This window comes from Mastigoproctus giganteus, chromosome 10 (genome assembly GCF_048544385.1).
Source record: "Mastigoproctus giganteus isolate SK-2022 chromosome 10, ASM4854438v1, whole genome shotgun sequence".
In the NCBI taxonomy this organism is placed as follows: domain Eukaryota; kingdom Metazoa; phylum Arthropoda; class Arachnida; order Uropygi; family Thelyphonidae; genus Mastigoproctus; species Mastigoproctus giganteus.
In genome coordinates this window covers 33,527,764-33,787,949 of record NC_143584.1, presented here as the reverse complement: position 1 = coordinate 33,787,949, position 260,186 = coordinate 33,527,764, and the positions used below count along the sequence as shown (strand labels likewise).

The window sequence follows — 260,186 nt, the reverse complement described above, 5'->3', positions numbered from 1 at the left end:
AGCACAAGATTCCACAAGAACGGTCCCAAAACCGAGCCCTGTGGGCATCCTCTGTAGACCTGTCTGGTGATTTTCATATATGGAGCATTGACAGTGATTGATCTGTTGGAAAGGTAGCTTTTGATGGAGTTATATAGGTTTACTGGAAGCTTTGATTGACGCAGTCTGCCTAGGACGCTCGGCCACCAAAGTGAGTCGAACGCCCCAGCAAAGTCGACAGCGATGACCAGAAAGTATTTCTTTTGGGTAATTCCTACTGCTTCAAGGAGATTGTGGAGTGCATCTACAGTGGAGTGCCCCGTTTTGAATCCAAATTGTCTGTGAGAAGCCATGTTTGCATTGTTGTAGTGTTTGAGAAGTCTGTAGTAGAGTAGCCTTTCATAGAGTTTACTAAGTACCGACAGGAGAGCGATGGGACGGTAGGAGTTTGGGAGTTCAGGTGGTTTCGTCGGGTTCTTCAGGATCAGTTTTACGTTGGCCGACTTCCAATCTGTTGGGTAGTGACCATCACGTAGACAGGTATTGAATAGATGAAGTATTAATTCGGGGACACACTCCACTGTTTTCTTTATAATCTCAGGCTCCAGCAGGTCCGATCCTGGACATTTCCTATCTTTGATCAGGACCGCAGCAGTTTGTAGTTCTCCTAAGTCAAAGGGAGATTCCTGCTCTTCAGTGTGGTAAGTCTCATTCTCTGCACAGAGGGATTTTTGTTCGTGAGTGATTGGATTTGTTGCTGGTTGTAGGATGGCGTCCAAAATGTTTGTTATGGATTGCTGCCAGGTGGTTGCTTCCGTACCTTGTAATGACTTGGTTGAAGTGGTGACCTCTCCCCTGGGTAGTTTGTTTGTGGTGATCTTGTACACCACTCCCCAGGGGTCGGTATTGCCAGTGGTGGTGACCAGGTGTTGCCAGGATTCAATACAAAGGCAGTGAGCCATAATTAAATTTTCAAATTGGGCTCCCCGAGGATCAGTGAAGCCACTGTTCCAGAACGTCGATTTGGCGTTCAGGTCCGCCGCCACCACCAAGTTATTATTTGCGAATTTATCACAGATCTTGTCCAGTAGGTGCAATGCTATATGCACATCTTCTGAGGGGGGACAGTATAGTGAAGTTAGGTAGAAAGAGATGGAACTAGAGGATACGAGGATACAGGTAGCATTCGCTGAGCATTCTCCTGTAATCGCAGTAATAACTAGTTCGTTATTAAACACAACATTTGCAGTTTTGGGTGGAGGATCACAAGTTGCTATGATTCTAGTGGAATTGGGGTAGCCCATGATTTTATGCGCTGTTCCAGCTACTTGGGATGAATAATGTGGTTCCTGTAGACAGACAATATCATAATTATGTTCTATGGCTACGTTTCTGATCTCATCAGCTGCGGCTCGAGAGCGCTGTGCGTTTATCTGTAAAATTCTAATTGTGTCTGTATTTTTAGAGTAGCCAAAGTTATTTCTGCTTGTAGTTGTATTATCCATCAACGATACGCTTATTTGCTAGTTCCATCGCTTTTAAAAACTCGGGGCACTTTCCATCCCTGACTGAGTGATTGGAGTCCTTGTTCTTGCGTTTACAGTTTATGCATTTTGGTGATTCTTCTCTGTTGGGGCATTCTGCGAAGATGTGACCCCCATTGGCACAGTGACTACATGACACGGTTTTATGAGAGCAATTTTGTGCAGAGTGCCCGTAGGCCAGGCACCTGAAACATTTGTTAACTACTGTGAATTTTCTGAACTTATGCGATGTAAAGCCTAAATATATTCGATTGTTTTGAAGTAAACAGTGGAGAAGTTGAGGATTGAATCCAATCACCCAGTTAGTAATACTGTTTCCAGAACCTGAGCTGAACCTAAATGTTGTACCCTCGTTTACCTCCTGTTGTGAGAAGGAATAATCTTTTAAATTTTTATGATACAGGTCGTCCAAGATATCTGCCTTACTATAATCTTTTGGAACTCCATAGACTAGAATTGTTGGGTTTGACATTTTTGGCTTTTCTATTGAAAGTCCTGCATTCTTGAGTGCAGGCAAGGTACAGATTTTGGTGGCATCAGATGAGTTTGTAGTCTCTACTAACAAACCCTTGTTCCGGAGGAGTCTGATGTTCTTAACTTTCATTTCTTTATACTCGGTTTTGAGTGTGTTTGTCACCGCATTCCTAATGTCTTGACTGGATTGTATCACTGAGTTAGCAGTGGGTCTTAGGATTAGTATATTGCGTGGATCACCAGGTCGAGAAATCCAGGGGGTTTTGGCAGGCTCTGAATGGGCCACCATCTGTGGTTCATTTGACATTTCTGTTGATAGTTGTCTAGGCTTTTCGCCCCGTCTTCCGGAATTAACTTTCTCCAATGGATGGGATCGCTCAGGATCAAGTCGGCCCCAATTTGATTTTGCAGCCTCTGCAAAAGTCTTTTTCATCAACGATTGATTTCCTCCATGGGAACCTCCTGGGGAGAGTATATGTTGATCAAAAATATCTGCCCGACATTCTGTGCTGGTCGTCTTGGCCTTCAGCCTCTCATTATCTATTATTAGAGACATTGTTAGTGCCTCCATGTCAGCCCAAAGGCTGTGAATGAAGTTTGATGCAATTTTCGTAACCATACTGGTATCTGCTGACATAAAATCTCCGAGTGCCTTCTTTATTTTTATAACTGTGGCGTGTACAATAGTTGGATCCAAAGAAGCTCCAAGATCCGAGGTATCGGTGAAAGACGTGCTTTGAACCCCTGTTGTCTGGGAGGGGCTAATATTTTCAGTATTTTCTGGATTTGTTGGTTCAGTTTTGTCACCAACTGTGCCAGTATCTTTCTGTACTGTATTTTTAGACTTTGAATCTTCCGGATTAGTGTGTAAGTTTTGGTGTGAACTTCCATTTTCGTGGTCTGTTCGCTCTCCTTGAACAGAAACAGCTCCAGCGCGGCCGTGTTGATCAAGTTGGGTGAAATACACCTGGCTGTCACTGGCGTGCCGCCTTCTACTATGCTGCAGTGGGCAGCGCGACGCCAGGTGGGAGTCGAGCAGCAATTTCTGGGGGGAATCCGGTACTGATTGGAAAGGGCTCCCTTGTCCATTCGTCGGCTTTTTCCGACAGCAGTAAGCAGTGAATTTCGCGCGGGCTGCGCTTGATAATTTTTTCAGGCTTATCTGGGACAGACCTGAGCAGCTTTGGAAAATTTGGCATTTGCACTTCGAACATTTGATGTAGACTCCTTTGCAGTCTTTATTAACCTCTTTTTTGCATAATTTGCAGTTGTCTGCATTTTTCGGTCGAGTTTCCCCTTCCATAGCTACGTACAGTATATCACCCGCGCACTCAACATAATCCCGTTAGTCACTGCTGCAAAAAGGAGGCTCTCCCCAAATGTGAAAGGGACCTCCTGCTGTACAGTGATTGCCACAGGCAGGGAAGTGACACGGAGAGAGCGAGAGCGAGGGAAAACACTGTTGGTCAGTTGTGCTAGTGTCCACTAACTGCCATCGTGCTATATAAGAAATGACAAGATATCGTCCATCTTGGAAAAATTCATTGTCGCAGGCCAAAAAAGGAAAAATTATAAAATACTTATCTTTGGCTGGAGCAACGCAGCTGAAATTTCATGCACCAGTAGACAGGCACTCACTGATGACCTCTGTATCACTTGAACGGTCGAGCATTCACTGTAATTCACATAAATCACCCCTTTAATTAGGAGCACGAAATGCACAAGGTATAACTTTTGACTCTATATCAGCTCACGAATCGCCATCGACTTATGGAAGAAAGGTTGCGAAACGTACAGTATATAAATGGAGATATGTTTGGATACTTGAGCATTACTTGATAAGAAAAGATCGAATCTAAGCCAAATATTCAGCGCATGTTTTGTTGGTCACCTGAAAAATATTAGGTCAGGGGCGACCAACCTTTCTTGGCTAGTGGCCAAAACAGATGTAATGCTGAAGGTGAAGAACAGTTCTTTACTAAGAATACATTTTACGAAACAGAATTTAATATTTGTTAACAAAAATTCATTTCTATATTTACAGTTTAATTTTTTCCTATTTCATAATTAAATATTACTTATTATATGATCATAATATCATTATTAAATGATGAGAAACATAACTAAAACATCACACGAAAGCAAAACAGAAAAATGAAATATGTATTAATAAATCCGGATATTTTCAAGTCACTGTAAAAGTATATTAGCACTGACTTGAAAATAAATAAATGAGACTTGTAATATGCTGTAACTCGTAGGGGGGGGGGGACATGACACTTAAGGCCGCCTACGATCGCAAAATTCCAGGACTTATGAAATGTTAGGGACTTTATACCAAATTCCATGTGATAAGGGTGGCCCTTACAATTTTATGCTTATGAAATAAGTTTAATATAGTTTAACGAATAATAGTTCATCATTTATAGATTCCATGACGTGGGAAGCTCACTAGCGGCCATACTTTCCTGTGCTAACCCTGAATCCAGTAAATATTAAAACAGACTGTCATAGCATTTTCTCATCTTTTAAAATGGCAAAATAATCTTTTTGCGAGGTAATTTGTTAAAATATTGTGCAATATCAGGCAACTCGTTATGACGGCTAAGTTTGCTCCAATACCCACATTAGCACCTCTTCATTGACTAAGCGATTTAAATCCTGTTGGTGTCTCAAAAATATATGAAATTACAGATAGTCCTATAAACTGATTATAAATTGTTATAAATATATAGTCCAGACAATATAGTTTTTTAGTCGCGTTAGAACATATGCATAATGCCTCTTCACTACGTCCGTCCGTCCGTCTGTACGTATGTAATAATTGTTGAATTTTCATAAAATTTTATAATTATTTGTGGACTCCCAATGGACGGATTTTGATGAAATTTTATAATTGGCTCTTATGGAATGGTTTATTGTGTCTTCATATTTCATTAAAATCTGACCAATAGAAATCCTGTAATTATTAATTATTTTTTATATACATATCACATAGTTTATCCATGTCGTATATTGTAGCTGAAGCACTGGATGTTATGTTTGTTGCCGTTCGCTGATTGGAGGAATATGGTGGATGAGCAGAAACGAAATTGTTTTGGTTCATACATAAAAGTGATTGCATTTTGCTTGTTTTTTTTTATATATATATATAAATCATGAATTATTCTATTTGCTAACGAGCTTGAAATATAAGGCACTGTGTACATTAACTAACTTTTTTTACTTATACTTCTGCAAAATTATTATTTGTTATATTCAGATAGAATAAATTAGTTGATAATCATATTTTAATTAGTTATTCTTCTTGGTTAATTCCTGCTGCCAACAAAGCTGGTAACGTGAATATCGTTTGATTCCAATACATACATTTTCTTTACATAGTTAGCTAGCGCTGATAAAAATCCTAACTTGTCCAGTCACTTTCTATTCAAATACTCACTTTCCATCCATAAAAGTTTATAAAAAAGAGCCGAAATGAAGGAAGACGTCAGCATTATTATAGTTATTACCAGCACGTACAGTGAATGATTCTATATTGAGTTCGAAGGAATTCTATAGGGCAAACACACATTATGTCTACATCCTCGGGAAGCCGCTTTGTTTTAGCGCCACCTCCCTATCTGTTGTATACCTGTGCGTGCTTTTGATTATAAAGGGGGATACGATTTTTTTTTTCCCGAAAGAACACTTTTTCTGAAGCATCAAACCAGAAAGTGGGTCAAGCTTTGTATGACTGCAGTGTAATATGGCGAGGTATATTGTCACCCATCCTACCTGAGAGCTGATTTTAAAATAAAACTGTAAATAAAGTACACCACAAATGCTCTACGGTCGTTCTACACATTGCAGCCCACTCCGGCCTCGAAAGGACATACATCGTTTAAGCCACCTAATACCCATAAAAAACCGCTGAAAGTGGTAAATGAAAACAAACCTGGTGGCTGAATGACCGATATGGGGAAGTAGAGATCAGCATGGCCTCGATACGTTACGGTAGGATGTACAACGCTGTTTTGGAAAGGAAGTGAATATAAGGTGAAAAGGACATCATGTTTATTATACGCTAAATGTTTTCCGAGCGCAGGACACAAAATCCTGCTTATATCGTGAGCTCAGTTACTTTTCGTAGCAGGATTAATATAGCATTTGAGAGACAGGGTTAGTTAGGTCACTGCGATGCCCCTGACCACCTGCTCTCTACTGTTTCTCTACCTTTTCATGATTATATCAGTGGATATCGCACATGCTCTACTTGCGTTATGATGCCTGTCATGTATGCAAAAGTACATGACACGGATCCTTTCCCATTTGCTTAAGACAACACTGTCCTTGCGCAGGCTTTTTGGGTTAGGTACAAAGTGACTCAAGCCATGAAAATCAGCGTATTTCAGAAAAACTCTTCTTCTAAGGATGGTTTGTTTGTTTACAGTTTTTAATTTGGTGAAGAGGGGAGTATGTGCAAACTAAAACTACTAAGATCATGAATGGTATAAACAAACAAACAAGGCCAATTCGTCTTTTAAAAATCACTAGCTTTGTTGCATTTAACTTTATGTAATAAATATACACCATCGGCTATTTTTATTGCCGCATTTTTTATTATTGTTTATTACCTAATTGATAAAATTAAAAATTTTACCAATTATGGAATATAAGAAGATTCTGGAAAAAATATAGGGATATATGAACTGGAACTTTTAGGCAAAAACAAACTCACTAGATTAGAGGATGAAGAGCCACCAGACTTCTCCTGACACTGGCTAATTCAGCTATGATTAAAAAGGCTTCGGTAGAGAAGATTACATTCAATCTATTTTCTCTTCTATGGTAGAAGCATAATATGTTTTTAAATCATTCGCGTTTTCTCGCATATTAAGGCAAAAACATACAGTACAAAGCCTGTACAATATAAACTAACTGTAAATTATAACGAATTACAAACGTCCTCATTCGAAATTTTACCATTGGCCCCACTAGTTCATCAGAGACAAAATATTTCTTCATGCTGAGACTACGAAATAAAACTAATTTAAATTCATAAGTGCTATAATAAAATAGGAATAAGTTCAACATGATTTAATGCACTGCATCATAATGGGCCTTAGTATTAGTAGTGCAAAAATGATGCACGGAAGCAAGCTTAGAAAGCATCAGCCACAATAAATAAAATAAAAATTACCCACTTGGTTTGCCCATCCCCTCTATTAACCTGTTTAAATTTAAATTTATTCATATTACCCACTCCTACAACACCAGATGAAAGTTTTTTCTAACAATCAATTACTCTTTGGCTTAAAGTAAATTTTCCGCAGATCTACCCTGCAACCATCTTTTTAAATCTAAATTTTTGCCTTTTTGTGTGTGTGTGTGTGTCGTCCGAAAAAGAGTAATGATGTCATCAGCTTCAGTTCACTCAATCTATTTAAAGACTTAAACACTTCAATCCGGTCTCCTCGCAGGTGTCTGGTTTCCAGGTGCTTCGGTTTACAGAACTAGGGTCTTTTTTGGTAGGGTAATTTTTTCTTCTTTGTGTCCTTGAATAACGTTGTTGTTCTCTCTGCACCCATTACAGCAGATCCACATCTTTCCTAAAATGAGGCTTCCAAACCTGTATGTTGCAATCAAGATAAGGTTTAACCATTGTCTTATACAATGGGATAAATACTTCGTTGTGATTATCTGTGGTAGCTTCATTTGCAACCACTCTTTGTCCCTTTATCTGCAGTTCAGAGAAAGGTTTACAGAAAATGTTCAGGCACACTCGCAAGTGTTCTGTGGACACAACTCACAATCGAAAGCAAATCTTTCCGTTCAGTAGTTGATAACATAAGGGTCATTGCTCAAACTTAATAACTAACACTGCTATAGCAACTAAAGTTGCTATAGCAGTGTTAGTTGTTGTAACTAACTGGATCCCATCGGTGATGCAATCCTTGAAGTTGTATCACCTTGAGGTTGTCACAGACATTCTCTCAGATAGGCCAGACAAACTGTACTTGCTACCTGGGAGTCTACATTAGCTGATCCGGAAGCTTTAGCAGCTTCCGGATCAGCTAGTGTATATAACCTTACTACTTCTACTCTGCCAGATAGTGACCGGAGGGAGTCCGAATAGTGTGTATGCGGGGGGGGGGGCATTGTCGAAGCCACGTTATGTCAAGGATCTGAGTGTATTCTTACCATGTGTACGCCATATCCAAAAATTTCATTACTTCATACAGCATTTCCCCCCCCAACTTTTTCTTACTATCGAAAACGCCATGAATTGTCAAACTAATAGAGTAAGCTTATCTGCGAAAAGATCTAAACCTCCTAAACACTTCCTAATTCATTTCACAAATATACGTGGTCTCAATTCTAATCTCAACGATGTCCATTTCCACTTGCAGTCTGCCAAACCCCATGTACTTTTTCTGACAGAACCTCAGTTATCGGTTGATTCCACTACTGCTCATCTCAGATGCCCAAATTATTCGCTGTATGATTCCTTTCGCCTCAAAGGTAGTATTTGTACATATGTCCGTTCCGATATTCCCTGTCAGAGACTTGGTAATTTGGAATCTCCTATTTTCGATCTTCTCTGGCTTAAAATCTCTCTACCTCATTCTATGAAATTCATCTGTTTTCTCTATCGTTCTCCCAACTCCATTAATCACTTGGAGCTCTTTGACTTCCTCTCTTTTCAATTTGACTTTCTCCAGTCCAACTTTCCTAACAGTGAGGTAATTTTTCTTGATGATTTTAATGTTCACAACTCCAGCTGGCTTCCGTTTTCTAGTCACGCCAACCCAGCTGGTCGAGATGCTGAGGCTTTTGCAATTACTAATGACTTTGCACAGATTGCTAATTTACCTACAAGAATACTGGACAACCTAACCATACAGCCAACACGCTTGATCTTTTTCTCACGAACAACCCTTCTAAGTACATGGACGAAGTGAGTGGTCCTTTAGGCACCTCAGATCACAACTTGGTGATCGTCTCTTCTCCAATGGAGCCTATCTGCTCTTCTCCAATCCACTACGAATTCCTTAAATGCCGATCTCCAGATAACTCTCCAGTGGGACAAAGACAACTTAGTTGATTTCAATCCTTCTAAAACTCAGTCTTGTCTTATATCTCGAAAAAAAGGATTCTTCTGCTCCCATGCTTATCTTTGGTGACACTCCGATTTCTAGGCAAAATGATATATCTCTTTTGGGGATTACCCTGACTTCTAATCTCTATTGGCACAAGTACATTACAAATATTGCTTCCTCTGCATCTAAAAAAACTTGGTTTTCTCTTTCGCTCTCGGCGTTACTTTTCTTTCAAACTGCTGTTCACTCAGTACAAATCGCAAATCCGCCCTACCATGGAATATTGTTCCCACATCTGGGGTGGTGACCCCGAAACCCCTCTCAGGCTTCTAGATACCATTCAGAAGAGGGCAGTTAGGTTAATTAATGATTCATCTCTAACAGAGTCTCTCCACTCGCTGTCTCATAGACGCACTGTTTCTGCTGCATGCCTCTTCTACAGATACTTCCATGGGCACTGTTCTTCTGAATTGGCTTCTATAATTCTCGCTCTCTCTTTCAAAACAGTCCGAACACGTGCCGCCACCAGCCAACATCCATTTACTGTCCAACTTCAAACCCACAGAACCAACTTTTCATCTTTCTCATTTATTCATTCAACTGCCGTTTTCTGGAACAACCTTCCTTCATACGTATTTCCTGAAAATTACAATCTACAGAAGTTCAAGTCCAGTGTCAACAAATATCTTCTTTCGTCTTCTCAACCTCCAACCCAAGCACGGTACTAAGTACTATAGGTTCTAATACCTATCGTGTTTGGGATTTAATGAAAAAAAAATTTAAAAAAAAATCACTTTCGATTTTAAGAGCATACGCTTTTTTACACTGAACAATTTATTTACAATCTTAAAGATTTCACGAAGCATAATCTTTTGAAAGTAAAATGGATGAAAATGATAAAAATTTCAGCTTTTACATACTACTACATTTAACGTACAGTTTGTACATACAGTTAAATATAACACACTGAAGCATATTTTTGTTGAAATATATTATCAAGCATACGTGAGGAACGTGCAAATTACCATCATCCATGTGTGATAAGAGATTTCTGTTGTAATTTATTAACCGTGGAAAGCGCTGTTCTTTTCGAAGTCACTTCATGTTACCAGTGGTAAATAAGTAGCTTTTTAATGATTTTACTGGACTCTACAGCTGAAATAATATAATCAAAGAGCTGTTTGGTAAGAAGGTACAAAGTGTTTCCATTATGTTAGTTACATTGCAATTTGATTTGTAGATGGGACTGGGTTGGGTTTAATTAATTCTATACATGAAATAGAAAAATATTACTTTTCCGATTGTTTATTTTTTATTTAAATAATTCAATAATATTCGCTGTTTATACACATCTCCAAAGCCGTTGGGCTAATGTCCTATATGACTGTAATTTAAAATTATTAAGACTAGTCGAGGAATAAAATTACTCAGCTTTATTAAAGAATTCTGGACCAGTATTGAAAATCTCTTTCAATTTCAGGTTCAAATCTTATAAATGCAAAGGCTAATAAATTCTAATTCTAATTAATTCTAATAAATCTAAGCTTCGAGTCAAAAAAAACCCCTATTATATTAGAGTCACCTAGAAAGTCACTTCAACTACCCATTCGTATTGTGTCTGTAAATTGCGTGTGTTCTCTGGTCGATTTGCTTGCTTTGCTTGACGAAAACCCCAAGTTTTTCCGGGACCTTGCTATCTACGGCTTTCACATTGTGGCTAGCTCAGCCACAGTGTGAAAAAAGCCCACAGAAGTTCCTAGCTTCATCGACAGGATTCAGACACGGGCCTTTTTCACACGGTGTGGGGAGGACAGTGACGATACCATTGTACTACCCGCGCAGACATAAGCTTCGCGGAAGTTGTTTAATATCAAATATAGGTGTTAACTAGCAAATTGCCTATTGATCTGCATCTGGTGTACCGCGAGTTAACTTCTTCTTTGCGTCGTTGTATTCCGACCTCCTTTCCGAACATAGAAGTGGACATCCTTGCGGAACCGTGGAGAGAGAGAGAAGGCAAGAATTTTGAATGCTTTGATGAATCTTAGGCAAGAGCGCTGAAGAGTGTAAGTGTAAGTGTGTGCTGTTGTCATACGGCACCAGGGGTTTCCCCCATTATGGATGAACCAGTTCGCTGAGAAATGCCAGAGATTTAAAAGTGTATAGGAATTGTTCATGTGTAGTGTCCTGTACCGTTGTTCATCTGGTCATTTAGCCGTTTGACACCTACTGAGGCCCAAGGTTGCCGCACTTACGCCCCGTGGAGGCAGACCAGGAACCAAGTAACTGCAGATTCACACTGCAGTTACTGGGTTCTAGGTCCTAGCCGCCGGATTTCGGCGGCTAGGACCTAAAAAAAAATAAAATAATAAAATAAATAATAATAATAATCTGCGCTGTCGTAGGGATAATATCGCTTAAGTTTGCTAGGCCGAGTTTTGGGCGTAAGATAATTTTATCATAATAAGTTTTTGATGTGTGGGGCTTTCGCTATGATGAAGGTAGAGAGGGGAGGGAGACCGAAAATTGTGGAGAAAAGACAGAAATATAGGGCCAATAGAGTAGATAGGCCCAGTTTTCAGTGGGGCATGCCCATGCCCCCCACCAGAGTAGAAGTTTGGGGGTTGAGGGGAGGGAACAGAGAACTTCCCCCTCCTCCCGAGAAAGTGGGAATAATAGGTGAAGAGGGCTAGGGTGCCCTCTTCAGATCGCCATCAGGCTGTTTGCAGCTGTGCTGCGTTTAGTCTGTTTTGTTTTATCACACATGGGGCAAGCCTCGTCCTTGCTTTTCTTTTCCGTGTGATCAGCACTCTTCTTGTCCAAGTACTGGTCCCCTGCGGGTTTCAATTTTCTGTTACATTTGGCGGCGATCTGTTATCAATCTCTATGTACCTTACTGTAGATAGCTATTAGTGTTTTTCTACTGGTGAATAGGTCTTGCGCATACCGGGAGAGCGCCCTATATTCCTCCTCAGTGTCCAGGAAGTGGTTCTCCAGTCCTTTTTGGAGGTATCTCAATATTGTTATTAGTAGCTGTCTGAGGTGTTCATAGTGATGACAATCATAGACTATGTGGTTCTAGCTTTCGCGCTCCCCACATATGCAGTTGGGGTCCTCAACGAGTCCAAAGTCAAACAGCTTCTCCTTGTAGGGTCAGGGTCCGGTTAATAGTGTTGTCATATGGTACCCTGGGAAGTACCGGGCCGGCGGCTTTGGGTATATTTTCTGGAGGTCTAGTAGAAATCTTTTTGTTACTTCGCCTTTTGTAGTCTCCGTCCACCTTCTCTACCAAAGGTCTAGGAGTTGGGTCTGTAGCCTAATTTTAGGTTGCTCGCCGGGTCAGTCGTGTATCTTTGGTGGGTGGCGGCCACTCCCCTGGCCAGTAAAAACAGTAGCTGCATGAACAGCCTCCAGGTCCAGGGGAGCGCTCCAGCAAGTACCTGCAATGCTGGGGTACTTACCGTGCTGCAAGCGCGCGTTGTTGATAGCAGTATGGTCCTTTGGGTCATTTCTAGTGTTCTTTTGTTGACTACCAGTGTCGTTTTGGATACCACACCCCTGCTGCATAGGTGATTGCTGGCAGGAAGGTTGTCGTGTGACAAAGGGCGGATTACTCGCAAGTTCCTACCCGATGTAAAACACGCAGCATTGATACAATCTATGCTAGATGGTTGCGCCGAACTTACAGTCTATGTTCTTATTAACTGGTCATGGCTCCATATAGGAAAATTGCTTGCAAATTTGCATGAGTTAGGAATCAATGAAAGAACTAATTGTCATTGTGGTGAAATGGAGTCATGGGAGTATATTATGTACACCGGTGAGGAATATAACGATCTAAGAATCGAATTATTATCTCGGGTGAGTGGGCTCTACGCTATGGTGTAAGGCTGTGAAGAGATCCCAGAGGAAACGGCAAAATAGCTTCTTGGCTTTCCAAGACTTCTGCACTGCGGCATTTCATAGGCAAAGGACGATTCTGCGCATGGATGCCTGGGATTGGCAGTGCAGCCTAGAGCAGTATAGTATGTGGTTCATGAGGTTATTTGGCTAGAATTCTAAGAACTTGCATTGCTGGAGTTAGAAGGCACGCTCATCTCTTCTGGCAGGAGTAGGTCTATTCTTTGGGAAAATTAGGGATCTCTCGTTGTGGGATATGACACTGCGGTAAATCTGTCTCTTGTGATCTAAACGTGAGGATCTGGGTGCTATCGAACTCAGCTGCGAATGCGAATATGGAAGGTGTGTGCGGCATCAATAACGAGGTTAGCTTATATGTTCTCATATGCACGATTGTGCTGTGCTGTGCTGTGTGGAGGAACAGAATGACTGAATTTGTTTCGGTGAGAGTGGGAAAGGATGTAGTATTTTGTTCCTGAATCAGAGTATGTATTTATTCCCACTTCCGCATCCTCATAATCGACATCTTCGAATTTCTCTTGATGTCCCTTGGCAGTTCGTGGTACTGTCAGCATTGCTGTGATTGTCATGGACAACTTCGAGTGATGGTTCGGACGCTCGGGAGCCCCACTTCCCTGTATTGATTCATGATTTTAGAAGAACTCCTCCAGGAGTTCTTCTAAAATGTGCAGTGTGCTTCTTTGTGCAGTTTGTGATTCCACAGAGCTCAAGCTCATTGTGATGGCAGTTCTATCTTCAGCAGGCCTTGGACTGGACTTGACGCCTTAACCTGGACTTGAACACCTTAAACCTGGACATTGAATTGCCTCCTTTATGTATTCATATTATTCTTTTCTACGTACTGTACTTACTTTTTTGTCTTTTTAAGGTCCTCTCACCCTGTAATTGAGCAAGCAGGGGGTTATAATTATCTAAATTGACTAGTGGTGTTGCCAATGTTTTGGCAGGTATTGCTTCATACAATAAATAAATAATAAATAAATATATTTAGGAAGCTGCAGAAAATCACAGATTTTTATTGGAAACCGACAATTAACGTGGTCTCGTTATTTTCGTGATGGACCTCACAGGTGTAGCTCTACCACTGCCGGGTTAATTATGATAATAATACAGTAACTAGAATTTTGCCCGACTGTAATCTAAACTTAAATTTAGTTTTATACGTATTTTATATTTATCTGTTTAAAATGGAATACCGTGAGATTTGTTAAGTGAATCCAAATCATTATATTTTATTCTATACTTTTAGCCGGATGAATAGGTATTTTGAATTCTATTTGTGTTTTTTAATAAAAATATAAAAAGGTGTCGTAGTTATTAATAAATTTTTAATTAATTTCTTAGTTTGGTTCATTGATCACTAATAATTATTCATATAATTCATTTTATAATAAAATTGTTTGAAAAGTTGATACTAATAGATGTTTAAAACGATTTGGTAAATTTTCCAAGAGTTAGTACTGTGCTTATACTGTTTTGTATATTTAAATACTTTTTAATACTCGGTGAAAAATCTGATTTTCTAAAAATTAGTTTCATACTCTTTCGACACAATACATACGCAAACAATAATTTTACTTTTATTAATTCGGTGGGTTCTCTGAACAATTCATTTCTTTATGTTGTATTTTATTATCGAATAAGTAACGCTTCGATTTAACGGATTTTTTGGAGAGGGAGGTAAGGCCTGTCCACTAAATCCAATTGTCCCTTAAACCGGAAAGTCGAATGCATGCGGTATCCGACTTCTGATATCTGATTCGCTCAACAGGCTGATGGAAGATGATAGTGAGAAAAATTTCGGCTTCCTGTTACTCTTATTTATTGTGAAAATATTTTAACTTATGGCGTGTGTCATCAGACTAAGGAGGTTACATCACCAGATCGCATACGTAAGAAGCGCCTGTTCGGTCGACGCTGTGCTGTCCATTATTTTCGAACTTCGTTAAATTGGAGTCCGTTAAAAGGCAAAGGTTTACTGTAAGTCCGTTTCTTTTTTCTGGTTTGGTTTGTTCATATATTTTGGGGGCATCACCAGAATTTTTAGTTGCGGGATGGGCATGCCAGGGGAATTTGACAATCTACATGGGGAGAATAACTGGTATTTAGAAAACAAAGACAGAATAAAAGAGTTCAATATGCTCCGAATGCATTTTAAATATTTTAAATCTTTAGTGAAACGTAAAGAGTGGTCATCAGAGGCCTTATTTGGAGTGGCACCAATCTCAAGAAATATGATTGTTGTTTATTTGTTTATTGTTGATAATTATGGGAATGCTGTGCGAAGAGGGAGGTGAGAGTACTCATATTGTTGCGATCATTCCCTAAAAGGCTAACTTTATGTATAAATTTCGAGAAAGCCACCAATATCGCACAATATGAAGGGGTAATCCTGTTACCGGTTATCCTGTTGTGGACATTGTTTTTTGATGCCGGAAATCAACGTTCAGTCCTGTAACCAAACGCACTGCAAACGACCTGCGCTTAGTGTGACTTCGTGTTTTCATGACAACCCAGAATAACTCAAAGGATGGGGACTTTACTCTTCCTTCCTGTGATCGGCCAAATAAAATAATACAAGCAGAGAATGAAATATTGAAGAAACCCATAAGAAATCCTCCAGTCATCGACAAGAATTGTAAGAATTGTTAAGAGAAACCAGTCTTCTCCAAAGAAGTGGTAAAACCATTATACACTCAAGAATTTAGCTATATCCTATGCATCTATTTGTAGTGTAAATGTATTAAGCAAAATATTTGTTCTTAAATTCCATTAAGTAAAATACTAATTAAAAGACCCACATCTCTACGCTTAAGGATTTAAAATATTTAAAATTCTTTCAAAATAGTTTGAACTGTTTCATTCTATGCCTGTATTTTCTAAATCATCTATCTCCACCCACGTACTTCGTGTTATTCAAATTTCTCGGAATATTCTTCCCAATCAAAAATCATGGTTACGCCCAACAGGTATGTTAAACAACCAAACCGTACATAAGAAATACTTATTAGACTCTAAAGTATAAAGCATTTTTTATGCAATCAGTTCCGTTATATTATCTCCAACGAATTCCTCGTAAATTTAAAAGGACTGTACTTAGTGAAAAAGCAAAAAAAGTATCAGAAGGATTTATATTGCGAAATTTTCATGAGTTCTTTGTTAATTATTATAGTTACACATGTAATAACTATTATTTTTGAAAAGTATTGCAAAATGGATAGAAAACTATCGTCGTAAAGGGACAAGTACGATCTTACTTACTGAGCGAGAGCGTGTAAGTACAGAATTACGTACCACTCATTGTTCAGTACTTGTGAAACCAAAATATTCAGTATTGTTCTTGTAGTATCTAACTTGCAAACTCCTCTGGCTCTATATGGTTGTCTCGCATTAAGTAGAGCAGCATGAACTATCAGAAATTGTCAGACACTATCAGATATCAGAAACTCAACCATCATTATGAACGTGAAAACTTAGAAAGTATCAGGTTTCGGAGAAATGGTGAGTGAGATATGTAACATCTCCTTAAGAAGAATACAGAAAATTAGTAAATCAGAAATGAACAAAGCCCAGGTTCCTAGCATACGATGTGAGACTGACTTCGTTTGCGGCGTCATAACGATTACTTGCCACAACATGTTCGATGATACATCTAAACATAACAACGAACGAATCGTCCTTTTATCTTCAATGTATTGAAGATAAAAGGTGCGTATTGAACAGAAATTTTATGTGTTTCATTGCGTTTTAAAATAAAAGATTTTACTGAGTAGCGAATTTTCATCAAAATTTGTTTTAATGAGGGAAAAGTGCAATAGAAACCCATGAAATGTTAAAACGACTTTCGGAGAAGATGACTCGTGTCTTTGAAGATTTTTGTAGTTCGCAAGTTTAAAGAGGGCTGCTTGTCCGTAGAAAATGATCGCCATCTGGCCACCCTTCAACTTCAAAAACCTTGTACTGTTTCCATACATTTAATACTAAATGGATGGAAACAGTACAAAAGTCCATTCACAAAAAAATATTTTCACCTTTCATACCTACGTTTAAAGCGATCATAACAATTGTGGGAATATAATAGTCCAAAAATGAAAATTGCTGAGTTAATTCAATTGTACTGAGAAGCTGTGTTTAGTACCGAGGAGAGGAGAGTAACTATTTAAGAGCAGCAGCGTCTCCAGAGACCGGGTTAAAGCAGAAGCTAGCCAAAGTCATTCAGCCTTCTGCTTTAACCCAAACTTTTAACTGTTTAAATTTTAAGAAAGCAAATTTGTCAAATGGCTTAACCACCTGACTAGTCCGAATTCTAGGTTTTCTTTTGCGAAACCAACAGATATGTTATCAATAAGAAACCATCATTTTCACATAAGTGAAGGATCAACATCAAAACTGTTTCCTTTATCCCTAGAAACAACACAGGAGAAGCCAATGTATAAATAAAATTTTTTCCTGTAACTGCTTAAAAATAAAGATGCAAAATTTCATATACAATTGATTAAACAAACTCCTTCCTTACTTTTGAATTTGTACATCAGATGAATTCGCAAAGTTTTATTTTTTTTTTGACAATAGCATCGATATGTTTTTATTTATTTATTATTTTTTTTGCAGGTTGCTCTGAACATTCACAGAACTTATCAGAATCATTCACAGGAATTTGTCAACTCTATCCTTCCAACAAGACGACGAATGACAAATTAACTAACGGACTGCCATCGTCACTGAACCCAATAATTACTGGGTGCTGTATTTAGGTCTGTTGCCCTAATAAATGGAAGATGTTAGGAAGCTATACTTTTTGTTGTGGACAGTTTCCTGTGGCGGGACAATAGCTGCTGTTGTCGCTAGCTCGCAATGGGAGGGCCACAGTGCACGTGAGCGGAGGTGCGCATGTTCTGGTATATTGGACGAGAACTTCCGAATTCTGACCTAACAGCGGAATGGTTGGAGTATGGTCGCATTCCGCTGACATCAGTCTATCTGTTACTGCCGTACAGCAAGAGATTCCCCGGTAAAGGGGTCGGAGATCGTTCCATGTCCGGATCTACATGTGTTGAGTGATGTGCAATAGGCCGTGTGCAGAGCGAAGCCGGAGAGTTAAAAAAACTGACCTTCTTTTTGAACAAGCCGTATGAACATAAATATATTTATTAGATATTTTGAACACTGGGAATAAAAGAAAAGGAGCATCTTACACTCGGGGTGTATCAGGAGATTACAAATCCTTCTGGAGGAAAGGTAAGTTGTATTTTGTAAATGTATAATTGAAAGAAAAATCAGTTAACTAGAAGTATGGTAATTGCCTTTTGTAATAAAAGTCACGCTATCGTATTTCAATGGCAAATGAACATATCTTTATTTAAAGATATATTAGATAACTTACTATTATTAACTTAGTTTATAATAATATAAGTACTTCCAGAATTAATACACTTTTTCAAATTTATAATATTTTATGATTTTTTAAGTGCGCATATTGCAGCACGCGATGTCAGAGTGGCGCTGTAGTACTCTCACTATCTTCAATTCGTCTGCTTTCTCTGAAAGTTTGTATTATACCAATTTGTTATGCGATTCTATTAGTCTCGTAATTGTTTTAGCTAGGAAACTGTGACATGAAACTTAATCGTGATTCAATAATTCAGTAAGTTATATTATTTATTTATCTAAACTTGAAATTATTATTAGAAAATAATGGTAAGCTTTTATCGATTTATTGTCGAGTAGCTTTGAAATGTAACGAAAAAGTAACTGATATTTAGTTGAGGTGTAAAATGAACTGATTTGGAAATACAAAGGAAAATATTTGATTTATTTCTACGAAAAGACATGAGACGATAGAGAAATTAGTAATTTTGCTATATGTATATCATTAAGCATAAATAGCTGCATAAAAATCATTTAAAGGAAATGTCAGTCTTTTTTAAGATTTACGTAAAAAGGTTTCGTTAGTATTTTTTTTAAGAAGAGAATTAATTTTTTGTTGGGTAAAGATTTAGTACTCGGTGCACCTTTCAAAATGGTGGCAGTGGTTAAAATCGGCAACTCGTTTTCCTATTTTAAAACAGCTGGAATAGGGGGAATAAACACCCCAAGACCGCCGTTTTAAAATCGGCAACTCGTTTTCCTATTTTAAAACACCTGGAAGAGGGGGAATAAACACCCCAAGACCATTGCCTCGCCGGCGAGCATAGAGGGTGCACCGAGTACTAAATCTTAGCCTTTTGTTGTTATTCTGTTATTTCTACTGACACGTTTGCACCTAATTGCTAGAATTGCCAACCCTCAAACCTCTACGCGCTAGCTTTATTTTGAAATACAGTATTTTATATTGTACTACTGACGTGTATTTAGAAACTACCGAGGCAGTAATGATAACTGGGTGTATTATTTATTTAGTAATTATGGCAATGAAGTTTTTAATATCTGCGATATAAATATACAGTCTAGCTGTTCAAAACTTATATCTATCAATCGAAACAATGCTCATTCGATTTTAGGTTCTTCTTCCCCTTCCCCCATCCGTGAGTTTTTCCTGAATTTTCAGTTCGCACAATGCAGATCCACTGTTGAGTACTTGCACAAATATAACTCATGAGAAGGATTATATTTATTGCTGTAAGGATTGGGACACTGATTAAACTAGTCAGTACGCCAAACAGACAATCAATAGACATATGTAGATATTAAATTATATTATTTGTTTTAAAGAAAATATTCCATGCATTTTACATTTTACTGTTCAGTCGGTTGTCGGTTGAAATAAGATTTCATTATAGTAATACCATTCCCAACGTTTGAGGTCTGTTTCCAATGATTCCATAGAATTGCAAATAGGCCTCGATCTGGCTGTCATTCATTTTCACTTGCATGTGTAGTAGTGTTATTAATATTTGCGGGGGTTGAAAGTGAGGGGCCCTTTTTGATTACGAACTGTATCGATTGGCTGCGCGGGGCCTTCAAAGGGCGCAGGCTATAAAGACATACCCAGCTCACTCATACTTAAAATCTTCCACTGAGTATATATACAATAAAAACAAAAAAAAACAAATATAACTGTATATTCTGTATACGACCATTTTGCAACATATTAATGTTGCGAAATGGTTCGTTTAAAGACATTCATACAAAGTGCAATTTTGCAATATATAATTAATAGCATATCTTCCATATTAACATTTTTGGCTCAAAAATATATGTTCATTTATTTTATTTTTGGCTAAATATCAGCGAGCAGAACGAAATTCATATTCTTAGGATGATTGATGTTCACTGAATAAAATATCAATTTTAACAAAACATAAACAAATATATATTGTATCAATGATGGATAAAATAATGACTACTTATTGAATTTTAATTAAAATAAAGTTTTATTACTCATCGAAATCATAATTAATATTTTAAGCTATATGCACAGATTATCTTTATGGTTCAATTTCCGTGAATTACAAGTTCAAGGTAACGTTTTAGCAGTTTTGGAGGACAAAAAAGTTCTTAACACTCTTTTCTTCGTTACGTAGCACAGACCTTCTTGAAAAATGAATTCTCCTGTTGTCTGTTTGCACATTGCGGAATTCACAGTGCTGTCGAAGAACTTTAATATTCTGCAACATTGGCTGAAAAACACCTTGAGACCATCATTTTGGATGGTACGCGAAGCATGCAGCGATTCACTGCAACTGGGAAAAAAAAAAAAAAAAAAACTCCATACCAAATTATTTACTAGATGTACAAATACCCAGTATCATAACAATTCGTGTATAGCATATTAAAAATTTTTCTTTCCATTTTTTTATGTTTAAATTGTTATGTTGACTGGTAACTTGCTCATGGTTTTTTTACCAAACAACCGTGCCCATGGAGGAGTTGCTATCCGTGTGGGCAACGCAACCACCCCATTTAAAACTACCTCTTACCACCAACTTAGAAGCAGTAGAAATCCGCCGTACGGTAGGGTTTTTAATAACCGTCTGATCCATCTATTTTGCCACCTGGAACTGATATCCCACCAGACAGGTTTTGATGATCTTATTGTGCAGTTGCCTTCCCCTGTCCTACTTCTTGGGGACTTCAATGGACATAACACCTTGTGGGGCTAGTGCTGACATTAAAAGAAAGGTACGTGTCTTAAAACATATGCTCACTAAGTGACCCCTCCCTTCTAAATGTGGAAACTAACACTTTCTTCCATATGCCTACCCTTACAATCCTCATCACACCGGGTGGAAAAGACCTTAGTTCGAGTCCCATTGTTAACAAGAGGAATTTTTATGGGCTTTTTTCACAACGTGGCTGAGTGAGTCGATATCAGGAGAGGGTAGCAATGGTTTTTTTTCTCTCGAAAAACTGAGGTTTTTTGTCCAGCAAACAGAATTCAGAACACACGACACAGCCTACCCGTACTTTTTTATTGCCATCGATCTTTCTATCTGCTCTCTTCCTTTCACTTATTGGGTGATGGAGAAGAACCTGTATGGAAGTGATCACTTTCCTGTGATAACCACTCTGATTATTGGTAGACCGTATCTTCCTTTTAGGTTACCCTGGTGGAAGATTGATCAGGCTAACTGGAATGCCTTTCAATGTCTGGCACAGTATGACATCACTATAGTCCAGTCAGGAGCCTATCAACGATGCAGTGAGGTACATCATAGAAAATATTCATGTAGCTGTATCTGCCATTCCGACAACTTCTATCCGGTTTTCATCTTTCTCAAGCCATGGCGGAATGCAAAATGCGCAGCAGCAAACAAGGCTCAAAACAAAGCTTGGAGGGTATTGGCCTACCGCGGCCAATCTAATAGCCTTTAAACGTGCACGAGCCAAGGCAAACTACATTCACCTTCAGAGTCAAAAGGAATCGTGGATCCGTTTCACATCATCTATTACCCAATCCACCAGCACTAAGGTGATCTGGGACAAAATCCCAAAAATGTAGATAAAACATACAGCTAATCCCTCATCGTCCTAGAGTATAATGTGCTCACTATTGCAGAGCTGACGGCAATATTGCATCATTTACAAACATTTTTAACATCTCCGAAACATTAACTTATTCCTCCAGAGTTCCCAGTCCTGAAACAGAAGAATGAAAAATAGGCTCTTAGTTTCACATCAAAGAAATGAGATTTAACTCACACTAAGGCAAGTACTGCTGCACCAGATGGCATCCATTATGAAATTATTAAGCACCTTTCACTGTAATCTGTGGATCAGCTGCTCTTTGTATAACAGAATTTTGCTTGAAGAGCAGTGCTCGTCTGATATGATATTTAGAATAAAATGACTTTCTCTCCAGCAAGCAGTGCGGCTTTCAAAAAGCCGAGTGCATCTAGTGTCTGTGTTTTTGATATGGTAAAAGCGTATGATACAACTTGGAGATTTGGAATTTTAAAAGACCTATATAAAACTTTTATTATAAACCTTTTATCCAATCGGTCTTTTCCAAAGTTCTTCTAGGAACCACTATCTCTCGTCCCTTTTGCCAAGAGGAGTCATGCGTACTCATGGATCAATTTTAAATGTTACACTTTTCGCCATCAAAGTAAATTCCATCACAAAATTTCCTCTCCAACTGTAAATAGCGCCCTATATATTGATGACTCCAGCATATTTTTTAATTCGTGCAACATGAGGGTTATTGAAAGACCATTGCAACAGATCATTGATCGCCTTTGAGGCGATCAATTTCATGTTACAATGAATGGTTCTGAATCCAGGTTCTCGCCTCAAAGGGAAGAACCTGAATTCAGGTCTTCTCCTCAAAAGACCGTTTGCGTACATTTTTGTCGTAAGCTTAATCTTCATTCTGAACCTGACTTGAGGCTTGGACAAAATGTTATTCTGGTAGTGTTAGACATAAAATTCTTGGGACTCGTATTTGATAAGAAGTTGTCCTTTCTCGAACATATCCGTCAGCTCCATACGAAGTGCACGGGAAGCTTAAATATTCTCCGTGCTCTCTCGTCTACTTACGGGATGTGGACCGATGCAAGTGTGTGTCCAAGCTAGATTACGGATCACAGGTATACGCATTAGCCAGAAACAGGTGTACTTCGATGGCTGGAACCCATACACATCAGGTCTATCCGTATTACTGGAGCATTTCGAACATCTCCCGTCCAGAGCCTATACGTGGAAGCAAATGAACCACCGTTATAGCTTCGACGTTAACAGTTGTCTGTAAAGTGTGGTTTAAAAATGAAATCCCTGCACGACCATCATTCGTGGACATCCGTTTTTGAGCCACTTTGGGAAAATTTGCAAAACGCAAATTTTCCCAAAGACTGCCAATCATTGTTTCGGTATTCGGGCGCAAGCACTACTCCAAGATTTGCATATCATGGTTGTCCAAACACCAAAGCAAACCCTTCCATCTTGGCATGCCGACGTTCTAGCATTCGACTTTCCCCTTAAGAACTGGGTAAGACTGCTACTCCATCATCTGTCTACCTGCAGCTCTATTCTTCACACTGAATAGAACATTCTGACTTCTTGCTAGTTTACACAGACAGCTCGAAGTTGGACGTACAAGTAGGGTTTCCTGCTCTCTTTCTAGATACTACTGTATCTGAGCAGATTCTCCCTGATTGCAGCATATACACTGGCAGAGGTGCACACTCTGGAGCCTTAAATCAAATCAGACTTTGCCAAGACTAACGGTTTGTTTTATATTCCTGTCCATTGAGCCTATACAGGCTTTATTAGCGTTGAGATACAATTCTCATCGAGTCCTGTCTCGGGTTCAACAGAAGATACATTCTGTCTATGAACACAAATTAATATCCGCTTCTGCTGATTCCTAGCCATATTGGGATTATTGAAAGTGATTTGGCTGATATTGCAGCCGAATCTACAATTCCCACTAATAAGCATGGTCTGTTAGTCCCATATATAGACCGCGGGCAAATAATACTCAGAAAGATATACTTCCAATGGCAGGATTCATAGAATAGACAGACTACAAATAAATTACATCAGATGAATCCTGATTCAACCATAGTAGTCTATTCTGCGCAGGAATCGTAAAGAAGTAGTTGTTCTTGCTGGACTCCGCATAGGGCACAGTAATCTGACCCATTCTTTTTTATTGACGGCCGAAGACACACTCCTATTTGTAAGTCCTGTGACACCGTTTTATCTGTGAGATATATTTTAATTGACTGTCCAGATTTTAATGATATCTCTTTACTACTTTTTACCATCTGACTCAGCCTTATACACTCAGTCAGATGTTACCGACAATGACAACGTGTCAGCTGTTTTTAAATTCTTACAACTTATTAATTTGTAAACATATATATGAAATACTGCATATATTTTTCATCCGTATACCGTCTTTTACCCTTATACTTACATAGCCCTTTGACGAGGTAATATCTTTCAAAGGTTACCAGAACTTATTTTTGACATTTGATATAATATCCTTTGCCGGTAATGCTCCAATAAAACCATAAACCAAACAACCGTAGCTACAGGCAGAGAAGTAACATTTTACTTCCGTCTGTAGTCGGAAAAGTGTCATCAAAAGTGTCGTAAGTAAAGATCAGTTTATGAGTTTAAATTTTAAATTTAAAGTTAATTTAAAGTACCTGGAACGATAGGTGTGTCATGTCATTTTAAGACAATAAACGATGTGACAATCAGGAGATTGGCTGTTCCATAATCTAACTACAGTTTTATTGAAATATAGGCTATATTCGCTGATGAGAGAGTCATGTTTACCGGGCTAAATTTCCCGTAATTCAGCAATCGAAAAGTGTCATGATTTTTTCTTGTTTATCGAAAAGGAACCGTTAAACAAACTCTCCTCGCTTTGAGGAGGTGTGCGATTTATAGCTCCGTGAACAGCCTAAAAAATGATGCATGACGTATTCCTCTGTGAGACAAGGGAAGTTGTTTGAAACGAGGGCATACTGAGTATTGTGGAACCGCATCATGTCTCTGAGGTACATTTTCGAAAATCAGCTGATAAATGCTTTAAGCTCACCTTTAAATAATACAGTTAAGCTATAGAAGAATTTACATCCATCACAGGTGTCTTACGAAAGGCGTTAATCTCTCAATTTGCCATCACGAGCTACCCAGTGTTGCTCTACAAATAGTCAACATTACTCTAAAAAGAACTATGTTATTTATTAGTGATGCGGTGGCCCCAGACCACGTTTATTAGCTAATTTTGGAAAATTTACGATTCACTCCTTTTGGCATCTCTCATCTTTTGAGTTGACGGATGCTGTACTGATGAGGTACCACCTCCTGGTGGTGTCACCACTGGGAAGTGCACTATTAATAAATAACATTGGACATCGGTTTTTAGAGGAAGTAGTGTAATGTAGAGCAACTCGTGGTGGCAGTTTAGAGTCATTGCCTTTTGTAAGACGATGTATTTTTTCTGCCTGTTACACAATATGGGTGCAAATATTATAACTAAACTATTTTTAAGGTACATAAATCGAATGTGAAAGAAGTCTTTAGAACTCTGCCCTTGTTGACTTTATGTCAAATTAGCAGTCATTACAATTGATATAGTAAACCAGCTAAATAAAAGGAAAAAAATAAAAGGTATTATTACTTTTCTGGTAATCATACCTAATAAATATATATTAAATGGAAATGTGGGCTGCGGCAAGGGGTAGGAGTCGCTATATGCTTAGCTTCATTATTCGTATTTGTTATTAAAATTAATTTATTCATTATATAGAGTGGTCCTAGTTGACAATTTTAATGAAATACCATGAAAATACGAAACGTCATGATAGCAAGAAATCACAGAGGATGAGGAAACACTTCTAGATTCGGTTTAATTAGTGTCTTTTGAAATAAATAAATAATAGAATGCATTCTTATTACAATAGGATGCATTCGTTTATTTATTTATATCGTAACAAATTCCAGTGAAATACCATAAACTATGGTGTATTTATCACACTACGAGTGCCAAGGAATATCCTTGGGGCTAGCACGAGATTGTAATTGCTGCTCTTCCGCATCGTGTAGAAAAGGTCTGGAAGGAATTTTTGTGAGTTTTTCACATAATTGCTGGGTTACTTGGTATTGGGCGGGAGTTTCCATAGTCAATGGGAGTTTCCATTATCAACTAAAATTGATAATGGAATGTACAAATAGTGCAATTTAAATGAATCGAGTAAAATAAAATAAATAACGTTAAATAAAACAACTTATAACTTTAGTAAACACTTCAGTAAAAAGCAGTTAATACATTCCCCACGGGAGGTTATTGTACAAACTTGAGAAAGTTGTAATTACAGGAAAGATACTTAGCTCTATGAGGGATGAGCTTAAAAATATGTTACTTTCTTGAGTGGCGTAGTGTAGCAAGAGGAGTCCTTCAGGAACGGACGCTGGGCTCCTCTTCGTTCTGATCTTAATTATATGAATGGGGAAGCACGGAGAAACTGCTAAAGAGTATTTTGATTTAAAGATTGGGGGATGGTTAATAAAAAGAACCACGCTGTGTTGCTTCAAAAGAATTTCTTAGATCTGGATAACAGCTCCCCATGATACTCCGATCTTCTACAAGTGCAAATATGATCGGAAAAGTAGGAACTAAGATTTAACGCTTCTAAATGTAAGCCACTGCTTTTATCATTATCACTTCCTACGCATAAGACAACGCCTTTCAAGCAGAAGGATTTTGATGAAATTGCCTACACTTTGAGAAACACTTCTGAACATGCCTTATTGTGTTTCTTATTAGTTAGAAATCAAGTTTATGCTGACCAATGTGTCTAAATTATGCAATTCAACTCTTTTAATTGTCAATTTTGTTACATTTTATTTCATACGCAGCTTTGCGTTTGCAAATAAGACTAGATGTTGTTGCTAATGCTCCTAAAAACCAAATAACAAACAAACAACTAGATGTTGTAAAAAATGCATGTCATAGTTTTTTAACACACAAAATCTGAACATAGAACTGAGGTTGTCTTTAAATCAGAATGCACCATTTTGAATATATTTGCACACATTAGGCACATTTCAAAATATTTCCTCTCTATTGGTATACGTCGGACACATGGGGCACGATATATCATAACTTAATGGCAAGTGCTTTGGACACGTGCATGGCTTTACTCAAGCGAAACAGTGCGTGCAAGTTCGAACAGCTATGTTATTGTAATCTGGTTTGGCTGGCACAGTAAACAGTGCAGAACGCTTGGAAATCAAATCCACCAGTAGTGAAAGCGTAACTTGTTTGACAAACAGTCGCTGCTTCGTATGGTATTCGCTTATTGTATCGTATATCGTGAATATAAAACGCGAAAACGCATTACTAGCATTTTATAAATACTTTGGAGACGGATTGCGTAAATAATATGACTTATTTGTAATAGCGAATATATCGTGGAAATCAGAGGGACATAGTTGAAAGAAGTTTTCCAACTCATGAGTAAAATGTCAGGCCTATTAAAATCTCTGGCTTGATGGCCGCTGTGATTCTACGAATAGTGGGAGATTTTTGAGATGAATAGCCAAAATTTCATTAAAGCTATTGTAATTAACTTTCGATTCATCAATTGGCCCTTGATTTTATTCCATCATAAAGCTTCGTTGTTACATATATACACGGTTTTATAGCTGGGTCGTGTTATTACATCTACATTTGTGTACTGATTCGCGCTGATCTTTATATGCTTTTCCAGTGAATTCCTACATTTGCAATTCATTTTATAGCTCATTTGAATGCTCTTTTTTGTATTTTAATTTTATTGCAACAAAACACGCACTATAGTGTTCCCACAAAGGGTGCATGGGGGAAAAAAACCATGCGTCAATATACGAGTATAGTATCTGCAGAGGATGTGCATTTTATGGCCAATTTGTCCGGGTACTGAATAAAGTACCATACAGCACTCCCCCGGAAATTGGGGAACTCGGCTAAGGCGTGGAAAAAACTCCATAATTCCTATCATCTTGATGGGTATCGAACTTAAGCATTTTTGTCACACGATGTGAATATGAAAAACTGTCCTGGCCGGCTGTGCTAGCTGCGAGCCTTTATTAGGTTGAATTTGTCTATGTTCCTATGAGAGGGGACTAAGGAAGCATAATTTCTGAATTCTTATTAATGATTGATAGCACTTGGAAAGGAACAGCTGAATCAGATCTGGGATGTTGCAATGGCCACTTGTGATTTTGCTTAGGATTTGATCGAATTCTGTAGGCCTCAAATGGTTTGTGATATGTAAAAGATAAAGAAATCTGACGAGAGAATAGATTCCTACACTCAGATCCCCTTTGGTTTCATTGTAGTGTACAGCCTCCCGAAGTGTATATTATCAATGTATTTATTGTTATCTGTTGCTTGTCGAGTTTCCTAGGATTTGGAGGAGGGAACCATGCCGCCCTGACCGAGACCGAATAACTCGGCTTTGAAGCGAAATTAGTCCATAAAGACTCTCGGATGCCGGTGGAAAGAAAGAAAGAAAGAAAGAATCAATCCCTCAACTTCAGATGGCGTATGGAAACAAAAGGCAAGGGGCAGAGAGTTATAGAGTAGAATTCTGTGATGCGCTACAGGCAAGTTTCGGTCACTCCTTTCCCATGTTTGGGGTTCCCATAAAAACAAAAAAAAAAAAAAAAACACATCTGAACAATATCCATTAATTACAACTTTCTGCCCTGCAGCCACCCAGTAAATTCATCTTGGAATCTTTCCAGTAATCAAAACATATTCCTGCTTATTCAGTGACCTCTCATGAGGAACAGTCAAATGCGTCGCTAAAATGCAAATAAACTGTGTTGAAATGGTTATCAGGCAATACTAGGTGGTAGATGACTCTCATCAACCGATGCAATACCACCACCTTGCTTATTGGAAGTTTGAAGTGGTGGAACCCACGTTTAGTCTCCAGAGCTGAGTTCCGGTCAACCCTTCTCCATCTCTTCCATCATGCAGTATGACTGATGAATTTTGAGGTTATGATGGACATCATGGCGAGATCCAAACTTCCTTGCATTACTCTCTGTCTCATAAACGTACTGTTTCTGCTGCATGCCTTTTCTACAGATACTTCCATGGGCACTGTTCTTCTGAATTGGCTTCTATAATTCCCGCTCTCTCTTTCAAAACAGTCCGAACACATGCTGCCACCAGCCAACATCCATTTACTGTCCAACTTCAAACTCACAGAACCAACTTTTCATCTTTCTCGTTTATTCATTCAACTGCCATATTTTTCTGGAGAAACTTTCCTTCATACGTATTTCCTGAAAATTACAGTCAACAGAAGTTCAAGTCTTATGTGAACAAATATCTTCTGTCGTCTTCTCAACCTCCAACTTATGCACGGTACTAAGTACTATAGGTTCTAATACCTCTCGTGTTTGGGGTTTCATAAAAAAAAGGGGGGCAGAGAGAGAGAGAGAGAGAGATACAGAGTAGAATTTTTTGATGCATCACAGGCAAGGGGCAGAGAGAGATATAGAGTAGAATTCTGTGATGCAGAGTGGAATTTCTGGAGACGATATTTGTAATGAAGGTCCGTTGGATAGTTGCAGGTTGATTTGCATAGTTTTTCCTGTAAGTTCCTGGAAGTTTCTGTTTCCTGGAAAACAGAGCTTAATAATAGTTTAGTTAAAACCAGATACCCAATCCTGGAGTTTAAAGATTTACACATCATTTATCTTACGTCTTTGAAATTGCATGCAATTTTAATAAAAATCCAAATAGATTTGTGGACTGGTTTACAAATGTGCAGTTGTGTGAAATGATGATGATGCCAAGATTGTTTGTGTGATCAATTTGCTGGATGGAAGAAAACTCTATAGTTTCTATTGGATTTGTTCAAAACTCTTGAAACTGTGAAAATAAAACTGTGTAATAAAAATAATAGATTGGTTGGACTAAATTAGGATAAATACATGAAACCGGTATTTTCTTCGGATCTCTTGAAAGATCATCAGTAGGAAATTACATGTTTATGCACCAAGATCATCACCATTCTGAATTAAGGATTTCAATTAAAATACATCATACCAACTGCCCAGATGCCGTTCTCCAGAAAGCATAAAATACATAACATAACTATTCTCTTAAATGGCCAACCCATCCAAAAAGTCGATCATCACAAGGATCTGTGAATTATCTGGGACAACAAGTTATCCTTCACTGAGCATTTCACTACCACCAGGAAGAAAACGCTAGCCGCCATCTGGCGCTCAAGACAATAATTAGCTGGGGTTCAAAATGCTCAACTGGTGAAGGGATACATTGTTAGGTGCATTGCCCCGATGGCCTTATACGCTTCGGTCATCTGGTCCTCAGCTCCTGAAACGTACTTTAAAACCTTCCTAAACATAGAATATTGGATAGTAAGGTGGCTAAACAAGATTTTCCAATTCCCCTTCACTGTCTCCAGAGGCAATATGAAGTGGACACTGTGGATGTTTATTGTCATTTGGACAAATATTCATATACTGGCCAAACTATTCACAGGAAGATATGGTGCGCCAGTACTTACAGGCATCATCTTGCACCCACGCAGTCAGATGCAATCAAAATTAAGCCACTTCGGTCTCTAAACTCCTTGAAAAGTTTAAACAGGATGTCCCACTAAATACCATAGAAACCCTAAACCGGTTTCAGGTTAACTGTGAAAAACTCTGCCCTAATGAGGCCTACAGAAAGGCCTACCAACAGACAAACAACTGTGTTGCAACACTGCTAGCTGGAACCCATAGTCTTTTAGTGTTCTGTATGCTGTCAGCACGGCATTCGAGTACGAAGTTAATAAATTTTAGTGTTGCGAATGCTCCTTTACGAAGTCATCCAGAAATGAAGAACAAAATTTTTATATTGATATACATATTTCCTTTATTGCTAAACTGCAATTTTTTTTGTAAATTTACCCTCTGCATTGTAAATATACCCCTCTGACTTGCACGCCTTGCAAGGGACGATTGTATCTTACAATCAACTAAAAAATAAATAAATAGTTCACATATATTTCTGCTATTTCAGACACATTCGTTCTTTTTAATATCAAAGATCAAGGTATGCCTCGTTACCTTGATCTGGCACATGTGTTCACGTATGACCTTTATAACCGGATATTATATAGCTCTTCCTGCTTGTTTCCTGCCGCTTCTTGCAGAATACCAAACTTATTTTTACCGTTCTTTAGTGTAAAAAAGAAAAAAAAATAGTTGACCATTCGTCATGTTTACGGTTCACCCATTAATATTTGAATATCCTTCCGGATAGCACAGTAGCAATAATCACCTACCTCCCCACATCAGCTGGAAAATGATCGGGTTCGAATCTTGTCAAGACGAGGAATTTTTGTTTTTTTTTTTCATAACGTGTGCAGTAGTGAGCCTCAGGAGAGGGTTACTGTTTTTTTTCCCGGAACTTGGGTTTTTCGTCTAGCAAACAGGCGAAACGTCCACAAAATCATGCAATTTACAGACACAAAAACACGGATACCTCATAGCCGTAATTCCTATGGCGCTTAACACGCACAAAAGTTCATTCGATTTTAAGCAGTTCGCTTCGTACTGTAATCGTAATGCAACATCATGTATATGAGAGAGGAAGAATTGTTACAGCTGAATTGGGCTATTTATAATATGCATTGAGTTATTAATGCCGCGAGGCGTCAGTATAAATTGTCTGTAAATTGCAAGTATTCACTGATACGTTTGCCTATTTTGCGGGATGAAAACATGACAAACAGGGATATACATTCAGCTTCCGGCCGAGATAGATTAACTCATCCACTGTGTGAAAAAAAAAAAAAAAGTTAATAAAATAAAATTTCCGTTCTGATGGGAAATTTTTCTTTTGGACTAGACGAAGTGAACCGTCATTTTTTTTTAGTGTGAAAGAATAATGACACTAACCACTGTGTTATCTTCTAGGGCAATTAGTTCAGTGGTTTTTGTTTCCTTTTTGTGATGTGATTTATAGATCTACTTACCACAAAAATCTTAAAGTTCTTCAGGCTCTTCAAAAGTTGTAAATGAATTTTGCTTAAAAACGCACTTGCCTATTGTGTAATTGTCTCCTTTTCAGCATCAATAACTAAACGAGGTCTGAAATAATGACTATTCACCATTGCCAGTGTTTTGTGAATTGAGCTTTTATTCTTGCAAGGAGGAAGGAAAATTCTGAAAAATACCTGAAAAGGAAGTCCCAAGTCCCGTGCTTACCATTTACAGTCAAAAAGGAGAGCCAGATAGATAACAATTAATACCTACTGATAAGCTCCTCGGTTACCTACTGAGGAGAATATTCACATGTAATTCACCACTGAACTAATTGCCCTAGAAGATAACACAGTGGTTAGTGTCACTATTCTTTCACACTGTAAAAAAAAAAAATGACGGTTCACTTCGTCTAGTCCAAAAGAAAAATTTCCCATCAGAACGGAAATTTTATTTTATGAACTTTTTTTTTTTTTTTTTTTTCACACAGTGGATGAGTTAATCTATCTCGGCCGAAAGCTGAATGTATATCCCTGTTTGTCATGTTTTCATCCCGCAAAATAGGCAAACGTATCAGTGCTGATTCGAAAGGGAAATATACCCATTTTATAACATCCTATAACAGCCGGGAACTAGATAGTTCCCGGCTGTTATAGGACAAATATGTGAAGCTCATATATGTGCAAGGTGCTTTGCTAACCTGTATTAATTTGATTGTAATTATACTGCATCCTCGGGGCTGTTGAAATGTGATGAGGGCAGATGAACTGGTGACTTTGCAACAATATTTGTATTTACCATAGTTATTTATTTTCTGCATATTTTGAGAAGAAACATCGAGTAAAATAAAAATAAGATGCATTGTACATGAGCAACTGAAGAAGATCGTATTAAATGAGATAAAATCCACAATGCTCTATTAATTCAAACTAAAACGGAATTTTTTGGTTTGAGAATCTAACCATTTAACCATACTGCTCGCCTATGATTTTAGGAAGGATGTAGAGCTGCTGGAACGAGTACAGAGAAGGGCAATAAGATTAGTGAATGGAACAAAGGGTTGCTCTTACGAAGAAAGGATTTGCAAATTACAGTGTCTAGTGACTAGGCACCTGTGAGGTGATCTGATTGAGGTTTATAAGGCCTTGAATGTTTTGAGCAAGCTCAATACTGATGGGATTCTTCCTCTTGCCTGAGGGGACATAAATTGAAATTGAGGAAAGACAGTTGTTGAATAGATGTGCAGAAATTTTCCTTCAGCCAGCATATGGTTAATTGCTCGAACGAACTTCCGTCTGTCGTTGTAGAAGTTGAAAGCTTAAATAAATTCAAGGCAGAACTAGGCAAACATTTAGAGCGAGTGGATGGGTGAAATGGAAATTGTTTTTTTATTTATTTATTTTTTTTTTTTGGCTGATGCTGTATAAGCTTGCTTTTTTGCATCATACGCCTCTACTAAAACTAAGTCAGTCCGGAAAGATTCGGTTCCATTCTAGCAGTTTTATAGTGAATGTGTCACGGTATCAACATGTTAAAGAAATAAAATTTTCTCAAATTAATTTGCCTGTGACTACATGGAAGATGAGATGCTTACTATGGTTAATATGATAAAGTTGCAATAGTCTTTTTCGGTTATATCTGGCTAGAGATACGCTCATTTGTTTGGAAACAGCTTAGGCATGAATTTGGTCGAAGGATTTGATGTGATCAGAAGGGGAGGGCTAACTACGACGATTTCGATTAATAGCAACATGTTTATGGCAAGGTTGATTCTTATATGTCATAATTATCTCCAACATTTCACAGCAATAAGAAATATGTTAAGAAATGCAGTATGTGGTTGCTCAGCCCTGATAAAGGAAAAAAAACAAGTGATGTTATAGAACACACGTTAGTATCCAAAAAAATTGATTTTATTTGTTGCGGTCAATTTGAATTGTGGCTTAACGATTCAAATTGTTACGCAAAGGCTGTAGCGTTTCAGACCAATGGTTCTCAGATGTGGCAAATATATTTTAAGTGAGGCGCAGTATGGTAATATATATATTTTTATTTTCACGGGATCTTGAAAAACAATTTTCTTTTTGCGGCTGTGTAAACGGAAAATCTTGGTTTTCCGGCATGTAAGGTGTCACTATTTAAAAAAAAAATCTTAGCCCTTTTTCTCGAAATTACAAGTTTACCTCGCTTAACGATGGTTCATTTAAATTTTTTTTTCTTCAAAATATTCTCAAATCGCATCTTTTTCCAAAATATTTTTGATTTTATTCTTGGCCAATACTGTAAAACCCGAACGTCTGTTATAAACCCTACCTAACGTTCTTTTTTACATTCTGAAACATTTGAAAGCAAAAGATAACCAAACATGACCTGGAAAGAGATATTTTAGAATATTTTCCTAGCTTGAACTGAAATTCTTAAAATTTATGGTACATTTGATACTCAACTACTCCCTGATGTTTTCTGGTTTATTAGCTTCAACTTCAAAAGCAGTTTTCGAGAGATTATTTTGCCAGTTTAGGTTATTGGAAACAAACAGATTCATCACAAACTTAGATTTGGTTGTATTCGAATGTCTCAATTAAAAAAAAAGAAGACGAAACGGCTTGATATGTACAGGATCATAGAAAAAACTTCGCTACATTATAAAATATTATATATACTGTATAGTGAAGTAGAAGGTATGCTGTGATGGGGATTTGTTATAAAATTCTAAAAAAAAAAAAAAAAACTTGCTAAGTTTTGGTTTCTTCGTATTTCTTTGTGAACAAGTATATTTTTCTCTCAGCGAGAAATATGTACGCAAGGTAAGAAATAGAACTGAGGACATTATACAGGAATTATTTTACCTAGATACTTAGAAAATATTGTTTTCGAACAAATCGATGACATTTGTAGTGTAAATGTAACCGTAATTATTTTTCAGCAAGATGGCGCTCGTCTTATATCAATAACCACGTTCATAATATGTCAAATATTAAGTTTCGAAACCACCGGGACGGAGTGCTCCAACATATTTAGATGTAATCGTATATACTATATCTTCTGTTTCAAGAGTTTTTACATTTAAAAATTCCAGCGTTTATGTATGAAAGGACGACATCAGAAAATAAGCTCTAAGTTGAATTTCTTATGTTTATTGACATATTTTACATTTTGTGACTCTGTGTGTCTAATAGCATTTGCAGACATTTACGGAAATTTTCCCTAACTGCAGATTATATTTCCTTATTATTAATTTCCTGTACATGATACAGGAAATTAATAATTTCAAATTGAAATTGTGAATTTTCTTGTACAATTGGGGTTTGCTAAATTTCCAATCATATGAATTCAAATTTAATCAGTATGATAAACGGAGGAAATCCAGCTCAAAAAGGTTTAGCATATCAAATCACAAACCACATTTACTATATGTGATTTTTCCTATTTAAAAAATAAATCAAGCTTGCATATTAACTATAATTGCTTGAAGATTTGGGATGAAGTTATCTTGAAGGAGTTGTAGGCAACGATACGCCTTTATCCTATAAAACACAGCATTAGTCTCTTCAAAGATTTTGACTCCACCTGCTGATTTTGTTTGGGCATTGTGCACTGTCACATTTTACTCCAGCCCATACTTCTCTAGAGTATCACGATCAGTTCATGTTTCTCAGTTGTTAAAGCCACTTTTGTTCGCAACCGTTTTATAAATTTCATCAGGAATTAATTTTACGATGTTCTGTGATGCCAAATAATTTCTACTGTAAGTTTAACAATTTATAAATATATGAAATTGAGATGCATATTTTTTATAATCCTGTGTATATAACAAGGAAATTTATATCCAGTATAAATTTTGATGAAACGCAATTGCGATACATATGTTTATTTATTAAGAACAATTTTGACAAATACATAATATGAAAGATGTCAGCAATAGCATAAGCTTAGAAAACTAATTGCACTGTTTGAATTTCACTGCCAATGATATTTTATATTTTATTTCTAAATCTCTGTTTCAAGGATTTAGGAATAAAATATTGTTTGCACAAAGTACATTTATGTCCAAAATTTGCAACATATTTTGTTTATTTATTTTGTTTTGAACGTAATTGAGTAAATTTTTACATGAAAACTTTATGTCCTGATGAAATTTAATATTATAAATCCGAATATGATGACAGAAAAACGATTTTTAATTCCGGAGCATGTTAATCAGGTCAATCGAGATGATTGTAGGGCACTTGCTCTCTGTGGCCATAGGAATGATAGTTTCAAGAAAAACTATATATAGAAGGCAGAAAGGAAAGAAGAAGAATTAATGCGACATGGATGAACCATGGTTTATGTCCTCCTTTCCCACTCACAATAGAGCCTGTCTGACTTGGAGCAGTCACCATCACTGAAGCCGAGAGCAGAGCCAGTGTTTCATTTTAATCGAGATTCGGTCTTGAAGCCGATTATCTACGTTTATCTTTTGATATATTCTTATCAGGAAGAGGGACTAGTATCATAGCACTGATCTGATGATCTGGCGAGGTATCATAATGATTGTCCACACGGACGTTCGCTACTTAGAGGAAGGCGGCGTGGCTGCTCTAGGTGCTTCCTTTAAAGTAGGCTATACTGGAATGAGATCCTTGAGACAGATGAGGCCTTTTAGAGGCGCTGTTATCATGTGCGATGATGGCCCTCAACATCGGGCCCTCGCACAGTTGGTAGAATTGCTGAAATTTTTTGTCCAGAAAAGTGAACAGAACACACTCAATTTACATACATTATATGTACGGCACAATATGGCCTAAGTCGCTGATGCGCCTGAAACCATGCCTTATCACCTCTACATGGGGCTGAATTGGTAGACGAATTCTTTAAAAGTGAAGGTATATACTCGTATATTGGATGGTTTAGGGGGATCAGAGCAGTGTTTCCATCTCCTATGCCTAAAATCTGCTATTATAAAGAAAACGGTATGAGATACTATTTTTCTAATAATTTTCTTGTAAATATTATGAGAACTTATAATATTTACAAGAAAATAATAGTTATAAACTCATAATAAATATTATGAGTTGATAATATTACTCAATATTTATCAACTTTGTGAAAGTTTGGCTATCAGGAACTATCACACATACTAAGTGAAAAGTGCAATTATCCACTTTTCACTTAGCATGTGATATTTAACTGTCGCTACCCAGTTTTGGGTAGCGATAGTTAAAGAAATAGACATGTTTCTTTTCAATTTCATACATAAGTATTCGAACTCGGGTATTTGCACCCCAGTGTGGGGCGGACGGTGATTATATCAACTGTGCTACCTATGAGCATATATACGTGGTTCTTGTAATAATATTTTCCAACAAAAGACTTGTTTAAATTTCATTAGAGGCACATTTTTCTCCATATGTCTTTTTTTGAACAGAGAATATTTGTGTTTTTCTGTGATAGAATGCATATATCTGTAATTTTTACAGATATATTCCACCCTATTTGGATGATTTATCATTATTATTGATGTTCATCATGTCCACGAAATAGGGCCAGAGACATAAGACAATTACTGTAGGATATGATAATTCTAAGACAAAGTCAAATTCAAATTATTATTTTAACGTCATCGGAACTTGTCGCTTAACCAAACCATCGCATTCCACACCACATTGTCGCATTCCTCACCCTATGGTGCGGAATGCTATTCTGCACCATATGGAAAAGTTCTCGGTTCGAATGCGGTCTCGACGGAAGTAAGTTTTATTGTCTTTTTTCATATTGTGGTCGATTTCCGAAGAGGGACACATGGTTTTTTTCGAAAAGAAACTAATTTTTCGTTCAACGGACCACAGAATACATGCCATTCACAACAGAGTATAGTGACTCTTCATGGGCTTGGTTACTTTTGTATACTAACCAACCTTAACTGCTTAACCCTCTCACATATGTAAAGTGCATAATACCTCAATGTTCTGAATCTAATTTGATGAAATATCATTAAACAACGGTGTCTAAATTCTGTTGAATTAGGCATATTGTTTTTATTGCATTCCTCATAACGGAATCCATAATTGAAATTTTGTTGTTAATGAACTGACTAGTATTGAAATTAGTTGTTTACTTCCTGAAACTTTCGCCAAAGAAAGGTTAGAGGCATGTCTTATTTTCCACTAAAGCTTTTGCTTCATCAGAGTGCTTTTAAGATACTTCTTATAATCTGGGCGATCATGTTAAGCGCTGGGTTGCTCAGGCCTCGTTTATGGAAAAGAAAACGCTTCCTACCTCTGAGGTCACTTTTTTATTCACTTCTGTTTCCAGAGTGGTAGATCACCAAGGTGAACAGCTACCCTTCAGAGGAAAAACTGAGAGAATTCAGAATTTGTAATTTATTTAGTGACACTTTGGCTCTTATCAAAGCAAAATAAAACGTTTAATAGAATATTGAACATTCTGTGGCATTTTCTCTATGAATGATGTGCAGTTTTTCTTTTTTGCCACATTCACAGAATTTGAATATATGCTTGATGGGATAAAATGAACTTCATTCTTCATCATGTTCTTCGAGCTACAAGTACAGCAGTCATTTTGAAAATAGAACTGCCAATAGCTTAGCAGTTTGAACAATTTTTTGGTTATGCAAAAACACCCTGAACTCTGCATGTGGTTCGTTGTGAAATCCAAATATTATATGGCTAAAAATCAAATTATAGTTACTTCCTATTAATTAATGGCAAACTACCGTACTGCCAGTTGTGCCATCCATGTGGGGATGGTATTGTCTTGTATGTTATACTTGTGAAAAAGCACGAAGAGATCTTTAAAAAATCGCAGGATCAGAATTTGTAGTTGTTTGTCTGTTATGGATACAGTAATATTATAAGTCTATTATAGATACAGCAATATTATAAGTCTATTATAGATTTTAAATTATTATATTATACTATGCGTATTAAAAGTCTATTATAGTCACAGTAATGTTAATATCAGAATTTTAACCATCATTTTATATGATTATATTTTCAGTGTTCTGCACGCATCTTAACTTGGTATTGCATGCCCTTGTTATAATAATAGCCAATAGAAAAACGTTTGCTATAATACGCGGCATTCAGTCTCTCAAATTGCGAAGCTATCGCTGCAAATTGCTCGAATACTACGAAACCATATTAAGAAACAAGAACCTTAGTGCACATGATTTAAGAATCATTCAGCTAGTTTAAATCAAACCTACTCCATCGAGAACAAGATTGCACCATAAATAAAATCATAACTTCCGAGGGTTTAGAAATGAGAATAAATAAGCGTGATAAAAATATTCAGAATGCTTAAGGAATTCACATTTGTGCGAATGCATCCAATGACATTTGCTATTCAAATTACTGATGGAATGAAATTTGTTTTGTTCGCTATATGACTATTTGTGTATGCAGCAAGCTAACATTGGCATACAACAGAAGAAACAACTTCATTGGCATTACAGATCACCTTTTCAAACATGAAGCCAATTGTTTTTTCAAATGTAATAATTATGTTTACAATTTTTATTCATATGAAGATCGGACTTCAGTATCATACTAAAGTTACTTTGAAATGAGGCTCGAAGTGGAAGAATTGAATATCAGTGAAAATTCCTTTTTAAAAGTACGTTGTTATAATAACTTTCTCCCAACAATCCTGCCCCCTCCCTCCCCTTCTCCAGCATCCTATCAATGTACTCGTTAAAACGCCATTGCGGAACTCCGCAAACGGTATTTTTTTTTATTGCATCATGGTCATTGAGACAAAACTTTTTACAGCTGCATTTTCCCTTCTCACTCGTTCGATCCGTTGCATGCTTTAGAAGAGAATGTTCAAACGAAATGTGATAACATTTTTCATGACGATTACGCATAGAATACTGGGAATTAAATGAGGGGAAATATACTGAAAAGGAATTTTTAGAATATTTTCTTTAGAATTTTAATATGAAGTGACTGTATTAGTATTAGCCATACAACGCAAGGAAGCAATAGGCTTTTGCTGCACTGACGAAAAAAAAGTAGATAATATACAGTAGTTGGAAAAGGCGCAGTGTGGTTTTGAAACCTTCGACAAGCAGGAGGCTGGCAACAGCCTCTCTTGTTTTGAGGATGCGTTCCGGAAAGATTCCTGAAATGTTGCCTTAATGCAGAGGTTCCCAACCTTTCTCGGTTCACGGCGCCCTTAGTGTCCCAGTAATTTTTTCACGGCACCCCTAGGATAAAAGAAATACCTAACACAGTGGTTTTCGACCTTTTAATATATATATAATAATTTAATATATATATATAATAATATAATTTACCTATATAATAATTTTATTCTTTATATAGAGGTACTAAATAAAGATCAATTATAGATCACCACAAAATTAAAAAGATACGGTACTGTACCCTTTAAAATGTACCCTTTTATAATGAAATAAATATATAAATTTCAAAATAATAATAATAACTTTAAGTAACTTAAACTCAAATTACACGGCATCCCAAGAATGTTGTTGCGGCACCCCGGTTGAAAACCACTGCCTTAATGTTTAGGGATTTAGTTATTAGCTAAATAAGCTATCTTAATATTCATTTGGTATAAGAGTAGTCATTATAGAAAAGTAGATAATAAAAACAAAACAAATTATGCGCTTTCTTTCCCACTTAGGTAACTATTTAGTTGACCTTTGAATTTCTTCGAACTGTCATCCTCAATTGCCGGCGGAGGCAACTTGTTCCAGTAATCAGCGACTCGCTGGCTAAAAGAAACTTTCAACAATGTCTAAACTTCTTACCCTATAATTTGAATTTATATTCAGGATCAGGGTGTAGCACATCTTTTGCAGAAATAGATAGCCGTGCATTTTTGGTCAGAAATTCGATAACAATTTCAGACGGTCCAGCCTTACAACTTTTTTATTGCTTGCTGGATTTTGTGCTCTATGGTATTCATGTTCTGAGAACAGCAGGATTTAGTAAGGTCGTCTGCTTACATGTATGCCTCCACCATATTTGGAATACCCAATATCACAGTATTTATTCTGAAGGCAGATAATGTTCTGCTGGGAACAGACCCTTGCAGCACACCTTGCTCCTGAATGTGCAGACAGGAAATGAACTCCGGTAGTGAACCTGAAAACTATAATGGAAAACGTTTTGGATCAGCTTGGGGCAAGTATCCTCTTAAGCAAGTCCCCTCGTTCTGGGATTATTTATAACAGTGAAAATTCCTCACTCATTCATTTTACTAACCCTTCTCATAGCCTTATAAACCTCAGTCATGTCCCCTCTAAGGTGTCTGGTTGCCAAGCTCTGTAGCCCACATAATCGAAGTCTTTCCTCGTGCGTAAGCCGATTTGCCGATCTCACCATGTCAGCTGCCCGTCTTTGTACCCTTCCAAGAAGATCAATGTTTTTCAGATACAGTATTCCAAATGTGGTCTTACAATTTCCTTATACGTTCGGATTATGACCTCCCTATCTCTACAGTGTATTTTTCAATAAATCATCGATAGGACACCATGGGCTTTCCTGGCCGCTTGTTTATACTGCTCAGAAAACTTCATGCCTGCCCGTATCGTAGCTCTCAGATCCCTCCCTTCCTGCATTGTTTTTATTTCAACCTCCAACCAAGTGTATTTTGGAGTTGCTAATTCCCAAGTGTAAGAACTTGCATTTTGCTGCATTAAAACATTGTTGCCACTTTTCTGACCATTCTTGAAGCCTTTTCAAATCATCCCGAAGGAGCGCTGTTTGATACTGACCATTAACATCAGTATCAAACAGCGTTTCCCTGTCTTTACGTCTGCAAATTTTTACATTTATATCACGTACTTTATGCCTTCGTTGATGTCGTTTATGGAAATCAGAAACAACAGCTGTCCAAGAACCGATCCTCGAGGAATCCCACTTCTGACGTTACGCCAATCTGAACAATATCCTTTAATCACATCCTTCTGCCCTGCAGCCACCCAGCAATTCATCTTGGAATCTCTTTCCAGTAATCCCAACATGTTCCAGATTATTCAGTGACCTCTCATGAGGGAAAGTCAAATGCGTCGCTAAAATGCAAATAAACTGTGTTTAAATTGGTCCCTACATCCAGCTCATGAGTAACTGTGTCAAAATGGCTTACCAGGTTAATTACACACGATTTTCCCTTAACAAAACCATTTTGTTTGCCCTTCGGAATGTCATTTCTATCTAAATATCTCTGGATTGCACTCTTAATCATTGCGTCTAAGATTTACTGTAACACTGAAGTCAGACTAATCGGTCTGTAGTTACTTTTTTTTATCGTATGATGTGAGCAATACACGCAGGAACCAGTTTTTCCTGCTTCCTTTGTGTATCGTGGTCGTGAAATCCAACCGGATAGTGCGGCACCATCGTGATATCCAAGCCCGAGGCGGGATTCGAACCCGCGACCTTTGGGTTGCCAGTGACCTCTCATGAGAGCCGACCCGGCTAGCCCGGTCGGCTCTGTAGTTACTGACTTTATTCTTATAACCGCCTTTACGTATTTGCGATACATTGGCACTTCTCCAATCCAAAGGAATCTCTCTTGAGTCCAGTGATCCCCTCATAACCTTGGTTCAACACACTCTCTGTATAAACAAAAAAAGAGGGCGGGGATGAAAAGAAAAATACCTTTAAGCATTAAATATGAATTGTATTACATATATTAAGACAAAATCCAGTGATTAAGATAAAGTACTTTAATGAAATATAAGGAATGTGCTTGACTGGCGATGGTCATTTAGTGGTCGTGTATCTCTTATGTTTTACTTAATATTTAGAGAACAACTTAATATTTACCGAAATTCACCTATTAATCCTTGTGGATAATTAGGGTTCCCTGTGGATAATCGAAATTATGCTAATATAACACCTTGCCGGCTTCGAAAAATAAGTTTAGCAATTGCGAAGAATCGTGGTAAAAAAATTCATTAACTTTACGAGTACTCAATTATTTTTTTTTTTTTGTTCACTTTTAGCCTACTTTAACCTTTCAGTTTCATTTATTGCTAATTCAGTTCCTACTGCTTTTATGCAGTACTCTGTAAGCCCTACGGCAACGGTAGTGTTTAACAACTTATTTTTTAAGGCAGCCATACGTGGGACCCAGTAAGTAATAAATCACATAGTTTTGAGGAATCTTTCAGATTTTAACATCCGATGCACATAACTGTGAACAAGCAAGCTACGGCCATTCAGCAGTGGACCAAAAATGGAGTCTGTCATCATATGTTTCAAACTACTGTACTTTTACCAGCAATAGACGCATCTGTCCATTAAGGCCAATTGCTAATTCACTGTCTACCAACTCCCTGCATGCACGACTAAGGGACTTTGTATGGGTGCTTCAACAAAAAAAAGTAAATGTTCAAAATATGCTGATATCAAATCCATTATTGCATCCTTAAGGTCAAGGATACAATACAGGATGAGAGATATGACTCTTGGGAAGCCAACATATATTAATAGCCTCCAATAGACAATCATGAAGCTTCACATCATGAAGTGTCACATCTAATCCACCCACAATCTGCTCCCATTTCCGACTGTCATTTCCATATGTCATTATTATTCAGTAATGTTGTTTGGCAATGTGTTATAAGCTGAACTCATTAAAATCCGATGCCACAAGAAATGAACAAAAATAAAAGCATGAAAAAATAAATACACCGAAGTGTCAAAGCCCAAACAGGAATATAAAGAGGTCTTATTCCCGGTGGCAAATCGAAAACAAATGAATATTGCATGCTACAAAAACCATGGAAACCGTTAAGTGATTAACATTGTAAACTTGCTGTACTCAGCCTGGTGATGTCACCATAATTTAATTGCATATCCCGTTCGTCCTTTGCTTCATTGGTCCTTCACGTCCGGTCCTAGCGGGACTGCGCATATAATTTATCCATTTCGAGTAACTCATGCAAGGTAGCCTCGGATCGCACAGATAACGCCCCTTCTTCCGCTTGTAACCTGCAACCTGCAGTTCCGTTAGATCTCCACTCTGGAATCAAAGAAGATTAACAAGTGGATTATTTTCTAATCTGGTTAATTATGTTGGCTTTGAACGAGTACTGTTGCCGTAGTCGAAAAGCTTTTATTGGCTTAGTGTATAATTACTACGATAGTACAGTGTAGATTCTTTAAAAATCAACTGCTGTTTGGTACAAATTCCATGCTTATAAATGTTATTTAAAATCATAAAAAAAAAAACGTGTAAACATTTTTTTTTAAAAACATGGGGAGCAGTAAAAATTACAAGAGACAAGATTTTAATTTTTATGGTAAGGGTAGTAGCACGATTTAAAAAGACCAGTATTTCCTTCGATAAATTTCAACCGCAGCCTCTACTAACTGTCCTTGAGAGATACCAGCAATCTTGGTGACCCCAGTGTTTTACAATTGGTTAGTTCACATTCATGCATTTTTTTTTTCATTTTTTTTTGGCATTTTCCAAGGTTATTGACCTTAATGTCAGTTTTTTCCTGCCAGTTTAAAATTAGCATATAGCAGATGTCACCGATATTTAAAACGCTGAGAAGAGGGCTATGTCGGTTATATTGGAAAAACGAATAAAACGATTCAGTAAAGGTTGTTGAATACAGGTTTTAAATCTGAATAAGAAATCGCAGATTAACTCATGACTACATATTAGTATTTATCTAAGCAGGTCAATTCCAATTCCTAAACACTGCCTGTACGCAATGCATTACATTTCAGGAACCGTAGCACACAGTAACAACTCATTTTTTTATATATATATATAAATATATATAAAGGAGAAAAAAAGTAAAGACTTTCGCGCACGAGCCGAGAAATTTCGTTTCTGAGCATCCGCCACATAGCCCATTCTTTCCTCTAACTTGCACATGGCAACAAACATAATATCCAGTGCTTCAGCTACAATATATGGTATAGGGATAGTCTATGTGATATGCATGAAAAAAAAATAATAATAAAAAAAATATATATGTATATTTATAAATAATAATTCCGGATTTCTGTTGGTCCAATTTTAATGAAATTATGAAATTTTGGAGTGCTTATATAACAGAGCGAAATATAAAATTTCCATGGAAATCCATCCAGTAGGAGTCGAGTTATTACATGCGGACGGACATATTTAAGACAATAAGCGCATTATGCATGTACCCGAACGCGCCTAAAAGCAGAAGATTTTAAATGATTATTTTAAATTTAAAATTTAAATTATTTTAAGTTAACGGTTTTTAAGAGTGTTAACTTTTAAAGCGTTAAAATTTAAATTAACAGTTTTGCTTGTTTTCTGAACGTATTAAGCTTAATCGGTTATTTAACCAAAGAATATGAAAATGTGAAATACGATGGACTAGCGTAATCATAAAAAAAAAGAAGTAACAAAAAAAAAACATTATTACAATACAGTACATGGTTATCTAATCGTTAATAAAGCGGTAAATCTATATATGTGACTATAAAGTGCATGAATATAGTTAACTGTGATATTCTGGTCCCAAGAGGATCAGACCAATGTAGACCAGATCGTTTAGATTTATGAAGCTGAGGTTGGATTGTTGCTTGCTTCTCCTGATGAATATTTCTTATAATTTGATGAGGTAAGTATCTGCAAGAGTGGCAGATCTGTAGATTTCATCATTACTCATGTGGATGATTCTTTAAGTACCTCGATGGAATTAAATGGAAACGTAATCCAGAGATGCTATGCTTCGAAGTTTCGATCTGATGGGGAGTAATTTGTATGGCTTCTGTTGCATGGAGGAGGACTGGAAATGAGATCCCAGATATTTTGTGAGTCAATGCATGCTTACAGTAACTGAACAAAGATGACAAGGTTACTAGAAATTATATATCATGGCAACACTGAAGCAAATTTAGGTTGGCAAACAGGACGAATTTTCAGATTGTAATTAGCAGACCTGCAACCTTGTTTAGCCATTTTAGGAGCCAGTACTCAAGTGATAAAGATATGGATTGGAAAGATGAGGGCGCAGAGGACATTATTACTGAGGTTATAGTAAGAGCGTCAGACCTTTTCTTCCCAGATGATACCTTGATGAAAATAATCTGAGCGGTTTTCTCAATGTTTGTCGAGAACCCAATAGCATGGAATTATATAATCTTCGCGTTCTCGTAACGGTTGGTTGCGTGTTTAAGTGGTTAAAGGAAGAGATTGGGAGTCTTTCGTAATAACACAATATTTTAGTTTTGTCAGTGTGGGTGGTAAAGTTATCATGATTAGCAAGGAAGGGGCACTGAGGAAACATCATAGAGCACGGGGGAAGAACACCACCCGGGGACTATGCATACTTTTTCACAAGTATTTTGTATTTCTGTGTTATCCGCGCGTTAACGTCTCCCCTGGAGCCTTCCTTTTATTGCTCAGAAATGTTTTAAAGTACTGTATTCCGATAGAAATTAGGAAACAAAAAAAAAAAAGATAAAAATAAATCTTAGGATATCTATGAACAAGATAATAAAGCGTCTTATGCTATGGCTAGTATAATTTTAACAATATAAATAAATTTTTCTGTTTATACTCCGGCACGACAACCAAGTCAGTAGAGTTTACAATAAATCGTCAATACAAATATTTAGTCACAGGCTTGAACCCCGGCCCACTCAAGGAACGCGTGCTATGCACTCTCGCTCTTGACCACTAGGAGATGTATACAAAATTTCAACTCAGATAAGTAGGCTTTCGCTTCGTTTTGATTTTTCCCACCACTCTTACCTAATTTAACGCTCATTGACAGTGAACAGCTATGAGAGGGAGGGAATCGGGAGAAATAGATGGTTATAATCATTGTCCTGTTGGCGCCTCCGTAGCCAGGTGGGAAGGAGCAACAGTGCTTAGCACACGCTTCTTGATTAGACGGGGGTTTGAGACCATCTCCACCAAATACGTAGGATGCGGAAAGCTCAGGGAATGACCACCGCATATTCCCGGAGCAATATGGCCTTAGTTGCTAATGCTCCTAAAAACCAAATAACAACAACAAATTGTCCTGTTCACACCGACTGGAAAAAGACACTAGGAAGTGTTATGGTTTTTTTTTTTTTTCATTCCATGGCTGCTGAGTTAGTCGATCTTAGGCGTAGATAGCAAGTCCCCCTCCCGAAACTCGGTTTTTCGTCCAACAAAACAGGTAAACCGACCAGATCCTTTAGATTTGGATATCCACCTGAAAACGTTTGGTCAGGATCGAGTAAATAGAAGAAGAATATCCGTGATCGTCGGCCTAGGGGCCCACAGCCACCACCTGTGAACCAATGACCCATATCTCCATTTTGGTGGGAGGTTTGAGCATCAACTGCTTTGCATGCAGTGTGGTCGAACAATCCTCATGGTTCACTGATCCCAATTCGATTGGGCGATTTCCCGTATGCCTTATAAATTCAGGTCCGATGACATCAGATTCTTACCTCTCAGCTATGACAGTTGTCATTTAACTTTTTTGCGTACTGTTTTGTTGTATTTTCTTATTTTAATCTATTTATTTATTTTTTTCATTATTATTATATGGTATATTTAATATGATTTCTTTATTATTTAATAATAAGATATCCTTATATATGTATTATAATGTTTCTATCTTCATTTCTATATTCTCTTGATTAAAGTATTTTACCCCTCTCTCTCACAAGTTTAAGGAAAACAGATTAATTAAATTTGCCTGAAAATGCACTCACTGGCCAAAAAATTTTAAACCTTTTGTAATTGGCGTCAACGGATAATTAAACGAACTGTTTGCAAATATAAGTCGTCATATGGTATTATCGCAAATTCCTGGGTATCAGATAAATATTGTGCGCTTTCTTTGGGCTTCTTAGTCGAACCGGTCGTGGAGAAGACAGGTGAATTTTCCGAAAAGTGCTATTGTTTGAATACTTTTAGCAGGAGCCGCAATTGAAAAAAAAAAAAAAAAAAAAAGAAGGAACTCACTGGTGTCTTGAAAGAAACCATCTCAAAAGTATAGAATGAGTTGAAGATGAAAGCAGAATGCAGCTCTAAAAAGGAAGAAATGCGACAGAAATTCGATACTCCAAGAAACAGTACAGTAATTTAAAGTGAATTGTGCGTCAGAATAATTCTATTATGCACCATATGACTGAAAAATTCAATTTAGGCAAAGAAAGACAAAAATAGACTTAATTCTTAGTCGCCTCCCATGCTTTCGCATACTTGCGACTAAATCTCATCTTATAGCATTGATTAACTTATAGTTACAATTCTTCTTGTAGTTATGATTAACTCGAACATATCAGTTGGTTATATAAATATGAACAAAGACTCTCCCCCCACTTGATCATCTTAACTGAAAATAAATGAGATTTATTCAAGTAACAGAGCGACTTTTGGCCTCGTGGTGGAGACAGGGAATCACTCTCCCCCACGAGTTTCCGCCCCGCCACGAGGAGGTAGATTACTACTATTAAAGCTCTCAAAAACATTTCAACATTAAATTAACTTAGTAATACAATTTATACCTATAATGGACAGATCACACACATACACACACACAGAGGTCACAATACCATCACTACAGTCCTATCAGGTCTTCCTACTGATGACTATACAGCGCCGGCAAACCCCAAGCACGCATCTATGGGACTACCCATATTCATACCAGATCTCGAATTATGCCAAACGACGACTTCCGAGGCACTGCGTAGGCACGCCTGTCATAACCTACTAGCTATGCAGTCCTTTCCGCCTCCCAGGTGGACTACTGGTCACCTCACCTCCAGAGCACTGCACTGTGAATAAATCTATCCATAGTCTGTAGACTTCGTCTAAACGCCTCTAAGGGTCGATCAAAATGTGGACAACTTCTATCAACCGCCCAAACTATGCACCAAATAACTGAAATATTGAATTGAGGCAAAGAAAGAGCGAATTATGTGGTGGAAGTTGAAGAATCTGGGATTTAGTAGTCCTGTGCTTACACCAAAGCCACTTCTTTCTATAAAAAAATCGAAAGATTCGACTGAGTAATGACTCCAACACCAAGACTAGACTGCGGACTGTGGAAAAAAGATAATGTGATCTGACGAGTCCCGATTAGTTTTTCTGCACCAATGGTGCAAATAAAGGAAATCAAGTCTTTTAATCTGAATCTAGTTGACAATTTCTGGGATATGTTGGAAAAGGCAGCTCGGCTTCGTAATTCTCTATACAATCACAATACATATTCTGATGGAAGAAAGGTCAAATCTGGAGCTAGATTGACCTAGTGGAATCCAATCCATGATGTGTACGGGCTGTAATTCGGCAAAAGGTGAGTCTACTTGATTTTGAATAAATAGCTGAAAATTTCTTATTTTTTTGGCAAGTGAATGTAGTTTAATATTAAGAAAATCTAACTATGCCAAGTAAAGATTTTTGCTAGTTTCAAGCGAAATGCATTCACAATGGTTGTCCAGCATTTATCTATGCTACAAAAATATCAGTCGTTTTTATTTCGAATTTCTGAAAGCGCTGACTTCATGGACAAGACTATTAGCATTCAGATTATGAGAAATTTTTTAATTTTATTTTTTTGCAAGAATTTGCATGGGGTGCTCCTTTATATTCTTTAAAATTTTAATTTATCAAATTCGTACTGTTCATTTGATTTTTGATATCTTTCTTGTGTAATCTAGTTATTTTTCTGTTGATTAATACTTATATGTTTGTTTTATTTTGTACAGGGAGGATGTTGCTGAGGGTGACACTCCTTTTGTCAATGTTGTGGCCAAGAGTGAAAGGTGAGTAGTGCCAGACTAGTCTAGAGTGCTCCTATTTTAACTGTTTACCTTTACTACTGTTTATATTTTATTTGGAGGTGATCTAAATACTTGAAAGAATCTATAGCTTATGGTCCATCACTATTTCCAACTCAGTATGCTGCTAGACGGGGTAAGATAGCTAACACTCTTATTGTATTTGCACACGTAGAGTTTTGTTTGACATAAAATGCCAACTGTTGAAACTTTTCTGGACTGAGGCAGAGTCCGAATCCGGAAAGATGTGCTTCTTGGTCTTGGCTCTTATACAAAGATTTAATATAAGTGTCATCTAGGATGTATTCAGAGTTGATGCTAGTGAAAATCTTGATATCATCTGCATACTTAATGATATCACTGTGACCCATCGCAAAGGAAGGGGGGGGGGTAAAGAACAGCAGAAAAAAGATCTCGGGATCGGACCACTCACCATGCTTACATAGCATATTAGTATTAGGCCATATTGTGCTGTGTATATTATGTATAAGTCTGTGTTCGTCGCCGATTTGCATGTTGTGTGAGATTAAAAATCCAGATATAACCCACGGGAAAATCTAACCCACTCCGCCTCCTGAGCTTGCCCCGATTGAAGAGGTCTTTAAGAATTCCTCCAGTTACCGATGGGATTTGAACTCAGACATTTCCAAGTGAGAGACTAGTAACCAAACATTAACTGTCGCAGAGGCCCACCCTGTGCAGTAGGGTAGTCTTCCTTGGCGGTTTTCGATCTGGTGAAGACATTGTTTACATGTTGTGCAACTGTTGTACTGTTATCCAGTAACATTCGAATGAACCACCACAAATTTTCGCTGATATTATAATAACCATATAGCAAGTTAATGTGGACAGAGATGGAAGTAGCTTTAAACACGGCTTGAATATCTGCATATGTAATTGTGGTTGCCTTTCCCCTAAGAATTTTCGTAATGGTAACTAAAATCTTCGTGTCGGTTGACCTCCCTAGAATGAAATACTGAAATTATAATGACTATTCTAGTTTTATTTGATTGGTGAGATTTTAAAGAAAAACAGTTCATATTCTAGATGAAATTGTTTTGAATGTGACTAAGTAATATTCAAAACAAGTTGGACCAATTCATCTTAGACTCATCTGTAATCCGTCCTGATTTTACAGAGGTAGACACTGACCTTTGTCCATAGCATATTTAGGAAAGCCTTGTAGTTCTTAGAATGTGTTTAACCATTCATATTCATAGAAATAAATCTACAGAACTCCTGTATGAAATAGATGAAAGGACTAGAACGCAGTCCCTAACAGCCCTTTTTTAATCTAGTCAATAATTATAACCCCAGTTCATATGTGTCGACCGGGCTAGCCGGGTGGGTAAAGTGCCTGCCTGGTAACCCAAAGGGCGCGGGTTCGAATCCCGCCTTGGGAGGTGCATTATGGCCACAGGAGCCGATGCGCCAACAACTACACAAAAAAAAAAAAAAAAAAAAAAAAAAAAAAAGTTCATATGCACCAATAAGCTTCTACAGCTTATTTTATGCATATTCACATAAACAGTGAACCGAAGTATAAATGTCCACCAAGCAGTTCAATATCAATACAGTTCGGAGTAATTCCGTATCTAACTAATCCCCGAATATAAATACTCGTACTAATTGAAATCAGCTGGAAAGCAATAGCCCATTATTGTCCTTAAAAATGACTCATCTACAGATATATTTAGCTAAACTTCTGTCCTCTCTTTTATTGAATTTAAAACTTTGAAATACTCAGGCCTGTTTATTGCTGAATGAATCATGCTGATAATTTCTCGAGGCGTAATGCACACATACAGAGCTTCTAGAATGTTCCAAAGGAGGGGACCCATTTGGAACATGGAAGAACATCTGTGGGCCGTATGGTAAAATGCTAATTACCTGAAACAGATGATAATTACATAAAATATTATTAAATTTTTATTAATAAATTGGCTCCGCCAGTCAATTCCTCTCGTGTTTAAAGAGCAATCTCCTAACTCTTGGTGAACACTGTACAACCCAAATTTCCCCACTTCTTTGCGGTGTTCACACTTGAAAATCTCACCTGCGAAATTCGTCCTCTGTGATTCCATAAGCTTTGAGATTCCTAACACAAAAGTTCTGCATTTTATGGGCAAAATAACTCCACACCATGAATTATGAGTTTTAATAGTAACTGGTGTAGCTTCTAGACAAGGCCCGAATGAAATATTTTGCTGCACCTATTAACCAAATCAATATCCTTAACAGCATTAGTTTATACTGACACACTCTATCGCGAATTGTACGAATGTTTCGAACTTTAATATCCTTTAATGTTTCTTAACTCAGCTATTACAGCTGTTTAATTTTCACTAGATTGGCCCTCGTGGGTAGCACAGTTGGTAGGATCGCCGTCCTCCTCACACCGGGTGGAAAATACCCGAGTTCGATTCCTGTCAATGACGGCAGGAATTTTTATTGGTCTTTTTCACAACGTGGCTGAGTTAGTCGGTCTCAGGCAAGGGTACCATGGTTTTTTCCTCCGGAAACTCTGGTTTTTCGTCCAGTAAACAGAAAATTGACCTCAGAACACATGCAATTTACAGTCAATATACACAGAGCAACGTGGTCTTAGTTGCCAATGCTCCTAAAATCCAATAACAACAACAGCAACTAGATTGAACGCTTATTTCCTTCAGAATGAGAACGTTCTGGCCACTTAGGAGCCTCTTTGGAAAGTCCCCCCAATATATTCCACCTGCTACGAATGACGAAATACGCAACAGTCCAATCTTTGGTACAACTCAGTTTCACTGTTTAATTAAACTGAAGCAAAATACACCAGGCCGAAGCTATTTCTTATGGAGATTTAAAACTTTGATATTTCCTCATCAGTGTAATTTAAGAAGGCCAAAGTTATTTAGTACTGTAGAGTTAACTACTCTATGTTATATACAGAGTGCACCTGGAGGTGCAGTAAATTAGAGCGTGTGTTCTATTGGCCAAAACAATTGAAATATAAATGTGTGTCCGGAAATGCTTCGTTGATAAACTAGAGTTATTCTAAAAGTTTCTTAAACCCAATACAATACAATCCAGACATCAACAGCAATAGGTCCATAATCCATGTTTTGCCTTATAGACTCAATTGCAATCGCGTTATGTCATTTACGAAGCACACCTTGCCAAAGTTACTGGACACTGTCATTTGAATATTCGACGAAACATGTTCACCATGCATGACGGTATCCTAACACATTTCGCTCGTATTACTTTGAGACTGCCAACCCTGAGCGATGGATAGGAAAGCAAGGACGAGTATCCTGGCCAAGCCGTTCAACCGGGGTGAACCATTTATTATTTTCTTTGGAGACATTTAAAAAATGTAGTTTATGTTTCACCGGTGGATACAGCACGAACTGCTGCGATTTCAAAATGACCTCAGCTTCAACATTCCTCCCATATTTCGGTCCATCTGTCAATTCATGCACATAGTTCAAAGTAGGGCTTGCATAAAACCGAGAAATTTCAAAACCGAGTTTAACCGAAGTTTACTCTTAAAACCGGTTTTAAAACCGATTTTCTCAGACTTAGGGAAAATAATTAAAAGCTTATAATACAGGTATTTATTTTATCTTGGGTAGATTGTACAAATCGTAATCAAATCTTTTAAACAAAATCTATCACCTCTTATAGTAAAAAAAAATTTTAAAAATTAAAATGCTCCAAAAAAGTAACCAGCTTGAGATTATACAAAATTACAAATTGTATTCAAATCCTAAGAATAAAAACTATCTTCTCGTATAGTAAACAAAAAAATAATAAGCCCTATAATAACAATAATAAATAAATAAAAATAATGTGAAAAAAATATAGCTTGGGGAAATTTCTTTACTATTTATTGCTCAGCTTTTTTCTGAAAATGATATTTTAAAAAACACACTATATTAAGCATTTTTCCTGATAGGCTTGACCTTATTTTTGTGTTAAAGAGACCAGTGATCGAAAACACTCTCTCAGATTGTACACTTGTTGGTTTAATGGTCAGCAGTGCTCTATAAACTTTCTCCAGCTTTTCACTTCTACTGCTAGTTGCCTCCAAAAGTTTAAATTCTTTGCTGATTTCCAATTCACTCGGATATTTTGAAGGCTCTTCAGTTAATCTCTTTATTACACTATTACATACTATCGCATTAGTGTATCTCCAACATCGGAACTAGACGAGTCTTTGTTTTCTTCTAAAAGAACGGTTCGTTTATTTTCAATTTCTTCATTCAACGCTAAGACTCCTTCGGAATGTTTTGAAAATAATCTCTGATAAATCTCTTCAGCATGCTTTTTCAAAACTTGCTTACTTGGAAAATCAAAAGTTCTTGAACCTGAATCTTCTTTCGTAAATTTTTTGGGGTTGTGTAGATAGCTCAGCAAAGCCACAGTTTGGCAATTTCGTCTTGCATTGTAACGCTGCAAAAGGCTTTGGTGAAACTTTAAAGCATATGGGTTTTCTGCTGTATCAAGCTTAGCAAGCAGAAATTCTATTGAAGACTCTGCTTTAAGTAAGTCTGTATCTTCTGAGGTTATAGCCTTCAGAACAGAATCATTTCAACAGGTCGCAAAGTTTCACTTAGCAATTCAAGTGTTTTCCAGTCATCGTCAGACACAGCTTCAGTTGACAGTACTGCACATAGACCATTTGGAATGCAATTTTTCAATTTCAAAAATCTCTCAATCATATAGAATGTGCTATCCCATCTAGTCTTGCAATCTAATATAAGTTTATATTCTTTCCCATTAAATTTTGCTTTAACAAAATTTTGTAATACGTCATTTTTGTTAGGCGATTTTCGAAAAAGCTTGCAAATTTTTCTGACTTTGTTAATAGTTTGTGCAATATTGGCCATTGGATTGAAGAAATAAATGAGCTCATCGGTAAAGTCGGTTTGATAAAGCATGCCTTGCTGTCTTTCTTCAACTTCTTCATCATCACTACTTTCTTCGTTATTTTCATTTTCTTCATTGTCTTTGGGAGACTCAGAGACTGTGGCAGCATAATTGATTGCTTTTTCATAAAGTACATCTATAACTGACAGATGTATACAATGGGCTATACATTGTTGATGATTAGGCGTAATTTGCTTGCCAAACTTAATCATCATTGCTGCTCCATCGGTGGTGCAGGCAACAATATCCTCATCCAAGTTCAAACCAAATTCCTTCAAGTGTCCATTCACAGTTTGCTCAGTTCTTCTGCTATCAAATAAACCATTAATCTCAATAAGACCTAACGACCAATGATTGTCCTTTGAATGCACATTTATATTCATATACCTTTTATTTTGTATAGACGTATATTCGTCTAGAGTCAATGAATACCGTGCACCCATAACCAATGAATTTTTGAAATGCTGAATGAGTTCTTCTTTCTTAGTTTTATAATAATTCAGAACCATATTTTTAATTCCATTCACTGAGGCTGGTGGTAATTTATCGTATTTATTTCTCTGAAGGTGAAGGCTTGATTGTATAGACTCACTCTTGGCAATTGAATTAAAAGAAAATCCATCTAAAGCAGCTAATTTTGAAATCTCTTCTTCCATAGATTTTTTAACGATAAAGTTTTCTAATGTTCTTACCATTTTTAAGGGAGGTTCACTGTTATCTTGTTTAATATCAGTCTGATGCATTTTCTTTAAATGCAACGTCAAAGATTATGTAGATCCTCCAGACGACTTCATTATCTTCTGACATTTCGAACATTGTGCTTCATCTTTGCTTTTTAGAGCAAAATAATTCCATACATTTGATTTCATCTTAGACATATTAAGAGTAATAAATATTAATTAGTAGGAATTTATATCACCGACAATTTTAAATAAAAATATTGAAGACAACAAAGGCACAATACTATGCGTCACTCCCTCAAGCACTGAATGAAGAGTCTAAACGAGGCAAGTTTCGAAATTTTCACGAAAGAAATTTTTTATTTATTTACTTGCAATTTTTTTTCCCCAATTATATTGTATTTTCAAAATTACATAAAAGCTAAATTTGGTGAAGCTGCTTTTTGGAGAACATTTGATTGCAAATTTAATAGGAATAAAGAAGCAAAAACTTTCTACGATTGAAATTTGATGCAATATTCAGCATTTGCCTGGCGAACAAGATAGATGGAACGGAGAAATGTTGAGCATTTTCTTTTACGCTATCGCTCCGACTCACTCAGTCGTAAATGAGTACACCTGCATCGTGCCATGATACAGGTGGGAAGATAAAAGGTATTCCATCCTAGATTTAGGCCACTTGCCCATGAGATTCGTACCTAAACATAAAATAAAATAAAATAAAAATATGTTTAAAACATAAAGCAGTTGAACGATCTAGACAAACAAAAGAAAATGTGCGTAACAAAAAACTATATTCGAGGGCTAACTAAGAAAATATTCGAATCCGGTTTTAGAAGCTCGGTTTCGGTTTTAACAACTCAATATGAAAACCGATTTAAGCGGTTTGCAAGCCCTAGTTCAAAGCCTGTTCGGCAATGCAAATTCGAGCATATGCTGTAACACTAACGCCAAGTATTGCTTCGTGTTATTCTTTTTGCATTGTATTAATCAATACATCAATTCGCTGACTCTTTTCAGAAACTTTTAGAACGGAGTAATAAGTGCATTCAAACAGGTAGTGATTTTGAATGGTCATTTTTGAGCTCCTTCACTTTATGTTCTTTTTATTTCACCAGACCGTTAACTTTATTGCCATCCCGCTTATTTGAGATTGCGCTCATACAAGGATAGCGCCTTGTATGAGCGCAATCTCAAGCGCTCATACAAGGCGCTTGAGATTGTTACTTAAAAGGAAATACGATTTCAACAAAGTTTTCGCTTTTTGTCATGCTTTTGGCAAACCAAAAGCTGGTCACCTTAAATCTAGCTGATATTTGAATCACAGTTTGATTGGTAGTAACTATGGGAAAAGAAATGTTTGAGTATTTTCTGTCTATTCAATATCTTCCTTATATATTTCCCCTTTTAAAATTCGGAATGGAAATAAAATATGAAGTTATAAAAGTAATAAAAAGGTTTCATTTGCCTCTCTGATAACAATACAGTGTTCTTTATTCCGAACGATACGTACATTTATCACAAAGAGAACTTTCATTTCGAACGTTTGTCAATACCACTCACTAACGATGAGCCCTTTGAACCATACAGTAATACTTCAATATAAATTACATGTTATGGATTTTCATCAAAGAACTTACTGAATATTTTCAGCCACATTACTATTTTCAATTGATTTTTATTTATTTTTTTCTTCTCTAACTTAAAAAAAGCAATAAAATTCTATTTAATCATGGTTTGCTCTCAGAAACAGACAAATCTTAAATGCGCCAAATACATGTGCATAAGTCAAGTGCAAAGTTTAATTTCCTTCTTCGAATTGATACATTGTGAAAGGTTAATTACGATTTTGTTATACGATTAATATCCAGAGTTTCAAACGTTACTTTGCGTACTTCCTAAGTGGTTATTTCTCGTTGCAGAAGTAGTTGAGGATCTGATTGGACGGTTAAAATTGAACTTTTTTAAACTCCTTCTAACAGTTGTTTTCATCCACATTCTAATGGTAACATGAATTCATTAATCAAGATTTCGTATCATTTCGCCATTATTAAAATGAATGGTAACACAGAATAGAAATTGAGATTAACCGTTCCTAACCTTTTTGCAATTCTTTGTGTTATTCTAGGACAAAATTGTTTTGGTGGTATGGAATCCTTTGAAAAGACAACGGGTGCATCTCTATTGCCCGCGGTTGCATCTTCTGTGTTACTTCAGCAGCAAGATCAGGCATTAACCAGAGACTGTATTAACTTGTGCAAGCAGCAGAGCACGTGTTACTCCTTCTCCTTAGATTACGCAGCTTTCAGATGCAGTTCCTACGCCATCAACTCAGTAGGCAGACGCGAAGGCATTTTGCCTACCAGAAATACAAACTACTACGAGAAGATTTGTTTTAATGGAGGTAAGACCTTTATTTTTCATAACTAATTATTGGAATATTAATTGTTTTAAAGAATTCAAAGTTTTTCTCTTCATTGTACGTATTTTTTTATAAAAACATTTTTCAGTTCAAAAGACTGCGTTTGACAACTTATGTAGGGATCTGCTGTGGGCATTTGAAAGGGTCAAAGACGCATATTTACACGGCTTCGTCGAAAAGGAGGTCCAAAATGTGCAGACAAAAGTTGAATGTTCCAAGCTGTGTCTTACAGAGATGAAGTTCATTTGCAGGTCAGCCGATTATGACGAAGTTTTAAGGATATGTCGTTTAAGCAAGGAAGACAGGCGTACGCAACCTCAGGGATTTAGGGAGATAAAGGGTAGCAACCGAGATTATCTAGAAAATCAGTGCGCAGTTTCAGGTAAGTCTCTTCTCTAAAACGTTGAAAGTAAATTGGAACAGTCTTGTGTTTTTACATAAGCTAGAATATTTTACGCGTCTACCGTGAAAAAAGGCTTTCTTTTTCTATTCCATTTTTTTGATTTGTTCTTTCCCTTTCCCGTCATTTTGTTGCCCGTTTTCCTTCGTATCTGTGAACATAAGTTTGATCACGCATAGTCTAACAGGTTCATTCGCTTTACGGGAAGTCAGGCATTATATCTACCGGAAGTAGAGCATCCAGACATTGACAATTTCCTGCAGATTTCACCTATTTAAGCCTGGGTTACTGACTCGAATTTTCAGCTATGCCGCAAGGCCTATTCAACTGCTAACGGAACTGAGGTCACTCGAAGCACCATTTTACAAGGGATAAAAAAAATTGGCATTTATTGCATTCTGATGATATTCGAATCTTTTATTATTGTTATTGCTGTTGAGATATTGTCCCACTTTCCCATGCGGATAGATTTCGTGCTAGGGAAGTCCAGAATGAAAAAGTCAGTAAAAGTAAACTACAATTGCTAAGAATTCCTCTTTTGGTTAGACCTTTTCTTTTTTTTTTTTATCGCATTTTCACAAGAAAATGCGATACCGAACATCAATTTGGGACTGTGAAATATTCTGACTTGTGTGAATATTTTGAAATATGCGCTTTGTACATATGAACGTGTACATACCTTGGTGTATGTCTGCCTTATACTCATATCTATCGAATGGTTAATGCTACGTTTTTAAGTTAATTTAATGTTATGTTGTCTATGTGTTTCAGCGTCAACATCGTGTCGTTACGATATGAAGCAAGGCGTCTCTGTCGTCTCCATGGATTCGCTACAATTTGCTGAAAAGAGCGACAGCTGCAGAAGTCAGTGTGACAGTGAAAGTACTTTTAATTGCAGGGCTTTTACTTATGTAAGCAACAGATGCTATTTGAGCGGAGATGACTCCGTCAGCCTTGGCGCTGTTTTGCTCCCTGTACGTCCAGGCTCCATTTACGGGGAAAAGAAATGTAAAGTTGGTAAGTTGGAATTTTATTTTTTCGCATATTCTTTAACATGAATGAAGAAAGCACTTTTCAAACTTTACTCCAGACAGGAGGGATATATCTACGCTTAGAATTGGAAAGTGTTTATGGGAGGATTCCTGTTTTCGAATTCTTTTTGGGATGTGCGAAAATTGTGAGGTGGGAACGGTTCTTCACGTGCCTGAGGGTAGCCTGGGGTATAAATTGATCCGAGTCTAACTGTAGGAAAAAAAGAAAAGAAAAAGGTAATATAAATGAAATGTTCTTTATTGATGTACTATAATAGAAAAATTAGGCTACATAGATGGGTACAGAAACACCCCTTAAGGTAGATATGTCAGGGTCTGTTATTTGGTCAGCTCTGATTGGTTTTAATTAAGGGCGTCCAGCCTTTTCTTTTCTTTTTTGGCCAGGAGTCAAACCATACGAAATGCTGAAGTCTCGGGCGGCAGGAACAGTTCCTTACAACGTGGCTGAGTTAGTCGGTCTCAGGCGAATTTCGAATTAAATTCGAAATATTAAATATGAAAATCTGACACTTATTACATGATACTAATAACAATCTTAACATAAATGACAATTGTTTTTCTTGATAATTGTGTTTGTTTTTTTTTAAATTTCCCATTTTGTGTTATTTGTAATTTTATTTCTGTTTTATACTTTTTTAACTTCAGACTATTATAACCTCAAGATTTTAAACATGTTATTGGCTTCTAACTGATGTAATCCTGTTAGCATCTGGCTGTCGAGGAGCTAGATAAAGATCTCATATTGATTATTTATATATATACACACACACTGTTTCTCCATTCTTGTTGTGTGCTTTTCAGAGCAATGCACAGGTGGTGCCTTTACATACGAGAAGACAACTGGTTATATCCTTCGGCCTGCGGTACCAACTGCTATTCCACTAGAGCGTCCCGGAGAATTAGGCTATACCCTTGACTGCTACAAATTCTGTCAGAAGGAGGGATTAGATTGTCCTGCGTTTACTGTCAACTTCCAGAGTATGAGATGTGATAAGTTGGACAGGAACTCTCAAGGAAGAACACTGGATTTGATCCCAAGGGATGGAGAAAATTACTTTGAAAAAATCTGTTTGAAAGGTTAGAAAAGTACAGTATTAAAATAACGTTATGTTACTAAATTTTTACACTTAAATGATTACAATTTGTTTATCATTATCAAAACAGTACTCTCAAATTCTGACTAGAAATAGTCGTTGGAGTGCATCAAAAATGTGTTCCAATTGATCTCGATGTCAAAAAAATTGCCCCACCTTAAGTGTAAATCAGTTCTGAGATTTAGTAAACTGATAAGGTAAATGGTAAGAAATTAGCAGGCTATCAGAACAAAAACGTTCACTTAATGGGAAAATCCACCCCCATTGAAAGTCATTCAGTTAGCTACATGCTCCTAGCGATACACGTATTACCGACATCTTAAGCTTTCCTGCAGAGTTGATTCACAAATATTTGGTCTCCTTTAGTACCTAAACGCGTAACAGCAATCATCGCACAGACCACTACAAATTACTCAGTATCCTCCTTAATTTTGCTTCCAATGTATAGCCTGTTTCATAATTTACATACACTCAGTAAGCACTGAATTATGATCACTCCATTAGTACTGGACTATACCGCATAACTCGCAGTATATAAGTCGAACAGCTTCGTACACTAGAGCAGTGACTAGTCAAATTTCGCGCGTCGGGTGCTTCCTTGTCGAAATCTTGCTCGTTGCTCACGGCCCACTGTAGTTACGGTATGAAAGAATGGTGTCGAATTGGTCAAACCAGCTCCCGCCGGCAGAACTGTAAAGGATTGGGCAAGATGAATGTTTCTAGAAAGCGAAGGGTGCAGGGCGTTCTCCAGGCTCAACGGCAGATCACTCGACGACAGTTGACATCGCAATACAATGTACGGAATGCAAGAAAAATATCCAAAATGACGATGCTCAGACGTATGTGATTCCATAGCAGACGACCCAAGAGGCACCCTCTCCCCACCTCTGAACATCGCCGAATCCTGTCTAATCTTGTAGTGTCAACAGCACTCTGGTTCGACAATGGAGGACTTGAAATGAGTATGCTGGTCGGATGAGTCCAAATACCCGATGAGCATGCCGACGGACGCCTTCTTGTATGACGCAAGCAACACTAGTCAGTGGATCCATCGTGCACAGTGCCCACTGTCCAAGCAGGTAGCGTCAGTTGCTTAATTTGGGACATGTTTTGCGTTGAAGAACTAGGGTCCTAGTGCGTACGGACCAATGTTTTACCGGTGAGGTCTTTTTTTTGTGTGTTTCTTGTTCGTTTTTTTTTTTTTTTTTTGCGGTCTCCAGGGTTTACCCCATACGCCGCTGTATCGTCTGTACTAGGCAAATTCCTAAGCAGGCTATGTGAGTGTAATGTAGGTTTACAAGTGTAATGTTGGTTGTGTGCCGGCACCTGGAGACTTCGCAGCCAGGGGGCAGCAGACACCTGGTCCCTCCTGCCTCCCAACCTCAGCTATGTGGAGGCGCGGCCGAAACTATCCAGAACGGGTCTCGCACCGGACTTTCCAGAAAATTCTAGAGCAGTCCAAAAGAAACATTGAACAGAAGAGGAAATAGTTGGTGAAGAGTGGGGTAAAATGAAGGGGGGAGAATAGATAGAAAGGCAGGGGAAGAAAGAAGGAGACATCCCCAAGAAAAGTAGAAGTTACGAGGTCAATGAAGGAAGGTAAAAGCAAAGAAAGTCTGGACAGTGGTGTCCATTAATCCCACCCTTCTGCTGACCCAATGAAGGGATCAACAGAAGGGTCCCACCTCAGGCTACCAAGGTCAACTGGTCTAAGAGGGTTGTCTATCTTCCCGCTCTGAGCTGAGCATCAGAACCAGCAAAGATCTCAACCCAGCTGGATAAGCAGGAGAGGAGTTCCCACCTGTGGAGATAGGGGCCAGCAGTTGACAAGTCCCGGTGATCTAAAGTGGATCAAAATTTTAGTCCAGTGAACAATCAGTTCGGGGGTGTCATTATAGGTGGTGAAGTCCCAAGTCAGTATCTTTTTGAATCAATGTTTGTAGTTGAGTCTGCCGGTTGGTAAACACAATTAAAATGGACAGCGAAAGCTGTCTGTGTGGTATCGAAGTTTGTTAGATGTAATCCAGTTCAGGTGGAGCTCTTCGGATAGTGTTTGTCACATCCGTGTGGAGAAGACAGGTATATCCACTATAAAGACACAGAATATCCAGGAAAATTTGTTCAGCATCAGATGACTTCTTCTTTTGAAGACCCTGTTGGCATAGTGTGAGAAAGCATTGTAGCTTTCCCTGGAGTCTAACAAAGAGGGTGCTTCTTGAAGTGAATAAACTTCGGTTAGCAACTGAAGTGGTTGCCGAAGATCAGCATAGTGTGGACATTCTAGTAGTATATGCTGTGCTGTTTCCTAGGAACCACATGTGCAATAGAGGGGTTTGAGAGAGGTGGAAACTATGCCGCTTGGCATTCAAGCAACCGTATGAAGTGAGGATATATGTCGCATATAGTCCTGGGTTGAACCAGGAGAGGAACTGTTTATTAAGCTCCCTGACTGAAGGGATGAAGTGGAATGTGGTTCTACCAAGTAGGCTGTTGTTCCAGTTATGCTGCCAAATTTGGACAAACTGGGCACGGATCCTCCTCATTTCAGTTGCAATGGCAACAGTCAGTTCCAAAGAGACACCATTTATTTCTGCTGGATTTCCAATTCTCAGGTGATATTTGAGATATGAATGCATGATCTCTAGGTGGATGGGCAATTTTTCACAAATAGCTCGCAGTGCCGGGGTGGGGACAGTTCTGCAGGCATTGGTGAGGTCTACCGGCATCTCTTAGGTGGACATGTGTATATGGAAGGGCGGCACCTAGAACGTTTGTTCAACTCCGCCTCGTATCTCTGTGAAGAACAGTATCACTACAAATGGGCCAGATATGTGTGTGACGTAGGTTTGTGTGTATTGGTGTGTTCTGGCCTCTTGGCTACCCAGAAACATCAGTCACTTGGACAGATGATTCTGGGTAGTCGTCCACACCACGGGAAGGTGGGCCAGTCCCAGCAAAACACGTACTGTCGCAAGAGAGACTCTGACCCACCTAGTGTTGCCAGGAGGCGGGCCAGATTCCTCTGGGGGCCCATTCCAGAGGGAGGAGGAAAAAGAAAGAGCGGAAGGAAAAAAAGAGGTAAAAAGGTGAGGGGGAAAAAAGAGGTGGAAAGGGAAAGAAAAACACAACCACCCGTGGTGCAGTTAGGAAAAAAAAGAATAATAAAAATAACAATGAAATAAATTGGCTGCACTAGAGTGGGAACTCAAGGCAGAACGCGTGAAGAAAAAAAAATTAAGTAAATAAAAATAATAAAAAAAACCAAATAAATAAAATAATAATAATAAAAATAAATAAATTAAATAATTAAATTAAATTAAAAAATAAAATTTAAAAATATATATAAATAAATAAAATAAAATAATAGGTGACCATATGTACCCTACCATGTTACATTTTTTCCGAGACAGAAACAGGATCTCCCAATGATAATGATAATGCGCCTTGTCATCGGGCCCGTACTGTGCACGAGTAGTTCAAGGAGTACAGTGACGACATCGCCCATCTTAATTGGCCTTCAGATTCGCCTTATCTCAGTCGAATTGGACACGATGTTTTGGAACTGGAAGCGAGGCGTACGGACACGCAACCGTCATCAATTCCGACACTGTGGAAAGCTCTGCAGGCAGATCCTTAGGGACGTTTTCAGATCTAGTGGGTCTGCGCGGATAGCACAGTGGTATCGTCACCGTCCTCCCCACACGGGGTGGAAAAGGCCCGGTTCGAATTCTGTCGATGACGCGAGGAACTTTAATGGGTTTTTTTCACTCCATGGCTGAGTTAAATAAAAAATAAATAAGTAAATTTTCTGTTTATACTCCGGGACGACCAAACGGTCAGAGGAGTTCACGAGATAGACACAATACAAGAAACAGCACCGTATTCAGCAGTCACGGGCTTGAACCCCGGTCACTCAAGGCACGTGTACTTATGCACCCACGAGCCTGAACACTAGGCTACAGTCGGTCTCGGGCGTAGATAGCAAGGTTCCCCCCCCCCACCCGGAACTCGGGATTTTTCGTCCAACAATGCAGGCAAATCGACCACAGAACAAACGCAATTTACACACACAATGACAGTACACATGGGTAGTTGAATTAACATTCTGGATGACGCTAATAAATAGTTTTTTCAGATCTAGTGAAATCAATGGCTAGGCAAATAGCGGTTGTTATCTGCGCGAATGGTGACTTAACACGGTATTAGGCAGTTGGTCACTCAGTATATCATTATGATGTCAGATATGAAAATTTTCACACAGTTACATTAACGCTTTTGTGATGGGCAATTTGTTTGGACAGTTAGTGTACAGAACCCCCCTCCCTCTCTCTCTCTGCTGTTTATTTTAATTAATCCGGTTTCTTTGCCTACAGGTCCCGTCGCAAAAAGTTGTCAGTCCAAAGCTTGGGCTTTCGAACGAGTGCTAGGCTACCAGATGGACATGCACCTGTACGACAAAAATTTTACCTACGTCTCGAGTCGTCGGGATTGTGAGGAGCTTTGTCTGGAACAGCGAGATTTTGTGTGCCGGTCTGCTCTGTATGATGATAACACAACCATGTGTTACCTTAGTAGGGAAGACAGGCGCACTTTGCCCACGAATTACAGGAGAAATAACGATCCCCGTATCAGCTATCTGGAAAACTCTTGTCTGCCAGGTAGGGCTTATTCTTGTCGCAGTAAAGTCGCCTAACAAAAGAGCAATTTTAAATACTTATTCCACAATTAAAATGTAAATTTAACGGTATTTGTTATACAGGGTGCAGAGAAACTCTACCGACAAACTTGAACAGGTGATAGATGGTACCAAAAGAAACATATTTTGTTAAGTAAACATACGTAAATGAGTCGTTATAGCAGCAGAAGCTATTAAAAGGTTGTAAAAATCAAAAACAACACATTCAGTAATTTAATGTCGTTTAATAATTTGCTGTTGCACACAAAATAGAAAAAAACAATTCATAAGAAGTGATCGAACTGGTGACCGTGATGTTCAATGCATAAGTCGCACTGACGCATCATTGAATGTTGTAGGCGTTGGAAGTTCCTAGGATTGTCTTGTATCTCTGCATTTGCTGCAACAATCCGTGCTATGAGTTCCTCCATTGTGTTAACTGGCGTTTCATACTCAAGAGTCTTCATGTATCCCCAAAAGAAAAAGTCCAAACAAGTCAGATCAGGCGACCTTGCTGGCCAGGCTACAGGTCCACCTGGACCAATCCATCTGCTTGGAAAGGTTGTATGTAAGTGTGCATATCCACGTCTATCATAATGTGGTGGTGCGTCATCACGTTGGAACCACATTTGTGCTCGGACAATCAGAGGAACATCCTCCAACAACTCTGGAAGTGTTTGCTCTAGAAAACGCAAATAGTGTCGTCCATCTAAACGTGTAGGCAACATGTATGGTCCAACTAAAACTTTTCCCACAATGCCAGCCCATACATTGACACTAAACCTGTGTTGGTAGCGATGTTCAACCATTGCATGGGGATTATTCTCTGCCCACACAAGGCTGTTGAACAATCTCTCTTGGGCGAAACTTGCCTCATCAGTGTAAAGCACATTATTGGCAAAATCAGGCTGCAAGTTGGTTTCCTGTAAAAACTAGTGAGAGAACTCAACACGGTGGGCAAAGTCAGCAGGTTCTAGTGCATGCACTTTCTGGCATCGGAAAGGATGTAGTCCGGCTTCGTGCACCACACCCCACATCAAACAATGCTGCACACCCAATCGGTGTGCAACGGCTGTTGTGCTAGTAGAAGGAGTGTTAGCGAAGAGCTGCAAAACCTGTTCCTCAAACCTGGGTGCCCTAGCAGTGCGTCGACATCAAATATCCTGCATATTCACACCGAAAGAGCCACTATCCTGCAATCTTGGGTGTATCGCAGCAAATGTTGTGTGGTGAGGCAACCTTCTGTCTTGGAAGCGTATTTGATAAATCCTGCGAGCCTCTCTTCCGTTTCCATTTGCTGCGCCGTATATTAAATGGATATTCGCCATTTCTGCAACAGTGAAACGCTCCATATCTGTACCCGTACTGATCATAATATGACATTACACTTTTATGCTATTAGCGGCAGATACGCACCACTCCGGGACCTCTCAATGCACGCATATGTTGATGGCACTGTGTTATGCATTGGTTTTTCTATTTTGTGTGCAACGGTAAATGTCGTATGCATTAAACGACATTAAATTACTGAATGTGTTGTTCTCATTTTTACATCCCTTTAATAGCTTCCGCTGCTATAACGACTCATTTACGACCTATGTTTACTTGACAAAAAATGTTTCTTTTGGTACCCTCTATCACCTGTTCAAGTTTGTCGGTAGAGTGTCTCTGCACCCTGTATATAAAAGTACTTTAATTAAAGTACATTTATATATCCGAAATCATGCATTTCTATCGACATGCAGCTTTATTTTTTATTAATGCATGGCTTTTTTGCAGTGCTAACATCATGTCCGTATGAAGAGACTCAAAATTCTTACCCAACCTACACAGACTGGGTTCAGACGGTTGGCATATCTTCCTTAGATACGTGCGAACAATTTTGTACCAGCTACCAAGCATTCAACTGTCGCTCATTTTCCTACTATTCCAGCAACAGTCAGTGTTTTATTAGTGGAGATGACCGAGCCAGTGGAGGGGTCGCTTCTGTGCAGGCAAGACCAGGACTTGTGTTTTATGAACGAAAGTGTCCTGCGGGTACTCCACCAACAGAAACACCAACACCACCGATTCCAACCGTTCCTCAGCCATGTAAGTTCATTTGCCATCCTAATACTATGTATTAGTATACAAAGGTATGTTATTGATTTAATAAATATTTGTTTGGAATAACTACGAAGGGAAAGCAGCAAAATGTAAACCCAGTTAACAAGGCCTTTAGGAATTTATCGTCTAAATTTCAGAAATCATGCATTTCTATCGACATCATAATGTACAATTATATACAATCATAATTGTACACTAAGCGAGAGCATTTAATATGCAGTAGAGTATTAGTGATAATCGTATATTATGACTCAATTATTTGCAACAGTATACTCGTTATAAGTGTGAGATTAATTAAAATACAACATAGTTTTTTAAATGGTGGTGTAATTCCAGATTAACATAATAGAATGTTTTTATAGCCCGTCAGTGCAGTCCTGGTGAAAGAATCATGTTCGAGAAAATTACAGGCTATGAACTTGGGGCCCCGAGTACTATACTGTACCAAGGTAACACTTTCATTCCTGGGATAACTCGCGAATGTCAGACTCGTTGTGAGGAAAGGAACGATTGCAAAGCATTTGTCTTGGACTACCAAAATCAGCAGTGCTTTGGACTATTCGAAAACTCGATAACGAGGCCCCGTGACTTGCAACCGGCTCTAAATAAGGCTTACTTTGAGGCAATCTGCCTACCTGGTAAGTACTAACTTCTGTCTTGAATAAATATGTAAATAGTTTTGTAAACCTTAAGTTTTACAAAATGATCCGATTATATTTCGAAATACTGAAAGGAACAGTCGCTATCAGAATTAGTCAATACTGAGATACTAGGTGGCTATATTTGTGACTATCGTTACATTCCTAATGTAGAAATTTCGTCTATAGACACTGTTTATAAAAGCCTGATCTTAAAATATGTATTCGTGGTAGAATATTTATGGAACATAGCGAAACAATGGTTTGGTCACATGATTCATTATGTCAGGTGTCAAATTCTTCACCTGTAGCATTTAGGCATATTGGTGGCAGCGTCGAAGAACTGAGCAATAAAGGTGGGTAAGGGTTTGTACCCTTGTCCACCTTAAATTGCTCAGATAGATGCACAGAAACTGATGACGAAGTTCTTGAATTGTAGTGACTTTTCGATTGTACACGATATATATAAGGCAACCTTATAATTGAAAGTCCGGTTGAGTCAAACCACACGCATATAGAGGAAATTTAACGCTTCTCCGACTTATCCGATGATGCGGAAACATATCACCCAGACAGGCTCTACCTCATCCTGCTGATAGCAAACTTATTCATCCTTGTATATCTGAGGAAGGGACGAGGACGGATACCTTAAGATGATCACGTGCATTTCTTGAGTACGTTAAGGTATTCAGCACCAGAAACCACCTTTTCAAAGAAATACGGTTCACACCTTAGAGGACACACTACGTCACCCTGTAATTCTTGGCAAATTCACACTTTGTATATATTAACGTTTGGATCCTCTGGGCACCAGTACACAGAGTTATGGTGGTTCCCAGTACCATTGAACGTAAAGATGGCTTCATCCGATCCTTTCATTTTTTGAAACAACCTGTATTTAAATACAGGGTCAGCGAAAAAGGTGTCCATGATTTTCCTTTTAATTCGGAGAATAAAGTATTTAAGGGCAAAGGTCTCATGCTACGAGGTAGAATGACTAACATGTAGGTTAGTGCAAATGCATCATTTTAACATAGCTATCTACCAAAGTAGTTAAATTAATTAAGTAAATTGGCATCGTTTTGGAAATATATACCTTCGGAAATATTTGATCGATTGTTGTGATAGTAGCAGCAAACAGTGTGGTAACTTGAGTTTTATTTGCCACCTGAACAATGACCTTGGCTGCGCCGTGACAGAATGACTCCTACGCGCATCGCCTCAGTCACTGTCAGTAAGATGGCCGTGCAACAGAAAGCGCAATGTCTGTTGTGAGTTGTGACGTTGCACTGTTATCACAGATTTAAATTCAGCGTACCACAACACACACTCCGCTTTCTATTGCACGGCCATCTTACTGACACTGACTGAGGCGGTGCGCGTAGGAGTCATTCTGTCACGGCGCAGCCAAGGTCATTGTTGAGGTGTCAAATAAAACTTAGTGAGTTACCACACTGTTTGCTGCTACGATCGCAGCAATCGATAAAATATTTCTGAAGATTAATTATAAGGGAAATCACGGACACCTTTTTCGATGACCCTGGACTATAAAACTACGTTTGAAACACTAGGATTATACTGTTGTTGATTCTACACTGGTGTTCAAAGAAAGTGCATCACCCCTTAAAATTGCAATTTTTGTCCGAATAACGTAAGTATATGGCAATATTTCTTACAGATCGCATCAGATAAAATTGACACGCGTAGGTGATGTCGTATATTGCACCATTGATGACGTATACTTTTTAGCTACGAGGCACGCTCTGGGAGAGTTGCAGTCATTCCTTGCTTGTGTCGGGATGGCGAGTAACACGCAATTGACGTCATGAAGAAAGAGTGCTATTGTTGCTTTACGTGAGGAAGGATGTACTTCCCGTCATATTGCTTATCGAGTGTCTTGAAATCAGTTGACAGTGAGTAGATTTCTTTCCAAACTCAAGAATACTGGTTCTGCTGATAGGAAAAAAAGGAACCGGACGCAAACGAGCGTCTACGCCAAAACAAGACCGCGTTTTGAACCGCTTAAGCCTTAAAAACCGTAAATCTTCTTTTTCTGAGTTGAAAAGAGAATGGGAAGAACACACAGGAGTGGTTGCAAGTGCAGTAACAGTCAGAAGACGCCTCTTCAAAAGTGGACTTGTAGCCCATCTTCCTAAGAAGAAGCCCCTCCTCACACAAAAAAAATTAAAAAAAGGCCCGATTAATTTTGTGTAAGGAGCATGTCAAATGGATCCACGAGCAGTGGAAGTCAGTTATTTTCTCGGATGAGAAGAAATTCAACCTGCATGGCTCTGATGGGAGACAAACGATTCGCCGTAGACGTGGTGAAGAATACCATCCAGACTGTATGGTGTCTACAGTTAAATTCCCTACCAGCCAAATGAAATGGGGGTGCAGTTCGTATCACTTGCAGTTTATAAAAGGTTCCGTAAATGCCAATGAATGCCTGGCTATACTGTATTGGAAGGCAAATTGCTGCCAACCATTAGAGACCATTTCAGTCTGCCAAGTAACTGCATCTTTCAGGATGACTCTGCTCCTTGTCATCGGGCGAAAAGTGTAAGTAGGCACTTCTGTAGTTACTTCAGCTTCATTTCTGCATTATAGGTTCCACAGTACAGTGTTTACATTTGTTACAGGGGGAAAAATGGTTGGAAGAAAGGTTCGTGACAACTGTTAGCTGGCCAGGAAACAGCCCGGCCGGACCTGAATCTTATAGAGAACTGTTGGCATCGTATGGAATGTGCAGTTGCCAGAAAGAAACCAAAGACCCTTCCTGAACTTCAGGAAGCCATAATTCGTGTTTGGAACCACGGACTATCAGTTGATTATTTTCAGAAATTGATCTTTTCAATGCCTCGACGGTGTGCTGCCGTCATCAGGGCCAGAGGCGGTTCAACTAAATATTAGTTTGCACCTGGTGAACTTTTCAATTTGTTTTCCATTTAAAATGATAAACTGAAGCAAATTGAGGGCTTCTGATAACATTTCAGCCACAATTGTCGTGTTTACCAAAAATGTTATATAAAGGTTGCAAATGCTCATTTTGGAATATTTTGAGAGCACCTGTCAAATATTACTTAGCTTTACCTTAACTATTAATAAATATCTTTTGTTTATATTTCTGTTTGTGATGCTAGTCATTATTGTAACATGGAATCGCAAAAAGGGTTAGAAATGTGAAATTCCTAGGTGATGCACTTTCTTTGAACACCAGTGTATATCGTTTAGATAACAGCATTTGTTAATTTCTCCAGTTTAAACAAAATGAATAATTAATTTCATTACGAATTTTTTATTTTATTCTGGAGATTTTAAAAATATTTTAAGATATTGACTGCTCATAATTCGAGCTCAGTTCAAGAGTGAGATCTGCTTTTTGTTATTCATAATTCTGGTTGATAGACTCCGGTCTTACATAGCAGATTAGTAAGGTACTGGTGCGAAACCCAAATACAGTGAATGGTTCTGATAAACTAAACGTTTTTGAAAGATCTCTCTTTTCTTAAAAATCAAGCAGATCAGTCTTTGTCTTATCGCGACGCCTTTGTTTTCTCCGAGATCTCTTTTTGTGTCAACAAGTAGAGAAATTATGAACACTTTCGTACAGATGGTAATACTTGAATAGTTTATTTTGACAACAATTAATAGTTGAATAATCAGAAACTGGGGACATATTAAAGTGTTACAGCATTAAACAAAAGAGTATTTAGATCTTGTGAACAGATGTTGACTTCCTTATATCCAAGGCAAGAGCCTGCATGCGAACAAAATGGTTGTTTTTCTCTCACTTGGATATCGTAAACTCTGCGTGACCGTCAAAGTTTGGTAACACTTTGAAGGTGGCACTGAATTTAAGATGCGCAGTTACTTGTATGCGTGCCTCCAATCACCACTCAAGTGGCACGAGCATGACAATGTTTTAAAACAGCATCGAGAACAGTAGATGCAATTTGCCGTGTAGGTATTCCACCCACTACTTGAAACTCGATGAAATGAGCAGAACAAACTTTCTTTATAAATAAATAAAAAAATCTTTATCATTAATATTAGTAGAAGCATACGATGCAAGAAAGCAAGCTTATGCAGCATCAGCCGAAAAAAAAAAAAAAAAAAACCCTCCCATTACACCCCTCCATTCATTCCAAATGCCTGTCCAGCTCAGGCTTAAATTTATTTAGACTATCAACTCCCACGACAAAAGATGGAAGTCTGTTCCACAAATCAACTACCCGCTGGCTAAGCAAATTTACGCACATTTAATCTAAAACTGTCTTTCTTCAATTTGAATCTATACCCCCTCAGATTATTAATCTGAGCAAGAGGAAGAATCCCATCAGCATTCAGCTTGCTCAGCCCATTCGAGGTATTATACACCTCAATCAGATTACTTCGCAGATGCCTACTCTCCAGACGCTGCAATTTGCAGAACTTAAGCCTCTCTTGGTAAGAGCACCCCATTGTTCCCCTGACCATTGCCTTGTACTACGGGATAATCACCTCCGTGTCCCTGCTAGCAAAATTCCTATATATCATTGACAAGACTCCATGACCTGCCCTGGCAGCCCGTCTGCACTGTTATCGAACTTCATATTTAACTGCACAATTACCCCCAGGTTTTTTCACTTTTCACTTCCCTGAGTGTAGTACCACACAGTTGGTACGTTTCTCTTCGGTTATTGCTGAGTTATTACTGAAGTTCCACAATGACAAATGCAAAGGACTGTATATGGGTATATGCAGTACTTTGCATTTGTCAATGTGAAACTTCAGTTGCCACTTCTCAGCCCATTTTCCCAACTTGTTTAGATCCGGTTGGAGTAGCATACTGTCTTTAACAACGCTGCCAACCTCTGTATCATCTGCAAACTTGGACATTAAACCTGATATACCTTCATCAATATCATTGATAAATATACAAAACAAGAATGGACCCAACACCGAACCCTGGGGAACTCCACTAATAACATTTTGTCCACGAAGAGCAGTGTCCATTGATTACTACTCTCTGTCGTCTCCCACTCAACCATCCCTTTATCCATTGTAGCAACTTACCCTTAATGACATACCTCTCCAATTTTTTCAGCAGTCTTCCTGTGCAACAGTATCAAAAGCTTTCCTAATATCCAAGTATATGATATCAAAATTATTTTTGACATTCAGTTCCTTTGTGACCACATCATAATATCCAATCAAATTGGTCAGACAAGGCTTTCTCTTGACAAATCCATGCCTGTCTGAACTATTACTGCAGACTTGTCTAGATGATCTTGCAATGCTTCTTTAACCAGTAACTCCATTATTTCCCCCCGAACCCAAATTAAACTAACAGGTCTATTAATTGTATCACTTTTTGAACCCCCCCACTTTGTGAATTGGTATTAGCATTGGTACAGACGTGATTCAAAAAAGAAAGCTTATACAGCATCAGCCAAAAAAAATCTAACTTCACCCATCCACTCGCTCCAAATGTTTGTCTAGTTCTGCCTTGAATCTATTTAAGCTATCAACTTCTAAACGACAAATGGAAGTTTGTTCCAGCAATCAACCTGGCTAAAGCAAACTTCCGCACATCTATCCTACAACTGCCTTTCCTCAATTTGAATTTATTCCCTCTCAGGCGATTATTCTGAGCAAGAGGATGAATCCCATCAGCAGTTAGCATGCTCAAACCATTCAAGGCTTTATACACCTCAATCAGATCACCTCGCAGGTGCCTAGTCCCCAGACAGTGTAATTTGCAGAACTTAAGCCATTCTTCGTAAGAGCAACCATTTGTTCCATTCACTAATCTTGTTGCCCTTCTCTGCCCTCGCTCCAGCAGCACTACTTCTTCTTAAAACGAGGCCTCCAGACCTGTATACAGTACTCAAGGTGTGGCCTGACCATTTCCTTATACAAGGGGATAATCACCTCCTTATCCCTGCTAGAAAAATTCTTGTATATCATTGACAAGACACCATGAGCTTCTCTTGCAGCCCATCTGCACTGCTCAGAGAACTTCATATCTGCCTGCACAATTACCTCCAGGTCCTTTTCACTGTCTACCACTGTCAGTGTAGTACCACTGTATCAATGTTAAACTTCAGTTGCCACCTTTCAGCCCATCTGTTCAACTTTTCTAGATTCTTATGCAGCAGTAGTGTACTGTCATTAATGTTATTAACAACCCTACCTACCTTCGTATCTTCTGCAAACTTGGACATTAAGCCCGGTATACCATCATCAATATCATTAACGAATACAGAAAACAACAATGGACCCAACACTGAACCCTGGAGGATTCCACTAATAACATTAGTCCACGAAGGGCAGTGTCCTTTGATTACCACTCTCTGTCTTCTCCCATTTAACCACCCCTTTATCCATAGCAGCAATTTGCCTCCAATGCCATACTGCTGCAATCTGTGCAGCATGCTTCCATGTGCAACAGTATCAAAAGCCTTTCTAAGATCTAAATATATGATATCAAAGTTATTACCTTCATCCAGTTTCTTTGTGGCCACATCATAGTATCCTATCAAATTGGTCAGAGAAGACTTCCCTTTAACAAATCCATGCTGTTTTCGATCTATAACTGAAGTCTAGATGATCCTGCAATGCTTCTTTAACCAGTGCCTCCATTAATTTCCCTGTAACAGAAGTTAAACTAACAGGTCTGTAATTACCTGTGTCTCCCTTTGATCCATCTTTGTGGATTGCGGTCACATTTGCACATCTCCAGTTCATGGATACCACCCCTGAGTCCAAGGAAGCTCTCATAATTACGGTTAAGAGTTTGCTTACTTCTTTTGCTGCCTCCTTTAATATAACTGGATAGATCCTTTCACCCGAGGTGCCTTTCTTATGTTTATCTTCAACAATTTCTCCTCCACTTTCCTCTCAGTTATTACAAAATCGTCTAGCTCACTGCCACAGTTTAGTTCACCTCTGGCATTCCCTTCCCTGAATAACTCCTCGTGTGCGAATGTAGATGCAAAATACTCATTTAGTTTGTTAGCTACTCGAGCAAGATCATCAACAATTGAACCATTAATATCAAGTGGACCAATCTGATTCATCCCCTTCCTTTTAGAGTTTAGTTAATTAAAGAACTCTTTTCTGTTTTTCTTAGCATCCATTGCTAAAGATTTCTCGTAAGCCGCCGTCGTCTGCCTAACCTTTGTGACTTGATTACAGACAAGCTTATATCTGTCATAGGCTTCTGTGTCACCTGATAATTTATATGCATCCCATACATTTTTCTTCTCTGCCATGAGCCTCATTAATTCATCTGACATCTATATAGGCCTGAACCTTGAACAGTATTTCTTAGTTGGAATGAAAAGCCTAGTAGCCTCCAAAATTAAGTCACTGAAGGTTTCCCATTTAGAATTCAACTTTGGTAACATCATCAGTTGATCCCATTGTACAGAATTTAAAAACTGTCTGAGACCCCTGTAGTCACCTTTGCAAAAGCAAAAGCCTTTCACTTTAGCCGTGATGGTAGTCACATCTTTAAGTAATTCCCATATGAGTACATTGTGATCACTGTCACCCACTGCTGATAATCATATAAAAAATATTACTCCCTCTGGTTGCCTCTCGAACATGCTGCTGTAGAAAACAGTCATCCAACAAATCCAAAAAATCTTGCTAGTGTGTGAGTGACCAACTCAAAAATTCCTGTCAATATCTGTAAAGTTAAAATCCCACATTTATAAGACATTCTGATTTACTGGCCCACTCTATTTCTCTGCACAATTGCTCATACAGGGTGTCTCAAAAATATTGGTACAAACGTTTAGGGGAGGTAGGTAACATCTAAAGGAATGCAAATCGCATAGGGACCCATAACCGGAAATGTCACCGTAAGTCAGTAGACGGCGCTGTTCATCAGTTCGCGAGAAGGAAAATTTCTAGTTTACTCATTCAATCAGTAGTCGCCGCACGAAGAGAATGCATCGATATACGAACTGTGAGCTGGCAGACATGCACCTAGTGTATGGATTAGCAGAGGACAGTGGACGAGCCGCTCATCGGAGAACGCTTCCCAGAGGCCAGCAGTTAACAACGGAAGGCTTATGATGTATAAGACATGGTGTCTGTCGTGCACATCTCTTTCTCTCTCTTGAATTATAAATGTGCGTTTTGATGCCCTCAGAATATCCGGAGAGCGACTGAGGACTACTGAAACTGATTTTATTCTAGAATCTCTTAAAGAGTTGTAGATGTCTTGGCTGTATCGATAATGTTACGATTGGAATTTCTACTTAGCTAATGGATTCCATTGTGAACGCTATCATCTGCATTACATTGTGCATTTGTAAGGAGACTCGATTTCAGCTGGGTATGTAGGTAGATGGGACAGCCATCAACTTGGTGTGTTTTATCCTTTAGTGCAGGCCGCAGTTACTATAGGAAATATTTGCCCTTTTTTTCAGACGTACTTTGCAGAGATCTCTTCACTCTTTTAATTACTTCATGCAGATGAATCATTCAAATGAATCTGACTTTCGATTAAGCATGTCAGAGAAGCCCTTAGCCGCGTTGGGTCATCGTGTCTCCAAGTGAGACACCCTCAGCCTAGAATTTCACTGGCTGCTGGTGAAGCCAGCATGCGATTTTCATCCCATGGCCCAAGTGAAAACGACGATCTTTGAGTACTTTCTTCAAAAGGCCGATGATATGGTAATCTTAAGGCGAAATTTCTGCAGGCTGTCTGTTGCAAATATTACCACCTCTACCCCTAGTACTGATACCTCAACCCAGCAAACATTTTCCGATGACGAAGTCTTCTGCAACATGATGTGGACACTGCTGAGCTATATGATGAGCTTGCGTTGATGCATGGCACTGTAATACCAGCTCGTGTATCTGATGAACAGTGCTTCATTGGTCTTGAGTGCTCGACCCAGACATTGCCAATCCGGGACAGATTTCTCCCTCTGAACTTCTGACACCAATGGAAGATCGTGGCACGTTTCGAACAGTAGATCCCTTATTTCCGTAGATATTCACAATTTCTTTAACCGATTCATTTAAATATTGCGCTATACTTACACAAATCCAGAGGGCGTTGTTATTTTTCTAGCCGTCCTATGCGTCTCCAGACTGCTTCTCCGAGAACTATTCTTTTACTACAATGGAAAGACTAAATCAAAGTTGTCTTTAAATTTATAGAAAAAAATTAATCACATCCAATGAGCTTTTCGTGGGTACCTAATTAAGGCCAAGTTCTTTAAAACAGTCTGAAGTCCAGGATTGTTACATGCTCGTTGCATAATAGCCACATTGAATTGAAAGTTGTACTTTTATTCTAGTCATAGTTTTATTTTAAATATCGCGCTTCAGTTTTTATTAATGTAAAATCAGGTTTACCTCGAAAGAGATACAAATAAGCATTCACTATCTTATAAGCTCAAAGTCAGGTCTTCTTATATTAGGGATTCTTTAAAATCCTCGTCTCCTTTCTTGCAGCGTATTTGGGATGCTCGAAGATGTGGGCGATCGAACGCTATCCTAATCTTGAATTGAAGGGTGTAGAACCACGGAATGTTCACCGAAGAGTCACAAGAACAGAATGCGCACTTCGCTGTTTCGAAGAAAGAAAATATGCGTGCCGTTCTGCCAACTACTACGTGTATAATCAGGAGTGTTACCTATTTGATGTAGAAAGGACAACTCCCACTACTCGGCTGGACAGCAAAATAGCCACCGAATACCTGGAAAATCAATGTAATGTGGGTAGGTGTGGTAGTATTTCATTTTAATATTCTTATATTACATTGTTTACATTTCGTCATCATCCAAATCTTAATACGTTCTAGGTGCACATGCTGCTGTGATAATCCAGATCATTCCTTCGGGACTACCAACTTTCAGTAACTCACCACGTCCTTCCTTTTTTTTTGTCACGTGACAGTACAATTATATAATACAAATACAGTACATGGCAGTACAATTATATTACAAATTTCTTGGTGCTTTATCGTATGCTTTTTGAAGATGAACAATCCTTGTTCTTATTATGTTCCCCATGACTTTTTTGTATGTCTTTGTACAAATGTTTCCTCTAGAGTTTCAAATTGCTGTTTTTCAAGTCTACTGTCAACAGGTATCTGATGCCACTTGCATCGGATTTTATGGAAGGACCTAAGCTCATTGCCTCGATCCATCTACTTTATTTCGTTCATCTGTTTACTTCTCGGGTGAACTCAGCATTTTCATATCTATTCCTTGATACGCGTATCGCGAAGATAGTTCATTTTTTCCAAATCCGGGGGGGGATGTCCGGATAATTTTGGCATATATTATATATCGGTACAATTAATTTAAAGCAGTCTTTTGGAACTTCTCTTTAGTAAAAATGACCACTTTATAATGCTTGACACCATTTTCTCTATCTCGCTCCCACACAAAAATAACCCTTCAAAAAATAAATGAAATAAAACACATAATACGAACAAATATAAAGCATAAATATCTGATTGATTTGTGTGTTATAATTTGGAATAAATACAGATTGAATGATGCGAAACCCGTTTTCTGTTTCTTTTAGATACCGCAGGATGTGCCTACACGCCAGTGCAGAAAGACCGCTACATGGTTTACACAACGGTAGCCATACCAGGCGTTTTCTCTACCACCCAGTGCGAACAACTGTGCACAAGGGAGCAGCAATTCAACTGTCGTTCTTACACCTTCAGCGAAGGGAATTTCAATCGCCTTTGTCTTCTGAGTTCCGAAAGTGAGCAGACGGGTCAGCAAGCGGCCATCCAATACCGAGCGAAAGCTTCTTACGTTGGCAAACATTGCCGAGGACAGACAGTTACAATACCAACCCCGAGTATCCCAACTCCTATCCCCCCAACACGACCACCAACACCTCCACCCCCAAAGTATTGCTCTTTCGATGCGTACACCTACGAAAAACTCGTCGGCTACGACATGCGCTTTGTAACAAATAGGGAGAGAATTCCTACCAGAACCACAGTAGGGATTGTGGAGGAGTGTCAGGCCTACTGCAGACTGCGGGACAGCTGCAAAGCGTTTATTATCCAAATTACCAGACATCAGCAGAATTGTTTCTCGTTGGATGTAGCAGCTGGTAATAATCCAACCGCTTTATTTCCGAGCGAAGACACGATCTATTATGAGAAAGTATGCCTAAGAGGTAAGCAAGGGGAAGTTTGACAATTTACATTGGAAATCTGGTTATAGTTCAGTTTTATCTAAATACAAAATAAAGTGTGTAGTCTTTCTGGCTTTATATTATTAAATTACCATTACTGCCTTCTGATGATTATACTATTTTCTTTTTTTATTATTATAGAAAGACCGTGTGGCAAACTATGGTCTTTTGAAAGGGTGAGAGAGTACGAGTTCCTGGGCACAGCAGACCAGGAGATTCGTGGTGTCGTCTCACGTTCTGATTGTGAGGATCTCTGTTTGCAAACTCATCCGCCTTGCAGGTCAGCTACTTATTATTCCGCTGGTTTAAGCTGCCGTCTTTCTTCTGAGAGTCGACGAAGCCGTCAGAACTTATTTCGAAGAGCAATTGGGGATGCAGACTATCTAGAAAACCAATGCGCAGCAGGTAATTACTTTTATACGATATCAGGACGTGGTACTTTGAATCCAGAATATACAACGTTATCGGAGAAATATATAATTACTTTAAGCTGTCTTTTTATTGATAAAGGTTGAAGATGGTGTTTTGATGAGTAATAATTATTATTTATTCAATGATAATTAGGTGTTCCATCTAATTTTAATAAAAAGTTTACTTTGTTTAAACATCGTCACTATTATAAAGGTGACCTAACAAATGGGAGAATGTAGAGTAATATTTTGGATTGGGATAAAGATTCTCACCTCATTAATAGTCCTTGGTTTTATCGGAAGAAAAACACGAAAAATAGCTAAAATATGAAGTTTTTTTTATTATTATAGAATCCAATTAGATTAAAGAAAATTTCAAAATGGCGGATGATGGGGTTCTGTAATGTATCTTTGTACTTTATATTTCATAGAACCCTCTGCTTGCCAGTACAGTGATTTCTTGGATCGCTTCTTTCCTTATATCGACCGTATGTTTCGTGCATTCAGTCTTCAGGATTGTCAACGCCAATGCGATTCGGAGCGCAGTTTCAACTGCCGTTCGCTCAACTTTGAACTGTCAACACACGATTGCGCTCTGAGTAGCGATGATACAATTAGCTCCATCAAAAGATCTCAGGACCTTGTTCCGCTTCAAAATTCCGTGTACAGCGAAAAGGGAAGCTGCGAGCAAGGTAAGTTTTCATCGAGGCAGTCCTTTCTGCATTATAAAACTATCATAAATTTCGTGGCTTTCCATTGGATCAGTAATTATTATTGATATTAATATTTTCCGTTCACGTGCAGTTCAGGTGCAGTGCAACCAACAGGATATGCTTCTCACCATCAGTTTCGGCTCTCCGTTCAGTGGGCGTGTGTACGCCAAAGGAAACGCTATTCAATGTTACGTCACAGGAACCGGACAGACATCTCTACAGTTCGCGGTGTCTTTGGGTAGCCGATGCGGAACGCGTCAAGAGGTTTGTGGAATTTGCCATTCTACATTCTGTCTTAACCAATGCTCGAAATGGAAAAATTTCGCGAACCGAAACGCTTGTTAATAAAATCTTATTTATAATAATGAAATATGAATGCCAGTTCCGGTTTGCTCTGTTCCATTCTGAGCCTTGCCTATACGGATTTGTTTGTTTCCATTAACATCGAAATATAATAATTTTAAAATCTTATATTGAATTAGCGTACTCAGTGCACAAAAGGTAAATCAATCTTGAACGGTTTTCTGTTTTTATCATGCGCATTTTTACATTGGCTTGTAATCAGGGGCAGATTTATATATCCGGCCGCCCTTAGGAATGCTATCTCCCTTCCGCCCCCCTCTTTCTTTCATATGTGGAAATGTTATAAATACTTGAGTACTGCACTTATTGGTCAATCCACCCTGGTTTTAGACTAATTCATATTTTGTATTGTAGTAATGTTCAACGTACTCGGATTATTCCTTTTGGGTATGTTATGGCCAAATAAAATAATGTGGTTGAGCCACCAAAAGAAAGCGCAATAGTTTACGAGAAAATAATTTCTTCCAGGGAGCAGGTCGGTATACGAATGAGGTAGTCGTACAGCAACACCCTGTGATCGTCACAGAAAGCGACAAGGTCATCAAAGTGGTGTGTTCGTTCGGTGCCGAAGACAGAACCGTCACTTTAAACGCACCTTATCCAGGAGCATCACCGGGTTATGAAGTGACGTAAGTAGCGGTAGTAACCTTTATTTTACAGTCCCCTTAGGCAATATAAGAGAAAATGGCGTTACGCATAAATCACGTTCGTGTTAAGACGATTTTTTCTTTATGCCATTAGTATTAAAGTTTTTTTTTATAGCTTGTGTTTTCGATTCTCTCAATTTTCTAGGACACGTTTCCAACCGACGGTAACCGCAATCGTCACCAATACAGCACCGCCACCCAACGTAGTGATGAGGGTATTGGATAGATCAGGACGGGATGCCTCTGTGGTGGGTCTTGGAGATGACCTGATCCTGCGTATAGAATTACGGGACCATGGTATGGCTATCATTCGTTCATTTATTCTAACCGAAAGTTAAATTCATAAGCGGTTTCGAATGAAGATGTCTACATTTTGAACTGTAATATTTATATACACTCATGTGCAAAAGTTATGGAAATTGTATTTTTAGAAGTATCTTACGTATCATTACTTTGGCGATTTCTTTATAATTTTTTGGAGGATTATGATATTCTTTCACGATAAACGTATGATTATCGTGAAAGGATGACACAATATTCTGTCTATACAAGGATTAACAGGGACGTGATCACCCTTTACTACTAAACAATTCTGAGGCCGAGTCTAGTTCTTACAACAAAGTCATTCGGGAGGTCAATAGGCGATAAAGCCTATTGCTCCCGGAGAGCAGATTTTAGCTCATAAAGGATTCTTAGAGAAATGTTCTTGGACTCCTGTTTTGTACCCCCCCCCCTCCCCACCCTCCAAAACATTCCAGGCATGTTCCGTTGGGTCAGATCTCTGGGGATCTCGCAGCAGTTACATTTTTAAGATATTTTCGATGTTCAAAATTCATCAACCCTATGGGGAGTGCGTTATTATCCATAAAGAAGAATTTAAGATAAACTGCAACCCGGAGAAGCCTGGCAGTGGACTTTAAGATTGCACAAAGTGTTTGTTTTTCCAGTTTTATGCTACCTTTTATCTCAAACACTGGAAAAGTGTTAACTTTTGCACATGGGTGTACGTTAAAGATTTACAATTTTTTTTATATTGTATTTTATTATGGTTATTATTTGACATATTATTATCATTATATATATGCGTTTGCTTTTTCTATAATTTCAGCTAATTTTGCTCTGTTTGCGCGTAATCTTTATGCTCGAAGTTCTAAGGGTGAGTCGCTGTTCCTGATTGACAGTGCTGGGTGAGTTAATTTTTCTGGAAATATACTTTCTTGTCCTAATGAATTATAATATACTGCACTATACTGCGTATATATATATATATATATATATATATATATATATACGAGGTTTCCCCATATATGACCAGACAAATTCTTTAAAAAAGAAATCGTGTGGTCCCTTTCAAAGTACTCTCCACACATTCGACACGCATACCAGGGCCTTTATCCTCTCGGGATTAATGGAAATTAAATTGTGAAAGTCCTATCTCAGTAGTAGTTTAAATTTTTCTGAATATTTTCATTTGATTTAAACGGAGGTTCTTTCAGGGAGTGTTTCACTCCCTGAAAGAGGGAAACACTCCCTGAAAGAGCCCCATATTCCATTTTTGGAATAGGAAAAGTCAAATGGGGCAAGATCGGAGGTAATTTTTCTATACAATAATTTTATTCATTTACTTTTTCCAAAATTGCCTTGAAAGAGTTGCGGGAAATGCAAAGGTTGTATTGGAAATCCACGGTTCTGGTCTGACCTTGTTCCATGTGATTTTTCGTGTTCCTGAAACTAAAAAAATTTTTGAAGAGATATTTATTGTCTTGAAGCAGCAGAGTCACCTTTTAAAATATTTCCCAGCAGTTTTCCTTGAATAGCAAACAAACAAACAAACAATCTTTCATATTTATTTCTTCAAGAAATCGTCTGTTAATGGCCGGTCTTTCATCGGTTAGAGGCGTAACTTCATGAATCATGGCGCGTTATCCTATAGACAAAAAATATATCTGCATAGGGCCCCGATCTGAGGGAGAACGGGGGGACCAAAATCACTGTTTCAAAAACTCATTGCTATTTTTCACTAATATTTTTAAGCGATTTTTATCGGAACTTTCAACCCGAAAAGGTCAGTGAACTTGAAGATTAATTTGAAAATTGTTTTTTTCTTTTTTTTTTCTTAAATGGTTTTACCGATTTTGATGAAATTTTATATTTAGTTCTTATGTCATGTATTTTGTTTGTTTTGTTGTTAGAATAAAATGAAATTGAAAATGTTCTTTATTAGTTTTTTTCTTTAGATGGGACCCTCAAATTCCATTTTGCCTTGGGCCCCATGAAGGTATAAAGCGCCACTGCTTGCAGGGCCGTTTTTAAACATTTTTCAGTTTATTTAGAGATATGTGTTTTTTATTTTTTTATTATCCATCTATGGATTTTGTTAATTCTTCCACCCTGAGTTTGATTCGCGCTGCTCTACTGTGTATGAAACTGCATACGAGAATCGATGAATAAAAGTATTATGCATTGCCAATAGATGGCAGCACTTTCCAATATATTTTGTTGAACCGTGTCAAAAATACTGGTTGCATTTTGCCTCTATTCTAGTGTTTCTCAACCTGCTGTTCGTGGTTAATGTCAGAAATTTGCTATCAATATTCAAAAACTGAAAAAATTAGAGCATAGAAAGAATATTGCTTAGTGTAGGGGTCCGTGAGCACATCTTCATACTAAAAACGGTCCCCGAAAAGTTTTTAAAGTTAAATGGAGGGGAGGGGGGTTCGTTATGTCACTGTTGTTTGAGAATCGCTTCTGTATGGAATGTTTTAGTATTAGCCCAGGGCAGCGGCCATAATGAGGAAATGCGGAAAAATCTTAGAGCGGTCTCAATTCCTCATAATTTAAGGATCTCTGCGCCCTTTTTCACTGATCCAAAGGGACACTCACGGATTTATTTTATTTTTGGAAGGAGGAGCATTTCTTTCGAACCTAATTTTTTTTTTAATTATAATATACTGCACTATACTGCGAAATAATTTCGCCGTCTAAGAGAGACCTTATTAACGCTCTCACCTGTCTTTCTAACATTTTTTCGTGAAAAATTAACACCACTTCATTAATGCTCTTGCATTAACTTTACAAGCAATAAACGTTGTTTTGTGTGTTTTTTTTTTTTTTTTTCATTTTTAAGATGTCCGACGGATATCACAATATTTCCCGCACTTTTGGTGGATCCACGTGACCGCAGATCGCTGTTCGCTAACTTCAAGGCATTTCGTTTTCCTTCCACTGGGCTCGTGAACTTTGAGGTACAGATCCGGTTCTGTATAGAAAGGTGCGAACCGGTAAGTGCAAAACATTACATTATTTCAGACCACCCCTGATAAAATTTAGAAATTGATTTTACCAGATAGGCTTGCCAATGTGTGAAATGGCAATTTTAGAACCGAGGCGAGAAACGTAATAAAATTTAATGCCCACCCCGTAAAATCAAAATCATAGAAAATAAAGAATAATAAAATTAATTAATTAATAAACCGTTGTCGATATACTTAGTTCTAAAATTTATAATTGGATTGTCTTCTCGCAATTTTTCTGACTTGGAAATTTTCATTGAAATGCTTTTGCACAATTTTCATGCGACTTCAAGCAATTAAATTTACATTTATTTTATTCTTTGTACGCTGTCAAGTTTAAAGTAAAACCGATAATAGCAGATGGTTGGCAAGCCTAACTGATAATGAACGAAATTAAATGTACGCAATAACATCAATTAATTTTATTAGATAGTTCAACCAACTGATAAAAGTTAATTATATCGCAGTATATGATTTTTTATTTCAGTAAATATCTAATGACACCTATTCCATAATGAGTAGAAAAATTAATTATAAGTACAAGGTATTTTTGAAGTTCGCAAAACCCATGCAATTGCATATATCTTCGATTATACTTGCGGGAGCAACGTATAATTTAGTTGATTTGTAGACCTGTTGTATGGGGTTGTAATGAGTTATAGGAGATGATGGAATCGCTTCCCATTCTGTCATAAAAACTATCCAATCCGAAATATATTTTCGCATGAGTACGATATGAGCTGCCATCTAGACTTAAGTTTCCGAACTACACGTTAACCAAATTATGAGTTGTTCCCGCAAGTATAATTGAAGATAAGATACGATGGAGATAAGATAAGATAAGAATCTATGTATAAATACATAGGTTCTTCGCTGATTCTGGATGATTAAGGCAGTTATCAGTCTGGAAATATTGCAGAAATAAACAAGTGAATCTTCCTGGGAGTATGGAATAAATACCTTCTGAAGTTTCTTCATCAGGAAAGTGGTATCTTTGGAGATAGTAGTTTTAAAACTTGGATTTTTGATACCAGAATTTATGCAGATTACCTCTTATGATCCAAATATACCACCAATTATCTCATTTGCATCTCTGAATGTGCTCCGTATCTTTTCTTATCTAAGCCACGGTTTGTTAAAATCATTATCTTAATGCTTGCTTTTAGGCTTGGCACGTTATTATATGGATGTCACACTTCAATGCTTCAGAGTTTATACTGGGGTTATACCGAGTTTATAATTGCCTTCATGGGAGCACTGTTGGTGTAGTCATGGTCCTCCCCATACCTGGTGGAAAAGATCTGAATTCGAATCCCGTCGATGACGTGAGGAATTTTTATGGGTCTTTTTTCACAACGTGGCTGAGTTAGTTGGTCTCAGGCGAGGGTAGTTGGTTTTCGCCGGAAACTAGGGTTTTACGTCCAGCAAACAGCAAATAGACCTCAGAACACACGCAATTTACACACATATATGATGCAATATGGACTAAATTGCTGATGCGCCTAAAACTCTACAGCAGCGGGATATCCGGCAATGTAGTCGCACTCCTCAAAAGTCTGCTATCTAGGCGAATGCTCCACTTTACATGTAATAAAAGTACAGTCTGTAAAAGCGCAGATGCAGGCATCCCACAAAGTGGTTCCCTCTCTGCCCTGCCTGCTATTCGCTGCAATATTATTATTACTATTATTATCAATTTATTTCTCTGTTGAGGAGACAACTTGAGCCAATCCATAAGTGGCATATTCGTGCCGTTTATGGATCAAGTTCCAGCGTTCTTATCATATGCTAATGATATTTTACCCCAGGGGTTCACATCTGGTGAGTATGGGTTTGGCGCACACCTAGGGTCCTGAGCTAGATATCACCACCCTTCTCTTTCTTGGTGATTTACTTTTACTTACTCTCTCTCAGGGGTAATTCAGAAAATTTTTTTTGGCTGGTGCAGTAAAAGCCTCAGGCTTCCTTGCACTATATGGCTAAATATAATAACAATAATACAGTATTGTGTGTTATTTGCCATACCAACTCCAGGTCGTTGATCCCCAAACAAGACAAGCCGCCTCAGCTGTAAAAAACTACGTTATTACATTCTGTGAGTATGCCAATTTTTTTTTTCCTGTCAGTTAATCCAAAGAAGTCAAGCTATCTAATCGTTTCTCTCAAAGTCTGATGACGTCCGCTGATGATACCTTATTACTTTCAGAATTAGCAGGAAAGGTTACGCTTCCAGTGGGAGCCACTGGAAGTGTAGATCTTAGGAGTAATCCTTGATGCGAACCTCACATATAAACAACAAATCCAAGCTCAGTACTCCATAGCCTTGCGAACCTTCTGAGCAATGAAAATAGATCTGTGCAAAACTCACAATAAACAAACAATCAGGAAATACCTCGAAACGTACTTCTCTAGAGTGCTCTCCTATGCCGTGGAAATTTGGTCTGCCTCAAGAAACTATGGGATCTCGAATTCTGGGTGCTGAAGTGGGCCAACTTGTGGTCTCACCAGATCTACACGACATCCAAAGCTGCATTATGCTCCAACCTGCAATACACATCCACAGAGCCCATGTGGGGAAAATAAAGGTATTCTTTCATCTGTTTTCATCTAAGCATGATCATATGAACATCTGGAACACGGATGGTTGGCGTTTGCCAGGAAAACACCTTCGCAGTTACTCCCTTTTTGTGTTCAAGGCTCCAGAGGTTACCAAGTTTCAAGAGACACTTCCCAAATGTGACTCGATATGATTTATCAATTCACCTATGGTGCATCGATAAATCATATCGAGATGACATCTTGGGCTATCTTACTGTATGTAAAGGACAGGTGTGCGAGTGCCGGTCCTAGTATGCTGATGTCATTTTATGCTATGCTTAATTTGTAGTCTTGCGTGTTTTAATTACAATGAATTTTATATTCTCATATTTTGCTTCTAATGGTCGTTTTGTAGTTGAACTTTGTATTTCTGTGCTTGGTCACATGCATAGTTAACGTTTTTGTAAGAGTCCTCTGGTTATCTGTGCATGGAATCACAAATGTATACCATTTAACGTATTAAAGAATATTATTATTATATAGTAAGTACAATATAATTAAATAAGACATATTGAATATCGATTTTACGAAATAATTCATCTAAAACTAAACACATTTAATGCTTTCCTTTTTTCTTTCTTGCAGGTATTTTGTGCTAATAACATTGAGTCGTACGGAAGACGCAAAAGGGATATCGGGACCCCTCAATTTTATTCCGCTAATGGTACGTGGTCCGCTATTGCTCTTAATGGCAGCAAGAATACTGCTGCAGCTTCAACTAGGGATAAGGACTCCATTTTAGTTCCTCAAACGGCATTCGTTCGAGAAGCAATCCCTCACAGGTATCCAGATGAGATGGTTCCTCCAGTGTCATCCGTTTCCGGTGCGCTAAATGGACAAAGACAGGATACAAAGCCACCCCCCCTCTCCAGGCCTTTGACCATCGTTAAAGTAATTGATTCCCGCAACCAGACAAACGGAAAATTGTTTTCCCAAAACGTCTCATTTATTTCCGCTCATTCTGGATCGGCAGATCAGAGAGCGGCACCGCCTGTCCACTTATACTTATCTTCACCCCGCCCAGAGAGCTATGAAAGAAATCACACTCGACCAAATCACAACCATCAGATTTATGGCCATCAAAATGACTTTGCCAACCTTCATAACACGAGCAGTGGTCACGGCCAACAGAACAACCATCACGGCTCACTAAATATGGCCGAATATCCGGGATACTTAAGCCATCGCGAGGATATTGGTCCGAACCCAGTTCTTAGTGATAAAACAGTTCGGAAAGGCGGCAATTTTGACTTCAGCCATCCGAACGAATCTTTTGTTCCATCTGAGACCGGTATTGGCAGGTCCATACCAAACCCACAGGACGAAGGTGAAATCAACAGTCGATCCATGCGAAAACCACCGGATGGAGGCCAAACCATGGAGAACAGTAAGCACATGCCACACCCACCTGGAGATGAAAATCCGAAATCGTCTTCATCAAGCGGAGAAATTGTTAACAAGCCTGGCAACCTGTTATTGTCCACTGAAGGAGCTGCGAAGGCTCATACGAGCACACCGGAACTTGTAGTCACGAATGATAGGCCTGTCCCAGTAGAAGTGCCCCTGTCGTTAGCCATCATGGTCGGAGATGACTCTGGGACGGAACTTGAATGGGATAAAGACTCCCAAGACCTTGATGACGAGAGTACAGGTAAGAAATTAGTCCTTGAAATGTGTCATATCGTAAATTGCATTGTGAAAGTGGGCTCGTCTCATTCTCTGTTTTGGTTTCAGATCTGATCGAAAAGAATTCCAACATGATATGCACATCTATTCCAACAATAATCGCCACCGCCATCACGCTCTCTGTGCTTCACGTGGGGGTGATCGTAGGAGCGTACTTCTGCTACAGATGGCACCGGAAGAATAAAAGAAAAAAAGAATTCAAAACCAGCATGACATTTCCAGAACCTTCCAGTTCATCAAGCAGTAGAGACAACAGCAGCAGGGAGATATATTACGGAGGTCCGGAGGTGACATTTAAGAATGTGTACGGATCGTACGAATCGCCTCCGTAAATCTAACGAACATTTTTGTGTAAAGTTTTCAGTGTAAACTGTCTTGTTGAGAAAAACGTCTTTTTTTTTTTTTTACTTAAATGTCATCATGACTACAATTACTGTTATTTGAAACTGTGTCCAGTGTTTCAGAGAAACATTTAAATACCCAAATACGCTCGCGCATGCGTAGAAACAAAAACATATATACAAAAATGTCAGTCATTTTAAACCATCTCCGCGAACGACTGTGATAAAAAAAAAAAAAAAAAAAATTTCAAAGTATTGTTGCACGAGGTGAAGTGTGCCACGGGATCACTGACGTCATCAATTCATTGTGACCATAAATGAAATTATTTGTTTTTAATAAAAAATACAACAGTGGCTGGCTGTGTTGAGTTTCCCGAAGACACTACGGTTAGAACACATTTTTTGGAAGCTTTTTGATAACTGCTTTATTAAAAAGAAAAAAAAAAAAAAAAAAAACTTTGCGTTTTATCAGAGGCACAAAAAATGGCATACTTTTTCTCCGCAAAAAGCGATAAGGGGTTCCTATTCGGAAATTCTTAACATTTTAAAATAAATATTCAAATTTATACAAAAGTTGCAGCGTTCCAAACCAGTCCAAGTGTAAAGAAAGTTTGTTAGCTGGAGGCGTCACATAGATTCGATTTTAAAAGTCAATTGAGGAGACTCGGCAAGATGTCTTTAGACATGCGTAAGTAATCTTGTTATAACATCCTCAAGTTAGACTACGAATAGAAAAGTGTGCTGTCCAGATGAAATAGACTCCAGTGGCATCGTATTGGAACCACCAGAGGAAATCTGTGGTAAAAAATACCTCCGAGCTTCGACTGTTTTCGCCCGCTCAACTATTCCAATGTTATAATATTCAGGAAATATATTTTGCGTCGCTGTTGGAGATATTACCGCGAAGCAAACGATTTTATATGTTAGGAATAATCTTTAGCGTAGTTCTACCAGATCTACCAATGTGTTTTCCCACCATTGTCTTTATTACAATGAAAGAATTTTTAAGTTGCGTTTTTTTGGGGGGGGAAATGCAGTTTTTAATTCTTAGAACAGCGTGTACAACGCCCTCTGGCGATCTTGTTCCGAATGGCGCATAGGGAAACTTTCTTCTGTTTTTCTTGTAGAAGATGACGTCACGAGAGACGCGCTAAACCGATTAGGCAGGTGCTTGGATTGTTTTCGTCTAACACTTCTGCCGAAATCGATGAGACACGAAAAAACAGAGAGGCAAACCAACGAAAAGCTTGATAAGAAGAGGAAATAAGATTAAAGAAAGGGATAGGAAAGAAAGCTGGCAAGAAGTCAGTCACAAGGAAACGAATTCAGTTAGCTAGATCCGAAGCCGGTAGGGGAGAGCAGGATTTGTGTGAGAGCAGAGTACCCTAATGTTATTGTCAACAGACGTGTAAGAGTTTTTTTTTTTTTTAATTTCTTTAGTACTCTCTAGAGTTTGCAGCACAAATGATCAATGAACACCTAATGTTTCTTAATAATTATAGTGCACTATTCTCAAGAAAACCGCCAACCAGTTTAGTATAATATAAATCAAAAATCGTGATTGTAGTCTATTCTTGGGGTATTATTCCATCACTGGTAAACCGTTATTCCTTTTCAGCAACAACTTTTTTGTAATTAAAAACCTATTTTTTTACGTCAATATTTATCATATAAGAAGGTATAAAATGCATATATACTGCTCAATCAAAACATAACCACCTTCGTGTTCTAGCAATCGGCCATTCTCCCCGCTTGGTGGTACATTTGTCGCGGTGAGAACCTGTAAAGGTGATACGGCAGGTTCGTGGAATGCGGCGATATGAAGTATCGTGTTGATCGACGCGTGCAAGGGCCGTGATCTGACGAACTTTGGAAAAAGGCATGTTTGTAGGGTACCAGTTGAAGGGTGGCTTTATTACGGAAATGCGAATCTTGTGGGGTGCTGCAGTTAAGGTTTTCCAAGAGTGGACGATACAGTAGACAAGCAGCAGTCGCCCACACCTCATAAATGGTCGCGGTGAATGTAGGTTAACCCGCTTTGTGCGAGCCGATAGACAGAAAATGGTGAAACGGATAACCAGTACCACTAACAATGTTTCATGAACCACGGCTTACAGCCACTCATTGTCAACCGCTCCTGAAGTTTACGTCTGAATGGTGTCATTGGACCATTGACGACTGGAAAAAGTTTGCTTTTTTCGATGAATCACATTTCCTGCTATGCCGTGTGGACGGTAGATGGAGGGTATGGCGACAAACTGCGGAATGAATCACTCCGATGCCCTGGCCCAATAGAAAGAGGCAGGTGGCGAGTGTGTTTTGGTATATTGGGGGATGTTTTCCTAGGAATCTCTCGAAGTCCTCATACTCAGACTCTGAATGTTAAAAACTGCTAAACCACGATAACTCCAGTAGGATAATGCTCCCTGCCACGTTGCCGGTATTATTCAAGAGTGGTTCGCCGTACACGAAAGTGACAACCTTGGACGCAGGATAAGAATCCCATAGAACATCTCAGGAGTTACGTGGATCGGCAGGCACGGCGTTTGAATCCTCCACCACGGATTATCTGGATCTACAGGACTCAATCCTGGCGACATGGTACAGCATACCTCCTGTAGCTTTCCGAAGCTTCATAGAATTCAGACTCGCTGTGGGGTGGCGGTAGTGGTGGCAAGAAGATATGCCCACTATTAGGTAGGTGGCCATAATGTTTTGACTGGACAGTGTATATAGTACTGAAACTGATTATACTGTTACCTTTACAAATTACATCCTTATATGAAATAATGTTTTAACCTGTTCTGAAAAAAACAGATTGATTCAGTAACGGTAAGCCTGTTTGAAGTCTTAACTTGTATTATTTCTATAGCAACTCTCCATCAACAGATTCTGCTGAATACTCTACCTTAACACCAATGACTCAGTTGTTGAGAGGGGAGGATTGGTGTTTTAAGTGTATGAAGCTAAAACAGCTGTCAACCCAAAGTTATTTAAATCCCAGCCTTAATAAAAACGAACTATCTTTGCAGTTTTGACATCTTTTCGAAGCGATGGTGTTTACGGATAAATCAATCCTATTTGAGATTACTTTGATTGATTACGCTCTCAGACCTTTCGTTTTTCGTGAGTGCTTCGAAGTTCAAGCAGTTCGAAAAGGGATGATTGTTTTTTCTTTTTTCTTCCCCTTCTCCGTCCCCTCACCGTGTGAAAGTACAGAAACTTTCTCCACTACCAAAGACATCTTGACAAAGTGCACACCGTTGAAGTGAAGGAGCCGAGCTCACGGAAGCAATCACAAAAGGCACGCGAAGCAAATGTGGAGAAAAGTCTTCCCTTAAATCGTGTGGTTGCTGTTTTGTTGGCTGGAAATGTGTTGTTAGTCAAATCGTTTCCTCTTCTGATGCATCTAAAATCAGATTTAAATATCTTTCTCACAGTTCCTCTTTTTCTTTTCTTTCATCAAATATTCACCCGAAAGTGGCAGCACAATTTCCAACAGAGAACTGGAAACTCGGCATAGCCAAGAGCAACAGCGAAGAATACTTTTTGAATTTTTTTTTTTAACTTTTTAAGAATTGTTTCAAATAATTTGAAATTACGCATTTGGTAATGTTTGTTTAAAATAGTACAGATATCAGACGACAGATGGCAGCTCAGGTTACACATTTCGATTAATGGAAAATATTCACACGCGGGTTGTTAGGAATACGATAATTAAAGCGAGGCTAATTCAACGCATTAATTATTTTTACTGGCATTACGTATGGTAACAATTTCAAATGGGAGTTACTAATACTTTTATGACACGATTTCTGCTAAACGAGAGGATGACAAATGCAAGTGCTGATAGTTAATTCTGCGGTAATGGAAATGACGCGAAAGCTCCAGTTCATTAAAATATTAATCGGTAACTACATCTGAAATACATTGCGATTGTAAATCAGAATAAAATACATTATACTTATTCACATAAATACGTCACATTTTTAATGTTACCAGGAAAAATATTCGCAGACAAAACTAAGATCACAGAACAGTGGTTCTGGAAATGCTTGAAACAGTGGAAGGACCACTGAACTTATTCTACGATTAATTTTTCTAAATGTATTTTTTATTTTATTTATTTATTTTTTCTAAATGTATTTTTTCCTCATCGCATTCTTAAAAACGGAAGTTCAATTACTTTTTTACAATAAAAAAGTAATTAATTAAATAAAATTAACTGTACAGGTCACTAAGACCAATTATCGTTCTCTAAGGTGTTCTATCAATTTCGAGAACCCGAGAAAGTAAGATTTCTCCTAAAAAGCAAATCGTACGAAGAGGACGAAAATTTTATTAGTTCAAGTCGCGCGCTGATATTTTAAAATTTAAAGCCAATATTTTAATTCCTTAATACGTACTTGGTAAGTTCAATAAAAATCGATACGAGGTGTGAAGGACCTGAGTTTAAATCTCGTCAATGATGCGAAGAATTTTTATGGACTTTTTTTTTTTTTTTCACAATAGCTAAGTTAGTCCGTCTCAGGCGAGTGTAGTATGGTTTTCCCTCCCGGAATGTTGGGTTTTTTGTCCAGCAAATAGCAATTCGCCCGAAATTTAAAGACGACATATATTTACACTTATTCACATTAGCGCAATATGACCTAAGTTGCTGATGCGCCTAACACAAAATTTAAAAAAAAAAAAAAAAAAAACACCCACTCAGCTGATTGGAGTAGCGTTCATAACTCAATATAATAGGCAACGCCGCTGATTGCAGTTTGTGAAGTTTGGCTTATGAGTCACCGCTCTCTCATGAAAATCCTGGCTATGGAGCTCTGGACATAGTTCGTACAGATTCCAAACCTTTGTTGGCGCTTTTGAACTCTGTTGATTATTTTGCAGAGTTGTTTCACGAAATTGTCGTACTACACTTCCTAACACCCTTTGGTCACATGGAGTGAGCCTCTGTGGTCTTCCTGTGTATGTTGCTGGACTGTGGTGAGGTAAGGTATTTTAGTGTCTAACGGCTCCTGGGATTTCTCCCAACTCCGCGGGTGTACATTGTATCGGGGCCAGAGATTTGAAGTGTGTGGTGATCATGTGCTGTATATTGTGTTGTGCCCTTTGTTCCTCCGGTCTATTAGCCGCCGAGCCCCTAGTGGGACCCGACGTTACCACACCGTGCCACGGGAAGGCTGACCGGGTGTACCACTGATGCTAGAATACTCTGGCGGGTCCTGCCACCCACTTTCCTGGGATTTCAGTGGCTAGGACCAGATTTGAGAATGAGATGATCGCTGTTTCTTGAGCAACAGTTGTAATTTTAACAGAGCGTAGGGTTGTTCACTGATAACTTGTTCTAGGGTCAAATAGGTCGGGCAATAATTTTAATGTATTTATATTTAGACCTGTGGGGCATATATATATATTAAAAAAAAAAAACCGTTGTTCAAGAGAAAAGTAAGGGAGGAAGGCAGAAGACTGGAGGGAAGGAAACAGAAGAAGGGGGCAGACAGGGAAGGTGGCCCCTGATGACAGCGTGGCATGCCCAGTGCCTCACCAGAGAGAAGAGTGGGGTAGACAAAAAAAAAAAAAAAAAAAAACCACCTCCCCACAAAAAAAAAAAAAAAAATCATTGTGTAAGAGAAAAATAGGGGGGGGGGGCATAAAAGGACGGTAGGAAACAGAAGAAAGAAGCCAAAGAGAGAGAGAGAGAGAGAGAGAGAGAGAGAGAGAGAGATACCCTGCAAGTGTAGGGTAGGTACAGCTAGCACGGCCAGTCAGTTGGAGCCGACACTTGGTGGAAATCCAGCAGTGTGAGTGCTGCTATGGTGGATGGGTTATGTTCAGAAAGGTCTAGTCCAGGTGTCGTCATTGGGACTCCATTTGGTGAGTCTGTGTCGCATCCAGACTGAAGGCTGGTCTTGTAGTCCATGATAACGAATAGTGGGGTGGTCAAAACCGAGAGTCCAAGATATGATGGTCAAGTCCAGGGATCGATTGTAGGTCTCTTCTTGATGAGATGTGTCACGTCTGGTCGGGAGAAGTTGGTCCAGTAATCAATGATGAGGAATTTGTCAAGGTATGTGTGGACCCTGTCTTTGATTGCACTGCTAGTATTGTCCCAACCAAGTGGGGAGACCAGATGACTACTTGAGATGTGAGGGAGCAAGTTGGGTTCTGTACTCCGGATGGTTTGTTGGTCAAGTCTTGTGTAAGTTGGTCCAAGGCATTAGCATCCATGTCTCAATGATGCGCAGCAACAGTTGTCAGTCATGGTTGTTATGACCTATCGATTCGGATGCTAAGGTGGTGGTAGCGCTTTCTGCCTGGTAAATAGGTCCATTGCAAATTGAGTCAAGGCTCTGTAAGTTTCTTCATTCTGTAGGGTGAGGTGTTCTTGATTTTGGTAGTTGAAGCGTAGTCTCCCTATTAGAATCCTCCTGAAGTCCTCGTAGATTTCACAGCTGTGGGCAAGATCTGATCCTCTCCACAGTGGCAGCTGGGTGAGTCTGAAATTCTGAAGTCATGTAGTTTTTTCTGGAAGGAGCCATGTCCAGTGAGGAGGTAGGTAGCATAGAGTCCCGGTAAAAACCAGACAGGTGTGAGGGGGGTAGGAGGCTGGACTGTGGTAATACCATTAAGCTTACATTTCATGGTAACATCGCCGACAATCGAATTTTGATGGTGTAGGTTTTTTTGCAATTGGCGAATCGACAAGCCAGTTACTTGATATTCGACAATAACACTCCTGTGGAAATAAATTATCTCGCCTGTATGTGCCGTGACGAGAAAAACTAATTTGTATGCTTTCCTTATATATTTATCACCAAAGGGAAATCACAGCAAAAATATTGAAATTTTGTGGATAAAGTGCAAATCCGCTGTTAGGAAATGAATTCGCTGTTTTTATGAAATATTGCTGTAGTTTCATATTTCATTTTATATATATTCCTTTCCAAAAATCTTTTGGGAAAATCGCATAATCTTTAAGAGATATATGCGATCTTGTTTAAAAAGCTGTGTCACTGAAATTGAGAAAAAGATTGAAGACAGTTGAGTAGAGTCCACTTAACGTAAAATCACATAGGGCTCGGGGGGGGGGGTTATTATTTCTCGCAGAGTGTCATGAATTGATATTAACTAAGCTTTGTTGGCCTCTTGTGGAGAATAGGTAATGATAAAGATTTAAGTTAGTTGATATTAAAGAAATCAGGACAGAGATTCGCACAGTTCTCACTTTCAAACAGTTATTAATTGGCCCGCCTCACTTTCGAACAGTTAGTTTCCAATTTCAATGTGGAACGGCACGTTCTTCTTTAGCATAATACAAATATATTTCACTTTCAAAGTAATTGGAGCATAAGTGTTACACTTCGCAACAGTTCCATTATAAAACCGAATTGAAAATGCTTCTTTTTTAAACAGTTCCTAAGTGAACATAGAACAGTTACTAATTGAAACAGTTCCTGGAAGAGTTACTAATTGGAACTATTTCACTTTCGAATAGTTCATAAATGGAACTGCTCCTAAATCGAACAGATTTTAATTGACGCTGTACCGTTTTCGAAATTTTATCAATTGTAACCGTACCATTTTCGAACACTTAAGAATCGTCCGAAAAAGAAACAGTTCATTGGAACTTTTCCAAATAGTTCGAATGTGCTTGACAACTGGGCTACGTTTACTTGGAAATGTACCACTTTCGAACAATTATTACGTTTCCAATTTCGAAATGGAAAATAGTGTTCCACTCTGCGAAGATTTCACTCTTGAACAGTGCGTTCCACTTTAGAACTTCACATTTCATTTGAACTGTTCGAAAGTGAAAATGGATCCCTCTAATGGAAATGTTCTACTTTTGAATTGTTCCTAAATGGAACTGTTCCAATGCACTTTGGAATGGCATGTTCCAATTTAAAATAGCGTGTTTCGCTTTTGAATAGTGTTTCGCTGTCGAATATGTGGAACGGTTCCACATTCCAAGAGTTCCTCAGTAGAACTGTTCCATCTTCCAGCAGTTCCACATAGGAACTGCCGGAAGATGGAACAGTAGCACTGTTTTTCGTGTTTCACTTTCATGAACTGAAGAAACTGGAACTTTTCTTACCTTGGTACTCCTGCAACTGTCCTAGTTGGAACTGTTCCTCTATTGCACAGTGCGCTCTAGATCAATACGCATGAGTGCACAATGTTTCACGATCAAACTTTGAAAAGTAGTCTGATTCTCAGGGCGTTAAAAAACAATTGGAATGAAATAAAATGAAGAAAACGGACAACTTAGAAAAACAGAACTAAAAGTATATCCCGTACTTAGTAGTAAAAACCAGTCTGAATTCTTTTATTTTTTCCAATTTTCTCTTATTAAACTCTCAAGCCGATGTTTTACGTCCTATCCAGCGCGCTCATTTAATTAATTTCTTCAGGTATTTCTAAATAATTTGAATTGATTTTTAAAGAATAAAAGACATTCTGTGCTACGAAAGAAACTACAAACATTTCGTTCGTTCTTGGTTTTCTCTTGGCACAAAAAAAAAGACAGAAAAGAAGAAACTAATTTGTCATTGCACGAAAGATAAGTTTAAAGTAATAACTGCTCGAGTGACAGGAGAAGATCGATGCTGTTTGGACGCTCCGGGGAAGAAATGTAACAGAGAAAGCAGCCCAGGTTTAGTAATTGATGATTTTCGCGGCAGAAGAGCATTTTTATTTATTAGAGAGAGAGAGAGAGAGAGAGAGAGTACAATATTTAGCTGGATAGCTAAAGAAAGCAAGATTCTTTACGAGTTCAAATTACTAGCCTCGACAGCACAGGTGATTTGTAAAAGTACATCTATTTCCCGAAACGTAGTGCAAAACAGAATTAATTATTCCAACAACTGTTTTTACTCGGGATCAAATGAATTAATTACTATTATTTTGCGAAGTAATAGTGTTCAGAAGCGTTAATAAACTTAAGGTTGAATCATTTTGAGCTAAACTGAGTCGTTAGAGTCATTTGAACTAAAATGAGTCATCCTTTAGCTTAGATAAACCAAATTCATTGATGGCTCAGATGACTCCACTAATTCCAGTTATCACAATGATAGATAAATATATATTGTCTATGCAGAAAACAGTAACTAAAGGTTTATTGAGAACTAATAAATAGGATAAAACAAGTACAAATAAATAAAATGAGCACAGACGCTTTCGAGACTAAGGGTCTCTTCTTCAGCCATAAAATACGCTACATATGGAATCAAGAATATGCCGGGCGTGGTCATGCCAGACAAACAAAGAGCGTGCACGAGGTTGATGCACGCAATAGTAGGAATATTCATTGGGCAGAACTAGGTACTTGTTGCTGCGAATGTAGGATGCGCAAATGAGGTGTATGCCAACGCTTGTCAGCTATCCTATCAATACGGGACCATTGTCTGTGCCCATTCCAGCTCCATGGACGACAGGCGTAGTGAAATTTCGAAAATAAAGGCCGACCTTACAAGCTGTGGCTATCCTGCTCTTGACAAATGTTCTTTGCAGTTTCGTGAGCTTTCCGCCCCCCCCCCCCTCCCAATGACGAGACGATCTCTACCGCCTACATCCATATTACTCAGGCGTTTCAGAACGCCTTTCTAAGATCCTGCGTGGGCACCGGGTGAATGCTTGCAGCTTTCCGGTAGAAAATTACGATCGCATGTCTCGAGGGCGAAAATATCCATCCCCTCCTTTTTACAAAGCGGCTCGATATACCGCATCACCTGCCATGATTGCGGCAACTGATATGGGAGTAACTGCCAGGAAACTCCAGGACAGCATCTCAGAGCATGAAGGGCCATCCAGTCTGCTGACTCCGCGCACTGCAGTTGCAGAACACTCTTGGTCGTTGCAGCACGACCTCAATCCCCGACTTGATACCGAGATCATTGGTCAATCACGTCACTACGATCAACGGTTGTGGCTCGAGTCACTTGATATATCCGGATGCCATAGTGTTTTCAATCGCAATAGAGGCGTGCGCATGCACCCAATCACAGAGGCAGTTTTCTTACAATGTGACAAGCGTTGGCATGCACCTCATGTGCGCACCCTATATTCGCAACAACAAGTACCTGGTTCTGCCCGGTGAATGTTCCTACCATTACGTGCATCAACCTCAGCAGCGTGTTTCATTTGCGAACAGTTCGAAAGTGGATTTCTTCAGTGGAATTGTTCCATATTCGAACAATTCTTAAGTGGATTTGCTGCACTTTCGAGGATATCCACCTTGGAACAGAATATTCAGCTTTCTAACAGCTGTCGAATAGTTCCTAAGTGGAACCGTTCCACTTCCGAAAAGCTCCCGATGTGGATTGCTTCATTTTCGAACATTTTCCTGTTCAGTGGATTTCATTGAATGACATTTTCTGAAGTCGCCGAATTAAAATGGCTGAGTGTCATTTTTAGATGAAATACGTCATTCACCAGATAAACGTGCTTGATTTATCTCAAGAAAGAACAGCGAGAACGAGCACAAGAAAATTCACTTCATAGCGGGAGTTAATTGTAACAATTTTATAAAACAGAGGAAAAGTTCCCATCTTATAACACGTTCCTTCAGATGTCTCTCCCACCGAATATTGAATGTCTTTCTCCTGGCCACGCCAAGAGAAAGACATTCAATATTCTGTGGTTTTTCGTCCAACAAACAGAAAAACACATGCAGTTTACAGACAATATACACGGAGCAACATGGCCTTAGTTGACGATGCTCTTGAAATCCAAAACAACAACAACAACAACACCTACAATCAGCCAGTCATTTATAATCAAAGGACAAGAGTCTTTCGTTTGTTCTATTTTTGTTTTAGAGTTAATGTACCTTTTTTTTTTTTCTCAGTTGGATCATGATGCACAAGCCAACCACTTCGAGGGCCTTGCCCCTAGGTCGAGCCTGATAATTTCCACAATCACAAGTGTTAGTATTCTTTTGTTTTCGGATTACATGGAGAACCGTGCATTTTGTGACTGCCAAAGAAATAATAAAATACGAATCTTCGTGTATTTGCAACTTTGTGTTTAATAAAGGAAGCCAATGATTTGTTAAAGGGTGGAACCATGTTTAAATAAAACGTTGATGTTTGCCTTTCGCATAAAACTAACAGTTCAGGACAATGTACAAAGTAATTTCATGACAATGTACAAAGTAATTCTTGGAATCCACAGAGGGTACGCAGGTTCTAAGGCAAGGGTTGATCACCGCTTGATTATTTACGGCATCAACTTCTCACAGTCTGCAAGACACACCTGCAAAACAAAGACATGATACTAACTGGTATTATTTTGTTGATATAAATGGAGAGGCTAAAGAATTCTTTACTACATTCATTGGCCAAATGATTAAAAACCTTAATTCATTATCAGTAGAGCCCTCTTGGTGTCTGAGAGAACCTAGCTGCAGATTTGGCGGATGTTTCAAGGATATTCTCAAATAGATCCGAAGAATTAGGCAGCTAGGGCAAATAATGGAAATCTTGGGAATGTTTCTTGAACCATTCAGATACAATTTTTGTCCGATGGATAGTTGCATTTTCGTCATGGAAGAATCCACCGCAATCCGGGTAAAAATGAGGCATTAAAGTTTGTCCGCTGCAACAGAAAGATATTCATTGGAGGCAACGCAACACGACCTTCTAACAAGATGAGTCGGTCCAGTCAATACCAACAGAACATCTCCCATAATATGATGCCATCTCCAGCGGTTTGTGTGATGCGCACGGGACACGGTTTGGATGCATGGCTTCATGAGGTTCACACCACACTTTCACCCCATCATTGCTCAAAAAAGGGAAAATCGAGACTCCTCAGACCACGTGATCTTTTTACACTGTTCCGCAGTTCAGTCTTGACGTTGGAGGCAGCACTTCAGTCGAATCTTTCGATTTTTTGCAAAGACGTGGCTTTCCTATTAATACACAACTAGCAAATCCCATATTCTTCAACTCCCACTGCACAGTGGACCTTCCATTTTGACTCACAATTCTCTTAAAATTCCTGAAGGTCTCGCTATTGGAATACCGACTTCCTGCCACATTTCTTCCTTTTGGACTCGTCTTCTGTTCATTCATTTTATACTTTTGAGATGGTTGCTTAAAGACACACAAGTGATTTCTTTTGTTTTCTCAATTGTGGCTCGTGATAAACGTGCTCCAACAATAACTCCTTTTAGAAAATCGGAAAGATCACCTGTCTGTCCCATAATCGGCTCGACTAAGGAGCCCCAGGAAAGGGTATATATTATTTATCTGATACTAAGGAACTTGTGATCATACCATCCAAAAACTACATTCGTATACACATTTAATTATCTGTTGACTCCAATTGTAGGTTTCTAAATTTTTGTGAAGTCAGTGTACATCCACAATAATACATTTTCATTTACAGAAAGAACTGGATAGAGTTCGATTTTTTACCAATGAAAGCGAAGCCAGGACAACAATGTAGAAACAGACGACACAAGAAGTCTCCAAAAGTCCTTCGATGATTTATGACGCCGATTCACGTGGTTGAGCTCATAAAATGAAAGCAAACGATCCATAAAGGGGGGGGGGGGGTGCAAAAAAAAGCTGCTTTTTACATTGAAACAAAACTGGTAGAGTTAATGTTATTAATGATCGTTGATTAGTGCGTATTTGGCTACGAATAGGAGCAGACGACTGTTTTTCTTTCACAAAAGTGTCAACACTCTGGCGAAGGATAAACTTCCTCCCGTTTAATTACGGATTCCTCATTAGACGGCTGCGTTAGTAAATCGCCATTATCGACGTCACCTCAAGCGCGTCCTTTGCAGCCTGTTGACACTCGCTGGATCCCAGGAAAAGATGGCGAAGAAGAGATTACACCGGGTTTCTGTGTTTACCTTTGTTTGACTGGCTAATGAAACTTGGCGTTTTGCCAGAGGTTAATTGTTCACGAAGCAACCAAACGAAGCTTGATGCTCGGAAGCCACGCCAGGAGATAGTTATGACTTACTACAGTTTGACATTTCGAACTGTTGATATTGAGAAAGGGAAGGTAAAGGCCAAAGATACATACACCGAACGCCATGTCCAATGATAATGTGGGTTCGTTGCACACAGTCACGGCCTCGGGAGGTATGTAAAGTAATGTGATCGCATTAATTTTGCCTCTCTACGGGAATATTCGTTTGTTTGTATTTTATAAAAAATATCGTCTGCTCTTTGTCGTATCACCCATTTATATGGAACTTGGTGCGCGTGTTGGATGAAAGCAGACGATTCCTGTCATTGATCTTCGGTTACGTCGAGCACAAACAGCGAGGGGTTGACAAACGGTGAATTACGAGCACTCCTTTTGTTCGAAGTTGTTTTTCTCCACCTTCCAATTGCCGGTGTAGCGATGGGCATCGGACCTTTAATAAAAAAATTAGGCGATGTCTAAGTGATGTGGCAGACGATATGGACCAATTCGTCTGTGATGATATTTCCCAGAGGAGAACCGCGTTAAATAGTGGTAGAAAATTGAGGTCGGACTAAAGGGCGTCATGAATGGGGGCGGGGAGTCAAGAGCTAATTCTGGCCATGGTGAAAAATGCATGATGGGTTCTTTCCTCATGATCTTGTATACGGTTTATGTGAAAGTTAAAAAAGCAACGAGTCAATTGTAATATACACTGCCCTATATTAACATTCGGATATCCCTCCGTTGATATTTGGTCACGACTATAAATCCATACAACTATAAATCCACTCGTACTCTGGCAGTAGTATGATAGCGAATGCAAGGTCCCGCGATCGATGGAGTTAACAGACCTCAAGCGCAGGATAATGATAGGATGCCAAATAAGCAATCGATCTGTAGGTCGACGATTGGTGATGTTATCTGTAGATGGAAGTGGACGAGTGCATAGAGTTGTCCAATCGGAAAGCAGGTCGACGTTGTCGCAGCACATGCCTTCACTGAGGCGATGGGACCAGTACAGTGCGCAGGATGCTGTATGATATCGATTACCAGAGCGGCGCAGATATCCACAAGCTAATTACCCCGATTAAAGTCAGACACCGGCTAGCTTGGACGAGTCAAGAACTGGACTGAACTGGTCGTTGCTTTGAGGGACGAATGGAAGAAAATATCGGAGGACATTTATAAAAACTAGTATAAAATGTTCCACGGACTTGTTCTTATGATTTGTAGCCTTATTTAAACTTAATTTAATGAACAAAGAAGCCTCCGGATCACAGGAAGTACACTGGAGTCGATTTTTGATATCAGTAACTGTGCAAAGAAAGAAAAAAAAAATCGATATTCTTTTTATCATCTAACCTACTTTTTTTTCAACGTGTGCCACTCCGAAACAGCCGGAGCAGTTGTATTCAACTGCTCCGAAATATCCCATTGATTTCGCATAACACTTTGATTGATAGATTATTGCTCGCGATTTTTGGTTTTTATTAAAATTTTCCACGCTGAACCGGCACAATATTTTAATGTGCCACTCTGCGTTTATTTAGAATATATTTTCCAAAATAAACGGACCGAGAGATTTATAACTCCTTGAGAGAGAGAGAGAAAAAAAATCTTGCAATTCCCTCACCTACAGAAAAATCAAAAGGATCCGAACTGAGGTGAAGGGGGGAGGAAACGAGGGGGGATTCGAAGCGCGTTACTCCCCCCCCCCCAGTCAGTAAAAGCTTACAGCCTGTCATATCGTAGCTCTCTAAGGCACGTGATCATTCCAGTCGAAAAGAAACCTGCAGAATTTCCTCGCCATCTTTCCATGATTGCGCAGACAACGCAGATGAAATATATCGCTTGCCGAGAGCGAATGAAATTACCGTATGGTCCGAGGACTTACGAAATGTAACAGGTTCCGCTATAAGTCAGCGTCTGACGTGGCGTAAAAAAAATAAATAAAATAAGGATGGATTCCGGAGCTGACGCATTCGAGGAATGCGAGTTTATGATCCTCGATTCATTTTATTTATCTTTTGATTATTCAGGTGAAATGACGGGTGAACGGCGTGCGGGGGCGCACTTGTAATGAATTTAGTGATTCAGTTTATTCCGGCGATAAAAAAACAGAAGAATCTAATTCCTGTCAGAATGTATATTTTATGCCTCGTAGGAGTTGCTGACAGCTTCTGCCATAAGGTTTCAAAAAAAAGCGTCGTGTGCATCGATGCTCTGCGCACAAAAAACTCGATTTATAAGGAACTGAAGAAAATGTAATTCAGTTTTATCGAAAGTGCAAAGCTTTTGGCGGATTCAGTTCGATCAGATGAAATAAGAATGCGTTAAATGCCATTGTTGGTTTATTTATTTTTCAAAAGACCGTATCGTCTGCAACATTTTAAACTTACATTATTGTTAAAGTATAACAATGAAAGAAAGCGAAGTTGAATAAACATTTGCTTTTTCTCTATTGTTGCACTCTAATTGTTTGGTTGTCTGAAAGATTTTTTGGCTGACAATGTAAGAATGAATGAAGTATAAAACAAGTTTATTTCATTGTTACTTCATTCAACAATTAAAAAAAGGGGGGACGTGTGCCAAGCGCACATAGTTCTATGTGAAACATCTTTGGCGTTTCTTTTAGGTATTTTGATTTGTATATATTGATTACGAAATAACAATGAAATGTAACGAAAATGCGAGACGAAAAAAAATTCTGTATCTATCTTCCTCGCTGTTCTAACCTAAAGTTTGGTCAGGTGAATCAAACCCTTCCATCTTTTTCTATCTTCCCAAATCTTATTTTCTCTCATTTTTCCAACTCTCCCTTCGTTTCTACATCTTCCCTAATCTGATCTCTCCATCTTCATCACAAATTTTCATCTCGAATATTCTTCTTGATGGAAGAGAAATTGTTGACAAATATTTATATTGTTGCAGTCGTATGACTTGTGTTCTTGCATTCATACTTCCCGCAGTTACTACTGTAGGAAGTATGATTGTGACGTCATAATGAAGGTTGCGTGAAAGAATTAAGTAGGAAATATCATAGAACAGATCAAGAAGAACATATATACGAGAGAAAAAAAATACTAAAGCCACATTTATTCAATTCGATTCTGTGTTTTGGTGTCAGAACAGAATAAATTTGTGTTTTCAATGAACAGCGACCATTTTGCATCACGCCCTCTAGTGTAAATCAATATTTCTTTTAATGAGACAGTGGACAAGAAATGTTATTTACTCGGCCGGGTATCAATTTTACTCGCCGGGGGCGAGCAGACGATGCATTTATTTTTGGCCCCGTTACATTACGTCTGCATGGATGTAAGCGCACGAGGAAAACATTCTTTAAAATGAAGTAGATTTCTTGTGACAGTTTTGAAGTTTGGTGGAAAACAAACAGCGCGGCCTTAAGCTCGGATTTGAAACCACAGCCATGAAATCTACAAGCTCGTGTCACGTGATGTTATTTTGATATTCTATCCGGCGAGTTTCATTCGGAGCTGTGTTTATATCTTCGCGGCTCACCAGGCGTAAAATTCCTCTTCTGCCAAGTTTCGTGCGCCTATCTCTATATCAGATTTCATGGACCGCTCGCTGCAGAGAAAGGGATTTCAAAGTTCACCTCCTCGGTGTATCAAAGGGATTTGTAGCGAGGGACTTGCCTCTCCCTTCGCTGGCTCTTCCGTCGGAATACTTTTCGCCAATCGATTCGCTAGTTTTCGTGTCACCTTAAGACTCGGCAACACAAGTGCCTCGCATTCACGGTCCGCGAATGACAAGCGACACCGTAAAAAATTGTTTCTGACCAAATATGGATTTTTGTTTATCCAATGCGACTGGGCGGCATCGCAGTTCAAAATGGTCGTAACCGAATATTTCGCTCCGCAGTGATCTGTCATCGTGATGTGAATCGGGAGTTGTCTCATCGAAGTTTGCGTCCGCGGATAACGATTGCATTTCTTCAGCGCGAGTGGGAATCCGTCTTAAAACAGATAACGAAGATCTGTCGAGTGCATGATCATAAGAGACAATATTTCTCCTTTTTTTGGACACTCTGCTCACAACAGTTGCGATATGATGCTACCAGGTGGCGCTACTGGAGCGAAATTTCAACTAGTAAGAATGGGTTCCATCTTGGTTACCTATGCTACCAGATGGCGCTACTGGAGCTAAATTTCTACTAGTAAGAATGGGTTGCATCTTGGTCATTTCTCTATGCTACCAGATGGCGCTAGTGTAGCGAAATTTCTAGGAGCATGAATGGATCCCATCTTGGTTACTTTTGTGCTATCAGATGGCGCTACTTTAGCGAAATTTCTACAAGTAAGAATGGGTTCCATCATGTTCACTTCTGTGCTACTAGATGGCGACTGAAGCAAAATTTATATGTAGTAGTAGTAGTAGTGGCATGTGATGCAAGAAGGCAAGTGTATGAGCTTATGCAGAATCAGCCAAAAAAAAAAAAAAAATCACACCATTCCCTCCAAATGCCTGTCCAGTTCCTCTTTAAATTTATTCAATCTATCAACTTCCACAACGACAGATGGAAGTTTGTTCCAGCAATTAACCACCCGCTGGCTAAAGGAAAATTTCCGCACATCTATTCTACATCTGTCTTTTCTTAATTTGAATTTATGCCCCCTTAGGTTCGCAATCTGAACAAGTGGAAGGATCCCATCAGAATTCAGCGTGTTCAACCCATTCAAGGCCTTATATACCTCAATCAGATCACTGCGCAGGTGCCTAGTCTCCAGCCACTGCAATTTGCAGAACTTAAGCCTCTCTTGGTAAGAGAATCCCTTCATTCCCCTCACCAATCATGTTGCTCTTCTCTGTACACGCTCAAGCAAATCTACATCCTTCCTAAAATGAGGCCTCCAGACCTGTACGCAGAACTCAAGGCGTGGCTTGACCATTGCCTTATACAGAGGGACAATCACCTCCTTTTCCCTGCTAGCAAAATTCCTATATATCATTGACAAAACCCCATGACCTGCCCTGGCAGCCTGTCTGCATTGCTCAGAAAACTTCAAATCTGCCTGCACAATTACTCCCAGGTCTTTTTCATTTTCTACCACCTTAAGTGTAGTACCACACAGTTGGTACGTTTCTCTGGGGTTACTTCTACTGTCATTAACAACCCTGCCAACCTTTGTATCATCTGCAAACTTTGACCTTAAGCCTGATATACCTTCATCAATATCATTGATAAATATACAAAACAACAGTGGACCCAACACCGAACCCTGTCGGACTCCACTAATAACATTAGTCCACGAAGAGCAGCACCCATTGATTACCACCCTCTGTCTTCTAGCACTTAACCATCCTTTTATCCATTGTAGCAACTTACCCTTAATACCATTCTGCTCCAATTTGTACAGTAGTCTTCCATGCGCAACAATGTCAAAAGCTTTACTGAAATCCAAGTATATGATATCAAAATTATTTTTTGCATCCAGTTGCTTTGTAACCACATGAATGAATGGGTTTCATCTTGCCCATTTTTTATGTAGCTGTTCAACAGGCACCAATTGCATAACGTTTAGTGAATTCGCCACAAACCTTTCTCAAGGTATCTAAAGCGCTTGCGCATACTCAAATATACGATTTATTGTATTGTTCCAAGGAGTTAATAAAAAAGTTTAACCTCAAACAGGTACGCAATGCTCACGGTGATTAAAATGGCATTCTTTTCCACCTCAGTGGCTGCCATCACACGAGATTACACGCCTTCGATGCAGAATGACAGCGGTTGGAGAGTGCATTACTCCACAATAAAGGTTTCGATAGCAGTTCCCCGAGGATTAATTTCTTCTGAGATCAGCGTAAAGTGGTAACATTTCTCGTCGATCCCAAAGACATTTTCTATTCGCATAAAATTCATTCCGAATTCATCGATCGAAACGCGCATTGGGACTTTTATGCTTCGCAGTTGTTGCGAATAAATAAGGTATTGTTCTCCTCCGAAGAGGAGAAATCTTCCATTCACCACCGCCGCGTTATCTTCATCAAACTTAGTGAGAGCTGTCTCGTTGCTTTTACCGAATGTGCCGAAAACTGGTTTTGACTGAAAGGTTTGAATGTATAAAATAAAGGGAGCGAATATTTCATCGGCAGACGATAACAACTTCGATTTTGTCTATTTCATTCACGCGGGTCGCCGGCGAACAATACACGTGCAGTTCTCTGATGCGCGAACACGCGCAGAATGGATACCATTGAAGAATAAATCAGAAAGCGCGGTTGGGTAATAATTGTCACAGATCGAAATTAAACTGATAAGAGCGTTAAAGTTACAGAACATTTTCAATATTTAGAACTCGATGTCTCTTGGCATCGTAAAATAACTTAGATGTACGATAATGTTCCAAAATCAATGTATGTCCATTTCGGGTAAAAACCCATATTACGCACCGCACTAATGAATGCTCCTACTGCATCTTACACTGTACCCGATGACACGACAAATGGATAATCCCGAATAATGAAATTCGAACAGTATTATTTAGTCATATTCACGACGTACACGCTTTAAATACACTCACTGGCCAAAATATATTTCCGAAAAAACAGATAATTTTGCCGATTCAAAGTCATTCGGCGATACCCCCTTCGCCCATCTCTTTGCTCCAACCGTAAAACTTGTTTTCAGCCTACTTTAATTCCGTCTTTACTGATGTTCACGTTCGTGCACGAGCTGTTGATGGTCTTAATTCGCCTACACTTGTCCGGATTTATCTGCGATCAAAAGGGGTCCGGGGGAACTTTGCCCGGGGTATAAATTGTATATTCCGCAGCGTCAAAGCAAAGATGCAATCACACGCCTCGTTAAGTTCTAGTCACTTCTGAATTTCACCGAAAATGGCAGTTTTCTGCGCTTAATTACTTACTAATTACACCCCAAGAATTAACAGAAGCTTCGGTAATTATCATTAAGCTTTTAAGGAAAAACAGGAATATTTAAAACTGGTTAGCGGTAATTATTTCAGGGTAGAGATGAAGTCTGCAGCTGAGAAAAGAATATGCTCCTTCCCCTTACTCCCACTCACGAAGGAGCCTTCAATCCGAATACCCATTTTAATTACTTTGCACTCGCCGATCATTTCGGACACGAGTAGGCGATCGTGTCAAACAGCTTAACCACCCTTCCGAAAATTTTTAAGTGAACTATTTGACGAGTTACAATATTTAAATAAGTGGAAAGTTATGCTAAAAATCATTTGTGACTTATAAAATACTTTTAATATTTCGACAAAATATTGACAAAATCATTTATAACTTTCCAAGTCACAAATGATTTTGTCAATAATAGAAAGAATAAAAAAAAGTTAATAAATAAGTTACAAATTATTTGTAATTTATTTATGGATGCCGTATGATTTATTTGTCATACTCGCTTGCTTGTAACTTATTTGTGATTCAATTATGACTCATTTGTGACTCACTTGCGATTTATTATCACTCACTTGTGACTTAATTGACTTGTGAATTATTTGTGACACGTTATTTAGGATTTATTTAGGACATTTGTGACACGTGATTTATTTAGGACATTTGTGACACGTGATTTATTTAAGACGCGTGTCTCACTTGTGATTAATTTATGACTCCGTTGTAATAATTTATGACTCAGTTGTGATAATTTACGACTTACTTGTGATTCATAACTCGCTTGTGACTTATTTGTGACTCACATGTGACTTATTTGTGACTCACATGTGACTTATTTAAGACTCACATGTGACTTATTTAAGACTCACTTGTGACTTAATTGACTTGTGAATTATTTGTGACACGTTATTTAGGATTTATTTAGATTTATTTAGGACATTTGTGACACGTGATTTATTTAAGGCACAGGTCTCACTTGTGATTAATTTATGACTCAGTTGTGATAATATATGACCCAGTTGTGATAATGTATGACTCAGTTGTGATGATTTACGACTCACGTGTGATTCATAACTCACTTGTGACTTATTTGTGACTCACATGTGACTTATTTAAGACTCACTTGTGACTGATTTATGACTCAATCGTCACTTAATTAGTACTAATACTCATTTGTCATACTCGCTTGTAATTTATTTTTGACTCAATTATGACTTATTTGTGATTTATTTATGACTCACTTTGACTCACTGCGATTTATTTATGACTCTTTTGTGACTTTTAATGACTCGCTTGTGACTTAATTGACTTGTGAATTATTTATGACTCAATTGTGACTTAATTGACTTGTGACACATGATTTATTTAAGACGTGTGTCTCACTTGTGATTCATAACTCACTTGTGACTTATTTATGATTCACTTGTGACTGATTTATGACTCAATTGTGACTTAATTAGTACTAATACACATTTTTCATACTCGCTTGTAACTTATTTGTGACTCATTTATGACTTATTTGTGATTTATTTGTGACTCACTTTGATTTATTTATGACTCACTTGTGACTCACCTGTAATTAGTATACTAATGTCTAGTATACTATTTGTGACTGATTAGGATACTAATACTAATTACTATTAATAATTACTAATACTTATTAATATACTAATACTAATGACTCAGTATACTAATACTAATGAGTAATTCAAATAGTATGCTAATGAGTCACAAACACATAAACCTTTGACAAGTTACAAATGATTTTGTAACTTGTCAAAGGTTTCGTAATTTTCTATCGTAATGAAGTTAGAAATAATTTGTAGTAGTATTAGCATTAAGGGCAAGGAAGCCACAGGATTCTCTTTTCTTTCACCGGTTAAAAAAAAAAATATAATAATAATAATAAACTAAAAAATAAAATGAATAAATAATAAACAACAAATTATGCACTTCCCTCCTCATGAAGGTAACTTGGATATCCAGTTGACCTTTGAATTCTTCAAACTGTGAGCCTCAACTACACGTGGAGGCAACATATTCCAGCAATCAACAACTCGCTGGATAAGAGAAAACTTCTTACAATCTGGTCTGAACCTCTTCTCCTGTAATTTGAATTTATAGATCCTAATTATGGAATTCTTAAAAACAGGCGAAAAAATATCTTCATTCTCAATTTGTGTCACCTGGACTACACCTCTAAACCTCTACACCTCTAAAATACAGTGTTGATTATGTGTATCAGACAATTTTGGCAAAACCAGGATATTAAAATAACACGAACTTACATAAAATCAATAATATGTAAAAGTATTGAACTCGACTATTAGCCTCTCACCACTGAATTGCAACTCATGCTATCCACTGGCTCGAGTTAATATGTTTTAAAAGCAATAAAATAAACCCTGTTACCAAAAAACCATTTCAAACTTCCATCCCGCTCGAGGCAAAACAGGCCTCGCAGCGGCGAACCATGCTCCATTTAAGGGTATCTATAAGATTCTGTGTCAACATCTCCCATGTTTCCACGAGCGCAGACCATACTTCACCAAATGACCGAGGAGATGGCTGTCGGCGTGCAATGTAATGCCCAAAGGCGTCCCACACATGTTCGATCAGATTTAAATCTGGTGATCGCCCTGGCCTCGGCAGTCGTTGGATATCTTCAGTTCCAGATGTTCATCCCCCACTTGATCTCTATGTGCAGTGGCATTGTCGTGCGTGAAAAGAAAATTTGGGCCAACTGTACTCCTAAAAAGTCGCACATGGGGTTCGAGGATCTGTTGTGGGTACTTCTACGCAGTTACGGAACTTTTATCTAAAACATGACGAGGGGTGCGGTCGTTCATCATTATTCCGCCCCACACGAGAACACGGCTCCCACCGTACGTGTCCCTTTCTCTGAGGTTGGAGGGACGGTACTGCATTCCTCGTTGTCTCCACATGAAATATCGTCTAGAATCTTTTTGCAGGCTAAAACGGGACTCAGCAAAAAACAGAACTGTACTCCACTTGTCACGGCTCCAAATCACATATCGTTGGCATCAATTTCGTCGAGCTCTGCGGTGGTTCGGGGTTAATGGAATACATACCACTGCCTTCCTCGCTTAGAGTCCACTTGAATTGAACCTTCTTAACACAGTCCGGTTAGAAACCTCAAGAGACAGTTGATGACAGGATATCGTAGGGTTCCGTCTTGCTGTTAGAGCCAGATAGCGATCTATTCTGGTTGATGTAACCCTCTGGAGACCTTGGCCACCTCTTCTTGCACTTTCTGTCTTCGGGAAGTGCTTCCATTGTGCCGAGACTGAATGACACATTAAGCCAACGTGTCATCTCTGTCTGCTACTGCCCGGGTTTGAATCGTCCAACTACCCGCCATCTAACAGTTCTGTATTACTATTAGTATTAGTAATGGCCATATGGTGCAGGGAAGCCTAAGGCTTATGATGCACCAGCCAACAAAATATCAACAGTTAAACCATAGACATCGAGTGGACCAACGTGATTTCTTCTTCCCTTTCTTCTAGTGTTAACATAAGTAAAGAAATCTTAACCTAATTATTACTAAATACGACAATTTTAAAATGCCTTTCTTGGCAACCAATACTTGAGCAACGTCAGAACTCAGAGCAAATCAGCCACTGTGAAAAGTAAAATATTTGCATGCAAAGGCGATTCACATTACGCGGAAGGAACTAATGCAAAAAATAGTTCCTCCGCTATCTCTCAAATACCACTATACGTTTCATTAGTAGTTTAAGTTATATTGAAGTGGAGGCTGTACATTCTGCTCCATAATATTTAAGCATAAACTCATTTTGGCTGGATCACAAAGGCCATCCACTATTCTCACCAACGTATTCGCAAACCTTTCCAGAACTAGTAAAAGGCCGTGTGCAAAGTAGAGTAACTGTAAAACTTCCAGGGAAGTACCACAGTTTGTGCGGGTTGCTGTGTACAGTTTATTGAATTTCAATGAGGTTTGTCTGAAGAATAATCATTTAGGACTTTTTGTTCCTTCGGTCTGTCTGAACTTTCCAACATCAGCTGTTGTAAAATTTCAGTAGTGGAGGGGGCATCATGGTGTTGGTTTAGACTGAGTTTTAAATTGTAGTGCTTGAATCCACAATTCCAAGTATTATTTACAACCTTCAGAAGACTATCATCTATTGTGTAAATTATAAACCAACGAGCACTACTAATTCTAACATTTGTACCTAAAGACAGCTGGTAATATTCTTTGGACTGAATTGGAACTTCGGCTACGAACACAGGCAACAGCGCCCCTCCCCTCCCCTGGGACTGTGCGGTGTCGACCGCTTTGATGGACTAAACTTAAACTGTTGAAGAGGTCTCAGAGTTCACAACTGTTATAAATGCCAGGTAGGTTTCACGCTATCCATTTCTCACAAATACTGAGAGTATAAGGGTCAGTCAAATGAGATTTAGTAAGATAAGAGTCTCGTGTATCTTTGCTCACCAGTATTTTCTGATTGTACTCGATTTTCTCTTTGCTGTACTATAAATTAAGAGACAGTTGTTTGGCGTTTAATAGACGCCAAGTGAGTAAAAGTAGTTTAAACTTTCTTTTAGAAAACTATTCCCACGTGGCGTCTGTTAATCTTTCCATAGAGCTTTGATTTTGCGGGATGAACATCTGACATAGATGTTCATGCTGCGTCCACCAGACGCCACACGAGTGTCCTTGTTAAAATCGAGGGTGCGAGTGACGGAAAGTAAAATATGCGGTCACGTGTATTCGAACTACGACAGATTTTAACGCTTATACTTGTCTCTGACCACTCTGCCACGTCAGATCGAATGCTTAACCCGCTTACCCGCTATTCACTCCCCATATCTGAACTTTATTCCTGCAGACTGTGTACATTTGGACTCTTCCATGTTGGCACAAACTACATCCAACGTTTTGCTTTTCTTCGAGCACCAGGCAACTGTACTTATGTCCGGCCCTGCTTATTCTATGGGTGGATTACCCTTTGAATGCATCTCCCAACTATTTTTAAACTCTCGTTTGAGCGAATTTTATACTAGTGTCCTACTACTTTTGAGAATGCAGTGTACACATGAGTCAAAAGACGTCATTAATCAGCGCGAACTTACAATTCCTCTCATTTTTGATTCTGTTACGTCTGAAATCGAATTATTATAGATTTCCATTCGTAGTTCTAAGATATCCAGAAATTTTATGAAGAAAACCGTGTTCGGTACTAAGAACACAATAAACCTTATTCACGTTAACGATCGAACGGCACGGAAAATACGGCCCGCGAAGTTAATAACAGTAATGGCAAATGCGGGAACAAGTGTTAGTGTAATAAGCACACCTGTGATCTATAAATGTCACGAGAACAACGCGCTTAAGATTGGTCCTCTCTTCTGCGCGTAATGATCTCTATTTTAACAACGAAACCACCGGTAATTACCAATAAGGTGGACAATACGAACGCAAAAAGCAATTTGCATTTAATACACGAAATACGCACGCGCAGAAAGTGTCCGATGTATTTCAATAAAAAAATTCTTTTTTAACGCGCCAAGATTATTTATGATAATCACGTTAAATTATAACGATTTCTGAATTAAAACATTGTTAAATCAAATTCTCTTTAGCGCCTTTATTTAAATTAATGCAAATGTCTACCATTTGCAAGCGATTAATCTCGAACCGTGGCTGTATTTATTTCCAATGCCATTTCTCAAACTATTCTTTATTTCCATAAGAATGGGTTTTTGAAGTTTCGCTCGCGTAGTTAAAAAGCGCTATTTATTTAAATTTAGCCTCGCTGTCGAACCATTGTTGCGAAATCATTGTTGCGAAATCAACACTGTGACGTCACGAGCGCGCGTGCTGCGTGTTATATTATGCACGTTTCTTTTGGAGTGGTGTTACGTCTGTTTTTCTACTTCGAACATTAAACAGTTGTTTTCCGGTAATATACACAAAAACGTGTCCTTTGCGATTTCGTTTTATTGTTAAGCCTAAATAAATAATGTTAACATTTTCCCTCTGGCGTCGTATACACGAAACTTTTCTTACACTCTGTACACATTTTAGAATATTTATTACTCCATAGTTTCAGCGCAAGTAGGCATACTAAATGTTACTGAAGTTCTTCACGAAAAAAAAAAAAAAAACATCGTTAGCGAATCTTTTCTTTTTGTAGTTTAAAAATTTTGCTCTTTAGCTAAAAAAAAAAAAAAAAAAAAAAGGCGCGTGTGCCGAGCACGCGCGGTAGATGGTTTTATGTGAAACATCCTTCTCATTTCTTTTAAATAAAAATTCAATTGTTATTTAATAACAATCTAACAAATAACAATGGAATGTAACGAAAATGCGAGACGAAAACAGAAATTGACAAATTTGTATTGTTGCAGTCAATATGACAAATACTTGTACTGTTGCAGTCATTGTTTAATAAATGGCTACAATCAAATGGGTAATTAGGCTATTGGGCTTAGACCTTGCGCCTCTGGCGGAAGCAGCGGATGACGTCACTTCCGTGATGAATTTTTCTTGACCGATCAGATTCCGTGTACACGAATTAGGGAATCACTTATGAAGTTCATTAAAATATGAATAGTGTTAATTTCTATTGTCTCTATTGTGCATAAGGGAATGAAGAGCAAACAGAAGAAAAAGAAAATAGTAAAGAAGGAATAAAATCGGCTGACAAGAAGATTCGGGCAAAAAATGTGAAGTCCACGCTGTTCAACTCTATATTTATGATATGCATATTTCGGTGGAACTTTCTCGAAGTAGATAAACCAAATGTAATCTCTTATGAGCACGCCTGGGTTAGGAAAGACTTTGCCTATCTCCAGAAAGAAAGAAAGCATTATTGTTGAAAAATAGCTCCAGGAATTGGACAAAATGGATAGCTGTAAACAGACGAGAGTTACTTCCAGCATGTATGGAGAGATCTGATCACTAAATGAGTATCTTCGTTGCCATTTTTGACAAATGTATTTAAGTGGAGGATTTGATATGGCAGCCACTAAGGGGATGGAAGTCGGCTTACACAAGCGCCATCTAGTTTATTATAAGTTAATTAAACTGTGCAAAAATGTTTGTACAGATGTATACGATTTGATCATTAGGATCAATGTACGTATATCGTCCTCAACCGAGCGCCACCTGGCGACAATTGACTGTTTTTCTCGATTTGTATTCCGCCCTGTTTTATTTCTGTTATTTCGTACAGTGAATGACCCAGGGTGGCATTAAAGAGTTTGCACTGGTGCCAAAGTACTTAGATGAGGGGACGGAGGTCAATTCAACTGTCTGTAGTTCCGGATTTCTCATCACTGCTGCGATGTTCTTAAGATAAACCTGAAAGCATGTCATGCTCCACTAGGCCAGCATGTCTCGGTGACATGAAATCTGGGGGGGAGGGGGTTGGATGACATCCAGTCTATTTGCCGTAGGGTTTATAATCGTGAGAAAACTTAATCTTAATAAGGCAGAAGACGTATCCAACAAAATATTACCGAGATATTCAACAATGAAACATTCATTCTTGTAATGTACATCACGCGCCACGGACCACAAATAATTAAGTTTCTGTCGGCTGCTGCATATCGCGCCATCTGACGGCAGCGTTGGGAATTAAAAATTCTCAGGCTGTATAAGATACATCCTCGTGTAGATGTTGGTTTTTTTGTGGTGGGGTCACGTTAAAAATTCAATAAAGGTCCACGGAAGACGAATTACCTTCTGATAACAGCAGATTAAACGCGGTTAATCATAAATGTGTAATGCGCCCTGTCAGACCACAGCAAAAGATTACGATATTTTATACTACTTCTCTTTCTATTATCCCTAATTTATGGAAACCACTTAATCTTCTTATTTCTTTAGCTTACTTGAGCCCAGAAGACGGTAAAAGATTAATGACCCCCTTCCTCGATAGCACATCTTGGCGCAGATGCTGGCGGACTAAGAAAATAAATAATTAATTTCGTATGCGGCGTAGATACCTTTTGAGCAAGACGTGCTCGGTATTCTTAGGGACCTTCGTACCCGGCTTCGAGGTTCGCCGTCTTAAGATGGTGTGTGCATAACTTCGCCGGACTTCATATATGTTCCCGGCGTCGCTGTTTCCTTTCGAGGAACTTAATGATTATTACGGGCAACTTCGGATAAAAATGGGGCATAAACACGGCGGTCAATGATAGAAAACAGATGCTCGGGCGGAAGTGACGGTGCCGCAATTTTTATTACGAAAATACCCCCCTTCACCGCGATGCCCGATCAACAGGTGAATATGATAAATAAATGATTGCCGATACCGAAAGGTATTTGTACGTTTGAAGTTCGGTTCACGCTTCTTTCGGTTCAAAGGTTACGCGGACAGGAGGAAATTAACTTTGATTGATTGGAAGCGGAACGTGATGCCGTGTTTTGGGGGGGGGGGTCGTAGAATAAAAGGATTTTTTTTAAACGTAAACCAATGGGTTATTATAATGGATTGCCAAATTAATGAAAAAAGATCAAAGCCTTTTTTATGAACTTTGATGCACTTCAAGTTGTCTTGATATTGCACTACAGCAAACAAGTTTTACGAAAAGTATAATCTATTTGTAATGTGGTTTGTTATTTAAAAAAAATAGTAAATTATGTAGTTTTATTTATTATATTGTAATTATATTTAAAATAAAATATTTTTCAAATTTAAATTAACTACATTTCAATTTATTTTAAAACAGTTTAAATTTTAGAGTAAACGTTGTAGCAAGTTGTCATCTTGCGATTTTGTTGGAGCTTTTCCCAGGCGACTAAGGTTATGAAGCGTCAGTGTACTTTGTAAATCGCGTGGTCTATGGTCGGTTTGATTGTTTTGCTGAATGAAACGAGTTCCTGAGAAATGGGGGGGGGGGTTCTGAATCAAGTTGTGTGCTCACACTTAGAAAAGACTTTCTAGACGCCTATGAAACCTGATGTTTGTTCGTATTTCAGTTACGAAATGCACTTCTGTTCTTTTGTATCCATAAACTGACTGAGCGCGCATGCTCGAAAGAACTATCTCATAATACCCACTGATTTTTAAAATAGAAACCACACGTAATGTTCTGTTATTTTAAATTCAACTTAGAACCGAAAATTTAAAATCAGCTTATTTTTTGATTCATATTCAATAAATTGATAATCTTAACTTTTCTTAGAGCTTTCTTTATTAAATAAAATTTATGTCTCTTTTAAAAAAATTGGAAGTGTACACTAGTAGACAAAAGTTAAATGCACACGTGATTTAGCAAGATTATGTATTTTAAGCTGTTAACAACTATCTAATCCATTGATTAGATAGAATAATAGCCTGGTCATTTAGTCAGTCACCTGACAGTTAACTTATACGACTGTTAAAATACTTTATCGTCCGTGGACTTCACGTGCCGTGCATCATTGAGAAAGTCTTAAAAACTATCTCGAGAACGCGATAGTAGAAGGAAGTTCAAAATGCGCGTGATAAAAATATTTGTTAGAAGAAGTGAAAGGCAACAGAAAGAGTGGTTAGATTTGATTTTCTGCCTCGTTCGCGTCTGGCTATGATCCGAAGTTCGGCGAAATTGATTGAACTTTCGCCGTAAGTCCGCAGTCGCGCGATTGAAACCTAATGGAAGAAATAAGTCGAGCTTTCCCAACGAAAATAACAAAAGAACACGTGATAATTAATTCTCCCCTATCAATCGCTACACGTTTGTTTTCTTTAGCAGCACACAATCGAGGCGAAGTTTAAGAAAAGTCTTAAAGAATACTTTTAGAATAATATTCCGATAAGATTTGCTTCAGTTTATCGCGGGCGTCGATCAAAATATTCAACGTAATAAAATATAACGCAATCGCTTGTCAAAACTTAGGCATAACGTTTCGAAAGCTTCAGCTTTTCCTTCGTCAAGTATTCTACTTTCATAAGCGCTGTTTGAGACCGTAATAACAGACTAGATTTGATTATCGGTTAAAGGCAACGATTATTTTCGAGAAATTAACGCTACTTCTCCGACAGGTGGCGTTCGTGCGCCTTCCGAAGTAACCATAATCCTTAAATACCCCTGGTTTTAAAAAAGCTCAATCCGAAGGGATATTATTGTGTAGCGAGAAGAATCGTCTGTTCAGAGCCGGGAGGTTTGCCGAACGGGGCATTTCCGTCACGAGCATCGTGAGGAGAACAGCGTTCGCTAATAATTCTTGCTCAGTTTCAGAGCAACGAGTCGAATCGCAGAGCATGACTTTAAACGTCCAAGAATTTAAGTGCTTCGTACCAAACTAATGGAAATTCTCCGTTCACCGAGTAACTTACATTTTAATACGCTTCCGGTATTTGACCCGGAATTCCATGTAGGACATTTTAACAGCGCGCGCAAACAAGAGATCTTGCCGAAATCGTTTCGTCAAACTCGCCCTTGTCCTTCATTTTGGTTATTCGGACGAAAGACTTCTGCACTCATCCGTACAGTTTCACGTAGACCAGCAAACTCGAACTTTTAAAAACTAGCTCTTATTTTATTTTCTGTACTTCTCAGAGCATGCGCAAATTTTTTTTTTTTTTTTTATCAGGAGACTTCTGGAGCAAAAGCTTTTTAATACACCACTAATTCTCCGGAGTGACAACAATGCTCCTGACGTTTTCAGCTGCAGCCAGTGCTAATTGTTGCTTCGGTTAACAACGAATTGTTACCATAGCAACAAAGAATACTCGCGAGCAGGAGAAGTCGATTTCAACAGTATCTTCTTTTTAAAACAAGAATGAGAACTCTGTGATTGTTGCATTTTTTTTAAAAACAACAATGGAAACGTACTAACAATACATTTTGACAACAATGAGAAAATCGCGGCAACTATATATTTTAAGTCAACAATAATTTTTTTTGTGCAACACATCTTTGTATACAGTAATACACTTACTGGCCAAAAAATTAGAAACCTTTATTCAATGACTTCTGGAGCCACCTTTCGCACCGACTTTCTCCCCTTTTTTAAAAGAAGAATGAGAACTCTGATCATCGCATTTTTTTAAAAACAACGAAAACATACGAACGATTTCCAATTTGACAACAATGGAAAACATACAAACGACATACATTTTGACAACAATGCGACAACTATATATTTTAAGTCAATAATAAAAAATATATTTTTTAACAAAACGTATTTTAGTACACTTAGTGGCCAAAAAATTGGAAACCTTTATTCAATAACTAGTGTGGCCATCTATCGAACCGACTTTGCCCCATTTTTTAGAGTTGCATCTCCTTTTCCCTTCTACTCATTGTATTTGCTAATTTTTTGGCCAGTGAGTGTATAAAACTGGCAGTTTACGAATGTATACATCAACGAGAATTTTTTAATAAAAGATTTGTTATTTAAGAAGACGATGTAAGTCTCTTGCGTTGAAGATTAATTTTTTATCAGGTATTATGCCTATACAAGCGTGTGTTGTGTGGGATGAAAATCGCACTTGCTGAAATTGAAGATTCCTCGTGTCCAAAGGGATTTAAACCACGATTTCTTTAAATGAGTGACCAACTGGCTACATTATGGGAACTTTGTCAGTATATCAAAGAGCGACTCTGGTAAAAAGAAGTACGAAGTCCGCGTTTCTGCCATTTCCGATTATGTCAAAATTCTTTATTTTGGACGCGTACAAAACCGTTCGAGATGTCCAACCTTCTCTTGCAGGCGCCACGAAAATTTATAGTGTTAAAAATCTGTCATTGCCAAGAGAGGATCCTCTTCGAAGCTGGACTTGATAGGGCGGAAAAAGAAAAGATTTTGCTCCCTCTCAAGCAGGCGTGGTTTCTCCTGACACTTACATTCATCCAACCGACTGCAGCTATAATTAAAGCCCGATGAAATATGCAAAACACTATGCTGAAGTTACAGATGTCCGCTAGGGGCTTTCACGTAATTACCCCTTGTGGGAGGCTAACATCCGCCCATCACTTGTAACTTCCAAGATCCTCGGCAACTAAAGTTTTCAAGTTTGCACTAAGATCGAACTTGGTGTGGAAAGAGGACAATAGATTAGTTACATACTACAAGCGACCACGTCTGCTATTCCTTGTTGCTACGGTAATGTTGTTTTTCTGTGCCTTCCATTATTAACCCACGTTTGCATCAACAATCATTTGATATTCATTGTTGTCGGAAAATTGGTTTCTCTATTTTCTACGCCTTCTGTTGTTAACCCGGTGTTTGGATAACAGGCTAACCATTGTTAACCAATTCATGCGCGAGCTGCTCTAACAATATAGCATTGTTTACCTTCTGCTGCGGTTAGCGTCAATAAAAATTGACTAATTGTCGGATTTTTCGCGTTGTATAAATTAATTTTCTCCAGAACTTCTGTTTATCACAAGTATTTCTTTTAGGAGCGGGCAATAGCTCGCGTGTTCCCTAACCGCTAGTTAAATTTGTTAGAAGTGCACACGAATGAGGCTGCTGCAGTCCATTAGCGAGAGAATATACTCCAGTCTTGGCGTACAAAGGGAATTGCTTAAACAAACGAACAATTTATTTCGCTCACTTTTCCAAGTAGTTTCTTTCTCGGGTAGACTAACGTCAACAAATCTATGGATCGATCCGGGCACTCACCTGAGAGCGAACAAACAGAAGGAACAGGTGTTGTTCCTCGGAGAGTTTCCGAATTAGCGGATTCAAAAGAATCTGTCTGCAATAAGTTCGGAAATTTAGGGGAGAAACAATGCGCCTGTTTAAATCACGCTTTTTTTTTTGTTGTTGTTGCTTGTCTGCCTGAGGGTCTCCAGATGCGCAATCTCCCGATTAAACAATCCCATGCTAATTATCATTGTGTCTTGTACACACTGATCTCTTTTATTCGCTTCTTGGGATATTTATTAAACGAAGAGTGTGTTATCACCAGTGTCATCCCGGGGGATTCGTGCCACGGTTAATTACAAGCACGCCTTCGTCTAACGTCTCCTCTAATAGCCTACTTGATTAGAAAACTGCGTGTGATTAGCATGTTTCATTTAAGAGGCTTCAAACACAGCGACATCTTGAAAGCGAATTAAGAGTGACGCGGCGAACAACTCGATATTATAAAGAGCTTTTTTCCCTTTCTGTGAGCCCTCCCCCGTTAATATTTCTTAGTTTCGACGAACTGGCGTTCGGAAAACCAGCGGAACATTTTTTTTTTCGCTAGTTACTTACCTCGCCGCCAGGTGGCAGCACTTAAATACTTCTTGACTTTGCTACCAGGCGGCAGCACGTGATTAATCTATTTTTTGTTTCTTCTGCGCTTTTATTTATCTAGTTCGTGGATAGATGGCGCTGTGAGCCATTGTCATCTGTGTTCGGCCTATTAAATACAAAAGAAAGGATATAAATAGTAAGGGAAAATACATTAGGTATGCAGCAGACTCTGACAATTCTGCGGTATAATTATATCGGTCAACAACACAATAGTGGTTGCTATGGAAACGCGTTTGCCATTCAATTACCTTAATGTAGCGGCTATTTGTGTCGGTTGGTTCAGTTGGTCAACAGGCCTTTGTAAACGTCTTGATGTATATGCGGTTTATTATTATTATCTGTTGAAGATTGAAGCGATGTTGACTTGGGGATTCGTTCTCCATTTCGAACGACAATCGAGGTCACAGAACAAAACAAGCCGTGCAGACGCGTACCATTCCAGTTAAACATCTATTTGGTGACAATCCTTTCTCCAATGGCATCCCAGATAACACATAAACGTCTGTTTAAGAGAGATCTCTAATTGTATCTTTCAGATCCTCTTAAAAATCTTAAATTGATTAATTTTCTATTCTTATAAACTCTTCCATTAATGAATCCTGACCATAAACTTTGATTCAAATGGATTGACTACTTTAAGAAAACAGAAGTTAAAAGGCTAGACCTATCAACGTTAGTTCTTCGCCTACTTGTAAACATTTACACCCATTCGTAAACTTTTCTTTTGGTAGCACGTGCTTCGTTATACTGTGGCTCCGTTCCTCTGTAGACTGACTCCTAGTTTTTGAATCTCCCTTGCATTGTGGATTGCTGAAATTAAGGATGAGGCCGAGATAAATACTTCTCGTCCAATTGGGGCATTTTAGAGATATTCTTATTCAGCATTTTAACTGGGATTTACGTAATATCGCAAGGCATCCTCATCGTGCGAAGAACCCCAAAAAGATTTCGTTAAGGGAGCAGAAGTGGTAAGCCACGTGCTCCGATAAGTTCCGATTTAAGCACCAATGGATGGGTGTATATATGGAAGGTCCACACGAGGCATTGGACCCATCCAGTTGTATACCAACAGTCAGTGGTGGAGCAGCTAATCGTAAAGTCCTACCACCGTGGTGGGACTAAAGACTAGAGAACCCAGGCTGTTGGTTTGGTAATGCTGATAAAGAACAACGAGGGGACTCGTTCTTTATAAAAAATCGAAAATCTCGAGGGTAGAGCAGGATTTTGTTTCCTGCTCCTACTGGAAGGCATTGTAAACTATAGTGTATCCAGACATCCGCAACAATGTCTGGATACATCCGACAACGTTCCATGTTTACCATTATGGACAGGGATACTTCAAGATGACAAGGCAACCATCCGCTTCTCCAAATACGTGAGAGCGTGGTTTGAGGGAACACAAAGAAGCGCTCAATTTTCTTCCCTTTCTTGTTGAGGGCATGTTGTTTTTTTTTTTTTTTTTTTTTTTTTTTTTATATTAATAGGCAACCTACAAACCATTGTGATGACTTACTTTTGCTTATTTAATGTAGAAGGATACAGTGGAAAGAGTAAGAAAGGCGTTGTGTATTCCATCTGCCATTAGACCAGTCCCACAGGAAGATTACCTGCTGATTCCATGCCCTCCACTTATATTGGAGAATGTAGCGGCAAAGTGATGAAAGAGAAGCTTAGGAAGATCAAACTGACGTCCACTCATGGAGAATGGATACATTTAAGTCCAGCCCTAAACTGTTTTCACGGCATGAACTCTATGATCTGGTAAGAGATTTAAACTTATCAAAGGAATCTCTAGAACTCCTTGGTTCTAGACTTAAGTGAAAAATATTTCTAGTACCTGGGACGTTTTTCTCGTGGCACAGACACGGAGAACAAGAACTAATCCCCTACTTTTCTGAGGATGATTCTATTGTTTTTTGCAGTAATACAAATGACTTAATGAACTGTTTAGGAATTAGTTACAATCCTACACAGTGGATCCTTTATCGACTCATCAAAGGAAAGTCTCAGGTGTGTTGCTCCACAGTGGAAATAAATAAGGGTCAATTCCAGTAGCTCACTCTGTCCATTTGAAAGAAACATAAGGAACTTATAGATATTGACAAATATTAAGTATGAAGAACATGGCTGGTTGGTCTGTGTTAGCTATAAAGTGATAGGCATGTTACTTGGACATCAATCTGGCTACACAAAAATGCCTTGCTTTTTGTGTGTGTGGGAGAGTTGGGCAAGGAGTAAGCTCTGGGATGTAAAGGTCTGGCCAAAGAGGGACAGTTTGTCGCCTGGATCAAAGAACATAGTTCATAAACTACTGGTAGACTCAAAGTATCCTCCTCTTACCCTTGCATATCTTACCCTGAGGTAAAGAAAGCTTTACCTCAAGACCACTGCTTCAACTACCTTTGTGCTAAATTCCCATCGATCACGCAAGAGAAGCTAAGACGAGGTATCTTTATTGGACCTTAAATTCCCAAACTGATGAGGGACCGAGATTTTGAGGGAATTATGAATAAAATAGAAAAAAACAGGCATGGATTAGCTTCAGGTTTGTTGTAGAGAACTCCTTAGGAAACAACAAGAATCCAGACTACAAGAATATAGTTGAAAATATGTTAGCAAACTTCAAGACGCTGGGCTGCAACATGAGTGTCAGACTACATTTTTTACACACCCACATTGACACTTCCCAGAAAATCTAGGAAGTGTTAGTGAAGAACACGGTGAGAGGTTTGACCAGGACAGTAAAGACATGGAGATGAGGTACCAGGGGAGGTGGATTGTCAGCATGATGGCTGATTATTGATGGATGCTGAAGAGGACTGTAAAGTAGAAGGATCTACAAGAAAATCAAAGAAACGAAAATTGACCCGTCCTAGATTAGTTTTAATCAATCCCCTTTTTAATGGTGTTTTAAACTTGAACATGTATTTAAATATCAATTTTAATGCACAGAGGAGTTCATGAGAGAGAGTACAAGAAACAGTACCATATTTAGTAGATCACGGGCTTGAATCCCAGTCAATCAAAGCACGTGTACTTGTGCATCCTCGCCTGATTGGATGAGGCTGAAGGAATCCTCAGAGACAGAAGGCGGAAACCTCGAGTGGAAGCCAAATATTATAGCAGTAAGTGGCGCGAGGAAAGAATTTCCTGGTGTTCTAATTGTCAGTGCGATAGCAGCCACGAAATATTTAATGATTGAAACCAAGTTTGTCTCTGACAACTTCTGACCGATCTGTGAGGAATTTGCTCGGAGCCATACAAATGTGGCGTGGAGTCCGACATGGTGGCGTCCAGCTGACGATAACGAGAACGAGAGCAGTCAGGTAAATCCCTTAGGAGCCGAAGGAGTCAACCTTCGTTTGTGACATAACAAGCGTGAAGTTTGAAATGCACCAAAGTGATACAAGCAAGTGCACAGGAGACTGTATTTCCAACTCGGTTTTAATCTTTGGACGTCCAACGCCTCATTAATCTTCACATTTCAACGTGGTACATGTGAAGACAGGCAGAAAGGGTACTTTTTAACTCCCTAAATTAAATATCAGTCTTAGAATGCGCGCATGTGCAGTAGCCGAGCTAACTCCAAAGCCGATGTTTCCATTGTTGCGTGATTTTGATTGATTTATTTTGTTCCAACCGACAGCCCCAAGAAAAAGCAAAAGACAAGGATGTCCTTGAATTAGGAAGAGTGCTACTTCTTGCTCATTAGCACGCCGTTATTCCCATAATGCCTTGGGTAATGTGTTAGAACAGTAACAGCGAACGACACATCAGAGCAATAAGCAGAGGGACGAAGATTGTGGAAGAAATCAAAGAAACGTCTGAGAGAGGAAAGAAAGACGAGAATGATATCGATTCCCTAGGGTCGCTGCCACGTGAGATGCCCACGAGAGCAAGAAGGGTCCCGGATGAAGTTATATGGATTATAAGAGGAAGGCGCTGATAATGCTTACGTTTTTTTTTTTATGGGCTGCACAGTGATGGGCACAATTCTTAAGATTGCTACGGAAGAACGGAAAGAAACAATGAAACATTCTTAATATATGAGGAGGGAGAGAGATGTTAGAGGTGCTACGCAGTCCTGCGTAGCAAACGGTTGTTTAAATTCATTTATGGTTGATAAATGCTCGATTATAATCTTTGGTCCAGTTGAGTTAAGAAACTTAGTTAGAAACCCTCAAAGTGACCGCAGTATATTTCTACACGGATCTGTTCAAGCATAGCTTGATGTACTGCGGTCACTTTATGACGGTTTTTGTCTAAATTTCTTAACTCAGCTGGACCAGCCTTCACTCCAATTAGTAGCAAAGATTATAATTGAGCATTTCTTTGAAAAACAAAGTCAGCGTTCACTTATAATACGGTTGATGGGTTCGTGTTTGATTACACAGACAAGATCCAAACCGAAACTTTAAACCTGGTGACAAAGAATCTGTTATCTCAGATGATATAGACTTCATTTGAACAAGACTTCATTGCGCGTGCGCGTAGCTATGAAGACTGCCTAATCTTGTGCTCCTCAAGTTTACAGGGATTACATGTATTTATTTCGCGAGTTACACTAGTTTTTTTGTTTAGTGACCTGCCTAGTGGTAAGACTGTGCATCCTGTGGAAAATCATTACTCTAACATTCTAGGTAATTATGTTTTTGCATGATATGTTTCTATCCGTATATTCACATTTGCCAGCGTTGCTTGTCTCCGAGGCCTGAATTCAAACTTCACTTCTGTAGGCTTACTCTGCTGGCTGACCACTGTCCGCTTCGGGCTATATCACAAGGTCAAGCAGTTCCTCTGCGGTGGGAGCTCTCCGGCAGTTGACCGCTTGTAAGGTGCGACTTTTATAACTCTGACCTACTTATGCATCTGTTTAGCGTAAGAGATTGCATGTTGACAGCGAGTTAGAAGGAACTCAGCAAACTTAACTCTGATTATTTTTGTCTACTTCTGTCTGGCAATCAAATATTCGATAAGATGACCACTTTTGCCAGACCCACTCATCAACAGGTCTCAGATGGCCCAGCTGCTCTTTCAAAACTTACTTAATTTGTGCATCTCCGGAATTTAGCCTACACTTCAAGCTAGTAAGCTGCCCAATTGCAGCAAGACTTTGTTGCTCCCTGCTTTTCACCCACCCGATTACTGCCTTTCTCGACGTGCCATCCGCCCCCTTTTTCAGCTCAGATCCTTCGATTATAATTCAGCTGTATACAATGAAGGATAGAACGGGCGTTCAGCAAAAGTCCTGTGCCGAATGTGGGTTCAAACCCGAGGCTCCGGCATTACTTTGTGTTACGTGTCGTAGAATCTTCTGTCGTGATTGCCAACCACCTAAAGCTAAAAGGCTGAACAAACAACGGAGAAGAAAATGGACCTGCCACCTTTGCGCAAGTAAACCAAAAAGTGCGGACACTTCGAAGGAAGAGATATCCACTATCACTCTTGCAGAAGAAACCCCATCCAACCCCCCTGGCCTTCTTGATGTGCACAGTTCGATTGATGGTAGTATTGTGTCATCTGCGTTGAGAACACTTGGAGATTCAAACTCATGCTTTGGGAAAGACGTTGCTTCTTCGGATAGTGAGTTTGATACCGCTCCTGCCGCCTCCGCAAAGGACTTGCAAGTTAATAGCCCCTTCGATAGTTTGTCAATTAAAAGCGCTCTAAGGGACAACACGTCCATACTCAATGCCCTCCCTGAAAGATTTAAGATCACTTTCGGGGAGATTCTGTCCCCAATAATCGACTCTCTTGCCTTTCTTAATGACGAAAATAGAAAACTCAGAACCCAAAATACGGAAATTCTCGACCAAGTGCTCATAATGAATGAACAACTCAGGGATCTCAAAATCTTTATAAGTGAATGCTGTTTTCCCTCTAGTCAGACGACAGTGATGGACCATCTGGAACCTCAGGAGCATTCACAGGATGCAGATGATGCACTTCCAAGACCTCCAACTCAAACTGAGCGCGTCCAGCAAAGAACAAGAGATCTCCAAAATCTGCAAAGTTCGCCTCTTTTTGCAGACAGAACAACTGAACAGATCGTAGCCCGGGCCGTGATGTTGAACCCTATGGGTACTCATCCCCCTTACACCGCTCTCCATCAGCGCGATCCGACCTTCGAGGCTGACAGACCTTTTATCCAGGACAAGTGTGTGATTCCTGGTGAATCTAATCTGCACCAACCTTGCAAAAGACGTCAGGAGAAACCTGGTGGCCAGGCTCATCACTGTTGCAACAGGATGGAGATGAAAAAAACCCCACGCCTAAACAGGGAGGAGCGGATCTATGCGCAAGCAGATGCTTTCTGTCTCTCTGATCAATTTAACCATCATGCGCAATTTCCCAGGCATAACCCACAAATGGCTTGCCCTCAAAGTGTTTTGACTGTGAAAACACAAGGTAACAGAGTTCCATGCGAGGAGCCTAATATGTCGGTTCCTACTGAACCTACCTCGGTCCCGCTGTCGCGGAGACTTGAGGAAATATATAATATTTCTGCTGTCCAGACCCGAGAGAGAATTTTTGTTTCCAGACTGGGACCAGCAACAAAAGCGGAAAATATCAGGGCACTCTTTGCCCAAGAACATGGGATCAACTTAGATGCAAAAGCTATCAAAACTAGACACCCGACCTATTCTTCCTTTATCATCTCCTGCCCTGCGAATGCAAAGCATATCGTCTTGGATTCTAGCTGCTGGCCGGTAGGCACCCTTATAAAGCCGTTCCAAGAGAGGAGTAAATCGATCGCTTACAGCGGATCCAGGCGAGATAAACAACCATAGCTACAAAAGGATGACTTGCTACCAGGTTCACACGAAGGAGAAATTCTTTGGTTTATGCAGAATGTACGCAGCCTAAAAAACAAGCTTCATTGTCTTCAGACCCTCCTATTGCTTAATGAGTTTGATGTCATCTGCCTCACAGAAACATGGTTAACGGCGGATAGACAGCTTGATCTTGCCCATTTTAACACCCCTTACAAACACATTGGGAATCACAGGATTAACGGGCGAGGCGGAGGTGTTGAAATCCTGTTCAACGATCGATTCCAGCCAATACGGACACGAGTGAGCCAGTCTAACAACTTTGAGGCAGTCTCCCTGACGCTGAGGAGTCCTCTTCTTCAAATCCAATGCTGCCTGGTTTACCTTCCTCCAGACCACAATGAAAACTCTAGAGCTGAGCTGCTCACGTGGTTAGCAACCAACTTAGTGCCTAAAATTCCAACTGTTGTAGCAGGCGATTTTAACTTGCCACTGCCCAGGCATGGGAATGCACTTGAGGGCCTTGAGGTCACTCTTCGTGCCTTCAACCTTACACGGTTAGTGACGCAACCAACTAGAGCGTGTCAAGCGCTGGACCTAATCTTCCACAACTTGCAAGATATCAAACTCCTACCTAGCAACTTTCGATTCCAATCTGATCACTCACCAATTGCATGTAAACTATCCTTACCGAGCAACTCCCTTGGGTTACCTGACGAGTACTCTGCTGAATTGCCTAGGATAGCCTTCTCTACCAAATATCTGAAGCCAGAGATCATTCTCCAACGCTTGATTGGGTTTGACTGGGAGCGTCTCTATTCTGAGCCGTTGGAGGATGCCGTTATGCTCTTGTCGGAACAACTGAAGTTAATTGCACTACATGGTGCAGCCAGAATCACCAGGATTGTTAACAGGTCGAATCGGGGTTTCAATAAGGAAACTAAGATGGCTTTCATCAAGAAGCAGAAGGCCTACCGGAAATGGCAGAAAACTCAACTTCCCTCAGACTGTTCCATCTTTAAGAAAGAAAGAGCTTGCTTCTTGAAAAAGAAAAGGCAGGTCCTTAACGAAGCGGTTCTCAATAGGTTGAAGAGTGGCAGAAGGATCCTTTCACATCATCATCATCTAGCCATTGACAAAAAGCTTGTCCAGGAATGGGCACAGTTCAACATACTGCAGGCAGACTTTCCTGACTCTGATTCCTCTCTCTCTCAGGAGGACTGGTTACCTAGGGCACACCTGTCTGAAATAGAAATAACTAGAGAGACCCTAATCGATGTCATCAATAAGCTACCCAACAAAGCCACTGTAGGTCCAGACGGTTTCCCACTCTTTATTATCAAAATTTGCAGCCCATATATAATCGACCTTCTCCTTCACCTTTTCCGACAAATTCTGCAATCTGGAATAGTTCCTTCAATTTGGAAAACCTACCATGTTAAGCCCATTCCAAAGATCAAGAAACCCAAATCTCCTAAAGATCTGCGACCAATATCCATCAGTTGTTCTTTACTCAAAATTTTTGAAAAAGTAATTCAGCCAACAATTGCCCAGCATTGCTTTGCACACAGGCCCGAGTACCTGCATACCGTTCTACAAAGGAGATCGACAACTACCAATCTTCTTGATACCCTCTTCAGAATTCAGCGCACCCTCAACAACAAATCACAGATTGATATCATATTCCTCGACATAAAATCGGCTTATGACAGAATACACCTCCCAGCTCTTTTTACCATTCTGAAACACTACTTCGGACTGGCAGATACTTTACTTCAAATTTTGAAGTCTATTTTACTTCCTAGACATCTGTCTGTGACCCACAATGACTTTCAAGTAACTATTGACGTCTCAAGAGGCATTCCACAAGGAAGTGTACTGTCAGCTATCCTGTTTGCAGCAGTTTTGGAACCTTTCCTTGCTCAGAATCCGAACTTTGTCTCTTATGCCGACGATCTGAAGTTCTACGTGAGCTCAGATCATAGTCATCAGATTCAACATATCAACGAACAAGCTTCTAGGCAGATATTAAGCTTGGAAAGTTATCTTGCCACAATTGGGCTGCATCTGAGCCCTTCCAAATCAGCGCAACTGACGATAACCAAGAAGAAAGTCAAAAATGATATCCAAATCTTTGTTAGTGGGGAACCGGTGCAAAAGGTGACCTCTCATACTGATCTTGGCCTCACCTGGGATGTTGGACTCACTTTTCAGCCTCACTTTGCCAGAATGAGGCAGAAGACGTACGCTGCTCTTTGGGCAGTGCGTCAAGAACTCGTTGGTGTGTATCAGCCAGTGCTGCTTGTTCGGCACATCCTGAGGTGTATTTCGCCGATTCCTCTCTATGCTTCAGAAATTTGGTCATCTGCCCCTGCCTCATACCTTCAGAAGTATCTCAGTTTAGAGTACTGGTTGCTTAGATGGATGAACAGGGTGGTAGGCCACCCCCTAACTATCTCCAGATCTATCCTACAAGCAAATCTAGGCACCACTCCCTGGAGACATATCATCATGACAAAAAATGTCTTCACGCTCGCACGGCTTCTAACGAGGCGAATTGATGCTCCATCGGTATCCACATTAATCTCTGGCCCGAGGAGGGCAAGGGGGGAGCACCCCGACTCCTGTGTCCCTCTACGTCTTATGCTGTCAAACATTGATTCCCTGAGGAACATGTTTCCAGCGAATTGTCTTCGGATCTTCAATAAATTTAGGATCCACCCTGATAGGTTCTGTGAAGACAAGCCCTACAGGAAGGAAATCCTCAAGAACTGCTACCAGATTATGAAATTATAATAATCACCTGCTCTGGATATGACAGACTGTTTTTTTTTTTTTTTTTTTTTTTTATTACTGTATATCTTGTATATTTAATCCTGTAAATATCTCGGGTCGAGCACGCATGTACTCTTGTTTATTGTACATTGTGTTCCTCGCACCTTAGTGTGTAAATATTCACACCCTTCTGGCACAGAGCCGTCCCAGGGTGACCCAAGGTTTCTTGGGAAATAAACTGATTTAATAAATAAATAAATAAAATATAGGAGAGATCAATTGAACAACTCGGATGGAAGACATCGTAACAGGACTCAAGGATGAATTAAAAGCAAAACTGACATTCTCCATTTCTTAGCATCACATGGATCGATGTTGGTTCACCCAGCAGATACACCTTTGACTATTTCAATACTTTTCATCTCCCTCCTGTCACCCCTCCTCTTTGACGTCTCTCACCCCACAATCGCTAGTTCACCACCTTGTGAAACCTTGGTACGCATGCGTGTCTGGTGGGTGAAAATCTCTGAGGGAAGAAAGGAAAGCCGAATAGTTTCCTTTTACTGAAAATGGATGCTTTGAAAAGACTGGGGAAAAAATGGTCAGAAACGAAACTTTGTGTGTGGAATACGAAGTTAGAAAAGTGACAACTGGCTAGCTGAAGAATTAAAGAAAAAAAATCTAAGAATTAATGAAATCTTGAGCAAGCTGGTTAAAGTTTAAATCTGTTAGTTTTTTTGGTGTAAAAAATAAAGGAAATTTTTGAGGAAAAATAAAGGAAATTTTCGTTGTAGAGAAGCGCATTCTCAAGCTTGTTCTGAGGTGGAGAGTGCTAACGTGGTTGTTGGTGCGTATCCTGCTAAGACTTCATTTGCCCTTGGCATCCAACTCTCATAGATAACGTGGAAATGTTTCTTTAAAAGTATGCTGCAAATAATCGTTTGTTTTTTTTTTTGTACGAAGGCTGAACATTCATTGCGCGTGCTATGACCGAGCCTCATCATCCACGATGTCTGTGACACAAATTACGACTTATTACTTTTTTTTAAGTGCAGAGAGGCACAACTTTTTGCCCAATGACTTTTAATTTCCCTCTAACGATGTGCGGATGTGGAAAAAAAAACTTTCACACATCATTAGCGAACGAACTCGGGAGAAAAAAAAAAGGTGTGTTCGACTTCGGGTAGGAATGAAAGCCTCTTTGTGTGCTTACGTCACAGTAAAATTTACACGTGGATGGCGCAGATTCTACGAGCATGAGGATGCAAAAGCTGCGTTCAATTAAGGCGTCAAATTCTTCTGTTGAAAATCGTCAGGGCGAGGTTACAACTGATAATGGACGCTTCACGATCCATTTGTACACGGATGTCTCGCGCTGACACGTCCCACTGTTCTGGGGAATCATTTTCCAGCAACCAAAGTCCAGCATAAGCTACTAACAAGAAGTATTCAACACTTCTATCATCGGTTTTAACAAATTATTTTTAATTTATGACAAAAATGGCAGCGATGCCTCTTGCCAGGAACCTTGCAGAACCATGTGGGATGTTGTCCACAAGAAAGGATAGGGCTGTGGAACCACTTGAAGGTGGTTTTTTACGAGTACCAACTCTCATGGATAGCAAAATGAACGCAGATCGTCCCAATTTAGGAGATGAACACAAAAAAATGAACAATAAGATCTTCATTTTTGGGGAAGGGATGGCTTACTCGAGAATGGTAATGGAATCCATTGTAAATTCCAGTGGGTCTTCTTGAGATGTTAATGTATTCCTCCGAACCCTAATCACGTTCAAGACTAGTAACGATGTTTAAATCAATGGTTGTGATTTTAATTTTGAATATTTATTACTGTTTAAATTCTAAAATAATTAACTTAACTCAAAAGTACTGGGTTTTCGAGGTTCGCATGTATCTTCTTGAGATAGAATTTATTAAACAGTGGTATAAAATTTTATTAATATTTTTCTTGTTATTTTATTACTGGATGAATAATTTTCTATTAAATCTTTAATTTCCACTTCATAAAGGCATCTTTCAATGATAAGAATTCTTAATTCGCTTCCACCTTCCTTTATACATCCCAAGAATGAGTCCGTGACAGCGTAGTGGTTTTTCGCCTCTTTCACTCTTTTGGAGAGGTCTGGGTTCGATTCCCGTCTATGATTCAAGAAATTTCTAAAGTCCTTACCAATTGAGGCTGTAGTTATTCTTCTGAGTTTTCCATCCTGGAAAACATGCAAATCAGTTCCTTGAACACACTTGTACGGACATAACACACATTGGAGTAATATGGTCTAAGTTGCTGATGCTCCTAAAAACCAAAAAAACAAGCCAAGGATGACGTCATCTTTCTAATGCGCAGTCAAGTAATATACAATGTTTATCCTCTTCTACATATTACCCAGATTTGCGTGTCAGCATTCCCCTAACTTCTCTTCGAGCGCCTTTCTGTTGCCACTTCCCTCCCTCACCCGTCATCTGGAGGGGCCACTTAAGTTCGGGCAATAAAAAGAACGCTAACTTGCAGTGTGGGTGGTCTCGACACTCTCCGATAATTCTGCGGTTTTAAGGTGGACGCAAAGATGCCCAGGTGATCCCGAAGTACCAGAGAGGTATGCGAAAACTGCTGAATGTGGGTGGCCAGGAAACCACGCGCATCGCCAACACCACCTTGGTTACCGCCGCGATTTTAATACGGTTGGATTAGCCCTCCTTGCAGATGGCGTTCGTTTTGTTTCAAAATTACTCCTTCTGTCACCGCTCTGAAGGACTCGGTCACGTGATCTTTGGCTCTACTGGAAGCAGAATCTGGCGAACAAACCGCTCTAATGGAATGGATACCCAGTCCTGTTTATAAATGGGAATCAAATATCCACATTATGCACCCCCTCCTCGTGTTTCATTATCAATTTGTTATCGTATTACGCGTTTAAGCAGTTCGCGTGACTTTTGAAACACCCGGTGTACATCATCTACATCAACAGTGTCGCTGCTGTCCGTTATCCGTTCTTTAGCGCAGACGTCGAAGTACGTGTGTGACAATGGTCTCGTCTGAGTCGCTGAAGTGGCCATAAATTCTGCGTAATTGACTCATTTCGCGTTACAGCAACAAGCGAAGAATTGACAATAACATACGCAGTAATCTGTTCCCTGGCAAATATAACCGATTCAAGAATGGCTCTCGCAATTATGCTGCAAATCCACAACTGGTGATTACCATGGCAACGAAATTGGGGTAGAGTAACAATGGAAAAGAGCGGATAAAGTGAAACCTACAGGTAGCGTAGACCAGTGGGAAAAGCTCTCCTGATGACCCATCTCATGGTGGCTGACCAAGACAACGGAAAATTCTGGCTTGCTTGATACGTTGTAATTATGTATTTTTAAAGGTAACCCATGAAAATGCGAATAACTTCGAGTAAAAGAGTGCTAGAGACACGCAATTGTCGTCAAACTCGAGCTACTCAGTGTTAACAACAATGATTCACGCGCTCTGGAAGGAATGAAAACGATATATCCAACATTATTTCCACCAGCTCTCTGTTAGCAGTTTTTGGACATGCGTGGTCCTGAATTATTAAGTAGTTGTAAATTTCGTGTTTCTAGCACTCTTTCTCTAAAAGAGAAAGGTAAAAATATAAATCTGTCAGCTCAACTAATACAAAAAATTTGATCTTTATTAAAGATTTGCCTACCATGGCAGACTAATCCAGGAGTTGTACCCAAGATTCCATATAGAATCATGTACATTTAGAAAAATATCCCAGAAATTTGGGAAGATGAGAGATTTCGTAGTTAGGATGGTTAGTATCAGCCATATCCATTGTGGAAGGAATTGGTATTTGTGGTGTCCACTAAAGGAGCCAGAATTTGCATGCCCAAATTAGTTTATGCAGCGTGTAGGGGGGTACAGCAGAGGTTCAATATTCGGCAGCTTATAGATTGCCGAGTATCCAATAGATCTAACCTATTTGTATGCGATCTTGAGGCCTTCAACGTGCAGGAGGTCTTGTTTGACATGGACAGTTGTAGTTATTGATGGGAGGAGGTTAACTACGCTAAATCTTAATTTTTGGTCGAAGACAATTACGAAGTCTTTAGGTTTGTCTTCAAATACCATCTGGAACGGCGAAGTTTTATGTGCTTTTTAAGCAACGTGGCTGAATAAATTGATTTTGTGAGAGGGTTACTCCCATGGAAACATGGGTTGCTCATCCTATAAAACAAACTGACCCTCGAATGCTCAGTTTGTGCCAAGGAAGCTTTAGCTTCCTTGGCACAAATCCAAACAAATGACTTAACACCATTCGCGGATGACTCGAATATTTTGTAAGATTAGAGGTACATCTCAACAAGAGGAAGTCACAAAGTTCATAGCCAAGTCAAGTTTCCAGAATGCCTGGATTACAGAGAAATTAATCAATGAGAAGACCAATAATCATGAATTTCACAGAAGCAGCAGGTTAATTGCAGTTGAAATAAACAGAAATCCAATACAGACCGAATTATGGCTGAAAATCGATTGTCCATTCCATAAGCATGAAAAGAAGACATATCTGGCTCTGTGGTCGATCAAACAGAAATTAATTGGAAATCAAAACATTAAAAATAACTTATTTTTCCCTCTATACCGGTCAGATCTGGTCGCCTGCTTTAAAACACTAGTTTCTAGCACGGGATGCTTCATCTTGAACCATCCTTTTATCAACCCTGGATTGGCTAAATGACCGGAATAATTAATGCAACAGATAATAAATGGACTAATTATATCCCTAACGAATAATCTAAGGAACTTAATGGGACAATACGTTCTAAGAGGAAATGAAAAACTTGAATCTAGAAGGCACAAGAGGTATGTTATGTTCCAGGCAGACACATTACGCATATTTAACATCTTAAAAATAGATGGCGAGAAATGTGCGAATCCATTGCTAGTAATCGAAATTGTCCAACCTAAAAGCAGAGCATCCTCTGAGCAAAAAACACCGGACCGAGGGATGTCGATGTAGAAAAATGAAGTTGGTATCAGTTCATCAGCATCCACTTAAGACAATGCGGTCATGTATCAACATGAAGTATGGGCTTCCCGAATAGCGATTCAAGAGAAACGTTTCTGTAGGGGTTAAAAAGTGATCAATGTCATCTTGGTGAACATCGATCCATGCTTCTTGCGCATGTCCAGTCAGTTGGGCAATAATGGTTAGGGGATTCTAGGCGAAGGTTAATGAACGTTCCAGTTGTTTTCGATTGGATCTGGTGAAGATGCAGGCTGTGGAAGCGCGTCCATGCCAGAGAACCGTTATGTTGCCGGGAAGTTTTCTACTGGAAAATAAGCGTTTGGGTTGGAGTGAAGAAAGCGCGGAAGCACTTGTTTTTGGTTGATTGTTGTATGGTTTTAAGGGTATCAGCGACTTGCCCCATATTGTTCTTTGGTCGATTATCTGTTTGAGGGATGAAAAATCCTATACGTAGGGTAAAAGTGGTTAGTGTCATCTTGGTGAACATCGACCCATGCTTCTTGCATGAGTCGATGTTCCATGCCGATGAGCTTGGCCTGCTAATCGTTGACGTCCACATGTCAGTCCAACATGCAGATTTTCTTTTGTCCATTCTTCAAGTGGGCACTGCGCTCCGCAGGATGGTAAATTTTTACGAAGTAACGGGATGGCCTGATTTGCGTTATGAATTACGCAGAGGATTTTTATCCTACCAATCAGCAGTGGTTTTTAATAAATCTTTGTTTCTTGCCACATACAACCACGGATAAAAATGCTATCATCTAAAGAAAGTTATTTTTCTAGCTTCTTAATAATCGGACGCTGGCTTTTATGGTTTCTTTTTTGCTTCTCTCGATCTTATCCGATGCTTTGTAGCCAAGACATTCAATAGCAGTTTCATCCACGTCCCACTTTGTTCCTTTCGCTCAAGGACGTCGCAGTTCCTTATTGATTCCTTACCTTAATTTACATGGAAATTATTATCATAGTCGAGTGGTGTGCATTCCGTTTTCATTAATATCTTCTCTGTTTTCCGGGGTTTTTAGGGACCAATCGATAATAAAGTTAGGTTCCGGCGATGTATTTAAGATGGAGCACAAATAAGCCGCGCCGCTATGCGTTTATGGGTAATAACTTATTTCTACGTGACACCGGAATGTTTGAGGTATTTTTGGTTTAATTGAAGCTAATATTTGAAATCTTTCTTCTTTCCACTTTCTTTGTTTTCGCTCTTTTCCATTACCAACCGCAATTTTTCATTTTATTAACCAACTCGCACTTCCACGGATTCTTGTGGTGCGCGAGCTGCTGTCCCAGTTTCATTTGCCTACCACCGAACTGAAAATTTGACTGATTATCCCGAACACGGTGAGAATGGTGTTCCCAAGAGTAATGAGAAAGTTGGGTCTCGCGAGAATATATTGCTTTACATCGTCTGCCGAAACAAGTAGGTTGTCTCTGGTTAACATTCCTTGTAAGAGGCATGAAAAAAAAAAAAAAAAAATGGAAAAGACTTGTGTTGCTCGAGGCTGTACTTCAACATTCTACAGCATTCTTCATTATAATCACCGCGTTCATCATGCGGTCATAAATCAAAGCGAGACTACGTGCACTGAGAGAGAGAGAGAGAGAGAGAGAGAGAGAGAGAGAGAGAGAGAGAGAGAGAGAGAGAGAGAGAGTTCCCCATTTTTCATGCTGCAAATTTGAGTTGTTCAACGATTTGATTTGTTCAATTCAAATATGACTTTAGAAGAGTATTTTAGACCTAATTTACGATTTTCAGAAGACTACGTGGATTCAACTTAATTTCTTGCTTTGTCAATCATAGTAATGGTGTTAGTTCTACTAGCTTCCAAGATGTGCCACCGACGGCGCTAAAATCGAGCTTACGGGCTTCTTTTCCTGTATCCACTCATATTTCCTTCACCTCTGACAACGTACATTCTCGAGACTTCTTGGATCACTGCCCTCGTAAGAATCAAAGTTCATCTTTGGGTTATCTTGAGGTAAACTTTTCAGGTGTCCACGGAAAGAAAAATGGACCAAGTATTTCACGTGAAAAAATGCCCCTCTACTCTTTTCTACCTACAATTATCCGATCCCGAAACAGTCACCAGTTATGAGTGGTGTTTCCATCGATGGACAACATTGAAATGTGGTCTTACCAATCCATGACTTTTAATGTTCAGAACCGGTATTCCAAAGATATTAAGTCTTTGGAAGACCTTGGATTGAATTCCTCTCAGTGAATGACATTTTATGGGATTTGTTAGCTTCCTTGCTGGATTCAATATCATGTGGTTGAGCTAGTCAGTTTCCGGTGAAGAAAGTAAAACAGCCAATTGCCACTATTAAGTTATTGTAGATGGATCTTTTGACAGTTGGCAAAATTAGTGTATAAATTTTGGTAATTAATATTGTGAGACAATGTACCCAGAAGTATTGAGGCACTAAAGAGAAAACAAGTTTATAGATTACGTCTTAATACGATGTACGACCTGTAATACAAGCGGTCTTTGCGAGATTCTTTCAACCAACTCATGACAAATGCTGACAGAAGTATTTCTCCATTCCTCCAAAAGACCACTTTTAATTGGACAAGTGGTATTCGCATTTGTATCTGATCCCCTCACACGTATTTCTAATTCGCCTCCGAGTTCCTATTGGGCCCACTGCATTCGCAGATAGTTGGAGATTCAAAATCATAAAATTGCATCAATTTCTTCGGCAACGAATCGTCTATAAAAACCATCGGTCCAACTCAACGCCACGAAGAGAGGTTGGGTTTTAGGGACGTCAGTATCTGAGATCGAATCTCGTCATTTATGGAATTCAAACTCGGGTCTTTTCCACCCGGTTTGGGGAGGACGATGATAATACCAACTGTGCTATTCACGAGGGCATGAAAAGAAGCCGATATCAATTGTACAAATGACTTACCAGAGTTTATGATCGGGGCAGAAGCCACTGGAATGTGGAAGGGCTCTGCAATCTTTTGTTCGTCGCTTTGTTTCAATACACCCCTCAAATTCTCTCCCCTCAGTACATATCCTATTGTATTCCATATCGTCTGCACTTAATTTTACCTTTGCGTATTTTCATAACCAACAACCTGCCTAAAGTGTCCTTGATCTCAATTCTTTTGGTAACGTAGTATAAGTCGGTTTTCGTGTCCCTGTTTGTAACGCAAGCCCAGTAGATGTTCAGAAGATGGTGAAAATAAATAAATTCTTTTGTTTTAAAAGTTTAGTAACAACACAGTTAGGTACAGTCGAATAATACAGATTTATGCTCAATCCGAAAAGGACCACGTATAAGAGTGGATAATTTGTATCCATCTGAATCGAAGTGAATGATTTTAAAAAAGTTCCTGTATGAAAGGGATGAAAATAACTACTTGTAAACAAGTAGTTATTTTGATTGTTTACGATTAGTTAACGTGACCTTGCAGTAGACGCTAAAGAACCAAAATTTCGATTTTTTTTTCAATGTTTACCTTTCTGTTTTATGGATTCTTCCCAAACAGACCTGTAAAACGTGTTCGTATGTGCTGATAGTTAACGGACATACAAACCAGTTTTGCAGACCCAGCGGAGCCCAACAATCCTTATCAGAAAGGGCCCTTTTAGTGTCAGAAGGAACAAACACGGAAATCTCCCCTTTCTTGCAACTTTTCAAAGACCAAAAGCACCCAACACGATTGAGCGACCAACTCGATCGTGCCGGGTTGACATCCGACCTGTTACAGTAAAGGAGCGAGTTGGTAATGAAGGCGCAAGCCTGGATATTTGGGCTAGACGCTGCTGCCATCTGCCGGCCAAGAACTGTATTAAGGGTTACGTCTTACAGTACTTATCAATGGCTATGTGTCTCGAGTGGAGTTAAGCCTCGTTCAGTCGGTCTTGCCTCGAGGGGATTGTTAAGCCTGCAGAACAGGACAGCGGGAGGGGCATGCGGACCAAGCGGAGAGCTGGCTGGATGCGCATGGTTGCAACTCACAGCGAAAGTGAGAGTGTGCGAAGCGAGAGACCGAACACGCTACAGCTGAAGAGCGAGCGCGTTCCCAACGTCGGCTGCTAAGCCTAAACAGTCTCCGTCGATAAAGCAAACGACAGTTGTGTGCGTATGCGTGTGTGTGCTGAAGGCTCGAGTTGAAAAGGGGGGTGTCGTCGTGGACTTGGGCGACACGAAACGGCAGAGCTGGTGAAGGTTCTGCGAAGTGTGAGCTCATAGACGGGTTGTTTCGTGCGATCGGAGATGCAAGGTAAGATTTTCTTTGTCCTCTTTCGAATGCTGTTGCGTGAAACGCTTTCCGAACCGATGCGGGAAGACGAATAGCTTTAGGAAGTATCGGAAATCCCGAAGATTTAGCCGTATTCGTAGCATGCAGGGTAGATTCGCACGCACGTGAAAAGGGGGGGGAATCGATATCAGTTGGTTTCCGAATGCATTTTATTGGTTAGCCATTAAATATTTCGATCTGCAGTGTAATTAGAAATAAGCGAAGAGCAAGTTCTTGCTGCCCTGTGCCAACCCCCTCTCGATCACGAATTTCTATACCTGGCCAGTCGATTGCTTTTTATTCGTCTTCATTTCGCTAGTTTGTTTTCTCGGTCTGTTTACCATTAGCACGAGTTGTTTTGAATTTAAAATAGACTCCCATTAGAAATCAAACCTCTGGCAGGAAAGTAATTTCAAACTCTCCATGGCAATTGATATTTACGTAATATCATTGTAATCGTCTGCTAAGTATGCGACAATCGTTGGCTAACGTTAAGTGAGTCATTGTTGTCATTATCGTTTGACATTACTGCATCACTCGAAAGTGGCATTCAGACGATAGTTGCTGTTATCGTCTGCAAAGGTAAAACAATCTGACATTAGGCTCAGTCATAACCGAAAGTCTTTTGGCGCTTATAAAATGATATCGTCCTATTACCACTTCTAAAAATGTACCAATACGAAAAAGAGTTCAAATTACATTTATGAGGTAAATTAGATCTTTAAAATCAGGTGCTATTGGCTTAAATCAGGTTTACGACGTGGTATCGTTTGGTTTGAAAGACCATTTTAAGAGTTGGTTGTTGATGGTCGAAGAGGTTACCTGTCCCCGCCCGGGTAAACATCTTACAGACGTCCTTCAAAAGTAAGGACGTCTTTGGGATGTTGCCCCCCCCCCCAAGTCTCCATTGTAACATACCACGTTTAAAACGAAATAACTATAGCAATCATATTGTTAATGGGTAAATGGAAAGTATTGTTGTATTTAAAGCGACATTATAATAGATTGTTGCAATTATGTTCATCAAATCATTGTAAAGCTGAGTTGTTGCAATTATGGTCTTTCAGTATTGAACATTCGAACTGATTTTTAACTGGAAAGCTCCTTTTAATTAAACTAATAACAGTTCCTTTTATAATTATCTCTTAAAAAAAGTACTGTAAATACGTGAAAGTGGCAATTTTTTATAATTTATGAAGTAGAAAAATTGTTTCATTGTTAGAAATGTCGTCTGCATAAAATTGCAGCGCTTTGAAACTGATTTGGAGATTATTTTTATGATTATCTTCTGCAAACAAAGCCATTTAAAAATTGGCATTTTATTTAATGGCTGTGGCATTTTTGATAACATTGCGTGGCATAGTGTCTCATTATCTGTTCGGATTGAATTTGCGTTTGGTCTTTTTATAATAACCATCTCTGGTAACGTTCCTTTTTTTGAAGCTTTCAATAACTTGATGCGCGGTTGGTGCTCTGCAATCTACACAGATCATACACGGGTCGGAATTGGTCTTACACGACAGCCTTCATTGTCCGTCAGATGTCGGGCGTGAAGTGCCCCGACTGCGTAAATATTTGGCAGGTGACACTAATACGTAGGTGTTCTTTTACACCTGCCAAGTGCTTGTACCTCCAGCCCACCCCATAACAATAATAACGTTATTATTTTTCCAGGAATTGAGTCTTAAGGGACTTCCCTCTTTCCACGCCTCTCTGGACAGGTGTGGCTGCAGGCACATCTCACTCCTCTATGGTGCCATTGATTTTTCTCTCGGCTTTTGATACAAAAATAACGCAGAATGTCACGTTCTGACTGAGTGATTTCCTCCCACTTCGTTTGAATGCCCATTCCTCTACTTTCTGTGCAACATTAACACCAAGTGCAAACGTCGAGAACACGATGCTATTGAGGGCAACTTAGAAGCATTAAAAGAGATGAGAACTGTATGGTAATGCTGAAATAGGCATTTAGATAAGCATACGCTCTAACGGGAAGATCATTGCAAACATTGAATCAGATACCGTGGGAGTTGATCATCATAAACATTAAATAATAACACCAAAATTAATAAAGTCACTAACTTAAGATCATAACCATCACTATAAACACCTAATTGTTCGTATGATGGGAAAATCATTACAAACATTGTAATGATTGGTTTTTAACGATTTTTCCTCCATGATTTCATTTTGTAGTCAGTCGAAATCATGGAGACATGGCTACAAAGATGATATTATCGGATGAATCATGGAAAAAGCGTGCGTGAATCATAGAGAAGCCATTACATTGAGCGGTTAGTAGAAATCATGAAGAAATGACTGCAAAGATGATAGTAAAAGATGGGATGGTGGAGGAATGACTGCAAAGATGATAGTAAAAGATGGGATGGCGGGAGAATGACTGCAAAGATGATAGTAAAAGATGGGATGGCGGGGAAATGACTGCAAAGATGATAGTAAAAGATGGGATGGCGGGGAAATGACTGCAAGGATGATAGTAAAAGATGAGATCGCGGAGGAATGACTGCAAAGATGATAGTAAAAGATGGGATGGTGGGGGAATGACTGCAAAGATGATAGTAAAAGATGGGATCGCGGAGGAATGACTACAAACATTGAAGAAATATTATTAGGCCATATGAAAAATATCATGCGCGAATCGAAACAATCAACGATATTAAGTATAATTATGTAAGAGATATTCGAAAAGTCCATTAATGGATGGCATCATTGGACACTTAATAAAAAAAAGATTAAAGAAAGCTAATGTTTGAAAGCTGATTTCATTAAATATCGGATGCAAACATTAGGATTATATCGCTTGAGAGTAAAACAGATACTTTAAACGGTAGAACAAATATCATTGAACATTACTTTGCAGCGCTATCTTAATAACTGCCCGGAGTTTTCCCACATCTTTTGTGGCAAAACAATGCAGTAAAAATGGCTGTTTAATCTTCCATCATGACTGTACAATACACCTGTTGTCCATTAACGTGATGGGAGTCCTAATGTGAGAGCATACTTAAGAATGGTAAATGATCCTCGTCACATCCACCACTCATTATCTTTCTTAATAGCGTCTCTGCCCTGCTCAGATAGTTTCAGTTCGTTTACCAATCATTCCTATGTAAATATCGATAGATCGCGATAGTGCAGTAGCAAATGGCGGTTGTCTCGCTGTCTGTAAAGCGTTATAACAGGTTGAAATTAGCGTCATCCACCCTATTGTTGGCTGGAAGGATTACAGCTCAGAAATCGTCATTGCCCTAAATATCTTCTGCAAATTATTACACGGCTTCGAATTAGTTATCTCGTGCCAATTATCCTCAAAGGAATATTCTAAGCCATTGCAATTTTAGATGGATCCATTTAAAAACTGTGTTCAAGTCGTTTAGTAATAATCGTAGAAGTTACGATAGCCAGATTTTTCTTGATGGAGTAAGATTGTGGAACTTTCTTTCGTGCAGAGCCAGAGCATTACTCCATGTCTCTTTTTTTTCGCTCTTGGTCGCTTCAATTCTTCATAAGCAGTGGCTCATGAACAGCGGTGTAGAAAACTGAATACAATTATCTTAGCTAAAAAAAAAAGTCCCGCCGAAATCATTGACCTGTTCCCAGAATGTCTCTGTTGATGGTAAAGTCGCTGTTAAGGGGTGATAATAACTGGTTTACAGAGTACAGGAGTCTGTTTTTGTCACCAGTGTACCCGAACACTCAAGTGAGACGCGTTCAGCGTTGTGTGAATTCACCTTCGGCCAATAAAACTAACAACGCATGTGTGATAACGCACGCTCAACAACTCTACCACTTCCCAAGTTTATGATAGCAATGGCCTCAGTTTCTTTGTGATGGAAGACGAATACATGGGAGTCAGAGCGAAAGTCATTATCTTGAAGGAATCCGTAGTAAAAACAGAAAATCGTTGGAGATAAAAACGCTGACCAATACTATTAAATATGGTAAAAGTTTCTTTCTTGTACGAAGCATGCCTCTTTCTTTTGTTTTTTTTTTTTTGGAAGAAGTAAGCTTCATACAAGTACTTAAGACTTTTCGGACTACACGAAACAAAAAAGTAAAATAAAAGTAAAACAACTTGGTTCATATCGCTTCCAGTTACCTTCAGTGAAAGACTGCGTCTAGACGAATCTAGGAGCAGTAAAGTTTGAAAGCTGAAGGTTTACAGTTTTATTTAGATTAATCTTAGGCTAGTTAAAAATGCTGCATCTATATTAAGGGTGAATGAAAGTTAATTCGTTCAATAAATATTTATACAACGAATTTATTTTATTATGCGAGTAATTTACAAGTGGCCATCCATTCACTCCAAATGTTTCTCTAGTTCTGCCTTGAATTTCCGCAACTGTTTTTCCTCAATTTGAATTTATGCCTCCTCAGGTGTGGAATCTTAGGAAGAATCCCATCAGCATTGAGCTGGCTCAATCCATTCAAGGCTTTATACACCTCAGTTAGATCACCTCGCAGGTGCCTCTTCTCCAGACGCTTCAACTTGCAGAATTCGGGCCTTTCTTGGTAACACCAACCCGTTTTTTCCACTCACCAATCTTGTTGCCCTTCTTTGTACTCGTTTCAGCAGCCCTCATCTTTCCTAAAATGAGGCCTCCAAACCTGTACGCAGTACTCAAGGTGTGGCATGGCCATTGCCTTATAATTTCTCAATTTACCGCGGTTTGTACACGGAACAGTAAAGCTAATTTCGATTTAGTGGGATGGTACACTATATTAAAAAAGTTGTGTGCATTGAGCACGCATAGCAGAAGTTAAGTGAAACTTCTTTAGACTCTTTTGAAACGTTTATTTCAATGTTACTGTTGTTTTATATTTTACAATTGTTTTAAAAGTTTATTACGAAGTTTTTAGATCGCTCTTTTGTACTCGATGGAGGTGGTTTTTTTTGACAGAACTTTTTAAGAAATGCAATAGAGAATGACGAAAGAAATATTTTGGTTTTTAAATTTTTAAAATCGGATTAGTAGAAGCTGAGTTACAGCGACTTGAAACGTAAACGCGACATGCATGCAGGTTACACCGTTGCGCGTTGTTGGGGTACTGAGAGCATCATGCGTCGCTCATGTCTTGTACGGAATGGTACAATAGTGGGGGTGGGCGATGAATCATGTCGTGTCGCATTATCATGGCGATTTGTCAATCCACGAACGCAAGTTACTCTCATGTAAAAACTGCCTGGGGTTACACCTAAAGAAATTTCACTTAAAAAAAAAAAAATCGCGTGCGCACCCTGTACGCATGATGTTTTATTTTACGAGTAAACATCTTTGATAAAAATCTAATTTTTAAAATCGAAGTTATGAAATATGTGGCGTTTTTTATGCCCACGCCCACTACTTACTCTCTGAATCAATGTTAGTGACAGAGTTAGCGTAATTTAGGAAGTGATGTCATTTGCGTAACTTCCGTCTCATTTTCGTTACCAATTGATTTTACTGCAGTCTGAAAATTTAGTACGGGATGCCAAAGATGTCTTCACATACAAAAAAAATAAGCAATACACTGAATTTTTTCAGTACCTTTTTTAAAAGATGTTAAAATTTAACAGAAAATTAATTCCTCTTAAACATTCTAAGTCAAACCAACAAAGAAATCGCTACTTTAATCCTTTTACAAGAAACTGTTTTCAGTACATTTACAAATGATCTTATTTATCTACTAGTACTTAATACTACACGAATCAATTGTTCCATATCAGTTAATAATTACCTTTCTTCATAAAAAAATATACTTTAAAAGTAACTGCCGTTTCTTTAAGAAACAATTTTCTTATTATTTACATTTTTTATCCACAAATCTTTCTTTTAAACTAATCGAAGTAAATTAATTTCTCGCGCAGACGTATTAAAATTAGAAAATTCCTTCCCCGATTCCACCAACCACAGGAGAATTCTGCCAACGGAAAGACTCAATTGGCGAAATGCCCAAAATCAACTCATTTGTCTTGATCTGATTACGCCAATGGCAATACTCTTTCGTTTGTCTTTATTAATTACCAACACACGCAGCCTACGAACATACTTGCGGACAACGTTGAATTGTCATCTTTATATTAAACGACCCCGGTGTCTTCTTTATTTTGCCGGCCCTACAATTGGTTATTATAATTTTCCTATCACTATACTCGTAATTTTCATAAAATCCACTTCCTGCTTCTCATATCAATATATAGGCATAAATTGAAATTTAATAACAGGTGCGCTCTTCTTATGTAAAATTTAGAACGTTTTAATTGAGTTGTTCTCTAGTCTATTACAAATTCTCTTTTTATATTAAAGATGCATAAAAATTAAATATTTAGAAGACGAATTATTTTATTAAGTGCATAATTTACGAGTGACTTCACCAACCATATGTGTCCCATCATTGGAAATATGTTATGCCTCAAAGCCACCTAGTTGCTGGACTGCCTTTTTTTTTTTTGAATTCTTTTAATCGTCTGCTAATTATTTCTGTAATCAGCCATTAATGAGCACTTTTATAATTACCTCCTTTGTCTTGTCTACGTAAAAATTTAAGAGAGAAATAATCTCCCGAATAATTTAAGTTTTCTGTGGACGCAAAAATATGGGGACCATTATAATTAACAGGGACAGTTTTGTTGCTGCAAACGTTGCGAGAGCAAAATATATGACGAACACCATAAAAATGTCTCTGACGCCAAGAAGTTTCGCACCAGGTAATAAACAAGGGCATTAATGGGCTAGAAAATTTTATACGAGGAAGGGAAGTTTGTTGGTAATTTATTACAAGTAAGGGGAAAATAATTGATCGTAGCAGATGATAAGGAATCTCAGATTGTCTTGTTTTGCTCTCAACTGCAGTTTAGTAGAAGTGTGGCTTTTGGGGGGTTGTTTGGAATTGTGCATATCACGTGATCTACCTCTTTATTCGAATATTTCTAATAACGAGCATTTTCACACCGCGAAGGCTGATAATATCCTTTCGTTTTCATCAAAGGCCAAAAAGTTCTTCAATTGACTTCACTCCCCCGGAAAAAAACCGTCCTCCACACATTGGGAATCGATAAAAGTTTCATTTCGCTCATGCAGAACTTTCACGCTAGCCTGATTTAAAATATTTCGGGTGTGTTCTGTTAAAAATAAACTAAACACGCAGCGAAGGACCATTGGGTGGTTAATTACTTCCAATTTCCCTACTTTGCTGCCAAAAAAATTGACTCGTTTCGCTCGTGTACGTTGAAAAAATATTTATTTTTTATGGTGCGAATATTTGATAATCGATTTTCCAGTGCAGAAAGTGCTTCTGGTATTGCATGTGCCTCGTTGAAAACGTATATCCCACTTGTATGGTTTGCCATCTTCCTTTTTTGTTTTAAACTTTCGTTCTTTCTCTTGCCACCTCGTATATTTTTCATCCATTCTTTCTTTCTGTCTCATATTGATTGTCTTTTTTTTTTTTTTCACTGCCCGCAAATACTGAATTTGATATTAATACAAACGAAATATGTAAAAAAGGCCGAATTCATGATTTTTCTCTTAGTAAATCATGAATTCGGCCCTTTTTTTTTTTGTATCTATAATATAAATATACACTGAGTTGGCTTGGGATTAGCAATACCTGCCTAATGATTCGTGAGTCATCTTTTGTCCGTACATGTCTTGGAATGGACTCCACAAGGTGGTGCAGGATGTCCTGTGGTGGTCCTATTCATGCGTCAGTGTCCAGCAATGCTCGCACATTGTCAAGTGCATGGCCGTAGCATGCTCAGTTGGGTTAAGATTTTGGTGAGATGGGCGACCATGGGAGGAGGATTCATTGTCATGCTGGACCTTGTGGAGTTGTCTAAATATTCAGTATTTTCATCATGAAGGAATGCACTGCTTGGTAGGCGTTCCCACCGAATCGTTGTTTAACGGTCAAGCTACAAAGACTACAAGCTGTAACACCACCGCTTCTAGTATGCCCAACACCAACAGTGCATCCAATTGTCATGACCTCATGTTGATTCACCAAACGCGGATACTCCCATCAGCGTAATAGAGCTCGAAACTAGATTCAACAGACCAGGCGACGGATATCCACACTCGTTGGTCCAGTGTTGGTGCTGACTAGTCCATGGAAGGCCCAGTTTCTTGTCTCCTGTGAGCTTGGGTACACTTGACTGCCATAGCCTATATCAGCTGGCGCATAGTTCCTACGTTGTACTGGGTCGCTGCTGTGTTATCAGACGATATACACGACGCTCATCCTAAGTGTCGACCACATATGGCTGCCTCATGTACAACTTTTGGCTAGTTGTTCGACCGCAGTCGAACCACTCGCGGTAGACACCACAATCATTCCACATTCGAAGTAGGAAAGATCTCAATGTCGACCCATTCTTCCTCGCAGACGCTCAAAACTGATCGCCACCTTGCGAACTACAATCTTATGTCAGCTGTTGCTGACTTTGAGCCTTCACCAGCTTCACAGACTAATCCATTCCTACACAACGGTATGCTGCTAATGCAAAGCCAACTCAGTGAATATAATTATTAATGTGGATTTATATTAATATAGGCGCTGACTTCACTTATAATTGAAGCTTTTAATTTATTATCCAAATGTGCATCCAAAATTGGCTTAAAGGTCAGCTATCGACGGGATTTGAACCCTAGAATATCCCCTAATTAATTATGCACAGTTACGAACACGGAAATATAATTAGGAGGGCTCTATAAAATTAATAACAGCTAATATTAATTGCGAGGTGCGCATATGTGAGTGTATAGTTATAAAATATATCCAATACGTTTTTCTAAGGCAGTAATTTTAGTTTCTAATTATCATTTATTCTTTGTCTTCCTGTTTGCTCGACTCCTGTCTGTCCATTTATCTATCATTCTGTTTGTTTAATATACCCGTCCATCTGTCTAACGTGTATGTCCGCCAAGGTACAATGAAGCTTTTGTTTCGTTAAACGCGGTTTCTTTCGCGTGTAATTCAAATCACCTTTGCTTATTAACGAGCCACAATGTCTGCGTTATTAGAACAGTGGACTTAAAGCTGAGCATTTGATTATTCGGATACTTGCGATGTTTCCTTTAATTACACGTAGACGTAATAACAGAGCGCGCCACATTACACGGGTGGCGTGACTGCCCCATCCAACCAGTTATCTGCCGCTAATGCCCATTTGCGGGACTTCACAACCCCAACTTGTTCTTCTCACGTGAATCCATCCTCATCCATATGCATGAATATTAGAGAAAGGTTTTACCCTCCCAGTTGCCAGTGGTCAATTGTTTAGACGGATCTTTTGTGTGCAAATAAGAACCCGTCATTTATTACATAAGACACATTTATTGGCTCTGTGAGAATCTTTTCGAGCTCGAGAACAAGTGACAATGAACTTCCCCTTGAATCTTTGATCACTGGAATACGGCGACCGATTCATTTTAAAGATTCATTTAATAAAGCGGTTTAGAATGGTTCAATATTTAAATTGTTAGAAATATTCCTTGTAAGTGATTGATCTGTAAGAACAAAATTCTTACACTTATCCTAGCGAATGTTATGTTATAAATATTATAACATAACAAGAAAAAAAAGATGTAAATAGTAAATAATATTATTTACATAGGATGATCTTCAACCAGATTTCGATCGCTCTGTACCATACAGTCAAGTAGGGGAGGATTAACGTAACAACGGGGGGTAGCAGGACGGTACACAAGACAATAGGAGCACTGGAACACTAGTACAAAGGGAGCACCGCAAGGCCAGTTCATGGTCGCATAAACAGAAAGTGAGCAGCTCTTTGGAAGGAAAGAACAAGGGAACCGACTCCCCCTTGTGGAGAGGAAGATTTTAAGAACTAGGAGGGTGAAGAAAACCCTGGATGCGATATACACTATGTAGAAATGGCTGCCGCTATTTGAAACAGACCGACTCCTTGAGCACTTACTAATTTCAAGGAGCGGTAGAGAAGAAACAGAGTGGACTAATGGCGGTAAGTGAATCGGGAATGATCACAAGGAAATATCTAGAAATTTCTAGACGCCCTGTAGTTCATCGAAGTTGATGAAAATTTCGTAAACAGGAAGTTACCCCAGTAGAGGGAGGGCCAAGAAAAAACGGAAGAAGTGGGAGAGAGCGAATGAGAATAATGAGATGATGGAGAACGAACGACGATTGGATTAAAATAGAATGAGCGGCTGAAACAAAAGGCAGATGCAAGAGGGAAGTGAGGAGTTTTATTGGGAGAGTTAGGAGTTTGTGGGAGAGTTGTGAGTTTTGGCAGTGTGGAAGTTTGGAGAGTTCCCGTGGAGATGCCTGAGTGATGTGCGGCTGGAAAGAAATCCCGAGAAGTGCCGGGAGAATCGCCAGAGTAATGAGTTGTGGGAGATGCTGTTTAAGAGTTGTTGAAATAGGAAGGAGATAATCCTTGAAAGATGGAAACACCTATGCTGGAGCTGAGTAAAAAAAGGATCGAAAAGCCTCACCATAGAACGATAAGGAAGAGCTACATAGCCAGGCTTCTTAATAAAGCAGTAAGAAGAGTCCTGATAATCCTATTATGCTTCCCAGTTTCGTCGAACTGATCAGACGCCCAAAAAGCAGGCCGGAGCAACTTATTTAATAGCCGTATGGAAAGAAGAGCGAGTTCCTGAACGTAGGAGAATCCCTGTAGAAGAGCAGCAGTTCCTTTGCCGATGAATACTTCCAGTTGGAGCCTGATGATGGCCTATGCTGTCGATGATGAGTCGCCCCTGAACTGAGAAAAGGTAGTGTAAGGAGTGATTCCCTAAGTTAATATGTAAGTACGAGATAATAATTTTAAACTAGATTTGAAGAGAAGGACTTTAGAAAAATGTTTATTTAGTTGATAGTAGATTTGAAGAGAAGGACTTTAGAAAAATGTTTATTTAGTTGATAGTAGATTTGGTATTGATTAGTATAAAAGGAAGAAAAGGGTTCATAGATGTATGTACTTCATCTCAAGGATAAGTTAAAGCAAGGAAGAATTAGATACATGTACTTGAGACTGGTATGTTCTAAGTTAAGATGTAAAGGTGTTCTATGTACTAGAAACGTTACAAGATATTAAGATTGAATTATTTTGGAAGGGATAAATTAATGAAAGATTATAGCGGGGATTTATAAATCTAGGACAATATCCATAGAGGTGTTAAGCCCACTGAGGTAATTCCAGTTGGGAAGTTTAACTGTTAGAAAGTAAAAATAATGTTATGAGATGTAACCTAAACCAGAAGGAGAAAAAGCAGAAAGACACGAAGAGACATATTATATCATTTGCTATTAATTTTACATCTTAACACACATATAATGCCAGTTATTAACATTATACCAATTGATGTTGTATGATACAATTCTTTAATGTATATACTGTGAAATAAACAAATTTGTATATGTTTATCATGTGTAGTATTGAGTCATTCTGAATACTCAGCCAGTCCAGAGGAGACATACACGAACTATTATTCCCCCAGAATCTGTGATCTTCTGTGCAGTATACAAGTCAGGTGTTAACGTGGAGGGGAGGTAAATTAAGGGGGAAATTTAATTGAGAAATACAAAGTTAAAAGAGGTGGGTCTGGAAGGATAACGTGAGATAACGAGATTTATGATTACAGAAATAAATAAATAATAAATAAAAAAAAAAAAAAATATTATCCCCCCAGAATAATCATCCTCAAACAAACCATCCCCCACAATTGGCGAGCAAAGCCAGGATATATCCTCACGACGGAAGGCTGGTGTTCAGAACGACAGATTAAAAAGTAATTCAGTTGCTGAAACTGAGGAAAAAATTCAGCTGGCGAGCCAGAAAAAAGAATAGTAAGTATAATAGGTTGATTAATTTGAGGTAATGTGCATATAGTTGTGAATTGATTAAGATATATATAATTTTGGAATTAAAGAGGAATTAGATTGTTAGTTAAGTTAAACCCCCAAAGATAAGTCATGGCTACCAGGAGAGCGAACAGCAGTAGGGATAGAGAAATGGAAAATAATAATGGACGGGAGACATCAGTAGAAACTATTATTTCCAGTGTAGGGAACGATAATAGGGGGACACTCAAACTAAGTAAGTTTTTAAAAACATTTAGGGGCGAGCCATCAGAAAGCATAGACTATTTTCTACGGAGACTAAAACTGATTAAAGAAAAGGAAGGCCTGTCTGAACTGGAAATAGTCATGATGGCGGAATTCAAGCTGGAGGGCAGGGCCCAGACTAAATATTTAGAGGAGACCCAAGCGATGGAGGTGGAAACCCTAGATGAATTTGAAAAGATATTAAGAAAGCTATTTTCCCGGAAAAACTCTTTTCTAGAAGGAATAGGTATATTAAATAACTACTCTCAAACAAGTCGGGAAACAGTAGAAGAGTATCATAAAAGATTTATAAATGTAAAATTAAATACAGAAGTATCGGAAAAAGAAAGTAGCGCTTTTGACAAAATCCTGATGGGGCAGTTTTTGATGGGGGTCAGGGATAAATATAAAAAAGATATTTTGAGGAGAAAACCAAATTCATTAGCAGAGGCCCTGGAACTAGCCGTAGTGGAGCAAAAATTAGATTTCCAAAGTCGGGGGGCAATTAGAAGGGACATAAATATAGTATCAACGGGAGAAGAGACAAAACCAAGCAGTACTAAAGAAAAAGGGGGCAAAAATAAGCTAGAGGGGCTAGAGAGACAGATAGCTGGGATGGAAGTTAAATTAAATAGATTATTAGGAGAATTGAACACAAAAAAGAACGCTCAAGATCAAGATAATAGACAGTGGGGCGAAAACACTCAAACGGGGCAGATCACAAGAGGTGGATACAGCAGGGGGTGTATAGGAGAAGTCAAAGAAGTTAGGCGAGAAAGATATGGAAAGAAATGCTATATATGCGGGCGAAGCAATCACTGGACTAAGAACTGCTGGTACAGGGATAGATATCACGGGGACAGAAATAAACACTGCCAAGACAGAGGCACAAATCAAGGGCAGCATATAAGCATGAATGCTCTGCATCTTAGACGCTGGAAAAATAATTCCTGTGGAAAAGGGGGGAATAAATCAGGCAGCACAAGGACGATGCCACACACACTTAGAAGTAAGTTTATGAATAAAGAACCAATAGTTTTGGCCACCCTAGAACATAAATGGAATCATCCAAGGCAAGTGAAGTGTTATAGGTGTAGCAGATATGGGCATATAGCCAGATTCTGCTGGACTCAGATGGTGGATCAGGGAGTCAAGTATGGGAATACTGATCCCAGAAAGTCATGGAAGATCAAGACAGGTCGATTTTATCCTTGGCGCTCAAGAAACTTCATATTTGGTCCAATAGAGTGCAAGGATAGGCCAGAAATGAGAGAGATGAATTATGGAAGTCCGGTAGGTGAGAGAAACGATAAGAGATCAAGCTCGGAAATTGAAAAGAAAGAAAAGAAGTGGAAAGAGACTGAAAAAATTGATGTGAAAGGGCGAAAGAAGGGACCCAGACGGCGGAATAGAACCAAAACACTACACGTAGGAACATTAGAAGTAAAGGAGAAAGATAAAGAGAAACATGAAGATAGCGAAATGTTAAATAAAGTGGAAGAAAGTGGAGGTGAAAAGAATGACAACTTGGTAAATGAATCAACAGAGCAGAAAAGAATCGAATGGCCATGGAACCACATAACTGAAACTTCCTATGGGAAAAGGGCCCTCAAGTTGAAAGAGACAAACAGGCTACAACAAATGTGTCTAGGAGCAGCATTTAATGAGAACATGGGATGGGAATAGTTTTAGTGAAGCCCAAAATATACACTTAAGTAGTGTACATGTATATTATAGTAGTTAGGATAATCTAGAAGGGCAATTAAAGGAGTTGGCATGTACTTGCTTGGAGACAGATCAAAAGGGAATATAGAGTTGTTGTTAATAAGTAGGCCATGGAAGTAGTTGCACAAGCAGGGAACCTGTAGAAAATTTATAATGGGGATATAAATTTTAGAGGGAGGCGGAAGGAATGTAAGAACAAAATTCTTACACTTATCCTAGCGAATGTTATGTTATAAATATTATAACATAACAAGAAAAAAAAGATGTAAATAGTAAATAATATTATTTACATAGGATGATCTTCAACCAGATTTCGATCGCTCTGTACCATACAGTCAAGTAGGGGAGGATTAACGTAACAACGGGGGGTAGCAGGACGGTACACAAGACAATAGGAGCACTGGAACACTAGTACAAAGGGAGCACCGCAAGGCCAGTTCATGGTCGCATAAACAGAAAGTGAGCAGCTCTTTGGAAGGAAAGAACAAGGGAACCGACTCCCCCTTGTGGAGAGGAAGATTTTAAGAACTAGGAGGGTGAAGAAAACCCTGGATGCGATATACACTATGTAGAAATGGCTGCCGCTATTTGAAACAGACCGACTCCTTGAGCACTTACTAATTTCAAGGAGCGGTAGAGAAGAAACAGAGTGGACTAATGGCGGTAAGTGAATCGGGAATGATCACAAGGAAATATCTAGAAATTTCTAGACGCCCTGTAGTTCATCGAAGTTGATGAAAATTTCGTAAACAGGAAGTTACCCCAGTAGAGGGAGGGCCAAGAAAAAACGGAAGAAGTGGGAGAGAGCGAATGAGAATAATGAGATGATGGAGAACGAACGACGATTGGATTAAAATAGAATGAGCGGCTGAAACAAAAGGCAGATGCAAGAGGGAAGTGAGGAGTTTTATTGGGAGAGTTAGGAGTTTGTGGGAGAGTTGTGAGTTTTGGCAGTGTGGAAGTTTGGAGAGTTCCCGTGGAGATGCCTGAGTGATGTGCGGCTGGAAAGAAATCCCGAGAAGTGCCGGGAGAATCGCCAGAGTAATGAGTTGTGGGAGATGCTGTTTAAGAGTTGTTGAAATAGGAAGGAGATAATCCTTGAAAGATGGAAACACCTATGCTGGAGCTGAGTAAAAAAAGGATCGAAAAGCCTCACCATAGAACGATAAGGAAGAGCTACATAGCCAGGCTTCTTAATAAAGCAGTAAGAAGAGTCCTGATAATCCTATTATGCTTCCCAGTTTCGTCGAACTGATCAGACGCCCAAAAAGCAGGCCGGAGCAACTTATTTAATAGCCGTATGGAAAGAAGAGCGAGTTCCTGAACGTAGGAGAATCCCTGTAGAAGAGCAGCAGTTCCTTTGCCGATGAATACTTCCAGTTGGAGCCTGATGATGGCCTATGCTGTCGATGATGAGTCGCCCCTGAACTGAGAAAAGGTAGTGTAAGGAGTGATTCCCTAAGTTAATATGTAAGTACGAGATAATAATTTTAAACTAGATTTGAAGAGAAGGACTTTAGAAAAATGTTTATTTAGTTGATAGTAGATTTGAAGAGAAGGACTTTAGAAAAATGTTTATTTAGTTGATAGTAGATTTGGTATTGATTAGTATAAAAGGAAGAAAAGGGTTCATAGATGTATGTACTTCATCTCAAGGATAAGTTAAAGCAAGGAAGAATTAGATACATGTACTTGAGACTGGTATGTTCTAAGTTAAGATGTAAAGGTGTTCTATGTACTAGAAACGTTACAAGATATTAAGATTGAATTATTTTGGAAGGGATAAATTAATGAAAGATTATAGCGGGGATTTATAAATCTAGGACAATATCCATAGAGGTGTTAAGCCCACTGAGGTAATTCCAGTTGGGAAGTTTAACTGTTAGAAAGTAAAAATAATGTTATGAGATGTAACCTAAACCAGAAGGAGAAAAAGCAGAAAGACACGAAGAGACATATTATATCATTTGCTATTAATTTTACATCTTAACACACATATAATGCCAGTTATTAACATTATACCAATTGATGTTGTATGATACAATTCTTTAATGTATATACTGTGAAATAAACAAATTTGTATATGTTTATCATGTGTAGTATTGAGTCATTCTGAATACTCAGCCAGTCCAGAGGAGACATACACGAACTATTATTCCCCCAGAATCTGTGATCTTCTGTGCAGTATACAAGTCAGGTGTTAACGTGGAGGGGAGGTAAATTAAGGGGGAAATTTAATTGAGAAATACAAAGTTAAAAGAGGTGGGTCTGGAAGGATAACGTGAGATAACGAGATTTATGATTACAGAAATAAATAAATAATAAATAAAAAAAAAAAAAAATATTATCCCCCCAGAATAATCATCCTCAAACAAACCATCCCCCACAGATCTCTTAAATAAACTTGAGCAATGCGATTGCCGGAAGCAGAGTTGGACGAGTTAATTTTAAAACCAACTTAGTTAAGTTAATTGGCTGATAAAACTAATTAAGTTTAGTTATAAGTTACTCGAGAAGAAAAGTAACTCTACGTTTAAAGTTTCTTTATTTAAGAAAACTTAAAAGTAAAAAATCTTTATTGTGGTACATAAAAATATAAACAAGTCCCTAACGTGATCCACGCTGATTCAACTGCTTCCCATAGTTTTGGTAAATCGGATGGTTGTGGACCGCTGATCCGAGAGCTCATTCAACCATCACACGGGAGTTAAATTTCAGATGTGCTGAGTGGGGAGGCCACTCCAGTAGACTGAATTCACTTTGTTACTGGAACCACCATCATCAGCCATTTTCAATCCACTGCAGAATGAAGGCCTCTCCAACTTTCCAGTTCCTTCTGTTTTGTGCAATGGCCATCCATTTGCTACCCACGAACTCGTGAATTTCATCTGTCCATTTCCATTGTCTTCCAGGGTTTCTTCTAGCTCCTCTTGGGTACCATTCTGTTATTTTATTAGTCCATCTGTCATTTTATTAGTCCATCTGTCATCATGTCTTCGAGCTATGTGCCCTGTCCAAGACCATTTTAGTTCTTTATTTTTGATAAGAATGTCCTTTATTTGTGTTTCTCTTATCTAACAGTCTTATTCCCAATATAATTCGTTCCATTCTTCGCTGGGTAGTTCTCAGCTTCTCTTCCATTTTTTGTGAGTGCCTAAGTTTCACTTCCATAAGTCATGGTGGGGAGTATACATTGATTCATCATTTTACGTTTCAGACAAACTGGGATATTGCTCTTCAGTATGTGACTATATTTCCTGAATGCTATCCATCCAAAATTTATTCTTCTCTTGACTTCCAGCCAATAACTTGTCCCAGATAAGTATATGACTCCACCTTTTCAATTACTGCTCCTTCAATCATTATATCCCTTTCTATGGCATACTTGTTCATCATTATTTTTGTTTTAGCCATATTCATCATTAGTCCAAAATCCTTACTAACTCTGCGTAACTGATTTAGATTTTCCTCTAATTCTTTGGGATCGTGGCTTATGACCACAATGTCATCTGCAAATCGGTTTAGATACTCTCCATTCACATTGACTCCTTTCTGCGACCAGTCTAATCTTCTGAAAGCTTCCTCAAGGGCAGCAGTAAACAGCTTCGGAGATATTGTGTCTCCTTGTCGAACTCCTTTCTCGATTTTAAATTTGCTACTGTCTTTGTCTAGTCTAATAAAGGATGTAGCACTCTCATATATTTTCTTCAAAATCATAATATATGGGGCATCTATGCCTTGTCTTTCCAGTGCCCGAAACATTGCCTTATGCTGTATGGAGTCAAATGCCTTTTCATAATCCACAAATGCCAGGCATAATGGTGTTTTATATTCATTTGCTTTCTCCATTAGCTGTGATATTACGTGAAGGTGATCCATAGTTGAGAATCCTGTCCTAAAGCCAGCTTGCTCTTTCGGTTGATTCTCATCAAGTATTCTTTCTAATCTGTCAGTAATGACCCTTGTGAACAACTTGTAGATGTGGGATAACAGACTAATTGGTCTACAATTTCTGATTTATCTCCTTTCAGACAGCAGCTGCAAAAACATGCAGCAAAACTATGATTGCATTATTCCACTGCTTAGGTGTCACACCTTTTCTAATGCACTTTGTGAAGAGCCTTGCCAGTTTTTGTGTCATGTCGCTTCCTCCCAATTTTAACAACTCTACAGCAACGTAATCTTCCCCCGGGGCTTTCTGATTCTTCATTTTCTTCAACTCCTGTTCTACCTCATCAGGAAGAAAATCGTATATGTCATACATGTTACTAATTTGCGATCCATCTTCCCCACTGCTGGCATCATTCCCTCGCTCCTTGTATAATTCTCTATAGTAGTCTTCTGATATTTGAATTATGCCTTCTCTGCTGTTTATAAGTACACCATCGCTATTCTTCAGTTTCAGTATCATTTGTCTTTCTGTATTACTGCTCATGGCTGTTCATTTAAATCCTTTGTTTTCCCTTAATGCTTGTTCTACTTTTCTTGTCTTAAATTTTATGTCCTCTGTCTCTTGCTAATGGTTTTGCGTAACACAGCATACTCAATTTTGTCCTTGTCAGTGTTTATCTTGCTCTTCACTTGTCTTCGGTTCATCATGACAAGTGTTTCTTGGCTAATTTTTCGTTCTTTGGATTTCTTTTTTCCTATAGATTTCTCGGACTTTATTAGTTTCAGAAAGTTGTAGTATTCTTCATCGATATCTTGGTCCTGAAATGTCTTCAGAAGCTCAAACTTGTTAAGTTCCAGTACATACTGCGTTTTATTCTCTTCTGCTATCTCAAAGACCTTTGTTTTTTCCTTTCTTTTCTTACATCGATATCAAGTGTGCATCTTACCATTCAGTGATCACTTCCAACATTACCTTGTTCAGGACGGTAACATCGTTCACAATATTTCTATTAGTGATGAACTCTTTCATTAGTTGTTAATCCATTTGGGCTCTCCCATGTCCACTTTCTGTTCACCCTTTTCTTGAAAAAAAGTTTTTTTTTTTTTTTTTTGTAGTTGTTGGCGCATCGGCTTCTGTGGCCATAGTGCACCTCCCAAGGTTTTTGCAGTACTTTGATCCAAGCCCGAGGCGGGATTCGAACCCGCGACCTTTGGGTTGCCAGGCAGGCACTTTACCCACCTGGCTAGCCCGGTCGGCTGAAAAAAAGTGTTCATTACTGACATTCCTCGAGATTCTGCAAATACCACAAGTCTCATTCTTTTACCAATTCCAAAATTTCCTATAGTTCCCTTTTCCGTGCTGTTTTCTCTCTTTCCAACCTCAGCATTGAAGTTGCCCATAATGATGTAGTACGTTTTCTGTTCATCTAGAAGTCTCAATTTCGGTGTATATTTCTTCAACGTTTTCATCATCATGGCTCGATGTTGGTACATAATCATTACTTAGAAATCCTGAGTAGTAGTCTTGACACCCTTGGTGATGTATTTTTGAATTCCAAAATGTATTTTATATCTTTATGGACTAGAAAGCCAACAACTCGTAGATGTGGGACAACAAGCTAATTGGTCTATAATTTACAATTTCTGATTTATCTCATTTCTTATGCAGCAAAATTATGATCGCATTATTCCACTCCTTAGGCTTGACGCCTTTCCTAACGTATTTTGGAAAAGTCTTGCCAGTTTCTGTGCCATGTCTCTTCCTCCCAATTTTAACAACTCTACAATAACTTCACATATCTTTGCTCTTTTCATTGTTTCCATTGGTGCACAGCAGATTTCCACTTAATGAACTTGTAAGGGATTAATTTCTTCTTGTTTCAACCAAACCGATGATATTCCAATTCACATTTTCTAATTCTTTTCCAGCTCTAATATCCTCGCTTCATTGCTGAGCGTTCTTACATTGTAACAGGCCAAGTTCAGTTTCTGTGCATGGCAGCCTGGTTGTACCCAGAGATTCTTAGGACCCTCTGCTTCCACTCTGATCCTCTCACTGGCGTAAGAGGGGGAGTGAAAGCCACTGGGAACTGAGGGCCATTTGTTTCGTTGTGTTGGCATGTGCTGGAGGATTTGCTTTTTTCTCGTCACGCTGACCAGGCCTCTTGAGGAGAACCACTCTACACGTTCGTTGCCACCAAAGTGACGTAACAGGGCTTACCAACGAGGTCTGCATGAGTGGATTTTAGGAAGGCAGCCAACTGGACTGGGAAGGAGCAGCAGTGCGTAGCACACGCTTCTTGATTAGACCGGGGTTCGAGCCCTGTCACCACCAAATACGGAGGATGCGGAAAGGTCAGGGAATGACCACCGCATATTCCAGGAGCAATATGGCCTTAGTTGCTAATGCTCCTAAAAACCATATAACAACAACAACCAACTGGACTTCTAAATTTTCTAAAATAGAAAGATATTGAATCCGTCAATGTTTTAGACCGAGTGTCTGATAACACAGAATGGATATTCCCCTCTAAGCCCCTTCCTGGAACCAGTTTTCTACAATTCGGACCTTGTGGCATTATTCTGTTGGAAGGACCTATTGGCAAATGGATGCGCTGCATCCATGACGAGATGCTCCTCGTCGGAAACACTTACAAATAATCTGTGAGATCCACATTTTACAACTGGTATCAAGGACCCGAATGTTCACCACGAAAACACATAGCCTCCACGATAATGCAACCACCACGCTGCACTGTCGACACCTACCATGGATCCATGGTGTTTCTGAGCTCACTCCGTACCTTGTTTCTTTATAACGGAATTGTAGACTAGTTTGAACGTCCGTCGCAATGTCCCATCCACGACAAGGTACGGAGATTTTTGATTTCTGAAATGCCTCTTTTGGCATTTCATTTCAGAACGGAAATTTCCGATAGATCCATTTCGGTATTTCTTAATTCTTTCATCTTGTCCATTATCGCACCGAACTGGACACATACAGTATCCCTACCTATCCGTCCACCTGTTTTATATTGCGTGGTGCTTCTACTGAAGGATACTGCTCCATTTCATGAAATGAGTAGATGTACCTAATAAATTGGGCACTCAGTGTACGTGGAAACAAAGCGATCAGAGGGGTAGCATTCGACGCTGGCCGATGCCTAGTTAAGACTTCATAAAATACCGAAGTCGATTATGTCAGATTGTTCTGAGAGATTACCCTTCTCATAACCTTTTCCGATTGCTGTGTTCTCTCTTACTCACATGGTTGGAACAAATCGTTTGAAAGGCTTAAAACCACAACCATTTGTTCAAAACTGAGTTTTCGTTGCTCTGAGAAACGCTTTCGATGTGAACTTGAAAGAGAACAACATCAATCAAATTCCTTGATAAAAAAAATGGACTTTATATTTCTAAACTTCATCTTTGTTACTACCTTTTTTTAAAACAAAAAAAAAAAAATCGAGGAATTATAACAGACCACCTTTTTCTCGTGGTAAATTGTTAATACTATGGAATCTACAGATAAAAAAAAAAAAACATTAATGTAAAAATACTGGACAAATTTCGATAATTTTAAATCGAATCGTCTGACCTCCGTGGGTAGCAGTAAAGACGTGACACCGACTTTTCATACCGAAGACGAGAGATAATTAATACCCAGGATATCTATGACCTTCTTGAATAGGGACTGACTCAAATCAGTAAGATTTCCGTGGATATTCTCATGACTAGCAATTTTTCTGCCTAGTGCATCCCATGCATGCTCATTTAGATTAAGGTTTGAGGGATCTGGTTGACACATTCCATATGTGCTACTTATGAAGGCGCTGGGCCAATTGCTAATGCAAAATTGTCAATGTAAGGATCGAATAGGGATTAGAGCACGTATGGAATGGCCAGCCAGATCCCTCAAGAGCACAAAATAAAAGGACATTGAATCAGCTATGGCTGAGGAACAGAATTTCTAGAGGACTTCATAATATTCGCCCTCCCTCCGATTCTTAATTTCATCTAGCGATGAAATTATGTAATGAACATCATTACCAAACATTAATTATTGGTTCATCGAACTAAAGATAATTAACCCACTTCATTAAGTTATAATTGATTATTTCACTTTCCATACACTAACCTAATAATGATATTGATTGGCTATAAATCGATCGATAACTCAGACAGCTAGCGAAGAATGATTTCATTTTCTTCCTATTGAAAGCCTGTCTCTATTACTGGTAAAACAGTGTACAGGAAGGACCAGAATTGATATCGAAAATTCTTCCTTTTTATTTAGTTTCAAGATGAGAGATAAATAAACTTAATTACGGTTATTTTTCTTGAACAGTGCGCTGATATTTCGTTGTAAACACTACGTCAGACGCAAGCGGACAAATAATCCCTTAAGGCGCTGATAGACTGCTAAAAACCAACACAACCACTTCAGTTTAACGTTTGTATAGAAATAGGGCATCCATCCATCCACTTTCCGTAAGCGGGGCCTCACAATAAAAGCCCTTCCAACAAGGTGGAAGAAACCTATTAATTATTTCTTCTCGATCTACTTGTAGCTTTTCGTGTGTAAAGTTCAAGGACTTTGCAATCGCTCTTTCAACAATGGAACTCTTTGGAGATAATGATTCTTCACTCAATAGAAGCCTCGGGGTGAAAAAGAAAGAATATGTTCTTTGATTTAAAAAAAAGGAAACGAATGGCAAAACTTCAGTTTCCAAGAAGTCGCGGAATACGCAAACAAACTTTCTTAAGAAACAAGACAACAGCTGAAAACAATCGTCTCCAAAACAGATTTTTAAGCAACAAAGATCCAAGGAATTTGCAATTTTAAGTTTGTAGAAATTTTTCTCCATTGGTTTTTCTCTTCAAGCAAATTTTTCTGAAGGAAGATCTCGGATGGTAATTGAAAAGATCAAAACGATCCAATGGCTTCCATTTTTATAGATTGAGTTTATTTTGCTTAATTAATATGATTTATCCTGAGCTCAGTCCATACATAAAATGATTCGTCGAAGAACAATATTTCGATCAAATACTTTAAGGACATTGCGAACAGTGGAGTCTTTTTCAAAGGTCATGTCTTTTGAATGCAAATTCAGTAAAAATATTCTTTCGGTGTATAATCTAAAGCGCTGTTTATGTGGGGGATAATATAAAAGGCAACGGATTTGATCCGACCTTGTACAAATAATTATGTGGGGTCCCGCTCTAAAGCCTGTGTTTAAGGGTCCGAACGAGTGGTAATTTTAAACTGAGAAGCTGGCTGCGGGCCACGTCCGATATTTTATTCATGCAGATTGGTGCCATACTAATTATACGGGCTTATTTTGTATTCATGGGGCCATTACTTTTCTACCACGTTGGAATTTCATTCTCTGTAATGGAACATGTTTGATACACCCTCCTTTGTGTGCTTAAATCATACGCCGTAGGCGAGTGCTATAATTCCGCTACTGGGTGGCTGGGAACAGGGGTTCACCATGTTCTATGGCTGCCTTCAGAATTTCTTGTCTGGCTTGGACTTTATCCTGTAATTATCCCAACAAGAATTGACTTGGCGCATTATAGCCTCGTACGCTAATGCTCCATAAAAGATTTAAACAACCTACCAACCCAGCAAGAAATTGGAGACGATTGTTGATAATTCCAGTCCACTTTTTCTGGTATCTTGCATATCATCGATATGTAAGAATTGGGTAATCTCCACCGTGTCAGTTTTTGTACTTTCAAACCAACAAGTCGCGTGACATTGACCATGAGTTCTGTCAATGTCCATCCATTATATGCTTTGTTTATAACTACAAGTGCCCATGACTTTTGGCAGGATAGTGTATTTTTCTTGCTGTTTTGTGATTGAGGTTGCATGCGAAATTTCAAATATCTGGCTTTAATTTAAGCTATGATATACTCGCTGGCCAAAAAAGTTAACCTTTTGCAATTGGCATTGGAAATGTAAGTTGTCAGATGGTATGATCACAAGTTCCTTGGCATCAAATAAATGCTGTACGCTTTTCTGGGGATTCTTAGTCGATCCAATCATGCCTCATGAGTGGATCGACTAAAGGTGAGTTCCAGTATTCAGAAAGTGTTATTGTTGCAAATGATTGAAATTCAATGTAGAGAAAGAAAGAAAGACCCATTTGCAACCAAACTATGCGATGGAAGTTGAATTCGGGATTTGGTAGTCGTGTGCCTAGACTTTTTTAGATTAATGGTTAGGTGAAAGTGTGGCGTGAACCTCATTAAGCCATGCATTCAGACTATTTCGTGTCGACTACTCGTGGGGCTAGAGACAGTATCATGCTATGTTCTGTTGGTGCGGACTATGTGCTCTCATACCATTAGAGTCATTACCTTTGTGTCGTATCGGACCAACTTTACCTTCAAATAATTCATATTTACCCGGATTGCGATGGATTCTTTCAAGACAGCAAACTATCCATCGTGCAAAAATTGTATCCAAATGGTTCGAGGAACATTCCCAAGATTTCCAAACTCTATTTCTGCAGATCTCTGAATGCAGTCGAAAATGTGTGGGGTACGTTGAAAAAGGCAGTTTAGGTTCTTAGTTTTCTACCGACCACATTACAGCAGCTGACCAACGTACTGATGGAAGAATAGTCAAATCAAGAACTAGACTCTGACACCTACTGGAATCCATGCCACGAAATGTGCAGCTGTAATTCGGGAGAAAGAGACAGTGATGGTCAGATGTGTATTGGGCAGTTAGAATGTTAGATATTGAGTGATAGAATTACTTTAGTAATGTCCCCGTTACTGCAAGAGTTCAGAGCACCACATTATTAGTCATTATTTTAACCATTGGTTGGTTGGACAGCTCTTGTTGTTAAGAACAACAATTCTGAATCTGCCCAGTCCCGAAATGGATCAATCGCGTTAAAGTCTGGTTTGTCAGGTGGTTGCTGTACTACTTAGGCCTAAAAGTTTATTCAAAACAAGGCGTTTATTGTTACTATAGCAGCAGAGAGGTCCCAATTCAATCAGTTAATTAGCCCGTTATACAGTAATTCTTTGCGCGGCATTCGCCCACCAACTAATCCCCACCTCTCAGCAAGAGAAATCCAAAAGGCGATTCATTCTAATTATTTCCCCTTGGTGCGCATAAATATAGCCAGGGTAGCACGCAGGGGGAAATGTAAAAGTACCCGGATGAACATTTAAATGAGCAGCAACAATGGGCTAATCTGTGTTGTAGGTAAGACGGCGGCCTCACGAACAAGGGGTTACGCGGGTCATTCACTTCTGTTGACAGAATCGGGTGTGTCGGATATCTCTGCCATTAGGATGTTCGGATTATTGCTTATCGCTACATGCCGCTATCGTGTTGAAGGGGCCGAGCTCTTCGCTGATACCTCTGTTTTATTTTATGGTAGGACCAGTTACCCAATGGACAATTATAGGTCTGTGTAACATCGGCCAGCTGCACCTGCTAAACCAGTGCCTTATCTGATACACCTCTATCATCGCGCACACTAGCCGAAAGAGGGGGGTGGGGAGGGGCCATCTTTGTGAAACTAAGATGTCTTTAAGTTGTTTAAGGTCTTCAACGATGGAGACAGTTGGCAGAAATCCATCAGTATGAGGACCGATCAACAAATTGGTATTTTTGCCCGAATAGAATTTATAGATTGGCTAGAATTTTGACTCAGTTAATTCTTGTCCAAAAATTCTACCAAGTGCAGTTCCTTGGAAAATTTGTCGGACAATCAAGGATAGAAAACGCTTATATTCTAGTACGACAAAGCAGCCAACGCATCTTTCGTTTCCATGACTACGCCTCCCCCCAGATGTAGGAAGACTGCTCGAACACCCACCCTGTTCACCAGATCTTCCTTCCAGCGACCGCTTGTTTCTAATCCTCGAGGGACATCATCGAGGAATATTTTTGAAGTGAGCATGTGTCGACTAGGGGGTCGACTCAAGGCGTGTGCGAGGGGCGCATTTAAGTAGGTTTGTGTCTAAAGGATTACTTTGAAAAAAAGCCAGTGAGCAGAATCGCTGACAAAGTTTGAGCAGAATTGCGGACCCAATTGTAAACTAACCGGGGACGTTACGTCACTTCTTGGAGTGAAGTATGACCTCGGATTCCGCGTGAGAATTTAGTTTATTGTTGACAGGGGGTGGTTCCGTTTTGCTCGAGGTTTATTAGAGGATTTTGAAAATCATTTGTGCCCGAAGCGGCTCCTTCCAAAAACGCGTGCAACTTTATAACAATGCGCGTGAGTGTGAGCATGTGCATCGGTCAAAATTCCAAAGCTATTATTGATTAGGAACACGGTCTCCAGGTGGGAAGTTCAGTCGCGCGAGCCTACAAGATGATTAAAAACCGTGAAGTGAAGTGGGATGGAAAACTGACTTTCCGTATTTGAAGTGAGGAGGTTATGAATTCTTTCGATCCTCAGTTTTTGTTCTCTTGATTTCCTCCCAAGTTCCTCTTTTTTCCCCCTTTTTTTTTGTTTTGTCTTTCATTTAATTCATTTTCGCTTCGCCTTTTCTATCTATTTTTTTTGCGCAATATTTTTTTAACCGACATCACGCTTAGCTTGCTTTTTCCTCCAGAATTACATCCCATTTACTTTTCTCCTTTCGAATAAGAAAGGCTCACACGGACCGTTGGAAACACCATTAGAATACCGATCTCCTCATCTTGTTCATGTCTGGTGTTTATGCTGTTTTGCCTCTCTAATGTTTCACCTCGAAAAAGGGCAGATTATTTCTTCCCTGTCGTATACTCTCCATCCCGCGCAGTATATCCGTTGTCATGACGACCCATTTTCCTTTACAAGAGCATCTTGTATCCGAGAAAAGGGGGAAAACAAGTTTCTGCTCATTTTTTATTTACTTTAGTTTTTTTTTTGTAACGAATATTCCTAAACTACAGTCCTAACAGAGAGAGCGCCACTTTACAGAAACATTAGATTGGAGTTTTGTTTTTAGTTTTCGTCTGTCATTTAGAAAGAATGAACGCAGACGCTATTAAGTAACGTATTTATTTAAAATGGTTACTTTAGTCGGTAATCTACTTAATTTTCCTTCAAATAATTGCTGTCAGCATATTAAGACGGTGAATCAAAGCGATATTTCGAAATCGTGAAGGGTTTACTATTACAGACGATTTTTATTTCTTATTCTGCTTCGTCTGCATTATCTCGGAAGACCACATTTGGCAAGATTCGCTAATTAAATTGCGTGTTTATTTTATTTTTGCTAGCTTGTATCTTAATTTTATTTACTGGCCAAATATATTTGCATTGTCTCGTAATTCAGTTATTTACACTTGAACTGATTGTTAGTTTAAAGAGGCAGCAACAATGAAATTCTTTCATTGTTGCTGCCTCTTCTAGTTCAATTGTTTAGCGACTAAATAATTTGCTAATTTATTTCATTGTTACGCTCGTCCCCAGTGTAATTGTTTAGTCATGAACTCATTGTTAAATTCTAAATTTCTTTAATTGTTGCTGTTTTAGTTCAGTTTAGTAACCAATTGTTAATTTCAAGCAATTCTTTTATTGTTACTGCGTCATCTAGTTCAATTATGTCGTCTGCATTCAAATACTTAAAAAAAAAAAAAAACGTTTTTTATTGCTCAGCTTTGAATTTTTTTTTAAAAACATTATTCCTTGGATTTTGTTATTTTATCGTGGATTATCTGCTTATTTTATTGTCAATTCTCTGAATATTTTTTGACAATTCTTTTTTTCCTCCACTTTCATTGCGAGACACCAGTCTGAACTTAAGCAGTCGGCAACTTTGAACTCTTCTTTTTATTCCTTACTGGTTACAGCACCACGTTCCAATACCAAACAAGTTTTTCCTTTTTTTTTATGGCTTACTCTGTGGTCTAATGACCTCGAAAATATTTGACGATCCTTTTAGTTTCTTCTGTCTTTCCCACTTACATACACAAGCTGGCACGCACGCACGCGCGATTGAAGCGGACGGTGCCTAATAAATATGCTCCAAAATCTAGAGGCAGGTTGACAAAGCCAAGAGTGCAGTAATGTATATATTTTTAATCAGCGGGTTGGTTGTAGCTGTTGATTCTTGGGGAAGAAATGAAGTGGCAGTAATAACTGTCTTGAATGTGGCGGCAAGGTAAAAGGGGGGTACTTTGCGGGAGTATAATAGACTGTAGTTTTCTAACAGCGGGAGGAATCCCGGATCTTAAACACCCATCGCTACCAAAGTCGTCTGAAAGAAGAGTTAATGAGCGCGCGCAAGACTCGCAGGTCATTTGCTGTTGCTATCTGATGCCGGTAATGAAGTGAGTTAGATAAAAGTAGCGGATGGGGGGTGACACTAAATACAGAACGGGGTCTTGAGTGCCACGTTTTTGATTACGGTTCAAGAGTTGGACAGCACCCAGGATCTGCACTAGTCAATTACGCTGGAACTCAGTAATTGAAATTGGGAAGGGTAATAGGTTTTATGTCACTGGGTTAAAGAATGCCCTTAAGAGTATCTGCACACCCCCCCACTACCTACCCTCGTACTGGAGATAGATCTATACAACTTCAGTCGTTTAATACAGATGTATTTCATGTCGTTATGCTGAACTTTGAATATAAACTTCATCTCGCTCACTGCGCATGTCTTAGAATTCGTGGACCATCTTCATCGTGAAATTTCCTCTTCCGGTCCTATTCTAAGTTCGAATTGCACACGCCATTTCAAAGTAACGTTCATTAGCATGCGCAGCAAGGGAAAGTAAATGTCATGGCTGCACCCGAGTCTCGAAGTGTAATCAGAGGGTTATTTACCTGCATTAGTATAAAAAAATAAGGAAAAAATAAAGGTAATGTCAAAGGGAAACAGAAAAATCGACATCCTTTGCGAGTTAAGTGACGCAAATCACGCAACAGTTCCGTGTGGAAAGAAATCGCCCAAATTCATTGGACGGAATCGTACATGCGACTGTATCCTAGCAACAGAGCATTGTTGCATGCTTGTGAGCGAGAATGAGCCAAGAAACGTCTCAATTGTTAAAATGTTAAATGCCTAATCTGTTGGTATCCATTTACGTGGAAATGTGCTGTGTTGACATAACCGAATATTCAAAGTAAAGATAAACTGCGCACGCGCAGTGTCATAATTTTCGATTTTCTTGGCCGCTTTTCTTCTTTCTGTTACTACTTCGATGACGACTTGGGGTTTAAAGGCGCAGGGTACAAAGATATTCACTTATCTGTAATTCACCATGGCGGGTCTCTCCTTGGAGTTCGAGTCAGTGACTTTGTAATTTATTGAGCTAACAAGGCTAAAACCTGACCTGTCAGAAGAGCTATTACCTATCCCACCCGTTGGGCTATTGTCAAGGTAATGGACTATTACTTAAGGGAGGGGGGGGACCCTTGAAAGCATCCTACAGACCCATTGAAGGGCTGGAACTTAAATCATATTTAATAATCGGAGGAATTTGCTGAGAAATTCCAAATATTCAATGAATTAGCTTAATTGATTCTGCCTTGAGAAAGATTAACAAAAATAGCGCAAATCTTTTGGTTAATATAGCGGAAGAAAATTAAAGATTTGAATATTGAACACTGTTGTGGTATGTTGTCATCACTGGTTGATTCTAAAGGTACTCGGACATCATCTTTTAGATGGAACTAAAAGTGGGAGATTTGGGGTCATCTTTTAGATGGAACTACTTAAAGTTTGGGAATCTCCAGACAGAGAAGTAACTCCAAGAATTCAACTTTTTTTTGCATGAGCCAACAGAAGGAATTCTTGGGGTGTGTGACCTTTAACCTACGTTGCCGTATCTACAAAACTTGGTAATTAGCGTACACAGTTTGTCTTCTGCATATTGGACATGTGTTTAATGGTGCCAATCCATTCTGTTTTCGTACTTGTTGCTACTAGTTACCGATAAGACTCAGTCAATCACCTCTGACAACCGACCAAACAGAGAACACTGCGTGTTGATCTTTTCGTGTTCTACAGCTGAATAAATATCGCATCTGAGGGTTTTATCTTCGGTATTATCTCACGTCTCGTGCCACTACACTTTGCTACTTGACTTTAGTAAGTAGAGAAAGAAGAAAGAATTTGTGAGTGCGCAGAATAGACCGCCGTTTCTTAAGTACGTAATATTTCTCGCGAACAACCCCATTGGCTATGCCCAGTGAAGGAAATACGAAGGTTGTTAAAGCACAAAATGGTGACGGAAGGATCAAATCAAGATAAATCGTGTTGGAAAACTGAAGCCAGACTCGGATGCTGTGAGAGAATCCAATATGAAAGAAAAGAAACGAGAAGATAGATAAGGCTGGGGGCAATTGAGAAATTGCGAGCGAAATATATTTGAAAGGATAGAGCGAGAAAGATATGGAGAGTGAAAAGAAATTGTAGAAGTTTTTCCACTCCAGTAAATCCTGACATGGGTGCCCTTTGTCGCTCACTAGATGTCGAAACGATATTCAAATCGCTGAGGCGTACGCATATTTGAAAGGCGAATGTTTTCACAACAAGGGCAATATCTTCGTTCAGTGTTCTCCGGAGATAATTGTAGTTCATACATTACCTGGTTTTACTATTCTCCAAAAGTTAATCGAATTTTGAGTCCATGAAATATCTTGACCTACTTTTGCAGTCTGTGGAACCGCTTCCAGTTTCATCCAGGTCTTATGGTGTATTGTCTGGTCTGTACAAGCGTCTTCAAGGGTGATTACCTTGAATATTCTCTCCTGTAATAAGTCTCTTGTGGGGAACCGTACTCTACCATCTGAGATCGATTAACTACAGTTCCTGATGGATGAGAGGCAAGGGTTGCGGTCTTCGATGGAATTTGAAATCCGACCTCTTGAACTAATGAAAAATGGCCAACTCATTGCTATTGTACTTTTCCTTGTTACAGTTAAGTGCATAGCAGAAAGTTCTTTGAACCATGTCATGTTATAGCTCAAAACATTGAATTTAGGGCTCAGATCTGCTCCGTAAAATGTCCCCCCACCCCAACCACCTTACTGTTCCTTGAAAGTGAATATTCAGCGAACAAAGTTTTAATGGCGAACATTAATTGCAAGCAGGCGTTTTCATTTCATGTTCACAACGTAACCTGCCTATAGATTCCAGTATTTAAAGAAAACAGTAAGTTTAATTGCCCTTGCTGTGAAAACAATCACTCCATCCATTCAAATTGCAAATATACAAAGTCAAACCGAATTGTGAAAGCAAGTTCGAAATTATTTAAAGGTTAAAATCAATGATGTGTGGACAGTTTTTGATTGCAGTTTGGGTTGACTGGCTGCTGGAAGGCGACAAACCATGCGGAAAAGAAAGGCACAGAAATTACTTTCCGAAGGCTACACAAGGATGCGTTTGGCATTGCACACAGCCGGTATGAAAACAATCTCGTGATACGATTACTGACCCGATAAAAGATGTAATGAAAGCGAGGATCACCTTCGGTGGACAAGCATCCCTCTTTAAGCTTTGGGAACCACTGAAAAAAGGCATCGAATAACACAGCATCTTCTCAGAGAGAGCTTTTTAAATATTTTTTGTGTTTCTATTGCGCTTTTCCGTAATATGAAACAATTTGTGCAATCATTCTTTTCAAAATACGACGAAACATGCAGAACATTTTCTGTTCAACTCATTCTAATTCAAACTGACTGCAGATTAACAAACATCTTGATCCTCATGGGTAGCACAGTTAGTAGGATCGCCATCCCTCCCACACCGGGTGGAAAAGACCAAAGTTCGAGGACATGAGGAATTATGGGTATTTTTTTTCACAACGTGGCTGAGTTAGTCGCTCACAGGCGAGGGTAGTTTGGTTTTTCATCCCGGAACTCGATTTTTCGTCCAGCAAACAAAAAATCGACTATAGAACACAGGCAATTTACAGACAGTATACATGGAGCAATATGGCCTTAGTCGCCTATTCTCCTAAAACCCTACAACAACAACCGACCATGTTGCGACAAGTTGTAAGGACAAATCGAAGATATAAAGCCTGCCCCCGAATTTTTAATTCGATATTCACCATCTGTACAAACTTACAATAATTTCCATTTTGGTTCAATGTCCGAAAAATGAAACTGCATTATAATCTTATTAATTAAATTTAATTGATCATAAAATTTCAGTTTCTCCTCGTTTCCCCACTTCTTGGGGAAACCAAGAAACGCTTTTAGCATCTCCATCTTTCTAGCGATTTTTTTATTTAAATGAACTCTTCCACCGGGGGCTTCTGTTCCAGCTACCACCACACTCCCACATAACGTGTGCGTTAATCCCAAACTGACAAAAGTGAAAAGAAACTCCAGATTCGTTGCTGATACGAAGACATGAGTTTACCATTTACAGACTACCCTTTAAGTTTTATATTTCGCTCACACTCTCTCTAGGCATCGGCCTGACGCGCGTGACTTTCTTCGAGCAGCAGTCACGCGTTCTATGACAGCAGCCTCCTTGCAAAATGACCAAGAGCAAACATGCTGTACCTCTTTTCTTATTTTTAAAACTTTCCTTTGTGCGCTTGTTTCAAAGACTGTATAAACAAAGACAAAAATGGGGGGAGAGAGGGAGGGAGGGAGCGTCTCTTCGAACAGCAAGTACCTCAGCTTCCAAGAAACGAACAATCGCGTTAGATGAAATAAGAGAGCCTCACTCAGGATGAAAAACCTGCAGTGATCACAGAACACCTCATAAAACTTGAACCAGGCTTATAACAAGCGTGATTTCATATTCACTCTTTCTGTGTTATCAATAATTCATCAGTTTTCGGATTACCTTTTTTTAATTGGCAACGAAATTACTGATTCGGTCAATTGTAACTGCAAATCTTCCACGAAATGGTTGTAATTTTGTCACAATAAACCTTGCGAATATTGCACTAGTTGAGACAAACAGATTAAGCGAGAGTTCTCCATCACCCTCGCCTTCTGGTGTTTTATTATGGCTGAAATGCGAGCGTTGTTGTAGCAACAGAAATTGGATGCATGCCAAATATTAGGTGAAATAGCCGGCCCTTATTTTTATCCTGTGGACGAATTGAGAAATGGCATAATAATCTTCAGGAAATATATTCCTTAGAACCTGTTAAAGCAGTAATATAAAAAGGATGGAAAAAATTTCTTCCGGTGTTCATAAATAACTTAAAAAGTGAGCTGTTGGTGGGAGAGCGTGGAAAGATAAAAGTCCACGAGAAATCAAAAAAACGAATTCAATTTTCTCATTATGTAGCAGCCTGAGAGAGAGAGGCATTACCACAGATAATATCGATGTGTATCGAGGAAAAACAAAGTGATTGTGTATGTCTATTTGTGACTGACTCGCAATAGAATATCGTCCCATAGCGCCACCTATGGGACGATAACCGGTGTCTCATGACCACCTAAGGTCATGTGGTCAGCTGTCAAAAGTCAAGACGACTTTTGACAGCTGCAAAGGTGTAAATCTCAATCAATCTTCCTTGATCCACAAGTGGAACAACATACGTTGTTCCACTTTCGCAAAGGACATACCTGCTATTCGATCCTGGCAATTCAGTCTAATTCACCCCAGTCTGCAGATGTGAATCCATGCCACATCGAATTCAAGTTGTAATTAGGCTCCTGAAAGTTCTACAGATCGTGAGAGTGATTTTAATGATCGGCACTAACGAACAGTACTTCTTTGGAGGGCATGGACAGGCTTCAAGAAAAGCAGCGGATATACACTTAGTAATCTCTGAATTATGACCACCCTATCCGTAATGGACCATGCCAAACATCTTCGTACGCTACAGCAGTGGTTGTAAATAGGGTTTAGGAGCATTCGCCAACTAAGACCATATTCATCCGTATGTAAATTGCGTGTGTCCTGTGGTCGATTTTCTGTTTGCTGGACGAAAAACTCGAGTTTCCGGGAGAAAAATCCCATAAGAATTCCTCGCATCATCGACGGAACTCGGGTTTTTTCCACCCGGTGTGGGGAGGACGGCGATTTTACCAACTGTACTACCCACGAGGGCAAAGTCAGTTGGACCTACGGGAAGAGGGAAAACACATTGGTATGCGATGTATTTTATTATTTTGAAATACTTGATTTCTCGAGTTCTCCTTAGATAATGATCTTGAATTTCTTTCAGTGGAGTTAAAATGTTAATTATATGTCGTTGGCCTCTGGGCATGCCTTCACAAATGTGTTGAATTCCACTTCCATCAGCCAGTCCTTCAAAAAATGGGGAATTTTTCAACACTAATTTCAAACCCCTATATCTATTTGTTGAGAAACCCTAAGGAGTGCGTGTGTTTAAGGGCGTTGCGTCAAGAAACGTGCAACTCGGTAATCGTCAGTCATTTTGTTTTCTCGCTGAGAACTGTGCTGAAAATTTCAGATCACGAAAAATTCATGGACTGCTCTTCGAAGACCTTGATTGGTCAGGCCACATCACTTCTTGCAGCAATACATTAATCTTTGGGTCAGCGTTTCCATCGTCTTCGTGAAAAATTAGTGAGTGACCTAATATTTTATGTCACCATGTTTGACAAGCCGATATGTAGTATGACGTGGAACATTAAATCTTTCGTTATCTTCTCGTGAAGTGTACGCGCCATATTTTACCGAAGTCTTCTCTCAGAAAGAGGAAACCTTTTTTGTTTCTTCATTTTATCAGGTAAAATAAATTCGTTATCGGCTACATAATTCTGGATCTGGTTGCTCTATAAATAGTAATAGGATTATTAATTTTATTTCAGGTAGGTGAAATGGAGTGTCAGAAATGACACGATACCACAATTTGTTCCAAACTGGCTGTCTCTTAAGACTTTTCATTTTTCTCTTACAATTATATATCCTTCTATATAACTGTAGGAGACTTTTTGGAATAAGACTCCAGTTTATTTTATTACTGGCTTATTAAGAAACAGATCTGGTGTCATCATTTGGTGGGGAGTGGACCATTAGCTATAACAGGCACAGCAAGACTAGTTGAGTCAGCTTGAAAGGCGAGCACCAAGAAAAACTTTAAACCGGGCGATATTTTTACCTTATTTAATTAATTCAGGGCTTAGGACCTTTCCTGTATAATTGGGGGCACTCGGGCGGGCAGGATAAGTCCTCAGCAGAATTCTGAGTTCGCACTTTTGTCTGCTGTCCCAACGCCATAGATGTTGACCTCTTTCTCGGGGTTAGGGTTAACATCCGAAATCAATAATGCACAGAAGAAAGGAAGTGAAAATAATTACCAAAATGGAATCCGGTTAGACTTAATCAAGGGTGGATCCGGCCACCATGCTTTTTTTGGGAGGGGGATAAGTCTAGGAAAATAAAGCATCCCAAAATATCTTCAAAAATGCCATGAATTGCATTCCATGAATCAGAGATGCGTAAATTCGCATCTCTGAGTGGCGTACCTTCATTCACTGGCGCTGGTGCACAGTTTCTTTATTAACCACCCTGTCTTACTTTTCCTTTTTGATCACCCATGAATTCAGTGACCTGGTGCAGCTGCACCTCGTGCACCACAGGATTTATACCCCACTGCCGTTTTTCCTAAGGATCAATCTTTGTATTCGATGTACTCATTGCACATTTTATTCTGGATTCAAATTAAGAAACATGATTTTAGACCTGGATGATAGGTTTTGATGTCCACAACAGGAGAAAAAGTATTTATAAAAAATTATCCTTTAATATATCATAAAATAATTGAATTGACCTATTTAAGAAATGATTAAGCAGTATAAAATAAATCAATATTTCATTGAACTTCTTCCTTTCCAGGATCCATAACCCACGGAATGCTTGGGTTATGGATCCTGGACCCTGTTGATGCGTTTGTCGTCAGACTATTGTTCCTAGGTCTCTTTTTTTTTTTGTGATTTTGGTTTGAGTAAATTTGGCAGAGTTCAGTTGCAGGCCAATAGAGTTGATGTGTGGTTATGGCCTCCGTAGCCGAGTGGTCAGGAGCGGGAGTGCAGTAGCACACTCTCTTTGAGTAGACCGGGGTTCAAGCCCCTGACTGCTGAATACTGTCGATCTGCCAACCTGCACTGAACCAGAGTGGCAGATTATGGTCCATTTCCTTCAGCATGAATTGTTGAGGAGGCTTCCATCCTGCAGTGGTTTGATAATGGCTGTAGTTTAGTTTACTTTTTTTTTTTTTTTATATATGTGAGAAATTTGACCTGATGCCTTTTTCGAGATTAGTACAACACTGCCACTAATCCGTGAAGTAAGTGATAAACATCTTTGTGTCATCAATACAAGAAATGAAGATCTCTTGCTGCGACAAGAAGGGATCTAAGGTGGTGGCAAAAAGAAAATCGGACAAGCTTCGCCCTTTTGAGATGGATCTGATATAGGTTAGTTAGTTCTTTAAGGAGGCTGAGGGGTGGGGAGTTATCTGAAATCGAATTTATAGATTTTGGATGGAGTTTCCAGGTTATCTTGTAAAGTCCATTTGAAACAATGTCTAGTTGCTCTTCACTGTTTAATATACGTGATTCTTGGAAACACCAAACAGTATTTCACGTATTACTGTCTCTCCGGTCCAATAAAGAAATAACATCCAACTAGCGGCGATCCAGTGGTCGAAAATAGCGCGTTGATGCGAGAGGCCAATCAGAAAAGTTAGTCAGTCACGTAACAACACAGTGGAAACCAAAGGACATTTCAGAAAACCAAACTAGTCTTACTTCGGCACGGATGGAGCATTGTAGTCAATAATGCTCCATCAAATTCAATACGGTTACAGTGAGTTCAGTTAACACCAACAACCGCGGCGTGTAAAAACATTGCTGGCCTGACGAACCCGGTCGTTGATGAGAAGACTGATATATCTAAAATAGCACCAATCCAATAAATCTTTCCAGGTGGCAACAATGCAGGCTGGTAGTGGTAGTTTAATGGTGTAGGGAGTATTTTCGTGGTGAATATTTAGTCCCTTGATTCGAGCGGAGTAACATTTGGTTCCCTCCTTGGCCGGAGTGTTTAAATCGACAAATGGATTCTTCCGAAGAATAATACATGTCAAAAGGCCAGAATTGTGCAGAACTGGATCTAGGAACATGAAAGTGAAATCCTTCTACTGCATTGGCCTCCCCAGTCACCAGTTCTCAATCTAGTTGACCACCTGTTGGATGATGTGGAACGAAATCTTTCCGACTAGAGATCCGCAACCATCAAACGACGAATCCGGGATGTTCTGAGCGCTGAAGTGGATAATACAAGGGAAACTTTGGGTGATTGGGGCTAGATCCTTTGCATTTAGGATGAATAAATTTCATCAGTTGCAGTAGTTTAATCCTGTTTGCTGCAATCAGACTGGAGAATTCTTGTGAAACACGAATTAGTTGGTCTACTTTGCAATCGTGTTCTGCATAAGTTGAGTTGCACTTGATTCAGTTGGAATACTATCGTCTTGGATCATCCCACAACAATTACTGTTTTTTTACCAAAGCACCTGCTTGATGTGCGCCAATAGTCATAATTCACTTGATCAGTGAAGTATGGTGCTCGTTCGCTAGTGAGATCTTTCCTTTCTTCATTGATAAGATACTTTTTCTTCCTCTGTCTCCATATCGAGGTCTCGTGAATTCGTAAGTAAGCTCCAAACTTACAGGCACTCATCGATCCTAATAAAACGGTTAGGCAGTGTACATTACCTCTAAAGACTAAATGGTGTTTGTAATAACAAATCAAACTGAAGTCCATTCACACGTTGATAGGTTGTTGTTGATGAAGAGATTCGTTGAAGTTAGTATTGAACCTAAAAACAGTAAGAAAAATACTGCCGAAGTTTTACCACAGCTCTATAAAAACAGTGCTTTTGGTCTGTTGACCCAGCTAATTTACGAGTTCCTTTCAGCAATTAACACATTTTGGACAGCGCATTGTTTATTCGCAATCTGTAAATTCACAAGAGGTCGCTTTCTCTCTCTCCTGCGTAGCCCTCAACCCTTGTGCCAGCCCGGTAATGTTTCTGTCGCAGAGAAAGTGTTCGCTGGTTCTCCACGGGTCGAAATTCTAACTCCGGCATTCGCATAACCATCCACGCAAAACTGAATGCAAATGATTGAATAGAATTCTTTGTGTCCGCATTCTTGATTAATGGATTTTGGATATGTTCTTAGCTATTGCAGACGCTGCGAAGAATTTAAGAGAATAAATTACCGATAATGTAAACCCGTATTGGAGATTTCCTTTCTCTGTGTGCACGCAGATTTATTAGAACCTTGCATTCACTACAGTAATACCGAATGATGAATCTTCGTGGAGGTAATTAGCCAGTTGGGTTACGTTTGTGAACAACGTTAGCGATGGGTTCTTCTTCAAGAAGACCACCAACTGGGTTGCAGATATTCGAGAATAGTTATTTGCGTTCTTTGAATAATCAACACCCCGCGGAACTTATTTTATGAAGTCCCTACGAGATGGGGGGCATTGAAATCTCAATTTTAGAAAGAGAATGAAATATCAATAATGGTAAATAAGAAACGCGGAACAAATAAATGCTAATTTAAATTTTTTACTGAAACCTCCATCGCAAAACTCTCATAATAATAAAAGCAAAATAATATTATATTTAACTTTTTATTTACAAATATTTTAATAAACAAATCCCCTTTCACTCCCACTCGCTTTAAAACTTCCTTCGTTGTTGTAAGTGGTCCTACAGACGATTCCATGCGATCTCTTTCAGTGCCTCCGTCACAGCACTTTCTGCAGACCTGAAGCGGAATCACTTCAGGTGTTGTTACATCCTGGAGAAGACAGCAACGATCTACAGATGATGGGAAAAATAATGGAAATATAAGAGGTGCAGGTATGCACTAATCTGGTGTTGGGTCAGTTGCTTCTAAAACAGTATGTATTCTGCATGGAATAGATTCAAATAAATATTGAACTGTATTAAGAGGAATACTGGAACATTCTTCATGGAGGAACATTTCAGGCTCTCTGAATGAGCCTCTCGCTCTCCTTTCCAAATATCCCGTGGCTCAACTTTTAAGTCTGGTGATTTTGCAGGCCACGGAAGATGCTTAGCCTCAATTTCACGCTCCTCAAGCCAAGATTAGGTACATCTGGCTGTTGAGTTAGTACCAAGCATTATCATCTTGAAAAGTGGCATCGTTTGTGGGGAACCAACTTGGTCTCCTGAATAGCAAGGTAATCAGTTAGTAATTCGTCCGTTCAGGATAATGGTAATACCTAAAGGATACCAAAATATTAATGCTCAAACTATTGTTGATCCTCTTCTGTGTTCCTTATTGTGTTCCTTACACCATTATCCACTTTAACATTACCATCTAGAATTGAAACCTGTTTTATGAAAATCGGAGCGAGCGTAATATTTATCAGCATTTCCTGTCCAATTATTCAAATCCACAGTTACATGCTTTGTGGGATGAAAAATCGAGTTTTTCCAGGAGAAAAACTAACAATTCTCAACACGTAGAAACTTAAACACTGAAAAGGGCGCCCACAAACAGGAGCAGTCTTCACATTCTTGAAGACCTTTGATCCTAATACTTTTGGGGATGCAGTCCATTTAAAGTCCATCGTTCACCTTTCCGCCACGTCCACGGCATTCATTACATTAAAGTAGCAGTTAGGATTTAAAAACGAGGCAAAAGGCACAGTTAAGAATATCATAGCAGAAGGAAGAAGTAGCGAGATAGAACGAAGAGATAAGAGAAGCCAACAAGCGCAGCTCCCTTCATAACGTGTATACGACTCCCCGTAGGGCCGTAAATAAGTTTTGCAGGAGACAGTTCCATCTTTCCCCCAACATAAACAATGAAGAACGCTGTTATTATGTGGACACCCTTTTCTTAGCGAAGCCTCTAACCCGAGGTCGTTAATAAGGGAAAAGTCTTCATAACCCTCCAGAATTGTCGGGTGCACACCAATGAGGGCCCTTTGCCAGCAAAGTTCTCTTCATCATTTTGTTTTCCCGTTTTTGTTCATTGCCTTCCGCACGGTGTTCCTGCGGACCTCCCCCCTCCCCTCAGCGACATAATGCCGATGAGCGGCCCTTTAGTACGAGAGATTAATTCTTTCTGCCAGCGAGTAATTTCAAACTCCGAGAGTTCAGGGTCTCTTTAGAGTCGAGGCCAGCGCAGGACTCCTGCGACATCTGGTGTTGTGCGTAAATAACTCATAAGTCGAACACTTTTTGGCCCTTTTCATCCGGCACTCTCCGTGTGGTGTCATTGCTGAGATTAAAGCGGAGTCTGTTCCCTAGCAACCAACCCATAAATAATGAATGGCAACCGTTTGCATACTTAACAACCGACTCTGGTTCTTTTTATGCGAACAACTCTGAACAGCGCCATTTTAACTTTGCTGCCAGCATCTGTAGGACCATTAAGGGACTTATTAGTGCGTTCCTACTTAAATTTGCGGGATCGAACGAATAATTACAAGCAGTTAAGTCGCAGGGAGTTACATTTACTGTGCGAGAAAAAATCGGGCTCAGTTTTGTCGACAGGTGGCGCTACACTATGCACGGTTCCAAATACTTTTTAATGTCTCCCATAGAGGTATTAAAACTTGTTTTTACAGGCACCTACATTAACATAAGCAAATGAGTTCCGACCTTAGATCTGCATAAGTTTCATTCTGACTTAGTGGAAGAACACTTTGGTCTTGAAGGATGGATGATTAGAGCTAACCAAGCCACTCAATTTCAGTTGTTTTTTTTATTGCATTTAGTGGCTACTTTATTGGGTGCACCTACTTAGATGGTTGCATGTTTCTACTTCGAAGAGCTGGTATCCCTTATCCCATAGGATAAGGGATATCAGCTGGATTGAGATTTGGTGACTGTGCCTATTTGGTGATTCAGCCTATTGCTGTGGTGGCCACAGCAATAGGCTGAATTCACTCATGTCCTCAAATAAGTTCTCTACTATTCTGACCTTCAGAAATGGCTCTTTATCCTGTTGGCAGAACCCATTCGCAGTTGAATACGCTGCAGCCATGACGGATACGCCTAATTTCCAAATACCAACATTGAAATGTTGAAGTGGAATTAAAGGGCACAGTATGCAACATGAAACACACTACCATCAGCCTGCACCACCCTAGCAGGATGTGTTCATGTACTCGTGATGCCTTCGCCAAATTCTGGTCCTTCCATCGGCACGAAAGAGTAGTAACCGGGTTCGTCAGACGATGCAACGTTTTTCCAATCTTTGCCTTGTCTTTTTGCTGACGGGAGTAGAACCAGGTTCAATTGTCAGCTACGATACCCATCTGTACTTTGGTCATCACTCTTTCCGTTACCCTGCACAAGTTTTATCATAAACTCTCGCATCAACGAACTGTTACCGGCCCTAAGATCACAGTTGGCTGGATCTTATTTGCTTATTGGACCAATTTCAATACACCTGAGAGTCTTACGCGAAAACTCCAGAAGAATTATACATTACACGATACTGGTTATCAGTATCTCGAAAAACGTCTAGCGAAAAACTAACATGCCACGCCACGTTCAAAGTCACTTAAATCTTTCATCTTGCCCATTGGAGTGAACACGTACAGCATCCCTACGTATCTGCACACCTGAAATATATACCATGGTACGAATACGTGATGGTGTTATTCGTGAAAAAGATATGCCTAAATTGGTCACTCAGTGTATATGTGATGGCAATGAGCTGAAAATACTCCCCAATGTCTTCTCGCAATTGGTATGAAGGATTGATTTTCACCAATCTGAAAACATCTATGGGGGCACCTGCTACATTTTCAGACCGAAGCAAAACCAGTTGGTAACGAAAATGCGAGACGGAAATGACGTCACCTCCTAAATGCGCTTTTTTTTTTTAATCGCGCTTTTCTTTTCATGAGCTACCTTCTCGGTATTGCCCAGGACGGATACTCAAACTTTTTAAAACTAATGCTATTTGTGAGAATTGACGATCAGTGTCACAAGATTTGAGATGTTAGCGACACTAAGACTGCATCCCTAATTCCAACAATCTTTGATGTGTCCGATTTCTTCTGCCTGTCTGCAAGAACGTGAGTTATCACTGGAAATGCATTCCGATGATGCTCGGACTAGGAGTGCTGTCGGATTAATAAAGAAGACGGTTAGTGGGGAAAACTGTGGGGGGGTTTATTTGTTCTTCGTCCATCCACGATCCGCTTCATTTTGCTGCAAGATGGGAAAACTTAAAATGCCAAATAAACGGGTCTCGAGCATCGTTGGCTGCGGAATGTTGATCGATGAGGGGTTGTGAGGGTGAAGGCGTGTAATTCATCACTCTTTTCACATCGTATAAATTAAAGCCGATGATGGAACACGTGAGGAAGGTCACCTTGTTCCCAGAACGGGTGACGTCGCGCTCAACTACAGAGCACTTCTCAAATCACTCCGTCCGTCGCCGGCCCCGTTGCACTGCATCCGATGCTATCTGTCAGCGACTCTGCTCACATCACTGATAATTTACTCTCTCCATTAAATTCGAACTTTCTCTCATTACCTCCTATCTCTGTCTTCTTCCCCTTCAAACTGTTCTCCCCGTCTCTCAATTTCTCTTATTTTTTTCGATTTTTTTTAAGAATTATACTGTGTGCCTGTTTTCCTTCCATATTCTTCCTTTCTGTTTTATTTTATCATTCGCTCCACCTTTTTTGTTCTGGTAATCAAATCCCGATGTTCCTCTACATGTTGAAGTCCAAAACTTTTACCTCGCTCTGTATTTCACGTCAGTGGCATAAATGACAGGTGCGAACATACAACGTAATTAGTGTTACTTGTTTTGTTTGCTAATTAAATAAATAAATTTGGGTTTTCTTCGCAGTTTTCCTTTGGGACTTTGTTTTTTCTTGCTGTCTCCATCCTCTATTCAGCTTTTCGCTTTTTTGTTTTTTATTTTCTCTCCGGCTCTTTGTTTTCTTCGCCCTGGAATTGTCTGATTCTTTCGTGGTAAGGAATACTTGCGAAAAACAAAACAATAGGGTGGGGTGTGCGTGAAATTTATAGCGTTGAAGGTTTAATTTCAAGGAGAGCAGCTTCACGTGTATAGTTAGGAGTAGATGGCTTCATCCTACAGTTCATACTTCGTATGATTGTTGATCCGTTCTTCATTATAGAAAAACAGTAACGCAGACTCCAGAAACAAAGAGGGAATATGCAAAGGTCCAGAGTTTATATTTGAAGAATCATAAAAGAAAGCAGTTCAGATCCTGGATTATACGAAGTTAGAAAATAGTGCCATTAAACTGGACGAGTCCTTTACATTTTGGAAAGACCTCTTCTGTGCCGAGGACACTCCATCTAGTTCTCAGATGCCCAACGCCCTGTGGATGAAGATTTGAATAGGAGCTTGTATAAAGCTATTACTCAGAGTGAATTGAGAAGTTCCTTTCCAGATATTTCATCATCCCCTGGACCAGATAGAATTGCTCCGATCATGTTGAGGAATATTCCTATACAAGTTCGTATCGACTTGTTTCATATTATATTATGGTCCAACAGATTGTCTCAATCCTTATCTGCATATGTTAAAACGATATCTCCCTATATTGCTCTTGATGCAAGACAAAATGCATTCCTACCAGTTGACGGCACCGCTGAGAATGCTTCATTGTTGCAAATCTTGATTTACCGTGCAAGGAGGAACTTCAAGCATTTTTACATGGTAACATTGGATATCAAGAAAGCGTTCGGCACTTTCTCATGGTGCTATCCTGGAAGCTCTAAGAAGACAGTTTATCAGCATCTTTTATGGAGGGTATCCACTTGCTTCATGTATCCTCTTCTACCAGTATAAGATTCTTGGATAAGTCCTATCGCGTACATCCTACCAGAGGGGTCAGAAAAGGAGATCCCTTGACCCCATTGTTATTCAACTTAGTGATTGACCTCCTCGTGAAACATTTTCCTTCCTATGTAGGATACCCTCTTGAGGGTTTCAAAATATACGCGCTAGCATTTGCTGATCTCGTTCTGGAAGTCTTGGGCTATGTCACTTGTACTGTCAGGGTGTGACAAGAAAATAAAGGTGCAGTCCAGCAATTTTCTGTTGGGAGGGGAGGTATTGTCATCTAAATCTGTGGTAGAAGGTGGTCCTACCTTGGGATTGAGTTTCCCCCATCTGGAAAGACCAGTGTTGCAGCTGATCTGGAGTTACGGAGATTTACCAAAGCTTCTTTAAAACCACAGCAATGGTTGTTTATATTAAGAGTATTTCTTATACCCAGACTATTTCATCGATTGGTCTTAGGTAAAATAACAGCCGGAGGGCGTTTAATGTCCTCGACCTGCAGATCAGATTAACTATCAAGCTACGCTTACCCAAGGATGTGGTGACCGTCTATTTCTATGCGGATGTTTGTACTGGAGGATTAGGGATTCCATCTCTTCGTTGGGTTTCCAGCAGAAACTTCTGCAGACGCACCAATACTTCTCTTTTGATATTATTAGGAAGATTGCTAGTATTTCTCCCTGATGTATGAAAGTAGAGCTGTTAAGACTCTGCAAGATTAGAATGTGCTGATTGACACCAAGAATTAACTGAAGGGTAGACGACAGTTCCTCCTTCATAGTTCCTGTCAGGACATAGGTCCTCATCAGGTGAACAAAACTGTATTAATGCCCTCCCTACCCTCTCCAGAGCATCTCAAGAGCGATCTTCCGATCGAAATTGTAGGCAAGGGTGTTTTGCCATCGAGTCTCTGGATCATATATCCTCCGGTGCCATAGGTCCCATGGTATTAGGGTGAAAAGACATGATGCTGTGATCAACTTGGTCAACAATAGTCTAAGTCAAAAGGGTTGGCTGACTCTTCTAGAACCACGGTATAATACTCTAGGTCTTAAAAAAGGCAGATCTTTGTGTGATTGGGGAATCGGCGTACTTGCTGGACACCCAGATTGTCTGGACGGGATATACTTTAAAAACTTCCCACCGTCTTAAACGAAGGTATTATGATTAATACTAATTAAAGGATTATTCAGCAAGAGTTTGGTTTATTTCCTACTGTCTCATCAATAACTTTGAACTACAGGGGTGTCAAACGTCAGCATCCCTATTAATATCGATGGGTCTAATAAAACGGACCTTAGAATTCTCTTTGAGTTTTGCAAGGAACCTTTGGCTGCTGGAGGGTTCATCAGCAAATGACTAACGCGTGAACGATATGATGATCAGCATAGCCAGGCCGCATTTTGTACTGTCACCATGGCCTAACATGGGAATTAAATAAAGAAAAAAAATCATAGTTCGTGTGATTGTTAATCCGTTCTTCATTATAGAAAAGAAATTTAAGTTTTTTTTTCTTTTTTTTATAGCTGGTGCTATCTTGCATCATGCGCCTCTGCTAATGCTAACAGTAATCATGGAAACGTACCTGGACATGTCCGAAGTTCTTTTCTACCACAACTGGAGATATTAATCGATGGTGTTTAGCACTCGTATACCTTCTGGAAATTTAAACCGACCAAAGATTATTCTCAATTCAAACTCCATATGGTGACCTTTATGGCCATAGCAATCCCGCTGCTTATTCTGAAAAAATTCCAGCTATGTATTTAGAAATCTTTATTGCAATAATAATACAATGGATACGTTGCAATGTAGCCCTTCACGGCCACAAGGCCAGGGGTTAGCAGTAATATTACAATATGTAAGAAAAAGAAATTAATAAATTTAAATATAAAAAAATGCATATGTGAACGAATAAAAATAAATACAACTCAAAGTATAATTCAATTATAAACATCACAATGTACAAAGAATATACAGGTGGAAAACTGCAAGGTTGGTTGGTAAGCCATCTTAATGTCATATTGCTGGATTGCGGCATTAAGGTGAGCTTCAAGAAGAAGGATCATGGACAGGGAAGTACAATTTAAGGATGCGGCATCTGTACTCCTTATTACAAGAAAACTTAAGGTCAGCAACCAAAGACTGGGCACATGAAAGTAGCTGAAATGGCAGAAACCTATCGGATAGGTGGAGACTGCTGAGATGTGGGCACAGAGTTGGAGTCGCTCTGAGGGTAGGCTGAGGGACTCTCCAAGAGCACAGGTCCCAGAATGATGGTGCCGAAATCTTGTCAGTGATAATTTTTACAGTTGTGCTAAGGCATTTCACCCTAATTAGCGTGGGAAGCCTGTGAATTTTTATCTAACTGGCCATTTCAGTTGTCCTTAACTGTGGAGGAAGTTTGATTCTTTATGGCCCATTTTAAGAGACAAAACTCAGTAGAAAAGAGTGGTCGAATTGTGCTAGGGGCAGCAGATGCCCATACTTCTGCAGCATATAGAAGCGGAGAGTATACTGTGCCTTTTTATATATCTTCTGGCGGTCGTTACTTCATTAATATAATGCAAATGCTGTTTGGCCATCCATCGGAGTCAAGCTGCCTGGGTGAGCAACTTTTCCATGTGGTTACCAAAGCAGAGCTTAGGATCAAAAACGAACCCCAAATCAGTGTTTCTTGGCGATGGGAATAGGGGAATTGCATAGTGTTGGTTGAATATAGGAAGGAGTTTTCTTTAATGAGAATATCATAAATTCAGACTTTTCTGGATTTATTTTTAGTCCAAACTGGTTGAGGTAGTTTGCAAATTCCAGGAGTATATTGTTAATTGATGCTGTTATCATGAGAAGATCATGTGGAGAAATCAGTGTTTGGAGTTTCATATCATCAGCATAACATAGGGTATCATGCCTGGACTCAACAAGCGGCGAGATAAGCGCTGTAAACAAGAGCCCAGATAAGACACCACCCTGTCGCACGTCTGAAGAGACATCCTAGTATGTTTGGCCGTGGACAGTAAGCCGGATTATTCTATTTTGAAGGAGTGAAGTGAGGAACTGTAGAGTGTCTCCCTTGATTTGATAATGGTCTGAAAGCAGCTTCAGCATTGCAGGAACGTTTGAGTCGAAAGCTGCTTCGAGGTCTACATAGGTGACTGCAAGCTCTGCATGAGATTCAAACGCAGAGAGGATAGAGCTGATCGCTGTCTCTAAAGTTCCACTAGAGATATGACTCTTTAAACAAAAGGATCATACACCGTTCTCCCCATGCGAGACTTTGGGATATGATCCCTTTTAAATGGATCACACGACTTATATATTCTATCGTACATTTATCTGTTTGCGCCAATTCAAAAGGTTTCTAAATTTTTCGCCACTGAGTGTATTTTCTATTTTTTCTTTGCGTAATTAGTTCTAGAACTTGAGACATTGACCTTTTAGGATGAACTTCTTTTTGTTATATTCTTGTAAACTTAAATGCCTCTCATGTCGAACCCCAGCTTCCCCGAAATGAAAGGAGAAGCAAATTACTGCTCAAAACAGCTTTCAGAGATTTAAACTAAAATCTTTAATAAAATATTAAAAGGGACATTTTGCATGGAACAGCATTCCAAGGCGTATTCAATAATCTATTCCGAAATCAAGAACAAAGCTTCCTTAATTGCAATTCTTGGCAGTTCTGGAGGCAATCATAAGTTCCAGTTCATTATACGTGTTTGCCCGAAATGGGTTTTATAATAACTCAGCCTGCAAAACATTGTGTTCTGCTTTTGCCCGTGTTCAGGGTGCTCCAATGACAACAATTGCCAATTGCACCTCCCAACAGCGGCTCTTCTGGTGCTTAATTTCTTAAAAGAGTCGTTATGTATCGATAAAATATCTCGGCCAGCAGACGCTGCGCAATTATACCCGACGAAATGGGTTGTAATAAGAGCCGAAGGAAATAGTCCTCTTGTTTCGTATGCAAACTATTTAATTTCGGTACTCCCTCCGATTTCGTGTCCACTTAAAACACCGGCAATAGAGCACTTCACTACTGAGTCAAGCAGTTAGCAGAACTGCCATTTAGGATATTAGTCGCAGGGGCAATTTCGGCCTTAATAAATTTTGCGCGGTGTTCGGCTTTCAAATGATGGTTAGTTTATTAATTTAATCAATAATCATATAATCGAATAATCTTAACGAATGTCTAGCGTTCATCAGGCACTGAGCTGGCGAGCTAACAGAATCCTTGATGAATATTAATTGACTCTTCAGCCATTAAGAGGAGGAGTGATGTCTGTCTAGAGTACAGTTGGTTATCAGCCGCTATCCAAAAGTGACTGATAGACCAAGTTGAGGAATTGCATTTCGTATTGAAGATTTCGAGTTTGTTTGTGACTCGGTTGGTTGTTTCACAATTTGTGGGTGGTACTTGAAGTTATGAGACGTCAATATTTCGTGTTTTTAATATGTTGTCACATGCGATGATAAGCGATGATAAGTTCTTTGGTATCAAAAATAGTACGTTTTTTGGGGGAGGATTTTAGTCTATCTGACCATGGGGAAGAACAGGTGAAATTTTTATGGGCTTCTTTCCACAACGTGATTTTGTTAGTCGGTGTCAGGTGAGGGAAGAATGGTTTTTTCTCCCGGAAACTCAAGTTTTTCTTCCAGAAAACAGAAAATCGACCACAGAACACACGCCATTTACAGACAATATATACTCCTATTACAACAACAGTCGAAAAAGATGCGGTGGTTTGACGAGTCTCGATTTACGCTTTCTGCACCAATGGTAGAGTAGAAGTATCGTGTGAATCCCATAAATCAATGCATTTAGATGTTCTGTTGTACGGACTCGATCCGCTATTACCGTCAGAAGGTCATGTTACCTCCATCTTATCACACTGCATGCTTCATTTTTGCCCGAATTGCGATGGATTCTTTCATGAAAATAACGCAAGCATCTACCTTGCAAAATCTGTACCTGAATGGCTCGTGGAACATTCACAATGATTCCATAGATTTGCAACATCTATTCCGGCTACCTAATTCTGAAGATCTGAATCAAACTGAGAATGTCTAGGATATGTTAAAAAGGGCCGTTTCGCTTCGTGGTTCTCAGCAGACCATAATACAGTAGCTGTGAAATCTTCCTGATGGAAGAATGGAAAAATATTGGGTTATATTCCTTTTAGACACCTAGTGAAATCCATTTTACATTTACGGTCTGCAAAAGGTGGCCCAACTAGATGTCGATAAAGGTTTCTAATTTTTTGGGCAGTGATTATAAATTGAAGTTTTGTTGCTGGATGTTTGTGAATAAAAAAAATTCAGAGTTTATGGGAGCAAAAAGCATGCCTCTTTCTCCTGGTGTATTATCATTACGATGACCATATTTTGTTTTTCAAATTTAAAATCTTTACTTTCTTCAATCAAACAAAATGAAAAGAATTGTTTCACTGATGGAAGAACTTGAAGTATTTGGTATAACCGAAGAAATTTAACGCCTTTAACATGTTCCCATAATGGCATTAGATACGTCAGCGTTTTTCTTTGGAACTCTATGTACCCAGCTCGATCTTGTGCCTAATGACGTCGAAGAAATGATCGGATAGGCAATGCGGAAAAAGACCATAAATATTGGAGAAATACCCTGAGGTCCCCAAGGAATCCACTGACCACAGGTTCGTAGTCTCTCTAGTATAACATACCCAAAGGAACCTGGGACATAATTCATGTAGAGATTCCATTCTTGCTCTTGAAACAGGTTTAATAGCGCATTCCAATGTTATGTGGAAATTCAATTGCGATTTATTTCTTTGTAACGACCTTCACCTATGCACTGTCTTCGGTATTAGTGTACCTCCTGACAGCTGGCTTCTGTTTTTCATGCTGACTGTTTAATCTATTTTCTTATTATTCATACAATTATGAACGATAATGGCTGTGGGTTGGGAACATAATCCACATGACCGACGACTCTCGGGAGACTAGTCAAAATTAAGCCTAAGGCTGAGCTGTTTATAAGCCTGAAAAACAAGCTAGACGCCCTTGTGAAACTGCTCCTATCGCAAAAGGCTCGTGTGATCTGTTGTGATGCCCTGTCAGAAACGTGGGTAGATCCGCAAGAGGAATTAATTGCTTGCGCTGTCCCTGCTCGTTACAAAGCATTATTTGCATCGAGATCTTCCACCAGGAGCGGTGAAGCCGCTGTCCATATAAAAGAAAATAAACTGGAATTTATTTATGCCATATCGAGTAGGTCTATAACTCGCTTAACGTACACTGTATTGATATATCCGTCCCTCTTACCCTGATGCGGAGACCATATGATGCCTCAGTTGAATAATCTCCATACACACCCACTCACCCTTAATTAATTTTGACCTTGCCCTCTTGCATTTCTGCAGGAGCTACGTATGGCTAATATATCCCTTGAAAACTTACAATCAAAAACTGAAGAAAGGGCGACCACTTCTCGCAAGCTAAGTGCCTTTTCTTGAACTTTTACAAATCCTGGCTTAAACCTGTCACCATATGTGTTGAATTCAAATCTGCCTTAATCTTTCCCAGGACGCATAGTGGAACTTCAAGCCCATAAATTTTGGATCAACAGATCCTTCACAAGATATCGAAAGCCTTTGGCACTCCTCATGACGGGTACTACACTTCCAGGAAAGAACTCTCCATTAAACAGACATCTGCATTTAAAAATTAAGCTAGAGTTCTAATTAAGGTGAAACTGGCATGTTTCTTCCCTCTGTTTCAATCTCGCCCTTCAACAGCAGGGCCCAGCTAAGTTTTTTTCAAATTGAATCTCATCCAACTGAGCTTCATCTTCACGAGATTTATGTGCTCCTAACACATGTACCATTTTCTATTATCGCTAAACAACTCTTAACAGGCTCTTAGCTCTCTCTCTCTCCCCGACTATCAGCTACTGCTGGTATGGATAACATACCAGAAGGATCCTTGAATAGATCCTCCTTTCGAAACTGATTGAAATCGCTGGTATTTACATTAACTAATGTCCAATACATGCTAAAATGGTTGATGGTAAGCTGTACCGAATCTTGATCCCCATTTCGACAAAAGGATGCGGTCCAACCACCAAACTGAAACCTTGAAGAGATTTAATGCTCTTCGATGGGTAACTAAACATCTATATATAAATTATTCCAAAACTTGCATTATTTCTTCTCTCTGAGCATCTGCTGATCCCTGCCTTCACAAGCTAACTTTCTCCTTCGAAAACTGGATCCTCAAATCCACAACTTCCATCCCCTTTCCTCCTCAGACACGAACTAGGTGTGCACCTGAACTTCTGCATATCCAGGCTGCCGAATCTAAACTAAAACTGCAAAAGCAGTTGTGGTCATCCTCCTAGACAGATTAATATCCCGATATATGGAACTCATGTCGTTAATACAATCCCAGTGTCAAACGTGCGATAACTTACGATATCGACTCTCAATAAATGAGTTTTCATTCTGGCTTAAATGCTAACCATCCAATCATCAACTTAGTTACGGTTCAAGGGTTCTTGCTCTCTTATTTTTTAATTAAAAGAAGGGAAACTTCTTCCTCTTTAAAAAGTTAATCCTGTGTAATGGAGAAAAGATTTCAGTGCGGCTGTCTATTAACGAACTTGTCGTTTCCTTTTAAAAATTTCTTGAGGAACACATCCCTTAAATCAGAACTTACAAACTATCAGATTAGCGACCACGAACATTTGGAGTGAAAACTTCCTTCCAAGATGCATCGAGCAACTTCTTGATTGCGTAAACTTCCTCAGTCAGTCTTAGCTACACTTTAAAAGCTGCGTCTTCGTAACTAATCCTCCAGAATCTTTGAAAAGAGGTTCCGCAACATTTAAATTGGGAAGGCTTCATCTCTAATGTCGGGAACGAAAGAAATGTTTCTTTTTCTTCCCCCTCGGTGTACCGAAGGAAGTGCATTTGGAAGCAGTAATGGCCGCCTCCCATTTGTCTCCCTCTACAAGCCGCTTTCCGAGATTTTTACACTTTCTCCAGGAGTAAGGCTATTTCTCCTTGCAAGGAGACGTGCTCACAGCGCCCTTCTCACTATAAGTAACTACCATTAGAAAGATTTCTGCCCAAATGTTCATCGCCCAGGTAAAATAAGACCCGGCTTTGAACATTAAACGCACTGATGTCTTTCTAGCAGTTTTTTTTCTCTTCTTTCCTTCCGATGTTGAGCTTAATCCTCAGCAGTCAAATTCCAGCAATAAATAAGTCACCTTATGAACACATTACATTAAAATTTCAGTTTTTTACAGCATGAAAGAGCTGCAAATAATGCATTTTTTATTGCTTTACAGCATCCGGATGCGTCTAGCAACTGTTTTTCTTTTCTTTCCCTTACGGTAGTCACATCTGGGATTGAATTATCCCTCTATCATGCAGTAGAAATTGGAGCGTCGCTTGTATGTGAGCAATGATGATGGTAAATGAACCCACGTACCTTTTTAAACTATCCCCCTTAGATTACCAGAGGAAAGAGTAGTTAGATGTATGCTGTAATGCCCGGCATTACGTCTGTGACTAATGAAAAATGCAAAATTCCACACTCCCAGTCATAATTATGGCCCGGTTAATAGCTCTAAGCAAATATTCTCTTCAATTTAAGCGATTTCCAAGTTGCAGTACGCAGAAATGGAGTTGAAATACAGAAATCTTTGATTTAGAAGCTAAATAATTGATTTTAGTGTCGGTTTATTTCTTAATTACGTGACGTCATCGATTTATTTGCTTCCAGTAGGACATAATGAGCGTAGAAGGTGATTGAACTCGATTGAAATGTATACCGGTTTTATTGGCAGTAGTTTATCGAGTGGCCGCTAGATGGCTGCTGATTTGTCAAGTGACGCGACAATGTATGTTAAACTTTCTGGTTTTTTCGAATGGGCACTTTTGTTGTTGTTTAAAGCGAGATTCTGCAGCATTTCCTCTAGTGTGTGTCATAATTAAAGAAAAACTGTAAACACTGTTTGTGATAAGCAATCTGCGAAATTATTTTTGTTTCTTTGGAAAGCCGATTACGATTCTAATGACACGGTTGGAGATTGGCTTTTTCTTTGTTGCTGCTTTTTATCGTTTGCTTCTGGCCGAACTAATTGATGCGTCCTGAGGCGTGACATTCGTAGCCTTGCACATCTCGTGTCCTTTCTTGGTCTCCATCTTGTTTTTTCCTCCACTAATATTCTCTTCTGCCAAAGAACGTTTTTTTCCCCTCTACTTATAGATTTTTAAAGAGTAATCGAACCTTGAATTATCTACAATAGCCGTCCCCCCCTGACTACCAGCGCCACCTGGCGACAGATGGTATCGTCGGTTGTAACAACCCATCACAAAGATACGAAGCAGCAGCCTTTATGCTTAATCACAATGATGTATTTCGCTCCAAGTTAAAGACGGGTTCATGAACTGGCCTTTCGCTGATAATTTCAAATACGCCGGGTCAATAACATTCGTCCAAAGATTGTTTGGTTCATGTAGAGGGAGGGGCTGCGGTTATTTATCCACTCCAGTACCAACAGAAACACGAAATTGCTTTTTTCTCCATAATTAATTGATTTTTGAAAGTTGTTCATGGAACTGATTCGCTGAGAATAATTAATTTTTTTCTATTTTTTTTTTTTAGGAATCGCTTTACTAAAGACAAGATGGCTGCTACTGATGTTATTAGCCTGGGCCATAAAAACAATCTACGCAGGTACGTTTGCCATTATTTAATCTGCTTCTATTCTATGAAATGACTGATTTGTGCAGAGCATGAAAATTTTGATTTGTAGATAATATTGCGAATAAGAATAGATATCTGGAAAGGAGTATGAGATAAATTTAAATGAAGAGATTGATCGGTAAGTGTAGGGCTACGTCACTTTGACGGGCGTTTACACCGGCTCAATTTATATTCAGTGGGTGAAGCCGAATGTTTTAGTGGATACGCAGGTGCTGAAACGAAAAGTTCAGCGCAGAAAGGGGTTTCATCTGTTGAATATAAATTGAATTATAGTTCCGCAGGGCTCATTGCCGGTTTCCTCTTTCTTCCCCTTTCTTCCCTTTTTTTTTTTTATGAGAATGTTGTCTTTGTGGTGTTTGGTAGCCTACAGTCAGGTTCTCTGCTTATCTGAATGACATTCTTGGATACTTTTATGACTTTTGTCTTTGAAGAGTGCCTAGGAATGAATAGCGAAGAGGTACTGCCGTTTTAAGGCAAAGGTAACACCTGCTTTTTTTTTAATAATTTTTTTTGTATGTCTTAGCATCGCAAAAATAATTAAAACGTTGATCATGGGAAAAACCCATTTTACGCGCCGCCTTGCACAATTAAAAAAAATATCTCGCTGCTTATCCAGTGACAGCACCTCTGTTGTCATAGTTACCGCATTATACACCACTGATGCTATTATTAGCCGAAATGCTATAAGTGCTGTTCCCTATTAGACGAATGAATGGGGGATGTGGTGGATGCCATGAAGATTCCTAATAGTTCGAGCCTATCGTGCTATTAATTTTCTAAAAATATAAATCATGGATTGCTGTTTATTTAATTACAGAATATTCCCAAACAAGGTAACTTGGCGCAATGTGGCCTAAGTTGCTGATGCACCTAAATCCCAACAACAAGACAATCTCTGAAACAGAACTCTGCTATATTCTCATAAGATTCAGTTCGTTCAGAATACGAAAAAGCGGCGGATGACTATGACCTTTACACTTGAGTCTAATCGGGTCAAAGGTGGATGTTCAGTGACTCTTAAGCACCTTGCTGACATTTCGGGCGGGATGTGGAAAATCTAGACTTTTAACGCCACCAGACGCCGTGTTTCATGACCTTTGATCTCGTTTAATATATTTCAGCTCTAGGCCTTTTTTGGGTTTGTTGGAGGCGTTGAAAGCAGTCTCACCTGATGAGTGCAGCTGCTAAGCATACGCATGAAGACTAAACGAGAAAGAAACAGCAAGGTCGCAGGGACATGAGCATGTGTCGTAAAGTCTGCAAGGAGGAGTAAACGTGGCCAACTTAAATAAAATGGCTTAACAAACATCCAAGAGACTAGTTTGCGGAAGGAGTTTCCAGAGAAGGGAGAGACAAGAACTGCGGTTTAATGGTTGAAAAAGGACGGAAATCTTTGACCCCAGCAGTCTCTCCACTTCGATAAATGTTAACTGAGTCCTTTGGCTAGCCGGGATCAGACAGTCTACTGGGGGACTGTAGAAGTCCATGGGAAAGATGAAAGAATAAAATTCGGCTGCAAACAGTATTTTAGTTGGGAATTGAAATAAACTGCCAATGCGGGTCCACGTTTGTTTTAATTTCTGGTGGAAGTATCAACCCCGCCGCTTTTATGAGATTTTTTTTTTTCTTCTGACTTCGAGCTGTAATGCATCCAAAATGTGCATCCATGGCAACCACCTAAGCCGCCCTCTTACCCGATTAAACGGAGTTAATTTTAGAATTGCGTGATTTCGAATTGCCCGGTCGAAAATGTTACGGAACTCGTTCTGTCTCCGCGCGCTCGGATCGTAATGGCACTCGAGAACTCCCATCTTTTTGGTTTTTCCGCGCTTGCCAGTTCGTAATCAGACCAGTTAACCGCGCACTTTCCCCCCCCTCACCTTCGGACCCCGTGGGTTGATATTCACAAAATGCGTCGTCTTTTGGAACTTCTTCCGCACTCACTTCTGCCGATTCTTTTCCTCCCCCCCCTCCGCTTTCGTTCGATACAGAAACCATCACGCCGACACCCTCAGAAAGTGGGGGATTTGCACGGTTTTGTCTCGAAAGTGTAGTGTGCGCAGAATGATGGATGATGGCATTAATCATTTTTGAACCGTGGCCTGATAGACTGCGAAGATGTAATTACAAAAATCACAGCTTAGTAACTTATGTAATGCGGACATTTATTCTTGTCCTTCTGTCGCCAACAACGCTCGTTGCTATTTTATAAAACAATGTTGAATGTCAGCTGTCTTATGTCAGAGGCTCCTTGCATGGTCTTCGGACGATTTATAGATTGTCTGTACGGCGCTAGTGATCGATCTTAAGCGGAGATAGTTTGTTCTTGGCAGAGTGCTGTCTTGTTGTTATTTTTCTTTCTGCTTTCTTTTTTTTTTTTGCTCTCTCTAACTTTTATTATTGTTGTTTTAGCGTGGAAACGAGGATTTGCTTCTTATCGTATTGATCTCGAGGTATCCGTGACCAGTTCACAGCTTTCGGAGGGAAAAATCGATAGCTGAACGAATCAATTTTAGTATTTTGTACAGACTGAAAACACTACATACATTACACTGACTAATAGGAAGTTTGAGGCGAAGATCGCTCTCTAAATTTTCCTCGCAGAAGTCCAATTCCATGCGTTAGTTTTGAAAACTCATTTCTGATAGCGAGTTAAACAATACGCGTTTATCTCATGTTAGAAATAATATCTACGAGAGCTTCCAATTTTACATTCAATCTGAAAATACCAGGTGACTTAAAATCAGATGCGTTTTCGAATTAACGCATTTCCCAGTTTCCGAAAGTTTTTTTTTGTATCTTAAAACCTCAATATTTCTGTTTCTAAATTCCTTAGCTTTCCAACGATACGCTATATGTCCACATTATCCTTTTATTACGTGAGAATTTCCTCGATCACATGCTCATATTTTCCGCTATCCTGGAAAAACTACTTAGTTACGAGTTAATTGTCTTTCTATCTATTAACAATTGTTGAACCGGCTCGTTGGTATTGTAACAAATAAAACTGCAATAATATGCTTAATATAACATTGCAATACTGTGGTGCACATAACAAATGAAACGGCAATACTGTGGTGCACATAACAAATGAAACGGCAATACTGTGGTGCGCACAACAAATGAAACGGCAATACTGTGGTGCGCACAACAAATGAAACGGCAACACTGTGGTGCGCACAACAAATAAAACGGCAACACTGTGGTGCGCACAACAAATAAAACGGCAACAATACGCCGAATCTAACAAATAAAACGGCAACACTGTGGTGCACGTGGCAAATAAAATGCCAACAATACTCAGAATCTAGCAAACAAAACTGTAACAATGTGGTGCCTACAACCTATCGCAATATATGCATCACTAATCTCGTCTTCTGCCCCGACGTCGTACATAAACAGATTCCTGGCAGTCAAGTACTGGGTAATGCGATGGATGAGGGTCACGGGCAACGAATTCACAATCTCCAGGGCTGTTTTATATAACAACTTAAATATTACACCCTGGAGAGTTCACATTGCATCCAGGAATATTCGTCTTTCTCAGATGCTTACCGGTATGATTGACGCGTCCAGTCTTCGAGGACTTATCTCTTCTCCACGTGCTGGACGCAGTAATGATAATCCCTACCTGCCGTTACTCTATATAGTCCAACCTGTGCTGCCTGAAGAATTTCTTCCCAAACAACTGTCAACCTTTTAAATTCATTGGCAATCGACCCTGTGAAATACTCCGAAAGCAAGTAGCACAGAGTGAAGAGCCTCTCTGAAGCGCGCAACTTACTTCAAATTGCAATTCTTGCATTTTTATGCACCCTTCTAGCCGGTCGGCCGTGTGTAAGGGGTGAAAGCAAACACTTGCTCCTGTAATAAACGGATTTAATAAAATAAAACAGTGATAGTGGTCGTAGGCGGAAAAACTATACTGCAAAGGAGAACTCATGATTTCAGTTGCATTCCATATTTATGTACAATTTACCAACAAGTTTTGGGATGTACACGTCTGCTTTAACCCGCCATTTTGGCTTATGAAGTATAATTCGGTATCTGAAGTATGCGGATCGGAATAGAACGTGTACATCTTTTCATAGCGAGTCCGACCAAGGTCATCTTGATCAGTTCGCCCTAAAACTCATCGAGAGGGTTTAGAAGTATCGCATCATGCGATTTCAGACTCGGATTTTGAAGATATCCAACGACAGTGATTTGTGCATTGTGCTAGCCAAAGTCCGATTCCGTTTCAGTGGTCGTCTGCTTAGCCATAGATGGATTAGTTTATGTACGAATATCACCCGATAGTAGAGCTGAAAATCCTGTCAGCAGTGATGGGTAATATAAATATTACTGCGACTAGCAATCCCCTTTGACCATCCAAATTTTGCATCGGCTCCTCCTGCATCTGGGGATATAAGAATGATTTGACGATTGATTTCGATATCAAATAACTGTATGTAGTTTTAAACGGCCATTTTCTTTTCTTAGAAGTAAATACCGTTTTTCTTACAGCTTTTGGGTGTAGCCATGGACGGGTGACCTTCGAGAGAACCCCAGGAGTGCGGCTTCCGAGCAACGATCACGAACTTTCCACCAAACTGCAGCTTCTGAAAAACACGGCGCCAACGCCTTGCTACAGGGCATGTTTGAATAGCGATCAGTGCAAAGGGTACTTTATTGACCACACGGGCCAGAATTGTATTCTGCTCAATAGCGACCAGGATTATCCGGACCATCGACTCTTACAGAGCACGACATGGAGCCATCACAGGAAGATATGCCTCGGAGGTAAGACATGTCTATTTTCATTTTCCTAGGCGCCATTTTCTAACGCTTGGAAGCCTTTGCTCAGGAAAGGCGTATCTTAGCTTGAACGTCTTAGAAAAATTTAAGGAAACCAAATGGAATTTGAAATAACAAATGTGCTATTTTAACTTTAATAAATTATTTTTAAAAACAAAAGTTTAAGAAAGAAAGAAGAGTTTCCCATCTTTATGCTAAGCCTTTTTTCTTTCTTTCTTTCTTTCTTTCTCTCAAACGTAAAAACCAAATTGTTCTTTTGCAGCGAAGTTAATAATTAATCATCTTATAATCGCATTTATTTTTTTGGTGTTTTCAGCAACTTCATTAACTTGAAAACAATCCGAAGAACTTAAATCTTTCTTAATTTTTTGCTTAATCTCTTTGCGAGTAACAGGTAAGAAATGAGAAGCACTTAAAACCTTCCTCCTGCCCAGCTACTAAGACGTATTTAAGAAACCACATCTGCTAAGGAACGGACCAACTAATGGATTATGTAGAATGCGTTTTTCTTCCCTCTTCTTTTTGTCGGTGCGAATTCCGGCCCTGGTTTTCTTTGATAGACTGGCTAATTTGATCTTTTACTGCGTTGCGTTTTCTACCTAAGTAATTTTGTTAAAGAAACATCTAATTAGTGGCTTAATTTATTTCTGTTAGCACAATTGTAGCACGTGCAGTTTTTATCAGTTCTTCTGTTTTTAATTCTTACTTAATTGACCATTACTCACTTCGACTTCTGCCGCTGTTGGAATCGATATTTGTCTTCTTGCTCCAAATTTAACTTCAATTGAAGCAGCGTTACGCTGAAAACGTGAGGAATACAAAATATTATATTTTTGCGATTTTTTTTAATCGCGAAAGTTAATTGGCGAAGTTCATTTTCTATTGCAAAAGACTTTTGTGCACTTTTTTTTTTTTTCTATCTTTTGGTAACGAAACAACAATCATCTGCAAGTTGAATTGATTATTTTTCTTATTCAACAATCAAATCAGTTTCATTATTGCAAAAGACGTTTTTGCACACTTTTTTTTTTTTTCTTGTGTTTTGATAACAAAACAACAATCATCTGCAAGTTGAATTGATTATTTTTCTTTTTCAACAATCAATTCATGGTAATAATGCAGTTTCATTATTGCAACAGACTTTTTTCTCTTTTGGTAAGAAACAACAATCATCTACAAGTTGACTTTTTTTTTATTCAACAATCAATTTCATTATTGAGCTAAAAAATACTATGAACTTTCACAGCACGCGCTGATATTCAGATATATTTCAGAAATAAATATGCTGCATAAACTCGGTTTATTTCCATAAAAATAGAATTTTTTCTTTCTTATTTCTGCGTACAGCAGTTAATGAAACGATGCGGCTATTTCGATCTGAAATAGTTGGCGCGTGTTTACCGCACGTGGATGTTATTTTTTCGTTTGTCTGTTCTGTGTTGTAGGCAAGAAGTGTCACCGCCAGTGGTCTTTCGATAGAATCCGCGGGGTGCAGCTGTTTGGATACGATGACAAAACCCTACAACGAATCTCATCACGTGATCGCTGTTTGGAGGCCTGCAGTGTTGAAAGCAGTTTCGTGTGTCGGTCAGCAAGATATGACCACGTCAACAAGACGTGTGTGCTGAGTAGACACGATCGGCGGACGGCTCCGGAGGCTTTTCGGAAATCTTTTCGTCAAGTGGAATACTTAGAGAATCAGTGCATTTCAGGTAGGATTTTCTTTTGCCTCGCTCTTTTAAAAATAAATATTTTCTTTCTTTTTCTCTTTCCTACTTAATATTTTTCCTTTTGCGGTCATTGTTCATGTTGCAACATGTACGTGCAAGTTGCAATTTCCTTGGGCGAAAAATTTTTCGCCTTAAAGAAGGATGTACTTCTCTAAACGTTATGCACATAATAAAATCGAAGTTTAAGTTACGATGAAGAAACTAATTAAGTTTTTTTTGCTACCTTATAACGCCATAAAATTAAGGCGGCCCAAAACTACATCTTCTCTGGGAATGATGGCGTTTAGTGAAGCAGATGTTGACAAGAAAAGAAGCCTGTAACAAGAAGAAAGAAGAGGAAATAGAATTGCGCTTCATTTATGGCATTTCGCTCATTTTCTCCACTAGATGGCCTCGTTGATGACCGTTCTGAGGAACATTATGACACTTCTGGATCCTCCAAAGCGGTCTAATGTTAACTTAGAAGGAATGATTCTTCCTACATCTTTACCCCAAGCGGTTAAAGGCTGTGTTAGGATGGAAAAGGCTTCCTTACAACTTTCTGGGATAACTTGGAAAGTAGAAGGTGAAATGAGCTCAACAAAAAATACACACAAAAACTACCCCCAAGGGGATTTGTACGAGTAACTGAACTCGATAATATTTCGCTCCGGTACAATGTACAGTACAAGGATAATTCAATGGAAAATGTTTAAGATGACTCTCGAAAACATGCTGCAACATAAATCTAGAGAATATATTTTTTTATGTTCTGATCTCGTTCAATTTTTGCTTTTACACGTTTAATAATCTAACTTTAACTTTGTTCTTTTCAGTAACTTCTAAATTCAATTGTTATACCTTTTGTCTGCTGCTTTTAGTTTTTTCAACAATGTGAGAATACTGAGTTAGTTTAATTGTTGAGTTGCTGTCAAAGCTCTTTGAGTTATCTTCGCGTAGTTAATCTCATTGTTGAGTTGCTGTTTTAACTACGCGAAGCTATAACTCAACAATGAGAGACTTAACAGCAACACAACAATGAGATATTAAATCTCTCATTGTTGAGTTATGAATATCTTCGCGTAGTTAAGATTATTTATTCGTAGCGTGTTTCTTCGATGCTGATAAAGAGGAAAATAAATTAATAGAACGAAAATTAAAAAGGAAAGCCTGGTTAATTAATTATAAAGTGCACATTTTTACTCAGCTACTTCAATAGCTCAAACCTTGCTCATTAACTGCGGGCTGTTATTTTATTTTCTCGTAGTTGGGCACTCTCTAACTTAACTAACTGGGGTTCCATTAGCAACACAAAATGAACGGGACTGGTCACTGTGTAATTAGGGTCAGTGGACAATTACACCTCTGATCCGACAGCCTACTTCTTCACACACACACTGGGAGTTTCCGAACGCTAATCATACACAGCGAAGGTGCTTGTTAGAGAAATTGGCTGGTCGCAGCGTTCGTTTCCCCTACGTTACTTGTTAAGAGCATTGACCCTTTTATACATTGTTGCTATAGAACAACCACATTACAGCCAATCACGAGGCCAAGTTCGCTTTGAACAGATGTTTTGTCGCCTCTAAGTTTGCAGAGCATTTCCTTGTTTGGTAAATAAATCCTCTGGAACCTTAAGTGTTGATAACTTTGATTTTTAATTAATAAGAGTAACCAGGATTGAACTGGTCAAGTTCAATCGCCTCTGGATCTTTTGGGATTGTTAATTACATCCAAACTTTCTTTTCTTTCTTTTCAGAGCCATCTCGTTGTATGTTTCACTACCAGACCGGTCGGAGTCCGGTTCATGGCCACGTGCACGTTCAGGAGGCTGCGACAACCAGAGAGACTTGCGAGTTCGCGTGTCTCAATCACACCGACTTCACCTGTCGCTCGTTCGTCTTCGACCAGTCCCGCTCCCTGTGTCTTCTGGCCCCCGATGATTCCTACTCGGCACCAGAGGGCGAATTACAAAGCGCAGATGCCAATAGTTTTTACGAAAGAGGCTCTTGTATCGAGGGTAAGAAATAGTTCTGAACGCCGTTGTCTCATTAGGGATCTTTATTGAACATGGGGGGTGGGGGGATGGTTATAATCCTCCGAGGAAGGAGGCAATTATATTTGTAGAATTAAATGAAGACCCGCTAGTCTTCCAGGGGGAGAATAACGCCTTCATATTAATGGGGGAAATGAAGTCTACCCCCCGTGGGTTCATTACAATTCATACTCCCACCATCGTTTCCGGACTTATTCATCATTGTCTTGCGTGTATTGATAGCGATGACCCTTTTTGACATTAAAAACTTGCGCCCCCTCTTAGTGATGGTAATAAATTGAGAGGAATCGGCGTTGTATGACCTAACCTGACCTGCGGTTTAGGTAATTTAATTCGTGTGGTTCTACCTGACAGCGATTTGCGTGTAAACCACTCCGTCATGGCAGACGGCCCGCCAACTAATACGTGTTAACAATAGAGCAAAACCATCAGCTGAATCGATTAAACCTACAACAGCTTACAGCGATTCAAAGCACATATGCTATTCTTGTACCTATTACACGATGCAGAAAGCTATTTTCTGCCCTGGGGATTCACTAATGCGACGCTTCACAGGAAACCCATAAAAAAACCCGCGCAGTTCGATAAAATCACATATTTTTAAGTGGCGGACAAATCCTCTTCTGTGTGTTAAAAGATAGAGGGCGATGCATAATACATACCATCAAGAATTAAGTTGATTAATGAGACTTCTTCGCATTGGGTGATATGTACAGGCCTTGGCAAAATTATCGGGACGCTCACAGTTCTGAAATAGCTTGTCCCATCTAAATATCCCAGTAAGTCGCGACGGATACTTTTCGACAGGGTAGTGTATATATAATTTCAGTAAAACCTAGTTTCAGGCCTTGTTTAGTACTCTCAAACGTTGCTTTAAATAGTCATGCGCATTCAGCCCTTTAATATGATTGTTATATTTTCATCGCGGTCTCCGCAACAATACTGATATCAAGGCGCCATCTTGTCATTGTTTAACACTTTTGCGGTGCGAGTTTTATAATAATGCGAGTGCACTTGCGGTTCATGTAGGTCACGATTTAGAAGCCGATTCTTCGTGAATCCTTAATTTTATTAAGGTACCAAATTAACATACACTTAAGTAGCAAGGATGGATGAAATTAAGTCTTGGTTAACAAATTAACCGGATTAAAGGTAGCAGATCCACTCGCAAGCAGAAGATATCCATTTAGATGCAATGCACGATTGCCACTCCAGAGATTGTTGGGAAAGACTTTGCCAACCGAAGCAAATTAAAGATTATTCTTCGCTCTCTATTCTATTCATTGATAAAATTATTTTTTTTAAAATATTGCCTTTGTCGTTTGGTCTTTATGGTACTAGTGACTGATGGGCCATTTACATTGATTACGTGTCAGTGTAGATGGCGCTGGGGTGAAGGTACCTGTTTGTCGTACTGCTCTCTGACACTCCTCCAAGTCGTCCACAACTGCGCAAACAAGGGGTCATTAGTTTGATGTGATAATGGGGTTCAAAGCAGCAGACGGGCGGACTAATCTGCAGACCTCCAAACCTGGTTTTATTCTCTCCGTAAAGATCATGTCATTGGAGCGAGGTGGAAATCGCCGGCGAAATTATTCAAAGGGAGGGACGTTGAAGTGGGGTTCTGAGGGGGGAAGGTGGATGAAGTGTATTATCTGGAGAAGGCCGCTCTGAGGGTCGGGGTCATTCACTGCAGAAGAATGGGGTAATTTAGACACACTCGCTGCCCCTGACGACCGACGAAAGGGTGCTACGACCGACGATGGTGTTGTTTTCCTGATAACGAACGCAAAGCAGACAAACAAACACCGCCATTAGCCACAGTAAAAATCACAATTAAAATCCCATCGTAGTCCTTTGTTAGATTTTGTTAGCTCCAGCTCCAGTGGAGGAACTCAGTTATTATCTCAGTGGGAGAACTGCGTCGCGTTTGCCATTCAAGGTCATACCCGATGGGGAAGTTCTCTGCTTTTGAACTGTGCACGGATGCGCAGCTAAGAACCAGGAGGGTGCTTATGGAAGAGCTAGAATTTGAAGAGTTTGAATTTGTAAGTATAGTATTAGACAAGATAGTTCCGATAAATCGCAACTATTTGAAGATGATGGTTCCGGTAGATCTCCCGACACTTCCGATAAATCGTAAGTGGTTCCGGTAGAGCTCCAGACACTTCCGATAAATCGTAAGTGGTTCCGGTAGAGCTCCAGACAGTTCAGATTCCAAATAACAGGAATCACAGACAAGAAATATATGGCTACCAAAGCGCCATCATGGGGCGAGTTTACTGATAATATTTTATACTTATTTAAGTATGTTTTGGACGTTTCTTTTTCTGGTCTGACCCGAGTCGCTTTTTCTTGTGGCTGAGGAAAAACAGCTGCCGAACACTAATAGAATTCGAATCTGTTTTTTTTTTTTTTTTTCTATTCTTTGCTCTTACAACATCCTCCAACAGATTGTCCATCTGTTGGGGGGTAAAAAAAGAGCAAAACTTGGAAACATCGAAGCAAGAAAGAGACAGATTATCGATAAGACTGCCAAACTTAAAGCGTCCTTAGTTTATTCGCGTGGCTTGCAGCCTCTCCCAAGTGTGTCTCCAGAAAACAATAAAGTTCCCTTTGAAGAAAGCCTTCGAGATCATTACAACGGTTCTGATGGACAATAAATGACTGTTTTATACAAACTGCCAAAAATATTGGCCCGCCCGGCCGATCCAGTCTCTCTATTTGAGATTGAAAACGTTAAATACGATTTAACGGTTTTCATTTTGTACCCCCCTCGTTGAGAATTTAAATGCTGCGCACCACTTTTATAGAGCGATGATCTGATTTTAACTTTGGCCACATAATGGAGTTTGGCATCGAATGCGTGTTGATTGATGGGACTTCCACTGTTCGATGGAGTTTAAAATGCTTTCCGAGAGCAGAGAAGAAATTGGGTACACTCGGTCGTCGGCTGAAACCTCTGTAAATCGAATCAAGGCAGGGTTTAAACTTTATTTTTAAGAGGAGATTTAGTTAAATTGTACAACCGAAACAAAATCTCTTCGCTGATTATGGTACCTACATAGTCAGAATCTATTTCCAATAAATATATGAACATTTATTAAGGTTAAATGTCCAATACTTCCCAAATATAATTGGAGATTGCATAAAATTACTTCTTTATTATTCCAAAGAAGCCCAAGCGTTTTTACGCATGGCATTGTGCCAACTGTTTGCAACAACAGGAACTTGCACAGTGGCCTGTCTTAGTGTAAACGTGGTCATTTTTAACATTTATAAAAATTTTATTACAACTTACTTCAATGGGTACAAAAAATAACAAAAGTGCTGATATGGCACGGAGCACATTGTTTTAAAATTCATAATCCGGTTTGTTACCGGACCTTTCATTTTCACCTAACTGGCAATGATTCTTGGAAACTTGGGCAATTGTACGTGCTTGATAGCACAGAAATTGCGCATCTTGCCATAATACTTTTGTCCTGACGATATCTAGTGTGCTCTTACATTATGCTGAAAAAATAAAAAGAAATGTTTTCTGTCTTTAATGAATTGACGCTAATCTGTTTGCATTTCTGAATAAAAAGTATTTGATCTTGAAAATATTCATTAATTAATATGGTATTTAATTCTCATACAGCCACATTCACAAGGAATTGCCTCGGTATTGCACCTTCAAAATAAGGTAAGGCTTTTACAGTCTTAAGAAAAACAAACGTGATGCAACAGGTAATAGAACCCCTTTGCACCTTTAATCACGTGAACCAAAATTCCAAGTTTACCTCTTGCTCGTCCATTTTCGTTCCTCTACTGGCTGAAATAGTGATTTCTTGGGTCGAGATAGACTAAGAACTGGTGCTCGTGAGTTGCATATCACTCGCGGGGATAGCTGAGATAAGATTAAGAAGAATTAAAAACGAAGCTGCCTGTTTGCATATTTACCTTCAAGAATATTTAAAAGTTCAATAATTTCAAGGTTTGTAAAGAATGAGGAAAGTTAGTTAAAAGTCAAACTTTTGTCAATACTTTCCTTCTTGGTGATTTGCGCAGCTGTGTGTGTGTGTGGAAAGAAAGAAAACAAAATTAATTATCTTCCATATTCTCTGTACATCTTCTTTGTCGCTCTTTGTTTCATATTTTTCTTTTCCTTTCTTTTTTTTTTCTTAACCTTTAAGAGCAGATTTACTTAGAGAAGCGATCGATTGCAAAGTGAGCACGCACAAGGAGATCAATCCACGCTCTACCGGCCCTGGAATCTAATCAGGCATTTATTTCTATTTGCCGAACTAAAATTGAAACAAGAAAGGGTCACTCTTCTGCTTTTGAGTTCACATATCTGACTTAACGCAATAACCGATAAACTTTAGCGAACTTGGTTTGGCATTCATTTTTTTTTCTCCTCCAATTAAATTAAGTTTCGTATTAGGACTGTCGCCTGTTCGATCTTTGGAAGGCGAAAATGAGATTTCTGTAGCAGCCTGGAAAGTTTTATTCCGAACAAATTATTTCTGAATTTTAGCAAAGATAAATAGATAAAAACAAATTTTCATTAGTTATCACTCAATAGACCGAAGGAACAAAATGGGAAATCTAATTATAACGTCAGATAATAGCCTGGCTAATTTGCAAAAATCTCAATAAAAAAAAAGGGGGAAAAAAATCATTGTTGCAGACTCGTCTGCTTATTGAGTTGTTAATTTCATCGGACGTCTGCTGCTTGTGTAATTTTAGCTGGGCGTTCCTTAACTACATTTTTTTTAGTGTTATTGCATTTTTGAGTTTAAATCTTCCATTGGCAACGTCCATGGATTCTCTCCTGGAAGTTTGCAGAAATACCATCACTGTTTAAGCTGCCGATATCCATGAAACCTTTTGAGTTTTTAACTGGTTAACTTAGAAAAACTGGTGGTGAGTGTTTCAAGGGAGGTTTTAGTGTTGGTCGACTCAATTCATCGTCTATAGTACGTATTAAAAAAAAATGGTTGCTTCTTTCCTAAACCGCACTGATGTCTTCTGGACCGAGAGAAGATTCCCAACTCTATTAATGGGTTGCGAAATAAGAAAGACAATTTATCAAGTTGTCATCAACGCTTTACAGGAGGGAGAGACAAAAACTAACTTTGCAGACGAGAGCTTTTGGAATTCCCAATCGATTGAAGACAATTAATTAATTTAAGTGTAAGCCGTGCCAGAAAATGCATTAATTTTCGGTAAATGAAGGGCTAAAAATGTACTCTTAAAAGCAAGAAGAGTTTAAAGTAAAAGAAATCCTGAATAAACAGGAGCGCAGTTAAGTTGGCAACCGGGCCGCAATTCAAAATTTTATGGCTTCTATTTAAACAATAGATCTTGCAGATGTCCAATAAATGTTTTGTCAGGAATCCACGTATTTTAACTGTCAACTTCGTCAGTTAAAACTGCCTGCTTCTGCGAGTTCTAACTTACCACTGCTGACAGGCATTTGATGGTGCAATCAAATCAGTAGGTGGTTTGTTAATGGATATCTTGAGTTAAGTCTCTTCGTTCGCAGTGTCATCACCCTCTTTCAGATGAGTGGCCCGCTGATGACGATGTCATTCCTCAGATGACAGGAAGCCTTTGCAAGCAGAAGACAACCGCATTGACACGCTTCGGTGGTGACATTCACCTTCAGTGGACCGTGGCAGCAAAAGGAAGTGTCTGTCCATTGCACGTGCACCAGGAGCCCGATGCAGAATCGTCTGTCAAGACACTGGGAAGACATCAGGAAATGCGTCTTATCGTAATGAGAGTGTCGAGTGTACAACCTCCCTTTTAATCCGCGTACACCCGCGCTCGCGCGCGGAGTAATGCCTGGCATTTCTTTGGCTATTCACTTCGGCTTGCAGCATCCTTCGACATAGTCATCGTGGTTGACGGCAAAGCGACAGAAAGACGCAACCCTATTAGATGCTTTCCGATAACGATTGGTCTGCAGTTCGCAGGAGAAGGAGAATAAAAAAGGAAGAAGAAAAAGTGCTGAGCTCAAAAAGAAGAGCTGATACGATTGACGAAGAGAGAGAGAGAGAGAGAGAGAGAGAGAGAGAGAGAGAGAGAGAGAGAGAGAGATGCTGGAAGAAATGAACTTCTGAAAAGAGTAGAATACAAGCGGTTGGGATTAATATCAGTTTGATGTGAAATAGGAGTTCAAAAAAGAGAAAATAACTGTAGAAAAAAAGGGTAATAAATACAGTAGTTAAAAATAAGTGCAAAGAATAGCTACTGGTAAATACGTGTGGAAAATATCGTAAGAAATCTGTTTTAATTAATTCTGAAATAGACCTCAAGCATCCTGGGTATATTTAGAAACGGCCCCAAGAACAAAGATTGTTTTCAGTTGGGAACACGCAGCTGTTTGCTGCAAAGAATGGCCTTTCCGAAAGAAGTAATTTTTGGAAGCCGAATGTCCTGGATTGACCATTGGAAGAAGTATGGACTGGATCTCCTTTCAAGTGTTATCATTTTAATTTCAATTAATAAACTGCGATAATTGTTGACATTATTTCACCGTGCATGTACACAGCAAATTTAGCTGTTTTCATTTATATCCCAGAAAATAATTCGCGGCAACGCTCTGTACCATAAAAGATTATAAACTTTTATTGGACTCATTTAAATAAATTTAGGATATTTAAAATTCACTCTTCTTGGGATCTGTTTATCACGGTGGTGATGACAGGAAACATTTTTCAAATTTTTGCCAAACTTAAGCTCCTTTGACTGCTTTGCTGGACCGGACAGAATTTTACTGTCTCCTTTGTGTCAATTCAAGCTGGAATATGTCAATCTCATCAACTCAATCGCAAAAATTTTTTTAACGCAATTGTACAAAAGTTCGGTGTCCCATAGGACTCCTTGTTGGAACCTTTATTCTTTAGCACTTTGATTTTCATCGAGGACAGAGTTGAGGTATCAGTGCCATTAATGTTTATTGTCTTAACATTTCTTATCCAATATTGTTAACATTTTGAAACTCCTATGTACAATTAACAGCAAGCACTCTGGAGGTGCAGGTCCCGGCGTTTTTGATGCATAGTTATAAAGCTAGCCAAAGTAATTATTAACTTAACAGCTCCACAGTATTCAATGGTTACAATCCAAAATGTCTGAATCCGTCTGTGCCAAGCACTCCAGTTGCAAAGATCAAGCACATCAGTTCATAAATAACGAAAGAAAATTCCACTCATATCATTGAATACACTTTCGACCTCATGATCCACCACAAATTGATTATCCGATTCGAAGTCGTTCAGCCATAATTAACCTCTTTCTAACCAAATGGAAACGAGGAACTCGTATTGGTTTATTGTGATGATCAAGGAGCCTCTGACGCAGTCAATATTTCTTCTCTGCTCCACGTTTGTGAAACATTTTTCGGTATCCAAGGAAACATCGTACATTTTTCAAATCTCTACTCACGAACAGAATCCTTCAAACGAGTCTTCACTAAACAGATCAGTTCTGGAGTTCCAAGGCGAAGACCGGTGGAGGGACTTAATACACAGCTCTGATCTCTTTTACCGATAACAGAGGTATCCTGTTATGAGGGTAAGGTCAAAAACTTTAGCCCAACCCATCCAGTAATCTGAATGTAGCATCCCACAGGATTCACCATGATTCAACTGTTGCTATCTCATCAACACGCCAATTCCAATCATGAACAAGCGCGCAAACTTAGGATTGGTAATTATAATTGATTATCTACACTACTCTGTTGATGGTAAAACGATTCTCTGTTTTTCTTTTTCTCCCAGTACAACTTCTCTGCGAGGCTGCTTCCATGACAGCCGTTGTCCGAGTTGTCACTCCGTTTCGAGGTCGCGTGTACGCTATTGGCCATCCTTACGAATGCTACGCAGTGTCCGTCGGCGTGAATGGCGAAGTGGCATTGACCATGCCCCTCCACGGAAGAAAATGCGGCACCAAGAACTTGGTAAGACCAATTTTTCTCTTATCAGCGAATTTCTCCCATTCTTGAAATAAAATAGAAAGCGATTTAACTTCTGTTCCTCCCCCATCCCTTCTAGATATTTCCCTCTCCAACGGTTACCGCGGATACTTGTTTCATGATCATCTAATATCCACATAGGCCAGTTCTGGATAAGACGTAATATAATATTCGGCCCCCGGTTTCTATGGAAACCGTTCCGTGTAGCGTTTCATAACCTCCAGCCGAAATACCGCGTTCTTGTTTCTTGATAGGAAATGATAAAACATTAAATCGAACGCGATGGAAACTTCAACCCACTGTTGGAATTCGTATGTGCGTTTGTGCCGGGAGGTAGGGGGTGGGGGCAGATAACTTTCGAACCCTGCCGCGTCATTTAAAGGCAGTTTAAAATTTATAAATGGAATCTTATATATTTATACAAAAATAGTCTTCTCCAAAACTTTTTTTTAGATACGTTCTAAAGGTCCATAAACTATTTCTTTCCTTGATGTTAAGAAACAATTGATATCTCCATCTTCGAAGCGCCCATCTGAGATATTTCTTAAAGTTAAACTGCTAACGGAATTTCTTGATAGCAACCGAAGGCTTCCATTCTATTATAACCCGCTTTCTTTCTTTCTCTTCAGTTCTTTAAATAGATATTTTGTTCAATATTATATGTACGAATAAGTCAATTTTCTGATACAACAAAACTTGTCAGAACGTGTTTAGAAGATATTCCTAATGAACCTGTACTTTTGCAAAATAAATCTGTTTCGGATTTATAATTTTACCACGATTTCAGAGATTTATAATTACCACAAGTACAATAACTAGAGTTTTGATTCTGATTCTTTGCACGTTCGCTTCCACAGGGAAACGGGACATTCATCAACAGCGTTGTTGTCCAGCATCATCCTTTTGTCCTTAGAAACACCGATCGTCGTGTTGACATCGCATGCGACTACGAAGAGGTCCAGCGCAAGTTAAGAGGAGGGAAGCAAGTTCTAGAAGGGTAAGTTCTTTAAATATGAACTCAAAGATCCATATACCTTTTTGGGGACCATTCCTACGACCTTTTGCTTTTGTAATCGGCTTCGAGGGTGATTGGCCTGCGTATGGCCATTAGATTCCTCTCTGATAAGAGTAATCTTTACAATACGAGACCGAGACCATGCGCACCTCTATCTCGTGTCGTTAAAACACACATGCGATAGGCCAGGAGTTATTTTGGACCATAACCTCTCGCCTTATTGTTTTTACTACCTCGTATGACCCTAATGGGTACTAACTGAGGGGTTTACGCATGTATTATAGGTGTCGCTTGTACTCTCCGATGGGTTTATGCGGAATTGTAGTGACATTAGAGTCAAACGTGGTATCGTTGTGTTGAGCTATGCCGCACGGTGTACAATTTCCTTAAATCAGTTTAATTTTATATTATTATCTTGCAAAGGTTGCAGGGACTATCCGCCATGGGCTGGATAATAAAGGGGACAAAATTATAGAGTCCACGAGGGTTGGTAAAACGACGTAATCTATTTCTATCTTTCCAGAGATCTGCAGAGTCTGACGCAAGTTATAACGGGGCTCGCTGCAACTCCCCCTATACGTCTACGTGTCATCAACGAGACAGGGGACGAGGTGAGGGGCGTAGACCTCGGAGATCAGCTCTTCTTAAAGGTCGAAATGCTAGATGAAAGTGAGTCTTAATGGTCTTCTGCCAAGACTGCTCTCTCTAACGATGTATTTTAATCTTATCACAATTAAACATAATTTTTAAACTTTTCCAATTTAAAACGGAAAAATATTTCTTTCTCTTTTTTTTGTGTTCATTTTAATTAATAAGTTTGAAGTGTTCTGTCTGTTTACATTCCATTTCGATGTGTTGCAGGTGTGTTCGGGATCTTTGGTAGCGGATTGCTGGCCCGAAGTGGACAAGGAACGGAAACAGTTTTGCTCATTGACGATCGAGGGTAAGTAGAGAGATTCGGCTTCTTATGGCGAAGCCATTTTACAAATTGCTGTGTCCAATCTTCTTGGATCTACCAGGAAACTGGATGGAAAAGATACTTTAGCAGAAATCCCTCGCAAAATAATTTTATTTTATAATTGTCTTATCATCGCTGTGTCGATTTTCCCCCTGCAAGTTATTTTTCCCCGAGCACTGATTGTTTCGTGTCGATTGTTCCAGGTGCCCAGTTGAGCCAACGGTGTTTCCAGCGCTGAAGAAGATGAACACGTCAAAGTCATTGGTCGCTCCCTTCCAGGCTTTCAAGTTTGCCTCGGACAGCACCGTCAAGTTTCAACTCACTGTTTCTTTCTGCCTGGACGTGTGCACTCCAGTAAGTAATTACTCCTTCTTTCCTCTCCCCCCCCCATCTCATTTGTCAGTGAGGAATTTCTGGCGACCTTTTTAAAGCTAAACTTTGCATTCACTCTCCATATTTTCGCCATTTCTCTCAGTGCATCTTTCTCTCTTTTTGTTCTCTATTTCTTTTTCCATTTTGATCGCAACGTCTTTCTATGCCATTTTCTCTCTCTCTCTCTCTCTCTCTCTCTCTCTCTCTCTCTCTCTCTCTCTCTCTCTCCACCCTACCCATTTTTCAGTTTCTTACTTTATGTTATTTTAATCTTTGTTCATCTCATCGTGGTTTCTTTCTTTTCTCTTAACGCTTCCTTCGTTCTTTCAGTGTTATTCTTTCCTTATTTCTTCCTGTTTTTTGTCTCTCTGTGCTTCATTCTTTCAGTATTTTCTTTCATTATCTCTGCCCGTCTTTCTTTCTCTGCTTTTCTGTTTCTTTTTCCATTTTGAATGTTTTCTCTTTCGCCCCTCTGTTTTTTCTCTCTCAGCGCTTCCTTCTTATTTCTGTCTGTATTCCCTACTTTTCTCTGCATTTGTTTCTTTCTCTCTGTGCTTGTCTTTCTGTGTTTCCCTTCCCCCCCCCGTGTTTTCTCTAAGGGCGTCTTTCTTTCAGTGTTCTCTTTCCTTATTTCTGCTTGTGTTGCCTATTTTTTCTCTGCATGTCTTTCTTTCTCTCTGCACTTCTCTTCTTCCCGTGTTTTTCTCTCTTTCTGTAAGGGCTTCTTCCTTTCAGCGTTCTTCTACCTTCCCTTATTTCTACCTAAGTTCCTTACCTTCTCTTGTATTTCAATTTCTTTCTCCCTGCATTTCTGTCTCTCTCTTTGTCCTACATTTCTCGCCTTATCTGGATTTCATTCTTTATTTTCCGATTCTTTCTGTGTTTATTTCTTTCTATTTCTGCCTCTCACTCTTTCACCGTCTCTCTTTTTTCTCTTTCTTACTTTAGGTTATTTTAATCTGTGTTCCTCACGGTTTCTTTCTTTTCTCTTAATACTTTCTTTCAGTGCTATTCTCTTTCATTATTTCTGCTCATCTTTCTTTTTTCCTCTATTTCTGCTTCTTTCACGCTACATTGTTTTTCTCTTCTTCTCCCCACCTTTCCTTTTTTTTGGACCCTTCTCAGCACTTCTCATTTTCTTCCGTGTTTTTCTCTAAGGGCTTCTTCCTTTCAGTGTAATTCTATCATTCCTTATTTCTGCCTGTTGTCCTTTCTGGATTTCGTTCTCTATTTTCTGATTCTTTGTGTTTCTTTCTATTTCTGCCTCTCACTCTTTCACCGTTTCTGTTATTCTCTCTCTCTCTGCATTTTTCTTGTCAGCTTAATAGCAATAGAACAATCATCCATTATATTTACTAATTTGCTTGTTGACAGTTGCTCGAATCAACAGGGCACGTGTCCAGACATCGAGACATGCACAAAGACATAAACAAGGAAAGTTTCTGGCATTGGAATTATGGCGTACATGTTTTATATTATTTACGAGAGAGAGAGAGAGAATGAGAATCCGGTTGTAAAGGAAATCCATCCCACTTGGCGAGCGAAGATGGATGGGTCTTTCCAGACCCGTCCCCGACTATTTCCCATTCGAAAATCAACATTTTCATTGGAGACGCTGCTGGAGGCGGCCTGTCTTTTGAGAAGCATTGCACCGAGAAATCTGCATGCGCGCAGCCATCCACCACCCTGACAGAAGTGTCAATATTTACAGTGATAAAACATGCGTCGTGTCAGTGGACGAGGCGGAATATTGCTCTTATTCGGCCTTTATCGGCTTTCCAGCGCGCGACTTATACACTCGGCTATCAGCCGACATTTAGCTCCGATAAATGGAAGTCGAGCGCGAATATCCCTTTCATCCGGGGGCCTCGCTATCGTCTTATCCGATCGTCGTGGGAAAAAGGTGGCGTTCTCCTGCGATGCGGCCCGCTCGATGAAAACAAATAGCGGATAATTAAAGGATGGCGTTGTTTAAACACGCCACAGATGGCAGCACCAGTTTGGACAATGGCTGCCTCGCGCATTGTGCCACAACCGCTTTAAGTGAAAGGAAAATTTGAACTGCTCAGCCCCTTTGGGCCACAACCATCTAATTATATTGCGGCCCAGAGGGGCCACGCATTTAAAACGCAGGAGTTTGTGGTTTTTAAAAATTAATTCTATTTTATTTTCAAAATATTCACTCCTTTTAGATGTTTCTGGTGTATATCCAAGTCCATTGCAACTCGAATTAGCTCTCATTTTTTCTTTTTATTTCAGGTGAACTGCGAGGATGAAATGAGCAATAGCGTTCATCAGTCCTACGGAAAGAAGAAGCGATCCCCGGACGTCCCCGACAAAAGAGTTCTGGAATTACAGTCTGGGGATGTGGTCACGGATGTCACCATGGAAAGCGCACTGTTTGTTGTTACGGCCCTGAAATCTGCGCAGCCATCTGCCGAGAGCCAACACAAGCCGATTTTTCACAGAGGTAATTTTGCTTTCGAACAAAGCGTTCCACTTTCGAGCCGTTTCACTTTCGAAAAGCGTGTTCCGCCGTCGAGCAATTCCACTTTCGAACATGTTCCACTTTCCAACAATTCCAGTTTGTAACAGGATCTTCCACAGTAAGTGCTCTTCAGTTTTAGTTTGGAGCTGTTTGGGTGGAACAGGTGATAAGAGGGTATTATATGACTACTTTTGAACACTTATTATATTTTGAACTATAACTTTTGGAGCAGGGTGTACATTTCCACTTTTCAGTAGGGTGTTCAGCTTTCGAACAGTTCTAATCTGGAACTGTTTGGGTGGAACAGTTCCACTATAGAATAGTTTTACTTCGGAATACCTTTTTTTAAAAACTGATCCAGAGTGGAACAGCGTGTTCCGCTTTCTATTAGTTACTTTAGAACAGTTATACTTTCGACCATCGTGTTCCATATTTGGAACACGATGTAAGTCCACTTCCGTACGGCGAGTTCCACTTTGGAGAACATCTTCCACTGTTGAACCAATCCATGTTCCAGTAGTTCTCGCTGCAAAAAGTAAGTTCCACTTGCAGACATTGTTTTTCACATTAGAAAAGTCTCTAGATTTGGAACAATTCGGCTTTTGAATAGTGTTCCACCTCCTAATAGCGTGTTATATTTGGAATAGTTTCACTTTCAACATCTTGAATCTGTTTTTCCAATGGAATTGGTTACAGAGGAGATGATTCTTAACCATCTTCAAGCCGACAACTTGAAGATGCCAGTACTTGAAGCTGCCCACCATCTACATAAACTGAATACAACTGCGACTTAGACTCTGCAAGTGTTCGTATTGGACATTATACAAAACGTTGGTGTTGGTCAATAAATACCACGACCCAGTAGCAGTGACAATTTAGTCCACTATTACTGACCCAGGTCAATAACAGTGGGTCAAAACAACAGTCCTACAGAAAATATCTCATCACTAAAGAGCTGAATTTTGCCTCCATCAAGAGGCACGTATCATCTTTTTAATATTATCAGGTCAGGTGTAATAATGGAATCTTGAATTTCATCTAAAGTCTCTCAAGAGACTTTAGAGGCTGACCTGGCCCCTGAATCACTGCAGAATTGGGACAACAGATCAGAAAATATAGCGGTCATCAAATACAGATTGGAGAATACCGTTTTGCAACCACCCAAGTCATCAACCACTTGGAATGACAAATTACTAAGGAAACTCTTGTCAGAATTATTAATGGTCTGCTAAACAAAGCTTCACTAGTTCAGGTGGCATTTTCAACCTCATTCTAAAAATTTGCAGTCCGTACTTACTGATGCCTTGACCCACATCGCAAAACTCATCAGCAGCAAGCACACTCTAAAAATCCTTAAAAAAAAAAAAAAAAAAAAACCGAATCTGGTTGCCTTTGGCTTCGCACTGCTTTGGACATTGCCTAGAACCTTTATGTCATTGTCATCAAGGGGCGTCCAACAAATTTTAATTACCTTGATACCCCGATACTGATTCAAAGGATGCTCCACCATAAGGACCAACTTGTAATTCCTGGATCCCTCGGCATTGTTTGACAGCCTAATGCACTGAATATGATTCTCCATCAATGTTTTAGGCTTCAAGGTAGTTTTCTTAAATTCATGAACATTCTGAAGGACAGAACCGTTATCAACCATAATCAGATCTAAATTAAATTTTATATGCCTGTGGGGGTATCACAAGGTGGCGTCCTCACAGGCTTCTTTTTCCGGCGCCCTGGTACCATTTCTCAATGTCCGTGACAATCTGATTTCATATTCCAACGAGTTGAAGCTGTTTACCTCCCGCAGATACACTAAAAGCCAATTTTTGAAGCCATCAAAATTATCACTAAACCCTGAAACTTATTTCTATTACTTGGGTCTCATGCTTAACCTTAACCAGACTAAATCAAGCGTACAGACATCGCAGGGCCAATCTAATTTGGTTTGGTCTTTCTGGTTAATTTTATTAATTGAATTGTCCCATTTGTTTCTAGGATTTCTGATATGAAAGTCATTGTTCAATTGGTTAATAATTCTATCGAATTGTGATAGTTTTTAACATAAAGGCCATTGTTTTATTGTTCATAGATATTTTGAATCGTTCTGTCTTCTGGTGTTTCTTATACGAAGTCTCTTTGTTTGATTATTCTGGGTAAAACGACACCATTTTTACACCATCCTGTTTCTCATCTGTTTTTGATATTTTCAGATGTTTGAAGAACAGAAGCTGCAGGAGGTTGAAAGTCAACTATTCGCCCCCATAATGAGGGGGTTGTGAGTACGATGAATGCGTGTTACGTGATATTTCAAAGGAATATTTATTCAAGTCACACGCGGTGCTTCACCAAAGTTATGAGGTGAAATTTTAGGCCACTGGTAGTTTCTAAACTCCATTCCTTGTCTTAACAGGTTTTCTAATGAACTTTGCACGTTTTGAGGAAACGTGATACATCGACCACTGATCTGATAAGAAGCCTTTGATAGTTCGCTGTTCATGTCTTAATAAAGGCGCCGTGCTGAACTGGCTTACGAATGAATCGCACCTATCGTGGTGTTGAAGTGGACAACATCTGCAGTCGATGCTCTACGTTATCCGGATTGATGATTTATGAAATCTTGGCCCCTCTATTAAGTCCTGAAAGTTGCAGCACTCCAGCCATTGCGAAAATAAAAACGATGACTAGTGGAACCAATTACTTCGGCTATCGGACCACAATACCCACCCTACCCTTTTATTTTTTTTTGCCTGTGTCTCAATTCCTAGTGACGCAATTGCCATTCATCTTTTGTTGATATCGTAATTACAGTGTTCGTCCATCGAAATCAAAGCCGAAGCAGACTGTCCAATGCGCATGTCCATGTCAGACTTCGTCAATGTCTAATTCCCTTCGAGATTGTATTTTTCCATATAGTAATTAGGCCTGTAATGTTGCAGAACCAACTCAATCAAATGGTTAGTATGCTATCATAAAACGGGCGGGTCTGTTTTTTTAGATCTCGCGAGAGGCAGCAAATAATTATTTCTCGATAGAATATATTGTTAATATTCGCTTGATCACTCATGTGCATTTTGTAGTTCAAGTGTCCAACGTCTGGAGGCGCCAGCTCTCTATAGTCGGATAATAACATTCAACAAACCTCGCAAAAATTCACATAAAAAAAATTAGAATTAGTAATTTGACTTGAACTCATTCTAGTTAATCTAGTTTTGATTTTTAAAAAGTAAAAATCAAAACCAGATTTTGTTGTATAAGTTATTAGCTGAAGGCAATTATATACGGTTTAATGTTCAAGGATTGGAGTTTTTATCTAAGCGAAAATCGATGGCAATTTGAAGCATGTTGCATTTGCAGTGTTCCCCCCAGAGAGGGGGAGGGAAAGGGGTAGACCAAGAGGTCCTCAATATCAGTAATGCTGTTTCCGGGTTGAATCATTGATTTTTTTTTAAACTCCCTCCTACATTCTTTTCAGGTCTACCTCCCGTATAAAGTGAAAAACAAATTATAAATCGCTTACTCCCTAACTGGAGCTATTAATTTCAATTAGGACCATCACACGCATATGTGATCATCACGTACGCAAATTAATCACTCTCGGAGAGGAGAAATCGCGGAAGCTTTTACCTCTTAATCTGTTTAAGAAAACTTCCGATAAGTTCATCATGAAAGAGCCTTAAGGGAAATTCGCATGATTTTACAACTCGGTGGGTAATCCAATTTAGTGCCCAAATTTTATTCATAATATTCACCTTCGTTACTTTAATTTCTCTTCCTTATTTTCTTGACAGTTTATTCTTCAATTTGTTTACTATTATAAAAAATATACTAGTTTTTTATATATGTATTTATTTATTACGTAGTCTCATTATCGCAAAAATGAATTATGTACAAACAACCATTTGTTCTCTTGGATCTTATATTATATTTAACAATCCACTGCTGAAATACTGTTTCCAAAATTAAAGGAACGAAAACAATTTTTTCAATACTATAAATCATCAAAATTCTGTTCTTTTACTTTTGGAAACTATTGTATATTTTATAGCTGGCGAATTTATTGAGTCTCCTTCCCCATAAATTCTTTACTGCTGCTACTCATAATCCTTATTTTACTTCTCTTTCAGAGGGCAACCCATCGATTCAAGTTTCCGAGAAAGGACTGTGTCTCACCAAACCCCTCGTCTATACGTTCGCCATAGTCGGAGGGGTAGCGCAATTACTTTTCTTCGCCGCCTGCGTTCTACTGTTTGTGATAGTGCGAAAATGTCGTCGGAGACCCTACAAGTCTTCGAGTAGTTTCAGCAGGGCATCGGTGTCCAGTAAGACTGATCTTTTTTTACGGTCTTAGCTCGTGCAGAACGATGGTGGCGTAAAGATGGAGCCAGTATCTGTCACTTCTAAGAACCATTTCCGTCAGCACAAACGTACGTTTCTGTCAGCGGGCGAGAGAAACGACAGGGACTAAGACATCACTCGGGATGGATAAATATATGTTTGGGCCGTCGATCGGAAATGCATGATAGGACGCGAAATCGTGTAGTTATTCCCTGAATATAATTAAAGCCAGAAATCTGTTCCCGCTCCCGACTTTCTGAACAGTCACTGGAAGCTAGGGTGGTTATTTGCTCTGTAGAAAAGAAAAAAAAGTTGAAATAAAATGTACATCCACTTTTAGAAGTTGTCTGGATCTCTGTAAGAAAGTGCTGTTTCACCCGCCAGTATTTACTGATAGAGGTTTGTATAGCAGTCGATTGAATTCCAACACACGTTTTTATTTTGGAATAATTCCATTATGATGTTTCGTAGTATACAGAACTATTTACTGGAAAAAGCATTTTTATTCAAGCTTACTTTTGATTGTTGGGAGGATGCAAAGTGCTCTTCTCATTGTTGGGACGATGCAAAGTGCTCTTCTCATTGTTGGGACGATGCAAAGTGCCCTTCTCATTGTTGGGACAATGCAAAGTGCCCTTCTCATTGTTGGCAACTACCACATTTTTTTTTATTAACATTAATCAAAATAACTAAATTTTCTTACTCCTTTAATATTTGGAACAGCGCATTGTTACTTGTTTCTCATATATGGATATGTAATTAATGATTCGTGCCACTTCATTTCACGTTTACTATCTGACTATATAAATCACATGACCCTTCATTTTTTTAACCAACAAAAGTTAGTCATTCATTTTAAAATATGGTAATGAATTATAAACAACGTACACAGTTGGAAGGATGATAAATGAAGGGAAATAATTGTAACTTAAAATTCAATTGTCAAAAGACACGCAAAACTAATAAATTGTAATCTTGAAAAATCACAGCTGCCCAAAATTTAGTCTCGCTCCACGAAGCGCATGCGTGATACAGTTTCATATCTGAAATGTAATGAATTATTTTATTTTTTATCCAAAAAATAATGGGATTTGAAATTAATTTAAAATATGCCTAAATCTTTAACTTGGCATTGAGATTTGGTATTACTTAAGTGTTTTTATTATTTAAAAATTACGCAACCTTGAGAATTGTATTTCATAAGGTTGCATAAGTCTAATGACTTAAAAGGAAACATTTTCACCTGGTAAAGGGAATTGCAAGTTTTAACTGAAGCGATAATACAGAATGGACTTAAAAGAGTGGCAATTTTCTTGAGAGACAAGAAAGAAAATCAGTTTCTATCCGACGTTTTTTGTCAAGCTTGACCTCTGAAGCAGCAATGGGGATCACTGTGTGCATCGGCTAATTGTTACCTCCGTTCATAGCCCACAGCATACAACTGGACCGGTCCGATTTTTATTTTATTTTAATTTGTCTTTGGGTGTATGTGCGCGCTCAGTTTTGTAGCTCAGATTGTGCATCTAATTACACTTTCCCCACAGACAGAGACACTCCCCCTTCCGGAAGACAAGACGCCCTTTATTTAGCGCCTTCTGTTGACTTACGTTGTTATTAGAAAAGTTCCTGGGAGTTTCCAAGGTAGGAAAGCCCTGTGGAAATTGTACTTACCTCACGTGATGACGTTATCGTACAGTTAATTGCTTTTGTTACATCCAGAGGGCATTGACATCACCACTCTTCTATTATGTGGATCAAACAACCCCTAGAATTAATGCTGCGCAGATTTTTGTGAAGGACTGTGGAAACTAAGTTTAGCCCTTCTGAAATTTGCCCTTTTGTTCAACAGTCGGAACAAAGGTATCTTAAGGAAATGGAGACGCGATAAAGAGCAACAAACTCGCGCAGAAAGGTTAACTGTCGGAGTGTTATTTCATCTTTAGCATGCTAATCGTGTTCTCACGAAAACGATTAGCAAAAGAACGGAAGGAACTTTTCGTGGGGCAAAAGACAACGTTCTTTTTCATTCGAGCATTGTTTGTAGGTGGCTTCTGGATTAGCTCCAAGGCAACTCGGGTATGAGGCATACTCATGTCTGTAAATTGTGGGGTCTAAGGCCAGTTTGAATGTAACAGCGGGAAAATAATAGTTTTTAGTATTAATTAGAGGCTTGTGCATGGATGAATGCATATATACCCCACACTAAGCTAAAAATGTGAATCAGACTTAACTTCATTCTTTCAAGGCGCATTGACCTTTTCAGTTAATTGCCGAGTGGTTCCATTAATGGAATTAAAGATCAGTAAGTAGCAGATGTTAGGGCATTCGCTGATGACTGCATAACCTACGGTAGTGCATTAGCGGAGGCCGCAAAGGGCAGCTGTCGACAAACTGTCTTGAAGCTGACGTTAAACTTTTGCAGGGGAATGACATTCGCAAATCAAGAATGTGAAGTTCGAGATTGACGGTAATCAATTCGTTGTCTGGCGCATGCGTAATTGAGGGATATTGGGGATACTGTTGCTGATAACGTTTGACATGGAGAGAGAGGAATCGTACGTTGACCAGGTTCAAAAGTAGTTTAGCGACCAATTTTTTTTTTCTACGATGGGATTGGCGCTCACACGGATTCACAAGAGTACTTGCATTATTAAGAAAACATTTTGGTGGAAGAAACACCAGTAGAACTCTTGAAAATAGCTACCTGCTTTACGGATTTTATCATGTTTATGGTGTGGGCGACTGTAGACATGGTCCAATAGGTGTCGCTCAACTAAAGATGGCAATCCAAATAGAGATACTGACGTGGTGTATAACATTGCTTAAAAACAATACGTTCTGGTAATGAAATGCAGGAAACAGAAATAAGTACACACATACCAAAATAAATTGAATAAACTTTTTGTATCAGAATCTCCAACAAATATTGGATTACGTGGTCATAAAAACGAATGCAATCTGTTGCTGTAATTTAAAGATCTTTACTGTTTGTTTCGTTCAAAGAGTGAGGTATGGAGATTTAAGACTATAACCTTCAATAGAAGAGTCCAAACCAAAAACTTTTCATTCTATTAAATACGATTAAATAGAATTTTTTTGTTTCGAAATTAATCCTCTTCTGTTATTGGAGTAGCATGGACGGTGCTGAGGGCTGGGATGTCAAAAGAAACATATTCACGTAAAGAAAGTAAACAAACAAGCTTTCTGTTTTTATGTGGAGGATACTGAATTCTAAGCCCCACGATCTGCTTAAAGAAATGTCTTAAAGGAATACAAATTATTCATACGTTTCGTGGTATTTCCTGAAAAATCTGCGATTGTAAAGACAGCAGAATGGAAAAAGATTGGCAGCTAAATTATATTGTGCTTTACCGCTTTAACTCAGTTTCTTTAACTGATTAAGAGAAATTGATTGATATTAATATATGCATCAATAATTAGTAGAATTAAACCAAACATGCCTTATATTCTGTCCTTATTACATCTTCAATCTCATGAAGACAGAGTTAAGTTGTATTTATATGCATTATTAATTATTCTAAGATTAGGATTGCTCTGAAGTTAAGGTGTCGTGGGCCACTCTGAGAACCTAGGTCTAGCGTATTAGCGAGTTCAATTCTCTTTACAGAAGAAGGGATACAGGATCTTATCACAAAATCCTTAAAACTGTCTGTATTCTTTTAACAAAATAAACACGGATGTCGCTATACGCAGGTTGAAGTGCTTAGATTTCTCTTCTCCATTTCAATTTACCTGCGCATTGTAAGATAAATCGAAATGAAGGATAACTTATATCAAGGACAATCTGATTGCTTTTTTGTTGTTTTTAATGGGCGGTTGTTGAAGTCGACATTACTCAAACAGCACAGACGGATTGAGGGTTGGAGCACACCATGTTTCTTCTCTGCTCATCCATGATATTAGCATGTAGTTCTGCATTCCATCACAGAGTACATACGGCGCAGATGTGGGTTCTTCTCATACTTTTGTCCCCTCCCCCAGAAAGTTTTCTGTGGTTTTCTGAAAATTCAAAGTTTCAGAAACTAAGTCTGATGTCAATAAGTTCTTATTTTCCAACATTCAGTTCATCAACATTTTCTATAGTGTTGACGAGTTGAAATATCCAACTTCAATTTTCATTTTGAAAATGTCATACATCAAAGTGCTTCTGAACTGAGCAGTCTTAAGAGTTGAAGCCATTTGCATACATTTTCAATAAGTGCATCATTGACATCCAGAATGCTCCATATTCACCTTTGGAAAAATTCCACTCAGAATTTCTTTGATACTGTTAACATCTGCTGAAATGTCTTCATTGACTTGTTCAACTGTTTGTGTGGATTTTTTTCTGTTTAGCCTTAAGGAAACCCCATATCAGGTAAAAGCACAGACCCATATCTAAAGATTACAGTTACCAAAACAAACCAAGCCGAGGCGCGAAGGAAATCAATTAGAGAAAAAAAACTTGTGAAGAAGTTCGCCGAGATTATCCAGCGCAGCCATCCTGACCACAAAAAGTTAATCGAAAATCAAGGTGGAAGAATGGGATAAATTGTTACTTAAGGAGATACAGATAACGGTGTTAGGCAGAAGTTACTGTGCCATGAAGAATCAGTCCAACAATACGACGAGTTGGAAAAGCAGAAATTCAGAGCCCTCCCCTAGATGCACTTAAGAGAAGGTAATCATTTTAAAATGGGCGCATTAGCGATATCTGAGCTCCAGCCGATGTACACTTGGTCCTCCCTCTCCAACGAAGCTTATTCGTATAGAGACGGGATCCTACATGTAACTCCAAATGACAAATTGAATAAACAGGACCTGCTTCATCTCGGTGTATCTGTCTCACTACTCGAGATAACATCAGTCTTTTCGTCTTTTATTGCAAGGTCTGGATCGCAGTGACCGCATATTATCCTCTTGTTTCTGTAACGAATTAAACCGAATTCACTACAGAATCAAATGAATCTGATCATGACCCGATTGTCCTCCTATTGCAAATTCCCAACTCACGACTTCCCCAACACTATTGAAAAGAAAATACTATTCTTGAATCAATTAAATGCCTTGAAACAACAAGATACATACACACCCCGTATAGTTTTTGAATCAAGATGACCCAGATTTGGCCTTCGATATATACTATGTGAGGGCACACCGGTACGATGTTTGCAACTACAGAACAGATCGCTATCTCTGCTAGAACCAATGCCTGGTGGTCTCATTACCTAGTTGCCAGCTTCAAGTGCAAGCAGTTCTTGGATTACCCTTCTCAAACAATGAAAACAATTCAATACAAAACACGACAGAATCCAGTACTCGAAAGCCAAAGCACTGTTTAACAGACAAATCTCAAGCCATTACCAAATATACTAATACGATTATAACCAGAAGTAAATTGCTTTACTTCACACTCTGAAGAGGAATTCAACTTTAATCCAGATGAATGAATCAACGTCATCCTCAGACGTTAGTCATCAACCATACTCCAATATTGGTTCAAATGGTTCTATCCACAATGGCCGAGAGCAACTGCTTAATTCGACTCTGCATCCACCATGCACTGCGATCGTAGATGCCGTCCATTTCGTCGTCAGGTTTCCCAGTCCTTATATTTTGGATTCTCCTCCACCTGCTCAATTTCATTCTCTCTCAAAGAGTACTCCTTGCTTGGTGCAGCAAATAAGCCCTTGTCCGTTGCTTATAATTGTCAGTACAATCGCAAGTAACCTAAAGCATTATAGACTGATATCAACTTCTACACTGCGGAAGCTACTGAAAATCTTATCCTACCATGCCAGTTCTTCAGCAATTGACAAAATGGGTCCATTATACACTCTCAACCGTTACCAACATCCTCGCGGTCCAATCCTCGACAGTGTATGCATTTGAATCCAGAGAGAAAAAATAGTATGTATTTATGGCAACGCTCAGGATGCATTGATAGCCTAAAGAAACCAGCTTTTCTAAATCTGCTGTCCAGTTTTTTCCGGATAAAATGCGATGACTTCGTTTATCTGGCCAGCAGTGCATATCACTGAATGGAATATCTCTTCAGCCGTACGTACAATATATCCAACAGGCGTTCTTTGCTCTTTTCATCACAGCCGTGTTAACCAGAGGAGATACAGTTCTCTGATGCCATATAAAGCTAACAGAAATACCGTCATTGGCTGACAAAGAAATGATCAACAAATTGATCACTCCTTTCATCCGCCAATAGCAACAAACGCTTTTATATATCTCCATTACTTCGGACCAAAGCTCAATCTTGAAAAAGCCTGATTGATCATGATTTTTTTTTCACTGGAGCAACCTCCCGTGCTCATAGGTTGGATGGCAATTCCTTATGCCACAAACTACAAAGATCTCACTGTAAATTTCGACCTAAACTATAAGTTCAACAGCCGCTCTGAAATAGTAGCCTCCAAGAGACGCAGCCTCATCTGGATAGCCCCAAAATACCTCCAAACGCTTGTTTATTGTATTATGCATTTGACATAAGGGTCTTTGTCTATTCTCAAAGTTAGTGACCACTAGATACTGAACTGGATAAGCCACAAACGTGATCACTCAACCCCAAATCCCATGCCTACCTTAACTTCTCTACATGGGGTGAATTTCAACCACTGTTGAAATGCTAATTGGCATAATTAACTCTCCTGACTTTTGGAAATATAGTATGCCGACTTCACCGTCAAACAACCGTCAGAACCACTCATACTCCTTAACTGGAGGGCAAGGGTGAAGGTCTGGGGCAGCTTTCTTCCTATCCAGGTGCCACCCGTTGTAACATCCCAAATAATGTTCAGATACACCTCCAAATTTGCGTCCGATGCTGAGTTGATTCCACTCTTATGTGATCCATGTCTGCATTCCAGCTGATGTCTTTACCTAAGGTCGAAAAGACTAGGCAATAAGTGATGCGAGTGATTTACATGCAGTTCTCAGTGATCCGAGAAATGTGCTGACCGACTATGATTTCAGCTGATCAAATTGTCCTTTCACCGAAAATACCCTCCTTATCGTCCACAATCGAACCTTAAACTTTCCATCTACTCTATTGCATATCTGATTAAAGCTCTTTTGCATTTATTGAGTTTCGAAATCGCGCTGAACTTCAATGAGCGTTTGGTAAAACTGTTAAGGACACATCCTGCTTCGCGGTGTAACGCCATCTTGTTCAAAACGTTCTTCAGTACACATCAAAGATGACACTGAAAGGTTAAGTTCAAGATTGATATGCTACCGAAAGATTAAGAGAATGAATTTAAAGACAAAGATTCGTATTATTATCGTATACGCTATATTGCCAAAAGTATCGAGCTATCCTGGGGAGGCCTCCTGGGCAGCACAATTGGTAGGATCGCCTTACCCACATTAGGTGAAAATGACCAGAATTCTAGTCTCGTCGATTACAGGAGAAATTCATTTTTATGGGCATTTTTCGCAAAGTGGCTGAGTTAGTCAGTTTCAGGTGAGGGGTAACATGGTTTTCTCTCCCGGAAACTGGTTTTTCGTGCAGCAAACAGAAAATCGACCTCAGAACACATAATTTACAGATACTATACACAGTGCAATATGGCCTTAGTCGCTGATACTCCTAAAGACCCTTTTTCTGTTCCAGTACTATATCATACTGGACAGCCTGTAGTGAACTGGTTTGAAGACGGGAAGTGCAAAAGCTTTATTGGCCTTTACAGATCCTCGACCATAATGAACTCCCGTTGTAACATGCCACAAACTACAAAGATCTCACTGTTACTTTCGACCTAAACTATAAGTTCAACAGCCGCTCTGAAATAGTACCCTATGTGGCCCCAAAATACCTCCAAACGCTTGTATACTGTATTAGAACGGCATACGATTTATTTTCACTCAGTGATCACTGAACAGTGACCACCTACCTAGTACCGTGTTGGGCCACCGTTCGCACGGATAACAGACGCTATTCACCTAAGCATCGCCTCCACCAAATGCCTGAAGATATCCGTAAGAATCTGCCACGCTGCCAGCAATGCTTTCCACAGAGTTGGAATAGATGATCCCGTTTAAAAACATCCCACAGGTGTTCAATTGGATTGAGATCACTGTAATTTGGAGGCCAATCAGGATGGATGATATCTTCATTGTGTTCCTCAAACCACCTGTGTTTACAGCGGCCCAATGATGCTGTGCATTATCGTCTTGGAAGATCCGTTTCTGTCCGGAAAAATGCAACATTTGTGCATTTTTTCCGGACAGAAACCCTAATAGTTGCCGGTTGACCTCACCAAGGAAACATTGGTCTATAGATACCAGGGCTACTAGTTCTTGCCAGAAATCAATCCTCCCATATTAATCAACCACCGTCACTTGCCTGGACAGTTTGCACGATGGGTCAACTGGGTCGAGTTGCTTGCGCCCTACACGAAGGCCTCTGTCGGACTGTTGCACCAGGTATTTTAATTCATCCAACCAGCACACTCGTTTCCAGTCCTCCAGTGTGTTCTTGTCACCACAGCATTCGACTTTGATCTGCAGTGAGGAGAGCGTGTATCTTGAGTGGTCTGCTGTGAAACCCCATACTGAGTGTGCGGCGCATCATCATTTAGGATATTGTACTGCATTCCTGATATTGTATTGTGATGTCAACTGTCGCCCATTGACTTGCAGTTGGTAGGATCGCCGTTCCCACACCTGATGGAAAAGAACTAAGTTGGAATCCTGTTCGGTGACGGGAGGAATTTTTATGGGTATTTTTCACAACGTGGATGAGTTAGTCGGTCTCAGGCAAGGGTAGCGTGGTTTTTCCTTTCTGCAACTTGGGCTTTTCGTCCAACAAACAGAAAAGTTGTTGGGTTTTAGGAGCATCAGCGAATAAGGCGGTATTGCTCAGTGTATATTGTCTGTAAATTGTTCTGTTGTCAAATTTCTGTTTCCTGGAAGAAAAACCCAAGTTTCCGGGAGAAAAAACCATGCTACTCTTGCCTGAGACCGACTAATTGAGCCACGTTGTGAAAAAGGCCCAAAAATTCCTGACGTCGTCGACGGGACTCGAACTCAGGTCTTCCAATTGTGCTACCCACGAGGGCGCAAACGACAAGACTTGCCATTTTCGATATGGAAGCACCCGACGCACGAGCTCCCACAATCATGAACTTTTGAAACTTCGTGATGTCTTTAAGTCCCATAACTGCTACTTTATGCGGCATAGTGCATTACAGATGGGGTTTGGTCACAATTTAGTGATCACTGAGTATACGTTGTGTACAAACATATTCAAGAAAGATTTTGACATTGTGTAATTGATTAAATCCTGTATATACCTACGAAACTGATTCTTCCAGCTTGAGACATTGGCTCAATGACGTCATCACCATTGGTTGATTCAAGTCAAAAGCTGTATCAAATTGTCCAATAAACGTCGACGCACAAATCTGAATTTGTTTCTTTGTAATACCCTTACTGAATTCGGAAAAGAGGAACAATAAACATTACTAGAAACAAGGAGAAAACTTTTGATGTGATCTGTACCTTAATGATGGTTACCAACCGCATCCGAATGCAACAAAAATCGAATTATTATGCGCAGCTTGAGTGGAGTGGGTAAGGGGAGATTATAAAAGCCATACGCATAATAAAACGGACCGTTAGTTAGGCAGCGTACATCTAATGCATTTGTCAGGATAAAATATTCACTTTCATCAAAATAGGATTAAGAGGCTGCACAATACGAACACAAAATTGCTAACTCTGCAATATTTATCCGAACATAGGCACGTTTGGAATACAAAATCAGCCTCGTTCATCCTCTTTTTCGTTGAACATCCTTCACCATTACACGGACACTCTTGGCCGCTTTCCGTAAAAGCAACTGCACCAGAACCCCACGTTCTCCGATAATAGATGGTGCATAAGCAAGAAGAAAACGAAAGAGTAAGCTATTTAGACGAGTATGAATAATACATTATAATGAAAACACAATTAGAATTTTAAACAGAGAACTCCACTGTCTGCACACGGACTTGTGACTTAGTAATGTCTTTAGACTACTGCTATTCTAATAGGGGGAGGGAGCTTACGAAATCACTTGGGCGTGTAAGCTCCTTCTTCCCAAATAGACGATCGAAGTCTCTTCTGTTTTCGTAAACTCTGTTCGCTCACTTTTCCAACTTTGTCGATTCTTGGGCTCATGAGAAGCGAATGAAAGTAAGCGGGTAAAAGTGTAAAGGAAATGAGGGAAAAAATTACTTGCGATTGCGTTTCTTCTATAAAACGATCCTTCTCAGCGGGTTGGTACGTCTTTTCTAGTTATTTTATGCAGAAACTTTTCGGCTAACTAACCAAGTTCGTAGACGTAAGGAGACTGTTTCCCTTATAACGCAGCCGCGGTATATGGTAATCCACTATTTATGAGACATTTTAATGCACACAAGCAATGAAAATTATGGAACATACTCAAAGATAAAAGGAGATGTACGCTGAACAGACAGAAATCATGGGGTACCTGCCTAGCAACGAGTATGCCCACTTTTCACCCGGATAAGGGCAGTCACACGACGAGGCATTGAGTCCACTAGTTTAAAAACGCGTTTCACAGGCATTTCCATCCATGCTTGCTACACCGCTGTCCATAATTCCGTCGGATTCCTGGGTGGAGGCTCAACAGCTCGAACGGGCCTTTCCACAGCATCCCAAAGATGTTCCACAGGATTCTTGAACGGGGAGGCCATTCCATGGTGGTAAAATCTGCGGAATGCTCTTCGAACCATGTTTAGTCACTACGGCTATGTTGGGAGGCGCATTGTCCTGCTGGAAGAATTCATTGCCCTGTAGGTACACGACGACAATGAAGGGCTGTAGATGGTTTGCAAGAATGAACATGCAACCTGCACCGTTCAGAGATGCGTCTAGACGTACCATAGATCCCAACATGTGCCAGTTGAACACGCCCCAGACCATTACCGACCGTCCACCTGCCTGAACAGCTCCTTGTTGATATGAGTGCATAGCTTCGTGCGGTTTCTGCCAGATACGCACCCTCCCGACCGCTCGAAATAACTGGAAACAGGACTCATCGGACCAGGAGACCCGTCTTCAATCATTTAAGGTCAAGTGCCGATGTTCTTTTCCCCCAGTTGAGGCGTAGAGTTCTGTGTCTTCTTGTTAGCAATTGAACCTTGGTGGGTCGGCGGCTCCCATAACCTATTGCGGCAAATGATCACCAGCTGTTCTTTGTGGGGACGTTTCTGGCACCTCTCGTTGAAGTCTGCGGTGATTTGTGCCACTGTCGTTCTTCGATTGGCTGAAACAATGCGAAACAGACGTGGACGACAACGTTCATCCACCATCTTTCTCCGCCCACAGCGCTGTCCAAGATGAGATGTTATTCCGGAAATGGCGTATTCCCGATACACTCTTGATATTGTCGAATGGGGATAGTGCAAATTCTGTACCAGTGACCCTTGCGTCGGTCACTCACTGTCATCCTTCTTTCGAAGTAGGTTAACTCACGGCGTTTTTCCACACTGACATCGAATTACCGTCTGCGTAATGCTGTATACACCTATATACCTGCCAAGCGGTGGGTTCGTCCCCTATCGAGAGGGGTAACAGCGTCGCGTTGCCCAGGAACCAGGTGTTCCATGAATTCTGTCCTTTCGGTGTATATTCGCGGCGTTTAGTCAATCCTTAGGTACTCTCGTGGGTAGCACAGTTGGTAGGATCGCCGTTCTCCCAACACAGGGTGGAAAAGACCTGAGTTCGAGTCCCGTCGATGAAGGGCGGAATTTTTTGGGGCCTTTTTCATAACATGGTTGAGTTTTGCGGGGGAGGGGTCTCAGGCAAGATTAGCATGGTTTTTTATCCCGGAAATTCGCAGAAAACAGAAATTCGACCTCAGAACACCCACAATTTACAGGCAGTATACACGGAACAATATGGCCTTAGTTGCTGATGCTCCTAAACAATTGACTAATAATTCTCTTCTTTCCTTCTTAAAGAATGCCCGCTGATTATCCAAATATTACTGAGGAATCGCTTGTCGTTGTAAGAAACGAACTGCTCTCATTCACCTTACTGAATGCATCATTATAAGCTAAGTTGCGTGATAGCAAGAGACACGAGATCACTGTGTTTCTGTTTGGGATGAGATTACTGTACTGTTATTCAAAAGCGGAAATGAAGTCTACCGACCCCATTAGGTCTTTGGTTAAATTTGAGTTATTGTTGAAATATTTCAAGTGAAGTAAACCGATCTATTTACAACTCATGTGGCTGGCGTCATCTGCCAGTAACTTGATCGGGTCGGATAATTGACATTCCATTGTACATATATTTTTTCCATGACAACTGATGGCTTAGTTTACGTCTAGCACCATCTGCTGGACGCATTTCCTTCGAAAATATTATAAATGAACCACTCGAAAGAAACAAACTAAATATTTAAATACATTTTGTGTTTATGTCCGCAAACATAATTTCTGTAACATTCTTTGGGACCAATTGTCATAGAGAGAAGAGCAATGTGTCATAAGGTACACCATATTGCCAGACCTAACCAAACATCTGCATTTTCCCAGAATCGTTTATTGATACAAATTACAGAGCATTCAAGGGCCTGGTGGAGTCCAAAAGTCTCTGAAAGCTTCCACGTCCAACAGAACATGCATAAGCGATAGAAAAAACTCAGGCTCACCCTCGGACAGAACTGCCTTCTCCCTAGCTAGGGCGCTTTTTATTAGGAACAAGAGGGAGGCAATAAAACTTCACTTAGAGGCTACCTTAAATAACGGGAAGCCCTTCCATAAAAGCAAATCAGAGGACGCCATTGACTCACTCAATCTGAGCAGTTGGCTCGACCATATCGCTAGGTTCTCCGCTCAGCCAGAATCCACTACACCAGTGGAATTCCCAATCAATCCGATTTCAACAGACCCCTTAAATTCAGTTCAACTTATCAAATATAATTGATGCAATAAATAGTTTAGCACCTACGGCCGCATCCGGCGCCGACGGGATTCCTCAGTTTATGCTGAAATGCCTGAGTACGTTTATTGTTGATTCCATTCTGTCGTTATTCAACAAAATCCTTCGTCAAAAATTCTTCTCTCCTCTGTGGCATGTCCACCTAGTAAGACCGCTGCCAAAAATACGCTCTGCTTCTCAGCCCTGTCACTTCCGTCCTATTTCTTCTGCATCGAGCCTATTAAAGATATTTGAGAAATCTCTTTTGAAAACGTTAACCACCCAAATAATGCCACATCAGCCACAGCAGATCCACTATGCCACCCGGTCAAGATCTACCGCTACAAATTTAGGCACCACCACTACCAAGATTCTCGAGGCATTTGAGCACGGTTCGGAAATCACCGTTACTTATATCGACGTCCAGGCAGCATTTGATTCCATATCCGTTCACCCGTTGGCAAGGCTACTAAGTGAGTATTACCTCATTGGAGGAGACGTGCTCTGGTTCATTCAGTCAATGCTTGAGAACAGGACCATTATTGTTCGCGATGGCAATCTGCGCTACACCAGGACTATTACAGCTGGAGTCCCACAAAGCGGGGTCCTCTCTGGTATCTTGTTCTCAGTTGTTCTTCTGCCTTTCGTGACGGGCCGAAATGATATGATCACCTTCGCTGATGATATAAAGCTGTTCGCTGCTTATCAACCCTGGAGACACTGCTGACTACACAAATACCTTAATCGTACAGAAAATCCAGAACCTCGAGGCCTTCCTCTCCGGTTTCGGCCTTCACATCAATCCTGAGAAGTCGGAACAGTTGACTTTCTCGCTCAAACGCAACCCAACAATGGTGCAACCCAATATAAGAGGATCTGTGATTTCTGCTGTTCAGCAACACACTGATCTGGGCGTTATTTTTGACCAGAAGCGCTCCTTTCTACCACATATAGACCATCTGAAAATAAAGTTCTGTCGACTCCGGTGGATGCTTAAGCAACAACTTATGCATGTCCATGACCAGACCTTTGGGTGCAGATATATTAAGACATGTGTCTGGGAGTCTCTGTAGCCAGATGGGCGGGAGCAGCAGTGCGTAGCACACGCTTCTCGATTAGACCTTGGTTCGAAGTGACCACCAAATACGGAGGATGTGGAAAGGTCAGGGAATGACCACCGCATATCCCTGGAGCAATATGGCCTTAGTTGCTAATGCTCCTAACAAGGACAATAATAACAACATCTGTCCGGTCATACTTTATGGCGCAGAAGTCTGGACCTGAACTGCCACAACGCATCTGAGACGGATTTTTGCGGGCGAATTTTGGCTATTGAAGTGGGCCACATGGAAATTTCGTCTTCCCCCTGCAACAAGGACCACCCAGATGGTGGCAGCTCTAAACATCAGATGTCTTCCTGCCATTATCCATGAGAGAAGACTCGCCTTTGTTGTAAAAATGATGGTTGGCATTAGTTCGGAACCAGACTTCTGGGCTAACTGCGGATGGAGAATCCCAGTACCAAGCCTTCGGGCCAATCCGGTCCTTCAGGCCACCCCGAACCGGTTAAAGTTGTCCGATCGGTTCTTACCTGTGCAAATGCTGCAGTTCATACACTCCTTGGATGGCGACCTCTATAAGTTCGCATTGGATAAAAAATATAGGCAGAACTTACTCCATCGACTTCCTTCTCAGGACCACGTCACAGGACATTAGAACCTGCTCCCAAGGACCTGTACATCACTACCATGGATCCATCATCACAGTGTTCCAACTTTCTGCGCCTGCTCAGATAACTCCAGCAGTGTAAAGGGACTGCTCCCTGGAGAATAATTTAACTTGATAACATGCTGTTGTGTAAATATTTTCATATGTAAATTTTAAAATTTTTTTCCAATGTTTAAACCTACACTTGTGTAATTAGCAATAATATTGTTTTTTTTTCTCCTATCTCATCCTTGTTTATTACATTGTATTCACCTTTACTGTAAACCCCTGGCTTCTGGCCATGAATTGTATTCTGTACGGCGTGTGCCTTTTGTATGCAATACAGAGTTCTTCTTCTTCTTCTTAAATTTAATAACACGTCGGAAATATTAGGCCCTAATTACACATTGCATCCTTGTCAGCTGAATCCATTTTGAATGAAAAGAAGTTGTATTTTGGTCCATTCTTCCTTGAAGATGGCGGTTAATTCAGCTACTGATTGAGGGCGTTTTTGCCTGGACCAAACCATCGTTCTGGTTCATCGCAATGGAAGTCACTACAGGCTGTCCAGTATGATGTAGTACATTGTCATGCTGAAAAAAAAAAGGGTTCTCCCCATATTGTTGCCAGAAGAGCGGGATTGTCAGAACTTCAGTGCACCCCATGGTACATTGACTCGCGTGAGCTCAGTTTCTATTCTTTGAGCTGAGCTCAGTTTTCTATCTTTGCTGAAACGTGGATGGGGTATGTTTAATTTTTCCCAAACCCGAGAGGTGTTAGGATGCTTGTGGCAACATAAGGGAAGTAAGCAAACCTTTAGCCATAATTATAAGAGCATCCTTGGACTCAGGGGAAGTCCCCACGGACTGCAGATGTGCAAATGCTCCAGTTCACAAAGAAGGATCTAAGTGTGACATGAGTAATTACAGACCATTTAGTTTAATTTCTGTTCCAAGGAAAATAATGGAGTCACTGGTTAAAGATGCATTGCAGAATCATCTAAACAAGACTGCAATAATAGTTAAGACACAGCATGGGTTTGTTAAGGGGAGTCTTGTCTGACAAATTTTATTGGATATTATGATGTGGTTACAAAGGAACTGGATGCAAAAAAAAATAATTTTGATATCATATACTTGGATTTAAGGAAAGCTTTTGATACTGTTGCACATGGAAGACTACTGTACAAATCAGAGCAGTATGACATTAAGGGCAAGTTACTGCAATGGATGAAGGGATGGTTGAGTGGGAGACGGCAGAGAGTGGTAATCAATGGACACTATTCTTCGTGGACAAATGTTATTAGTGGAATCCCATAGGGTTCGGTGTTGGGTTCACTGTTGTTTTGTATTTTTATCAATGATATTCATGAAAGTATATCAGGCTTAGTGTAGAAGTTTGCAGATGATACAAAGGTTGGCAGGGACAGTAATGGCAGTGTGCTATTGCAACAGGATCTAAAAAATTTGGGAAGATGGGCTGAGGAGTGACAACTGAAGTTTAACATTGACAAATGCAAAGTACTGCATATAGGTAGAAGTAGCCCCAGAGAAACGTACCAACTGTGCGGTACCAACTTAGGGTGGTAGAAAATTAAAAAAATCTGGGAGACCTGAAGTCAGATATGAAGTTTTCTGAGCAATGCAGACAGGCTGCCAGAGCAGGTCATGGGGTTTTGTTAATGATATACAGGAATTTTTTCTAGTAGGGAAAAGAAGATGATTATCCCTTTGTATAAGGCAATGGTCAGTCCACGCCTTGAGTACTACGTACCGGTCTGAAGGCTTAATTTTTTTTGTGGAAGGAGGTGGAGCTGCTGGAACGAGTACAGAGAAGGAGAACGAGGTTGGTGAGAGGAACAAAGGGGTGCTCTTAACAAGAAAGGCTTAAGTTCTGCAAATTGAAGCGGTAGGAAACTAGGTACTTGCGAGGTGATCTGATTGAGGTGTATAAGGCCTTGAATGGATTGAGCAAGCTCAATGCTAATGGGATTCTCTTGCTCAGATTACTCACTTGAGGGGGCATAAATTCAAAATGAGGAAAGACAGTTGTAGAATAGATGTGCTGAACTTTGCCATTAGCCAGCGGGTGGTTAATTGGTGGAACAAACTTCCATCTGTCGTTGTGGAAGTTGATAGCTTAAATAAATTCAAGGAGGAACTGGACAAACTTTACGAGGGAAATGGCTGTGTGAATTTTTTCTCCATTTGGCTGATGCTACATTAACTGATACGTTTGCTTTCTTGCATCACATACCTCCATTACTATTAGTTTGTAAGCAACTGGGTAAATTAATATTTCAATTTTCGTTGAGGTAAATTCATTTTTGGTCATTTCGAAAGAATTAGTTTATAGCCACTTCGAAAGAGGACCTAGCAGGCCTTGAAAGAAGCATATGACTTTTATGGTCTCCTAAAACATCTGAGTACTGGGCAATGAACTAGCAGAGCTATTAGGTGAAAGAGCTGACTCCTCTTCACCACAGAAATATAAATATTAGTCTATCTTAAATTTTGCTGGTGGTGTTTCTAATAATGGACGAAAGAGAAAATATTATACGGTACAGTGATTGGAATAAATAATCATTCATAATCCGAGCAGGATTTATCTCTTTTGCTGATGGCTGAACACTGATTTGAAACATGAACCGGAAATACAGCGAAAAATGCGAAAGACCGAAAACATCGTCTGTTAAGTACCCCCAAGAACAACGTTGAACAGAAACACACAAATTAGACTGTCCCCCCTAACCGTACCAACAATCGGTTGTGCCGTGATTGCTGCTCACCCAACTAGTGCTGACACTGAAGGGGGTCAAAGGTTGCATACCGTAGGCTACGAATGAGTAGGCGACCTGTGACCTCTCGCAAACAAACGGACGAGGCCCGCTTTCCTCCGTATCATTTACCGCAGTACGATATGGCTTCTCATTAAGTCACCTTCTCCCCGCCGTCCCTCATCCCCTCCCTTTCTGTGTTGTACTTTCAGCGATACTTAAGTCAGTCGCATTCTGTTGCTTGGCCCTCTCTCGATCTCCGCCTTACGTAATTAGCGGGTCAACACCGGGGTGTTGCTCGTGTCTGAAGACGGACATTCCCCCCTAGTTTGCCGAAACAAACAGAGGAACGCCAGGGGTCGCCATCATATAAATCCTTCCTGTGATTTGTGTACATCGTCGAGCGAAGAAAGATCCGGTTATTCCTCGGTGGTGCTTGGGACCACGAGACAAATCAAATACGGCTTTAAGATTTGACCCGCACGCCGAGCTAATATTTGAATATGCTAACGAAAGTCAAGCCGCTTCCTTAATTGAAAGAAGGGGAGGAGGAGGAGGGGTCTGATGCCCTGGTACGAAGTCCTTTCAGATCGGAGATTAAAAAAATCTAAGCTCGGGTGAATTGCATTCGCTTGTAATGAAATTGAAACGAGGGATCCCCCTAATCTTTATCGAACTGGCCTTGGCACAAGAACAACTCCAACAGTTTTGCTGATTACATTCCAAATCACATTCCGGTGTGAAAAATAAGAAGGAGACGTTTTCCCACGCAATATTCGTTGTTGGAAATGCGCAAAAGGGCTTAGCTCTGAGACACGAATATCTTTACTCTTTCCTTCCTGGAGATTAGCAAATGAGCATGCGCAGGAAGACGAACTAATTCTCGCTAAGATCACGCTGCCTAAACACATTACTGGTTGGGACGTGACAATGCGATCTGGCAACTACTTTGGCATTTCGTTGCCATGGCTACCGGGAAGACTGTAGGAAGCAATCTGCGAGGGATATAACGCACGGATTAAGCGGGATTTCTTCTCCGTATGGAGACATCTCCCCCCCATGCACCTTTGCTCCATCCTCATCCAGATTTGGAGAAGTGCAGAGAGCCCTCCTGAGCGTATCTGGGGTGCGTATATTGTCAGCTCTTATCTCCTGTGTTGGCCATCGTAGGAGACAATTGTTCGCCAGTAAATTACCGGTGGTACGTTGAGCAGATCGTGTTTGCGATATTCAGATAACCAAACTCATTATTTATAGACTGTCCAGGATATCTGGCTATTCAGCCGCGAGTGGTATTTATTTATTACTGAAATTAATTTGCTCGCTTTACATTGGAATTCCAAATGAATCTTTCGCACCATTATCTTGGCTCCATTTGCTATTCAAAGCAGTACATCGGTGGAGGACCGCAGAGTCCACTTAAAGATAACACGCTGTGCCAGAAGAGATGCAAAGTGCGCCTTCGGTGCTTATCTGTTCTAGCGATTTATTTGCATACACTCCCTTTCAAAAAGTAATAGACCATCCTTCATCAAAGATTTCTGATTTCATCAACTGTATCCCATTACCGAGATATTTTTCTTCTTTCTGAAAGTTTTACGGACACTACGTTATCAAACATATGACTAGATATTCACATCAGCGACTAAAGTACAACTTTAGTATGATGTATGGCAAGACTTTCAGTAAAGTAACAGCGAAATACACTAAGTGGACAGAAATCATGGGATACCTACCTACTAACGGGTAGGTCCACATTTCACCTGGATAAGGGCAGTCGCACGGCGAGGCATTGAGTCCACTAGTTCACGAAAGCATTCCTCAGGTATTTCATCCAGGCTTGCTGCACAGCTGTTAATAATTCTGTCGCATTCCTGAGCGGAGGATCCAAAGATCGAACGGACCTTTTCACAGCATCCCAAAATATCTCCACAGGGTTCTTGAACGGGGAGGCCATTTCATGGTGGTAAAATCTGCAGAATGCTCTTCGAACCATGTTCTAGCCACCACGCTTCTTTGCGAAGGCGCATTGTCCTGCTGGAAGAGTCCATTGCCTTGTGGGTGCACGATGACCTTAATGGGATGTAAATGGTCTGCAAAGATGGACACGTAACCTGGACCGTTCAGAAATGCGTCTAAACGTACCAGAGGTCTCAACATGTGCAGTTGAACACGCCCCAGACCATTACTGACCGTCCACCTGCCTGAACAGTTCCTTGTTGACATGCCGGGTGCATAGATTCGTGCGGTTTCTGCCAGATACGCACCTTCCTGTCCGCTCGAAATAACTGGAAACGTGACTTATCGGACCAGGAGACCCGTCTCCAATCATTCAAGGTCAAGTGCCGATGTTCTTTCGCCCAGTTTAGGCGTACAGTCCTGTGTCGTGGTGTTAGCAATAAGACTCTGGTGGGTCGGCTGCTCTCATAATCTATTGCGGCTAATGATCGCCTGATGGTCTTGGTGAAGACGTTTCTGGCTCCTCCCTCGTTGAAGTCGGCGGTGATTTGTGCCACTGTCGTTCTCCGGTTGGCTGAAACAATGCGAGACAGACGTAGACAACGTTCATCCGTCACCATTCTCTGTCCACGATGAGATGTTATTCCGGAAATGGCGTATTCCTGATACACTTCATACTGTCGAACGGGGACAGTGCAATTTCTGTACCACCTCCTCGATACAGTGACTATCTATCCCACTATTTATCTCCTCGGATCGCCAAAATGGCCGCCTTCTTACTCACACGTGCTGTTCATCGCTCCGTGAAAATGTGTCTGGATTATGCGTTTTAAGTTTAATATGGTAATCAAATTGTGTACTGAAGGATTTATCTACATCAGTGGATCACAGTGGTGAGATTTGTTTTCAGTTTTATTGGGTGAGATAGTGTATTTCAACTCGTTTTTGTTTCAACGCTGGCAACAATGTGTCAGCTCACCATGGCGGCATTGTTCTAGCATTGGAGAGAGTGGCATTCCACTTATTTCCCTGCCACCGCGGTTGAACTGCACTCTTGACTGGGGAGGGTGACCCCCTGTGTTATATATTGAATCACAATTTAACAGAAAGCTTTTGAGAACTAGAACCTGTAGTGTCTGCTAAGGAAAATATGTTTAATCTAAATTTTAAGCATTCGTATATTCCAGTTAATTAACAGTCGAAACCAACAGCAAGCTTAATGTTCATTCAACGCAGCCGAACCCAGTGATATTCTGCTTTAGGCAACACGTCATTTAAGCTCCTGGCAAGGTCAGGTGGCGACAGGGTTAGTGATTGTTTCTCCCCCACTCCCACCCACTGCTGCATACTTTCTCCTGTAGTCATCGAACGGAAGAAGTTCACTACCACTACTGAACAATGATTTCTAAATTTCTAATGTGCTTTCCCCACCACCCACCCCACGTGGAACCTAAAATGTTAAAGACGCGATTGATAACCATGCACCATAGACAGAAATAACACCACCGTTGTACCTGTTGACCCAAAACCTACTAAAGGTAGTCCCAGCTCCTTGGTGTTATCCCCCCCTCCTCAGTGACCTGCGGGGGTTAGCTGAAACTTTGACACGCCATATCTCGGCTTGGACTTGTGCTACGAACTTGTAGTCAACGCTATTTGCAATCTTGTGAATCACTTTCCACAACGATACGCATTACATTCGTTTATCTGGAATAGCTCGGTAATCCAAAGTTTGGTTCAAGATGCCACAAGAAACTGATAGCAACACAGCCCAAATAAACACTGCTCCGCAGGAAACAGCAGGCAGTACTCTATTGGAAACTGTGCAGCTTGAGTATACAGAGGAAACGAACTCCGCACCCAAGCGGAAAAATAATAAAAAACAGGTCGTCGAACAGAGCGACAGAGAGACAAGAAGCCAGCAAGGAACAAGAGGAAGTCAGAACATCCTCTACTCTCAAGCAGAAAATACCAACAATGTAAAGGAGGACGAAAATAGCGAGTCGCTAGATCCGACTCTCCCAGAGGGGACGGTACTGGAAAAAACCCTCGCTCTCAGAACAACGTTAGAGAACCTTCTGAAAGATACCAGCAACAGAATAACTACTGGACTTCGAGGAAAAATAGTGTCCATCTGGACAAAGCTGGAGACAGTCCTACTACAAACCAACCTAGAGTGCGAAACAGCTAAAGCGAAACTGGAGGCCTTCCAATCCGTGGGAGCAGACCAAATGCCACAGCGCGCTCCCTCGTATGCGCAAGCGCTGAGGACCCGACCGACTGCTGACCCAACTGCAACTGCGACTACAGCGATGAAACGCAGGACCCTCCTGCCAACACCACATTTGGTAATACTGCGCCCGACCTCCACAGACGAAAACAGTAGCAGCGAACAGGTCAAAAATCTAGTGGTCACAAAGTTGGCAGACGACTTCAGAGATACCAAAATAAAATCGGTAAGGAAGACCCGAAACGTAGGGATTATCATCGAGACTCAAACAAAAGAGGACGCAACAAAAATCCTACAAAATGAGAAGATTCAAACACTCGGACTTGAAGCCCTACACCCTAGACGCAAAGGACCTAGCATCAGAATATATAACCTCGACAATGATCTGACACCAACTGCTCTCCAGGAGGAACTGTATTACAGAAACCTCCAGCATGCACATCCAGAAGAAGAACTCGCCAACTTGATTATTCCCAAGTTCAAGACGAAAGCCAGAACAGGAAATGCTTACCACTGGGTCGTCGAGTTGTCACCAGCGGCCTGGGTCACGCTTAGCCAGACCGACAGAGTGTTTATAAACTGGGGCAGTCACCGCTTTAGGGAACACGTTGCTGTCCCTAAGTGTTTCAGATGTTGCCGGTTTGGGCATACCACTCATACCTGTGCCCAAACCCAACCCACTTGTGGCCACCGTGCAGAACGTGGCCACGACTTCAACACGTGTCCGAATAAAGACAAGCCGCCGACCTGTGTAAATTGCAAATTCCATAAACTACCAGCAGAGCACTCAGTTAGGGATAACGAATGTCCAGTGTACTGTAAAGCAAAGAGCACTTTCCAAATGAGACTAGATTATGGCCACACGCCCTAAATCCTATAACATCAACAGGGATAAATTCATACAACTGAACGCACAACGGTCCAAAATAGTAGCGGCGCAGCTCCCAAAGAAGGCGAACGAGGCAAATCTCGACATATTCCTCATCCAGGAGCCATATGCATATCGCAAGGAGGTCAGGTGTTACCCCCTGGCCTATAAGATAGTGCAGGATAACAGAGAAACACCCTGGGCCTGCATATTGATTCGGAATCCAAATATAACGGCAACAAAACTAACCAACTACTGCACATCCTGGGCTGCATGTGCCCATGTTATCACGCCCCTGGGTGAATTTTATGCGGTATCGCTATACTGTCACCCAGGTGAAGATATACTACCAGTAACCAGATATCTGAGGAGCCTCCAGACAGACTTCCCAAACAGTAAAATTGTCGTGGGAGCGGATGTGAATTGCAGGTCCCCAGCGTGGTTCAGCGAGACCATGGATAGACGTGGAGTACAGAACGGGCAACAACTTGAAGACTACTTAGCAAATAGTCCGTACACAGTCGTCAACCGGCCAAACAATCTGGCAACGTTCTCTAGTTCGATGGGGGAGGCCACAATCGATGTCTCTCTGGCTACCAGATCCCTCGCTGGCCACCTAACATCGTGGACCGTCCAAGAAAGCTGGACCACGTCGGACCACAGGGCCATCACGTTTGAGCTCCAGCGCTCCCTTAGTCGACACCAAGCAGTGAGGCAGGCACAGCCAAGATATGCCATAGAGAAGGCGGATTGGCCACTCTTCCAAGCCACACTGACCACAGCAGCCCAATCGTTGAACATCATTGGACTCAGCCCGGATCAGCATCAGATGACGGTCGCTGGTCTCATCACTGAAGCTGCCAACACCTCTATCAAAAAGAAAAACCCAACCCCGGGGGCTGTACCCTGGTGGTCTCCAGAGCTACAGAGGCTTAGGCAGGAGGTGCACAGGAGAAGGAAACTCTTCCAGCGGGCAAGGCGCTCCCAGCCGGCAGCGGAAGTGGAGGCACTGAGACAGAACTTCCGAGATGCAAAGAACCTATACACGGCAACCATTCGCCAGCGTAAGATGCGCAGTTGGGAACACCTTGTTTCTACCACTGGGAATGATAACCCCTGGGGTGTGGTATACAGAGTAACCACAAACAAACTCCCCAGGGGTGAGACCATACCAGCGACGAGGACACGGCAGGATACTTATACCCGGACCTGGCAAGAAACAATTATTAACATCATGGATACCATGTTTCAAGACCATCTTGCCCCCTCTACCCCAGAGCAGATAACCCTCTGTGCAGACAATGAAACCTACTACACGACTGCAACAGAAGAACCTTTCACCAAACTTGAACTGGAAACAGCTGCCATGAGGATTAGAAACAAGAAGTCTCCTGGTTCTGATCTTTTGGAGCCAGAGATTGTCAAGAAAGCCGTCGAAACCATTCCAGAGGTGCTTCTTAATCTATACAACCACTGCCTCAAAGAAGGCCTGTTCCCCCAGGCCTGGAAAACTGCAAACTTGCGCCTCATTCCCAAAAGTCCCAACAAACAACTGGACCTTCCGGGGTCATACAGACCCATAGCACTGTTATCAGTCCTCTTTGAGCACTTATTAAGAAACAGAATAGGGATCCACTACACTGCGGCCGGCTTGCAGTCACCCCGACAATATGGATTTAGGAAGGGATGCTCAACCTTGGATGTCCTGGAAAATATTACAAATGCTGCAACTACCTCAGATCAGAAATACTTTCTGGTCATAGCAATAGACTTTGCTGGGGCGTTTGACACTTTATGGTGGCCAAGCGTCCTGGCCCGACTCCGGAAAGCCAACCTACCATCAAATCTGTATCAAGTCATCAAATCCTACCTGTCGAATAGGTTCGTGACAGTCAGAGCACCATATTGTTCAGTAACAAGAGAAGTATTCAGAGGATGCCCACAGGGCTCAATCCTGGGCCCACTCCTATGGAACTTGGTTCTAGATGGCTTTTTGAACCTGGAACTCGGCGATGTCGTTCCCCTAGCCTATGCGGATGATGTGGTTCTGATGCTGCCTGGGGGATCTAGGGCGCAACTGGAGAACACCGCCAACAGAGCAATAGAAACTCTAGAGGACTGGGCTAACAACAATAACTTGAAGATCTCATCCTCGAAGACAAGATCTATATTATTAAAAGGAGCCCTAGACACCAGACGACCCCCTCAAATCAAGATACAAGGTAACACAATCAAGCTTACCACCGAATTAAAGCACCTTGGAGTCGTACTAGACAAAAACCTGAGCTTTACACCACATATAGTGCACTTACGGAAGAAAATTAGAGGATACTCCGCACTTTTTGCGCGAATCACACGCAAGGAATGGGGCTTGAGGCGGAAAACCCTCAGCCTCTACTATAAAGCTGTTTTCCTGCCAGCGATTACATATGCTTCTGGAATATGGTATCACAAGGCTACCACTGCAGTGAACCGGAAAAAATTGGAGACTACACAGCGACACATACTCTTAACCATCTCGAGAGCATGTAACACTGTAAGTACCCACGCACTCCAGGCTCTAACGGGATCCCTCCCTCTGGACCTGGAGATTGTTAAGCATGGGCTACTCTATCAACTGACCAAAGGCAGAATGGCAACATGCCTCGACTACACCATAGATCTGTCAAATGATCCCAAAGTAGAAAGGAGCCGTCTCTCCGCTTACCTCCAACAAACTTGGCAGGCCCGCTGGGAGACCTCCAGCAAAGGTGCAGTAACTAGAAGATTACGGAGGTTAAGCTGTGTTCTAGTAATGAACCTGCAATAGAGGTCCTCATATAGTGGGCATCTGTACATTAGGTGCTCCCACGTTTCACGTTCACCACAGAGGCAGAACGGTGTATCACTCAGTCCAAATCCTTGTAGTTTGTCTCTAATGGCCCCGTGTCCCGTCAGCAGGTAGGTGGTGTAGAGTCCTGGTGAGAGCCACGGTGGATAATTCGGGTATACCAGCCGTATGTTGGGTAGAAGACCTCGCCATAACTGAAGTTGACACATACAAGGCATTCGCGCAGCTGGCCCAGGACCTCTTCACAAGGAGAAGGACGCTCCCACAGCCTCAACCACTGCAGTAAACAACCATGCCGTGCAGGCCAGCAGAATGTCTACACAACCACGGAAACCTTCCCAGATACTACCATGAAAGGGCTCAGAGAAATGATTGCAGCACATTGCTGCCACCTAGCCATATGGCGATCTGGGCTGGCAACCTTGACCAGCCTGCTTTCACTCCTATTCCTTGGCAGGGGGGGAGATGGCTCGCTGTCTTCTCCTCCTCCTGCCATCCCCCTTTCCCTCTGGTGGGGCATGGGCATGCCCCACTGACTGCAGGGGCCATCTACCCTATCGGCCCCTTACTTCTCTTTCTTCCCCCCAGCCTTCAGTCTCCCTACCCTTCTCTTTGACTATTCACCGCGAAAGCCCCACGCATCCAAATTTAAATTAGCACCAAAATTATTGCCCGCCCCATTAGGCCTCTAGAACTTGTCATTTTAGTGTACAATCCCATGGTAATTTCGGGGAACAAACCCCACATACTAACTTAATAGCGATTTTGCAATTATACCACCGCGATTATCTATCTTTTTTTTTTTTTTTTTTTTTTTCTATAGGACCCAGCCGCTGAAATCCCAGGAAATTAGGCGGCGGGACCTGCCAGAGTATAATAAATTTCAAGGTACACCTGGCCAGCCTCCTCGTTGGCATAGTACGGACAACGTCGGGTCTCATCAGGGGCTCGACGGCCAATAGGCCAGAAGAACAATGGGCACAACATACTACACAACACATGATCCACACACTTTTAAATCTCTGGTCTTGACAGAGTACTGTCCCTCGATACAGCGAACACTCGCGGAGATGGGAGAAATTCCTGGTGCCGTTTGACCCTCAACATACTTTGTACTTTGTATTTATCTCCTCGATAGATAGTGGGTGCGTCGGGCACCCACTACCGTCCCTCTTTCAAAGTCGGTTAATTCACGACGTTTATCCATACTGACATCGAATTACCATCTACTAGCGAGAAGGGTGACAGCCCCGCGTTGCCCAAGGAACAAGGTGTCCCATTAAATCTGTCCTTTCAGTGTAGTTGCACATTTCACTCGTTATTATCGTAGAATTTTCCTAAATATATCAAACAAAATATTAATACGATTAATTAAAGACGTAAGTACTGACAAGGGTAAAGGGAAAGGTTTTTGCTTTCGTAAGGGTGACTAGAGAGGTCTCAGGCAGTTTTCAAATTGTGTGCAGTGGGACCAACTGGCGATTTTAGCAACACCAAATTCTAAACGGGAAGGGGAAGTAATCAAAAAAGCTACTACGCTGTTCAAACCAAGAAAGAAATACTGTTCAAAGCTTAGACCTAAATGGATGTCAGATGAACTATTGAGACACGTGGCACAGAAGAAAAGTGCATCGGATGCATATAAATTATCAGATGATATAGAAGTCTATGGTAGATATAATTTATATTTACCATAGAATTTGGCGAAGGATGCAAAGAGAAACACCAAGGACTTCTTTACTTATGTAAACACTAGAAGGAAGGGGTTGAATCACTTTGGACCACTTGATGTCAATGGGCAACCGTTGATGACCCTGCTCGGGTTGCGGACAAATTGAATAGGTATTTCGCATCTACATTCACGCATGTGGAGTTCTTAAGGGAAGGGGATGCCAGAAGTTTATCAAACTCTAACAAGGAACTAAATGACTTTGTTATAACTGAAAGGAAAGGGAGAAATTGTTGAGAATGGACATAAATAAAGACACGTGTGGCTGACGGAATCTATCCGGTTATATTAAGGGAGGCAGCAAAGGAGGTAATCAAATCGTTAGCCTTAATTATGAGAGCATCCTTGGATTCAGGTGAGGCCCTATGAACTAGAGAAGTGCGAACATATCTACAATTCATAAAGGGGGGATCAAAAGGCGATATGAGTAATTACAGACCTGTTAGTTTAACGTCTGTTCAAGGAAAATAATGGAATCACTCGTCAAATTAGTAATGCACGACCATTTGGACAGGCAATTTGTACTGCAATCACAGCATGGATTTGTCAAAGGGGGGGGGGGGGGTCTTGTCTAGCCAATCTGATAGGCTGCTGTGATACAGTGACCAAGGAACTGGATGCAAAAAAATAATTTTTACATCATATACTTGGATTTCAGGATGGCTATTGATACTGTTGCACATAAAAAACTGCTATTCAAACTGGAGCAATGGGGCATTAAGGACAAGTTACTGCTATGGATAAAGGGATGGTTAAGTGGAAGAAAGCAGAGAGTGGTTATCAATGGGCGCTGCTCTTCGTGGACTAATGTCAGCTTCTTAACCAAACGCATCGTGGTCTGCTTTACTCCCAACCCGGAAACCACATTCTTGCTGACCGGAAACGGCCCCATTAAAGCCTGCCTAAAACATTTTGGGATTGTTGAGGATGGCACTCGTTTCTGCGGCTAGAAGGAAGAATGGCCCATCGACTGCAGAACTGCGTGGCTTACCTTGACTCAGGCAACAGCTCCACCTTCAGACCAACCTTCCAGACTTTAATTCACTTGAGAGGTCCTTGAGGACCTTTTTAGTTTTAATTCAGGATCAGGAACCAAGGTCAATAATTGGGTGATTGGATTCTATCTTTGCCTTGATAGGTGTTTATTTCAGTGCGATAGGATTTTTCTAGGATTCGGCTGCTATAGGTTTCGGAAGTTCATTATCGTGAACAAATGTTTTCATTCTCTTGGCTATGGACACTCTGCACAGATGTGTTCTCACAAGACTGTTTCCTGTGGCCACTGTGCTAACAGTGGTCATGCTTTTGCTGAATGTCCCCATAATCAGGACTTTCCGCAGTGCATAAACTCTAAAAGGAGAAACAAAAATTTCAGGTACAGTAACTGTGCTGAGTACATTAGAGCAGTGGAATTAGTCAACAAACTACCATTAATGAATAGTACAATTTTTCTAAAATCAGCTACAGGTCAAAGTCAAATCCAGTAATCTTTAAAAGTTTTACAGATAAATGGTCAGAGACCCAGGGCAGTTGCTGATGAGATAAGGGTCGCTGCAATGGACTATAGGTTTGATTTGGTTTGTGTTCAAGAATCTTACTACTCTTTAAAAATTGGTGGACAGTCTTACAAATTAATGGGTTATCCGACTTCATGTAGGATTATTGTGATTCTCCACCCAAGCCAGCTATCGTTGTTTTCAACAATTATTTAGTTGTAACATCAATTACTGGAGTGTGTTCTTCCAACATTGCTTGTATTTCTGTGTCTTTACAAACATTTTCCTGTTATTTAGTGTCTTTATTTTGCCCCCCCCCCCCCGCATCTAGATAGAGTATGTACCAGATTTGCATCTGGCAGTCGACTTGACTGCCAGATGCACTCGACTTGACGAAAACACTGTAAAAAGACTTCTGTTCCTTGGTGGACTTCGGCTCTGAATTGAGATCTCGGATTCAATTGGCAAGGAAAATGTATCAAAGGAGTAGACATTTATCGGAGTTGGACATTCAGCACTTGAACGATGATTATCGGGATCTGCGTAAGCACTATCACAGAGCGATAGCTGACAGTAAGATTGCATGCTAGCGGAATCTTTTACAGAAGGTTGGAAATTCTGAACCCTGGGGTCTGATTTATAGGATTTCACGTAATAAAATGTTAAGTTGGGAAGTGTACAATACTGTGGCATGTGATGGTCGAGAAACTGATAATTGGCAGAATACAGTTGGTGTAATTGTCAGGAATCTCTTTCCTGAGGAATTTGCATAATTTGGGTTCTACTGATCGAACTAGGATTCACTTAGACAATCTTGAATATATAGGTTCTTCTGATATAAATCTTTTTTGTCTGGTGGAACTGGAAGCCGCAATTGCTAAGCTTAATATCAAAATGTTTATTGGAGAGCGTTTTTCTTCGTTTCTGTAAATTGGCTTTACTTAAGATTTTGTGTAAGCCCGGGAAGCCTAAAGCAGATCCACGTGCATACAGACCTATATCTCTTCTTGCAAATTTTGGTAAGTTATTTAAAAGTTTATTGGTTCCAAAGATTCCTCAAATGTTTGAAGATCATCATCTTAGTTCTGAGTACCAGTAAAAGGTCGTTCAATTGAATATACAATTTCAGGACTTTTAAATTACATAAGATCATCTCCATGTAAGTATGTCCTTACTATTTTTGTGGATTTCAAAGGAGCCTTTGACTTGGTCTGGTGGGAAAGTGTTCTTAGGTCTCTGCGTATGGCAAGTTGCAACAATTATATTTATCAAGTAATACTCTCGTATTTTCAGAAGAGAATTGTTAAGGTTTGTACTAATCATCTGACATACAGCAGAACTGTTACTAGAGTGTATCCTCAGGGTTCGGTCCTGGGACCTCTGTTTTGGAATGCTGTTTTGGATCAATGACTCAATCAACACAGCAGTGATCAATTCCTTAAAGTTGCATAAGCAGAGGACTTGGTGATTGGAGGGTCTGGAAGATCAAGATTAATTTTAGAACAACGTATTCAGCATGTATTAGATGATCTCTCAAGTTGGGATGGCTTGAATAAACTGAAGATCTCTTCAAAGAAAACTAATTTTATGGTTTTTATGAAAACCATTTTGAATACAATCGGCCTCATATGGTGCTGTTGGATGGCACACAGATTCCGCTTGTCCCTAAGGTTAAATATTTTGGACTAATTTTGGATGACAGGATTGAATTCTTGCAGTATGTGTCGCACATTAGTGGAAAAATCAGGAACCTTTACTTTTTCTGTAGTAGGAATTTCTCGAAGCCAATGGGGATTGAATAAAAGAACTTTATTTCTCTATTGCAAAACTATTTTTTCTATAAACTAAAATTACATCTAAATTGATGTCTTTACAGGGGTCTATGCTCCTGGTGATCCTTCTAGTCCCGAGAACAGTCTCTATAGTTACGTTACAAGCGACTGTGGGAGCTCTTCCTTTGGGCTTATTTGTTATTTATCGTGGAATTACACACAGATTAAGAAAAGGATTATGTAATAGTTTTATGGGCATTACTACTGATCTTACAAATAACGTCAAAGAGAAAAACTTCGTATCTGGAATCAACTAATTGTCATTTGACGAACGCATTGGAATTTAAATTAATTTGGTGCAATAAAAAGGAAATTTTTTCCTCAAGCAGACTCTGCGGCGTCTAAATCAATTCTACCATGGTTTTCTCCCACAATGTACACAACCTATCTGCTGACTGGACATGGTTCGCTTCGAATTAAGTTATTTCAACGGGGTTTGGAGCACGATCCCTTCTGTTCCTGTGGAGAGGAGTAGTGGTCGCACGTACTTTTTAGCTGTGGTCAATATAACGTGGAACGACAAACGCTTATGAATAGAGTTCCAGATCTTGCAGAAGATAATATGCTTATTCTGGTTGGCAGTTCTGCTAACTTTGAAGCATTTTAGAACTTTTCTCTGGCTGTCTTCTCAAAAAGTACTGTGCTCAGAGGTCTCATTTAGAACTGGTAGATGAAGACTGGTGATTGGCAGATGATTAACTCTGATTACTTCATTGATTCTGGAGTGTAGACTCGACTGTTTTCTCGTCTGGTCTACATCTCTATTGTAAATACCACTAGTGTTTTTGTTTTTTTTTTACTGTCTCCCTGGTATGGGCAACAGGGAGCGGGACTGCTGGTATTGCAGTACTTCGGCGGGTGCGGGATATAGAGCGCTGTAAGCGCTCAATAGAGATAATGGATCCAGGTCCGGCTCCTCGTGCCTAGGGACGGGCACTAGGAAGCAACTACCCTGGTGGCAAAGTGGCCTGACATACAACAGCGGAACACTCACTCAGACTTCCAAGTTTTTCTATACCATCTCAGGTTTAAAGGTGGAGATGGGTGACACTGCCTAGGAGCCACCCTATACATGAAAACACACACACACACACACACACACACACACACACACACACACACACACACACACACACACACACACACACCTTAAATTCACTTCATTCCCAGATTGCGAACAAGGAAGCTTTCAGCGCCTTCCTACAATTTTGTACAGTTCTCTTCAAGCGAAGACACCTTTCTGGGCACTGCATCCACTCCTACCATCCCACCGGCTCTGATTATCCCGCTCATCTGGGCTACGCCTGAACCCAGTCTTTTCCACTCAGTCGTGAAACCTCGAGGCTATTGCACTCTTTGGGGTAAGATTTTATCTCTGACGTCACTATGTTGGCGTGAGATTTCTCTGCGCAGTCCCTCTCTGTGCCTGCACCCTCCCTCTTTGGAGCAGGTGTGGCTTCTCTGTCGATCTCTCGGAGCTCACTACTGTTTCTATCTCTGTCGTCAATAACACTCTTGCTGTCCTTACTCACCCTTCTAAAGGGTGTTCTCCCACTAGCGGCTTCTGATTTCCAGCAAGACAATGGGACCCTCTGCGTGGTTCACACTATTTCTCAAAACTTTTTATCTCCTTCCCTCTATCCTTACTTCATTTCTTGGGTGCTTTCCCTCCTTCCTTGGCAGGAGAGGGAGATCCTGACAGGCGTCCCTCTGCTGACCTGTCCCCGCTGCTCGTGCTGGAATGCCCTTTCCTGGTAAGGGAGCTTTCCAATAACTAAGTGGCTAGATAAGCAACACGAACAACCCAACCTCACTATATTAACGATACTCTCATTGATGGATTTTGCTTCTTGACAGCGACAGATACATACACTGTGTCCGGCCCTGAGTGCCAAGCGAGTGATCATATTTTCAAAGTGATTTGAAAGCGTCTTTTCCTTAAGCGACAGATTATAGAGATTGTTAAAACCCTTTCTTTATAGAGTTATTTAATTTTGGCTGTTTCTAAATAAAGAAGTAAGCTTCGTATCAAGAAAGGAAAGACACCTATATATATATATATATATATATATATATATATATATATATATATAACCAATTTCTAATACACTAACCACTAATCTCTTATCGCTTGGTCACTAGTGGCACCGCTGCTGCCTCCACGTGGCGGGGCTGGTAATCTGAGTATAAGTCAATACTCAGGGCGAAAAGAAGCAATTATGGATCCATTAATATCACCGACTGTAGAGACTACGTGCTCGCATGAACTTGAGTCTTCTCAAGCAAAAAGAATCAAAAAAGATGATTCTTCACATGACCTGCCTGCTTTTCTAATTTTACAGTCGTTATCAACGAAACCTCTTAGTAGCTTATATCCATTTCTTGTTCAGAAAAGCACAGAGGCTGTAGCAGGTACTCCCAAAATTGTCAAACGACTTCGCTCAGCAGATCTTCTTATAGAAACTTCCAATCTCAGTCATTCTAGACAGCTGCTGAAGCAAACGAAATTTGGAGGTCTTCCCATTTCTGTAACCCCACACAGAACGTTAAACACCTCAAAAGGGGTAATTTCAGAAATGGACCTCCTTAATGTTCTTTATGAAGAAATTGCTGAAGAACTTAAGGCACAACGCGTTATCAGTGCCAAAAGAATAATGACTAAACAGGATGGCGTCCTTACACCTACCAGAAATGTTATTCTTACATTCAACACACCGAATCTTCCTGCATCGGTTAAAGCTGGCTACCTTTCCTGTAAGATCCATCTATATATTCCAAATCCACTCAGATGTTTTAAATGCCAGAAGTATGGTCATTCTCAAACAGCATGTCAAGGTAAGGCATTTGCCCCATGTGTGGTTCATCAGACCACTCACAAACTGAATGTACAGCAGCAGCGCCAAAGTGTCCCAACTGCCAGGGTGCTCACCCTGCATATTCCAGGACTTGCGAATCATAGAAAACGGGAAAGAAAATGCTGAAATACAAAGTAGAGAAAAATGTCTCATACCAAGAAGCAAGAAAACAGATATTACACGTGATGCCACCCAAATCTTATTCTGATGCAGTCAAAAACACTAAAGAGTCCTCAACACAGACCACTGTTACAATTCCTCCTAAATATCTCTTTCGCAATGGGCCAAATCTTTCCTCACAAATGATGAGATATTGACAGCAACAAAGAGGAAGAATACGTCAAATTCTGCTAATAGAAAGCCAACCAAGCAGCACCAAGACAATGCCTCCAAATCAGGAACTTCAACAAAGGAAAATAATGAAAATCCTACCCAGAATAAAAGAACTGACCGAAGTATGGAAATTGACGAGAAGTTGGATAAAGACGATTCAGTTCTCCTACTACATGCAGAAGATGAGATGGATATTGTTCGTCCAGCATTTTAAAAACGAGAGAAATATAAACAGGACCGAGGGAAAACAAAGCGGTCAGAACAATCCACCTAACCTAAAATCAAATAATGCAAAAAATCATTCAATGGAATTGTAGAGGACTAAGAAGCAATCTAGATGAATTAAAATATTTAATGCACCCGCACGATCCTGCAAGCATTTGTCTACAGGAAACATACTTATCATCAAGTTATACTCCACACTTCTCAAGATATACACTATACAGACGGGACAGATGTTCTTAATCTCCAGCAAGAGGAGGAGTAGCAATTCTAGTTCGTAGAAACGTACCATCCAAATCTATTCAGCTTTGCACCACTCTGGAAGCAGTAGCCCTTCGCATTGTTCTTGGCATTGCATTCACTATTGTCTCTATTTATATTCCACCAAATGTTTCGTGTTCCACTGCAGAACTTAATGTTTTACTAAACCAACTGCCCCAACCTGTATACCTTCTTGGTGATCTAAATGCTCATCATCCTTTGTGGGGTTCCACTAACATGAATCAGAGAGGGCGGATAATTGAAACCATACTTGACAACCATCACTTAACACTTCTGAATACTGGTGAACACACGTATATTCACCTGCCTACAGGATCAAGTTCCGCTCTTGACCTGTCCATATGTTCCCCATCTATTTATCCTAGCCTTGATTGGACAGTATTAACTGATCTTCACAACAGTGACCATTATCCTATAATTTGCAAAATAAAGACGGATACAAACTATGCCTCCAGCCAAAAAATTACGTGGAATTTTAACCGGGCGAACTGGGAAATGTTTTCTAAAATAATCCAATTTGATAGTCGCTTGATCCTCACTACATTTATTAATAATGCCACTAGACATATAGTACGAGAAATACTTAGAGCTGCTGCCAACGCAATACCAAAAGCAAACATTACTAAGCAAAGATATAATGGTTGGTGGACAAGAGATTGCTTTCTTGCTAAACGAAAGCAAAATAAAGCTTGGAACATTTTTCGCCGAAATGCTACAATGGAGAACCTAATCAATTATAAACGTCAGAAAGCTGAAGCACGCCGAATCCGAAGAAAAGCAAAACAGGATGTATGGATTCAATTCACTTCCACCATCTGCAGAAACACTGACCCCAGAATAATCTGGAAAAAGATCCGTATCCTCAGTGGAAAGTATCAACAAACATCGGTTCAAATCTTGTCTTGGAAAGGAATGGATATATCTTTTCCGATTGATATTGCTGAGGCATTAGCTGAAACATTTGCTACCACTTCATCCCCTGACTCTTATGAAGACTCATTTAAATGCACAAAAACGTCTATGGAGAAGTATAAGTACAAATTATAAATATTATAAAAATTTATAAAATTAACTTTAATACAAACCAATCGTATTTTTATAACCTTCCGTTCACTGTAACCGAACTCAATGAAGTTCTCCAGATTTCTCAACAGAGTTCTGCTGGACCAGATGGCATTTATTACATAATGCTTCGCCACCTTAACTCCAACTCAAAATTCACGCTATTAAAATTTTACAACAGAATCTTTGAAGAGAATGTTTGCCCTGATACATGGCATCAGTCGATAGTGGTACCCATAGCAAAACCTGGGAAAGATACAACCTTCCCTAATAGTAATCGTCCCATATCTTTGACCAGTTGTTTAGGAAAGATAATAGAAAAGTTGGTTCACAGGAGACTAGTCTGGATCATTGAAACTCAAGACGCTATAAAACCGCATCAATTTGGTTTCCGCCGTAACAGGTCTACAGCTGATGTCCATATTAAAGTAGAATCTCACGCTCGAAATGCTTTTGTTAAAAAACAACACATGGTAATGATAACTTTCGATATTACCAAAGCATTTGACACCACCTGGAGATATGGAATCCTCCAAGACTTAAACAATCTTGGACTGAAAGGTAACCTGCCTCTTTTCATTCTTTTTGCTTTAAGAACCAGTGGCATTACTCGAGATATCCCACCTTGTGGAAACTTATATGCAGAGGATCTCGCTATTTCATGTCAATCCTTAAGCATGGGTACCATTGAAAGACAACTACAATTAGCAATAACTAAAATTGAAACTTGGACAAAATGCAATGGCTATCGATTAACCGAAGGGAAAACTACAGCAATACACTTCTGTAAATTACGATCGCTTCATCCGGAACTTGTATTAAAACTGAAAGGCACTGAAATACCGATTACGGATTCGATAAGACTATTGGGTGTGATCTTAGACACCAAACTAAATTTTCACAAACATATAACCTACCTGCGAACTGTATGCCTCCTGAAATTAAACATCCTTCGTGCAGTATCCTCAACATCTTGGGGTGCTGACAGGCAGTCATTACTGAATTTATATCGTGCTCTAATCAGGTCACAATTAGATTATGGAGCTGTAGTATATGCTTCAGCTAAAAAGACCATCTTACGATCTCTGAACGCCATCCAACACAGTGCTCTTCGATCTTCTCTAGGTGCCTTCAGAACCTCACCAGGTCAGAGCTGGTACGTAGAAACACACGACCCTCCACTTTATCTTAGAAGACAAACCCTACTCTGCCAATACGCTGCCAAAATAAGAAGCCTTCCAACTCACCCCTGTTGGGTATACCTCAACCAACCTCTTTGGACAACACTCTATGAATTCAAACCCAATGAACCAAAGGCCTACTGGGATACATCTTTAAGAAATAACAGAGAAATAGAAAATTGACTTCAACAACATTGAAGAAAGTAAAAATATGCCTTTACCTCCATGGGATAAAGTTGATATAGACACTGATCTATACTTCACTCAGTGGTCAAAAAACACCATTCCATCATTTAACATCCAACAGCTACATGCCAATCATACTTTGGAACACACTGGCACATGTTGGTGCAGCAGCTGTTTTCCCTTCACATTTCCCCTCGACGTGGGCACCTGTACGTGGTGAGGGGACCTCCCAGTGACGCTGCTGGACTTCCAGACTAGCGTCACTGGGATCCAACGCCCACAGCCTAGGTTCCGGGCTTACATCAATGGAATCCGGCGTGTTTGCCGTGCGCTGCGACCCGTGGAAATTCGGAAAGGGGGATCCTGGTGGTTGAGGGGCCCAGCTTCAATACACCACTTTGGCCCCTGCTTCGACAAGACGGGTGGTCCTGGAAGGCCCGGCTAGGATCAATCGGCTAGTAGGTTCGCCTGCGAGGGTCAACCGTGTCAATGCCACGCCCCTACCCTCATGGTCCGAGGGACAGGATTCAGACTGGCGGCGGTGCGGGTATAGTGTCTGGGTAGCCCTGGCGTTCCACTCCCGAGCGCATTTATTGCATGCCGGGTAGTGGGCGTCCCTTTGGGCTCCGTGGTGGGTGGGGAGCCCGGGCACTGAACAACTTAAAAATTTCCATGAATCCTGATAAACTTACTTCTTCAGGGGCCCCAACCCGGTCCCTATCTGAAAACATAGACGGAGAGGCAGATATTATTGCAACAAAGAGGTAGCGAACCGAAACATCACCATCAGGGCCTGTCCCAAGATTTCTCATTATGCATTCCACCAATGAAAAACCGATTGGCAAAATGTCGCCCTTTTTTATTCAAAAAGGGTTAGACGGGTTAGCAGGTTCTCCCAAATCAGTTAAGAGGCTCCGTTCTGGAGACCTCTTAATTGAAACTAAAAATGACAGGCAATCGGAACATCTACTCCGAGTAACATCAATTGGAGGTATCCCTATAACAGTGACACCACACAGAACACTCAATTCATCTAGAGGTGTCATTTCGGAGTGGGACCTTCTCGACGTATACGAGGAGGAAATCTGCTCCGAATTAAAACCACAGGGAGTCATTGCCGTCAAGAGAATCACTGCGCGAAGGGATGGAAAAATTGTTAAAACCAGGAGCGTTATCCTGACTTTTAACACTCCTAAACCTCCTGATGAGATTAAAGCTGGATATATCAACTGTTCAGTGCGTCCATACATTCCGAACCCTTTACGGTGCTTTAAGTGCCAGAAGTATGGACATTCTCAAATGGCCTGCCGTGGAGTCCTTGCATGCGCTCGATGCGGTGCAAAGGACCACGAAACAACAGCATGTTCAGCCGCAAAACCCACCTGTATTAACTGTGAAGGCGAACACCCGGCCTATTCACGAGCATGCCAGAGGTGGAAAGAAGAGAAAGAAATTCAACGGCTGAAGACAGAGCTAAATATATCATACCAGGAGGCAAGGAAATCGGTCAAACCCCTGAATACCAACAGACCTACCTACGCCCAGAAGGTAGCAGGGAGATGTTCCGTCGGAACTCAGACGGACATGACCATTCCTCCAAAGGAGTCTTTCACTCCCATCGCGCGGTATCTATTAAGTTCTCAAAAACCCGCACAAAAGGACCAATCAGCTGCCACTCCTATATCGGTACCTCCTAACGCTCCACAAGTTCCAAAGGTAACTATTAAAGAAAAGAACAAAAAAGGGGAAGTACCACCTAGTACCCAAGAAAGGATGGATGTTGAGCAGAAGGAGGTACCCGAAGAGTCAGTCTTGGAACTCTTTGCGGAGGAGGAAATGGACACGGGACAGCGTCCATTCTTCCCCAAAAAAGACAAATCCAAGACAGATAAAAGTAAGCCCTCAGCACCTCGGAAGCCGCCTGATGGACCCACCAAGCCAAAATAATGGCTAAATTCCTACAATGGAATTGTCGTGGATTCCGGCGAAATATAGATGACATCAAGGCCCTCCTGCAAAAGCACGAGCCAGTTTGCTTTTGCTTGCAGGAGACATATCTCAAGGCAAATGACGATCCCACCATGCACAACATCACAGTTTTCCGAAAGGATAGAATTGCGGACGGCTCTGTACATGGGGGAGTGGCTATCCTTGTGGGTAACCATACCCCAGTGCAGCCCTTGCTAATTACAACCAGCATAGAGGCTGTTGCAATTCGCCTTTCAGTGGGATTCTTATTAACTGTATGCTCTATATATTTGCCACCTGGGACTGACATCTCCCAGGCAGACCTTGATGATCTTCTAACGCAGCTGCCTCCCCCTTTCTTACTTCTTGGGGATTTTAATGGACATAACACCCTGTGGGGTAGTGCTAACATCAATCGAAGGGGACGAGTCATAGAGCACATGCTCAATGACAATGACCTTTCCCTTCTAAATACTGGAACAAACACCTTTTTCCACATGCCTACCCGTACTTTTTCTGCCATTGATCTCTCTATCTGCTCCCCTTCTCTACTCCCTTCACTCACCTGGGAAGTGGAGGAGAATCCATACGGTAGTGATCACTTCCCCGTGATAACCTTCCTACACAGTGGGAGACCATGTCTTCCCTTCAGGCTACCACGGTGGAAGATTGATCAGGCTGACTGGACTGCCTTCCAACACCAGGCAAATTTTGATCTTAGTACAGTCAGTCAAGAGCCTATCAATGATGCAGTTAAGTACATCACAGAAAATATTGTCCAAGCAGCTGCTAATGCTGTCCCAAAAACATCAGCCCGGTTTCCACCATTTCCTAAACCTTGGTGGAATTCACAATGCACAACAGCAAAAAAGGCTCAAAACAAAGCGTGGGGGATATTTCGCCGATATCCTACCACGAACAACCTTATAGCCTTCAAACGTGCACGAGCCAAAGCACGTAACATCCGTCGTCAGAGTCAAAAGGAATCGTGGATCCGTTTTACATCATCTATTAACCAGTCTACCAACTCTAAGGTAGTCTGGGATAAAATCCGGAAAATGAAGGGAAAATATACATCCCACCCTTCTTCAATCCTAGATTATAATGGATGCGCTATTGCAGATCCAACTGCAATAGCTAATTCTCTTGGGGAAACATTCTCCAAGATCTCTGCAACATCTTCGTATTCCCCAGAGTTTCTGGTCCTGAAATATAAAATCGAAAAACAGGCACTTAGCTTTAAATATAAGAGTATTTATCCCTACAACGGGGATTTCACTATTTTGGAACTGAAAAGGGCCCTCGCTCTTTCCAAAGCAAGTGCCGTTGGACCAGATGGCATCCATTATGAAATGATTAAACATCTTTCATCAAAATCTATGGATTGTCTGCTCCTTCTGTATAACAGAATTTTTACTGAAGGGCAATTTCCGGACTCCTGGCGAAAGGCTATCGTTCTTGCCTTTCCTAAGCCAGGAAAGGATCCAAAAGTCACCACCAATTATCGTCCTATTGCTCTGACTAGCTGTCTGTGCAAAATCCTGGAGAGAATGGTTAATTCTCGTTTAATTTGGTATCTTGAATCAAACGACCTTCTCTCCAACATTCAGTGCGGCTTCCGAAGGAACCGGTCCACTTTGGACCATCTTATTAGAATGGAAGCATCCATCCGGGATGCTTTCCTAAAACGCGAACACTTGGTGTCGGTGTTCTTTGACTTGGAAAAAGCGTATGACACAACTTGGAGATTTGGCATTTTAAAAGATTTACATAATCTAGGCCTTAGAGGGCATCTCCCCTTTTTTATTCAAAACTTTCTCGCCAAACGATCGTTCCAAGTTCGGGTGGGATCCTCACTCTCTCGCTCCTTTAACCAAGAGGAGGGAGTACCACAAGGATCAGTATTAAGTGTCACGCTTTTTGCCATCAAAATAAATTCCATCACAGAACAACTTCCTCCAACTGTAAACAGTGCCCTCTATGTTGATGACTTTAGCATTTTTTGCC

The 260,186-nt window shown here is 39.8% G+C and overlaps 2 protein-coding genes across 3 annotated transcripts; both read left to right on the top strand.

The window, feature by feature from the left end:
- Positions 1 to 22,702: 22,702 nt before the first annotated feature.
- LOC150078961 (uncharacterized) lies at positions 22,703 to 88,912 on the top strand. The gene is made up of 20 exons (XM_090382903.1): positions 22,703 to 22,997; positions 49,645 to 49,701; positions 57,439 to 57,714; positions 57,821 to 58,114; positions 58,904 to 59,149; positions 59,986 to 60,261; positions 64,652 to 64,936; positions 66,733 to 67,044; positions 67,422 to 67,697; positions 77,157 to 77,423; positions 78,238 to 78,852; positions 79,012 to 79,275; positions 79,712 to 79,972; positions 80,085 to 80,257; positions 80,825 to 80,985; positions 81,149 to 81,315; positions 82,112 to 82,190; positions 84,131 to 84,284; positions 87,480 to 88,569; positions 88,629 to 88,912. Exons 1-20 carry the CDS (start codon positions 22,703 to 22,705, stop codon positions 88,910 to 88,912), a joined length of 5,832 nt encoding a protein of 1,943 aa, XP_090239029.1.
- A 24,116-nt stretch (positions 88,913 to 113,028) lies between these two features.
- Positions 113,029 to 220,042, top strand: LOC150078960 (uncharacterized). 2 transcript variants are annotated; one of them, XM_090382222.1, is made up of 12 exons: positions 113,029 to 113,128; positions 193,915 to 193,986; positions 198,523 to 198,798; positions 200,259 to 200,525; positions 202,282 to 202,542; positions 210,354 to 210,532; positions 211,405 to 211,544; positions 212,086 to 212,231; positions 212,424 to 212,505; positions 212,724 to 212,874; positions 215,152 to 215,362; positions 219,505 to 220,042. In XM_090382222.1, exons 1-12 carry the CDS (start codon positions 113,122 to 113,124, stop codon positions 219,726 to 219,728), a joined length of 2,016 nt encoding a protein of 671 aa, XP_090238348.1. In that variant the 5' UTR covers positions 113,029 to 113,121; the 3' UTR covers positions 219,729 to 220,042. The 2 variants fall into 2 exon arrangements, with proteins under 2 accessions (XP_090238348.1, XP_090238346.1); XM_090382220.1 differs by lacking the exon at positions 113,029 to 113,128 and adding an exon at positions 140,276 to 140,788.
- The last annotated feature ends 40,144 nt before the right edge of the window (positions 220,043 to 260,186 follow it).

Bases quoted from the DNA above. Each gene is read 5' to 3' on its own strand.
- LOC150078961 (XM_090382903.1), top strand. From the start codon at position 22,703: ATGAATGGTTCTGAATCCAGGTTCTCGCCTCAAAGGGAAGAACCTGAA. The intron at 60,262-64,651 runs GTTAGAAAAGTA...CTTTGCCTACAG, and splicing joins TGAAAAAATCTGTTTGAAAG to GTCCCGTCGCAAAAAGTTGT. The intron at 81,316-82,111 runs GTTCATTTATTC...CTATAATTTCAG, and splicing joins CCATGGTATGGCTATCATTC to CTAATTTTGCTCTGTTTGCG.
- LOC150078960 (XM_090382222.1), top strand. The intron at 202,543-210,353 runs GTAAGAAATAGT...TTTTTCTCCCAG, and splicing joins AAGAGGCTCTTGTATCGAGG to TACAACTTCTCTGCGAGGCT. The intron at 212,875-215,151 runs GTAAGTAATTAC...TTTTTATTTCAG, and splicing joins GCCTGGACGTGTGCACTCCA to GTGAACTGCGAGGATGAAAT.